Consider the following 234,793-nt stretch of genomic DNA (forward strand, 5'->3'; position numbering starts at 1 on the left):
CAGGCGACACCAAGGACTTTACTGCTTTGTGAGGAGAAAATCCTCCACCTCGGGGGCGTGAATCTACGTTGTCATACTCTCGATGATCCTGCAGCAGCCAAGAAAAACTGGTAAACAGTATGGACGCTGAAAGATTTGTAGAAAACCTTGCGAGCTGAGGTTGACGGAAGAGATTGCGAGCTACGATGGCTGGACGAAGAGAGACGAGCCTTCCCTCCGGGGATCACTTCTTGTCCTCGTCGGACTGTCAACCTGGTGTGAAGACAAGAAATGGCAAAAACACAAAGAGGGTGTCTGTGTTTATACGTGCAAGAATACTCGGGCGTAAAAGAGGCGCATCCATGCCAGGTGTATTACTTACATAGACATCGCGGGGAGATGGAAATATTCCTACGCATACGGCAGAGGCGAGGGTAAAAGTACTGGGGAGATTTTTACTCCGAGGCTGCTGTCAGAATCTAGCTCCTAAAACAATGGTGCGAATGCCATGCACCCCGAATTCGTATGCGAAATACAAATAAGTAGAAAAACAAAAAACTCAACAACGGTGAATTGGCATACAAATGTATACAAGGGATGAAACAATACCGGTGAAATAATAATTCTTTGTTTACTAAGGTTTTAATTAAAAACGTCTCATTTTTATCTCTCCTGCGCCGAATGCGCTTTAATACACGGAGGGAAAGAATTATTTGAGTCAAGCGATATTCGTTTGATTCAACTAAATATTATAGTCAAATGCGGCGAACACTTTACTTGCTTAATACAACAAAACACTTTTGTCGGACAAAATACTTGTGACAACTTAATATACATAGAATTGAATCAAGCCTTTGAATGTTCATGCTGTCTATCAGTTTATTCAAGATAAGACGGCGAGAGATCTTTGCAATAATGTGAATTTTTTAGTTAGCAAATGTCTGATTGAAATGACTAAAACCTTGATTGAACGCACCTCAATCGTTTTGTTTTAAGATTATGAAATTATATCAAAACAAATTAAACTTGTTCTGATTCATTTTTGTTGAGTCAAGAGTTCAATGGTAGAAATATGTAATAAAATTTAATGGAAAAAAAAACTTCTACATTGACTGAACATTAGAGTTATTTTGAAGCACACAAAACGTATTCATCGCATGATGTCATTCATGTTGTTGACTCAAAATTATGTGAGATTCGCTCGATTGTAATCGGGTAAGACTAGAAAGCTTAGCGTTGTATATGTCGAAGTATAACTATATTTTATATTAATTTATATCGAACATGTGTCAAAAGTATTTTCTTTTTGTGTTATTAATATCAAATTTGATGACTCGAAACTTGGTATTATGCTGTCTTAGTTTGTAATAGGTTTGATGTCAAATTTATATAACGTTATTCGTATCTGAGTTTCGGTTCACCCACTACCCGGTTTTATAACTATCTTTGAAGCTATTTCCGCAGCGAGAGAACTCACCGCCTAGTGGCCGCTCATAATACTAGTATATTGATGTATACGATGAATATATTCTCTACTTGTATCAAATCATGCGGTGTTTCTTTCATCTCGTAAACAAATTAGTGCAACTGATTCAGCCAGTTACACCAGACAATCTCCGGTGAGATCAACGAAGTATGTCATACAATCGATGTAAATTTTTGGTGGCTAGAGTTTCGTATTTGTTTCATTCGAAACACCTAATCGTTTGTGTCAACGAACCTGTGACTTGGAGGAATAAGACATAAACTTTAAATGAAACGATATTCAGTTGACTCAATTTTGGAAACACATCAAAAGGTTCAGATGAATCAATACTTCACTCGATCGCTACAAGAAAGATTTTTGTTGAACCAAGAAATTTGTTTGACTAAATAACTTTGACAAACTAACTCAATCAGAGTAGTTTAATTGAAGATACCGTATTTGGAACCAATGAGGGATACTAGATTGCCGTGAATGGGTTTCAAAATCTATTTCGTTGGTTCAAGAATTCTTTTCCTTCGGTGTATGTGCTTGAAAATATGGGTGTGCCGAACACAAAGTTGTTCTAATGAAATAGAGGTTGCTCAGAAGTCAGGTTATACAGTACTTGACTGCAGAAACTGGGTTGTACTCCGTCTGTAGTAGTATTGCGTGGACTGAAGTGAGTGAAGCCGTTTATTTGCAAAGATCATAATCAAGTTAGGGTGCTCGAAGCAGCACGCAAATAAAATCCTTGGCAGCGGAGCCTCCGCAGGACCAGCAGCAGGCCGCGTCTCTTGGAGAGGACCAAAGCTTTCAAACAGCCACATAATATAATTACTGAGGTTCTGCCGTCGAGGCTTCGAGAAGCAGTGGCAAGTAGTCAATGCGGGAAGCCTGCTGCATCCCCTTTCGCTGGGCTTCCGCTGATTTCTCTCTGCCGAAGCATTAATAAATGCGTTTCTCTCTCTCTCTCTCTCTCTCTCTCTTTCTGCTGGCAGGTTGGTTGGACGGACGTGTCAAAATGTGCTCTATGCCTTGTAGTATATATAGAAGCACGAATTACTGTAAAAAAGTTTTGGAGTGTACCATCGGATGGGTATAAGTTGTGCGTTTCGTCTATCGTGATCTCTCCACACTAACAGTGCAGTATCAGTGAAATGCAGTGTTGAACTTTCTTGTCTCGAATCTTTGTGATGCGTATCTTGACGGACCGTTACTTTATCGTGGGTTATCGATACTGTTATTGTTGGTTTGCATCTGTGTATGAAATTCTTAGAAGACCGCGATTGCGTTGAGACTGCATTATTCCTGGAAAAAATTTGGTTTCACTACCGTATTTTATATCCTATAAAGAGTGCTTGATGCCATCTAAAATCGTATGATTTGAAAATTTTAAACTGATTTTACTGTAGCTCTTGTCATTTGGAACTGTGCTGTCACTCGTAGTTTGTATTTGACCTACCTCTCTTTATAAATTCTGAAATCTGACGTGTATATCCCTGCCGGATTTTCAATTCTACGTGCGTGAGCTGGTATGTGGTGAGCGCCGTGCTAAGTTTGACGTATATATTCCTGTTGGCATCTAAATTCTATCTATGCGCGTGTTTAGCTGTGTGGTGGGTGAGTGTGTGTTGGACTTTAAGTGGACACTGACCACGTGTCTATCCGGAGTGTATCTTGTTAAATACTCTGGCTACTCATCTTTTTAAACTGTCCCTGCTAATACCGTGATCTGCAGCCTTGATTGACGAACTTCCCACTACGCAGCCTTCGTCATTGCCTAATTTCTGCAAGGGCTGCAAAAAGGAAGTCAAGACCCCCAGTGTCTGCTTTGCTTGCTTTGGTCGCTATCATCCAAAGTGCACGGTCTTTACAAAAGCTACTGTAAATGGAAATCTTCTTAAGTGCAAAACATGTACAACAGTGACACTTGCGACTTCGATGGGTTTCGCTGTATTACCGGACAAATCCTCAGTCGAGGATACTACCTCGATTTGTGCCATGAAGCCTAACGCCCACACTGAAAGAAATTTTATTGCAATATTTGCTTTTCCACATACACAAAAGTACAATAAAATATAGCATTTTAGGGACAATCGCGGTACAGTCGTGAAACGTACAATATTGAGTAACGAAATGCACAACATTTATAACAATGTTTCAAAGATCATATAGTAATTCTTGCTTGTCAAGATAATATCAATATAATATAGAAATAGTATATTGTCCTATTATTCTAGGAATGTTTATGATTGTACCTCGTTTGTCCCTAAAATGCTATGCGGAAAACCAAATATTGCAATAAAATTTCTTTCAGTGTACTCCGCAATAATGCGACCTTGATGCTATCTTAGCAGCAGTTACTGCCAAATCTGCCAAAATTGACGGTCTGTTGGCACCTTCTGCCACGGTTGAGGACATTGATACCCAACTTGTTACACTCTCTAACACCACAACCACTCTTGTAACAGAACTCTCCAGAAACGTGCAAGATCTCACGGCTCAAGTAGATGCTTTGGAAGCAACTCGTCGGGATCAGGATGCAGAGGTTGCGCGCCTTACGTCACTTAACGCAGATTTTACTGATCGGCTGTCAAAGCTTGAACAAAATTCTCTGAATAGTGACCTCATGATCTCAGGTGTCCCGGAGCTTGGTGATGAAGATCTGCCATCCGTGTTTCGGTCGACGGCTACTCTTCTTGCGACTCCAATCACTTCCGCTGATGTCATTGAAATCGTACGCATTAACAGCACCAAGAACTTGGATAAGCCGCAGACGATCTTTGGCTTGAATCGATTGACTGTTGGGATCGCATTTTGGCTGCCTAGCGCGCCAGAAGTCATGTCTATGCGGATGAGCTGAGCTTGAATGGGAATTATCCGCATTCTCCGGTTTTTATAAAGGAACGTCTTTTTCCGTCCCTGCCAAAACTTCTGTCTACAACTAAGGAACGTGCTCGGGCGTTGGATTATCGCTATATCTGAACCAGAAATGGTGCAGTCAACGTCAAGCGTGATACCTCGTCGGATGAAATCATCATTACTCGTTCTGAGGCCGACCTCCATCTACTCACGAGAACTTTATGGACCAACCTGTGAAGCCCCGGGTATGTTCAACCTGCCGGCGCCCTGTTACCCAACAGTTTGAGATTGCTCATTTAAATGCGAACTCGTTACTTGCCCATGCAGACCAAATTCGGTCATTCTTTGTTGGCGAATCATATTAAATAATCTCTGTCTCCAAAACCTGGCTGCATGTGAATATTCTAAATCAAGTTATTGAAATAAAAAATTATGGTTTTCTGCGTGATGATAATTCTAATAATGTTGGAAGTGGGGTTGGGGTCTACATCCATAAATCTTTGGGGTGCAAAGTCCTTGCCTCTTCTCCCTTGGGACTCAAACTGCAATTTAAGTTCAGATAATTTCGAGGCCAAGTATCTTCGAGAATTCATCCACAGTCATTTACTGTTTCCAGTACCTCATGGAAATACGCATCACACTTATCATTCTGATTTTTGGCTGGATGTGGCCATCATTGACTCAGCTGATAACTCACATTCATGTACCAAATCTGACAACCCGTTTATAGCAGGCCACCACATGATTGAATTTAGTTATGAGCTACTTGTTCCAAAACCTGTTACCAATGTCAAGATATATCGTGATTTCAGAAACTGTGACGTCCTGGCCTTTGGAGATGCCTTGAAATTAAACATTCTCAGTTCTGTGCCACAAATAGCTAACTGCCCGAATGCTCTTGCATGTGTACTTTGTAATTCTATACTGCAAGCCCTAGACACACATGCACCTAGAGTCACACGGGAGATTAAAAATCCCTTCTGCTGGCTGGATTACTCCCGCCATTAAACACCTTATTTCAGTAAGAAACGGACTCTATACATTGCTAGGCGATAAAAATCTAGTATTATCTTTAGTCAGTACCGAGCTCTTCAGAATGCTATCAGGCTAGAAGTCAAGACTGCCAAAAACACATACTTTAAGGGTCGTCTGTCTAATCTCACTGATATGTCAAGTGTCTGGTCCGAGCTTAAGCGACTAGGTCTCGAAAATACTGCGTCTGCGTCGCCTCTCCACCATTTCACTGCTCACTAACTCAACATTTATTACACCTCAGTGACAAGTGTACGCCCATCCTGCTCTCGAAGGGATTTGCAGTAAATCGTGCTACAAGAACCGACTATTCCATCTCGGTTTGTGTTTTCATGTGTCCAGAATGATCAAGTCCATGCGTTGTTATTATCCTATGTTGCGAAGTCACGTGGTCAGAGCCCTGATGGCATTCGGCTTTGCTATGTTAAAAGCCAACTTCCATTACTTGTTCCTCATATAGCTCGTCTCTTTAACGCCTCGCTACGGGTCGGTGTCTTTCCGGACGTTTGGAAGAGAGTCTATGTAATCCCTTTCAGCAGATCAAATCCTCAGACTTCTGTCACTGACACTAGGCCTGTAACTAACCTCTCTCACGTTTCCAAGGCCCTTGAAAGGATTGTGGTAAATCAGCTGACTTTGTACTTGGAGAGCAATTTGCTATCCTAGATCTTCTGCAAGCTGGTTTTAAGAAAGATCACAGCACCCAGTACAGTAGAGTACAGTAATATTATCGTCACATTGATAAGGAAAAGCGTCGTTGTCTCTGATTAATTAAAGAAGCTGCAAATACGTGACAGTAAACTAGAATCTACGGTACTGAAATTCATTCAAGACGCTGCAACGCGTTGGAACTCGACCCATTATATGTTGGAACGATTTCTTCTCCTCGAGCAACATGTTCATCCCGTAACATCGAAATGTTAAAACACACCAGATATGTTGAAGCGTGATGAAATTCTAGTGGTGAAAGATTTATTCCTGAGGAAACCTGTTGAATGTATTAAGAATCTGATTGGGGACTTTTATCCGACATGTAGTGTGATTGTACCAGTGGTTCATTGCTTGTAAGATGCCATTCGAAGATACCAACCTTCACCTACACATGGAGTGGAGTTTAAGGAAAAGTTTCAAACAGCGATTGCTGGTCGATTCGCGGATTCCGAGCGCAATAAAATTCTGGCAATGTCAACGACACTAGATCCTTGATTCAAGAGATTGCAATTTCAGAACGCCGTTGCTGCTTTGACTGGAATACCTGACATTAATGACAAAATTAAAGTTTCCATGACTTAGAGAACAGAAATTGTAGCTGATGCAGTGCCAGATATGCAGAGTGACGCGAACGAGTTTTTGGACTTATCACGACCTCTTGGTGGCATCGACGTATACCGACGTACACAACGAAGCTCTTAGATTGTAGCCAGTAGGTCATTGTGCGCGACTCAAATCTTTTACAACATTAGAAGTCGTTCAAACTTGCTTTTCCGTGACTGTATGAACTGGCAGTGAAATACGTCAGCATAGCGGGGACATCAGTGCCATTAGAAAGGCTCTTCTCTCAAGCTGGGGATATCAAAACAGATCATAAAAGCAGACTATCCGGTAAGCATCTCAATAAATGAATGTTTTTGATTTACTTTCACGCAGAGATTGGGAATTGGGGTAAACATTATCAGTCATTATAAGTTACCTTATCTACGTTTACCATTACCTCATCTAAGTCGAAACCAAAAGTCCTGTATCGTTCTGCAAGTTGTGTTGTATTTCGTTTTCTAAATCCTAACCTGTACTGAAAGCTTTATCATATTGTTACTGTTATATCACTGTTTATAATTTGTGTGGTTCGGATGATTGGGATGAGTGATAAGGACACTAGTGAAAGAATGTGTTATTTATTATACAGTACGAGTTAGAATAGGTGTGAAGCGTGTGGCTGTCCATTACATACCGACTTACTACAGTAAAGCAGGGCGCATAGATAGTACATGCACATTACAGTTTACATTAGTTTCCCTTTTATGTAGCTTGAGCATTATGCGAATCATATTCATATTCATTCAAGTGTCTAAGTGGCTTACTAACTCTACTTAACCTTGAGGTAGGGTATTTTTCAACTGCAGGAGTTGATTCACTTACGCTATTATGATATGATTCTGAACTAACGGATTGAGGAATATTTGCACTTTGATGTTCTTGTTGGATTGAATGTTTGGAATTACTTGTGACAAGTTTTGGACTATTTTGCTTACTGAGATTTCCTTCATAAGGATACATATGTCTTCTATTTCTTTGAATACTAGATCCATTAGCTAATTTGACTTCATAAGATCTTTCACATGCTTTGCTGATTTTTAAGATGCCGTACCTCAACGAATGAAAATGGAAACCTTATAAGATCACTTCGTGGTTCGCCTGTCTGTCTGTCTGTCTGTCTGTCAGCCAAGACCTTTTTCTCATGAACGGGTAGAGGTATCAAGTTGAAATTAATACCAAAATCTAAGGTCTACGGTACTTCAGAGGTTTAAGAAATGTTGAGATTAGGATCAGTATTCCTACCAGAAATACTTGTGATGTAATTACAGCCTGAGAAGGAAAAGATGGGACACGCGGAGACAAAGCTTTTATAACAACGCGTATTTTTTATTCAAGAGAGAGAGAGAGCAGGGTGCCTAACGGCCTGATACAAAATATGACTATGTTTAAACTGGTTACAACCCTTACAATTAGATGGTCTCAATATTTCAACAAGAAATGCAAGCTTCTAGGTCAATGCAATCAAAATATATGGCCATTTATGTCACATATTTTGAGACTAGTAAACTCACTCATCAAAACTTATAGTATACTTCCCATTAGCCTAAAATCATGTAATTTGGGAAAAAGCAAAGTCTCACAGCACAAGTGAAGGAAAAACTTCGAAAATAGTTAATTTGTAGTGTAAATATTTGTTTTTGTTTTTGTATATATTTGGATTAATGGACGACATAAAAACAAATGTAAATAAGGGGACGGTTAAGAATTTGAATCTATGGTCAAATGTAAAACGGACAAGCTTACAAGAAAAAAAAACGAGAACGATAATAATTGTGACATTGAGATGAATAAATTAAATATAAATAAAATATAAATAAAATTCAAATCAGATCTACATAAAATATAAATAAAATATAAAGAAAATATAAAGAAAATATAAAAACTCTTTAAATCCCGTCCATTGTCATAATTGTCACTGTCATAAATCATGATTAAAATTACACATTCAGGATATAAAATTCTCTGTGATGATAACACAAAAGGTTAAAAGTCATAAATAGATTAAAAATCACTCATCCCTTTGTTTTATATTTTGCAGCAGCTCCGTGGTGTAATCATCCAGGTGATATTAAGAATTTTGCGATGAAGTTTGAAGTCTTCTTCGTGCTGACTCAGCGATGTGATAAAGTTTAAAATTGACGATTCCGTCGATTTCGTGACTTCGTTTTATTATTTATTATTAAATCATACGTTATTGTTATTACGGAGATCAACTGGTAATAACGATGTGTTAAAATTAAGTATAATGGTATTAAAAATGACTAGACAATTTCTATGGGAAATCGAAGATCGGTCGGCTTGGCGTATTCCCGTAGAGTATTGCAAATTATTAGCCGTTTCTCCCACCTGACGCCTAAATCTAGATGGCTGTGTGGCGCAAAATTTCGCGGGCACTTTTGAGATCACATAATATTGTGACATTAGTTATATCACATGAAAAAATTTATTAAGTTTGTACGGACCCCTGAGAGCGCTAGTCCTACTCGTACTTGTCCGGTTTTTCCTGAATGCCGGGATTTATTCATTTCCTTTTGCACAAAAACTGAGTTTCGTATACTGAAAGGTTTTGAATCATGAGCGTTTTCATTATATTGAGCCTTTGGCTTTGCTGGTCTATTTCCCACACGGCACGAAATATGTCAGAAATATTTCCGAAATGTTACAACATTTCAGATTCATTACATAATTTCAGGAATATTTCTGAAATGTTTCTGAAATATGTCAATTGCAATATAACATTCCCAATATTTCGGAAACCTTTCAGAAATATTTCAAATGCAATATAACATCACTGGTACCTTCGAAACGTTTCAGAAATATTTCAAATGCAATATAACATCACTGGTACCTTTAAAACGTTTCAGAAATATTTCAAATGCAATATAACATTTTCGATATTACAAATATATTTCAGAAATATTTCACATGCAATATAACATTCTCGATATTATAAATACATTTCAGAAATATTCCAAGCGCAATATAACATCACCGGTACTTTCGAAACGTTTCAGAAATATTTCAAATGCAATATAACATCACTGGTACCTTCGAAACGTTTCAGAAATATTTCAAATGCAATATAACATTTTTGATATTATAAATATATTTCAGAAATATTTCAAGCGCAATATAACATCACCCGAACTTTCGAAACGTTTCAGTAATATTTCCGTTTATGTGTGTATACATAAGTATTTTTCATAAAATTTGTCATTTTTCAAATTTTCCATAATGGACACGTGCATAAAGTTTTTCAATATTTATACCTTTCATAAAGTTATGGGTCTTTAATGATTATGCATACTGAGCTACGTCCAGTCAAGAAGACCGAAGTGAAGATTTTTTGACGGAATACGAATTGGGCGTCATAATTCTCATTTGTCTTGTTGAATCTACCAATTTTCTCGAACAATATCTCTTAAGGGACAACACCACTGTGACGGCTTCAAAAAATCGATTTTTTGAAAACCATCTAGAAAAATCTAGAATACATTTAAGAATAGAATGCCGTTGGTCCCAGGTCGAAAAAATAATTATTTTGGGAGATATAGGAGATATGGGAGATGCCAAAGGGACTCGTGAGAACGGGTTACTGATTGATTAATTACTGATTGAGGCCTGTATATTCAAAACTGTACGTTTTTAACATTTTAACTATAATTATTATAGGATATTATTATGCATTATAATTATTTTTCACGCTATACATATAGACGGGCCCTAATGAAACACTTAGTGTATCTCGCTGGCCCAAATAGAACAAGGCTATTTCATAAAAAGCTGTATAAGGCATGTACAGAGCTCTGTATATACGTCCTATGTCAGCTTCAGTTTTATGCACATTCCTATCATTGTTGATTATAAAATAGCAGAATATACTCTCACAAAACATTCTGCTTATACGTTATTTCAATCTGGCGTATACCACCTTGAGCCTCGTGTAATCTAGCTTTAGTTAGAAAGATATCAGACTAGGTGGAGACCGCCGATCAGTAATTACATGTTATTTGCTTTGAATCACACTCACGTATTTACAACTAAATCTTGAAACATCTGTAATAATTGCAGGAAAAGGTTGAGCAGCTGACAGTCAACTGTGTATTCGAAATATACAACATACGTTTTAGGTAAGACTATTATTAACCAATCATTTAGTTTATGTTTGATCAAATGATTGGGTAACCAGCTACCATTCGATTGGCAATCACACTAATCTAATATCAATAGTGGCATGACGTCCATATTTTCAGTGTATATTTTATGTTAAACAACTTAACTTTGCAGTCAACTGTATAGTAGACCCTGACAAACATTAGTTCTCAGACTGTTTTCAGAATAAACTTTTATTTTCCTGCACATCAAATGAGAAATTATTGACTGACCTTTTGTTATTCAAAGTTTTATGTTCGCAACATTGAATATTATACTTTATTATACTTGTATTATTTATGATATTTGATTTCAGAAAATGACACGTAAAAGAAAAAGTAACGACTGCTATTCAGATAGACATAAACGTCGACTCGTTGAACAACAAACTAAATTAAGTATTATTAGAATGAAGCACGTTAAGCACGTATAGTACGAAATGTAAAGTCGTGAACCAAACGCTTTTTTTAAAATATACATGAAAATAAGTATAGTTTTTTCTCGATTTAAACTTATTATTATAATATTATAATAATTAAATTATTTTTAAATCAATAATACATATGAAAATATAGGTTATAATAATTAAGCTGATACAGGGCAGTCTTTTGCTATACACCATATTTACTAGTATAGTAGTAACTATACGTAGTAACATGTACTACGTGTATTACGTAACATTTCTTCGTAAATATTGTGCAGAGCAAAAGACTGCCCTATATCAGCTTAATTATTATAGCCTATATTTTTATATGCATTATTGTTTCCAAAATAATATAAACATAATAATATAATAATAAGTTTATATTGAGAAAAAGACTATACTTACTTTCACGTATATTTCGAAAGAAGCCTTTGGTTCACGACTTTACATTTCGTACTACGCACTAGTATAGTATGTGTAGTAGGGTGGGCCAAAAAAAGTGAGTATTTTTTTTTACTTTATACTCTGAAAATCGGTTGCTAGATACCTCTAAAGAATTCTCACCAAATATGAGCTCTTAATTTTGATAACAAGGTCCTCCGCTTTACAATTTTGCATTTTTTCCTGAGTATTAGAAACAAAAATTCATATCTCTTTGACAACTGTTCGTTAAAAAATATCTCCCTTCATATTCTTGTAGGAAATCGAACGCTCTGCAAAAAAGGTCTCTTACAATTTTTTCGTAAACCTTACCGTTTAAAAGATATCAAAGCTTAAAGTTTGATTATTTTGAGAGAAATTTCTGTTTTGCTTATGAATTTTTTAACTCGCTTACAAAAAATTTTGATGAATTGCACAACTCATAGTTTTGTAGGAAATTAACTGCTCTACAAAAATGGTGTCTTATGATTTGTCGATTAAGTTAAGCGTTTAAAAGATATTCATCGTCAAACTTCAATGCATACTAATTTTAACAGTTTTTGATGAATAATTCGAAAAATTTCAATTTAATTTATAAGTTTCATGAAAATTTATTCCAATGTGAGTTCCTAAGAAAAGAGAAATGTTTTAAACTATTTTTCTTTTATTTTTTCAGTTCTATATAATATATAGAACTAAAAATAAAATATATTTTTTAATTTTCAATTTTTAATATATATTTTTATACTATTTTTCTTTTATTTTTTTAGTTCTATATAATATATGTAACTATATGTATATTATAATATATAGAACTAAAAAAATAAAAGAAAAATAGTTTAAAACATTTCTCTTTTCTTAGGAACTCACATTGGAATCAATTTTCATGAAGCTTATAAATTAAATTGAAATTTTTCGAATTATTCATCAAAAACTGTTTAAATTAGTATGCATTGAAGTTTGACGATGAATATCTTTTAAACGCTTAACTTAATCGACAAATCATAAGACACCATTTTTGTAGAGCAGTTAATTTCCTACAAAACTATGAGTTGTGCAATTCATCAAAATTTTTTGTAAGCGAGTTAAAAAATTCATAAGCAAAACAGAAATTTCTCTCAAAATAATTAAACTTTAAGCTTTGATATCTTTTAAACGGTAAGGTTTACGAAAAAATTGTAAGAGACCTTTTTTGTAGAGCGTTCGATTTCCTACAAGAATATGAGGGGAGATATTTTTTAACGAACAGTTGTCAAAGAGATATGAATTTTTGTTTCTAATACTCAGGAAAAAATGGAAAATTGCAAAGCGGAGGACCTTGTTATCAAAATTAAGAGCTCATATTTGGTGAGAATTCTTTAGAGGTATCTAGCAACCGATTTTCAGAGTATAAAGTAATAAAAAAAATACTCATTTTTTTTGGCCCACCCTAATGTGTAGTAACATTTACTACGTGTGTTACGTAACATTTCTTTGTAAATATTGTGTAAAGCAAAAAACTGCCCTATATCAGCTTAATTATTGAAACCTATATTTTCATATGCATTATTGTTCCCAAAATAATATAATTATAATAATATAACGATAAGTTTATATTGAGAAGAAGACTGTACTTACTTTCATGTATATTTCAAAAGAAGCCTTCGATTCACGACTTAATATGGACATGAGTCTGTAGGATTTTATAATGTATTTGAAAATAAATAACTTTGTAAGATACCTATATAATTAATCATTTTACTCAGATTCAGGACTTTTTTTATTACCTGAAAGATTTTTGAAATGTATTGTGGAATATATCAGAAATATTTTCACTATATCTTTCGGAAATGTTTCAGCAATATATCAGTCACCATTTTCAGATATATCGCTGAAAAATTTCTGAAATATATCGCGGGAATATTTCTGACATATTACCGAAATGTTTCTGACATATTTTTGACATATGTCAGCTATAAAACGTTAGTTATATATGCGGACATGGACATATTTCTGACATATTTCTGAAATGTTGCAATGGAATATAACATGTTTCTGATAAGACATTTCTGAAACATTTCTGAAATATATCGCGGAAATATTTCTGACATATTACCGTAATGTTCCTGACATATTTCTGACATATGTCAGCTATAAAACGTTAGTTATATATGCGGACATGGACATATCTCTGACATATTTCTGAAATGTTGCAATGGAATATAACAGGTTTCTGATAAGACATTTCTGAAACATTTCTGAAACATATTGTGCTGTGTGGGTTAACAACTGTTCTTTAATTTGTATATAATCACTATGTGTTCTGTCGAGAGATAAATTATGTCAATAGAAGATAATATATCTTTCTCAATAGGTGTGTTTCTGTACCGTAACGAAGCTAAATGTGGGTATTTTTTGTCCGATTTTACCTTTTTAAATAAGTTCTTTACTGTCTGGACATATTTTTTCATCATTCCGTTGAGTCCGGGCCAAAGTGGACTAGATGTTTGTAAGATCTCCTATTTCGAACCGTTGTAAATACAAGTATCAGTGATCCCCTCATTTTGGGAGGGATCACGGTTGACACCCATTTTGAAAATGGAGTGGGGAAGCCGGCGCCCCACTCCAAAATCAAAATCGAGATCGAGTGGTGGAGAATTCGACCCGATCTCACTCTCTTAACCCCGGGACGTCAACGCAACCGGTTCAAGGCACATCTCCGCGACAACGTCCTCCAAGGGAAAAACTGGCCAGCCCAAAACGAGACGATCGTCGACTCTGCGGAATCCCGTCATCACTAGAAACCTCCGGTCCCGGGGAGAGAGCCACCGAGGGACCGAAAATTAATACGATAAGTGAAATCTACTCCAAAAATAGTTGAATTGTTAACGTCTATGTGACGTCTCGTCAAAGACGAGAAAAATCGACCGCCAATTATTTACAATAAGTTTTTAGATGATACGAATGGATGGAATGTGTGTGTGTATGTGTGGGATTCATTGTCAATAAATAAGAAAGAAAGAAAGTCAAATCTTACATGTTTCATGTTCAAAATCCCCATCTTGAGCAAAATTTTGAAAATTGCACTGATCAATTGCACTGCCTATTATCTGAACAAACTACTGTGGGTATTCCAAATCTTGATAAGTGACTTCAAAATTGTTATAATACTGAACCATCTGTGTATCTCAATTGAAAAACTTCATATTTTGAAAGTAATTAATGAATAGTGAATGTTCAAAGCCTTTGCAATTAAAAAAAAAAGTGTGTGTGTCAGCTCCGACGCACGACTGGAGTTTACACCTTACGAACGATAATTATGATATATATCGAATAGAAAAAGACGGTGAATGAATGCATCTTCCAAAATGATAAGAGAAACAAACATATATCTGTAATTATTCGGATTATTTATATTACTTCAAAAATTTCCAAATTTTGAGTGCGTATTCGTAATAAGTGACCGCAAAAACCCCTGAGTACCAACTTTCGTTCCCGTCAAACGACTTTTTACATTTTCGGTCAGCCATATTGGATCCGCCATCTTGAATTTCTAACTTTTGAGTGCGGATTTGTAATTAGCGACTCCGAAAACTTTTGGGTGCTAACTTTTGCTTTCGTCAAGCGACTTTTTGCGTTTGGTCTGCCATATTGGATCCGTCATCTCGAATTTCTAACTTTTGAGTGCGGGTTCATAATCGGCCACCTCGAAAATCCCTGAGTACCAACTTTAGTTCTTGTCAAACGACTTTTTGCGTTTTGTTCTGCCGTATTGAATCCGCCATCTTGAATTTCCAACTTTTGAGTGCGGATTCATAATCAGCGACCCTGAAAACCCCCGCGTACCAACTTTCGCTCTTGTCAAACGACTTTTTGCGTTTTGGTCTGCCATATTGGATCCGCCATCGCGAATTTCTAACTTTTGAATACGGATTTATAATCGGCGACCTCGAAAACCCTTGAGTACCAACTTTCGTTCTTGTCAAACGACTTTTTGCGTTTTGGTCTGCCATATTGAATCCGCCATCTTGAATTTCTGACTTTTGAGAGTAGTACAGCAAGGGGGGTTCTACACGCAGATTCCGGTTACCGACACTTACCGACCGAGCCGACCAGTCCGCCTATACATTCTCCCCAGACTCAAACCCTTTTCCGCTCCGCGCAGCCCAGACTCAAACCCTTTTCCGCGATGACGTCACAGTCTGCCGTACCGAAGGTCAATTACCGACAGTTGTATCGATCGAGGGTCAAAATCGTGCTGTTTTACCTACAATCTTACCGACAGTTGTATCGATCGAGGGTCAAAATCGTGCTGTTTTACCAACAATCTTACCGACCGAAGGTCCGTAGTGCTCGCCTGTCCCACGATAGGACTGCTGATGTGTAACATGAACCACTCCGAATTCCTTTCCCACGGTAGGACTGCTGACGTGTAACGTCAACCACCTCACATTCCTTTCCCACGTTATCAACCACGTGACATTCCAAAATTAATGGTTCCGAGAATTGTTTGTCTCAACGTCGCACCGAAATCCTTTGACCGCATACCGCTCGCCGTCGAAACTTGTCGAACGCATTGTTTTGTCTAACCACCTTATCAACCACGTGACATTCCAAAATTAATGGTTCCGAGAATTTGCTGATGTGTAACATGAACCACCTCACATTCCTTTCCCACGTTATCAACCACGTGACATTCCAAAATTAATGGTTCCGAGAATCGTGTTTCACTTATTCGGTTTGATATCCAAGGTCGACCGATAGTCGCGGTACAGAGCCTGCGGTGTCGGGTTACTATCGCTCTTGGAATGCCAAAAGGTGCGCGCGCATCCGTACAGCTGCCTTATAAAAAAGGACGCTCATCACTGCAAACGATCATTACGTCACAACCTGTCAAGCATACGTGAGGAAAGAGCTCAAGATGGAATCCGCGAAGTGTTTGAGATTGATCGATGTTATGGAATCGGCGTTCAAGATTTTATCGGAAAAATCGTCGCCGGCAGAAATTGCAAAATGGATTCGACTCGGAACCCAAAATATCAGGCTTTTGAATAAAATCTTACGCAACAACGCCTCAACGATCGGGGAGAAGACAAGAATTTTGACTACAATTGGAATTCTGAAATCGTTGACAGTCAAATTTCAACAATTGCAGAAAGTGGGTGACGGATTACGAAGCCGGCGAAGAAGCGATCGAGTACGGTGGGAAGATTTGGAATCAGCTTTCGAGAGGAGAATTCGAACTGGATCCATCGTCAATTTGAAGCATAAAGATGTGGAGAGATTTCTAGAAGACGCAAAGGTACTAGCTGTGACGAGACTGAAAAACGCTTTGAAGAAAGACGGGAGCTTGAAAGCCAACGTTATCCTAGCTTGTAAATTTGAACTCAGAAAAGTTGATCGCACGGTGGAAGAGATCAAATTTTTTAATACGAGAAATGAAATCATCCTCCAGACAACGGATATCAGCGAATGGTTCATCGAAAACGCGACGGAGCGTTTGTTGAAAAAGGTGGAAGATTTCCAGGAAAAGGATTCAGGCTGGTCGCTGACCGAAATAATCAATTTGACTGTGAATATCAACAAGTACGTGCCACTACGAGGCGGTGTCTTCACATACACCCCGTTACCTAAGCATATCAGTGATAAGAAGGCTGTCGTCAACATCCGTAACAGCGACTCGTATTGTTTCCTCTGGTCGGTCACCGCAGCTCTGTTCCCAGCCGACAACAACCATCCTAACGCGACCAGCTCGTACCCACATTTCAGCTCAGTGCTACGGTATGATGGTATAACGTTTCCTATGTCTCTAGACAAAAACACCATTTCAAAATTTGAGAAGCTTAACGGCCTTTCAATTAACGTTTATGGTATAGACCAAGGTGATCGGAAAAAAAGTGAAATAGTACCGATTCACCTGAGTCAGAATAAGTCTGATAAACCTGTAATTCATCTTTTGGCGATAGAAACTGAAACCACTGACGATGACGATGATGATGAAATGGTAAATTATGAAAAAAATAGAACCTTTCATTTTACATGGATTCGAAATCTGTCTCGATTAACAAGATCTCAAATTTCCAAGCATAAATGTCAAACTTGGTTGTGCGATAGGTGTCTGTCTCATTTCAATTTCGAAAGATGTTTGTTGAAGCACCGAGCTGATTGCATGAATTTAAACAAAACCAAAGTTATTCTACCTACAGATGAGGAAAAAATACTGAAATTCAAAAATTTCAAGCACAAAGAAACCGTTCCATTCTGCATTTACGCGGATCTCGAATGTTTACTGCAACCCACGCGTGAAAGTTTTGGGGAAAATAGAACAATTTATCAGAAGCATCTTCCGTATAGTATAGCTTACTATCTGCATTGCGCGTTTGACGATTCGCTTTCAAAATTCAAAATTAATCGTGGAGAAACTTGCATCCAATGGTTTGTGAACGAGTTAAAGGAATTGGCACTTTCGTTAGATGGATATTACAAGACTGTTGTACCGATGGAACCACTAAATTTCAATCAGATCAACGAATTTGATTTGTCGGCGGTCTGTCATATTTGTGAAAAACCGTTTACGCTCACAGACGTGAAACATCGGGATCACTGTCATTTCACAGGAAAGTACCGTGGTGCTGCTCACCGCAGCTGTAATCTAAATTACCAAAATTCGCACACCATCCCAGTGATATTCCACAATCTGTCGGGTTACGATTCACATTTCCTGATCAAAGCACTGGCTACATCGTTCGAGGGCACAACTGAGCTTCTACCCGTAAACAAAGAAAAGTACATTTCATTTACAAAATACGTCGAGGGGACAGATATAAAGTTTAGATTCGTAGATTCGTACCGCTTCATGCCCAGTAGTCTTGAGAAATTAGCAACGTATCTCGGTGATGATCAGAAATCAATCACACGAAAATTTTATCATAGGTCAGATAAATTTCAGTTATTGACCAGAAAAGGAGTGTTCCCGTACGAATACATAGACAGTTGGGAGAAGCTCGAGGACACACGGCTACCATCCAAACATCAATTTTACTCAAAATTAAATGATCGGGATATATCAGACGACGACTACGCACATGCATGTAAAGTTTGGCAAACTTTTAACGTTCAAACTTTGGGAGAGTATTCGGACTTGTATTTACAGACGGACGTGTTTTTACTGGCCGACGTTTTTCAAAACTTTCGACAGAGCTGTTGGACGACGTACAAACTGGACCCGTTACATTACTACACAGCGCCCGGTCTGTCGTTTGATGCAATGTTAAAATGTACAGGCATCGAACTCGAGCTTCTCACCGACATAGACATGGTTATGTCTATCGAAAAGGGTATTCGTGGTGGTGTATCACAGTGTTCGAACAGATACGCAAAGGCCAACAATAGATATATGGGAGAGGAATTCGATCCTGAGGTCGAAGAATCTTATCTCATGTACTTTGACGTTAATAATTTGTACGGTGCTGCTATGAGCTTTGCTCTGCCATACAGTTCCTTCGAATGGTTATCAGACTTCGGACAATGCGACGTTCTAACCATCTCGGACGACGCGGAGTTTGGTTACATACTGGAGGTTGATTTGGAATATCCTGAGGAACTGCATGAAACTCATAAGGATTTACCACTGTGTCCGGAGCACTATGTACCTCCGATTTCGACCAATAAACAGCCAAAATTGACACCCACGCTATTTTCTAAGAAAAACTACGTTGTTCACTACCGCGTTATGAAACAATGTTTACAATTAGGTTTAAAATTACTTAAAATTCATAGAGTTCTCAAATTCAAGCAAACTCCGTGGCTGAAAAAATATATAGATTTAAATACCGATTTGCGAAAGAAATCTGACAACGAATTTGAGAAAAATTTTTACAAGCTAATGAACAACGCAGTTTTTGGCAAAACTATGGAAAACGTGCGAAAGTACAGAGATGTTCGATTGATCACGAAATGGGATGGACGGTACGGTGCGAGAGCTACCATAGCCAAGCCTAATTTTCACAGCTGCACCGTGTTCGACAAAGATATAATTATCGTTGAAATGAGTAGGACGAAAGTCAAGTTGAATAAACCATTGTACGCAGGTTTCTCCATTATGGATCTAGCGAAAACGTACATCTATGATTTTCATTATAATTACATTAAACAGAAATTTGGCAACCAAGCAAAATTAATGTACACGGATACCGATAGTTTAATTTACAATTTTACCGTCCCCGATATATACGAACACATGAAGGAGGACTTACATAAATTTGACACGTCGGATTATCCGCTTGACAACGCTTACGGAATGCCTCTAGCGAACAAAAAAGTTCTCGGTTTGATGAAAGACGAGAACAACGGCAAAATCATGCTCGAATTTGTAGGGTTACGAGCTAAACTGTACGCGTTCCGAGTCATGGGAGATGAGACAGACACTAAACGTGCCAAAGGAGTCAGAGGATCAGCGTTAAGAAAAATAACCTTTAACGATTATTTGGACTGTGCGTTGAAACGTGAAAATCTATCCTCAAATCAGCATTTGATCATGAGTCGAAAGCACGAGGTATACACCGTAGAACAGCAGAAAGTAGCACTGAGCTGGAATGACGACAAGCGGATCGTGTTTCAAAATACAACCGACACGCTTCCGTGGGGCTACAAGCCTAAGCTTTGTAATTTATAACTTTACCATGTCTGTCGATTGTCTAAAAAGACGCATACTTGTTGTGTGTCGGATATAAAATAAAGAGGGACATACGTTTTTACAAAAAATTTATTAAAATGTTACATGTCCGATTCGTTTATCCAACTGTTGTGTGTATTGTCAAAACCTAACCATTTAACGTATATTTTTCTTCCACGCTTCTTGAGCACCTTCTCCACCAGATAGATATCCGGATGCTTAACCTTGAGGAGCTCTTGTTCGTAGAAACCACCAGCGATGGGTTGATCTCGGTAGTCTTTGAGCTTGTACGTCACAGGATGAGTATTTTCCACTCGACTTATCGTGAATATTTCGGTCGTCCAATTGGGAGTGTAACCTTTCTCGAAGACATTTTTGAATTTGCTGATTCGAACTTTGTCGCCGGATTTGAACTTTGCCGATACGGTAGGTATCGCTCGAAGCCCTCCGTAAGCCTGACGTAACAACAGCCTCTCGTTTGCAACGGTGACATCCGACGGTTTCATTCTTATGGTTCGGTGTTTGACGTTGTTGTAAGCCGAAACCAAATCGGATAAGATATCGAGCCACTTGTAGCTTCCTTGCATGCTGAACCGTGTCCACATTTTACCTTTCAGCGTGCGATTGAAACGTTCACAGATCGAAGCCTTCAAATTACTGTACGTCGAGTAAAGTTTGATTCCGTAGCGTGTCATAAGCGATTCGAATTTCGAGTTGTAAAATTCCGTTCCTCTGTCGACGTGTAAATTTTTCGGTACCCGTCCTTGGACAAGCACAGATTCCATTGCCTTCGTAACATCATCTCCAGACTTGCTCTTTATCGGTACAGCCCACGCATACTTTGAAAAGACATCAATGACTGTGAGCATGTACTTGTAGCCTTTGTTTTGCCCAGCGTACGACGTCATATCAACAAGATCCGCCTGCCAGGTCTCGTCGATGCCGCGCACGTCTACACGTCGACGCGGGTAATTCCGGCGTGCAGGCTTATGCAGTTCCGTCACCAGTGCTTGCTTTTCCTCGTTCATATTCCAACGCTATTAGTCTGGTGTCCAATTTGGAAATGATTTCCGCGTTTCGAATCGACAAGTCTCTGCCTGTTTTAAAGTCTGTGTAGAAGGTATCCAAGGCTTTCTCCGTGGTGATCTCCAAAGCTTTGATCATTTGATCGAGGTTGTCGATTCGTTTTTGCAGCACGCTGAATTTTCGTCTCAAGGTTTTTAAAGTTACAGCATTGTTCGGCTCTGCGGGATCCGCGACGTTGCACAGTCTCTTGTTCCGTATATCGTAATGCCCGTCCGCTGTTATTTGAAACCCGACACCCGGAGGACCGCGAGTGCTCGCGGTCGTGTTTTTATTCAGCTGACGTCCAAACACGTCGACGCTCATCTCGGTAATGAATGCAAAAATGACGGGAGCTGCTTAATAAATGATTCCTGCTTCGCGTAACTCTTCGATAATGGAGATTATTTCGTTATTGTGACTCGGATTTCCCGCTGCCTGAGATGCCAGGAGTAAACGAAGACGCTCCACCAACTCGTTTGGATCATCCCAGAAGACGTATTCCGTTTCAACACCTTGTCGAGTGATCATAGCTTGCGGAAGTAGACCTTTACCCTTTCGGCGAGGTGACGGAGAATAATCCATTAATTCGGCAATGACATTTCTAAATTTGTAACTGTTATCGTTTCGAACAGCCCCGTCGGATGAGTAATACTTCTTATGCGCGTTCGTTGCGAGGATTATGTTTTTAAAATTTTCCCGATCTCCGGCGCTCACAGAAGAACCGTCGGGCTTCTTTTTGAACAAAAGTTCCAGCAAACCCTTCGTTTTCGGGTAACGCGTGTCGCCAATACGAACGTAGTCACTCTCAAAAGATATCAACGAATCACCGATCATCAGTCCGTTTGAGAGGTTGCGTACACCGTACACGTTGTCCAATTCGCCTTTTGTCTTCGCATCTCTCATCAGTGCAAAATACTCGTCCTCGACCGGTGTTTCTACGACTGTTTCATCCCCCGCCGAAGCAAAGGAATCGTCCATTTCCGAGACAGTTTCATTTTTCGTTTCATTTTTCATCTCCTTTATTTCTTCTTTAATTTCTTCCACCTCTTGTTTGACAGGTTTGGTGTCTTTTGTAACATTCACCAGTTCTTGCAACGGAGTCACTACTGGTTTGAAAACGTCACTCAATTTCTGAGTCGTAGATTCCCTGCCCGACTTGAGCAATCTGTGTTTTCGACGGATCGCAGCACTTGCTTGAGCGATCTGATGTAGGACATCTTTTTGCTTGGAAATTTCAGAGCTCTGCATGTTGACGCAACTGAGTCTGCAGCGCTACTGCGTCTCTCGCTCGAAAACGGTAAATTTTATTCCTTTTCCAGGCTAACAAAAGAATCGAATCCCCTCCTGTATCGTCCTTCGTTGAGCTCACTGTCTTTGTCGATCACCAGAAACCCGTACTTCTCACCGTTCCAGCATGCAGAGCACACACTTTTAAACTCTGTGTAAGACATATCGGTGTTCACATGATCGTTGTATACGTGTCTCAGGTTCATATCGTCTTGTTTGAATAACACGAGTAAGTTTACGTTGTCGCGCACGAGATGTTTGGGAATACGCGCGTACGTCTGACAGAGATAGAAACAGTCAACGTCGTGATGTCTACCCATGCAAAAGTAGGCTCTAATATTGTCCTGCTTCTCGCACGCTACATCGTCAAATATGATTATTGAGTTGGGCCGTGCTTCTTCCGGTGGAATCACTTGCTCACGCTCGGTAAACGCAAAATACTCCGTACTCTCAACATGGTCCAGCAATTGCTTCAACAATCGGTATTTAGGTTGGTTGAGAGATTTCGAGTAGATGTAGATATTTTCAAATCTGAGTCCGTTGGGATGGGTTATAAGTGTGAGCAACGCGTTAGTTTTACCACAATTCGACGGTCCACAGAATATCGCACGTACACTGTTCGGGAGTAATTCACCGTGCCGTTTGTGCTTTTCGACATTTTGCTCCGAAAGTTTGTCAAAATTCATCACGGGAAGCTTGGTAGGTTGTTTCTCAAACCGCATCTCGGACATGACTGATCGGATTTGCTATAAATACCCCGTTTTAAAGCACTTTTCTTCAGTCAACGCACGAACATGATCGCGTACAGAGGTAAACGAAGCAGCAGCAGGCGGCAACATCGTGGCAAGGGTCTGGTGAATAGAATCATCAACAAACTTCCGATCGAGTTGCATGTTCCCGGTTACCAATACTGCGGTCCCGGTACGAAGTTGACGAAAAGACTCGCGAGAGGCGATTCCGGTATCAATCCTCTCGATGCAGCGTGTAAGGAACACGATATAGCGTATTCGAAAAATCGTGAGAACCTTGAGGTTAGAAACGAGGCTGATAGGGTGTTGGCTGAGAAAGCTTGGAAACGGGTTCTCGCAAAGGACGCAAATTTGGGTGAGAAGGCAGCCGCTTGGGCAGTAGCTAATACAATGAAAGTAAAATCAAAACTCGGAATGGGAATGCGAAAGTCAAAAAATGTGACCTTGAGAAAAATTGTAAATGCTGCAAAACGTTCCATGGTTCCAAGCAACGATGCAAAAGTAGCTATCGAATCTGCGCTGAAGGGAGCTGAGAACGCCGTTAAAAAAGCGGGTGGTAAATGTAAAGTGCGAACACCTCGCGTCCTACCGGTACCTTCGAAAGTCGGTGGTTTTCTACCGTTTCTGATTCCTATTTTTGCCGGTCTCAGCGCTACGGGTGCGTTAGCCGGCGGTGCGGCAGGTATAGCAAAAGCTGTGAACGATGCGAGCGCGGCTAAACGAGAATTGGAGGAAAGCAAACGACACAACAAAACTATGGAAGCTATCGCGTTGGGCAAAGGGCTTCACATGAAACCGGACAAAACAGGTCTTGGTCTCCATCTTTCAAAAAACTAGATGCGACGCTACCACGTCGAGCGTTGACTGATTGGGACTTGTTGAAATATGCAAAAATCTTGAGGGTTCCACATTTCCGCGGTGTTTTCATGCGAAACGAAATGCCCGAAAACGGTCCACGAAAAAACGAGTCAGCTATAATCAACCTTGACGACAAAGACGGTCCGGGAACACACTGGGTTGCGTACAAGAAACGCGACAACAATATCGATTACTTTGACAGTTTCGGCAACCTTCAACCACCCTCGGACCTCATAAAATACCTCGGCGTTGGTAGCGTCAAATACAATCATGAGAGGTACCAGGATTACGATACATTTGAATGCGGACACTTGTGTCTGAAATTTCTGAGTGGCGAGCTATATAAACATGGTGCGTGATTCGTCAAAGTCAGTCTACCACTCGCAGTCATGGATGATTCGTTAACGTTAACGATTTCGGGAACCTCTTCGATACTCGAGGCACAATATTTCCCACCGATCGAACTTGCTCGTGATAAAAGTTATGCTCTTGGCTTGGTAGAGCTGTTAACCTTTAATTCGATTCCCAACGTTGATGTCGGTCACAATAAAATTTACGTAGCTGACAAAGTGATCACCATACCTACCGGCAGCTACGAGATCGAGGACATAGAGAAGTATCTTCAAAACGTGCTAAGAAATACAGACATCAGGCTCGCCATCAAACCCAACAATAATACATTACGCAGCGAAATCACATGCAACCACACGATTAACTTTGAGCCGAATGATTCCATTGCTCAACTTTTGGGATTTACACCACGTGTACTGGAGGTTGACAAAACTCACGAATCGGACGTGCCTGTAACTATACTCAAGGTCAACGCGTTGCGAGTCGAGTGTAGCATTACAACGGGCGCCTACGTCAATGGACACAAAGTACACACTATTCACGAGTTTTTCCCGACCGTCCCACCAGGATATAAAATCGTGGAAGTACCGTCGCACGTCATTTACCTTCCGATCACCGTCAAGACCATAGATCACGTTCAGCTCCGGTTAGTGGATCAAGACGGAGACCTGGTTAATTTTCGTGGAGAAGTTATCACTGTGAGACTACACATCAAATCGCGATAAACGATGGGAATCGTATATAACAGACTGTCAAAGAGTAGGTATATCAGTAAGTCGACATGCCCCGATCAAGTCAGTCGTCGTTCGATTCCCGAACCGCTAACACCTCGAAACGTGGAGTTCCTGATAGCTCTGGGTCTGAAACTGACACCTTTTGGAAGAGGAATTTCCGACAAATAAAAATCCGATTTTGCTTTTTTATCATCTGCTACGTGCCATGGAGGAGGAAATCTTGAGCATTCAAACACCAGTCGTCTTTGACGAATCCGTTGCGCATTACGAGATTCACGCTCACAAACCTTACGCCTCGTCAACTTTCAACAACAGCGATGAAATTCGAATCACCGTTCAGCATCAGGATTTATGCATATTACCCAGCAAAAGTTCGGTACATATCCACGGACGACTCCTCAAACCTGATGGTACAGCTACTGTGAACACACAGCTCGTGAACAACGCCATCTGTCATCTGTTTGAAGAAATTCGCTACGAAATTAACGCAGTTGAGGTTAATAGAAGCAAGAACGTTGGCTTGACAAGTCTCATGAAGGGTTACGCTTCCCTGCACCCTGGTCAGACTTGGCTGATGGAGAACGCTGGATGGCTCGATGTAGAAGAGAAGAAAAAATTAACCGATGCCGATGGTAACTTTGACGTACTGATACCGCTCAGCATGATATTGGGTTTCGCCGAAGACTACCGCAAGATCGTTGTCAACGCTAAACATGAGTTAATTTTGACGAGATCAAAAACTGACGTCAACGCAATCATGCAGACTCAGGAGGAGGAATTCAAAATCACGATCAATGCAGTGGAATGGCTAATACCGTATTTGAAACTCGCGGATCAGAAAAAAGTTGACCTACTAAATTTCATTCAGAGAGATCCGCCTGTTTCGATGAGCTTCCGCAGTTGGGAATTGTACGAATATCCCTTACTTCCCACGACATCGAAACACGTTTGGACTGTGAAAACTTCCACTCAGCTTGAAAAACCTCGGTACGTCATTTTGAGTTTCCAAACAAGTAGAAAGAACAAGGCCGGCAAGAACGCAAGTCATTTCGATCATTGCGATATCACGGACGTCAAGCTATTCTTAAACTCTCAATCTTATCCGTACGGTAACCTGAACCTCAACATGAGTCGTAATCTCTACGCGCTCCTGTACGAGATGTACGCAAACTTCCAAGCTACCTACTACGACAAGAACCCCGAGCCGTTGCTGACAAAGAGTGAATTCCTTCGAGACGTCCCCTTGTTCGTTATCGACTGTTCGAAACAAAACGAATCTTTGAAGTACGGACCTGTCGACATCCGTCTTGAATTTGAAGCTAAAGCCAACTTTCCCGCTGAAACATCGGCGTACTGCTTGATCGTTCACGATCGTATTGTCGAATACAACCCGCTCAGTGGTGGGGTGAAAAAGTTGGTATAAAAGCTGACCCGTTTCCACCATCTCGCACAGTTCAAAGATGGAGCTCATCGTTGACGTACAAGGCTTTCGTAGACCTCTCAACAACACCTTCACGTTAAAAGAATTGGCTGTAATTTCAATCTACTCGGAAGCATCTCCTTCAGTGTTTTTCTTCAAACCACCTTACAAATGGAATTTACTGGACGTCAAATACAAAAGCCAAAATTCTTGGTTAGAACGCGATTTTCACGGCTTACGTTGGAGCTGTGGAACCGTACCTTTTGAGGAAGTTGAGCGGACCATTCAAGACAGGCTGTGCAAAGCTCAAACCGTGTACGTAAAAGGAGAAGAAAAACGAGATTGGTTGCTCAAAATCGTTCCGAAAGTTGAAATCATCGATATGTTGGACTTTGACTGCCCGTCGCTTGAAACCCTGCAAAAAACTTCAGCTGTGTCTCTGAGATGCGACCTTCACACAATACCCAACGCAATCTGTGCAGCACGAAACGTTTGCATACTCCAGAATTGGCTACAAAATCATCGTACTGTCCGGATGGCGAGGCTGTACGATTTGTGTTACTGCGCAGAAGCGTCTACAAGAACGGTCCCGCATTCCTGGCGAATATATCACCCTGGTCATGACACTGTTGAATAGAATTATTGTACTATTTTTTTGTGAAGTAATTGTCAACCGTACTCTAAAAATTGTACTCAATAAAACTTTTAAAGAATATTCATGAAATAATTTTATACCTTCACCTTAGCTCTTAAGAGAGAATTTTTTTCAGAAGCTTATGTAAGATTCGACCTTGCTCTCCATCCTTGACCGAGCTGTACTCAAACCGAGTTTTGCATTCCAAGAGCGATAGTAACCCGACACCGCAGGCTCTGTACCGCGACTATCGGTCGACCTTGGATATCAAACCGAATAAGTGAAACACGATTCTCGGAACCATTAATTTTGGAATGTCACGTGGTTGATAACGTGGGAAAGGAATGTGAGGTGGTTCATGTTACACATCAGCAAATTCTCGGAACCATTAATTTTGGAATGTCACGTGGTTGATAAGGTGGTTAGACAAAACAATGCGTTCGACAAGTTTCGACGGCGAGCGGTATGCGGTCAAAGGATTTCGGTGCGACGTTGAGACAAACAATTCTCGGAACCATTAATTTTGGAATGTCACGTGGTTGATAACGTGGGAAAGGAATGTGAGGTGGTTGACGTTACACGTCAGCAGTCCTACCGTGGGAAAGGAATTCGGAGTGGTTCATGTTACACATCAGCAGTCCTATCGTGGGACAGGCGAGCACTACGGACCTTCGGTCGGTAAGATTGTTGGTAAAACAGCACGATTTTGACCCTCGATCGATACAACTGTCGGTAAGATTGTAGGTAAAACAGCACGATTTTGACCCTCGATCGATACAACTGTCGGTAATTGACCTTCGGTACGGCAGACTGTGACGTCATCGCGGAAAAGGGTTTGAGTCTGGGCTGCGCGGAGCGGAAAAGGGTTTGAGTCTGGGGAGAATGTATAGGCGGACTGGTCGGCTCGGTCGGTAAGTGTCGGTAACCGGAATCTGCGTGTAGAACCCCCCTTGCTGTACTACTTTTGAGTGCGGATTCGTAATTAACGACTCCGAAAACTTTTGGGTGCCAACTTTTGCTTTCGTCAAGCGACTTTTTGCGTTTTGGTCTGCCATATTGGATCCGCCATCTCGAATTTCTAACTTTTGAGTGCGAATTCATAATCGGCCACCTTGAAAATCCCTGAGTATCAACTTTCGTTGTTGTGAAACGACTTTTTGCGTTTTGGTCCACCGTATTGGATCCGCCATCTTGAATTTCCAACTTTTGAGTGCGGATTCATAATCAGCGACCCTGAAAACCCCCGCGTACCAACTTTCGCTCTTTTCAAACGACTTTTTGCGTTTTGGTCTGCCATATTGGATCCGCCATCTTGAATTTCTAACTTTTGAGTGTGGATTCGTAATCAGCGACCCTGAAAACCCCTGGGTACCAACTTTTGCTCTTGTCCAATGATTTTTCACGTTTCAATCCGCCATATTGGATCCGCCATCTTGAATTTCTAACTTTTGAGTGCGGGTTCGTAAGCAGTGACCCTGAAAATCCCCGCGTACCAAATTTTGCTCTCGTCAAACAAGTTTTTGCGTTTTGGTCCGCCATATTAGATCCGCCATCTTGAATTTCTAACTTTTGAGTGTGGGTTCGTAATCAGCGACCCTGAAAACCCCTGGGTACCAGCTTTTGCTCTTGTCCAGTGATTTTTCGCGTTTTGGTCCGCCATATTGGATCCGCCATCTTGAATTTCTAACTTTTGAGTACGGGTTCGTAAGCAGCGACCCTGAAAACCCCCGCATACCAAATTTCGCTCTCGTCAAACGAGTTTTTGCACGGTTGGTCCGCCACATTGAATCCGCCATCTTGAATTTTCAAATTTTGAGTGCAGATTCGTAATCAGCGACCCCAAAAACTCTCGGGTGCAAAATTTAAGTCGATAGTAAGTAAGGAAAAATGTGTGCCGCGAAGGGTTAATATAAGTAATGAAAATAATATATAAATATAAAATATATTAAATCAATTAATCAAAAATAATAAAAACACTAAATAAAAGATCTAGTTGTTCGTATTTGAAATGTATATTATTCATAAATGTAAACGATAAGCTTACTAATCAACCGCAACCATTTGTTTTTCGAATTCCTCTTCATTATCATCTAAATCAATTTCTTCCATATTTTCAAATATTTTGAGGTGATAACGTCACGTCTTATAAATTCATACGCAGGCACACAACACACACGTACAAGCATACGCACACATTCAATTCTCAGGCCAGAGGTAGTGAACTATACAGTCAGACTACGAAGCACCGCACAAAGAGGAGACCCCGAGTATAGGGTACGCTGTGCAATGTATTCCATCTCATTCTTTTGCACGTTCAATATATATTTTTGTCTCTTTGTATAACGCCTCAAGTTTTCGTGTTACACTTGATTTTACTCCTCACATAATTTCAGTACCGGGCCCTATAACTCAAATCGTTTCTTAAGGAGTAAACTCCAAAAATCTGGTCCAACCATTCGCCATGGTTCATATGGAACTGCTCTGGGTATGAGAATTTCTTTAACATTCCTTTTGTAATATTTTAACGATGCACGAAAATTTCAAACCACATCATCAATCTCTTTGGACATGAATGGCCAATACAATATTTCTGTAGCTCTATTCTTTCAATTTTCTAGACCTAGATATCCTGTAGAGTGTGTTCTTTCTATTATTTCTGCTCCTAAAATTGCTAGTACAACTAGTCTATCATTTTTGAATATCAAATCATCCATTATGGTCAAATCGTTTGGCAATGATGTAGTACTTTCTAATAGAACGGGAAATCAATTGTTTATGTGCAGGCCAACCATTTTTAATATAACTTTTAACCACAGGTGGAACTACATCTTTGCTGGTTTCTGTTTGAAATATTAATTTTTTCTCTCTAGATGTAGAAAAGTCTTGCATTGCCATACGGACTTGTTCTTGTATCTTAAATTGGATATCACCATATTTCACCTTACAGGTATGCTTTTGATAAGGCATCAGTAAGTAATAATTCTTTGCCTGGCTTGCACTTTACTTTAGTATTATATCTCTGTGTCGTCAGGCTCATCCTTTGGATTCTAGGCGGTGTTTGACTTATTTGTTTGCCAAATATAGATGCTAATGGCTTATGGTCACTTTCAACGGTTATTGTTTTGACAGAATATAATGATAGAGTTTAGAGCATGTAAATACTACAGGTAATGCCTCTTTTTTTTATCTGGGGATATTTACGCTCTGTGTCAGATAAAGCCTTACATACATTTGGGGACAATGAATATGAGACGGCTAATTTTTTACACTAGACAGTTATGTTGGCAACACAGGGAAACCTACATCGGCATAGTCAGCCGAGCGCAAAACAACCTCAATTTCAATGAACGTAACATAAGCCATGACCGTCGAATCTAACCTTAGAATACCGCGGGGATAACGACACATAATGACTTAATGAATTGACACGTCAACGACGGTCGTAGGTTATGTTATGTTTATTGAGATTGAGTTTGTTTCGCGCTCGGCCGACTATGGCGCTGTAGGTTTCTGTGCAGCCAACACAACTGTCTAGTGTAAAAAATTAGCCATCTCAGATTCATTTCCCCCAAGTGTACATACGCAACTGGTAAATTCTCCTGTAAAAAGACTGCACCGAGACCATTCTGTGATACATCGACACTCAATGTTACTGGTTCGTTTATGTTATAATATCTTAAGACTGATGCTTTCATTAACAACTCTTTCAAATTTGGAAAAGCCAACGTTCCATTTGCATGCAATTTCATTCGCTATTCTTCTTGGTTAGATTTCTTAACACTGAGTTGACTTCTGATAGCTGTGGTATGAATTTTCCAATATATTTAATCATACCTTAGAAAATTAGCAACTACTCTTTGTTCTCTGGTGGAGAAAACTCTACCATGGCTCTCGTTATATCATCACTCACTTGTATGCCTTTTCCTGAAACTATGTGATCTATGTATTGCACTTCTTCTTTTCTAAATTGACATTTTGCTGAGCTAAATGTAACATTTCTCTTACGAGCTCTTGCAAATATTTACTTCAATCTTTTGTCACGTTCTTGTTCGTCTTTGCCCCATATTGAAATATCATGAATCAGAACAGCAACACCTTTAATATCACCAAACATATCATCAAAGCATGACTGCAAAATTTCCGTAGTTGACGAAACCCCAAATGTTATTATTTTGAAATTTAAATCTACTAAATGGAGTTATAATTGTTGTATATTTTGAACTACTTTCTGACAATTTTATCCGCCAGTGTCAGTATCTAAAGTGCTAAACACTTTTGCACCATCCATTTGTGATGTGTTTCCTCAAAACTACGGATTACATAATGTTGACGCAGAATACACTTGTTTAGGTCAATGGGGTCTAGACATATTATAATTTTCCAATTTTTTGTTTAGTGATAAAAAGGAGATTTACCCACTGTGTAGGTTCACTAATTTTTTCAATAACCCCTTTTTCATCCATACGTTTCAATTCAGAGACGCGTCTGAATTCTGCCATATACATATACATATAGTGCCTTTGGAGCCTTCTTTGATTTTTACATTATACTCAACATTTTTAACAATCACTCTGTTAAAAAAAACATCGTTGTACTTTCAGTTATATCACTATATTTTGGTTCATCTATGAAATATACTATTCTGATAAGATCAAGTCTTACTAGTATAGGTAGACCTATGATGGTGCGGAATTAATCTTTACCTTCTTCTGTTATGACATATTTTACGTAAGTTCTCTACTTGGAAATTTACACTTCGGTTTACAAACTCTCACTCCTCTAATATGAGAACCCACCATAGAGGCCTAACCTAACTGGTTCCATTTTGATTTCATCTCGTGCTGGACGAATTTTATTCTGTAATTCTTTCAACGTAATGAGGTTACAATGAGCACCTAAATCAAGCTTAATATTTAGTTTATATCCATCTATAGGTATGGTTTCATACCAGACACATACTTGGTCTGAATCATTATTCTGGTTACTTACTGCATCTACACATAATATATCCTGGCATTTTTCTGGCTCACGTTCAACATTAACATAATTTTTATTTTTACACGTTTAAAAAAATGATTTACTTTATTACATCAGTGACATGTTTTACCAAATGTAGGATACTGTCCTTTCTTGCGAGTTTTGCCGCACTTATTGCATACTTTGTTCTGGAACTGTGAGTTCTGGGAATTATTTATTTCAACTGAAACTTACAGAATATTCCTTGAAATCAGTAAAAGGTTATTAGACAACTAATCGAGAAAACAGTCGAACGTGCTTTATTCATCACAAAACGTGTATTTGGTGTATTTTCCGTTTCAATACGTATGCGTTATTTCTTTTAAACGTAACTATATTCTGGAAAATTTCAATTTTTAACTTCACACTCGTAACAATTTATCCATATTTCTATACGCGACGACAAAATCCTACTTATCGTTGCTGTGCAGTTTTATAAAGTCGATCACATCAAGCTGCACACTAAGAATCTACAACAAGGGACCGCGCAAAATCCTTATGGCAATTGGCTCCCACTGAAATTGACTGGATTTTTAGTATGTTAGAGTGCATATCTTCCCGGAGAACAGTTCTCATGAACACAAGTTCCAAAAATCAGTGGTTTCCGAAATACAGGATTTGGCAGAAAGGTGTCGAGATTTTTTATACGTATGAATCACGCGAATTTCACGAATTATATAGCTTCAAGGGGACTTGAAATCAAACAAATCACTCAAAAAGCTGCATGGTTAATTCTCAAAGATGGGCAGAAAGCTGTGATTGATTTCATCTGTGAACTCACTTGTTTACCGGAAGGAGATGCAACGTCAGATTTCGCCGAAAGAACGAGACCGTCCGACTTTTGCAAAAATCGACTTGTCTTGTTTTTCACGCATCTGCAGAGTCTCCGCGAATCGGCTGTGCAGTTTTTGAGTGATATATTCGATTTCAAGTCCCTTTTGAAGCTTTGCAATTGATAAAAATCACGTAATCCATAGATATCAAAAAATAAGTACACCCCCCTTCCGAAGCCTATATCTCAAGAACCACTAATTTTTGGGACACGTGTCCATGAGAACTCTTCGGATCTGAAGGATATGTACTATAACATACTAAAAATCCAGCCAATTCGACCGAGAGCCAATTTCCATCAGGATTCTGAGGGATCCTTGGCGGATATAATTACAATTTGGAAAAATGCAGATGAAAATCGAAAGATGTTGTAATGATCTGACGTGTATCGTACCGCTGTGCTGTGAGATGAGACGTATCTTCCTGCTGTTGGTGGAGCGCGTGCAAGCTTCCCGTCGCGTCGCATCGCGTAGAAGTTCCTACATTAAACTTTGTCTATGATGCGTCTCATACGTGCGTTGACCGCGGCAGACGAGATGGTAAGAGTATACAGAAACATTCGCGTCTCAACGGATATTCTGCTGTGGGAGAATGGTGAAAGGACGCCGGTAGGATATCAAGAGAGCGGTGAAAGGAAGGGCTAAGCCTCATCATCCTCCACTAATATTTACCCACGTAGACACAAAGGCCTGACGACACAAAACCGGCGCGACGCGACGCTTTTCGCGAAATCGCTCACAACTCTCCCGCGGTTTACCGGGCAAACACGCTACCACACACTCGGACGAGAAGAAAAATGCAGACCAGTACATGATTTTTTGATTTTAACTCTCTACTCAGAGAGATAGGGACCTTCACAATTCGAGACCATATGCAAAGAATTTCAAATCAATATTAGATGAATTTGTACGTGCATGTATACAAGACTAACAAATATTTTGTCCACCGATAACGTGACAAGGATTGGACTAATTTAAATATTATTTCGTCCGCTAATTTGACTCCACTTGACTTCAAGCTAATCAAATTTTGAGCAGAGTTTCTGAGTCGTTCGTAAAAATAAAATATTTGAGCCATCAAAATGCTGGCAATACCATGTACCATAAAGCCAAAGTGATGGTAATCTGGTTAAAACTGAGGACATTATATGTAAAATTTGGTATAACATTATCAGACTGCTTCAGGGGCCGATATCAAACGATCAAATTCTAGAAAAAACTGTGTTCGTCAGTGGCAAGGTGAATCTCTCGGTTTTCATAAGATACGTACTATCGAACAGTGTATCAGTAATTTTTTCACGCATGCCGGTAAAAAGTTGCTGAACTTGCCAATAGCGAGCCATCAAAATGCTGGCGACGCTACGTCCGGCAGTGGCAGGATGATGGCCCCTCGGTTGTGGTGAGGTACAGAATGCCCAGCAGTAAATCCGTAATGTATTGCGGAGACCTGGGAATTAATTGTTGGATGCTGGTAGAAATGTACCGTATTATCACATCCTCAGATGTACTGGCGAAGCAAATGCTTGCCTATGCCTTCACATTACCAGCCCATGCGAGTCTGTGTTTGCTGAGGACTGTCAATTCGTTTGTTGACCACTAGTAAGTTCGGGAATGCTGCATTACTGAACTCCGATGAACACATCGCTAGCGAGTGCTGAAACATTACAGTTACCTAGAGGGGAGGCAGTCAAAATGGGCCTTAGTGGACAAAATGGGGCCGCTGTATAATCAGATGGGATTTCAAAAAACGTCGATAATGATTAAAATGTATTTTTAGGCCTAAGATAAAAAAATTGCCTTGCCGACATTGGTCTAATGTTATGCCTCCCTCAAGGTACCATGTTACCCATCTCTCCCCTAGTCCTAATATTATACAATCCTTGGTATCTTTTGTGATCCTCATAATCCTTTTGTTTCCTTCGTGTTATATTTGTAATATTTAAAATATTTGTAACAGTTGCGATCCTTGTAATCACCTATCGTATTTGAAATTCATTATGATCATGTAATATTTCTAATATTTAAAATCCTTAAAATCTTTGTTATCACTTGTAATATTTGGTATCACCTACTATTTTTATAATCCCTTGTGATCTTCTGGATTCCGTTCATAATTTTTTTAATATCTTGTAACGGTGTACCGTCCTGTTCGATTGGAATTACCGCCTTCGGTGGTGATTGCAACCCCCTCCAGCTCGATGCTCAGAGTCAACCAGGGTTAATTTTAGGAAGTAGTAGAGTATTTGTAATAATCGGACACTTGATTAGTATTTGGATCGTTGACATGGGATCCGCGAATTATTGATAGATGGCTATAGCGAGGAAGCGGGATGCTTATAATAATCGATTGCTCAGTAAAAATTCTTTATTTGAGAGAGATACACAGGTGATGCGATATGTATAGCGAGAGAAGAGAACGATAACTGACGATTTACAGGCGAGAATACACATACATTATACACAGATTTCGCAATAGTAGAGAATAGGACATGGATACAGATTTGATTTGAGTCGCGATACGGACAAGCGGCTAGATTTGAAGTAGAGACGGACAGGTAAACATTGCACGCGAGTGTGAGTTCATATGTGATGATGATTTGAAATACTTTTGTTTCAACTTTTGCATCGCTACTTTTCCGAAACAATTAGGTTATAAATAATAATTTATTCTCTGGGTCTTGTAGATCGCTGTGAGAAACAAAAATAGAATATGCAGGTGCTGCAGTCAACTTAGTGGTTTTACCATACATCTAACTATAGCTAACACACACACACGCGTGCACACACACACACACACACACACACACACACACACACACACACACACACACACACACACACACACACACACACACACACACACACACACATTGTGACGGGACGCCTGGCTGGCGTACCGACACCTGGGGTTCAGCGCGTGCCCCCTAATATTTTGCTTGGTAAACCCAAGCCAAATCTAACTGTCCACTCGATAACCCCGCCACACACCGGGAACCCAATCAAATCACACGATTTACCGTACCCCTTCTTCAGGGAACGCGACCAATCTCTATCCGCGAAAACGGCGTAACTAGACAATAAGAGTATATAAGACGAGCGCAAACGCGAATCAATCAATCTATCACCTATTGAGCAACCGCCAGGATAGATCATCGCAGACTTCCACGAGAAGACCCATACTTCCCACATCCACGAGGAGCCGGACACCAAGGACCCACGATCAGGAGACGTGGAGTACCCGTGCAAGGAATCCTCGACACCACTTCCCATCAAAGGAGGGCATTCAGCGTACTAATAAATCCTATTTGTTTTCAATAAAATAAACTCCTTAGGTACCAGGGAGCCGTGTCTGAGTGAAGAACAGCATTGCGTCTGACTTCATAGCTCAGATACGGTGATCGTCTCACAATCCCCCGACCCGTAGGTAGGACACCTGAACCCGTAGAGAGTCACGGTCATAGCGACTGAAAGTCTTAATACAGGTGAAGGTACATTTGCGTAGAATCCCCTTGCCTTTAACTACCACGCTAGTAATATCCAGTCTTGCCATACGCAAACTGAATGACTATCAAAGTCTTTCTGACTACTGTGCTATCACTCACGTAATATTCTGTTTCAGTACTATCTAAACGAATAATTACAATATCAAAATCAACTGTCAGCGACGATTCCTCATTATCAAATACCGTCCCTCTGACGACCAGGCTATCACATAAATAATATTGAGTCTACCCATAGGTAAACCGAACTACCATCCAAGTCCTTCCGACTACCGCACTAGTACACGAATAATATTCTGTCTTAGTTCCCACTAAACGAATCATTATCCATCACCAAAACCGACTAGTCAACGATCCAGAATAATCAAATACCGTCCCTCTGACCAACACGCTATCACGCAATTAATAGTCAGTCTTGCCGCAGGCAAACTTCATTAATATCAGAGCAAATAAGAAAGAACTATCCCTTCCTAAATTATCGAAAATCTCTTAGAGATTACCAGAAGAATAAGTTCACAACCTTTCATCCTGTCTCTTATCCCGCCTCACGGGAACAAAACATTGACGTATAATTGCTATATTTCCTTTCCCGAAATAAATAATTTCGCATCACGAGTCAACCTCTCAGAGCGATCTATCTGTGCGTGCTTCACACCCACAGATCAAGTTTGACCCTCAACCGTTTACACGGCCTATGATGATGGGTCTATTCCACTCGTGCCTGTGCACATGAGGGTGAGAAAAACCAAGTTGGAGTGGTCAAACTATTCGGGCTGTTCCCGGAGTTAATCATACAAATTAACAAGCATCCTTCTCCACCTTCCTTCCGTGTCCAGAGACCGAACCCTGCAGCTCTATCCCAGAGACAGGAAACTCTGAAAATAAATATATCATTCGAGTATGCGCTAAATATCACACATAGCGTGTGAAGTTTTGGCGAAACAAAGCCCGCGAATAAACTGTACGTCTCATTGGCGAAAGCGTGCAAACTAGAAACGTTTGAATATATATATATATATATCAATTCTCAGAATCGATTCGAATTGATCTTGGAAAAATTGATTCATCCAAAAAATCGAATACAAAAGATTGATCTTCAGATGATTGATCGTTATTCTTACCTTTTAGTTTAACTGGAAACCGTAGCTATATTGGAGATTAAAAATCGTATCACACAAATGTAGTACTTATTCAACAGTTTTGATATTTAACAATAGTTTGCTTTGGGTCATATTTGTTTATCACAACAATAGTTTTCATTTACATATTACACAAATCCAGCCGACTAGGTGGGAAGCTTTTTTTATTAGTTGTGATATTAGATTTATTCAGCGCTAGAAATTGGTCGATTCTTTTGTATTCTCAAACCTATATTATCCATAGAATACAGAACGCCAAAATAGACTTTCAAAACTTTTTTTAATCGAAGATTTAAGAACCCAATCCGATCCCTGCAGACTTGGAATCGATTCTAGAAAAAATCGATTTGTAAAGTATCAACACAAAAGATCTATTTTCTCGACCCAAAAGTTCTATTCTTGAGTGGATCGATCTAGAATCGCGCATCCCTACTAAATACAATGCCATCAATGACCCAGGCCTCACCACGTGGAGGTCGCTGCGATGAAGAGACCCACCCTATCCCGTCCCAACCTCTCAACCATGCCAGGAAAAATTAAAAGTCTTACATACATCGATAGATATTCAAAAGAAAATTAGTAAATCAAAAAAATTGAGTTAGACATGCAGGAGTATATTAGAAATTGATAGATAAGGCGTATTGAAAAATCAACAAAATCTATGGTACAAAACATGATCAATAGTAATGGCGCGTCAATAAATAAAATATATAAATTCGATCGCGTGGAATACCATACTTTTCGTTTTCCGTTATTACGTTTCTTTGGTATAACAAGTAATTATTATAGAAATAAAACGAATCTTCAAAATAAACTGTTTCAATGAATATTATGGAATGAAAGATGCAAACATTCAGCAAACGAATATGAAAGGTCATTATTCAGAAATTCATTCGTCTCTGAACTTTAAAACATAATGTAAAAACTCGTTGTATCCATGCAAAATTTCGAATGGGCTGTAACTGAAAAATAAAAATTTAACAAGCAGGATGTACATGCGAGGGTTGATTTGTAATACAAAAAATAAGAAAATGCCCTACACACAAAGAAAACAATCCTTGAATCAAGAATTAGACTGTTCTTGAATCAAGTGCTGAGTATTCTTCATTCAAGAATATGCGATATTTTTATTAAAAAAATAGCATACTCTTGATCCAAGAAATAAAATATTCTTGAATCAAGAATAGTTTTCTGTGTGTGACATTATTGTGAAATAGTTATAAAGGAAAGGAAAAATATAGAAATATGTAAAAACGTCTGTATAGTTACTCGTTAGTACTGTCGGTTGTCGTTTTCTTTTTCTTACGGGTGGAAACATCAGTCGTTGAGTGTTTTGATTTGACCGCAGAATTTCTAGCTTCAATTATTTTATCGAGGGTCACGAATCGGAAGTTATCGAGCACGTCTGGAGTATACTATTGCTGGCAAAAGGCAGAACTTTACGCTGCAACAATGTCTTCGATAGCACGTCAGGTTTTCAATTCATTAGTGTATTCTGCATTGACCTTGGCAAGTAGATGTCAAATATCACAATCAAATAGTCAGTTAGGTAGATCAGTGTGCGGTAAAAGTCATCGGTAAGTTTGTAATCGTGAGTGGACGAAAGATGGAAAATGATTTTCGGAAGAATAGGTTGACAAAACACACATTGAGAAAGGGACGGTAAATAATAATTCGAAGAGATTGTTAGGAAAATACGGTGTTCTGAATTGATAAAACGTGCATGTCAGTTAGTCCGTCTGAAAATGAAAACAATCAAGTCTGTGTAAGCAAACTTGATGCCATTCTATTTACCTCAACCTCTCCCGCTGATAAGCCGCCAAATTTTTCCAACCCTGGCCCTTTTTCTTACTTTTCCGTAATACTTTCCTTATCTTAGTCATAGCGAATGACTGATGAACACTCATCAAGGAGTTTGAGATACTTTACTAATACCTATTTATTCACGAAGAACACACCGAATAACGCTCACGGCTCACGGTTTGAATTACGAGTTTCCACGTGTTCAATGCAGACTGCTGCTACGGCCGTTAGTTCGTACGACGGGCGGCTTAAGCCAGAGATGGCGCTAGCAAGCAATCGCTTTTCACGGCGAAAATCCGATGTTTCATGCTTCAGCTCGTGCAAGTTTTCTCACAACTCTTGAGTTCGACTTTATTGCTCTTCGTTCTAAATCAAAGGTGAAGGATCTATCTGTTTCGTGTATTTCGTAGAATTGTGAAAAAAAAAATTCGTTCTTGTTTTATTACAACGGGAACTTTGCTCACTTTAAGTGCTGTTTTTTACGACTCTGAAAAAAAAATTGAAATTCGGAAAACTACACGACACAGATTGCTCCTTTGCCTTCAAAATGCTTGTAATAGAAGTTCGATATCTTTATAAATGACGGAGAAAACTTGCATCGCGTGAACGTCTGCAAGCAGCAGTTCGGCCGGGAGTAGGCAACGTCCTTAATATATTAATATACATACGCATAAAACGGTGCTAAAATATTTTGATACGATTATAAATCGTTAGTAGACGGTGGAGCCGGTATTAATATATTGTTACAACGGGGGAAAATTACGAAAGATCTAAGAGAATCAAAGAGTTCTCTGTGCGATTTAAGCGAACGCCGAGCCAAAGAAGTCTCACGAACAAGGAATATTAGACAGAAAATGGATGTATTTTAACACAAGCTCTCTTTTTAAAGTCTAGAGACTGACTGTTTTTACAATAATATCGGTTGACGCAGCAACCTTATTCTTTTTAAAGACATAAGAGGTTTATAAACGTCTTTTATCTATGATGACTACTAGATCATTTAAAAGGGGACAAAACGGGTGATTTCACCCTTTGTAACATTACTCCCCCTCGAGGAAAAGAGTCGACCCGACTCGGAAAAGATAAACAATTACAAAAAAAATGTGATCTAGCAGTCAGTGCTCGAAGGTGAGTTGGAGCTGTGGCTCTAAAAATTCAAGAACTCCCTTTTTTACTATCTGGCATTTGCCCACAGTCTCAAGGTAAACCACAGAAAACCTTGAGCAGATAGTTGAGCATTAAATAATCTCAAAAATTTATGTACCTTGTTTTATAAAGGTAAGTGTTATTAAGTGTTATGTATCTTCATGAATTCGAAGTTATCAGCAACGGTCGAGATCGATGTCGTAAAGAAATCCAATTCTCTTCATGAAGGATTGTCCAAACGAAACAGGTTCGGGTGAAAACATCGAGGCGAGAACCAAAAATTCCAGGACCAAACAGGATAGAAACAGACTCCTTTTCACAGGAAATAGGGGAATAGATGGGTGACTGATCCTAATCTTCTTAAGAAACAGCTCACCCTAGAGTTTTGGAAGGACAAATGTGAGTGATGGTATGACAATTCAAATTCACTAAGTGAATTCGGGAGAATACACGAATAAAATAAATGAAATATGTATTCAAAAGAAAAGAAACGATCTTATCTGAATCATTTCTGCATCCTTCTTCAAAATAAGACCACCAGTCATCTTCAGGAATCGGGAAAAGATTGGATGGGAAAAGGCTGTGTCAAGTAACCTGAAAAGTACTCACAAAAACTGACATATGGATTAGAAAAATAAGAGAGGATCGATCAAATGCTCACTACTTCAATCAAGCGCAGAACCGAAACACTCTTCAAGCCAAAGAAATCGATGTATCAAAATTTCCCGAATCGAACAACATCGAACTAACCTTGACCTGTCAACGAACTTTCTAACCTTCAGAGAGCTACTGAAACGATGCTCTCGACTGATAAGGAGCTAAGCGATCCAGATGAACGACTTTAGATTTCGAACGAGGGGAACGTCTTATTCTAAAAACAACGTCGTTAATCCGGTCAACAATAAAATAAGGACCTTCCCAATTACTTTGGAGTTTGGGACAACGCCCTTGTTGCCGACGAGGTTGAAATAACCAAACTGAATCTCCCTTCTCAAATTTTAAATTTCTAGCTCTAATATCATAACGATCCTTAGTCTTATCGGAGACCATACGAATTCTTTCCGTAGCGAATTCATGAACCTCGTTCAATTTTTGACGGAAAACGGAATTAAAATACACCTGGGACGAAGCCACGGAAAGATTGACACCCTTTTCTAAATCTGACGGAAGTCGAAGATCCCGACCTGTCAACATCATAGCTGGAGAAAAACCGGTAGTGTCGTGAATTGCAGAGCGATACGATAAAAGAAATAAGGGAATCCACTCATCCCAATCTTTCTGATCCCGATCAACGAAAGAAGAAAGATAACGAAGAAGCGTCCTATTCAATCTTTCTACCATTCCATTAGACTGCGGATGCAAAGCGGTGGTACGAGTTTTTCTAATCCCTAAAATTTGAAGGAACTCCTTCATCAAATTTGACTCAAAATTTCGACCCTGATCTGTGTGTAATTCAAGAGGAGCTCCGTAACGACAGACGAATTCTCGAACGTAAGCTCGAGCAACGGTGCTAGCTTCTTGATTCGGAATTGGGACTACTTCTAACCACTTTGTAAAATAATCTGCTATCACCAGGGCATACCGATTTCCTGACCTAGAAAGAGGAAGAGGGCCTAGGATGTCCATTGCGACTCTTTCAAATGGAGCTCCTACGTTATATATTTGAAGAGAGCTCTTCCCTTTTTCACGAGGTCCCTTCTTGGCTAAACAAACCGTGCAAGTTCTACACCAATTTTCAACGTCAGCTCGGCAGTGAGCCCAAAAATACCTTTCTCTGATCCTACCCAAAGTCTTATTAGAAGCGAAATGGCCACCGACAGGTGAATCATGAAAGCTTGACAAAATCTCGGTTATCTTTTCTCTAGGAACCAGAAGCTGCCAACGAACCGACCTGGAGTCAGGTGATTCCCATTTCCTATAAAGCAACTGATCAAGGAGAAACAAGGAGTCCCACTGCGCCCAGTAAATTTTCAAAGACTGACTCATAGAAGATATTTCTTCCCACTGAGGCCTGACTCCTGTGGATTTCCAATTCCGAACTAGGAGGAGATCTGAATCTTTCCCCTGGGCGATGATCCAGTCTTCTTTATTTTCAACGAGAAAAATTTGACGAACGTTAAGCGAGGAATCTAGCTGTTTATTTAAACGAGAGCACTGTTTGCAATCGTCCCCGCACGGACGACGAGAAAGTGCATCAGCATTACCATGCAGAACTCCGGGACGGTGTTTAATTTCGAAGTCATATTGACCTAACCTCTCCAACCATCGAGCTACTTGGCCTTCAGGTGATTTGAACGAAAGAAGCCAAGTTAAGGAAGCATTATCTGTTCGAATCAAAAATTTCCTTCCATAAAGATAATGATGGAAATGGCAAATAGATTTTACCATCGCCAATAATTCTCTACGGGTAACACAATAATTGCGTTCCGGTTTAGACAAGACCCGACTGAAATAACTAATAACGCGCTCTTGGTTATCCTGAATTTGAGATAAAACCCCACCTATACCACAGAGAGAAGCGTCAGAATCTACGATGAATTGAGAATCGGTGATGGGATAAGCTAATATCGGTGACGAAGTTAATAATTTTTTAAGAAGAACAAAGGCTCCTTCGCATTCGGGAGTCCAATCGAAAACAACTTTAATTCCTGTAAGAGCATGGAGAGGTCTCGCTATAGAAGCAAAGCCCTTAACGAAACGTCTGTAATAAGTACAAAGTCCTAAGAAACTTTGAACCTTTGCTTTTGAATCGGGACGAGGCCAATTCAAGACCTTTTCTATTTTAGAAGGATCTGTCTTAACACCTTCCGCTGAAACGACGTGTCCGAGAAAAGATACTTCCTTTTTGAAAAAATGACATTTTTTGGGACTCATTTTTAGACCAGCTTGGAATAAACGACTAAAAACCTGCTTAAGATTTTCCAATTCCTCATCAAAAGTCTTACCAAACACAATGATGTCATCGAGATAAACTAAACAAATCTTGCCAGTCAGACCTTGAAGGGCGAATTCCATCGCTCTTTCGAAGGTAGCTGGTGCATTACAAAGGCCAAAAGGCATAACTTTAAATTGCCAAAGTCCACCTAACCCTGTGACAAAAGCTGTTTTCGCTTTGTCTAACGGATTCATTTCGACTTGCCAATAACCACTCTGTAAATCAATCGTAGAGAACCAACGGGCACCAGAAATTAAATCAAGGGTATCTCCTATCTGAGGAAGCGGATATGCATCTTTCTTGGTGATCTCGTTCAACTTCCTATAATCTATACAAAACCTCTTGGAACCATCTTTTTTATTGACTAAGACAATGGGAGAAGCCCACGGACTAGAAGACGGCTCAATAACATCTGCTGTTCTCATATCCTCTACTAATTTTTCAACTTCCCTGCGACCATTTAAAGGAAGCCGTCTAGCTGCCTGTTTAATCGGAGCGTTATTCCCTACATCTATCGAATGCTTAGCTATGGTACATCTCCCGATGTCGGCAGAGTCTTTAGCAAAAGTCTCTTTAAAATCGTTGAAAAGGCAAACGAGACTGTTAGTCTGAGCGATATCTAAATCTTTAGAAGACCTAGTAAAGAGTTCCGTGAGATAAGAAGGAACGACTAAAGAGTCCGACACATGTTCTAAAACGCGCAAAGACGAGAGGGTTTATTTCTGTTCAGAAGAGTTAATAAACCTAGACGTTTCGAGGTTGATTTTACGGTAACCAGAACAGAGAGTCGAATCCCCGGTAGAAATGACGCAGTTGTGAGCGGAAAGAAAATCTACGCCTAAAATGCCTTCATCTTCTATATCAGCTACTAGAACTTCATGTGGGGATTGAACACAATCTGCTACTGTTACCTGCACGACCATCTTACCTACTACAGGGGTAGTTGCTCCGGTAGCAGTGCGAATAGACACAGAAGGAATAATTGAAGCAAGAGACGAAATCATATCAGGACGAACAACGGAAATTTCGGCTCCAGTATCTATCACCCACAAACAACTTAGTCCGTTAACGGAACCTTTAGCATATAGGCCGGTACGTCGCAGGCCTCTAACCACGAACTGTGAAGCAATAGGGCTAAGGAACTTGGAAGAAACCGATGATATCCGCCCTTTCGAAACATCGGTAGCTAGTTTCCCGAATTCTGAGGAACAGAAGATTGCGCTGCCCAAACCGGATTAGAGGGAGCCCTCTTGGAGACATTTTTGCGCCACGAATCTTCCGCAGTCTTCAACTGACGGTCGAGTTTAAAACAATTCTTCGCGATATGACCCCTTACGCCGCAAAACTGGCACTCTGAGACAGGCCGATTGGAGTTTGATCTATTGTAACGAGAGAAACCACTATTTTTCCTTCCTGGAAGAGAATCTGAGCCAGGCTGATTGACTGAAGGACGGGACGAAGAATTTTCTGAGGGTTCAGCTTGGCTCAAACGATGAAGTTGACGCGAACCTAAATCCGCCTCGTTTATGGCTTCTAATTCTAAGCCTTTAATAATAGCTTCATGTAGAGAAGTTGGAGCTGCGAGCCTCAGATGATACCGAAGCTCCGGATTCCGAATCGCATTAATGAATTTCGCCCGAGCTATCTGATCTCTAGCTTTTTCTGCACAATCAGTAAGAGAATGTCGAGCGAGACGTTCGATGTCATTTCCGAGAGAGGCTAAATCTTCCTTGGGCCCTTGACGTCTATTTTCGAACTGAGTAAAATAAAGTTTGGAAAGATGTTCTTCGCCAAACCGGAGTTTAAGAGCCGCACAAATGCTGTCGAAATTTTCAGAATCCGAATCTGAAAGCGATCCAAGAACTACCGAAGCCGGACCAGACAAAGACGCTGTCAAATTAGCTGCTTTCTGGGACGGATTCCAACCATTAACCTTACTAATCATGTTAAACTGACGTTCGTATAGACTCCAAGCAGACGAACCGTCATACGAACCGGGCTTCAAATTCGATTGTTTCGAGGGCAACTCTACAATACTCGCGGGAGGTACAGAGACCTGATTGAGTCCGAACGAGCTCTGAGTCTGCGGAGGGAGAACATTGACAGTTCCGCGTGATTTTAAAAAGGCCAGGAACTCTGCCTGAATATCTACGCTAGGATGAGACGACGCGACAGGAGGCTCAACTACTTCCGAAATATCACGTGACGGAACATCGTGGCATCGCGGAAAAGAGCTAACCTGAGCTTGTCGCGAGACATGAACAGGTGGAAAATTTTTAGCAACAGGGGAAATTTCGCCTCCCCCATAAATAGCGTCAGACCTTAATTGATCCGGAATTGAATGAATGGAGGTCCTCCTTGCCGGGACCGGGACTGAAGGAAGAGAAGTCCTTCTACCTGGGGATGGAACTGAGCGTATCGGGAATTCCTGCGGCCGCTCCTGAAGCTTCTGCAAACCTTGCAGGATCCCGATCAGCGCCTGAGACACGATTTCTTGTTGTTGACGCTGTTGCGAGAGGAGTTCGTGCAGAAGATTCTGCTGTTCTTGTTGCTGCTGTTGTAGCAGTTGTTGATGTTGTTGTTGCTGTTGTTGATGTTGTTCTTGCTGCTGAATCTGACGCATCAGCAAATCTTGGTTTCCCTGGATGAGCTCTGCCAAGAGAGCTAGCTGGGGCTGAACCTCAGCTTCCGAACGACGAGAAATGGAAGGAAACGCTGGTTCAGGAGAACGCTGGCACGATGAAACGCGTCCGGCAGCTCGTCGCTCCGCGCGCGATGCTCTCAACGTAGGAGTTCGTTGCATTATTTTGAATACTTCTTTACACTCAAAATCCACTCAAATGGCACAGAAGAGATCCCACTTCTGACACCAATGTTACAACGGGGGAAAATTACGAAAGATCTAAGAGAATCAAAGAGTTCTCTGTGCGATTTAAGCGAACGCCGAGCCAAAGAAGTCTCACGAACAAGGAATATTAGACAGAAAATGGATGTATTTTAACACAAGCTCTCTTTTTAAAGTCTAGAGACTGACTGTTTTTACAATAATATCGGTTGACGCAGCAACCTTATTCTTTTTAAAGACATAAGAGGTTTATAAACGTCTTTTATCTATGATGACTACTAGATCATTTAAAAGGGGACAAAACGGGTGATTTCACCCTTTGTAACAATATAAAGGAACAGTCTGAGAAGCATACGGATTAAACGATTCTAACTGGACATACCTACTGTAGTCTAGTATGTTGGTGAGGCCTTACATCGGCGGAAGGCCGGACTGGAAGCTCCTATGAGTTTACGGTTTACGCAGCCATAATTGCTAACATATGCTTGCGTACACCAGTGTTGTCAACTTATCAGAAGCATATTTCTTTGAATGGCGCCAAAACAATTCCTTAGATTTCATATTTACGCGGCACCACAATAATTCTTCAGATGTTCTAATGGTGCCAAAATAATTCTTCGTATTTCTCATTCACAAGAGTGTTATTTGACGGTATTGGAACTCAATAAATACAGGAATACATGATATATTTCATTCTTCGCGTTATAATATGAACAATTTTCCTCACAATATATAATGATAAATAGCCAACGAGGTAACACAGAGAGATTTATATCATACAATCTGAAATGTAAGTATGAATACATTTGAAACTTTTACTTATGTGATGTGTTTTTATTTTTAATATCTAGGACCACCAATTTGTCTAATAAAGTGCGTTTGAAAATTGCAGACGCTATCTAATCGGTGAATATGTTCACAGGAACCTCACAATTCGTTGATCTCGGGCCTGTTGTTCTCGATCACAGACCATATTTAGAGAATTCGCTTTTAGGCAAGAGATTTCGTCAAGGATATTCTGATTCTGGCCCGAACAACAGTATTTCTTATAAAGAAAACAGCTTTTCTTTTTCGAACGGACGCTAATTTCTATAGACCTAAAGAAACTTCAGGGTTGTTAACCGCTGTCGTACACCTCGAAGCCGTGGCATAAAACGATCGACACTGCGAGGTGGCGGCAGCTGGTCCGTTTCGAGAATCGGTAAGCTGGCTGCCGGCTCGGCTGACAATTATCTCGTCGCAATCTTTGTAATCTTTTGTAAAATTTTGTCATTGTTTTGTATTTTCTCAAGTTTTCTCTGTAAACCTTGAATTCGTTGTAATTTGCCGGATGGATTGCAATGTTTTCAATCACAATTATAATCTTTTTTAAATTCTTTTGTATTTCGCACGTTATCCTTGTAAACCTTAATTTTCTGGCAATTCTTGTAATCGCTTCCCAGATTACACAAAAGGCAAGAAGCCTGTACGTGCAGTCGACGTTTTCAAGTCATCTCTTATTCGACTTTAATCTTGGTAAATAATCGACTTGCGGAGTCGTCTTTCATTTGAAATCTAAAAATTTAACTAATGTAACGTATAATTATTATTTTTTTTTTTTTTACCATTTGTACCCACAGTGGCGTCAAGCGTGCGAAGTGTAATGTACAATCAATAATCGCGAAATTATCAAAGAGCTTACGACGCGCGGCGGAGGCACTTGTGAAATCATACCTAATTCAGGAAGTTCCAGTTCAAGTGTACTCAAGTGTCTGTGAGTGTTGCCTGTCTGAAGATACTTCCGAAGCACATGAGAATTATTATTCTAGCTTACTACGCGGCTACGCAACAATCAGGATAAGTTTTTTCTCAATTGCGAAAACCTCTTCTCGCGTGTCTGCAATATGTTGCTTCCCGTGAATTTGCGGTACACAAACCTCGGGTTGCCAATGAGGACCGTCAGCACCATCAGTGAGGGTAAGTGAGAGAACCGGGAAATTGTTATTTTGGAAAATAGTTCTTCTGAAAAACGTTAATTGAAGTCTTACCGGCGAATATTTTTTCTGCTGCAAGTTCGCCGTTTTAAGGCCAGAACGGGAAAGCGACGTCGAAAACAGTCGAAATCTGACGTTTTTTGCACTTACAGGAAGTGCAAATTCGTCGAGATTGTATGGTATGATGTGACTTTTTTCTCATATATCAGCACTAATGCCCACTAAAGTCTCGCGGTTACCCATTTCTTTTTTAACATTATTACTTTTATAATAAAATATACTGAGAACGTGTCCAAAACACGTGTATTTTAAAAGAGAAAATCCACCCTGTTGTCGGCACGGGTTTGAGTTGAGATAAAAATCTGACAAAATTAGGCCAAGGTTTTTGAATTATTTGAAATTAATTTAGGGAGTATGCCTGAAAAAACCCTAAATATGGGACACCCTAATCTCCACGTTACGCAAAAACTTCCTAAGCCAGTTAAAAGGCTAGACTAGAGAATTTTCTTCACTAGTCCTATTAAATAAATACAATAGTAGATGGTCACAAAATTTTCCGGAGAATGGTATTCTATGGGTGAGACGGACAGATTAATTTCTACGGTACACTAAATTGTTTTTTTTTGAGTTAGTGATCCTTCTTCAGACGATATTGTTCAAATATTGAGTCAGACTATTTATCTCAATTACATTAATGCAAATAATAAATGAAAGAAAGTCTTGATTGCCATAAACCAGACCTGGAAAATATCGTAATCTTAGATCTCTGTAAAGGTGGCATTTGTTATTTTGTGAAAAAGGGCATCCGGATCGAACCTGTATTCACAGAATTCTATTGCCTGAAAGAACCTTAGGCTAACTTCTATACTTTTTGTTGAAACCGCCGCGCGCCGCCATTGTTTCACTTTTGATAAAAAAAAAAAAAAAAAAAAAGAATCTTCATAGCAAAATAGCGGCTTTCGTACTGATTAATAATCCTTTTAGAAATTTTATTTCAGACAATATTTACGGCCATAATCGTGTACACCGTGAGGACTCCTTTTTTTCTAAGTCATTCTGAGCCTTATAAAATAAAGATAAATAAAATGAAAATAAACGTTTGAAAGTTTATTTTCTATTCTTCACGAGAACTTCGATTGGGCATACAAAAAATCAGACTGATCATCGTATTTTATCCATCGAAAAAAAAAAAAATCTCGAAAATCAGCTACTTTTCGATCCGTTACACTAGCATGGTCCCTCAAATTTGTCTATGATGAGACAATCGAGATTGATATTCACCCATATCAAATGTGTATTGAATCTGTAACACGGTGATGATTTTATTAATCTGTGGTCGAACGCACGTTTCGCCCCCCGCTTCGTAAGAGGCATCGCGCATCTATCAGGAAGCGCTTGCGCGACGTCGTCGCGGAACTGACGCGCGTCGTCGGCGACGTCGGAACGCCGTTGACGCTCACTTGAATTCCCGTCGCGCGTCCGTCAGCCAAACCACTCGGTGAGCCTAGCCAGCTAAGGACGAGCATGTCGGGATTATTTTTGGCGCGTCTTTTTGCGAATTTCATAATAACTTGAAGAATATTTTCCCACCCAAACTTTTCTCCCCGATTCAATCGTTCGTCCGTTGCACAAACTCAGTCTTCCTGATAATTTATTAGCGTTTGTTTAAAACTTTTCTTTTGCATTCTTCGCACCTGCATATCAAAATCGAATATGGGAGTTCATGACTCGCGGTGTGTTTCGCGTTCAAATCTTCACTTGTTTGTTTTGCATTTGAATCAAGTCACGCGTCCTTATATCACTGATCGTAATAAATGTATATTGTTACCAGTATAATAAACCTTGAAATTGCTCATCGCTACTAACTTTGTAATTGTACGGAAACTAAAAAAACAAAATTAACCAATCCATATCATTATAAGTATGCGGGCTTCTTGCGGTAAAATATTTGAAATTCGTTAGCTGTGGAGCAGTATTGGTATATAACTTAGTTCATAAATGCTGTGGAATTGAAATCAAGTTAATTTTGAAAACTGTGTAACGTTGTCTTAATAAGAATTGGCGAGAAAAGAAAAAAAAAAGAAGGGAGAATCGATGAGTACTCTGGTGATGAAGTATTTTGAAGTTGCCGTTTCCCTGATGACGGAAAACCCGGAAGAAAGGAAACGCGTTTAATGTATGAATAAGTGAATGAATATCGCGACACGCAATAAGACCCTATATGCCCTTGTTCTACCATATCACGCAAACGCTTTTCTTTTCGTTATTATTGTCTTAAATGCCTTTGTCCGATTACTTTACATTGGAGTGATAAGTTACAAATGATCGAAAGTTTAACTCTCGGAAAGTGAAATAGGAATCAAACTGTTTTACACGACGCACGGAATGGAAGTTTGATCGACGAGCTACCCCCTCGGGACGTTCTCCGTTTCAATCACAAGGTAAATTATCAATCGATCACTATTATTTTCCCTAATATTATCAGAATATACATTCCAGGTTATCGAATAGAATGAGGTTTTTTCCTTATTATTATTCTTCTGCCGGCTCTTCTATATATTTACGTTCGTTGGATAAAATCATTGAACTCCATTTCGGCTAAAATACCAAGCTAATTGATTTGAGTTATATGCCAAATTCGGTCAAATGGTACGTTGGGAGTGACAAGAATGAAACGAAAAGTAGCGATCTGACAATGCAATTTTCGATTTCAACGATGTAACTCATGTTATGTTTCATGTGTTCTCCACGTATACTCAACATAAATGAGAGGTCTATTTTTTCAAGATAAAATTTTTCTCTGGTGTGTATTAAGTTTGTGTAAAAATTGGCATTCGGATTTTGATGGTAGATTAGCAGAAAATTCTTGTTTTCATGGAAAAGTACGAATTTCGAGCATTTGTTTACATGTGCTGTAATTGCAATAAGTAAATAAACAAAGTTTGAATTTTTTTAGACTCAGAAATATTTCGGGGACCACGTGGTACCAAAAAACTGTTGTTACCAAAAAAGTAGTTTGAGAAATAAAAATTGATTGAAATGAATTGGAAGGTTAAGGACACAGTGACATTTTCGTTACAATTCAGTCAAGGTGTACTTTATTAATTAATGATTTCGCGTTTTGGGCGAAAATATTAATGATTCGTGAAAGACGTTGACGAGTTTGTGTATCATCATAAAAAGCTTATTCAAGCTTTAATTCTCATAATTAGGATTTTGTATTGTGATAGAATCTCATTATTATCCACTTCTTAAGTCTTATGTTCATGATAACAAGGGAGTTTCGATGCAGTTAGCACGCAGTTAACTGAGCGGCTCAGGCCTAATTACATAGGGACAATAAAATTAAGCTGAAGTGTAAGCACGCCTCAAGCGCGTATTATGCTCTGCCATTAGTTAAAATTTAAATTAAGTTCTACTTAAATTCGAGTCAATACGTTGAAAGAGGGTGGGGGTAAAAATATAGAAAGATCGAAAAATTGACGGGCCACAATATCGAATTTTTAAAGAAGCCAAATCTTAATTCATAGAATTTAAAAATGTTGAAGGTATGGAGAAGTAAAATAATAGGAAGGTTAGAACATAGAACGCCGAACTGTAGAATCATCAGAATCCCTCTCGATACTAAAGAATCGTGTATAGAATCTCGATTTTGTCGTTCTATGTTTTGTCGTACTGTATTTCGACTTTTTGTACTTAAAATTTTCTATACTAGGACTATCCACATTTTTAAATTTTATGAATAGGATTCTTGCGTGTATGAAAATTTAATATTCTGGTCCTTTTGTCGATTGACAATTCTAATTTCTCACTCCTTACCGAAAAGTAGGCTTCAGCAAGTTTGCATTACGGATGTAATTGCAAAATTGACAGAAGTATAGATAATGCATCGAATTCATCAAAACTGCGTTCACTCATTCTGAACAAGTTTGCAAAATTTTGCATAGTTTCCATAGTTTATTGTTATTGCTTTAATTTACACCGGATTTATAATTAATATTGACACAGTCCTTCATCACATGACAGGCCAACTTTTGTAATCTAACAAAATCTACATTTTACATTATTTTTTCGATATTCATCGTAAGCGAGAAAATGTTTGTGGAAGACGTCGTTAAAATTCAACATAATCTCATACAATTTACTCACAAAGAACGAATATTGAAAATTAAACTAGATTCTGTAAGGTATGAGAAAAAGTCCTCACTCGTATAATTTGCATTGGTTCAATTGAACGTCTTAGAGTCAGCAGCGTGTTAATTTTTAGACTATGATCAAAATATTAAGAGATGACTCATTCTTCGCAGTGAAAATCTGTTTTATTTTGTGAGGAATAAATTGTTAAGGTATTATTTGGAGTAAGCTGTATCGGAAGACCTGACATAATTTAGAATTCACAAAACGACCAACCAGACTAGAGGTAATGTCATGTCTGTGATTGAATGCCACTGTGAGCACATGTGTCTATGTATAGGATTAAAAGTTACGTATTAGGTACATCGTGTTCTGTTCAATATGTAAGGCGCGACGAAGAGAACGTATATTATTCTGGAACAGTTATCTGAACCGTAATATCTATGAAATCACATTAGGCGGGTGTAACCACACGGAGGGAAAGAATTATTTCAGTCAAGTGATATCGTTTGATTCAAATAAATACTATAGTCAAACGTGGCGAACACGATACTTACTTATTTCACCAAAACACTTTTGTCGGACGAAATACTTGTGATTTAATATAGAATTGAATCGAGTCTTTGAATGATCATGCAGACTATCAATTTATTCACGACACAACACGGCGTGAGTTTCTTGCGATAATGTGAATATTGTGTCAAGAAAATGTGTGGTTGAAATGACTAGAAATTTGATTTAACGCACCTCAATCTGTTGGTTTTAAAAGTATGAAATTGTCGTATCAGAACAAATTAAGCTTGTTTTGATTCATGCTTTGTTGAGTCAAGAATTCAATGCTGCAATCGTTGAAACAGGTTGTGAAATTTATTCTTACAAAAATCTTTCGCACTGACTAAACATTACAATTATTCAACTATTGTTGAATCAAGGGTTTCGCTTGACTAAATTATTTTGACAAACTGACCAAATGGAAATTGTTGAATTGCAGTCATCGTATTTGGAACAAATAAGAGATACTAAATTGAAGGGAACGGACTCCAACAAAATCTATTTTCTTCATTCAAGATTTCTTTCTATGTACGAATATATACTTAATGCAGCTACCTCTTACTCACTTTTGTTTCCAAAATTTGAAACAATTTCGTCATTCAAAAGAGAAGGAAAGTGTGAGAAACACGCAATGAATGTTTGAAATAAAAGATTTATTGCTCGACAAACTACTGATTTTCCGTCCGACATTAATTATGTATTCCATAACGCTCGCAAAAATTCATATCCATGGTAGTCATGTTTTCATTTCTATTTTTAATTCATTCGAAATAAAGAATGCGAGATATTTGCGGGATAATTTCTCTGAAGCGCTGAATTTTCCGCCAGATCGAGATATAGCAGTGAATGCAGTAATATCCATTACGCTCACGGCGTATTTTACACATGAGAAACCGTGGTGTTCGTGAGTAACGAATCGGCTGAAAAGTGATATCGCGTGTTTCAAATTTTGGACAATTTTCGGTGTACAATTTCTAAAATCCACGACCCTGAAAATCGTAGAATTGGATAGTATGCCATCTCAAACAAGATTACTGTCAATTTTCATCTCTTATAGACTAAGTCTGAACAGTTACGTCAATATTCGAAGAGAAGAAATACTTTGTGAACATCGGATATAAACGAAAAATAATGGATAGATAACATAAAAATCATCATGGTCTTTGAATGTTTTTATTCATTTTCGTTTACAGTGTATTTACAATTTGAAATACTACGAATTAGTATCGCAACTTTCATTGCAGTAATAACACGTAAAAACGTAAAATAGCGTGTTTCTCTTATCTATCAAAGATACTGATATAGTGATACTTACCTCATGTGCTCACTTCAAATCTTTCAGTTTTTTGTTATAAAATTCTTCATTATGTTTCAATTATCAGTTGTGGCGGACGTCAACAACAGAGAAGAGTAGTAATATAAGGCCGCTTCTGGCTCAGTAATTTTTAAAGAATTTTAAATTCAGGGATATACTTTAAACATTCCATAATATATCTACAAATAATCTGGAACCAAAAAAACTCGGCAGTTGTTACCAAAAAAGTATTTTATTGAATAAAAAAATTTGCAAAGAAAAAGGTGGGACGCTGAGCATCTCAGGGTGCATTAAAGGGTTAAGGGCATGTACCCAAAGGATTATTTTTTCCGAGAACAACATATTTGAAAAATCGATTTTCACAATTCACATAGATTTAGTCGACCCTTTATGTTAAATAATGGAGATATTTCTGAAAAGTGGATATCATCGAAGAACAAAGGTTACGTAAGGATTCTGAGTTTAAATCCATAAGGATACCGAATGATTTGAAAAGGTGTTTGATTTCGATGTCAAAAATTGAGGTTATTTTACGTTACGCGTAAATAATTTCTATGAAAATTGGACGACTTGCCACGTTGGAGGCAATCAAATAATCTTCAAATGAATGAAAATGAAATTGAATTCTTTTAGGATATATCAATGAACAAACGAACATTGTTCACCTTTTATTGATAGTATGAAAATCTGTTAATTCACACAATACCTAAGTCATGCTGTGTTGACAATAGATCTTACTTAAATGAGAGTAGCAACAATAACAATGCGTTCAGGTTATAAGAAAATTAGAAGTAACAATTATTCGAAATATTAGGTAAACCAAAGTTTTATATGTAGTGCAAATCAACTAAATTTAAACTGCAATAAATACAAATAAAAAATTTCTACACTTAAGGTTGATAAGTTGACACGGAATAATGGCTGAAGTTTAAATACGTTTGCGTGATTGTGTAAATGCGTGAAAAAAACGCCGGAGCGCTCAGCGTTTCTTCGCTCAATGCGGCTGATATGAACTTGGCCAGGAAACATTGAAATATACAATCTGCTCAGATACGAGCTGCAAGCTTCGTACAGGAAGCTGTTATAAAGATATATGTCATTGCAGAGATTATCAACTCGCCGATCTTTCAACAGGGGAAGTTATTGTAATCTACCCCGAAAATGAAAAGTTCGTTTTTCACTTGAATTCTTTACCCGACGATATCTCGAGAACTAACAAATGGATTTAGATGATCTTGATTTCAATCGATGTGTTTCATTCCGATTTGGAACTGAATAGATTGCGATTAGAATCGGTCAAGTGGCGCCCAGGTTATTTGTAAAAGTAATTTTTTTTTTCAACAATAAATGGAAAATGATCAGATCAATTTTAATGAAATTTCATTAATGGCTTCGACTTTGTTTAATTTACAACTGATTATTTTTTTAATAAAACTGGCAGACTGCACAAGTTATTTTTTGCAAGAAACCTCTTTTTAAACAGCAGTAACATTAACTAAAATTTCAAAACATAGTATGTATAATATTATACTGTATATGGGGCAGTCCATAGCATTTCGACCTGTGTCTGACCCTTAACCTCTTGGATTTGCCCCGCGATTTGTTGTAAGATTGATCTCTCTTTGAGAGGCACTCAATTTTTTTTTAGGCTTTTTTAACACGACTTTAATTCTGAACAATTTTTTAAAACCATTCTATTGATCGATACAATTTAAAAATCTGAAAAATCATGTGTCAGGTATCAACTTTCTTAAGCTTAGAGCCGGAGTATAGAGATTTTTCCTTCTTACTGTTTTCAAACTTTTTCCGAAAAAAAACATAGTAAATTAGAAGCGGAAGTCATTCTACTATAGATGGCTGCTGAAACAATTTGATATGTCACACAAGATTTTTGAAAATTATTCCAGATTCTTAATTTGCGTCGATCAATAACATGGTTTTGAAAAATAGTAGAAAATCAAAACCCTGTCGAAAAAATCTTTAAAAAAACAACGAGTACCTTTCAAAGTGAGAACAATCATAAAGAAAACCGCGGGCCAAATCCGAATGGTATAGACTGTCCCATATAGATATATCTACATCATCTCTAGTAATTAGTTGTTGCCCATCTGTCTACAAACAGCATGGTCCTCATTGTGCTATAGCGATCAAATTAACATTCATATGCATAGATATCGTTCAATTCACGGCTAGATTTACGCTCAATGCGGTTTGATTTACCATGTATAAAATCTCTCCTGTTGACTACGTTCATTCATACTGTACGGAAGTAAAGGAGTTCTTGAACCAACAAAATAGAATTTGTTGAAGTCCATTCACTTCAGTCTATAGTTAGGGAGCTGGCTGCCATTTTGGTAAATGATTTGTTCGTCTTTCATATCGATAGGGATGAAAGTTTAGATTAATACAAATCGGTTTGGGCCAGTTAATTAAGGTCCTACATCCGTGCGTTTTTGAGTTACAGCGCTTCAAAATTTTTTTAAAAAAAGGGGGTAATAAATCATGTGTCCGTGTCTGCCTCTTGGACTGATGGTCAGAATCGTCCTCAGAACGTTGAAAATCCAGAGGCAGACATGCAGGGCCCTGCATTATCACGGGACGTAGTTGTAAAAATGTAAAAAAAAAGCTCTACTAAATCATTTGTTCGTCGTTCTAGTTGCGTCCATTCAATTCAACAGGACTACCCGAATACAAAAAAAAGTTGGCAGACATTTTTTACTGATTTTGAGGTGTACCATTATTTGAAGTTCACGCAGAATCAAGAGAAAGTGGGTAGTACGGCTATTTATTGTTGGTATTAATAGTTTTAGTATTATTATATTGTTCAGTCTTTTTTATTGAATCCAATTAAAAAAATGAAAAAAAAACAGTTTATTACAACGTTAGAAGACGCAAATAAATTTAAGGATGTATGTCATTGAGCGTCCCAGCCAAAAATTGTATACGATCAGACTTTTCGTACTTTGTTACTTAATAAGAATCTGAAAAAATTAAACAACATTCGGCAAGCTATGAACAACAATCATCAATAATAATACTGTCCAAAAGTTATTAACAAATTGTTTAAACTAATAATTATTTAACAATTTATTATATATGTATAGGTATATACCTGCACATATATCTATGTATGGGTATGCCCCAACTCTCTATGGAGTTATAACGTCCTCACTTTCTTCTCTCTAAGAAAGAAAGACAAACTATACAGTTTATTTTATACCTGCGGGACAGCAGGTAACAGATTTAGAACCCGAATTTTTGAAATATGTTTTTATAATTGTTCCTATCGATTGCTTGTATGTAACATTAATTATTTTTATTAACATTTTGGAGGCGCAGAATTTTTTACTTGTGGCTTGGCGCGAACGTAGAGTTGAAAAAAAAATTTATATTCAAATGGTCTGCTTTTGGAAAATCAGGGGTCTGGATGTCTGCCTCTGGATTTTCAACGTTTTGAGGACGATTCTGACCATCAGTCCAAGAGGCAGACACGAACAAATGATTTAGCACACCTTTTTTTTTACATTTTTGAAGCGCTGTCAATTGACAACTCAGCGCTACCATGGTGGCAGAACATTTTTCTGTGGCCCTTCACATTGTTTTTAATCGAACAATTCAGGTCTGCCGAGCGAACATTTCATATACTAGTTTTTAAATCATAAAAAAAACTTGTAGTATATTACACCACTAGGGCCGAAACTATGAATTTCCTGCACTGCGCGGAGTAGGGCCCGAGGCGAGGCCGAGTGGTGTATACTATTTTTCTTCATAGCCGGTCGAAAGTACGATAGATAAATATGCATATCCTTTTTTAATGCCTGCCCGACATTTGTGCACGAGCAAAGCGAGTGCTGCTGGTCGGGGGCAGGCATCAAATACAATTATACTGGAAGAAAAATATAAATTTGAACAAATATCTTTATTAATGAATTAAAATTATAATTATAAATAAATAACAAATATATTATTTATTGTATTAGCACAAATAAGAACGAAATTATTAAATTTATATGATAGTACTATTATAAATTATTATTTTTGTCATCTTTCTATTTATCGCAATCGAAATAAAAGTTGTTGATAATATTTCCATGAAATGTACAGTTTTGATAAAATTACCCGGATTTTGATCAGTAGTTGGATTAAAAGAGATTGATTGTGACGTTTGTTCCGATGATTTTGATCGGATTTTGCGGTAGTTTATTGTCTTTGTTTTTTGAAAAAACCAAAATTGGTTTTTTTTTTTAAATGACTAGGTTTTATCATTTCTTTATTCCTAGGTTCAAGAATTTTTTTGTTGTTCGCGGTTCTGAAAAACACCTGTGGTGACTTCGGTATTTCAGGTTCATCAAGTTCATCAATCCTAGCAAGATCCTCATCATCAATTTCAAAATCGTCAGAAAAGGTGTGAAAGTCTACTTTAACATGTGAAGGTTCATCAGAATTTTTTGGATTTGTTGTTTTAACTGAACAGTCGTTTTTCGCTGAACTTGTTTATGGTTCTGGATCAGTTACAGTGGATGCGGCTATACATATAGGTTATGCTTTCATAAATTTTTTCTCGATTTTTCATCGAATTCTCCACATATCCTATAAAAAGTTGAATAAGATTTTCAGAAACAAAATAAGTATCATTTCAGTACCTATTCAAGAACTAAATATGAATATAATAAACTCATTTTTAACGATCATATTATAAATAATCTGATTAAAAAAATAACCTTGTGCAATATTTGTAGATTTCCATCCTCCTAACTGTTTCAGCATTGTTATATTAGCACCTGAGTTAGATAATAATGTCGCGCTAGTTCTCCGAAAACAATGTCCAGTATACTTTTTAGAGTTAGGCAATTTTAAATAGGATGCTATCAAGTAAGGCGTTTCACCGATTTTATTTCTACCGATGACTTGCTTCAGGCATTTTTCATTATAATATTTGATAAAATATCTGTTGGTAAAAGTCTCCTCAGGTCTCAAAGAGCTGTATTGCTTGACCTTGGGATAAAAATGTTCCCCAATTATAAATTTACGAGGAACATCATTTTTCGTTTCGCTAACAGAAACAAGATACTTATCACCAAGATCTTCGATATTATCCAATTCAATTTTACTAAGCTCATCACATCGCATGGCCCCATAAATGCCAAATATAAGAATAACCTGAAATAATAATAATTATTATTATTATAAAGATGAGATTTTGATTTAGTGAAGAGCTTGATAAAATTAATTTTAAAACCTACCTTTGTAACTAAATGTGTAAAGTTTGGTGCATTATTTATAAAGTCCATTATTTGATTCCACTCAAAGATTAATGACTTTTTAGATTTATGTCCTTTAGAATTGTTTTTAATAAAACTTCTCAAATTTTAAAATTTAATAATGTCAATATTTTCGTTTGCACTTAAGGTCTTTTTTAACATTGATCGAAAGGACCATAGAGTTGGAGGGCTTAACCTCTTACTCAATTTTTTAAAATATACAATCAAATTAGTCTCTTCTGAAGTTGACACAGAACTTGTATGGTCTATCTTCCATTTTTTGTACGCATCGTAGACTAATTTGTACCTGTCTGCTGACTTGTTTGGTAATGTGCCGGTTTGTATTATTTAAGTCAGCCTCTGCATCAAAATCTCTGATCACTTCTTCCTCGTCCATAGATTCGTCACTCGAGGTGATTTCACTCGTTGTATTTTATTTTTGAGTATCTAATTAGAATCTAATTAATATAAATTAAAGAACTTTAAGTTTATCTCTCGATCCTGCGGAAAAACAATAACACAGTTATGGTTAACTATGTGGTAGTAGCCGGCAATGACGGCAGTTGTGGCAGTCTGGCGTACCGGCATGCACGAGAGACATGTTTATTTCCGCTGTTGTAGAGGGCGCATCCATAGCGTTGGCAAGGTGCAAAAGTTAGACTTTCTGCCTTGAAATCAGGGCCGAAAGTACGTACTTTCGACCGAGGTATGAAGAAAAAGTATTTTATTGAATCAATTAAGTATTGTGTTCGCCGCTTTTGACTATAGCATTTAGTTGAATCAAACGAATATCACTTTAAACAAATAATCCTTTCCCTCTGTGAATCAATAGTGCATCGGAGAGAAAAAAATCTAGAAAGGATCTTCTTTAAATGGCGTCTCGTTGATTGTGCTTTTTTGAATGGAATGTAATCCGAGACCAACATAAGGATCGGTTGGGCGAATTCGATTTGGTCATAGGGTCTTGATAGGATAACTCGATTGGAACCTGCTTTGTAACAACGTAATGCGGAAATGGCAGGGTAAACCTCGTCAGGTTCTCGTAAGGTTATTCAATTTGATTCTCGTAGAGTAACCCTATCAGATCAGTACTTGTACGTCTGATTGAAATTCGGAGATAATGTACAATGAATCTTACAACTAAACTTCTGAAAGTGCAACATACTTAATTTATTTACATCTGTACAGAACGACGCAGATACAGCATGACACCGTATAAACCGCATTTAGGAAACTTTATCACAGTCGATGTCGAACAGAATGTCTCACCTGGGACGAGACTTTACCGAGTTTCTAAACGACTTCAGGCTGACTTCCGGAAATCACTTGAGCACAGGCTTAACGGCCGTGTGAGCCATGCGAGAATCAAGGCCCGGACATAACGCGTTAGCAAACACCCTAAGCTAGATGATATAAAATTAGTCAACTGATTAGAAAAGAAAGAGGCGGAGAAAATTGTATGGAATAATAGTGTTAGGTGCAAGGATTTGTACTTTTCAAGTTCAGAGTATAAAAGTAAAAAATTACTTAATACTGATCAAATTATCAATTACCCAGTACAGATGGATTTTGTATTCAGCAATGCAATGAGTACTAAGTAATGATGTACTTTGTATTTATAATTCTAGTAATTTCAAAGTACTGCGATATTGATGTACTTGGTACTTGTCAGTGCTGTAATTACAAAGTACATAAATCGAAAAATAGGCTGACTTGGTAAATCCATTTTTTTCTTTCAAACATGATTACATGTGATCTTATCATTTTAAATTTACGCGGTTATATCGTTCATGCTAGCAGCTGTTTTATTGATGTATACATAAAATTTCAAATTAGTTCTGATATTCACCATATTTACCGGAGAATCTTTAAACTTCTTCTTTATTATTGTTATAATTTCTTGCTCATTTTTGTTTTTACTGTTATGTTTTTCAGAAAATGAACAAATTCTTCCCCAAAAATGTACGTTGCAACTAGTTTGAATTTACAGCTGAATATTTTCTCATATAAAATAATCTTCAGGTATTTAAGAATGTCACAAAATGCTAAATTAGCATGTAAGTTTTTACACTAATTGTACAACTTTAATTACTATTTCCTAATTCACAAAGTACAAAATATAGTTGCACTTAGTACATTCTATTTCAAAAAGTCCGATATAAATTTGTACTTAATATTTTGTATTTCATAAACTGCGAAGTACATCAGGACTCGATATTTAGTCAATTTCAAGTACATAAGTATCGTTCGTAATTACTGAGGGTAATTTAAGCACAAATGTACTCAGAGGTTGCCCATCCCTAGTTGGGTGGCACGCACAGAATGCCAACGATGCAAAATCAAATGAGTAGGTAATAATTAAACGAAACTATAAAAGATATCGAAAATGATGCCGACCAATTTCAAGCCTCGGCGACCATAATTTGGCAGATGTGTACTTGGGGACAGGAGTGAAAGGAACACACGCAAAAAAACTAAAACTAAACGAAATTTGTTCGAGGCTAACAGATCTTACAGTATCTTGTACAAACAGGCTCGTGAAAGGTCGATAATATAATATAAAATTCACGGTAACTGACCTTAATAACTCATGCAAAAATAACTTGTAAAACATAACTCACGATAAAAATAACTTGTGGCAAGAATAACTCGTGACAAAAATAACCTGTAATAAAAACAAACTTAACCAAAAATATTATTGGATAAAAAAGAACCGAAACCACAACGCACCATCCCGTGCGAAAGACGCGGAATGTGACTGTCGCAATGCAAAGGTTAGATCAAGTTCGGCCTCCGTATTAATATTGTTGGTTAAGGTTCTTTTTGTTGAAGATTATTTTGTCATAAGTCATTTTGGTTGATCTAATATGGCGGACTGAAAATGTGAAAGTGATCGGAATGGCTCGAAAATGCACACTGAGGAGTCTTTTCAGCCACCAAATGTGACCCCAGAAACCCCCGAGTAACAAATTTCAATCGAATAGGATCAAGTTTTGTACTTTCAGTGCAACATATTGGATCCAGCATCTTGAATTTTGAATTCCTGACGTTGGATTCGTTTTTGGCAACCCCAAAAACCCAATATTACCGAGTTACACTTCTCTAGTCCACATAATCTTCCGACAATTACATTTATTCTGTCAAAACAGGCTTTCAAGACTTTTTTATTTATAGCGCTTATTATATTCGGGGAATCTTCATAATATCTCTTAAAACCTCAACATTGACATCCTAGAAGCTCAAATATGCAAAAAAAAAAAAAAAAAAAACGCCAGCGATAATATCTTAAAAATTAAATGTAAGTTTTGAATCACCGATTGGAAAAAGGTGTCTCATATATGTATATACACTTCTCGCAAAAATTAAGGGAACAACAAAATTTTCGCAATTTCTTGGTGATTTTCAACAGGCTGTATTTCAGTGAAAAATGGTCGTGCAAGAAATAAAAAAACGAAGCTTTTGAAGCTTGAAGACTCTAGTTTTTGAATTTTTTGGTTAAAAATTTTTCGAAGCACTAATAGCCATGCAATCCTTGGATAAAGCACGAAGAAAAAATTTTCAAAATTTTTTACATTTTTTTTTTCGCTCTACGGGTATGGAAAAATTTTTCCGAGCTAAACCAATGCATAGGTCGCATAGCCTGTTTATTCAGCTTCAAGATGCTTTTTTTAAACCTCGATACGACCATTTGTCTTCGAGATATCGAATTTTGAATGCCAAAGGATCCTTTTTCACTCAACTGCCGATATCTCTGGAACTACTGGTCGCACAGCGAGCCGAAGGGCAGTTTCTTTTTCTGCAGAAAATTTCCTACAAAAATCTGTCATGGTTGATGTCAAAAAAATTTTTTTTCCACCTGTAGCGTTAACGTGAAAAAAGAGCAAAAAAATGCCATTTTGCCTTTTTTTGGATAATCGACTGTATCTTCGTTAATATTGGGGGAAGAGCTTAGGTTAGAAGAAAATTTTACAGCCTAATGTACCCCAAAGGTCCCCCTAAATCGGTAGATCGATCGGTTCAGCGGTTTTCCTGGACCGATTGATTGAAATTTTGACAAAATTAAGGGAACAAGGTTCCTTAAGAAACAAAAACCTTGTTCCCTTGATTTTTTCAAAATTTCAATCAATCGGTCCAGGAAAACCGCTGAACCGATCGATCTACCGATTTAGGGGGACCTTTGGGGTACATTAGGCTGTAAAATTTTCTTCTAACCTAAGCTTTCCCCCCAATATTGACGAAGATACAGTCGATTATCCAAAAAAAGGCAAAATGGCATTTTTTTGCTCTTTTTTCACGTTAACGCTACAGGTGGAAAAAAAATTTTTTTGACATCAACCATGACAGATTTTTGTAAGAAATCTTCTGCAGAAAAAGAAACTGCCCTTCGGCTCGCTGTGCTACCAGTAGTTCCAGAGATATCGGCAGTTGAGTGAAAAAGGATCCTTTGGCATTCAAAATTCGATATCTCAAAGACAAATGGTCGTATCGAGGTTTAAAAAAAGCATCTTGAAGCTGAATAAACAGGCTATGCGACCTATGCATTGGTTTTGCTCGGAAAAATTTTTCCATGCCCGTAGAGCGAAAAAAAAAATGTAAAAAATTTTGAAAATTTTTTCTTCGTGCTTTATCCAAGGATTGCATGGCTAATAGTGCTTCGAAAAATTTTTAACCAAAAAATTCAAAAACTAGAGTCTTCAAGCTTCAAAAGCTTTGTTTTTTTATTTCTTGCACGACCATTTTTCACTGAAATACAGCCTGTTGAAAATCACCAAGAAATTGCGAAAATTTTGTTGTTCCCTTAATTTTTGCGAGAAGTATATATATATATATGGGACGCTGTTTCGCAAAGGATTAAGAGGATGCTGCAGTCAGGTCACTTATTTTGACGATCATCAAAGCCTACGTATCACGAATGTAAAACTGCCATAGTCAGCGCAATTTCATGTGCAGTGCCGAATGAGAATACCCGAAAAATGTTGCCAAGAAGTGTATTCCTGTACCATATATTATAGGAGTACGGAAACTACAGAGTTTTTGGATATACTTGATCGGCATTTTCACTTTATTGGTGCGTAGGCCTCGATGATGCCACGACAAAAGCAGTGACATTTTACTCTCAGTAAAAACTGACTGTAGCATCCTCTTCAGAGATACACTAGCTTTCACGTTATCACCAGACAGAGGTTTCTCCCTCTAATCCTTTCTTAGTTCCACTCCCTTCTTGTATAACTCTCTCTTTCTTTCTTTCTTCCTGTCGCCTTTACTTCTTTTTCTTTCTTATCCTCTTGTGAAATTATACGTACTTGATTGAGTTTCGGTGATCGGTGCCAGGAAATGAGACTCGGGCCAGAACCATAAAGACCTACCAGGAAAGAAGATGACCGTCCAAGCGAAGGGTAAAAAGCACGGCGTGAATCTGAAGAAGGGAAAAACAGCAGCGAGTGTGTGTCTGTGTGTATATGCGCGCGCGCGTGTGTGAGAGAGGGGGGCGGGGGAGAAAGAGAGAGAGAGAGAGAGAGAGAGAGAGAGAGAGAGAGAGAGGAACAGATTTATTCGACGCCCTGTGACAAAGTCCCCTCAAGCGCGTAATCCTTGTGTGCAATGTGTATAGACAAGTTTTGTAAAACATAGTATCAAAGAATATACAATCTTACTGCTGCTGTATAATAGATAATAAACTATAAATAATATGAGCCGACGAAATATATTAGTCATACTGCAGTAGTGATACAAGATTTCGATTACAACGTTCATGAAAATATTATAAAATAGCAATAAAATTATAAATAAACGATTTGAATTAGAGATAATGCAGGGTAACGAGAGAGGCGCTCACTTATATCCAAATTGATACGTCATACGATACAGTATGAGATCAATAAAAATATTATAAAAATATTATCAGAGTAGTGCAACTCGTGGAAGTCGTGAAAATCGTGAAAATTATGAATATAATGAATATTGAATTTCCGAAGACATTCCGATACCAGTCGATTTAATGTGAATCGTACTAAACAGAGTAAACGAGTATAAAAATAATTGCATGGATAGATTCAAAAAGGCAGGGCATTGCAAATGGGAGAGGATAACCAAGACATAGATAGGAGCCCCTGTCAATGCAGGTGCAATTATGGTAATGTCACACGTCGATAGATTGCAGGAATCGGAACGATTTCGTATTCAATTTCTAATAGCTTCATTTTTTAACTATTTCCAATAATTTAATTTCGAAAATTCAGAAAATCGCGTCAACGGTATGGTACACCTAACACGTGAATCCCAGAACGAAAAAATATCCCCGCTAAGAGCTAATCACACTTGATAAATCTAGGTTTGATACAGATTTTCACCATGAAAAATTCCGTGGAAAAAAATTAAGTGTAAAGTAGAAAACACAAAATCTCATGCGATTCTTATGGCGAAAGAAAAGCCTCGTGAGTCGTGACACAGCATAAGGAGTTGAAGTAAAAATCCGAAAAAATTTGGGACGGTTTTTGAATTATTTGAGATGGATTCGAGGGCCCAGATGAAAAAATCATCAACAGCGTACTTAAAGACCATCCTAGTATAGATGTTATTCAGAAAATCTGCATGATCTATGGAATATTAAATTCATGCATTTGATCATGATTCCTTTATCATTCCAGTCTATAAATTTAAGAAGTCAATCAAAATGTTCAACTTTTCGTACAAAAAAATGTTCCAAAAATTATTATTTTGCACTTCATTCATAAAGCGGAAAGTATAAGGCTATATCGTACTACAAGGTAAACCGTAGTACTACTCTTTAGGAAATGATATATAGGTTAGTTTGTAGCAGGTTGGGTTAGATAACTATTAAAGTAATGTATTTACACGATACAGCCTACTCTCTCTTAAAGGCCAAAATATATCTAAAAATATCAAATTTTCAATCTATTTTCCATGATTTTATTGAAACTCACAAAACATAGTTTTTTTGAAAATTAAAGTATAATATTTTAGTCGCAGAAAAATAAAAAACTTCATCTATAATACGTAGTTGCTTGGTAGTTTGTGGGATAATCCATACACTCTCGACGCAAGCATATGACCGAGGAAGCGTGTGGATGAAACAATATATCAAGTTTGTGTTTTATTCAAAAGCAATCTACACGATATGTCGTTCGTGAAGCGAATTTGTCGCGTCCCAGGTTCATTAATCCGGAGAATACAGCGAGCCTTTCGCAAGTGAAGCGACCGAGTTGCCCCTGTGCTGTAGCCGGAAAATCTCCAGCGTTAAAGCAATAACACAAAAATGTAATTAGCGCGACGATTAATCTGTGATTACAGTTTCGAAGCTCGATGCGAAATCGCCGATAGATATACCGACATATTACTCAGCTACGTCTGGGGCAAAAAAACATGCACCGTGGACATTGGCCGGCGAAAACAATTTATAACTCTTGGCCCTCCAGCCGCTCGCGTGTCACCCTTCTTCTTGCATGCTGCGTCGGAACCTAAATGCTTTTGCCATTTTTCATTCCCTTGCCGTTGACGCGCCGCGAAAGATAGATTGCCTATTTTTCTTCTTGTCAATATCAATGTCTGCACATTGAAATACACGGCGTACAGGTGACAGTTTTTGTCCTTCAAATTGTCAACTGATCGACAGAATCAATCCAGCGTTGATGTCAATTGAATCTTGGGGTGTAAAATCTTTTCCCACGGTAGGGCCGAATAAGAACCAGATCTAACCTCACTACCCTTGATACACGAAGGTAAAGGATTATTTGAGTCGAGTGATATACCTTTGATTCAACTAAATGCTATAGTCAAAGTCGTCGAACGCAATACTTACTTGATTCAACGGAATACTTTCGTCGGACGAATTACTTGATCGAATGGAAATAAGCCTTTGAACGGTCATGCTCTGACTATCAATTTATTCATGATAACACGGCGCGAGTTTCTTGCAAGAATGTGAATTTTGTATCAACAAAATGAGTGTCTAAAATTACTGAAAATTTGATTGAATACACTTCAATCGTTTTGTTTAAAAAATGTGAAATAGTTGTATCACTACAAATTAAGCTTGTTTTAACTCATGATGTTTTGTTGAATCAAGAGTTCAATGGTTCGAGCAGATAATAAAATTTGTTGCTGCAAAATCCTTTTGCACTGACTGAACGTCAATGTTATTTAAATATAACGTGTCCGTCAAATCATATCATTCATAATTCTGGTGACTCCAAATTTTGTGAGATTTAGCCGACATTGAATGGAAAATACCCGAAAACTCACTGTTGTATATGGAGAAGTATAAATTATAACAATATATATAGTTTGATAATAGTTTTTGTTCATTTGTCGTCGATATCAATTTCAGTGCTCGAAACTTGGTTCTAAGCGTTCGACTTCGTAGTAGACTCCCCGGTCTTAAAACTGTCTCTGAAACTATTTCCATAGCGAGAGAGTTCACCACCTAGTAGCCGTTTATAGTAAGCATATACCGACGATTACAATGAATATATTCTCTACTTATTTCAAAGCATGTGTTGTTTCTTTTAGCTCGTAAGCAAGTTAGACTGACTGATTCAATCAGTTCTGCCAAACAAGCTTCGGTTAGATGAATAAATTATGGCTTTCGACCGATGTACATTTTTCGTTAGATTCATGTACTTATCTTATTTGAAGTACCTAGTCGTTTCTGACAACTAACATGCGACTTAGACGAACAATGCATAAACTTTAAATGAAATGATATTTAGTTATCTCAATTTTGGATACACATTAAAAGGTTCACTCGAATCAATACTTCATTCGATCGCGACAAAAAAGGTTTGTGTTGAATCAAGAAACTCGCTTGACCAAATCATTTTGACAAACTAACTAAATCGAAATTGTTGAACTGAAGTCATTATGTTTACAACAAATAAGGGATACTAGTTTGATGTAAATGGACTTCAAGAAAATCTGCTTTGTTGATTCAAGAATTCCTTTTCTTTCGCGTATTTGCAAGGAAGGACATGAAGCCGTACAAAACCGCACAAACTTTGCCCGTAGAAGTCGTTAGTGGTTTTCGAGCTGCTCTGAAATCAGAGCTGAGAAAATTTAACGGGATATGAAAAGTAGCATGGCGAAAGGCTCTCTAAGCTCCGCGGTCAAACCTCAAAAGGCTACTTGTATAGCGGGTGCTTGGCAGAACCACAATAATCTCTTGCAAACTGTCTGACGAAAGAACAGAAGTCTTAAGAGGATCTTGGTTACTAAATCTTCGCTATTTTAATAACGAACTTGCATGTATACTTTCGGGCACGAAGAGAAACAAATCGTTAAATCAACCAAATCGATTTGGTTGGGTAAAAAATTCTTACTTCAGTCAATATTTTGTGTGAACGATTATACCGTATTTGACGTAATAAATTCTGCCAGATCAAATCAACTAAACGAGTTATTCGGACCATGCGGTTAATTAGATTGAAAATTTGATAGGTCCAAACAATATTTATTTGTGTCAACTCAATGATCCTGTCGAATAAGAGGGTACCTGCGGTTGGATGCGTGCAATCGCTTCAAGTAAATATTTTTTTGCCGTAAAAAAATGCAGTATTTCGCCGAAACAACTTTGATCCTCTTGAATCAACCTATATATGTGATTCAGTAAATAAGTTCATTTCGTCAAACTAAGTGTATTTTAATCTTTCCGTTCAAACTTATGTATCATTGACTACGTACGGTTGAATGGACTTAACGTGCTTTTTGTCAGGAACTTTTGATGATTGGAGGAAATAAATTAAGTTTCTCAGTCAAAATAAATCTACACCTTGCAGATACCACTTGTTTCGTTAACCCAAGGCAGCGAAAACAATTCGACCAACTGCAAATACTTTTCTTGATTCAAATCTACGTATCAGTCGAAACAACAACAAAATTGTTTTCATTGCAAATAGTTCAATAAATCTATCTGAAATTACGAATAGACTAATAAATTTTGCTACTTTTGAATATTTTGATGATCGAAATAAAAACACCCACTGTGTGAAGCAGCTGGAAAACATAAAGATAAAGAAAATCAAGTTTTCAGTGTGTTATATCAATCACATAAACGAAATATTTATGTCGAATAGATATTTTGTTGATCGGGGGCATTTCGTTCGTTAAATGAACTATTTCATCTACTTTTTCACTGCCTTAAAATTGTTGAAATACTGATGCAATCGTTGTATTTTTTTATAAAATCTTTTCAAGTTATCTGGCAATAACTTCGTATCACTAAGATAAATATATCTCATCATCTAAGCGACCAACAGTTGACCCGAAGTCTGTGCGATAGTCTGGCGTAGTGGCTAGATTGAAAATGCGTTTTATCTGACTTACGAAAAATTATAATATATTTGCAAGTTATTCGCGTTAGTGTAAAATCTACCAACTGCCGTAATTAGGCTAAAACTTTCAATTTTATTTTTGATTATAACCATTCCAAATGATTGCAGGACTTCCTTTAATTCCATTTAGTCTCGTAAATCGAAATTTATAGTAATCCTAATAGAACATTACCTTACTTTATAACCTGAGGATTTGTTTATCCGAACGATATGAGACTACAGTCAGCAAATAAGTTGTTTCAATTAATGATTGAAACACTATACTGAACTGGATGTTTAATTGCTTGTAGATAACGGTAATTTTGTCAACCAAATATTCAGTTCAGTTAACTGAGATTTTTTTAAACCAACAGAACATGATGTTGCGTTGATCAAAAATTTGATGGATCAAAAAGTAGGATATTCAGATCGTCAAAATGATTTTCATATTAACTATATAATACAGCTCGTTCAACTTAATATTTCGTTGACTGAACATCTTCCTATTTGTGTTAAATAATAATTTGGTCAATAAGAGTAGTTGGCGCAACTTATAAATTGTTGTCAGAACCAAATATTCGTTCCGCATTGACTTGATCGAAACCAATTTTTTTTTTCTTTTTTTTTTGTCTACATTCACTGACTTTTTTCTCTCAGTGTAGGCATTCGGAAAGGTTTTAAAACCAACTACGCAGATCTGCCAAAATGCGTCGCATTAAGCGTTACCTCAGTCTTCAACTTTTCATTGAGCTTCTTAAACTTGGAGTGGAACTAAGTCGCGTATATAAGATCAGCACCGTGTAGAAATGAACGTTGTAAGATTTAACTGTGTAGGATTGAACAATGTAGAGCATTCCTTTAATCACGTGTAGCTCGAATTTCCCGTAGAACAATTTTGTGTCGGATTAAGCATCTAATTTGATGAATTATCTATTTCGAGTTACCCACTTTTCTCGTAAACATAATACTTAATGTGATTTTTGTGATGATAGATATTACATTTTTCGTTGGAAGAAATTTGCATTACCCAGTTTCAAGCACATTACCTGCGGCAGAAAAATTTAGTTGGTAACACTTACCGAAATGTGATACAGAGTTCATCTGGTAAAACACGTGGAAATGATGGAGATTGACAAATGCAGCCCGCTATCGGAACGATTGAGATTAATCTGGCGTGATTAAAAACAGTTAGGACAGCCCTGTGTCTGATCAGAAATGCGCCCACGCAATCTCCGTCCCAGTTGTATCCGCCGATTTACCCCTTTCTACGGCATCGGATTCTACCACCTTGTATAATGATCGCTCCCTTGCACCGGAGGTCTCTGGTGAAACACGGAAGGAAAAGAATTCTTGAACCAACAAAATAGATTTTGTCAAAATGATTTAGTCAAGCGAATTGCTTGATTCAATAAAAGCCTTTCTTGTTGCGATCGAGTAGAATATTGATTCGAGTGAACCTTTTTACGTGCTTCCGAAATTTAGTCAACTAAATATCATTTCACTTGAAGTTTATGTATTGTTCTTCTAAGTCGCACGTTTTGCGACAGAAATAATTGAGCAATTCAAATAACAGAAGCACATGAATTTAGCCAACAAGAAATTTACATCGATCAAATGCCATACTTTGTTAATCTAACTGAAGTTTGCTTGGCGTAACTGGTTGAATCAGTAATTTGAAATAAGTAGAGAATATATTCATTGTAAACATCAGTATACTAGTACTATGAACGGCCACTAGACGGCGAACTTTCTCGCTACGGAAGTAGCTTCGTAGATACTTATGAGACCGAGTAGTGTGCCAGGCAGCCAGGGACGACTAACGTAAAATAAAGTCGACATCAGACCCGTTACAAACGGATAGAACATAATTCCAAGTTTCGAGTCATCGGAATTGACGTTGACGACTGTATGTGAATGTTTATTATCGAATTTGGTCGAGAAAAGATTCAGGAGTTGCAACAACTCGTTGCACAAGGAAGGAGATTCAAAGGTCGCTAGTTGTGAAATTTTCGAATTATTCACTTTTATGCGCTCTCTATTAAGACGCAAATAAAATTACTGGTATAACAGAAATGTAATTAATTATAAAATTATAATTATTGAGCATTGGTTTTGTTCTGAATTGTATTGTTACATGGTGTAACATATATACGAGCACGCGCGTAGGCTCCGATCGAGCAACTGACTCAGAGGTCGCAAAGTAAGGCGGAGTAACTTACAGTTACATCGGGAATCGATATATTTTGGCGCGGAAATGCAAAACTTCGAATCTTATACGAATCTTATACAACGACAATAAATAATAAAAAACTATTCACACACATTTAATTTATGGTTCTTCATATACAATCATAAACTTTCGATTTCAAGCCATTTAGGGGTAAGGCAGAATTTCAAGCATTTTGGTCACAGGGATAACTAATTAATACGGTTCCGCATTTTTGGTATTTTATTAAGTGTATATTGAACTTGTTTTATACAAATTTTTAATAAATCTATTCAAAATTAACAAAGATATGGGCCTTGACTTAACGACTAATAAAAAAAATTCCCCTCCATCCATCGATATATATCTCGGTGAAGGGCTGTCTGAAAATAAAAAACAAAATTTTATCAATATCTAAACAAATATAACCGTGGTTGTCCGTGGCCATTTTTTCTACAAAACGACGACGGAGTAGAATTTTTTTTCCAATTTCCGTTTTTTTATTCAACCTGTTGCCATTTTGCAAATAATCGAAAAACGGCCACGTACGATAACTACATTTGTATAGATATTGATAATATTTTGTTTTGTATTTTCAAATAACCCTTCACCGAGATATCAATGCTACGGTATAGGGGAAATTTTGTTATTAGTCGGTCGTTCAATGCCCACAACTGTTAATTCAAAAAAAATTTCGATGACGATTTATATAAAACAAGTTTAATATACACCTCATAAAATACCAACAATCGGATGCCAATATTAATCAGTTATCCCTGTGAAAAAAATGTTCACATTCGATTATTTTTTCAGTCGTTATAGTCGGCTTCTCCATTGAGTATCGGGTAAATCCCACAAAATTTTGGGACCTCATTTTGTGCGCTTGAATAACTCTGATGTTCAGCACTGCAAAGATTTTTGTAACAACAAATATGATCAACTGTTTCAACGGGTGAACTCCTGGCTCAACAATACATGAATAAACAAGCCCAATTTTTTTTGATACAACAATTTCATATTTCTAAAGCAAAACGATGGAGGTACGTTCAATAAAATTTTTAGTCATTACTGCAACACATTTACTTGCCACTAGATTCACATTAATGCAAGAAACTTACAGCGTGTTATCTTGAATAAGTTGAAAGTCAGCATGATCATTCAGAGGCTTGATTCAATTCTATATCAATTTCTCCCAAGTATTTCGCTCGACAAACGTATTTGTTGAATTAAGTAAGTATTTTGTTCGCCGCATTTGACTTTATAGGATTTAGTTCGATGAAACAGATATCACTTGTATCAAATAAACCTTTCCATCTGTGTAATTTGTTATCACATACTGAGTTAGGTGTTGTTATCGTTTTATTGTCAATAAAATGGAAATTTTTAACGACTGAGAGAATATGTAGGTAGCATAGAAAAGGGATGATTTTATTCTCTACAGTTTTCACCATGAGCACATTGCACTGCCCAGTTTCTGCGGCCGTGATTAACATTCGACTCATTTTAAAAAACATGCGGAACGACCGATTGTTCCCGCTCAGCTTTCAAGTTCACATATGAGGGATTCTCCGTCAACTCGGCCACTTTTTTTTCGACCATCTCAGATCTGCCCCATAATTGGTTATATCAAAGTACTACTAAAAGGTACTCTACGTGATTTTTTTCAGATTTTTTAATTCATTATTTGAGAAATTGCCGTTTTTTTCAAATGAATATATCTCGGAAACTTGAAGTAACTGAAAAAAAATGACTCTACATAAAAGTTGTAGTTTTTTGTTGGCTTTCGAGAGGAATTTTTTAAAAAAATTTTACGTTCCGGTAACGCTGCATTTTTACCAAAAATGGAAGAAATAATTTTTTTATTCAAAAAGGACCCTTTTTTTTTACTGAAAAAATTACAGAGTTTTCCAATATGTGTGACAATATCGCCGAAAAATCGCCAGAGTGACACGGATCGAGGTTCTGTGGTGAAAAAAATGAAGCCATACAAATTAATTTTTTTTAATGGGGCAGATCTGAGATGGTCGGAAAAAAAGTGGGCGAGTTGACGGAGAATCCCTCATATAAAGTAAACGTATAACGTTTATTCGTAGAGTAAATGTATAAAATTCACACTCGGTTTTTGCCATACTCACACACGCAACATTAGGTCTCACGTCTTATTTTAGCAATTTTCTCATTAAATGTCGTATTTTTTCCAAGTACGTTCTCAAATTGCTTTTGCAGCGTTAATTCAGATGCTTTGAAACTAAGGCGGAGGAATTGTAAGAAAAAGGTCTGCGAAAAATTGAACAAAATATGTACGTAGGTATACAGACGTTGGTACACGGTTAGAAAAAAAAGTAGAAACTGCAGGTCTACTCAAAGCTTTGGGTTCATTCAACTACTTTGCAATGTATTACCGTGTGAACAAAAAGTAAAAATTGTAAATTGAGTTTTGATACCACAATTTTAATGTTAAAATTACAAAGAAGTCTGTCATATTCAATAAGAGAAATGTAAAAAATAATGCAAACATAGTGGACCAGCTGGGCCATTATGTTTAGTTAAATTTTTCCAACAGTGTAGATGTGAAACAGAGTCAACTCATTCAGCAGTTTTCCCTCATTTCAAACCCATATTCCATGCGTTCCGAATCCCGTTTCACGAGGAACAGGGTTGATATTCAATCTACACAGTACAGCTTATAAAGTCTGCCCGGAACTAAAGTTTGGAGGCAAACATAAGAGTTGTGAATCATGGGCTTTCCAGAACTGCACCACTGATGAAAGGTCATGTCGAATGTTTTCAAGTTGGGGTGGCTTGGGCCACCCATCATTCCATTTCACCCGCGATACTCAGAGTCTGTACGAATATATAGATCGCAAAATTGCTACTGCAGTTGCAGATCCAGCCCCGGATTAACCGTAAGGCTAAAAAGGCTATAGCCTTAGGCCCTCGAAATTTTCGGCCCTTCAATTTTCAAAGTTAAATCTTTCAAAATAGTACCTAGATTATAAAAAAATTGGGGTAAGTCCGATTTCGAAAAATTTCCCGCATAAAGTTCGAGAATTTAGTACAGATGTGGACAAAATATCGTGAATGGCCAATGTTTTCCCCAGTCGATTACGTTGGCAATGCAGATTCATGTAACTGCATGCTGAGTCTGCATTGACAATTTAATCGACTAGGGAAAAAATTAGCCGTTCGCGATATTTTGTCCAAAATGTGTACGAGTCGAAACGGAACGCTTTCTCAAACGATAGCGCAATAAACACGAATTCAGATTACACGGGCAAACCTCGAGCTAAGAACACAAACCTTGAAACACAAAAAATGTGAAAGATGTTATTATATTAAACAAACATAATTCAACTTAATACTCAATGTCGTAATACAAAATATGTTTCCCAATACAATACCATTTTATCCAAACTTAAGTACATACGAGAACTATTATAATAAGATGTTTTTCTTGACCTCAGTGGATTTAATTTTCTGTCTGTACTTTTTAAATTTAACCTATCGGGCCTTGCACGACCGACTTTCGGTCTTTTTTTTTTTTTTGCAGAGCAGCCTTAGGTATCGTGCCTCCTTAATCCAAGCCTGTGCAGAGCTCAGTGTTTTCGAGATAAAATGCAATTTTGATCCGGTATTATGTGTGCACGCCGGCAAAAAAATGGGTTGTTATTGAACTACCAAAACCGAATTTTTCTTGAATCCCGGACACAGCTTCGAAATAACATTTCGATGGTCCTTATCCAATTGACGCCCGAACTGCTTGTCCGAGACAAGAACGATTTTTCGTCGAGTTTCGAGATATTTTTATTATAAATTAGTTGGATTGAAAAGAAAATTATATTACAAAGTATCTACTTTCAAAATTTTTATATTAATATTGTAGTAGATGAAAAAAGCTTCTCTTTCTTATCAGAGGTCTTGATAAATTTTAAAATAATTCCATGACGCAGAATAGTAATGTTACCTAAGAAAGTATGAAAAGAGTTTATTTATTATATAATATATGGTAAGCAAAGCTAGAAAAGATTGTAATGCTCAATCCCCGACTTTGCAGGCCTGAATATTTTTAATTTTTTTCATATGATTGTCCTCACTCCAAAAACCACAAAAAATTCGATTCTTAAATATTTTTTTAAAATTATTCAAGCTATCGCAAAAACAATAATGACTCAATTCTTCAGGAGAATATTCACACAAAACTTATGATAAGAAACGATGATTGCAAAATGAAAACGCAAGTGAGCTGCAATTTTTTCTGTTTCTTCCAGAGGGGTATGAGGTTTTCATGCTATCAATTTTGAGGTAATTACTAATACAGTTATTTTTTCAACACCTGCTTGGAAACTTCAATTTTCGAAGCCTCTGAAGCATGCGCGAAATACTCCATTTTCAAACAGTGCGGTTGCTTTGGATTTCTCGAAATTGAGTAATATCGCAGCACAGAAAAAAAAACTTTTTTTTTCAACTAATTATATGAACCGAGATAAAAAATTTCAATCCTTTTGGCGAAATTCGGAAAAAAATTGACTGCTACTATCGTTATTGTCCTAAAATCGTCGTTTAATAATGTGTTTGTGTACATTTTCTCAAATATAAAGTCAGTGCTGTTCGTGAGGGAACTAGTTACTTAATTACTAAAAAAATAGTGTCCAAACAAAAAATTATTTTCTGCAAATTCTCGTAGTTCTTGGAGCGAGAGCTATCATCGATCAGAACAATGAATAAAGAAAAAAAATCCGAAATAGTCAAGGTCATAAAGTGGGTGGTTAGGAAAAAAATGTTTATTTAGAATTATCCTGATTTACATTGAAATAATGTGACACGCATAATAACATGCTACAAATATGATAACTGATACGTCAGACTCTCTAGAAAACTTGCCAAAAATCACTAGTTTGTATTCATTATGCCAAACTACACTTCTCCTTTAACCCTTTAAGTCACATTATTTGCTGAGTTAATTCTTATAACAAGATAGTAATCGATGGTTTTTGGGTCGCTGGTTACGGACTAGAAATCTGATTTAAAAAATTCACGATGGCCGATCCAATATGGTGAACGAAAATTTCAAATTTGATTGAATACGGTCAAAAAACTTTATACAGAAATTATTGGGGCTACTGATTCGATTCATCATACTGAATTTTCAAAATCTGATTTCAGATTCACAATCAGCGACCCCAAAATCTTCTACATAATTTATGTGAAACATGTATTTGCGTAGAGGGGTAAATTTTAATTTTCACCATTTTTTGTCATCATTTTGTTTCTAACAATAATATTTTACATTATATCGAAATAATGACTCTTGAATATTGGAAACCTATTATTACACTATCAGAAATGGCAGAGAACCGCAAAGAAATATTTTGAAAACTTTTCTAAATATACAAAATATGGGTATAAAATAGGTAAGCATACTTAGCACTATTACTCAAGGGGTTAATTGGAAGTTAATTGTCTTATGTACGTATATCGAGTTTTCATTTCCACGATGCAGCCATGCTCTTTTGAATTTTCCAGTGCTTCGCCTTTCGCCGCCACTCTTCCACCGGCAATCTATCTCCGCGCTGGAATTCAATCAACTCTGAGCAGCTTCCTCTGCAAAGTAAATAAAAAAACGTTATCGACAGTACATCAAATTATTTGTAATTGGGAAGGACTGGGAAATGGACGGTTTTACCCGGCATCGCCTGGAATTCCTAACCTGCTTAATAAACCTGCTTTTCTCCCCAACACTACCTTCTATGCTGTTCTTCATCTCAGCTACGAGATCGTGTACCACTTGAATAAAATTTTCTTATATCACGCAAAACTAAAAGCTAGGATCTCTTGGGCCTTTGATCGATCATTTTATATGAACTGGAATTTTCGCCGAAATTTTTGAATCTGAAATGATGATAGCCTGAAACTCTTAACCCTTTTATGCATACATTATTCTTTACATGCGATTCTCTCAAAATTTCGCATGCATGAGCTTTTGGGGTTTCTGACTACGAATCTAACCTCGAAATTCGAAAATCCAAAATGCCGGATTCAATGTGGCGGACGTAAATTCAAAACGTTGTTTGATTTTGATAAAACCTTATGTCACACGGTTTTTGGGGTCACTGATTGCGAATCTGAACTCGAAATTCGAAAATCCAAAATGGTAGTTACAAAATGGCGGACAAATAAAAGAAAAAAAAAAAAAAGAAAAATGTTGAATAAATGCTGTCAAACTTTTTGGTGCGTATTAAGTTTGTGTAAAAATTGGTATTCTCATTTTCATGGCAGATTAGCAGAGAGTGCTTTTTTTCGTGGAAAAGTACGAACTTCGACAACATCTGTTTACACGTACTATTTTTGCAATAAATAAATAAATATATTTTATATTTCTTTTAGACTTAGAAATGATTCAGGGACCATGTGGGATCAAAAAACTCGAAAGCTGTCACCAAAAAAGTAGTCTAATAAACCAAAAGCTGGAAAAAAAAGATGACAGGCTGAGCCTCCTGGCGTGAATTAAAAGGCTAGAATAATCCCGTAAAGAAAATATCCTGAGTCTTGCGTGTATTTCAACACTGAGGTAGTAATGATTCAAATATAACCGCGCAATGAGCACGAAACGAGCGGATGAGGTCAGACCCAGGGAGTGGAACACCTGGTCACAAATTTCAAATTTAAGAAGAAGGAGTTGCTTGGTTAGCGTCTCTCTAGGAGGAAGGAGGTGCGGAGGTTCCCATCTCCGAAATTGAGCATTAACAGACCGAAAATCGACCAACTTATAATAAAAAAGTAAATTTAAACCACGAAGAAGAAGATTTAAAATTAATTATTATAAACTCCGAAAGTCAAGTCAAATTTAAAGAGAGACGATTAAAACGAAGAAACAACAAAAAACACTATGAAATCCAAGAATATAGTGCCTCGACGAAACACAATTATTTACACTTATTTATAATTTTAACAATATACACCATTTTTAAACAATATACACATGGTGCGAATGAATTGTGGAATGGATGAATGAGTGAATTTTAAACCAAATGACGGCTCGTGTTTTAATATATTCATAAATAAATTAAATTGTACTCTGCTATTCGTACCTTATAAAATATACTCAATATTTAGCAATTGATTACGCACAACTTTCAAATTTCAGAAAAGTCTTATAAGGTGTTCGAGCAATTCCGGAATAAAAGTTTCATACATACTAATATGAAACGCGGAAAATCTTAACTTTCTATATTTGTCAGAATAAAGTGGAATTCTTATTCTGACTCATACTTTCATAGCCGATATTGTTCATTACCACTCACACGACGAACTTTATTTTATCTGCTTTGAAACTTGTGAGGCTCGCAAGATCGAAAATATTATTATGGAGTACATTGCACTCTTTAAAACTTTATTATTGTCGGGTCAAGATGCAACAACGGTCGAAAAGCAATAACCAACTTCGATTGTGTTAAAATAGTACAACAGTGATGAAGTAGTTTCAAAAGTAAGATTACCATTTATCGAACGTGATTTAGAAAATTCTAGCTGCTACCACAAAAATAACTGTCGACAAAATCGTACGAAACTTTCAAGTCAAAGCCAAAAGTTCCAAAACTGCCTCAACTTATAATATCTCAACACCGGCCACTGTGAAACAATAAAGTATTTTTTTTTTTTGCGTAAGCGATTTGACTCCTCGTTAACATTTACTCAATTAAGTGATTCTTATCAATTCCCCACCGGATTAGATGAACTAGAACAAATTCTGAAAAGTAGTCCGAGTATCGATGCACCGAGTCAAGAAATTCGTTAATTTGAAGGCTCATAATGTATTCTGTTTCTCGGAATTCCTTTTGTCCAAAACCAGCGTTTTTCTTGGATTACGCTATTATTTAATTATAAATAACTTTCATCAGCTACTGAATCCAGATATCATTTGGTCCGCGCAAATCATTGAATGAAGACTTGTCAGCTATTGCTCTTATAGTTAGAGGAAAAAATACTTCAAGCAATCTTGCCACGGAAAATATAGTGATTCGATTTGTGATAAAGAACTTGTTCACACCATTGAATTGCGTTGAATAATTGAAAACTGTTGTCGACATGATTCGTTTTCGAATCGCGCACACCAACTGTTGAGGTAAAAATGTGAACAGTTGGTCACATTTTTTTGGCGTTAACGAAATTGAGCTCGTCAATCTGCGTGATATTTCGTAACAACTATCATTGAATCTGCTTATAATGAAAAGGTTCATCCGAATTTTCGACTGCTCGATGATTTTGCAGTCAGTTGCACGTTCGGGCGCAAAGTTTGAATGATTTATTGGACTAATTAGAATATGTTATAACAAAATCAATTCAAACGTAAAAAATATTTTGCCTGCTTTGAAATTTTTCACTATTTTCCATTGAATTTAATAGTAAACGTATTTTTACGGCACATAGTTATTCACACATAAAATAACGCTGGCTAACAGTGAATAAACTTTCCAATAAAAGTTGGCATTTTCTTGAACTTCATCTGATTCAACTAATATAGCTCTACCTTTGAATTATATTTGATTGTTTGTTTTATGGATTATTTTTACCCGGCATTGAAACGACGGAACAGGTACCAATCATAATGCAAAATACTTTAGCCCTTTAATTCACACTGGGAAGCTCAGCGTCTGAAATTTATTTATTTATTTATTTATTTATTGCAAAAATAGTATATGTAAACAAATTGTCGACATTCGTACTTTTGCACGAAAAAAAGCATTTTCTGGTAATCTACTATGAAAATCTGAATACCAATTTTTACACCAACTTAATACACACCAGAAAGTTTGACAGCATTTATTCAACATTTTTCTTCTGGTTTTTTTTTTTTTTTTTTCTTTTTTATTTGTCCGCCATTTTATACACACCATTTTGGATTTTCGAACTTCGAATTCAGATTCGTAATCAGTGCCCCAAAAACCATGTGACATAAAGTTTTATTAAAATCAGTCAACGTTTTGAATTTGGCTTGTAACGGTCTCTTTCGTTATCGCGGTTTGCTCCGACCAGGATTCAACTCCAACTGAGGAGCCTCTCGCAATTAACAAAATCATCCGCTATCAATTAACTTTTTATTGTTTTTTTTTTTTATTTAAAACGGAATTTCGAATGTTCGGTATGACCTAATGACATGCATCTATAAACTTAAAACCGAATGAAAGAAGCGTATGCACATAAAAGAAAATGATAGATAAATTGTACAAATAAAATGGGCACGGCGGACATCTATGACAATAACAATTCCATAAACGGTATACTCGTAAAATTACAAATAAAAAGAGAACAGGTCAGAATATAAAAACTTATCATAAGTGTTTCTTTTTTTGTGATTTGCTTCACATTCCAGTTTCCATTTTCCATGCTGCACTCGCTAATTCCGTGCCCGGTCAATTGGACTCCCCTCGTCCGTCATATCCAGGTGGTTTTCCTTTATCGGGAATCCTTAAAAGATGGGTCGCTGCTAATTTTCCTTCGTTATCGCAAAGGTTATCCGTACGCGTTTTATTTCATTCCGTCAATTTTATCAATTCGTTCGATATGATTTCTTTTTTTTATAGCGCACTCTGATAACGATCGACCGCTCATCCGTCGTCTATAGCTTACACTTCTCGATTGATTGATCATACATATATCATATAACCGCTTAGGCGAAGGCCCCCCGCCTACGGACCTACCTATTACTGAGTCCCGTAGTCACTGCTTTGGCGGCTTATTCGAACTGTTACAGGCTCCGCCATTTTGAATTTTCGAATTTCGCGTTTAGATTCGTAATCAGCGACCCAAATGGCCCATAGATGCAAAATTTTAAGAGAATCGCATGTAAGGAAAAATGTATGCATGAAATAGTTAACTATCGTACCTATAATGCGCGTGCCTTACAGCAGACCAAACCGAAAAATGTGGTTGTTACGAAAATCTGTCGAGAGACAGGGCTTTTAAGGGTATTACAATTGCTCGTGAAACTCGGCATCAATTTCCACGTTCGTTAAATTCTTTCAGAATAAGCCTGATTGCGAAGTATTTAATTCAGTTAGTGTCGCATGTTGGGAGAAATTTGTGTTACGGATATACACCAGTAGCTACGATGGTGGGGAAAAGCCTTGAGTTATACGACGGGTTCAATTATGGAACGTTCTAATTTCAGGACGTATGTCCAAGGATACGAAAATATCGATCTGCTATAGAATTTCTTTCTTCCCCTTGCCGTGATATCGCTGCACAGACAAGGCTTTTTTCCCCGACGAACTCTTGACGCTATATAAACATCCGGTAGACAAAAACGATCCATGCAAGTTTTCGAGCCAACAGACAATCGACCCACGGCGTTGTTTACAGGTCTGGAAACGAACCCAATTTTCCGATGGTGAGGGAACCCCTCATTTTCAGACCAAACCGTGATGTGATTATACATGGTGTGCCTAGAACTCCTACGCCCCCTTACTTCGAGATCAATGTCTTGAAAGAATTTTGTACCAACTGTCTAAAGAAATCCCCATATTGTTAGGGAATTATTTATCTGGTGACCGCTACCCTGCTGGACAACGCTATCGTCATGGAGGCTAGAGGTAAGGAGGCCGAACGCAATGCTGGCAAAATGACTGTGAAAGTGACGAACGATCCGCGGATTGTACCCGCCTGGCGGCCCTCCCCACTGCGGGCTCCGTCAGCGCGGTGATTTTGAATCTTCGACCCTCACGTATGTATCCTATTCGTAACCAGGCGCTGGTATCGCTTGCGGATACATCCCGAACTACAAGATCTTTCATCACTTTCACGATCCAATTTTCGACGATTCCGCCATATGCGTTCGGCCTCCTTACCTCTAGTCTCCATGGCTATTGTGTAGAGTACACAACACACAACGGTCATTATAGTTTGACGGTTATGTGTTATGCAACATACGGATTGTTCGTGATGTAAATCAAAAATAGATTACTTCAAATGTTAATTGTAGATAAATAGTAGACTACCCCTTGGCACAACCTTTTTTTCATTCTCCCCCTAATTTGGTTCCAAGTAAATGGAAAAAAATTTTGAGCCCAATCACAGTCCTCTATCATTTATTTAGAAACAAATTCAGGCACGAATGAAAAAAGGTTGTGTTAAGGGGCAATCTGATAAATAGATATAAAGTTTATAGTGGAAATGGTGCATTCGTGTATTATGCAATGTTGCGGAAATAATTGTTCACATTGGGTAACACTTAATTTCTGTAAATTCATTTTTGCACCTCGCACTAATATTCGAATTATTAATGTATCGAAAAATAAACATATTTTCCACGGACGAATCCCGTAACATTATCGCTACAATTCAGGAGCTACTTAAAAGACCTGCTCAGCTCTTCACCACGCAGATTCAACGTCACAAAAATCCACACCACCAATCTAGGGTATTTTGGCGCCGTTGGTACCGAATTTACTCAAGTCCGGTCCACCGCGAGAGAAAAACTTTTTTAGAGAAAGAAGCTGCACTCCTAGGCACACCATGTATATCCACGACACAGGCCAAACTGACAGTTCCATCAACAGCCACTTGGATCACTACGTAGGCAGGGCTGTAGTTTATGATATTCATCGCTATCTTGACGTTTTACAATGAAAAATCAGGTGCAAATTGGATCTTTTCTAACGACTTGCCTAAAACCTGTACACATATTTTCACCAAGTGATAGGGGTTAAATGAATATCAAGGTAACTGGGTTCAACGAAATTAGCTTTTCACAGATTGTTCAGCTTTCGGCATTATTGTTTTACGTTTATATTACTAATTGTGAGACTGGAACCGTGGTTGACAGCTTCTTTATGAACACTAAAAATACGGTCATAGACGTTTGTTTGCGGAACATGCATATCCTTCAGCACTTTCCGCGGCCAGAATATGAACGATATAACTAGCCTCAAAATAAGGACCTCCTGCACCACCTACCGCTTCCAAACCTGTATACTAGACATGGTTAAGATAGGCGAGGCTTTAGTTTGATTGATTCTTCGAAACTGTTCAGCATTCGTGGTGGATACGTGCGGATATTCAAATGATAAAAGTGTTCAATTCGCGATAAATAAATTTTCGCAATATTCATTTGACATTTATTACGACCTAAAATTGCAAGATATCTTCTACAAGAATCTAATAATAAGAGTAATGGAATTACTCTGAAATATGCATTATTGTAAATTACATGTATTCGACCGCAAATGGAAACATAACCTGCAATACTGTTGTTACAATTAACACTATCGATGGCGAAGATTTTTACACAAAACTGTCCTTGTCAAGAAGTTACAAAAACAATTAAAACGAGGCATTCAATTTTTCTTTCGAACCATTAAATTTTTTCGTAAATAGAACGAATATTTTATACTTCCATGGGTTATTGATTTTTACGTCAAATCAGTTGCCTATCGTTTCAAGCTCATTCCGAAACCTGTCACACTATCAAAACATGTGAAATTTGTAAATTCATTACTTTTCGAACAAGAAAAGCATTGTGAAAATAATTGTTATGTATAGTGCAAATATTCGATAGACTTTATGAGTGAAACTACTGGCATTCAAATTATTATATTGGATTGATACTTTTATTAATAGTTTTATCCTAACTTTCTAAGACTCATGTGTGAAAAATATGCACGTATTTACGTTATACTTGAGGTAACTCAATGAAAAACTCATACGGATTGTGTACTACGTAAGACTGTGCGTATACCATGGTTACCATCACGAGTCAAGTACAGTTTGAAGGTCCCACAATAACTTACAATTTAATGTCAGCGATTAATCGGAACGCTATTTTCCAGGGACTCTAGGCTAGAACAGAGAATAAATCAATTCCACCAAAATTTAACATACAAGGACCCCGTAGAATCCTTATGGAAATTGACTCACGGTTGAATTGGCTGGACTTTCAGTATGTTATACTACATATCCTGCCGATCAAAAGTTCTCATCGGCACAAGTCCCAAAAATAAGTAGTTTCCGAGATACGGACTTCGGGAGAAACGTGTCCAGATTTTTTGATATCTATGGATTTCGTGATTGGCGCAAATTATAAAGCTTCAAAGGGACTTGAAATCAAACAAATCAATCAATAAACTGCACGGTTGATTCTCAAAGATAGGCAGTAAGATGCGATTGATACCATTAGTGTAGTTATTCCATCCATGAACTCGCTGGTTTACGGGAAGGAGGAGCAACATTAGATTTCGCGTAAAGAACGAGACCCTCCGACTCTTGCAATAATCGACTTGTCCTGTTTTTCATGCGTGTGCGGAGTCTCTGCGAATCTGCTGAGCAGTTTTTGAATAATGTATTTGATTTCAAGTCCCCCTTGGAGCTTTGTAATTGGTAAAAACCGCGTAATCGATAGATATCAACAAATTCATACACCTCCTTTTCAAAGTCTATATCTCGGAAACTACTGATTTTCGGGACTTGTGTCCACGAGAACTTTTGATCGGAAGGATATGTACGATAACGTACTGAAAATTGAGCCAATTCGACCGGAACCAATTTCCATAAGGATTCATCGTAGTTCGAAGTCAAATTTGAAACAAGCCATATTAGCTTCAGTAGCGAAACTGTAACTGCGACCGACCATCGCGATCATCCATCATACCGCTCGGAAAGCTCATGTGTAACTTGCTAACTGTAAAGTCATTAAGTCCACCCTCGCTTTGACGCCCAACGTTTTCACGACCAAAGCCTGCAAGTATCCCGCAAGATTAAGTCTGGGCAGCGATCCGCCTTCGACGAATGAATCGCTCTTCCCTTGTACCGCACCCTCTTGGAAGTCAAGGTTCCCTCCTCCGTTCAGCTGGAGCAGATGAGCCGACGGCTCCTTGTGGAGGAAACGAGGCATTTGATCGACGGCTATCGAGTGCCAGCAATCCCGATCTCGGGGGCGAGGCGGCTGGACCAGATTCTCACCGGGTTGAGACTCGGCAGTCGTGAGAGTTAACGTCTCGAGAAGTCATTAGCCAAGTCCTCGCGCGACGACTGATCTGTAGCACCCTTCGATGTCGGCTCGTCTCAGGATTTTGACACCTCACCCGCGGCAACAGCCTTCGCTCTCATCCCTGCAAGCACCCCGCGTTTGCTCGATTCACCGAGCCCATATTCGCCTGTACCATGCAGTTAGCCACGCATGTGGCTCATGGAAGTCTCGTAGGATATGAGGACACACGGAGGGAAAAGAATTCTTGAACCAACAAAACAGATTTCGCTCGAGTCCATCCATTTCAATCTGGCATCCCTTATTTGTTCCAAGTACGATGACTTCGATACAACAATTTCGATTTAGTTAGTTTGTTAAAATCATTTAGTCAAGCGAACTCCTTGATTCGACAAAAGCCTTTCTGGTCACGATTAAGGGAATTATTGATTCGAGTGAATCTTGTTTCCGAAATTAAATCAACTAAATATCATTTCCTTTGAAGTAGATGTATTGTACCTCCAAATCGCGTGTTTGTCGACAGAAACAATTAGGTACTTCAAATAAAATAAGCATATGAATCTAGCCAACCAAAAATATACATCGATCGAATGCCATACTTTGTCGATCCAACCGAAGCTTGTTTGGCATAACTGGTCGAATTAGTTGCGCTAATTTGTTTACCAAGTAGAAGAAACACCACATGCTTTGAAACAGTTAGATAATATATTCAACTTGAACCTCATACTAGTACTCTAAACGGCTATTAGGCGGTGAACTTTCTTGCTACGGGAGTAGCCTCAGAGATAGTTACAAAACCGGGTAGTCGGCTAGGAAGTCGGATACGGATAAGTTAAAATAAATTTGACCTGTTACAAACGAAGAAAGTATCATACCAAACAAACAAAAACTATTGACACAAGTTCAGTTCATACTTCTACGTATACAACAATAAGTTAACGGGCTTTATCCATCAAATATTGAGTAGATTCCACAATATTTTGAGTTGACAGAATTATAAATGATATCATTGGAAAAATACATTTTGCGCGCTACAATTACTGTGATGTTCAGTCAATGCAAAAATTTTTTGTAACAGCAAATTTCATCACCTGCTTCGACCATTAAACTCTTGACTCAATAAAACCTGAAATAAAACAAGCTCAATTTTCGTTCAATCAAATTCTTAGTCATTTGAATCACACATTTTCTCGATACAAAATTCGCACTATCCCAAGAAACTTGCGCGTGTTATCTTGAATAAATTGATAGTCAGCATGATCATTCAAAGGCTTGATTCAATCCTATATATTAAGTTGTCACAAGTATTTCACCCGACAAAAGTATTTTGTTGAATCAAATAAGTATTGTCTTCGCCGCATTTCACTATAGCATTCAGTTGAATCAAGCGAATATCACTTGACTCAAATAATGCTTAACCTCCGTGTAGAGATAGGAGTACGTTCGTTCACCTTCACTTGTAATAAAGTCTGCTCATCAACCGGGGCATTTCGCCAAAATAATTAAGGGACCGAGATGAAAGATGATAGATTACGAGTCACGCTATTCACTGCACGCAGATGTCTGTATAATGTACAATAATGTAATCTTATAAAAGATTGTTTTAAATTAGGACAATACATAATTTATACTTTTCAGCACCTGTGGTCGTACAGGAAAAGTGCTGGTTTCGGTCAAAAACGATTTCTTCGAGTTCTGATGATTCTATACGTTTTCGGAACTCTGGTGTCCGAAAAACTGGTTGTTAGAAAAATGTCAATCTGTTTGTCTCCAGCGATGATATCCAAAACTACTCGATGAATATAATAAATATATATGTTAGTATTTTTATTAAAATAAAGCTAGTCCACGTTCAAGCATAAAAATGGTGTATTGTGTAACAAGTCTTTGAACTTTTATACGTTATACGAAACAAACGAATGGAAATCTTCTGTGAAGTTTGTCATTTGAAATATACACATTTTTGTTCAACTATCATTGTTAGTATACGGACAAGTTGTCCCAAAACTTCCGGAACGGCTGTATAACTTGAATACTTGGCGTCTTAGAAAAAAAGCTGACTACCAAGTTTGTAGAATTTTTCCCTGGCTACCCAGTCTCGACGTTGGATTTGACGTTGAGGATGACCTTCAATGTCACTTCAAGGTCAAGGCGATTTTTTTAAGAGGGATTCTATGTTTTTGACCACGGAAATGAAAGGAGCGGAAAATTCGACGGTCGTCTATAACATTGGGCACTGCAAATCGTAACCTCTGAATCTGGTCCCATGAAACCTTCCAAATTTTGTACGAGATCTTGTCTTTTATCTCATTTCGTTTCTATCAATGGGATATTCACCTAAGGAGATTAAAACCGACCACTCTATGCAGAGTTCCACTGTATTACTGTCCTGATAACACAGATTTGCAACCAAAAAACTGCACGGGTTTTTTTTATACTGTTTCTTACAGATTTTCACTCACTGAAACTGGGAAAAATACTCAAAAAGTTCCATCACGTCAGGTTTTTTCTTGAACTCGTGTTTATAGTTTCATTTACAGTGAAAGTCCCGTTTAATTTGAAATATGGTATCTTATTCTTGGTTCTAAAAATCCTATACAAAAGCGATCGAGAAGAAATACAAATAGGAAAACAAAAAATGGAAAGCGGACGCGTGTTCAGAGGTTTATCAAGGAGAAAAAAAGGTTTCGTGGGCGAAAAGAATGAGCACGGAATGTCAAATACATTTCATAAAGAAATTGTGTGTTTAATTTGATAAGAAATATTGTTTATTTCGTTGTAATAAAATGGTCGTTTTTTAATTATTGTTATGCTTTTTTTTATGCAAACACCTTGTATTGTCCAAGAATACTATACGTGATGGAGGAAAATGGAAGTCATTTTTGGATTTAGCACACTCTAAAACATAACGCTTACCAGAAACATTCCATGCAGCTGAAAAAAATTTTTGTTGCAGACCCGTGTAATTCCTTTTTTATGATAAACCGAATGGCTTACAATCACGTGAACAGAGTCAATTCAACGTATATGTCGTTTAAAAATGTACTTCCATAATTTATAACTAACTCGTGAATTAACCATTTTCAAACCGTCCGATTGTGACGGCGTATAGTAAATATTGACTGTAATGAAAGTATTATGATTTTTAAGTGTTCTTCAATAGGTTCTATGAAATTAAAAGTGAACACTCAATCAAGTTAGCCTTATTTTTTCAAAGCCCAGAGATCTGATGACCAACATACCGGTTAAAACAGAATGATCTTGGCATGGTTTTTCCAATCGTTACAGACTTTGGAAAATAATAAGGACTTTCATGTTTCATGTGTTCGAAAAAACTTCCCTTTGTAATATTTGCTTCGATAAGCGCAAAGAAAGTGGTATCGGATTTCTCTTTCCTTTTCCTTAGATTTCAATCTGCTGTACGAGGGTGTCGTGCCATATCGAGCTTAGAATTTTTCACCAAATGAGTGCGTGACATTTATCACACGGTATTATTGAAATAATGATAGATCGTTAGGAACGGATAGGATTTCAAATCGCCTACGAAACAATCTCCAGAAAGGTAGAAGGTGGAAGTTAAATACGTCGTGACTAACAGCAATTATATGCGTGTAGAAATTGGCAGTAATAAACCACCTGTAACTAATTAGGGAGAGCAATGTGACCGTAACCTAATTGTTGTGAAGTTAGTTAGCATGTGTTGATGCTTTATTTGATGAAATATTACGTTACGGCTAACTATACTAGCATATGTGTGCGTCTATCATGGGTGTAGAAATTGGCAGTAATAAACCACTTGTAACTAATTAGAGTGAGCAATGTGACCGTAACCTAATTGAAGTGAAGTTAGTTAGCACATGTTGATGCTTTATTCAATGTAACATTACGTTACAGCTAACTATATGACATACTATCATATGTGTGTGTCTATCACCGACCAACGAGAGTAAGCTATTAGATTGGGTATTCAGACGAGGGGCGGATGTAGCCATTACTACCGGCAGCAAATACCTTTTACCTTTCCTGCTGAAAAGCCAAGATAATGAGCTGGTTAAATTACGACGTCCAAAGACACTTAATGATCACAGGAGGACAAGATATTTATTTTCTAAAATGCACTTCTAACTTTTTTTTACTAATTTGGTGACACCGATTACGAATTCACTATTCGTTTTGTCGTATCACATCAGGTTTTCAATGAAATTGATATAGTGATAATTTCCAGTTTTTTTCTGAAAAATAATTATTTTTCAATTATTATTCAATCTATTGAGTTTTGGCGCTTTTTCCACGATTCAAAATACATCAAAAGTATAGAAACAAGGTACGAAGGTCGATGGAATGTAAAATATGATGGCTGATTACTGTTGGTCCTTAAAACGTGATATTCCAGATAAAATCCATAAAAAAAAATCACGTAATGTGGCTTAAAGGCGTAATGATATGGAAAAACACAAAGGATATCGCTCACAATCAGAAAAATCGTAATTTAACAATTGTAATTGATATGTTCTTTGTAAATGTTTGAGTATTTGTAAATATATTGTTGACTAAATAAATTGATTTTATTGTTACACTCGCGTAGGTTGTCTATTCCCGAACGGTAAGGAATAGCTTGGTTCGGCTTCGTTATTACGTTCTAGGACAAACGGAGGTTAGGATGAGGGTTGAATAACTTCCGGTAAGCTCAGAATATGAGTTATATGTTTATTGTGAGAAACTTGACGGAACAGTAGAAACGAAATGTGCAGTTCGGAAGGTAGGTAAGGAGTCTATAATTTGAGGTTGTTGAAAGTTAGAATATGAGTGAGTTACAGACAGAACGTATGTGTCCAGGAAAGGTGTATAAATACAGAGGGAAAGCAATGGAATTAGCTGAGTAAGTGTGATAGCGAGTAGCGTGAGGCTGGATGGAGTAGTAGGACAGGATAGAGACTGTGGGGTTAATATAAAAAATGTGAGAGAATTAGCAAGAGTAATAGACGGGTAGTGGCCCGACGTAACATTATCTTAAAATATATACAATAAAGGTTTTTTTTTAATTTCGTAGAAAAATCAAATGTGATGGCAAAAAAAATTCGGACACTTTTGAATTCAGGATACGTGAAATAAAGAACAACAGTCGTTAGAATTAAGTGTAATGGAAGGCATTTTCGGACAAGATGCTCAATTTCGTTCATGTATGAATTGGAAACAATTTGAAATATTGCTAGGGGATGATACCTGAGAACAATAACGAGCTCACTAATATTTTTATGACTAAAATGCATAATTTCATGCTGGGTCTTCTCTCTTTTCGTTTAGTACATTTGGAGTAAAAAATTATGCGACGCCAAGCGAGCTTTTCAAATCGCAGACTTACTTAGCTCGACTCCGAGAGCTCATGATTATTTAATGATTAGGTAGGTACGAGGTATTAATCTCCCTTCGCAATTCCCATATCCTCAAATCGATTGTATACCCGTGTGGACTCTTCTACTTTGGGTTATAATTGCTTTGTTCCCGTCGCAAACTTAATTCATAGTTTATTCGATTGAACCTATAACTGAATCAAATCACCCTTTTGTAATGTCGGATGTCTCGTTTACGATACGTCAATTCTGAACTGTACAGTTCTACTGCGCAATTCATTTTTTGCGATCCTGATCTGGAGTTAATTTTGATTTCTATCACAGCCAAACAACTTGCTCCGTTTACATTGATCCGCGTGATTGGTCACCTCCGAATGAATACTGAATAGTACTTTCCCGTCCAAGTATAGATGGTTTGCATTTATTGTGACTTCCGACGATCTCGCAAATTTGACAAAATATTACATCAAGTACACCACTTCAAGTGTGCTCAATCATTGAAGTACGTTGACCCTTCAGTTTACACCGGGATGTTCAGCGTACCAATTTTTTTTTCTTCTTCTCTGCAGTGATTTATTTATCAAGCTACTTTTTTGATCACAACTGCCGAGTCTTTTGGGACCACATGATTCTTGAAATATTTCTAAGTCTAAATACGAATACAAGAATTATTTATCTCAAAAATATCATGTGTAAACAAATAGTCGAAATTCGTACTTTTCCACGAAAAAAAGCATTTTCTGCTAATCTACCATGAAAATGCGAAAGCCAATTTTTACAAAAACTTAATACACACCAAAATGTGTTAGAGAATTCTTTAAAAATTTTTCTTCTTGTTCTGTTTATTTGTCCACCATACTCGATCCGCGATTTTGAATTTTCGATCCAGATTCGTAACAAGCGACTCCAAAAACCCACGCATGCGATATTTCAAGTGAATCGCATATAAGATAAAATCTATGCATTTAAAGGGTTAACTGTTCCACGGGCCTTCACGAAATTGCTGAGAGCTCAGGCCGTCGATACGATCAGGTACACGCGTTTATAAACTAATTTTATGTTAAACCTTGGCCGGTTGTCAAGTCAGAACGAAGTGCGAATGCATGGAACAGTATGACTAATCCGTACGGTACACTTTTGAGCAAAACTAACTGCCTTCTTTCAAATGCAATACGCCATACGATGAATGTCAAATCCTGTAACGCGTATTCGTTTCAAAAGCAACACATTTTGGACAAACGTGTTGAGGAGGTTGGTTGGCAGAAAATCGATACTTTTCATCAATTTTGTATCAGCTAGGCGTACGTTGAGTATTCATATAATTACCATATTTCTCAGTTACGAAGATCTTTCCAAATGGAAAAAAGTATGAACTGGATCTACAAACAAAACATTCGATATCAATTCTACATTTCAAATCACCTCAAAATGGTTAAAAATTTAGTATAGATCCGTTCGATTTAACTGTACGATGTCTCACTATACTCGATTTACTATTTTCTAAAAATTTATAGTAACGATTTCTCTAACATGTTGGTATCGTTAAATAATCAATTTTACAACATTGCACCGATATTGATTGTGATCAAAAATGACATACGGTATTGAATATTGAAGTGACCACTAAAAAAAATCTGTTCTAGTGACTTTGTACGAAATATTATTCTAAACAAAGTGAACTGTCGTGAATCAAATCAAACGGATCTGTTTTATTTTCAACCATTTAATCTGCAGCGATTTGAAATGAAGCATCGATATCTAATCATGCATTCGCAATTGCAATATTTTTTATTTTTTGCATCCACGAAGAGAACTTGACTACAGCTTACGAGTATATTGATTTGACGAATACTTAATCTGAAACTATCCTGTAATAAGATAATAAAAGGAATCGACTTTTGACGAACCAACCTCCCTCAGTGAAATACCAAATTCCGTAATGACATAACATTCGTTGTTAATCGTAAGATTCAGGCTATGTTCAAAAATAGTTTTGCGGTGAATTCATTGTATAATTCGTCCAAGCACAGCAAACAAGTATTTACAACTTGCTGGAGTTTACGATACAAAGGTTTACGACACATCAAAGCGCGCGCGTCGACCAGCCGCCTCGTTGCGTGCGAATGCTCGATAGATTGCGTGCCCATCGCTCTTCGACTGCAGGAACTCCCAGTGTGCATTGATTTACTCCGAGTACCTCCTCGCGCAAACTGAATTAACGCTTGTATATCGCTGGGTGAATGCTGATTTCGCCTGAGTCAAGTTATATCCTATTTTCATTTCCAGATGTCAAGCGCAGTAACTCAGGCCAAACATATAATATGCATCTCCAAGGCTGATCTCACCGTACACCTATAGCTTTGAAACAACTGTAGTTAACAAATCAAATCATTACTGAAGCCTACGAGAGCCGTCTTAAGCGCAAATTCTGATGAATATATTGGTCGTATTGGATATTCTAACAATTTTTATTTATTTATTTTTTTTTTTTGGTCTTTTTATGGAGTATATTAGTGTACACGGAAGGAAAGGATTTCGTGAACCTACTAAATGGATTTTGTTCGAGTCTATTCACTTCACACTCGTATCCCTTCTAAATACAATGATTTCAATTCAACAGTTTCGATTTAGTCAATTTGTCAAAATGTCTTGGTTAAGCAAATTTCTTGATTCAACAAGAGCTTTTCTTGTCGCGATTGAGTGAAGTATTGATTGGAGTGAATCTTTTTGGTGTATTTCGGAAAGTGAATCAACTAAACGTCATTTCATTCAAAGTTTATGCATTGTTCCACCAAGTTGTATGTTTGTTGATAGAAGCGATTAGGTAATTCAAATAAAATAAGTGCATGAAATTAGCCAAAAAAAAATTCACATCAATCGAATGTCATACTTTGTTGACCTAACCGGAGCTTGTTTGTCGTAACTGGTTGATTTAGTTGCAGTTATTTATTCACGAGCTAGAAGAAACACCACATGCTTTGAAACAAGTAGAGAATATATTCATTGTAAATATCGGTATACTAGTATTATAAACAGCCACTAGGCGGTGAGTTCTCTCGCTACGGAAATAGCTTTAGTGATAGTTACAAAACCGAGTAGTCGACTAGGAAGTCAAATACGGACGACGCAAGACAAATTTGTCACCAAACCTGGTACAAATGAAGAAAGCATGATGCTAAGTTTCGGGTCATCGAAATTAATGGTGGCAACAATTAAATAAATTCTGTTGGCACACGTTCAATTTATATTCCTACGTATACAAAAATAAGTTTACTGGTCTTAACCATCCAATATCGAGTAGATCCCACAAAACTTGGAGTTAACAGAATTATAAATGACATCATTGGAAGAATACGTTTTGTGCGTTTCAATAACTCGTATGTTCAGTGAATGCAAAAAATTTTCATAGCATTTGAATCACACATTTTCGTGATACAAAATTCGCATTACTGCAATGAACTCGCGCTGTGTTATCTTGAGTTATGATTCCGTTCTACATTAAGTTGTCACAAGTATTATATTTCGCCCGACAAAAGTATTTTGTTGAATTAAGTAAGTGTTGTGTTCACCGCCTTTGACTGTAGCATTTAGTTCAATCAAACAAATATCACATGACTCAAATAATCCTTTTCCTCCGTATACTAATCAATTAGCGAAATCGTAATTTAGATTAATGAACTTGGGTAAAGATTGATGCCAGAATTTAGAATCAGACTTTCATTTTTAGGCAAAACAGTATAATGGAAGCATTCATTCGACAATGAAAAACGTCGGAAAATTAACTAGATACGTTGACAGAAATTAGTGTGCTCGGATTCCCCTTCAGAAATGTATGCTTTACAGTAAACGGCCTTGCATTAAAGGTTTCGTTACCCCACATACTACTCAAAATGAAAAACTATGCGAAGATATTTCCAGTTCTAATAAATATTTGGCGATGAATTATTCGGCTAAATACAAAGTACTTTTTCTATTCTGTTAACGTTTATGCAATAATGTTCGAAATGTGAAGACCAATCACCTCGAATAAAATTATCTTACGAATCAATCATTGGATAACGATCTTTTGTACGATTCGGAGTATCAAAAATAATTATACAGCCACAAAAATAAAAAAAAGTTTCTGGTCCGACAGACTAGAGCACCATACCTATGTGTTTTTGGATGTGTTGAATCTAAATCCAGTATGAGAATTTCTCCGTCACCCCCAGTGTTATTAGTTTTTGGGTCATAACCCCTATGGATAATTCCTAATACGAGGGTAATCGAGCTATCTGACATCGGATTTCGATTCGATATCCAAAAACATAAAGGGGTATTACTTATCAAATTCCGAGATTTCAGGTTGGATTCCAGCAACATTTTTTGTATTGAGCAAAACATTTTTATCTTAGACATCCGAAGTTTCATTAAATGACTTCTATGTAAAAGTAATGGTCTTCCATATTTTTGTTGATAACATATAGAGAAACGAGTTTCAAATAATTATAAAATATGGAAATAAGTTCTTTTGCCTTGCCATTTTGTTCGCTATATATCTGTTCATAATTACAAAATATGCTACATAAGCCGAAGAAAAACAATAAAGAAGTCCAAACGACTATTTTATATTAAGTTATTAACATATAATATTGCACAAGTCATTTGTTCATACAATCCTCATCCCCTCACCTTTAAATGCAATGAGGGAATGACCGTGAGGAAATGCTGAATTCGAACAAAAGTTGCAGAAAACACTGGCACGTAACGTCAAATTGCTTTAGCATTTTATGTATGCATTTTACGCCCCAAAACGCAATAAACAGAATTAAAAACATAAGCATATATACTGATTCACCTTTATATACGTACAGTGAGGGAACGACAAATAAAACTGTAATTCTTGAATAATTTAAACCAAATGCTTTTTGACACAGACTCATTTCAACGGTGAAAAGAAAACGCCATACTGACATATTATGTGTGTTGCCAAGTTTTAGAAACTTAAGGCTGCGTTCACAAATCTCATTCGATACGATCATAAATCGAATGTTCATAACACGGTGAGGGAGTGATTTTATTTTGCGGGACCTATATTTAAAATTGATCATCCGTTTTATGTATTTGTCGTAGTGCGTTAAAAGCTTGGACATACAATTAACACTTATTTTCGAATATTTTAGCAATATTAAATCAAGACGAATATTGTTATATTTGAGATGAATAGCTTTATTATTATTGTTCTCGGACTAAGGGACAAGGTCAGGGAATGACTTTTAGAGCAATAATTTGACAAAATTTTGTTTTTTCATTACGATATCTCGATTTTCATTTTTTACAATCTTTGTGCCAATAACTTGCATTTAAATAAAAATGTTACATCAATGATAAATGCTTGTGACTCAGCACTAATGACTCGCGACTTAAATTTCGGAATTTGATGAGAAATAGCCGTAGATATGGTGGTCTCTTTTATCGCGCCTTAAACAGAATCGAGCACCCCATAGATACTAGCTCGTAGTACTCAAAATCTGAGTGTGATGGAGCGATCTTCACACCATATTTAAATTGGGCACGTCCAAAAACATATAACGGGTATGGTGGTCTCGTTCGCTGGACCAGAGACCGTTTTTTATTTTCTGTGTCTGTGTTATTATTTCAAATTTATATTACATCTATAAGCCTCGTGAAAGACGGTTTCATTGAATTTTACAAGGGAAAGTCATGAACCAAAATGCTCACTGACATAGAAGTCTTTGTGCTACATCAAAAGATGTATTTTTGCACCTGAGAAAACTTCGCCTCACATTAAAGGTGTAGTAGACGATAATAGGCCATATTGATTTAGTAAAATTACACATGAGAATGTGTGGGCACGTTATACGTGTGTACAGAATGCTACAAAGCAGGTAATAATATTAAACAAAGCTACATTTTTCCAGATTTCAGTGAGTGATAATAACCGAAAAAAAGCGACGGAAAAAACAGTATAACAAAACCTGTTCAGTTTTTTGGTTGCGGACTTGTGTTATACAGTCGAATGAATGCATCACCGATTAAATGGAAATGGAAACTGAAACCCACAATGTTATTCCACCCTGAAGTCAGAACACTTTTGATTTCTTTGAATTTATCTATGAGCATGAGTCGCGATATTTTGAATTTATCTTCGAAAATACCAGCAAGAATATTGAACAAATTTAGAAATCTACGATCGTTCATAACTCAGATTTTTCGTGCAATTGGTGTGTATATAATTAAGTGTCCCATACGGCTGTCGGGTTTTTGAAATAATATTTGGGTTAAAGCTGATGTGCGAAAAAATCCGCACCGGCCAAGATCGAATTTCGGGTCAAAGCACGTTCGGTGATGTGGCCCTGTAAAAGTGTACGGTTCGGCTTTTCTTGCTGAAAGTTGCTGCTCCCGTAATTATGCCATATCGAATATTTTTATCCGCTCGTGTACTCAATCCGCTCGCTTGGGCCAAAAGAATTCGTAAATTTCAATTTCACGTATCACTGGTTGAATATGAGATTTTATTTAAACAGAAGAAAATATGATGTTAGTTATGATTTCGTTAGAATCTTTTACTTCTTTCTTCAGGCGAACAATTTGAAAGATCACAATGACTTGTCCTATCGGAAAAAGTTTAAACAACAAAAAATTTCAGGCAACGAACTCCGATTTAATAATTCTTGTAAGGTCACGTGTTTATAATACAAATATAAAAGGTATAAAGAAGAATGGAAGACATTTGACGGAAAAGAAATTATGCGCATTAGTGAAAATAACAACATTACTGTTTACAAACGAACCGACAAATAATCTGAAAATAAATATGGCAACGTCGCATGATTTTTTTGTGTTGTAGTCTGCTTGAACCTTCGGTGTTTACCTTGCTATACTTTTATTTTTGTGAATAAGAATGTAAGATCAGTTACGATTTAACGGGAGATTCGCAAAAAATTAAAAATAAAGTATTGTAGCAAAACCATACGCTGAACAGCATAAAACAACTAATTTGAATACCGCACGTAATGCATATTTGCGATGTTGCCAAATGTACAACCTAAACGAAATTACAATCGGATTTTTTTCGGATATTAAACATCGATTTCACCTTATTCAATATTTTTTCCTGTCCTAAACGTTCTATTCCAAAACAACCAACTCGAAACTGTCAGTTTTTATCCCAGTCCCTATCTACTCAATATAAAATAGCTGAACTTTGAAAGCAAAAAACTCAGAAACTAAACGGTAAACCACTTTCGAACTTTATAGGATTGTTTGCAATTATTAAAAACTCACAAAAATTAAAAAAACCTTAAAAAAGGGGGTCAAAACAACTGGCCGACGGTCGATGTTTTTCAGATCCAGGCAAAATGGGATAGATTTATTATACCACTATGGATATGGATTTGAACGATATGCACAATGCCTTTTTTGCTGTGCCAATATTTTATTGATCTTGTCTGGCGTGAAGAATACGTATGATGTCTGTTTTGGATCTCACCAAAACATACCAAGACGTATTGAACTGCTTCCCCGTGAATGATATATCTGACGTCAGTATTGATGCGGCGACGACCTACATTGACGATGTGTTGTGTATCCAGCAAAATTAATTTGACTTGCTTCATGAGAATGACTTCATGCAAATGATACTTGGGTTCAACGGAATTTATGTGTGGTATGAATGAGTGATTCAGTAATTTAATCAGTATGATATAAACAATCGGAAAAAACAAAAGAACATGATTTGCAACTAAAACAGCACAATTATCGCGATAACTTGTCAAAGTGATCACATTATTGAATTTCATTTGGAATGATACAATTCAGCTCACCCACTAAATCGGCTCCAAACGATTCAAAAATAATTCCCATATTTTTTCAGATTTTCATCTCAAATCTAACTCGTGCCTACAACAGGGTCGATTTCTCCATGTAACCCCTTTCAATGGAATAATAAGTCAACCAAACGGATTTCGATCGAATTTGGTATGGGAAGGTTTCTTGGCTCGCTGACTACGTATCCGAACTCAAAAATCAAAAAATCTCAAAAGTCACTTGCTGTTGCCGTATCGGATCCATCATTTTGAATTGTAGTTTCAAGTTCAGATTCGTAATCAGCGACCTCGAAAATCCTCTAACGCCGAGTTTTATCAAAATCGAGTAACTTTTTGGATTTTAGTCCTCTATGTTGGATCCCTTATTTTGAATTTTCAAATTTCGAGTTCAGATTTGTTATCAGCGACCCAAGAAGCCCCCTGTACCCAATTTTGTCGCAATCCGTTCGGTGAATTGTGACCCTGAAAGGGTTAAATCGGGAAATCCACCTCCTTACGGGCACGAGTTAGAGTTGAGATAAGGATCTGAAAATATTAGGGAATAGTTTGAAATCAATTTGGAGGGTGAGCCGACCAAAATTCAAAAATGACCTTTTTAAGCGAAAATACCACCTGGCTAGATGAAAGAAAAGGGTCATTTCTCCAATTTATTTAAGATAAACGAATCGATAGTTTTTAATTCTGTTTTTCCGTACATATTAATATGAGTCTTTAAGTACACAGAAAATTTTTTTTCAAATTACTTGAAAACAAAATGCCAGTGAAATGGCTGATGAAAGCAAATTTGTCTTTTTTCACGGTTACCATCCGCAACAAAAGACGAAAAAGATTTCAAAACATGATGCCAAAATCTAGGGAAGTACGTGGGATTGTTCGAAAATATTAATTTTTACAAAAATGGCGTCAATTTCAAGGGAAAGGCTTTATTAAATTTTTTCACTTCTTCCTTCAAATATACGTTTCCGAATGTACAATTCTCCGTACCTACACCGACTAACCACTTGCACAATAGTATCGGATTCAGTGAAATCGAGCCCGTCCTGGATCCGCAGCACGAGGATGGTGACATCTTTTCTATTGTTGATGGGATCTTAAAACTAACCTTATGGAATAGACAGTATATAGGGGCTTAGACCCACGCAACGATGCCAGGAATCGCGGTAGAGAAATCCAGAGATAGGCGCGCGCCAATCACTTTGCGTATCTACGAAAGCTCGGCAGCTTTACGCCGTAGTCGGAGCTGACTCCTGACGTTCGTAATCTCGTAATCTGAAGACGGAGATCCGTTCTGCGCGCGTTTGCTCGAGGCGTATAACACGAGAGGGAAGTTGGCTTCCCGTAAACAGGCCGGTTCCCAGAAGCCCCTGAGCCTTGAGAGAGATAACGAGGCCCAAAATATTTGAGCCGCCTCGATTTTTGGTGACGGGGATCAACGAAGACTCGCAATGCGCTTCGAAATAAAATGTCGCGACGCTTTTATCAGGCAAGAAAATTCGATTTCACCACTCGTCTTCGCTCAATTTCTACGTGTAATTGAACCTGCCAACGTGCTGCAACGAACTCGGGTCGAGTTTCTGAATTGCTGGGGCGAAAGCGCCTCGCGTCATCTCTAGCCTCTGAATTGAGGTCCTTGCGAGTTTGAAAGGGATGAAAGGAAAATAATATTTCCACCTCTCCCAACACATAACCGTCGCTTCGATTTTGACTTAGGATTCAACACTCCGTCGTACACGTCAGGCATTATACGCATCGGTATGACGTTGTAAGGGTTAACCTTTAGTTGGCATCTTGCGATCGTTCGTGACCTAAGTGTCTTGAATCGATATTTTTGTAACTTGAAAGTTTAAAAATGTGACTTATAACGTCATTTATTGACAGATGACATGTACCACTTCCCTCGAGCGTCATTCAGGTAAGTCTAAGTACGTCGGTCTTGCTGTAGCAGTGTCGCAAAGTAGAGAGGGGTCGTCAGCAACCCCAAGGTGCCAGCTGTGTTACAAAAGTGTGTTTTGCTCCAGAATTATTTGGTCTAGTAGTGTGTATATATTTTTTCATTATTTTAGGTGTCGGATAATCTACGTTCGAATTTCCATTGTGAATTATTAGCAAAATGAGCTTTGGAAACAATTTCCGTGTCAAGCAGACTTTTTTTTAACAAATAAATGCCTACCTTTGGAAAAAATGATTATTTTTTTCACCGAAAATTTTTTATTCACTTTTTCTAAATAAATACCTTTTTTCGGCTGACATAATAAGCCTGAATTTTTTTTTAAATGTTCTATATTTTGACTGTATCCAGCTCATTTTTTAGCTCTTAATGTAGACAATTAAAAAAGTTAATAATTTCTTTTTAAAAAACGTCATTTTTCATTATATTTTTTTGTAATTTTTCAAATCTTTTACTACCTTAAAATTGAAAATTATTGTTGCGACCCTTTTTATCTTCTCAAAGACACTTGAATGAATACCTCCAAAAACAGTCAAGTTAAAATATCAAATTGCTTCGTTACAGCAAGCAACTTTCGGTTGGGGTCTCAAATGACCGCAAGGTGCCAGCAATGTTATACCAGGTAAAGGTGCCAGCTAAATCTTAATACGAGTGTGGGCACTAGAGCGGTTCTGATATGGAGTTGAAAATAAATTCATGATGGAGCCTGTCAAATCGCTTCCAAATAGTGAAAAAAAAAAATTCCTTAATTTTTTTAGAATTTTACTTCATTTCCCTAGTCTTCGAATTTAAGCGGGAAGTTTAATATTATTTAAAAATATGCTCATTAAATATATTCCGTACTCAATTTTATTTCAAAGTTATTCGTAGACAAAAAAATCCATATTTTCGAATATTCAGTTTCCATTAAATAAAAAAATCGTTTTGCCTTCCAGACAGAATTTTTTTTTAACCCAATATAAGGACCACCTTAGTAATCAAACACATGTCGCAGAGTAGGAGGCACTTGGCTCAGTGAGGATTGCGGTTAGGCAAGTCGGTCATCAAACGTTCACCTGTTAAGACTCATTATCAAGCTTAGCCAAACATAGTGAAGAAAATGAAGAAAAAAAAAGCATCATTGTTCTTGTCCTAGTTATTCTACGAGTATATAGTAATAATATCGACCAACCCTGTTGGGAAGTTTGAATAAGAAGTGAACGTGACGGACTCCACGATGAAACCACATTACGAAGATAAGCCCACATTTCTGTTGTCTGTGGAGTTAATTTATGTACGAAATTATCGAAATATATGGTTTGTAATCAGTAATCATCCCATAATTCGATTGATTAAAAAATAAAGCAATGTCGATGTGAAAGAAGTATTGATTGTGTATTTTGTTTTTCGTGTACCGTGTCATTGTAAGATTAATAAAATCATCACAACGTTACCTTGTAATGGTTGGTGTATAGTTTCGCCGTTCACCAAGTTTTGCATGCTCGTTGATTTCCCATCGGTAGTCTGCTATTCGTGAAATGATATTCCAAATACTTTTCCAGAGTATTTCTTTCCATGTGTGTTCGGTCTGTTGAGTTGAAAATCTCAAGTAAATATTTGGTAAGGAATGATTCCTAAATAAATAAATCAGGATGTCCTACGAGATCTTTTTTTTCCAGACGTTTATATGTTAAAGGTCATGTAGTACTCCTACCCTTACCGACCCAGCAAACTCACGTTTTTTCTTCTCATATTAAATAAACAAATTAACGGAAAATGGTTCAAATTCCTAGTATTTTTTCGCTGAGCACTGCGTACATGTACTTGCTGTATGATTAAATTTTCATTACTTTTGCTTGTCGCGGTTACAAAAAAAAATTCTTGATCCGTCTTCATTCTTTTCAAAACAGACGAAGCGATCGTACTGAGAAGTTTTATAGATCGATGAGTTTTCATAACCATCAGTTATGCTAACTGCGGCTGATAACAACTCACGAATTGCGTGCTGAACGCACATTTCTCCGCGCAAAGATATGCTCCGATTGCTTTGCAAAGGACACGGCCTCGTAACAATACAACGATTCGCGGGAAACAAAGGTTTCAGGGTTGAATACGAAGAAAGGGTGGAAAATCGACATTACTAAGTCCTGGATCGAATGACAATTAGCAACCACAATCAGAAATAGGCAGAAGACTAGCATCAGCCGTGAAAGTATTTTATAATAATCTGAAACTCTGGTATATGAGGTGAAACTATACCATTCTCTAGGCCTGTGCGATTAATTGGTTTATCGGAAACATCGATTAACCCTTTGATCGACGCTGGGACGCTCATTGTTACGCTTTTTTTGCAGCTTTTTATTTATCAATCTACTTATTTGGTAACAACTGCCGAATTTTTTGGTTCCATAGTGTCCCTGAAATATTCCTAAGTCTAAAAAAATACAAAATTTATTTATTTACTTATTGCAAAAGTAGCCTAGTAATACAAATGGTCAAAATTCGTACTTTTCACGAAACAAAGTATTTACTGCTACTCTACCATGAAAATCCGAATACCAATTTTTACACAATCTTGACACACAGCAAAAAAATTTACGGAATTTTTTCAACATTTTTCTTGTTTTTGTTCATCCATGTAGGATTTTCTGTTTTCGAGTTTAGATTCGTAATCAGCGACCCCGAAATATTATGCATGTAAAACTTCAAGTGAATCGCATGAATAGAAAAATGTATGCATGAAAGGGATAGGAGTTCTTCCAATTCATTGGACAATCGATTGCTAGAAAAAACAAATAATTGAAAGACCCGATAAATTGATTGATTCCAAAGCGATAGATTAGAAGTATAATACCGATTAATCTATTAATTAAATTAAAGAAAAAACAATTAGTTGACGTCTATTATTAGCAACAGCATATGGTTGATTCCGCCAATTGTAGTTAAGCCGCCAGGGCTGAAAAGTTTTATTTCGCTCTAATTTTGTTATGTTATCATGTGTACCGAGGTATAAAAATCCTCCGAATTTTAGACCTCTAGGCCATATCCTTGACGAGAAATACGTTGATGAATTTTTTACTTTTTTCGATTTCAGATATTCTGCTTCGAATTTTCAGCACCTCTTGTCGTGAGAAAAAAATATGGACCACTCTGTTTTTTGTATAAAAACGTTTGATCTTTCCAAATTTTGAATCCATTTTCGGATAGATCGTCAGCAGCAAGCAAATCACATCTTTTTCAAGGTTTTGCGGACGAAAAATATTTTAAAAATTCCACTGGGAAACTGGGAATTTAAACATAGTGACAATATTCTTCAATTATCCTCACGATGAACTTCTGCAAGCAATAATCAATTTCGATTCAAATGCATCTTGTTATCTCGGTAAACCAACGTTGATCTTGGCAATTGATAAAGTTTAACAATTCGATGAATGTCCACCAAAGTACAACCATCACAGCCATCGACGGATACTTATAGAAATACGCGACCGCGTCATGGTCACGAATCTGTGTATTAGGGTGGTCCTCAAAAAAGATATTTTTGAATTTCAAGCGGCTCACCTGTCAAATCAGTTCCAAATAATTCAAAAAAATGTCCCTCATTTTTTCATATTTTGATCTCAACTCTAACCTGTGCCCATAAGAGGGCGGATTTCCCCATTTAACCCTTTCAGGGGCGCATTAGAAAAAATCATAGGAAAAAGTTGAGAAATTATTTTTCAATTATTTTGAGCCGATTTGGGGGGTGAACCGGTTGAAGTTCAAAAATAACCTTTTTCAAAACCGCCTCGGTGTGTATATTACCTAATTACTCTTGCTGTTGTCCACAAAGTAATTCCATAATGGTTTTACTATCGTTACCGGGTTACGGGTTTCCCCCTTCGAATATGCATGTATTTATTTAATTAATCAAAATGAAGATCTGATGTTCCCTGACAACGAACGTCTTTTGGAATCAACGAGTATCTTTCTGGATTCCTAGAACGGACTTCAAACGACACACGTCTCCTTGTACTTTTGTTCTAAAATAAACCGCCCCAGTCTTTTTGAATTCTCCTGATTATTTATTTCGCCCTCTTACGTAACAGTATTTTAGAAATAACGTACATATCGTGATTATAAATATGTACGATTGGAATAAAAGTTTTATTATATACTACATATTAGACTGGGCCAAAATAACGAAGAATTTTTTTTTTTAATGGTACTGTAAAAACATTGCTCATGACGACAAATAAAAATTATCCTGAAAGTTTGAGCCCTTAATATTAATATTAAGGGGTGTATCGTTACAGCTATCGATTTTTTAACAGTTACCGCATTTTCTTACCCAAAATCCGTCAATTATCAATCTGAAAAATTTTATCAATCCATATTTTTGAAGGAAATTAAATTTCCTACAAAAAAGCTCTCTTACTAAATTGACGTAGTTCAAGCCGTTTCCTTGTAATCGTGCCTTAAACATCGATTTGTTCTTTCAAATTTTTGTTTGAATTTTTGATTTTTGTAATTACCAGAAAAATCAATATTTTCATAGATCAAACCATTATTACGAAAATCAATCAATAGTAAGAGAGCTTTTTTGTAGGAAATTTATTTTCCTTCAAAAATATGGATTGATAAAATTTTTCAGATTGATAATTGACGGATTTTGGGTAAAAAAATGCGGTAACTGTTAAAAAATCAATAGCTGTAACGATACACCCCTTAATATTAATATTAAGGGCTCAAACTGTCAGGATAATTTTTATTTGTCGTCATGAACAATGTTTTTACAGTACCATTAAAATTTGGCCCAGTCTACTACATATATGACTAAAACTGGATATATGTACGTGTTCCGGAACCTGTCAGTGGAAATTGTTTCGCGCTGAACAAAGCGTGGCAAAAGCATTGATAAGAGAATTGGTGAAAATAAGTATGCAAATGACGCATCTCCGGTTGGATAAGAGCTACTACGTTTCAGGGTTAAACGAAAACAGCTCGGAACGGCCAGCCAACCAACCGAGCTAAGTTCGCCGGGTGAGAGATAATATCAGCCGAACTTTCCGAACGTCTTAAAGGTTCGCGAGGTCTAACGATGGTGGTCCCGATTAGCTGAAACTCTTTGAATTGTCTCATACTTCTGCAGTGACTGTTTCAAAGACGTTCGATCATCATGTTAATATAGTGATCACGACCTTTCATCGGAACTCATTATCGTCCGATTCAGGAGTCTATAAACTTTTTAGAGATAATGAAAAAAAAAAGTTCATTTCCATGTTGTTTATAAATTACCCTCTTCAATTCCTTCGTATGATACATAACCCATAATAACAAATTTTAATCGTATCTTAGCTGTAGAAAGTTGCACAGAGAAAACTTCATTTGTTACAAGTAGTAAAAAATTTTATTAATAGACGTATTGTTACAATAATACTTTAAGTATTGTTGGAATTACTAGAGAATATGATACTAGATAACTATATTTCGTTCAATATAATTAATGTTTTACATTACCATTTCATGCTTCATGAAAGTTTCTCTCTGTCCGATAACTTCTACTCTATCATTCGGTGTTATACGCGAATGAATCCTCGATAGATTTCCAAGTTCTGAAATCCGAAGTACTATGCTTTGAAATTCACTAATTGTGAGATTGAAATTTGACTCAAAATCCGGCAACGTGCTCCAGATGAGGTCCGTTTCGATGCAATCGTGACGAGCAAATCAGTCGGGCGCTCTACCGCGGTTCTGCCAACACGTACATATCCTGCTGCATTCCTATTTCTACGAAATTTTGTCCTGCAGTGACTACCGCGCAGCTGCTGCCGTCTCTTCTATGTCAGGAAAAAAATCGCAAGATGGTACTTTTGAGGTATGAATCTGGAAACTTGATCTGAGGGTAAATGGATTACGCTGAATCGAATGATGATGATATTTTTACAATCAAGCCCCGAGATCATTATAAAACAAGGAATAAACCGTTTAATTCGGAACCTGATAAATTTATCAGTAAATATGTTCAACAAAAGTTGTTGAGGACAAAAGAAAAAAAACGAACAAACGGCTTTAGACTCGCCACAAGCCAGCCCTCGATCTTCCCGTTCTCACACTGCAGGATCGAAGGAATAATATCCAATTCTGCTTTCGAACTACAAATTCAAATTGGTGATTAACTTTTTTAACGCCCTCGTGTGCCATATTACATGAAAGTGTGACGTTTTTTTTTTTAATTTTGAATCACTATAATGGTTCCATCATTACAAATTTTGGAAGTCTGACCTTGTGTTCGCTATCGGTGACCCAGAAAACCGTCGCCTACCCATTTTTACCAGAATCTAAATATTATTTTCTATCATATTAGATCGTCATTTTGGATTTCGCAATCTGTTTTCAGACTCGTGATTAGCGACCCAAAAAACCTTACCGCACCAATTTTCATTCAAATCCATTCATCTATTCTCAAAATACTACCATTTATATTTGTTTCCTTCTGGTATTTTGTTATTTAAATAATTGAAAAAGTACTGAACCGATCAAGACCCACGTCTAATCAGTTTTAAGTTTGGAAAAGCCGCGTCGATTGAGACCAAAATAATTTAAATGCGGTAACTTGTTCTCGAAATATCGTCTGAAAAAAAAATTATCACTTATATGCATACAAACACACACAGTCATCCGTCCAAAAATGGTCGGGGATGATTCTCTGACCTTGAAACGTCAAGATCTCAGTGAAAACTCAACTTTTCATTTAAAAAGTGATTGCAATAACTTCGTTTTTTCTTTGAAAACGGGAAGTTGAAAAAGTATATCCTATGTTTATCTTCGTATCTCCGAAAATAAGGAAGAAAAAGGCGAATGAAACTTTATTTTTACACAAAATTTCTTTTCAGTCGAAGCATCACGAGAAAGCTAAGGACAAACATATGTCTGTCTCATACATACGAATTTAATAATTTATTTATTATTTGAAATTTTAAGGTTTTCGCCCCCCATTTAAATGGTTTTTCGTTTTTTTTCTCCCTTATGTGGACGATACGAAGATGAACATGAAATACTTTTCTGTGTTTTTTTTTTTTTTATCCCCAGCAACTTCTGTCGGACATGTTTTTTGATAAAATTATTAGGTTCCGAGTAAAACGGGTTAATCTGTTTTTATAATGATCTCAGAGGTTCATCGCAAAATTATCGTCACCATTCCATTCAGCGTCATCGAATTACCCTTAGATCAAGTTGCCGGATTCATACCAAAAAGTACTACTTTGCATGCTTATTTCCTGGTCTATTTGAGCTCTCTGATGTATGTCCTCCATCGTGACTGTACAAGGAGCTCGAACTTCGTGTACACAAATCGTGTCCAAAAATAAGAGGGCACTAGTCTTCTATAAGTACTAAAACGGTGAGGGGGGGGAGGTATAAAGCGATGGTGAAAACTTTCTATGCAAGATCATCGATTAGTCGATCTTGGGCATCCCTGCAATTAATGACACTTCGGTGCTACAGGAACACTAGCGACGCTAGTGGTACAAATAATAAACCTAATGTGTACGATTACTGTGACAAGTTTTGTAACTTCACTCATTTGAATTCTTGCTCCTTGCGTAGTCTCCACGATGTCGTCCATCAATGTATACACCAGTGTTGCCCACCTATCAAACGAATATTTCTTTAAATGGCGCCAAATCAGTTCTTCAGATTTCTTATTTGGATGGCACCACAATACTTCTTCAGATGTCCTAATAGTGGTACAATAATTGTTCACATTTCTCATTTACAAGAGTGTTGTTTGTCGGTATTGATACTCAATAAATACAAGAATACATAATATTTATATACGTTTTTTCGCTTGATAACACGGACAATTTTCTTAGAAATGTATAATGATAATTACCGAACGAGGTAACACATACAGATTTATATCCTATAATTTGAACTGCAAGTATAAAGATATTAGGAACTTTTGCTTGTATAAAATGTTTTTATTCTTAATATGTAGGACCAACAACTTGTCAAATAAAGTGCGTTTGAAAATTTCAGACGCTATCTAATTGGTGCATATGTTCACAGTAACCTCGCAATTGGTTCATTTTTAGTCTGTTGTTTCGATTTCACCGTCCATTTTTAGAGATTTCTCTATCAGTCTTGAGATTTTGTCAGAGACCTTCAGATTTTCGTCAGATTTTCTTCAGATTTCTGCCTAAACGAGAATATTTCTTAATAAGAAAATAACTTTTCTTTTTTCCTTGAACAGACTCTAAATACTTTAGATCCAAAGAAATTTCTTTAGGGTTGGCAACGCTGGACTATGCGCCTGATGGTTTACTGAATTTCATAAAACTCTCTTTCAGTAGCGAGATAACGAGTTTTTCTAAAAATACATCGTTAAATCAATGTCACGAACCTCAATGTTATTCGGAATTACATTTGAAAGAACATAAGCTATTCTGATATCATGTGCAAATTACGCTCTTGCTGATGGTTCAGAAACTTGCAGAAGGCAATAAAGCGAATGTTTACGAATTAAATGAATAATCGTTCATCGAAATTATTCAAATGACACAGTTTTGGTGCTAGGAAACCGTTCAGTAATTCCATTTCTCCGAGGTTGTAAATTACTAATGGTTAGAAATTCACATTTTCGATTATGTAAACTCGTCCTACGGATATTTACAAGGAAGTCTCGCGAAGGTGGCGAATCAACTTAATCAAAATATGCGCGAATTTGATGAAAACTGGTGTCTCGACATTTTATATTCAGTTGTTGAGATATTGCCGACATTTTTTTTTCCATGATTGGACTTCTAAGATATCAATGTTGATGTTTTGAGAGGGATTATGATGATTCCGCGAATATAGTGAGCGCTATCAATAAATAAAGTGTTGAAAATTCCTGTTCGTACAGAATAAACGTAAATGTGGAAAGGTTATAGGGACTAGAGAAGTGGAACTCGGTAAGCTTGAGTTTTTGAGGTCGCTAAAAACGAATCCGACATCAAAATTTCGAAATTCGAGACGGTGACTGTGACAGACCGAAAATATAAAAATTGATCCTATTCGCTCATATTGGATCCGCCATTTTAAAGTTTCTGTCGGATCTGACCCCCATTTTTTAAATCAGCAGCCCCGAGAACGATTTTATAAACAGTTTCAAGGAATTTGACTGCAAGGAAAAATGTATGCTTCAAATGGTTATTTTCAATTGCACCCATTCAACCTTTGTTTCATGTTTTGTTGTTTTTAATCGTACCCACAGATGAACGAAAATTACTGATTTCTTTCCAGAATGCATTGGAGATGACGAGGTATTAAAGAGTGGGTGGATTGGGATCGGATCCGGAGATTTTGGGAATGGAGGTGAACGGGACCGAGAGCAGCCTAAATGGCACCGAAAACAACCGGACAGTTACTTCCGTGTACACCATCGGCACAGATTTCATCACAAAATGGTGAGCTGCAAAATTTATCGCAAACACAAGCTACCAAAGGCAAATATCATTTGCTATGAACGTAATTCACTTGGCCCGGATTTTGTCGCAGACCGAGACACTTTGCATGATTAATAATAAATAGCACAGTGTCATACAAATTTGGTTCCAGAAAAGAGGATTTTGTTTCGTCAAGCGGTGGAGATACTCGAAACTTACAGTATTGACAAAACTTCGATCATCGAAGTGCTCATGTCAAATTTTTATTACGGACTCATGGTAACTTTCGAGTTATGGAATCTCGGGAGCGCTGTAGTAGTTTAAACATTCCTATTCGTAATGTGGCCCCATAGAGAGCAGTTATTTGAAAAAGAAAGAAATTGAAAATTATTTTCGGTAGCGTTAAATAATTTTACATGTCACTACGTCCAACTAATTTTGCACATTGCAGTGCATACGAATTCTTACAGAGCCGTGTAGGCAGATATCCCGAAATGTTATCCAAAGTATTTTCCTTTCAATTTCATATTTTCTTACGCTTTTATCCAACATTTCCACTGTTAACACCTTCGCCGTCTTCGGGACAAATTATTTGACCTGCAGCTATAAGGTACAGTTTTTTCTTAACTGACCATGAATTCGTTACCAGCGACTATAGAAACCTTGTAGTACCAATTTTTATTAAACTCCGTTCACCCATTCTCAATATGTCATCATTTATTTTTTCTTTCATAATATTGTTATTCGTGTAAGATTAATCAAAACTATGGAGTTCTGCCCGACAACATCCTTAACTAACGACACGAATGAATTTACGGAAAATCTCTAGAACTAAATCACCTGAGACGACTCATCAATGATCGAATGATTATGAATCAAAAAGTATACGATATCGGCGTTAATTTCTTGAGCTAAAGGAGCGTCAAAATTAGAAAAGAAGTGGCCTAGTGTCTAATAAACCCGCTTACGAGTCTGCAGTTATGAGAAAGAAAAAAAACATATTGTATTTACGCTGAAAAAATCTTCCTTGCATACTTACAAATGAATGGACTAAATGACTTCAAAACGAATGCTTCATACAGGCAATCTTCAAGTCCACGTTATACGTGCCGTATATACACATGCTTTTAGACCCCATATAGATCAATAATCTTAAATGATGATAGCCAGTGTTTAATTGAATATTTCGAAGTCATCTTTAATGTGAAGTGTAAACTAATAAACAGCTAACATCCAACGCGTGGAAATTAATTTCTTGAACGAAATTTGGTTTGTTTCAAAGATTTTCCAGAATTGGTGCCTTGTGCCAATTATTTTCTGATACAAAACCGCCACGCCTCAAATAGATTAACACTTTACACGAAAATTTATCTCAACCAAGATATTGTTTCTTTCAGCTGATTATTATCACATTAACCAATTCCCAATTTGTTACGCATTTGGCTTTTTGTTAGGTTATAAAAATTTGTCTACATTCAATAGTGACTCGTCGTTATCTCTTTACCTAAAGTCCTCTACTCTGTCAAGGAAAATCAATTTAGCGTCCCTCTCCGATTTCGTTGCAACTCTTGTATGTTGTAGAATAGAGTGGTTCACCAAAATTTTTTTTATTCCAGAGCGGATTACTCATGAAGCTGTTGTATATGATGAAAAATAAAATCCCTGTAAATTTCAGTTCGATCGGACAAGATTTAGAGGCCTTGTTTGCGAATTTTCGTATTTACAGTAAAATGACACGCAAAAAAAATACTTACCTTAACTCATCGTAAATTTCGTGTGAAAATATAGCCGAAAATCAAGAAGCTGCACTTGAAGGCAACATCAAGTGATTTATAGGATTTTGGTGCTCCATTTTGAATTATCTAATTTCAAGTTCAAATTTGTAATCAACCAACTCGAAAACCCTTAAGCACCGAGTTTCATCGAATTCAAATGACTTTGGATTTTGGTCCACCATATTAGATTCGCCATTTTGAATTTTCAAATTTTGAGCTCAGATGCGTAGTGAGCGACTGAACCCCCCCCCCCCCCCCCCCTTTATACCAAATATTATCAAAATCCGTTCGGCAGATTTAATGTGCTTCTGAATGGGTTAAATGAGAAGTTGAGGCGAAAATATGAACAATTAGGGTAGTAATTTTTCAATTATTTGGAGCCGATTTGGGGACAATACGGTCGAAATTCAAATATCACCTTTTTTAAGGACGACCCTAGTGTGCCCATCTCTGGGAGTCGTTATGAACCCTTTAACCGTTTATGTCGATAAATAAAAATACGAGGTTTTTTAGTTTTCAATGTTTTAAAACATACATAATTTGCAACGAATTTGAAGGAGGATACCAAACTGGTGTTCTTTGTGAATGAATTTCATTTTACGCCCGTCTTGTCGTACAAATATTTAACGGATTATATTTCAGTTGCCTTCCATGTGCTGAACAATTTACGGCAGCTTTGAGTCATTTGCAAACTGTATAATTTATTAATTATCGGGAAAACTTTTTCTCGTTCCTCCAATGTTAGCGCTACTATTTCTAGTATTTGAGTAACGATGTTGCTTTCAGTGAGTTATTAAAGTTTGTTCGCACGAATTATTATTGACTTCGTTTCTGCTGATTTTCATGGCTATTACATTGAAGTATTTAAAAAACATCGCACCACGCGAAGTTACTCTCAATTATTATAAAGATATTAGCTGTACAATTTTTGGAAATTCATTTCCATTATTTCGAGCGTGTATTAGACTAGAATGTCTTCGGCGTTTTTTTCATTCGCAAACGGGAAATATTTGAAATCAGTAACTTCCTAATCGCAAACGATGATTTAATGTATGCATCATGATTACAGGAATATTAATCAAGTCTCATATTTGCACTCAAGAACTGTCATTAGACCATTAACAAAATTTCCGAAAGCATTTTCTTTCTACACATTAAATCTGTCGAAACATGCAATTGCTCCACGGAAAAAGGTTCTCACGTGTGTCCCAGTTTTTAATAAAAACGATTAAAAGCATATAGAATGCTACAAAATCTGTAGCTACAAAAATACTTAACGTACAATTTCTAGCACAATAAAGATCCAGACAACGTCTTCATGTTTTTATTGTGTCTGGTGTGTAGTATACCTATATTTATGGAATTTTATGCCCTACATGCATGTATATTATACTATGAATCTCGTTCTGAAAATCTGAGCACTCGTAAGCGTTGTTAAATTTTCACTCGTACCACGAAGTGCTTGAAAATGCAAATTGCAAGAGATACATGAACTATAATCTCGCGGGTTCTTCTTGGGCTGTACATGGTCGTTTTTTTGAATTCATAAGTAATGAGCCAAGGTGCCTAGATAACAGAGTATAGCATTTACGAGCCAAATTTCACAAGGAAGTCATATCTAGGAGCTTTGTTCGGTGCTGGAATATTCAAACTACCAGTGAAATACTACCTTCGGTATAAGAAAATAGAAAGATATAAGAAAGAAGCAAGCGGTGAAAGAAATGAAAAAATGGTACAACTTGTTCACTCACAAAATAATGAAGCTATAATACAACTCAAAGCTCACGACACCATGAAATTTAGTTTTTACCAGCGTTTTTGCAGTGGATTAACAACAGGAAAAGCGTTTTAAGCCTTTCAGTCACGCAATTCAGTTTCTTTCTTTTTTTGGCATGGAAGTGGAATTATACGTTTCCTATGTATTTTTCAACGGTGAATGCATGTATATAAAATATCGGTATTTCATCATATACGCTGATGGACCGCACTTCTGTTTAAAAAAAAAATTAGAAATTAAATATCGGGCCACGCCTGGAAATTGTCCGATTTGATAACAAAAACTGTTTCATGTCTATCACGAGGGTTGCAAATACAGCGATGCCGAAATTTGATGAATGAATGCGACAATGCCGTATTGGCCGCCACATCACTCGTGCACCCAAAATAACAAAATTTGGTCGTATCCCACTGTATGCGGTTTCATTCATTCACCTTACAGTACGATTTCAAGAGATCAAATCAGAGTATGAAAGGTAATGGAATCTTTTGACAGAAAGGAATTCTGTTTAATTCAGTCGCGTTGAAATTTGTTGAAAAATGGTTTCTGTTGAAAAGCATAATTCAAATACACCGCGCTCTCGATATACGGAGTATTGAACTTCTGTCGTACATTATCGATACTCTCGATTCACCGAACTTTTAGTGCAGTTACTACTCACCCCTTTTCTTTTTTCTCTGTGTGAGTACAAAAGTTCCAACAAAGAAGAACTAAAAGTCACAATCTGTCGATCTGCAATTATTTAAGCCTGCAACACGAGTTCTGCTCCAAACTTAAGGCGAACCGCAAGTGAAATTCTAGCCCTACAATACATATTATAGGTATATGGGCTATTCCGCGTCAACCGGATCAGTCATCTCTCAGATATTTTTTTAATTTGGCATGTGGATTGTGTGTGAGGAGTTAGATTTTTGTGCCAAAGCGCGAATCTCATAATGCAAAATTCGATTTTTTATTAACAATAACAAATTAGACTCCCATTTTTTTCAAAAATTCATAACTTTGGCAAAAAATTAGATACAATATATATTTTTTTTTCAAATTACGCGGAAAGCTCCATAGAATTTAAAAAAAAAAATACGAAATGGTAAAAAAAAGTTGTTATCAATTGTTTATTTAACAATTAATATTTCAAAGATTTTTAAAACAGTGACTGACACGATCAAAAAATTTTTTTAAAATTCTGACATGTTCCTTGAACTGTACTACAACCTGTGAATTAATTCCAGAGGGGTGTTTTTCTTCGTTTTCGAGTAAAAAATCATTAAGGGTGTCGATGCGCATGAAATTGCGGCGAGCCGAGTCTCTACGTAATGGCGGGCGGCCGGTTACCGTCCACCGCTACCCCGCGGTGGCGTCGCAGCGTTATTTTAGAATCATTTTCACGATGTAGGACATGATTGAAGAATCTGAAAAAAATACTGTACCTTCACAAGGCCTGCTCAAAGCGATAAGTGAAGTTTCAAGAATGTGTTTTTCACCGTTTTTTTATTACAGAGATTCAAAATAACGGTTACACACCATGAGAGTGCACATAAATGATAATAATTACATAACTTGCTACTTATTTTAAAATAAAAACACATTCTTGAAACTTCACTTATCGCTTTGAGCAGGCCTTGTGAAGGTACAGTATTTTTTTCAGATTCTTCAATCATGTCCTACATCGTGAAAATGACTCTAAAATAACGCTGCGACGCCACCGCGGGGTAGCGGTGGACGGCAACCGGCCGCCCGCCATTACGTAGAGACTCGGCGCGCCGCAATTTCATGCGCATCGACACCTTTAATGATTTTTTACTCGAAAACGAAGAAAAACACCCCTCTGGAATTAATTCACAGGTTGTAGTACAGTTCAAGGAACATGTCAGAATTTTAAAAAAATTTTTTGATCGTGTCAGTCACTGTTTTAAAAATCTTTGAAAAATTAATTGTTAAATAAACAATTGATAACAACTTTTTTTTACCATTTCGTATTTTTTTTTTAATTCTATGGAGCTTTCCGCGTAATTTGAAGAAAAAATATATATTGTATCTAATTTTTTGCCAAAGTTATGAATTTTTGAAAAAAATGGGAGTCTAATTTGTTATTGTTAATAAAAAATCGAATTTTGCATTATGAGATTCGCGCTTTGGCACAAAAATCTAACTCCTCACACACAATCCACATGCCAAATTAAAAAAATATCTGAGAGATGACTGATCCGGTTGACGCGGAATAGCCCATATGCTACAATGCCACTGATTTTTTTTTCTTTATTTTTATACATGGTTTTGCATAAGAAATGATGTTCTACGTCTAAAAATAATTCCAGCAAAATCTTTGCCATTTTCAAAATTGATATTTTTGAACTAAGAAGAGTGTCGCAAAATCCATAAGTGAAGTTGTTCGAAATAGTTAAAGGACATGTGAAAAAATCACCGAATCTTAATATCAAGTATCGAAGGAGGAGATACATTTTTAAGTAAATAAAAACCACTAAAAGGCCGTTTTTCGTACTAGCAAGCTCCTCAATTTCATGTTTTCTGACTTCGCATTCTTCTTCGTTCAAAAATATCAATTTCGAAAATAGCGAAGATTTTGCTGGAATTATTTTTCAACGTGGGACATCATGTCTTATTCAAAACCGTGAACAAAAAAAAAAATAAAAAATCAGTGGCTTTGTAGCATACATGTATCGTAGGGCTAGAATTTCACTTGCGGGTCGTCTTAACAGCTTTAAAAATCCAACAATGTTTGCGAACATGCGATTATTAATTGTCGTCGAGTTTTCACGTCTGAAGAGCTGTGAACAACGTATACGCCAGAAACCTGTCAGTTTCTGAGATTCTATGGGATATCTGCCGTGTTCGCCTTCCGGTTGACAGAGCGAAGTACGAATTGTGAGAGAAAGGTGGATTCCATCCCGCAGGGCATACCTCGGCTGTACTAACAAAGAAAACCTGTCGTATGACACCGACCACGCAAGTGTCTCTAATTAAGCCGAGTTTCGGGGGGATGCGAGGGAGTGTCGTTTCCATCATACACTCGCGTTATGCAGGATAAGTGCGGCTGATTGTCATACGAGGACTGAGCTCTACAGACAGCACGACAAGTAAAAACCTCTGTACAGTGGCCAATCATATTTCTGTGATTTCGTCGCAGTGTTGCCGTTTCTAGTACAATTGTACTCTTCTGTTGCATTTTCACCGTTGTTAGTACGCTGGTACACTTTATGATTTCTTAAGACGTGTTGACACGGTCATAGAAATCGGATCGATTTCTCGGACCGAGAAAAAATTACCAGAACTCGTATCGTGTATACAGCAAACTCGGACGTAATTCCTGGATCGAAAACGCGGATGAAAAAATGGATCGCATCCCATTATTCCGTACTAGTTGCTGCATTCACTCCTGTTCTGATTCAGGCAGCCAGTCGCAGATGATTGCAGTTTGCAACACGCATTTGTGAATTTGAAAGGTAAATATCAAATGTAAAATGAAAATATATTTGAATGAATACAAATTGAATAGAACTTCGTTAGTTTTGAATACATAATTTCTCTTCCTTTTCGACAGCATCAACTATTAACGCAATAGCGAGCACTTTTTTCAATTTTTTTTTTCTTATCCGTCATTTCATATGATACCGTATCTGGATCCACATGAAAATTCCAAAAGAAATAGAATTATTAGAGATGCATTAATTAATATATAGAAATGGGAAATTGCAATATTAAACAGAAAACATTCAAGTTACCTTTTCGAGCACAATAGAGGTTATGATTCAATCACTTTATCTATTTAGGATTCTGCACTGTTGGTAGCATGTAAATAATTACCATTCAACTTCACGTTTTCGACCGCAGCGCCGTCTGGATTCCGCCGAGCGCAAAATGATGGTGAAATTTAAGTTACTAAACCTGTATCCGAGAACTCGGACCGATTTCTAGCACCGTTTCAAGCACGTCTTTAGCACATTTGGAGGTATTTTAGTACGCCTTGATTATTTTAATACAATTTTTGAATCGTGGTTTTTCTAGGCAATATTGAATTTTCAATTGAACCACCATCGATGTTACATGCTGTTTATGCCAATGTAAAACCCTACATGTCCCTACATTTTAGAGACCATATTATAAGGTCGTATATTTCCCTCCATACGGTTCGACATCATAACCTGGGCGTAGATAATATGTAACCTAGATGGGGCATGAGCCTGCCGTAAGATACCTTTCAGTGGCCTGCCTCACTGAGAAGTGCGAAAAGAATGAAAGCACTACCTGGTGGCAAAAAACATAACCTCACAATATTTTAATTCCGTTCGGTACACTCTACTGCTCATCTAGTAAATTTTATTTCACAGAGCTGCTACATTCTCAATTACCAGAGTGGCAACACTGGTTTTCGCCTACTTCGTTGGCCACTTATGTAATCCTGTTGGCAAAAGCAGCCTAACTAACCTAACTTTTTCCAGCCATCCTGTGACCCCCCGCCAATTTCCACCATTCTTCATCGCGTGGTCAAAGACGTAGTCACGTCATTTCTGAGGTCAGCACGACATCTCGCGCTTACAACGAGGGTAGAATTTTTTTCTGATATCCGACACAGTTCAGCCTGCCTACAGTGCACGTAGGAATATTTATTCGAATTACAATGTCGGACAAGTTTTCCTTGAATAACCTGGTGAAATACGAGCCGTTTCGACTCCTCCCTGGGTCAAGGTCGTCTTCCAGCCTGGCCGCTGCGGGTCTAAATTAACCCTGTGGGTAATCAAGGGGTAGGTGTAGATCGTCCACGGAAATCTTTTGCAAACTTTGATCGTCTCACCGGATCAAAAGTTTCGTCGGAAAAACGAGTCGACCTTGCGATTTTTGGAAAAATAATTAGAGCCAATGAGAGAGAGGCCAACTATAAAGATAGACGTAAGACCGAGTTCACTCTCTGGACAGTTGTCAGTATTTCTATCGTCTTCTTCGTTAGAGCTATTTACATACTTATGTATATGTATACCTCGGTATTACCAAAATGCCCTCCAAAGAGGTAGAGAGTGGAAGATGACCGTATACAGTGAACAGCGCCTCTACTGTCTTGGAATCCTAACTATTCTGCCTCCTCTCTCTCTCTCTCTCTCTCTCTTGGATGTAAAGTAACTATATCGAAAATAGCGTAGCTGAGAGAAATCTTGAAAATTAGGATACATTTAAATATATTTTCTGTGTGATACAATTTTGCGATTAAAATGGGGTGGCGATGTTTCGTGAAAGATTGTAGAAAGAATAATAGTTAAAAAGAACACTTTACTCCAACCGCCAAAAACCCAGAAATGTAAGTATTAAATCTTTACTATTTACGATGCAATATTGAAAAATGCGGTTGTTTGGTGGCGTTATTTCTGTTTTCTATTGTCAAAGTAGTATTATTTCTGTATTCTGTGGTTAAAGTAGTATTGCAGATTAGTTAAATCGAGTAAAAAAGTAAAATATTATACTTTGGTACCTCATATAAGCTTATGAAACAATGTTTGCTAGATTTGTAGTACTTGAGTAGGGATTAATTATTATTTTGCATAGAGAATTTCTAAAATAAAACTAGTCGAAAAATTCCGACAATAATGAAAAGATTACCAAATTTTGTAGACCAAAGCAAATAAAACCAGAGTAATTAAAAGTAGTATATTTGAGTAGTTTATAATCAACTGGTTGGGAAATAATTGAACAACCTAAAGAGAAAAAAGATTTGTTTGTCAACAGTTTTATGGGAAAATCTTACATCCAAAGAGCAATAACAAAAAAAGATATTTTCATACATTCGTACTATTATCGTGTTTCGGTAACATCTACAATGTTTTATTTTATATGTTGACGGTTATATAGAAATTTTTGAATTTGTAACTCGTTAATTGTATTAAGTAATCCAATATTTAGTTTATATAATACATTCAGGTTTAACGATTTTAAATAAAATAAAAAGATATAAATTTCATCGAAAGTCTTAAATTCTCGTAATAGTAAAAAAAGTAATATACTTATATAAATAAACGTATTAGTCTGTGTTCAATAATTTATACTATGTTATATTTTTATGGTGTAATAGAGTGTGAGTCTATAATTTCATTAAGTGCCATTTGAATTGAACAATTTTCAACTTACACTGTAAATATATCATACATCTTCATATAATGTAACATGTATGCATACAGTGCAATAAAATGAGACCGAAATAGTATGAAAAATATTTGTATTATTTACATTGATTTGTTATTTTATTGGACCATAAATTTTAGATCTGAGATTTGAATTTTAGCACTACATTCGACTTTAGTTATGTTACTGATACTCCAGACGGCGCAGAATTTCGTATACGGAAAATTGCATAGCTGCCTTATGCCAGCTTGCACTCTCTACTATACTCTTTGACGCCATCAATGAAGGATAAATAGACGCTATGCTAATTGTATCGGTTTCTGCTTCTTGATATATCGTAATAAATAAATCTTCAAAGTTAAAGTATGCCATAAAATAAATCCTCTTCCATAATTCATCTTTGCAACAGCGATTGTGGGATCAGAGGGATCGTTTTTACGGGGTTTGACAATGATCAAACATCTAATCCAAGTTTGACCCACTCGCTAGTCTTGGGTACTGATCTTGCCACGTGTCCTATAGATTGCACGGCGGGCTAGTACGAGGTATTTATATACCAAACAAACGTCGTGACTGAAAATATTATGAAACCAAACCACCACACGTCACCGTCGCGAATCTTTATGTCACGAAAGTCCGGCCAGAAGATTATGGCTTCGAGATTTTCACCTTAATCGAAACAGCTGTGGTTTCAGATTGGGATCAGTGAGGCATATAAGCTTGAATTCGTGGCGACATAAGCCTTGGATCTATCCCATTTATTTTTCTAGTGATTTCGCGTACAGCTTCAGGCAAGAATTAACATTCAAACACGTTTTAACCCACAATCATTCTACTGCATGAAACCAATCTTTTATGTCATCGAAACGTGTATAGGCAAAAATTTAATGTTATATAGAAAGGGTTCAAACATACAACCATCACATGCCCAAGGTTTTATTCCGTTAATAGATACAACAAATCTGTTAGTACCGAGCACGTAGTCCCCCGATTCTAACTGCCAACCTCTGATCTCTAGGGAGTTCCCGACTGGGGAACTCAGACAAGGAATTTAGCGTACACTACAAGATACTCAGCCTAGATACTTATTTTTAACTTATAATGTAATGTAATCATCACGAAACATGTCCAACGAATACAGAAGTCTATTTCGTAAACTTGATATGTTCCCAAAAAGTGGTTTGTGACAGAGATCAGCGAAATTAATTGAAGTCAATTGAAAAATAGATGCGATGACACCAAGCCGAAATTGAAAATTGCCTTTGCATGAATTTACGTCGAATTACTTAAGGGAGCCACGTCCTATAGAATGTCAAATCGTAATCGATTTTCGTGATTTTTTTGGGAGGGTAAGAAATTTATATATCTTTTGAGTGTCGTATGTATTTTTTATTAAATAATTCTAGTTTTAAAAACGGCTTTTGCTGCTATAAAAAATGAAAAATGGTGGAGATATAACTAGTTGCCGTGAAGCTATCTGGAAGGGTGCCCGAATGAGATGTACCCTCCAGTACCTTGTAGGATTGTCTGAAACAGTCTGCACAAAAAAATTGATTATTATATACATGTGGTCAGTTGATAAACCAATAATGTTGTAAAAATAATGATAATTGGATGAAGGGGAGGCTTTAGAACAAAAATGTTGATTTTTCAGAAAAAATTTCAAACTTTGATCCAGCCAAAACCATGTTTCTATTGATAATTTTTAATCGGTCTTAGGTTCATCAATTAGACATAAGTATCATGAAAACGTGTGCCAAATATGAACTTGATTGGTGAAATAGTTTTTGAGTAATTGTGTACACCGATTTTCGAAAAAGTTTCGCGATAAACGCATTTAAAGTTTCGACAAGGGCAAAACGTATGATTCTGTGACTTACCGACTAGTCAGCTCTTCCAGCACCATATAATAGTCCTTCAGCTTCCTCGTAATACTCATTTTGCATATTCATCTCTTCTCTGTGTAATTTACGGACCTCTCTTGTCGCCAACGAACTGTGCTTCTCTTGCCACTCGATTCGTTGCCGATCGGACTTGATGGCGAAATTCTACGCTTGCTTTCAACATGGCTCTCGGAATATCAGTTTCGAGAATTGACCAGAATCACTAACTGCATCGTATTCTACAGGTTTCAAACGATAAATTGAGGCAGTAAAAAAAAAATGCATTTTGTGAAGCCTCTGCAGGGAGTGGTCCCCATAGCTCCGTTTGGCCTGTCACATTTGATCATTATAGTTGAGTTTTGATAGCTATATAAACGCGATTGATGTGTTTATATCAATACCTATGTAGGTAGGTACAGATGTAAAGGGATAGCGGCCGAAAGTGGCGACTCAATGACGTGCCTCCATAAACGATAACCGAAGTGTAGAACTAGATGAAAGGGCGGTTGAAGCACCTCTTCCACGCACACTGAGCCCAAAGCTTATGCCAGATTTAGGGGCGCGTTATAACTCAAGCCGAACGGAGGCTACCGGCTAGGCTATACGTCCCGCATGACCCACGTGGCCCCTTCTCGTGTCTCGCTCAAGGGTGGAGGGCGCGGGTCGCTTTGCCAATATTGACGCAAACATATCTGTACAGTCGCGTGAACACCCCAGAGACACCCTGTGCGACACGTTAATCAACGCGCGAACGATATTCCCGGCTCTTTGGGGCTCCCTGTTCAACCTGGGATTCGTCGAGGCACCGTTGGAAAATAGGCCAGCACCCTTCGCTGCAGGACCACCGCACGTACAATTTGCAAGCAACACAATTTCGCTAGCGATTCGAACTGCGACGAACTTTCCCAGTGACAAATACCCAAGATTCAGGATCTATTGCTGTTACCGTTTGAATGTCAATGAAAGTAATTGGGATTAACAGAGCATTGACAGAGGTCGGAATTAAAATTAAAAAAAAATTAAGCTTAAGGGTGTACTGGCTGTACGTTCTCAATCGAAATTGAATCTCGTCGATAATAATGAATATTTTATAATAAAATAAAAGTAGGAAGAAAATCAACTACAATAAAGACGATTAGAAAATTAATTTTGAATAATAACAGTGCCCAGAAGTTGTCAATAAATTGTTCAAACAAAACATTATTTAACAAATTTTTAGGGAATGTTTTTTTTTTTTTTTTTTAGTCATTTAAAATGACTTCATTGATTTTTCTGAATAGACATGAATTGTTGAAGAATTTACTAATTATTGTGAAATTTCCTTTTGAAAATCTTAAACTTTGCAAAATAGAGGAAACAACGTCAATTTTGGTCTCGCTTTTGTAAAAGCATGGTAGATTACAATTAAGAAGTTTCCAGGGCATTAACAGAATAGTTTCGTAAATATATCATTAACAAATTTCGAAAACGGAAATTTCAAAATAATGAGAAATTTCTTTAAAAATTCATGTGTATTCAGACAAATTAAAGCATTCATTTTACATAACAAAAAGCGATATTCCCGAAAAATTTTATTGACAACTCTTGGGCATCATTATTATTCGAATTTATTTTTCTTAACACCTTTATTCTGGTTGGTTTTTTCCCCGATTTTCATTTTATCATAAAGTATTCAATATTGTCGACGAGACACACTTTTCGTTGAGAACGTACAGCCAATAGATCGTCAATTGGGGAAAACTTATTCAGAACAACATCGCGTAAAAGTCTGGACAATTTTTCATTCCAAGATTTAACCTAGTAGCAACCGATTTTATCACTATCTTTAGGGTAAGCATAATGTTTTACGAATTTTTCACAGATTAATCTACCTACTCTCAATTTAGGTGGCTTATTAATGTGTCATACACATACGAGTATTATTATCGAACACACGAAAAACCTTACTTTAAAGCAAGTACGCGAGACTCATTGGGAAGTATGCATGAATTCTGTGAAACTTGTAAATAATTGTTTTTATTTTTGTTTTTTCCTATATTCTGATTAATGTGGGAGGTTAAAAACGTATGTCAATAAGGGGAAATAAATAATATAAATAAGGCGACGGTGAAGAAATTGAGTCTATTGTCAACATAAAAGAAAAAATATGAAATCAATGGACAGGCTTATAAAAAAAAATGACGAGTACGATAATAAATATGACACTGACTATAAATGGAAAAAATTAAATATAAATAAAATATAAATGATATATAAATAACATAAATAAAACGTGAATGAAAAATAAATAAAATATAAAGGTAATGTAAATAAAATATAAATAAAATGTAGATGAAATGTAACTAAAATATAAATAACTAGCAGCCCATCCCGGCTTCGCACGGGCATATAATAATATAATAAAAGAAAATACACAATGTTTACAGTGAGTTTCTAAAAAAATTGTAATACATCATTTTGTTCTATCATTAATAGTTTTCGCAGCGCACGCGATTGAAGGAAGTTTTTTGTTTATTTTTTTACAACTTGGGTTAAATTATTCAAGTTTTAGTAAGCATCCCTAATTTTTTTGAAAATGAAACATAGCCTATGTCACTCGGGAATAGTGTAGCTTGCCACCGGTGAAAGAAATTTTTAAATCGGTCCAGTAGTTTCGGAGCCTATTCATTTCAAACGAACAAACAAACAAACAAAAAATCAAATCTTTCCTCTTTATAATATTAGTATAGACATATAAAAACTCTTTAAGTCCTGTCCATTGTTCTAAAGATTAAAATTACACATTCATTCCAAATATTCACAAATAAATTAAGATAAAATACGCCGGAATTCACACTGGGATATAAAATTGTCTATAGTGATGATGTAAAAAGTTGGTCAGTCATAAATATATTAAAAATCACTTATTCCTTGATTTAATACTTGGCAGCAGCTCCGTCGTGTAATTGTCCGTATGATTTTGCGAATCTTTTGATAAAATTTGGAATCCACGTTTTCTTGAGTTTTCTTTGCGGCGGTTCTGTAATGCAAAGAAAACTGTAAAACTTGCTGCTTCCTTGAATCTCGTAACTTAGCTTTGTTTTTTATTTTTTACTGACACGTTAAGATTCGTACTAATGTTTACTGGCGAGGTCGATGTGTTAATTTAATTTTAATTAAAGTTTACAATGATTAAACAATCACTATGGGGAATTATAAACCAAGATTTAGACAACAGTTTTATCTCATTCCACTGACGGATAAAAAAGGCCTTGTTATACAGAATATATGGTAATAAAAAACATGACACGATGACTTGGAATTTTCGTTTATTTGCTAAGTGTTTTTGTCCCAAATGGTCACTGAAATATTTCCATATCTAAAAAAAAATGAAAATATAAAATTTATTTATTTATTTATTGCAACGATACCGCATGCAAACAAATGGTCAAAATTCGCCCTTTCCCACGAAAAAAAGACATCTCCGGTTGTTACTTTTGTTTGCCCGCCCGTTCAGATTCGTAATCAGCGACCCCGAAGGGTAGAGATTTAGAGGAGGTCCAAGAGAAGTAGGTGGTCCCACATAGCTGAGTAAGTACATGACAGACATGTGCGAGTTCGAGAAAACGTAAGAGGTAGATGGACAAGGTATGAAGTATAAGGTTACATATGCATTTGAAAGATGAAGGCAGATCTGGGACACTGTCCAAAGTAACAGCTGTTGTGAAAAAACAAAATTTCGCACAAAAAGTGCAGTTTCTAGTGAAAATCTGCGTGAATGATTTGTAATACGAAAACGCCTTAATCGATTCACTATAATTTATACACATACTGCGGGTCTGCTCTGACCCAAAGTACGTTCATGAATTTCAAAGTGAATTGAGCAGTAATTCAGAAGTTACAAGTGATAATACACATGCTACTACGAGACTTTTTTAGGCACAAGTACCGTGTTTTCACCCTACAAACTTATGGAAACATTTTGACAGGTACAATGAATTTGAGCACAAGATTGAAGTTTTTCTTGATATCTAGATAATGTTATTCAGAAATTCACATGTTATAAATTTTAATATAATCCAACACTGTACCGCCGATCACGACACCTATCATAATTTCTTCCGTAACTATAGCGCCATTAAAGTTAGGAGTGGTTAAGAAATGTCATAGTGACACGTTTTACGTTACTCGCAACTTCTTAACTACTACTGAATCTACCTGTAAATTTATCGAAAATCTTTAGAATCAACAAAGACATGCTGCATATGAATTTCAGCCAAACCGATTCCGGCATTTTTGTGTTATGAAAGATTTCCGCAACTTTTTGGTTACGATTGTTTTCTAAGAGTGAAAGATTTTTTTCCAATATTACTTCAACACTAAACAAAACTGCAAAATATTTGTACACAAGATCAGTTTTTTATCGGTCATCTCTTTTCATTAGAGGTACATCGATAGAAAAGATAAATAAATCACTGGAATGTGATTTTTTGGTTAAGCGGCGCGGGAAAGTCCGTCATTTGAAAAATTCGAAAGGATCCGTGACTAAATCTTTCAACTTATACTTGAATTGTGTAGAATGGAGAGAAGATTAGAAGTAGTTAGAAAAAAATTCATACGTGTATATGATGTGATCTACGTTTGAGAGAATCGAATGCGTCTCGAGTGCATACTAAAAAATTCGCAGGCACTACGATTGAATTGTTTCACTCGATTTTTAGACCGCTAGCGCCCAGTCTGGATTTCGCCGCATTCCATGTATCTCTTATTGAATTTTGTATAGTTCAAGAATCTTGAGGCACTCGTATCTGCGTGTATGTTCGTGCAACCGACGACGGCACGATCAGTCTAAAGTTCACGTACGCTATATCGTGAAGCCTTGAGGGTAATACAGTTTCGGGAAAAAGCTTCTTCTACATCAACGCGCAACTTTCCTTCTAGAGACAAAATGCGGAGAATTGTAGGTAACGCAAAAAAATTAGAACATTTCCCGCCAAACTTTTGATACAACGGTATGCCTGACACACTATCGTCGGGAGTGGACCTTTTTTTACGGAAATCGTTCCTCAAAGTTCGTTTCTACAAGAAAAATTGCTCAAATAAGATGAGAATTATTCAAACTCTAGAGAAATGAACGCTGCAGAACCAGGCAGTGTGCGATTATTTTAACATTAGAAATGTCTAGGCAGAGGGACTCTGCAAAATTTGTTATGTCATCGGCCCCGAATAGTTATGATTATATTGGTAATGTTTAGGTGGATTAATGTATTCTGCGCAATTGGTGATGTTCATCGGTTACGAAAAGTTATGGTGAATAGATCTGGTACACATCATGAATTTTAATATGACGGCGGTGACGCGTGCAAGTTTTATTCAAGATGGCGGTGATGATGCGTGGGATTTATAATCAAAATGACGCCGATGACGCATGTAATTTGTATTCATACAAATCACATTTAGAACTGTTCCTGACCAGGCAAATTATGCAATTCATGTAAATTTTCTCTGTAAAAACTAACTGTGTAGAAACTATTCCTGTAGAAGTAATGTCCTCTTGTATCGCCAGTGCTGTGTGACGCTGGAAGCGCGCGCTTTACGGCTATGATTCACACCGAGGAAGTGTCTCGGGTATGTGTGAACTTCGTTCCTTGTTTGTCTTTCCAATAAAAAAGCTTCGAATGGTAAAGGTTAGCTACTGTGCAAGTTATTCACATTTTCCTAAAATGGCTAAAATTTCGACAGGTGGTGGTTAAGTGTGCAAAGTGCATATCTTTATCACTTATCTTGTTACTAGACGCAGTTTTAATCGTAAGGTCAAACATATGTGATAAAATGCAAATTAGAAATCAATTTTAAATTGGGACATAACTTACAAGAAAGACGTATCCGCTTAATTATAACAAATCGAACGAGATTAATAATCCGTCAGTGATACGTACAATATCACGGGGTTATGTAATTGTCTTCACCTAGAGGGAAAAAAATTTTGTTGGCTTTTGGTCATAATCGAAAAAATCATATGGATAATACAGCTTTAATGCCAGGCTCACAACCAACAAAGAAAAATACCGATTTGTCGTCGATTCGAAGTTGAGCTCGCTTCAGCTAATTCAAGTCCAATAACGCCGTCCAAACCAATAGGCCGTGAAATCCGATCCGTCTACTTGATATTTGAAGCAAGTATAGGTAGCTAGGAATGAATTTATGATTGATAATTTTCTTACCAATTGTAGAGGATCATCCCATGGCAACGGAGGAGGACGAAAGCGTGGATACGATAGGCAGCAGAGAGGAGATGAGAAGACGCAGAGCAATCTCAGTCAAGCTCTTGGCTCGGCAGCACACAATCAATATCTTGAAATCAAATCCGTTCCTGAAAGACTGCGAAGTGAGATTGAGTGACCGGAGAATATGGAGGTATTAGGTATAGGTATAAGAGGAACATTGCAATTAGCTGCAGCCGATTCTTCGCTGACACAAAAAATAGGAATTTTTACCACATCTGAAGAAAAATCACCGTTTCGATCATATAGATGAAGATAAAGCAGAGAGGATATCTAATGCTGGATGGTTTGGATCGTTGTCAAGCACGATCTTGACATACATTTTAATCGAATTTTCAAAAAGAGCAAACTTTGATACGTATTTTCATATTGTGTTAAAATAAAGATTATATTATTTTTGTTTGAGATTTTCCTTTGGTCTTTCGGGTTTTGTATACATTGCCAAAGTCGAAGATCCTTGTCTTATACTCTCAACTTCTGGCAGTTCTAACATGCTTTGGCAAGAACGTGAAGTTCTACATCTCAAACAAATCTTCAATGGCAATTTTTCTCCGCGCAATAATTCATAAGGCATCGAAACAGCGTAATTAACTTTAGCCAGTTGAAAGCAATACATGACGAAGAATGTTAATGAAAAGGCTCTGTTTCGTTGGTAATATCCCAGGCCAGTTGTAGATGTACGTATTTGTAGATGTACGTATGTTGTAGAATCTACGTATTTACATCTACAACTCGACATAGAAATTTTTGGCGGAACTCGGTATCAGTACATTCAATTAGTTGTGAATTTAGTTAGAAATCTTGTGGATTATAGCCTGCTACGATTTGTTTTCGCTGGTCTACTTAAATAAAGGCCTTCAAGCTCGTTTTTACCATTTGGCTCCAATATTAAACTTTGACCCTCTTGGGCCACGGGTAAACGTTGTCCGATTGGGCTTAAACTTTGCACACATTTTTTTTTCGGCAAATGGGAGGTATGCAAGGGGTGAGAGGTTTGAAATTCCGACTTACCCAAAATAAGGACCACCCTAGTGTGTAGCCCATTTTTTTATTTTTTGTATTACAAATCAACCCTCGCATGTATATCCTGCTTGTTAAATTTTCATTCTTCAGTTACAGCCCATTCGAAATTTTGCACGGATAGAACGTGTTTTCACATTATGTTTTAAAGTTCAGAAATGAATGAATTTCTGAATAATGACCATTCATGACTTTCATTCCATAATATTCATTGAAACAGTTTATTTTGAAGATTCGTTTTATTTCTATAATAATTACTTGTTATACCAAAGAAACGTCATAACGGAAAGCGAAAAGTATGGTATTCCACGCGATCGAATTTATATATTTTACTTATTGACGCGCCATTACTTTTGATTATGTTTTGTACCATAGATTTTGCTGATTTTTCAATACGCCTTATCTATCAATTTCTAATATACTCCTGCATGTCTAACTCAATTTTTTTGATTCAATAATTTTCTTTTGAATATCTATTGATGTATGTAACACTTTTAATTTTTCCTGGCATGGTTGAGAGGTTGGAACGGCATAGGGTGGGTCTCTTCGTCGCAGCGATCTCCACGTGGTGAGACCTGGGTCATTGATGGCAATGTATTTATTAGGGATGCGCGATTCTAGATCGATTCACTCAAGAATCGAACTTTTGGGTCGAGAAAATAGATCTTTTGTATTGAGACTTTACTAATCGATTTTTTCTAGAATCGATTCCAAGTCTGCAAGGATCGGATTAGGTTCTTCAATTGAAAAAAGTTTTGAAAGTCTATTTTGGCGTTCTGTATTTTATGAATAATGTAGGTTTGAGAATACAAAAGAATCGACCAATTTCTATCGCTGAATAAATCTAAAATCACAACTAATAAAAAAAGCTTCCCACCTAGTCGGCTGGATTTGTGTAATATGTATATGAGAACTATTGCTGTGATAAACAAATATGACTCAAAGCAAACTATTGTTAAATATCAAAACTGTTAAATAAGTACTACATTTTTGTGACACGATTTTTAATCTTCAATATAGCTACCGGTTTCCAGTTAAACTAAAAAGTAAAAATAACGATCAATCTTCTGAAGATGAATCTTTTGTATCCGATTTTTTGGATAAATCGATTTTTCCAAAATCAATTTGAATCGATTCTGAGAATCGATCTTTTGCTTGATATCGCCTATCCCTAGTATTTAGTCATGAATTAGCTAACTGCTGTTTCGGGTAATTTCTCTTGTACTATTTTTCTCTTTACTGCAACGAGTTATGCAATAGATCTCTTGAAAACTCGAAGATTATTCAATGATTTCTGTAACTTATCATTATTTGCATAAGCAATAAATATTTGAAATAATATGGATACGTGCCAACCTCTCCTTGGATAAACGTATCCTAATCTCATCAACCACGCGAAACTCATACGGGCTTCCAGTTATATTCCTCGCACGTCAGAACTTCAGAACGTTCAAGTGCAAGCGGCCTGGTCCCAACGGAGTGCAGAGTGGGGGGCCATAGCACGCGAGGGGCATAGACTTAAGTCCCGCCCACTCTTCCCCTTGGCCGCCTGGCTTGAGTCGCGCGGGAAGCCAAAGTTCCCGCGCGAGCTCAGTAGGCAACGTCCTTAAGAGGGAATAATGTGCTACTTTCGTCCCCCTTTTCAGGTAAAAAAGTAACCATTATAATTGAATCGGGAATAAACTTACGTTAGGCAGATACTTCTAACCCCTTGAGTGCCAAGTCAATTTTATGAAATGTGCCCAAAGTGCTAAAACTCAAACTTAGAGCAATCCACCTGAAATTGACCACACTGGGGTTCTTGGGGGCGCTGATCACGAATCCGATATCAGATTTGCAAAATTTCAAGATGGCGACCCGCTACTGCGCATGCGCATTAGTATGACTGATCTATGCTTGAGGAATAGATCTGGAATTAGTTACTCGGGGTTTTCAGGAGCGCTAATCACGAATCCGATATCGGATTTAGAAAATTCCAAGATGGCGACCTACTGCTGCGCATGTGCATTATTATGACTGGCGTATATTCGAAGAATTGCTCGGAAACTGGTCACTCGGGGGTTTTAGAGGGCGCTGATCATGAATCCGAAACCAGATCTGAAAAATTCCAAGATGATGACCCACTAACGCGCATGCGCATTAGTATGCTTGGCGTATAAACGAGGAATCGATCTGGAATTGGTCACTCGGGGTTCTCGAGAGCGCTGGTCGCGAATTCGATATCGGATTTACAAAATTCCAAGATGGCGACCGACTACTGCGCATGCGCATTGGTATGGCTCATGTATAATTCAGGATTCGGTCTGGAATTGTACACTCTGTGTGCCCGCAAACTTCTGAATCAACAATTCAGGTATACCAGTCACATTCATACGGAATATTCTATCGCACATATGTCCATTACTGGGTCAGGATATTGAAATTTTGTGAACTCGATTACATTCCCGCGATCAGCACTCCTAAAAACTTCCAAGTTCGAAGTCAGCTCAAATCCTCGATTATAAAGGTTTTTTTCTAATGCGCATGCGCAGTGGTGGGTCTCCATTTGAGAATTTCGCAAATGTGGTATCGGATTCATGATCAGCGCCCCCGAAAACCCCCGAGTGGTCGATTTCAGTTCAATTCCTCAATTATACGCCAGTCATACTGATGCGCATGCGCAGTAGTAGGTCGCCATCAAAGAATTTGTCAAATCTGATTTCGGATTCATGATCAGCGCCCCCGAAAACCCCCGAGTGCCCAATATCTGATCATTTGGTGATCATTTCTCCCGTGTACTTGACTACTATGTCAGGACAAAGATTTCTTGGAAATGATAAAAACTATAACTTTGTAACCGCGAAATTAGCTTCCTAGCATGGGCTATCAGGAAATGAATGATGTGATCCTTTTCAGCATGGCCCAAAATATAGGAAAATACGCTTTAGTTACGGGTGACATATTATCAGGCGTTGCTAGTGCACTTATTCATTGAACAAAGATTCGTGATTTTTCGGCACTTTGGGCCAAGTCGAGAAAAGCAAAGATCTTTGTCCGCGGCACTCAAGGGGCTAAGGTTGTACTGGGCTATACATTATCAGCCAAGTGAGTGAATCTCGGTGACAATATTGAATACTTTATGATAAGATAAAAATTTGAATAATAATTGCCCAAAAGTTATCAATAAATTGTTTTATACAAAACATCGTTTAACAAATTTTTAGGGATTGCATTTTTTTTTTTTTTTTTTGTCAAGTGACATGAAATCATTGTTTTTTCTGAATACCCATGAATTTTTAAAGAATTTTCTCATTATTTTGAAATTTCCGTATTCGAAAATCTTAAAAGACTGTGTACACGAAACTATTTTATCATTGCCCCAGAAACTTCTTAATTGTACTTTACAACATTCTTACGACAACGTATCGAAATTCACGATTTTTCTTCCATTTTTCAAAATTTAAAATACTCGAAAACGGAAATATCAAAATAACGAGAAAATTCTTTGAAAATTCATCATTCACAATGTATTGTTTCAGCAATTTATCGATAACTTTTGGGCATTATGATATTCAAATGCAATCTTCTTATCGTCTTTATTGTGATTAATTCTTTTCCGATTTTTATCTGACCACAAAGTATTCAATATTGTAAACGCAACTCACTTTCGGTTGAAAACGCGTAGCCATTACATACGTCTAACGATAAGCCAGTGACCTACTATCATTATGAGTAATTGACGGGCTTTTCGAACGCATGTCTGGTTAGTGATATAAAGGGTGACAAGGTGCGTTTCATCTTTCGAATTATACCAACGGGCGTGAATTTTGTAATATGTACACGGTTGGAAGCGTGACGTTCCATTATACACACGCGTGTGTTATGACACAATGATACTAGACCACAGCTCGTTTACACTCTTAAAAAATCCAATTTCCGACAAGGTAACGTCTTCATTGATTTTGCCAGTATGTCTAGATAGCTTCGTATCAAGAAGCCGATAAGCAGACGAGCTACGGATAGGAAAACATTATGTTTCACGTACCACACCGACAGAATCTAACACTATTGATTGATTTTCCGAAAACGTTAGAACCGATGAATAGTCAATTAGGAGCTTATTAACAATTAGCTTTAAATCTTCCTTGGACTTTTTCGTCTTACTTCTTTTGAATTTTTGAATTCGTGTTCTTTTGAATTCAACTTGTCACTTGTTCTAAACTACACCGGATACATAGCACTGTTTTTACCGATCAAATTGAAAAATAAGTAATGTAATTTGAATTTCCAAGATTTATTCCCCAGTTTGTTCATTTGTCAAACTAAAATATCACAAAGAAAGTCGTATCCCGGAAGTCAAAATGCATAATTAGCGTTAATGCTTCATGCGCAATCCTCTTATACGCTCCGCCGCGTATGCACCTTAATAAATCTACGTACTTTACATTTTTCAATATCAATGCATTAGAGAATGATTCCACTGTCTTTGTTGATCACATGCACTACGTCTAGATAATGTATTAATCGCTTATATTTTGTTTTGCAGCATTAATCATGGTTAGTCTACTGTTATAAAATTTAGCTACACTCCAGTACGCGGAGTTACTGAAGATAAAGTTTTCTCGAAGGGTTTCGTATGAAATTTCAGAAAAACCAGTACTCAGCTCTGGTACGATAAGCTTACCGAGAACTCATCAAAACAAGTTAAAATTAAGCTTTTTCTGAGCTTAACACGAAGCCTGGAAAGAGGTCTTTTGAAGCCAGAATTGCTCGGAGAGTATTATGCACTGTGACATTCCCTTACGAGTAATAATCATTTATGTTTTATATCTATTGCGTGTTAACAACGACCAATTTGGCAATTGGAAAGTGAATATAATAATTTTATTCGCTAATAAATGGTGTGGGACAATTTTTTCAGCAGCTGAAAACGGTTGATCAAATGAACCTAAATATGAGATGATTTTTAAAAAAAAATCGTCCGGGTTCCAGAGTCTACGTACTATTTTTGAACACGAATTTTTCATGAGTTGTGTGATCGATCAAGTCTTCCGTAACATTCGAAAATCATTCAAACTCGTAGTTCTACCCCTGGATTATTCGTAGGTACATCAATTATTCGAATGAATAATAGAGTGACGGAAACTCATTTGTGGATCGCTGCAGGGAATTGGAAGAACTTGTTTAATTACTCTGCACCATTCAACTATTACGCTTTACCATGTCTATTCTTTGTTTTCCTGTCACCGTTCTGGTGGTTCGCGAAATGGTTCCTCTTGCAAATCTCGTTTACCCGAGCTACTTCAGCCACATGGTTTCGATACTCTATACCATGTTATAAGTCGCGGGGAAATATCATTACCGCCTCTGATGATATACCGGGAGCCTCTTGACAACCATTTCATGCATATAGTTTTCCTTACATGCGATTCACTTGAAATTTTTAATTCATGGGCTTTTGGGGTCTGTATACAGTTGGTTATATACTCATCAATTATTAGTTGATTTACAGAAAACGGTCTACTTGACTTTTAAATACTCTGATTGTATCGCTATTTCTACGGCAATCAAAGTCGACAATATTGTTATAAAATGTGAATCAAAGCTAAATAAATTTAAGAGTAAGAATTTCTTCTCTGCATGCACGATGTAAGGCGACTGTAGTGTGTAGATGTTTATGTTTACCCCTTTCAATCCTTTCAGGGCGGCTAGGTGGTCTAGTGGAGTAAGTCTCCGGTAAAGCATCGCTAGATTCCAGGTTCGATTCCTGGCTCCGTCGTTAATTTTTCAAATTTACCAGTTGTTCAAATTTACATATTCTCAACAAATATTCTCTCGTAGATTAATGATTTGCACACCCGCATCTCATTTATTAGACGGCATTGCTGTCTTACGGGCTTCTCATCGGAAGCAAAGGATTGAAAGGGGTAAACATAAACATCTACACACTACAGTCTCCTTACATCGTGCATGCAGAGAAGAAATTCTTACTCATACAAATCGGGCACATGAAAACAAATTTGAACTCGCTGGTTATGAGAGAAATTAAAGACAACAGAGTCAGGGCGGCTAGGTGGTCTAGTGGAGTAAGTCTCCGGTAAAGCATCGCTAGATTCCAGGTTCGATTCCTGGCTCCGTCGTTAATTTTTCAAATTTACCAGTTGTTCAAATTTACATATTCTCACTAAATAAATTTACTTGAAATTTTGCACAAATGGGCTTTTGGAGTCGCTAATTACGAATCTGAACCCGAAATTCAAAGCGGTGGTTTCGATATGGCGGGCGGACAAACAACGGAAAGAAAAGTTTTTAAAAATTTCTATAAATGTTTTTAGTGCGTATTAAGTTTGTGTAAGCATTGGCATTCGGATTTTCATGATAGTTTAGCAAAAAATGCTCTTTTTCGTGGAAAACCACGAATTTCGACCATTTGTTTACATGTAATGTTTTTGGATTAAATAAATAAATTTTATATTTGTCTAGACTTAGAAATGTTTCGGGAACCATGTGGAATCAAACTACTCGGTAGTTGTTACTAAAAAAGTAGTTTAATAAATAAAAAGCTGCAAAAAAAGTGGGACGCTGAGCGTCCCAGCATGAATTAAAGAGTTGTCGTGCCAGTTCCGTGCCACGCGCATACCGTCAACACATTCACAAGTTTTCGTTCATAGCATTTGTCTGCTACATTCGGCTCACGTAAAAATTATTCATGCCTTGGCGCTGGCGTAAGTTGGTACTTTCAGCAGAGACTCTCTGAAATCAAGAAAACATTTTCTGACTCTAACTTCTCTTATTGATAGCAAGTATGCGCTGTTTTTGTTATACGAATATTTCACCGATAACACCGGTCAACACGAATTTTCAGCCTGGCTTCCAGATGCCAAGTTTTAATTTTTTCAACGTAACTAACAAATGGAAGAATAGTTTTACTAGATGAAGTTGTCTTTTGTAGAAACCAGAACGATATTTTTGATTTTAAGAAAAATTGCCTATTTTCTCAAACATTTATTGTAAATAACATTTAAACAAACTTCAGCTTCGCATTTAAATCACTTTTACTTAAAAATAATAATTGATCACAGGTCAGGAGAAAACATTTTTTTTGGTTGAGTTTATAATTAAATAAATGAATTTTAATTTTATGCTCGGAATAATAAACAAAATCTTCCTTTATTACTTATAAAGTTTCTTAAATGGTCTTAACTATCAACCAAAAACTTCAAGACTTATTTATCAACGCAAGAAAGACAAAAGCAAACTTAAAATGAAGATTTTGATTATTATTCGATGGGTAGAAACAAAATTTATTTATTTAAATATAAATTTAAAAGAATAATGTTTCTGCAGACCCGTGTAATAATTCTTTGAGGAGATACAAACAAAAAGATCACCAACGATACTACTAATTATACAAAAGTGCACCTTCTCAGACTGTGAAAATCCATTTTCTTGCGTAGTCACCCATAAAGTATCATCGAGTCGCCTTTTAAATGGCACGGCGAGGAGTTTAATTCAGAAATTCTCCACCCCCCTGTTCAACATGTTCTCTTTTTACAATATAAACCTTCTCTCCTCGGTGTATGGTTTAAAATTGCACTCACTCGTTAACAATAACGATTGACGAAGGAAGCATTCTCCCCTAATACCGTCGACTGCCAGTTAAAATTTAGGTACAGATTGTTTTGTCATTATTTTCATGTATAATTATATACTAACTGATTGGTTGTAATCTTGATTTGACGATGTTCCTTAGTTTCGCTTGCGAATGTTCCTGGGGATCTCGGTATTTAGCAAATTGTAATTAACACTTCACTGCCGTCTTTCTCCTCATCTATTTCTTGCTCTTTTGCTCTTTTTCTTACATGTGTCATTGGTTTTAGTCGTACTGTCTTTGCTACTAAGACAACCCGCGTGAGTGGATTTGTAATCTGTATACCCTACGCGTGCTATCGGTACAGATGGGGTATATATATACGTACATTACTTAGCAGCACTCGCAAGTGACTGTAAAGAGCATTCACTGCCGTGGTGTGAGTATACATAAGTAAATAATTCCCTTAAATATAGGGATTTCTTTAAACAGTTGGTGCAAAATTAATTAAACGCCTTGATCTCGAAGAAAGGGGGGTTTCATAGGAGTTCTAGGCACACCATGTATAGTAGACTGGGCCAAAAAAATTGACTATTTTTTTTTTTGAAAAATATATTGAGAATATCATTCAGTGTGGCAAAAAAAAAATTTCATGAAATTTTAAGCCCTTAATATTAACTTTAAGAGGTCTATCATCGCTATTTTTGATTTTTAGTAATAATTTGATGTTTTACGTCAGAACTGTCGAAATATTGAAGTGAAAAAATTTGTGTTCACTTATCCCTTCATAAAATTAAATTCCCTACAAAAAAGGTCTGATTACAGATTTTTGTCAGACAAGCCGTTTCCGAGTAATTAAGCTTAATAAATTGATATAAAATTTCTCGATTTGACTTTTTTAATTTGGAATTTCGTGACTAACGAATCAATGAATGTATAAAAAAGATCGTAACAGATTCTTAAAGGAAATTTAATGTTCTACAAAAAAGATCTCTTAATATTTTTGCCTCAATTTAATTTTTCAAAAGTTATTCTCAATTGAAATTTCAAGTTTTTCTTCAATTTTAATTGAGAATAACTTTTGAAAAATTAAATTAAGGCAAAAATATTAAGAGATCTTTTTTGTAGAACATTAAATTTCCTTTAAGAATCTGTCATGATCTTTTTTATACATTCATTGATTCGTTAGTCACGAAATTCCAAATTAAAAAAGTCAAATCGAGAAATTATATCAATTTATCAAGCTTAATTACTCGGAAACGGCTTGTCTGACAAAAATCTATAATCAGACCTTTTTTGTAGGGAATTTAATTTTATAAAGGGATAAGTGAACATAAATTTTTTCACTTCAATATTTCGACAGTTCTGACGTAAAACATTAAATTATTACTAAAAATCAAAAATAGCGATGATAGACCTCTTAAAGTTAATATTAAGGGCTTAAAATTTCATGAAATTTTTTTTTTGCCATACTGCATGATATTCTCAATATATTTTTCAAAAAAAAAAATGGTCAATTTTTTTGGCCCAGTCTAATGTATAGTCACACCACGCTCCCTATGGTATTATACCTTTTGGCACATGGGGTGGGGGGGGATCCAGGAATTCCCGGTAATAGAAATTACCATGAAGAGATTGAAATCACTAGTTTGCAGACTTTGAGAACGGCGAAAATGCCATTTCTCGTCGCTGAAAATTCTTGCGGTGGCCAAAGTATGTCCTTAATTGAATAATTCAAAATATCAAGCACATAGCAGTAACGTACGATTAATTGAACCTTGCGCCGCAACTTGTGGATTTCAGGTTATTTGTACACCTACAGAAGTGAATTTCAATGATGCTTGATATCGTCTGTTACAACCCACTTAACCTATGTCGCAGACGACATGGGTAGCCTTGAATCCGTCAGAATCCACCCCTCGCTGCAGAATAAATTTGTACTAAAATATTGAAATTCGTCTTAGTGATTAGAACGATTGAATTTTAGATAGTATTTGGATTTTGTCCAAAGTATTTCACTCTGCGTTCAGTAAAGGCGGGGTCAACTAATAAAACGTGATACAGACTCTCCTCTGCGGAAATATAGCAGGTGCTACAAAAATTTTCGTCTTTATTGAATGATCATCTGCTCCTATTAAGAAGAATTCTCGCATTTGTTGTCCCTATTAGGCGTTACTGTACTAGAGCTTGGAGCTTGTACATAGGTATCTGTACGTTATCAAAACATATCAGGTTATTAGGTTTAGAGGTTAACCACGAGTATAATTCAAGACTTAATAACATATTAATGCGCTCCAGATCGTCAGACGCGCACGCCTCTGTATACTTTTGTATAACTGTTCCACTGACCGTACAGAAATTAGCGTTATGTTCCGGATCAAATGCAATATTGCGGTTTTCAAGTACACTCTGAATTTGTAATATCTAATTGTGTTTACTCGAGTCTTTGTGAGCCCTCGAAAAATTGAGCAGATGGTTAAAACAAAGTTCGGGCAATCCATTGTCATCCATATTTCTGAGTTTCTGTATCCAGTTAAGTGTTCTTTGCAAAACTTCACATGATAGAGGGTGTATTTGTAGACCGTGTCTGATTGCTTGGTTTGGACAAGAATTGGGTAAATTGAGTATCCTATTATAATAAGTAGTTTAAATTTTGTTAATTTCGTGTAAATATTACAATCCATAAATTTTAATTCCATAAAATAGAACACTTTCTACCAGAGATTTGGACAGTAGTAGTTCTTTCATTTTCCAAGTATTAGAGTGAGCGCTGCTTAAAATGCCTAATACCGAACTCACTGCAATTTTTGCCAAATAAGTCGCAGCTTTCATTGCGTAGAGAAAGAAACAAGATATGTGAATTCACTCACTATTTCAAGAGGTTCATTGTCACATACAAATTGATTATAATTTTTGTTCAGCTCTTCTTTATGCAATATGAGTATCTTTGACTAGACTTTGTTTATTTTTAGAGAGTTTATTTCACAGTATTGTCCTACCATTTTGATTTTCTTTTTCATGTTTACTGAAAACTGGATCAACAGAGCCAGGTTGTCGGCATGGGCATAGAGAATAAATCATTTTTATGGTTAATCGAAACTCTCTTTACCACTCTGCTTCTGAAAAATCTCTCAAAGTCGTTTAAATACACAGCAAATAGCAGCGGGCTAAGGATTTTGCCCTGTAACACCTCTTCGGTGACCTCGACTTTTTTGGCTATGCCTTCGCGGTTGGCACTGCTATGGACACGTTATCATATAGACTCTTTTAATTCTTATAAATTTAGAACTAATACCAATTTCCAACAACTTTTATCACAATAGCGAGTGCTTGACAGAGTCAAATACACGAACAAAGTCACTGAAAAGCTAGTACACTTTGCCTTTCAGTTTACTGACAATGAGATGGTTCTGAGAAATCACGCTCAAAATAAAAATGGTGTCAATACGAGGTCTTTTTTTTCTAAATCCGGATCGCAATTCTGGCGATGGTTCTGTAAGCTTTATCTATTCGACTAGCCTGTTGTATAAACTATGAGTCAAAATTTTAATTTTGGAATTGACTAGTGAGATGCATCTATAATTGTTCGGGTTCTTGCGATTTCCTCTTTCTTGAATCATGGATGCATGCAGTTCTATCCAGTCAGTGGACAGTCGCTTCTGGTCAAGTAGAGTTGCCAATTCTCGGGTAAGTTCTTACAAAAATCGTTGTTACGGCCATTCGAGCCGGGCGCTTTAACCGATTTTGTGGTTTTAATCTGTTTCAACTATTGAACTCTTGACTCAACAAAACATGAATTGAAATAAGCTCATTTTATTTTGGTACAATAATTTCATATTTCTAAAACAAAACAATCGAGATGCCTTCAATCAAATTTTTTTTATCATTTCAATCACACATTTTTTTGATACAAACTTTACATTATCGCAAGAAACTCGCGCCCTGATATCTTGAATAAATTAACAATCAGCACGTCGTCATAAGTATTTCGTCCAACAAAAGTATTTTGTTGAATTAAGTAAGTGTTGTGTTGGCCACATTTGACTACAGCATTTAGTTGAATCAAACAAATATCACTTGACTCAAATAATACTGTCCTTGCGTGTAATATTCAGGAACCTTCTTACAGGGTTCTCCCATTTTCCGTTTCTAAATGTAAAGCTTCGAGAGTGATTTATAACCACCGCGGTCGCTCTTTCTAGCAAAACATTTAAGAAATTTGATATTAATTTCCGGGCATTAACAGTTACAAATACGCGATGTCAACCTCAGCAGTGAAGTCGTGCCAAGAGTCGCTCCGAAGGGTGACCCTCCTTGCATGCTCAACCCCTCTTCGAGGAGGTCGTCAGTCAATGTCATCAGGGTTTTTCGGACATGTCGTAAGGCCACCAGTCAAAGTCTTCTGCTTACGGCCATCTGCCTCACATTTTCGCGAGGGAGTTCTCGATCGCCCAGGCGACACCCCGAGCGCGAATCTGTTCAACGAATCTTTAAGTAGGGGTCAACGAACGAAACGTCGCCAGTTACTGAAAATATAGTCCAGATGGGTACGATGAATCAATAGTTTACAATGGCATCTTTCTTCATTTTTCTTTCGAAGCAGTGAAATGAAAATCATTCATCAGTGCTGGGAAAATTTGTTCTTCTTACAGTAAGTTTGAAATTCTAGTGAAATGGGTATCCTGATAAGGATGGTTCAAATACTGTTGGAATCGCAAGAAAATGTGCTGCAAGTAATAATTCAGTGTTATTATTGGAAAATGTCATCATGACGACACAGCCTGGTTATCGGCGCCATTTTATCACCACATAACCTGAGTTTTTACTTTAATGAAGACAAATCGTAATTCTTGGGGTTTTAAATTACTTATATCCTATAAATTAATTAAACATAATCAATAATATACCTGTTCTACCATCCATATGCGAAAAAACACGGTCAGTTGTTAGCCTGGTTGCATTAGTTTGATTTTTTTCCACTAGATGAGGTATTGCAAAGTGAAAATCCCAATAGTTGCCAATCCTATACAACAACAACAACAACAACTTGATTGAAGGGGGAAATAAAGTTTGTTGGATGTGACGTTCAGTTTTATATCAAAAAATTATATGTTTGTAACGTTTCAACCGAAGCATGGCCAGCCATCCTCAGATATGTAATATAGTACACTTAGGGACAATGAATCTGAGCAGGCTAATTTTTCACACTAGACACTTATGTTGGCAACAGAGAGAGACCTGCAGCGCCACAGTCGGCCGAGCGCGAAACAAACTTAACCTTGATAAAGATAACATAACCCATGACCGTCGAATCAAACCTTGAAATACAGCGGGGATAATGACTTGTTGGATTGACACGTATTCTAAGGCTAGATTCTACGGTTATGGGTTATGTTATCTTTATCGAGGTTGAGTTTGTTTCGCACTCGGCCGACTGTGGCGCTGTAGGTTTCTCTGCGTTACCAACATAACTGTCTAATGTAAACAATTAGCCGTCTCAGATTCATCGTCCCCAAGTGTACATTACCATAGAATCAATAAGCCGGTTAGCTTTACTATATAACATCTTAATAAAAGAGTTAATGATCACAAATACAGTTTCAAATGCAAAGATCCTAATAAATCTGCATTAGAAAATCATTGCTTAACTATGGGCCATAAATTTGGTTTGGATAACCCAAAAATTCTATCTCGTGAACCGAAGTACTATCACAGGTTAACTCTTTGAGACACACATTATTATGCTAAGGCAACTTTTCTAACAAGATCATATTCTATTGTTTTGAGGTCGCTGATTACTAATCTGAAATCAGATTTCAAAAATTCAAGATCGCAGATCTAATATGGCGAATGAAAATTTCGAATGTCATCGTATACAGTCAAAGAACTCTACGCACGGGTTTTCGCGGTCGCTGCTTGGATTCGCCATACTGAATTTTCAAAATCTGATTTCAGATTCATAAGAAGTGACCCCAAAAGCCCCTGGGCAGAATTCTCTCTTCGGATTCGATAGAATTTGAAATTTTCGTCCGCCATATTGGATCGGTGGATCTTAATTTTTTAAATCCGGTTTCAGATTCGTTTTCAGTTACCCCAAAAATTAATAATTTATCTAAAACATGTATACGTGTAGAGAGGTGACTTTTTCGGAAATGAATTATTCTTTAAATTTTCACGATTTTTTTCAATAAATTTGTTTCTAACAATAATAATTTACATCGGAAGCAAAGGATTGAAAGGGTAAACATAACATCTACACACTACAGTCTCCTTACATCGTGCATGCAGAGAAGAAATTCTTACTCAATAATAATTTACATTATATCGCAACAATTACTCTCGGGTATTAAGAACCTATCAGTTTAGTATCAGTATTGCAAAATCCCCCAAAAAAATACCTTGAAAAGTTTTCTAAATATACGAAAATGGATATGAAATAGGTGGTAAGAATACTCACCACTATGACTCAATGGGTTGATCAAGGGAATGGTTAATACAGTAATGCCCCGCAATAATCAACTCATCGGGACCTTCAAGCCCCTCAGCAGTCCGCATCCCCACCCGAATAGTCGGAACTCTCTCATACACACAGTCTCGAAGACCGCGCATGTGCCACTGACACCACAGTGGTTCCAAACCCCGAATCGCTGGCCAAAAACCAAAAAATGAAGTTTATATTCAAGGAATTTCACCTGCGGGATCAGGTAGAGGGGTATTTCGGGGAACCTTTTCAAGGGTCGGTAGGTTGCAGGTGTTGCATTTAGCTGTTGGGATCTCATTCGTAACGGAGCGCTCGAGCTGGTATAGTTGGTCGTGCGCTACGCTAGAAAAATATTGTTGTGTTTAAAGTGATATATCTTCAAGTAGAATTGAGTTATTTTAATTCTGCAAAATGGAGTCTCTTCCTAGATGTAAGGACACTTATTATATCATTGCGATTTCTTATATTAATCATACACCGAGCAACAAAAATTGTGAACATCTACCGTAAATTCTCGTGCTCGCTGCGGAAAAAAGTTATGTTCACATTGAGTAAACGTTAACAATTCTAAATAATTCTAATACTGGTTAAGTGCCACGTTGTTGTATACACTCTTGAGTAATACCTCACCAAAAAATTAGGTGCACCGAGTTGCCCCTCTGGTTATGGTGAATTTTTTAACGAATGGACGCGGGAATTCAGGCAAGGCGCGTGCTGGCGCGGCATGTATACTATACTGTGCGAAGTGCACCACAGTAGGGTGCGAATTTGAGTGATTTGTTTTTCATGAATATAATTATTATTGTACCGGATTCGACTATCATTTTCATTAACAAATTATTACTGATTCTTAGAAATTTTCTATTATTGTCTAATAGTACAAGATAATTAGGTTTGAAAATGGCAAAAAGGACTTAATTCTTAAATTTTTTAGGACAAGTAGAGGGTCATTAGAGATGCCTAAAACCACCAAAATCCAACAAAATTTCCTTGTGTTGGGTCCGCCATCTTGAAAAACATGAAAAACAGGTAATCCTCGATATCTCGGCTCCTATTGGTCGGATTTTCGTTTCTTTTTTTAGTTTTGTAGGGAAAAATATTATCTACAACTTTTATTTGAAGTAATTTTTTATAGCTGCGAAGAAAAACATTTTACGATTCATAAAATGTGCCATCAATTTATTGTTAACAATGTTCATTGTCGATTATACTGCCCCCGCAGACAACAGCCCGTAGATACGTGCTACTATATCCTTGGTATTACATGCCGACTACTGTGCACAAACTTTTAATTCACGGCGCAAAAATAATAGGGGTTTCCATATTGCCGATAGGACAGATGTCCGAGGAAGCCCAGGAATCTTGCAATAAATATATAAAATCATTTAGACTAGACTTTGCTAGAAAATTTAGTAGGAAACAAAATATGGAGGATGTTTTTGCGCGGCTTTTGATTGCATCTGACTCTGTTATTTCAAGTTTGCGTAAAGTACCAGCTAAGTCAAGCAAATCATTATCGTGTGAAGCCATGGCCTTGTTGGAATCGCCAACTGCAAACAAACCAAGAGTAGTTGCAATGTCTGACTGCAGCGACTCTAGCGACAATAACGATAGCGATTCGGATAGCAATTGGAGCCTTTAAGTTTAAGTGCCTTTACGTCATCTTATTATATGAATGTAATATTTAATGTAATTTCTTAATAAATAAGTATTTGTATTCAAATTCGTATTAACATTTACATACTTTCCTAATCTACTATATCCTACACATGTACGTAATAATAAATTATTTCTATTCACAACCCCTTGGTACCTAATTCCATAGAGATTGATTCAAGTTTAAATAAAATGATCTGCCATTTTTGGGCCGCCATTTTGTTTTTTGGAAATTTGACTTCAGATTCGTGTTCAGCGACCTCAAAAACCACCTGGTACCAAATTCCATAAAGATTGATTCAAGTTTAAATAAAATTATCCGCCGTTTTTGGGCCGCCATTTTGTTTTTTGGAAATTTGACTTCAGATTTGTGTTCAACAACCTCAAAAACCCCCGAGTAACGAATTTGATAGCGATTCGATAGTACCTTCTATATTTGGCCACCGATTCGGGATTTGGAACCACTGTGATGACGGCAAGATGCAAACGTCATTGGCGAGGTATACTATAGAAGGAGAACCTCGGTAGCTTGTTTCGGGGTCTCGTAAGGGAAAATTCGTTGACTGTTGAGGGGTATCGATTATTTAGGGGTTGACTATTGCGGAGCATTACTGTACTTCACGGAATATCACACAAAAAAACACCCCAATATTGTTAATCTAAGTAACTTGTATTCTTCTGATTCTTCTCGCTGTCGTGATTAGTCCATTTTTTCTCGTTTCGTTGATCGTTGAGTACGACAAGTTTACCACGTCCATCGTCCCAGCGCATTTAAATGTCGTTAATCATGATGTTTTGGTGTCCTACTTTTTCGTGTTGCCCATTCTGCGTATGTCAGGTCACTTTCATAGATAATCGGTTTATTTTCGACCAGCCTTTTTTGTTTTTTAGGATTTCTAGTACAGCCTGGAAGTTGTGTAGGCTTGTCTGCACGAATTTCCTACCCGTGCCTACGGTTTTAACTCCGAACATGACGTCGGTGAGTTTGAACTGTTTTACTAGGAAATCGCCGATTTCTTTTTTCAGGTCATTGACCTTAGGGTTCAGTCCTTTGATAGTAATATTATTTTTTTGGCTAGTTTTATTCTGCGCTTCAATATTGCGCGGCAACACGTCGATCTTGCGCGCCATCTCGTCGCTGAGCTTGGCCGGAGTGGTTTCGATGGGAGCGGTTGTATTTTTTAGGTTAATTCCAAATATGCTACCCGTTTTTTGAGCTCCAAATCCCTTTGAGATGTCGGCGGGTCTGCCATCTGATTTTTGAGGCTTGTCTATCTGTTATTTACCGAAGCTTGCATTTTCTTGCATTCGGTGTCCTTGATTTTTACATCTACCCTCAGTTTGTGAATTTCTCGGCGGAACGCCGAGTTTTTGGCCGACTCTTTCGCTTTCAGTTCATGAAATGTGTTCTTATTTTCTTGTCTCATTATATGCATTTCCCGCAGGATATTACTGAGTCCCGGATTTTGAGTCTGCTGTGTATCAGTAGGTTCCTGTTGCTTCAGAGAGTTGTCCTCCTGGCCGTTCATTATGCTGCTGTTGCTTTGCTTTTTCCAAGCTTGCTGGTTTGGCGGCGGTGTACTTCTTTTGGCAGCAGATTCCTCTAGGTTTCTTTCCTCCGAATTTTCAGTGCCTACTTGTAAAAACATACGTTTTCGAGCGTCTTTTACGGTGATGGTGGACATTCTGTTAAATATCGTGCTTTTTTTGGGCCTCTCTCTTGTTGTCTTGGCGCTAGTATTTGCTTTTCTATTAATGTTTGGAGCAGTAGGTGTAGACGATATCGGCCTTGGATTTACCGATGGAGTTTCCGAGATGCCTAATTGTGCCAAGGTACTCATCGAGTCCTGGTAGATGTCACCACTGGCAACTCCAGGCCGCCAAATTCTCCGGCACCTGGAGGATTGTTGATTAATATATTCAGATGTTCTGACCGGGGACCTCGGGAACCTCGGTGTGACAACCTAGGGTTAACACCTCAGGCGTAAATAAAAGTCAAATATTGTTAGTAAAAAGAATTAGTATATGATAGTTTACAATTTTCCTACTCAAAATGGTTTTCTCTATATAACTTAGTTCATCTCTTATAAAGTTCAATTTTTGTACCTGCTTAATTCGAGTCTAAATGTAAAATGGGTTTCCTAACGTGCAATATACCGCATGTTCCTACAATGGAAGAATATTATACCCCACGGAATATCATTAATTTTCTGTATTAGTTTATTTTTATATCATTTACTATTTATATGTACTATTTTTTATATTATGAACATATTTATGGTAGAGCTAACCGACTTAAGTTCAGCATATACTGCTTCTCTATTCTATTGTAATGTACTTATATTACAGATCTGAAGGTCACCGGCCATGATTCGGTTGAAATGTTATAAATATATAATTTTTTTTATGTAAAACTGACCGTCACACCCAAGATACTTTATTTCCCCTATTCTACTACGGTCGAGAAAATTTTCAAAATTGGTTAAATACATTTTTTTACTCAAATAAGGCTTGAACATCAACTTATTTTTGTACCAACCTCACATTGTCGGCACAGATTTTCTGGTTATAGCTACGAAACTTTTTCTTTCCGTGTATGCATCGTTTTTGTTCCTTTCAATCACAAGCAGCAACTTACAAATAGCTTAAAATTTTGAAAACATTATGCCATCTGTACCTTGATTTAACAATGCAACTTATCCAAATCTCTTAATTAGATTTTCGTGGAACATAGTTGTAACCTAATGTTCAACTATTACGACAAAATATGTAATATTCTTCATTTGTGTCTGTATCAAGTATCTTATCATCATCATGTAGGTGTAATTCAATCAAAGTCTTCTATCTAAAGTTCGAAAATCAACCACTTTTTCTTCTTCTGAAAATAACTATAGAAGGCAAATTCACCAAACTATCAATTTTTAAATACGAATGATTCTCTTTAAAACAATCTTTTCAATGCAACATTTCTTAGTGATCTACACCAGCCCTTACGGACAATGCATAGTCGAAGGCTGAAGTTAGTAACGTTAACGTAACGAAATATCATGGAAAAAACAGTTAATGTACAATTTTACAACGACTTTCAAGATTAACTTTTTAAAATATGAACACGTTTTCTTTGTTATTATTTACTAACTCAATTTCCGAAAATCCTAAGGTTTCAAGTAACGATTTTTTCTGAACATGCGTCGTTAAAGTAACGTTACTAAATTCAATTTCATAAAATAGTTTGTTGAGGTGCATGAACGCTCTCAAAAGAAAGCCATGAAATTTGAATGGAAACGGAATGGGACGATGATATTTCAGGCAGAACATAGATGGAAGTTGAAGGTAGTGATTCTTTCCGATTCTGAAGTTATTGATCCGGTCTTTCTTGGATACCTAAGTTCCTATTTCTGTACTAAACACGAAGGTGGATTCGGCTTTTGACTTTTAACATTGGTAAGTTGGCAAGTTGGCAATCGATTGTTGGCTGGTATCGATTTATGCACCTGGTTTTACCTTGAAGATGGGGCGACAGTGACCGACAGTCCATTCAATGTATGCGGCCAGTTCCTGAGAGAGTAGTAATATTAAAGCAGTGTAAAGTCGTACCGCATTGATGACCCGCGATGCCCTCTGCTTACCAGGGTGGGAGTAAAAACTAGAATGGCGGATCGATAGAAGGAATAAAATATTGAATTTTCAAAAATGTGAAAATTTGAATCGTTGAATTATTAAAATTTAGAAAGTCCAAGTAAAGAAAATTGAAAATACAGACAGGTGAAAACATGAAACGACAAAATCTAGACCCTGCAAAGGATTTTCTATTAAGGGTTAACACCATTCTAGGATTTTTCAAATTTTTTTTTGTTTCTTATTTTAGCATAAACAATAGTTCAGGGTCATACAAACCATATCCAGTTGATTATATAGTGAAAATTTTTTTTCAAAACCACTTACAGTGCAACCTTCGAATAAGACCAGGCTCGGGCAGTTGGGGGAATATAATTCCGAGAACTGAGTTACCCCCACCCGCGCTCCGAATTCGCCACAAAAAATTCTCGGCTCAACCTCTAAATAAGTCCGCTCGCTCACTCGACGAATTGCACGTGCAAAGTGTATAGGCCCCTTGCGTAACATACATGCATACTCAATTATTATCAAATTTTGTTTCAACTGTAATAATGCATTATGCTCAATGTATGCGCTATGGACTGCATTGTGTATAATAAATTGTATTTCTCATTAATAATAAAATAATTATTCTATATAAAAAAAAGAATTGTTCTCTACTTTAGAATTTCAAATGCTCAAGTACATACGAAGAATGATATTATTTGATATTAAAGAATGATATTATTTTTTGACAAAAATTGCTGAATATTTTACTTTGTGTTACCCTTTTTAAGATAATTACATTTTTTTTATTAATGTATCTAAATTTTAAAAAAGTATAAATAATAACAGGTGTTAACAATAGATTAATTCATTGCTATACTATTATTCAAAGCATAGATTGAGACCAAAACACAATTTCCACGGGCGGACTTATTCAGAGGTTCGCCCCCGATTCTGCGATGTGCGACGATGCGTGACGATGCGTGAAGTAGTGGGGGCAACTCTCGAGCAAAGATTAGGGGGAGCGGACTTATTTGGAGAGGGCTTATTCAGAGGTTGCACTGTATTTCAAAGTGGGAGAACAGATTACTCGAACGCCGTTGCATGGATCAATTTGAAATTTTAGCCGAAGTTTCTCAGTTACATTCTCTATGGAAGTACGTGGCGGTTTTTTTTTTTAATTCATTTATTTATTTATTCATAATTACAAGTTTTTTCTTCGTATATAAAGTGTACATAAGAAGGATCTATAAAGGGCGTTAAATACCCATAAATAGATTGGCCATTTAAATTATCGTTGCTCAAAACTTTATTTTACATGATTTCACTAATTTCGTGATTATTGGCCTTCGAATTCAATTTACAGTGTACATATTGTCAAGGTTTTTTAGGATTAGCTCCTCTGATTTGACTCTGATCATGTCTATTTTTTGCAAACTTAGCAAGCTTTTGAGCCTACACTTATAACTTAAATATTCCAGTTTCTTGTCACCGTTAGTTTGATCATTCTTCCAGACTTTGTAGAGTTTATTTTTAACATTAATGGAATTTATTAGAGCAGACGTGATCCAGTTTTTGCTAGATTTTTGTATTTTACGTCCGGTTTTTAGTAATCTTTGGTGTATTCTAAGTATTTTGCGGACGAGTAGTGCAAGCGTTTTATCGTTATTTTGAGTATTAAACAGTATTGGATGAGTAACTGTGTTAATCATTGATTGATAGCCATTTTGAGTTGAAAAGTATAATCCTCCGCTTTTTTATTAAACTCCAGCAGATCAATATTCACATCGCCCAAGATTAGATGATTGGCGACTTTTTTATTAGCTATAATAAGTTTATTATGCTCACTAATAAAAGAGTCAAAATGAAAACCATGACATCTATAGAGACCAGATATCTTATACATACTTTTATCATTTAGTTCAATTAATAAGCTTGTTATTTTGAATTTGCCATATTGCTCAGACACAACATCATAGTTTATTGTGCTTTTTACAAAAAGGGCCACTCCATCTGCTTTGTTAATTCTACTATTATTGTCTAGGCGATTATATCCAGTTAAATTTACAAAACTAATATTATCTATTAACCAAGATTCTGAACAGATTATTACATCAGGTTTTAGCGTGAGAGAAGGCTTCAGCAAGGCTTCAAGTTTAAAAATATTATTTCTTAAGCTTTTTATATTTGCATGTAGGATCAAGAGTTCAGACTTGTCAAAATACTTGTTGTTATTGATTTCATCACCCTCGTTAAAAATTAGTTCATCATTGAGGTTATCATTTTTTATGTCCACTGATTTTCAAATATTTAAAAACAATTAAGTAAAAGTTTTTCTTTACATATTTGTTTATTCTAGAAATAGTAGTATTAGGTTTATAAGGAAGTTCAGGTTTCAGGTGTAATTGGTATTGTTAATATATTGTTCCAACTTAGCTTTGTAAGTTTCGCAGTTACTGACATCATAAGCTTTTTGATCTGTTGATCTTGTCTTGGTTAAATCGTTGATTGCACTTACGCAATTTATACATCTCTTTATATCAGATTTGCATGGTTTAGCCTCAAGGTCACCTGAACATTTGAAACAAGTTTGCGCCCTTTTAATTTTCTCCTTGCATAACTTGAAGCTACGATTATAATCACAACAATTTTCACGTCTATTAATATTGTAACAGACTTTTGCACTTACAATATTGTTATTTTTACTATTTAAGGTTTGAATAATGGCTTTAGAGTCCTGTGTATTACTACACTTTATATAAACTGTTCCATTTTCAACCTTGATCATTTTCAGCATTTTAGTATTTGTTTTGGTAGAGAGTTGCTTTCGTATTAATTCTGACGTATCACCATTGAAACTTTCAGTTGGCTTGACTATTAACTGAACGCTTTCTTATTTTAATCAGGGATTTGCAAGGGCATTAGCATAAGTAGCTACAGTTTGCGATGAACTATTTTCAATTGTTGTGGCTAAAGATCTTATGAATTTGTTATGCTTCCTCAATTCATCATTTTGCTTGATTAGTTCATTCTTCACGCTCTTCTCATAACTTAGTTTTCTTAAGTATTGTAGTCAATTGTCACACTCTTTGTTTAAATTCTTATATTCGACGTTGTTTTTTGTTCTACTTTTTTCACTTGAAATTAAATAAATATCTTCATCTTCATGTTTGTCATCATGATGCTCCCCAAATTCAACATCTTGAATAATATTTATACAATTAGCAATGTTTTTCAGGTGGTTTTGTAAAAACAGTAGTTTTTTATTCAATATCAGACTTTCCACATCTTTGTTTTGATCACATACATCAATCGCATCAAAAGTTGAGTTAGAGTTCACCGTACACACACCAATATATCTTGTGACAAAAAAACGTTCTCCGATACTTTACATACAAATTCAGTTTTGAAATATCCATTATCACACAATAAATATACTACAATCTCGATTTCTCTGGTTGGATAATAAATTTTTTTAATATAATCCAGAGGTGCATCACGCATATTTTTACTCGTCCATGTTATATTGATATTCACTTTATTTAATGTAAACTTTTTTTTATAAACGATTCATTGCTTATTTTTGAGCCAAAAATCGACTCAGTTCTTTAAAAGTGCACCGTTTCTGCAAAATTTAATAAAAAAAATCCTACGTACTTCCATAGGAAATATAATGTATAGATTATACAATTTTTTGGTTTTTTGTTCCAGGTCTTATACTTTTCGAGAAATCCATCCCCCCGTGAAGGAATTAAGAAAGAAAAGATTACAAAGATTCGCTCTTTTTTTTTCATACTTCAATACGTGTAAAATAAACCCTCTGATAAGAAATCCTATTCCTTTTTCCATACTCCAAAAATAAATTGTCAAAGTTAAGCCTTTTTTTCGGCCGTTAGAGTAGCGTTACCCCTTAACGAGACGAATTCCAATGGTTCTATATTTTGGCATTCTATGTATATTCTGACCTTTTTATTTTTTCACGTCCCCTTACTTTGGTTTACCACATTTTTAAATTCTATAAATTAAGTTTTCGCTTCTTAAAAAATTCAATATTGTGACCCTACTATTTTTTGTTCTTTCTATACTTTAACCCCCACCCGCCTATCGTATCTGTTATATTTTATACCTGTGAATTACCGGCAGCCCTTATATAAACATGATGGTTGATTCTGTCCTGCTTGCGAAGCTGCCGCCTCTTCTACCCTCTTATTGTGAAAATGCAAAATGATAACTAAGCATTAAAGTTGTTATCAGCACCCCATTACCCAGGTAATAACCCCTTTTGTTCCCAAACTCGCCTGAATCTCCGGTATAGATCACGGGACGAGAGCCACATCAGCGTCCCTCTTCCGCTGGCTGACGATAGCTGACTTATTAAGAAACTGGCACTCTGCTTAAGCTAGAAGAACCGTGATCTATTTTTCGTTTACGTTCAGGTTTTATGGGCCGGATTTCGGTTGGATATTATGAATTTACGGAACACCTGAAATCGCCACAATAATCTGACGCTTGTACAAAGACAAAATTCCTAATCACGATTTACCTGAGATAAACGCGGAGTTTTCCTCTCTTGGTTGAGATTTTGGAATGAAATTTTTCACTTACCTTTCCTTGATCTTGACGATTCGGGCTATAGGCGGCTCTGCGTACTCGACGGTGACTGGATACGATATAAATTGACAATATTTACGGTTCATTACTCTGGTTTCGGCAACCGAATTATTGTCTTTATCTGAACGAATGAAATGTCTGCTAATACTTCGAAACTGTTATTTACAACGGGATTTTGTGGAAGGGTTTTCTAAAAGATAGAAAGGTGATTCTCCAATGCCAAACAGACGCCGGTGGATTAATGAATGATACAAGAGCTATTGAAAACTGAGTTAAGATTATAATGAGTAAATATTGTTATGAGATTGTGATATTTAAATAAGAAGATAAGTACGGAATTTCTTCAGAGTTATTTAATTCGTGAAGATACTAAACATACTGTGTGTACTACTCTGATCAAAGTACTGCTTACTCCATCGCTCCTTAGAGTTCATTCTTTGCTATGCAGTTTTCTAACGTGCTTCCTAATTGGTTCCTTCCGATTTTATGTTAAGAAGACCAATACGAAAGGTCTACGTATGTTTAGATGATATTTTGGGCCCTTTTATTAACCCTGAACTACCCCTGCTCTCTGGTTCCAGTGTAGAGGATTAGTTACGCCCACTCCGGCTTTTCCCGCGGATGCGGGTAAGAATTTACGTACGTGCATTATATATACAAAGATAACCTATTCTGGCCTTCGGTCGTCATTTTCCAGACAGACACCACTTGAAAAAGGTTTTACTACGCTGCACGTGCACGCCGGTTCCTGCATGTCGGAAAATATCCTAATGTGATTTTCGGGCGTCTGGCTTGCCTTAACGAACTGTTGTTTGACGCTAAACAGTTGTTGCTCAAGTGCTGATTATATGAATAGCCAAAGCCGTGAAAGGCATTGTAACAGAGAAAACGCTTTGACCATTAGTTTGCAATATTGAAAGGATACCACGCGTTCTCTGGTCTGGTCCTTCCGGTACGCGCGTGCACGTAAGTCTGTTTGGGTTCAGACTGCAGTTAATATTATTTGACTGTGAGGTTAACATAAACAAGAATAAATGTTTCTCAAAACGGTTAGAAGATAAAAGGAATCGTATACATGCAATGCATATGGAAATAAGAATGACTTAGTTATAAGTATGTGAAAAGATATTATTAATCAGCGCAATTGAATGGTTAATGCAAAATGAGGCTAATATTCAGGGGCGTAGGCATCGAAAAGATGACACAGAAACATTATTTGCCGATGGTCTACTGCGTGCAGAATGGATTTTTTATTTTAAATCTATGTCGATCAGATAAGTCTTGTTTCGTTGAATTCAACTCATTATCCAAGTCATGAGCACCAATTCTAGGCTTTCCGGCACCGAACCTCAGTCCTAATTCCTAATCACTCCTAGGACATTGATTAGCTCCGGAACCAGCGCATTTAGTCGGTGAATTTGCAGGTCTAGTCAAGCATAGAACTTATATGTATAGTATTACAGGTTAGGCATTACTCTTACCGGTAAACACGTACACGTCCGTGTATTTAGAGTTTGTCGGTTAATGAGCAAGATTGCGCAAATGGAACCACTTGTACAGTCTATATAGATAGTCTTACAGCCGGAAAGGATATGCCGAGGCGACAACCCTAATCAGGAACTTATGCAGACTCCGACTTGAGTATGTACCTCACAATCAGTTACTGAAACTGTCACTTTGCTCGTAATCTCCATACCTCGAAAATGTCGCAAAATTCTTCGAAATTCCAATCCATAGGGGTTTCAAAGAAATTCGTAATTAAAGTCGTTTCAGGGCAAGGTTTCAACAAATTCTGTGGTGTCAAGGAAAAAACATGGCTGGATTTGTAATGATTGGTAAATGGTTTCAGCGCTCGTAAAATCTTGTAGGTTCATTGATTTTAAAAGTTTCAACAATAGGTTATCATTATTCATGAAATGATATTCTTAGAAGCAATTTTTCGGAATCCCTATGTCTCTGCATGTATTACGTTTTATCGAATAGAAAGTATTAAGAAGAAACAAAATGAGAAACGACGCCAAGTCACTAACGTGAGAAATCGTTATAATGTTTTTGTAGAAGTTTAGGTGTTTGAACGACTGTGAATAAAATTTTTACGGGTTTCGACTCGAAGACTAGAAAGATAAACACGATGAAGAAGAGATCGGTTGATTTTAATGAATCTTCATTCGAAAAATTCGTAATAAAATACATCAATACTCTTTCGAAACCCTTATAGAACTAGAATGCAATTTTTTAACAAGTCAAAGGAATGTGAAATATTGAAGCGAATTTGGCTTCTGAAACAATCCCTGTAACGTTAAATCGACGATAGACTCGTGAGGTGAATTATTATTGTCGATGATCAATTCCATCAATTAGGAATTTCCGTCATCGGACGGTAAATAATTAATTAAGAGGGAGCTGTAGTCGAAATTACGGACCTCCAGAATTTATTTGAATATCTCTGAAACGATGCGTTCAAATCGTTCGTCTTCGCTGCCTGGAATGTTTCCCGACGAATAGATTAGATAGATAGGAATAGAAGAGAAATCGAAAAACGATTTCGATGCACGGTTTTTCAGATATTCCGAAAATTCGTAGGGCCCGTGATTTTGACAATAGCCTTTCCTTTAGATGAAAACTACAAGGTGATTCTGCAAAAAATGAATCATTTCTCTCAGAAAACAACTATAGCTAAAATAACAAGAAAATTATAGAACTTTAGAAAATTTCACTCACAGAACACATTGCAGCCAACTCCACTCCGCACCCATCCCCCCAGAAATTGATACAGAATACATCATAGCTGCCTTCATAAACTATTTTGCACTCCTGGCACGATTGCGAAAGTATTGATTGAAAAATGATGCATTGTCCATTACAAACATAATGGGTAATGCATCGAAACTTTGTATTTACTTGAATAATTGACAATGGATGAAAACACAATTGCAAATTACCAAAGTATTGATTAATTGATTGGAAGTGCAATAATCATGACTGCAGTAATACGTGTGGATAAATGACAGAGTTGTATTTTTTGGCTATTTTTTAAAATAACCTACTAAGCATATTATTAACTCAAATGCCTTCTATTTTACTGTATTTTTTATTGTAAATTCATAAATGAAATCGCATTTTGTGGCTACACGGCAAATGGGCCTAACATTTTCTTGATTTAAAAAATTATATACCTACAGATAGTTTGCTAATGAACCGATAGGATTTATTTCTACGCACAATATATAAAATATCGTGGATTAGTTGACTGCATTAACGTAGTGAGAAAAATGATGTTATTAAAAGGCAATATTAATGTTTACTTATAGTTCATTTTTTTCTGCCTTTCATTAGGTAATGCACTATATTTACTTGAAAAATACCTCTTCGTTGTGGAGGTCAGAATAAAGACTGATAACATCCGGAATAAATCACACTGAGTACTTACACTTAAATAATTTTCAAATAACTGTTATATTGATAATTAAGATTCATAAATTTTTTAAATTATACCACATTTTTTCACCATATTAACTATCAAAATAATGCATAATGGGGCAAAATATATTATTTATTCGAAATGTAATGAATGGTACAGCGATGTCCCATTACACAGCTCTACAAAATGAAAACTTTTTTTTATTGCCCTGATGTTTTCTATGAATTCTGGTGTTTGAGAAGGTAGAATCCATAAATATAATTATGATTACGAGTATATCAGATTGGCTCTAGTTTTATGTTATTGCAGTATTATATTCTCGATGACTCAATGTTTGGGGCCGAATAACTTTTAATCGGTTAGAGTAAGGACAATTCGATCTCGGTACTTTTTTGTAGAGCGTTAAATTTCTTATAAGAATCGTTATAAGTTTATGAGGTAAACTGTTGACGGGAAAAAGGATTAAAAAATTTCTCATTTTTTTACGTATTATTTAAGTGGAAAATGGAAAAAAATCAATATCAAGAGCTTATATTTGGTTGAAATATTCTATTCAAATTTCGATGCATGTTCGAAAGAAACTTTTTTTTTTCGGAATACCTTATAGTAGCCCCCCTTTTGACTAAACCCGTGGTGCCCTCTTTTTCATGGAGGAAGCAACAAAGCATTACATTATCTATGTTTTTTCACATTTGTCTGAATGAAGTAAGTACAATTAAAGCTATTGATAGTATTTTTATTGACAAATCAAATATTTCTCCTAAAAATTGCTGTTCTTAGTTATATGTTACGTCCCGCGGATCGCCACACGTCACCCTCATCTCGTCACTCTCCCACGATCCTTACAGTAACTTTGTCATCTCATTCCTGTCCTCCTATTTCCATTCTGGCTCACGTCACTCGCTTTTTTCCGACTCTGCTAATTCTATTCCCCACCATTTGCGCACCTTTCGTGCACTCCTGCTCTTTACCTCGGTACCATTTCTATTCCAACGTTCGACACGATCAACTCTATTTCAATACTCAACAAACTCACGTATAACTCTTCTTACCGAAGTATTGTGAACTACACACTCTGTTTAAACTATTCCACAAATTCTTCAAACAAATATATAGTTGATATCTCAAGCATCCAAACAGTCATTCAACCCTTATCCCAAGTCCTGATTGTCTCGGGACGTAAAGACGAAGGCTAACGAGTTTGTTCCTTAACGCTTGGGAATAAACGACGTTCATGGACGTAATATATATATATCAAAGTATAGATGAAGTAAAAAACTAGACCCCTTTTCAAAAAACTACGCGTACTCCTAGGGTCGTGAAAATCACATCTTTCGAAGACCGCTCAAATATCAAAGTCAAAAAAAGTACTGTTGACTAGTGTTATTAACTATCAAAATAATGTGTAAAGAATAATGCAGGGATGTTCCATTAATAATTACCAAAATAATGCATAATGGAGAGATATTGCATTATTCATTTGGTGTGTATTGACTAATGCTACGATGTTCCATTATTAATTACCAAAATAATGTATAATGGGGAGAAATTGCATTATTCATTGAATGTGTAATTAATAATGCAGCGTCTCCCATCACAAATTTTGAAAAAAATGCACAATGAAAAAGGAATGCATTAATCATTGCAAAATTAACGAGTAATGAAATAGATAATGCATTGACAAAACAATGCATTTTTCACAACTCTGATCCCTGGGCGTATTTGCTGACGTAGCTAAGAGAACGGAGAAACGTAAGATCAAGTGGTTTTGTGATGGAATGGACAAGCAAGAATTATGTCCCATTGTCGTGAAATGAGACCGCGCCGCGGAGAAACTCTTCAATTGATACCGATTCTTTTTTATCGTCCCCGTTGGTGAAAGGCTCAACTGTGGGAGGCCGCGGGATGTGGCTTTCATGTCTCCTCGACGATCCTGGCGGGATTGTTCGAGTCCCCGTCACCTTGCTATAGCTATATGGTTGGGACTCGATACACTTTAATACTCCCTCGGGACCGATCAGGCATTTGCGGTTATCGACCACCGTGCTTCTGTAGAATCAAGAGACACACACTCATGACGAAAAGCAGCTTGGCAAACTTAGGTTCACTTTTGGTACAAGTATAAATCTGAAAGTATGAAGTATTTGACGTATTCAAATGCAGGAGAAATGTTGCTAATAGATTGAAAAGGAGAATTGAAAAGGCTATAAGTGCTATTTAAAGAAAAGAACATCGGCCTCTTGGCAAATACATACTTCTATTTTCATTCTATTTATTCCTCAGGTCTACAATGGAGAACAGACCACATATGAACTAATTACATACGAAACATAAGAATGCCTTCCTCCCCCCTGTCTCTCCTATTGTAGAGTGTAACTCGGTGTACAGGCCTAACGCAATCCCAAGAAGATGAAGGAATTGTTTTGATTTTAAGGAGTTTCTTACTTTGCTGGTTCACTGGGTATAGCTGAGAGTGTACTCCTTACTTGTTGCTTTTAATTTTAGTTTAGTTTTGAGGGGTAGGGGGGGTACAGCTTGGACGGTCTAAAATCATGGCTATTTTGAAGAGTTTTTTTTAAAAGAAAATGAAAACACATAGAACAGTTTAAGTTTGAGGGCTTTATTATTTATATTTTCAAGAACATTTTAGAATTTTTTTATTGAAATTATCTAGAAAACGGCGGCATGGCGCGTATACGTATAGCAAACGCTCACGTTTTTAATCCGGCGGCGCAGATTCCTCGCTCAATTTCTATCCGATCAACTTGAAATTTTGACACAATCTTTAAAACTTGCCTATCCATTTGGAATAATGGCTAGATTGTTGAATTTGATTCGAAAAATTTTTTTATAAAATTTTTTATAACAATGTCTTATTCATAATCATATACATTTGAAAAGGAATTTCTTCAAACATTTGGGCTACGAGCTCGAACCCGAAAAGGTGTTTTTAACCCGAAAATAATTGTCCATCCGTTGCAAGTTGAGCAGTGATGTCAGAAGATGCTCTACCGCAAAAGCCCTCAAGTTCGGAGTCGTTCACTACTTATATGCGCCATGCTGCCATTTCGTGATTCATTTCACTAAAAAAGTCTAAAATATTCTTGAAACTATAAGTAGTAAAAACCTCAAACGCAAATCGCTCTAAGAATACTTTATTTTCTTTAAAGAAAATCTAAAACTAGGCATGAATTTAGACCGTTCAAGTGGTATCGCCCCCCCCCCCCCCCCCCCCCCCCCCCCCCCCCGCCCTCCGTAGTTTTATCGATGGACGGACGTTTTATCAGTACACTGACTACCAAATTCAGTTTGATACGCGGGTACTTAAGTAGGTAATTGTTACTGTTTTGTTGACTGCAAACTACGAACCATACGTGGGTAAAGTAGATGTACAGACTTAGAATTACTTCTGGACTTCCACTCGTTGCGAGGCAGGAGGATGATAGCTTGAACCACCAGCGCTCCAGAGCGGCAAAGACTTGAAACCCAAACAAGAGTACATAAAAGATGGAAAATAAAGAATCGAAATGTCGATAACAATATTAATTTTGATTTGCATTACTGTTACATGCAAACGGTTGACTCCTAACACCGTCTGTGGCACGATTTTTGACAGGTACCTCTCGATGAGCTGAAAGGTACCTGGTTTGGGTTGTTCGCTTTGTCAAAGTGCCAAAGCACACCTGTAAGCTCGAGTTCCGCTTTCTGAAATCAACCCTAGACAGTAGCAGAGATGAGTTTCGTAGCGAGGGCTGGAGTTCGATTTAAGTTTTCTATTACAGATTTATTCAATGAAGATATAGATTTGTAATAGGGTGCACCTTACAGAGGTAATTTGCGAATTTTGACCAACTCATCCCCCAAATCAGCTCTACATAGTTAAAAAATAATTGTTTAATTCTTTTAGATTCTTATCTCAACTCTAACCCATGGCACACAGTGAGTAGATTTCCCCATTCAACTCTTTCAGTATCGCATCAAATCTGCTGATCGGATTTAGATTAAATTTGGTACAGGGGGATTTCTTGGGTCGCTGATTACAAATCTAAATTCAAAATTCAACGTAGTGAATCCTATATGGTGGACCAAAACCATAAAAGTCACTTGATATTGCCATATTGGATCCGTTATTTTGAACATTCAAATTTCTAGTTCAGATTCGTGATCAACAATCCAAGAAACTCCCCTGTATTAAATTTCATCTAAACCCGTTAGGTAGGTTTGATATGCCCCGAAAGGTTTGGAAACCACCCACCTTGGGGCATGGGTTAAAGCTGAGATAAGAATCTGAAAAAATGAGAGAATTATTTTCAATTTATCTAAAGCCGTTTTGGGGGGCACGCTGGTCGAAATTCAAAAATGACCTTTTCAAGGACCACCCTAATGTATAATGTACGTATTTGCATAGAGTGACGATACATTGAATATGGATTAGGTACAATATTTGATCCCGAAGAAAACAATAAATAGTTGAAACAATTGATGACAAGCAAATGGTAGATGAAAGAACAAACGTCTAGGTAAAGAGGAATTTAGGTGAGTGAGCAGGTCGTGTGCAGCGGGGTCGTAACGTTTTACAGGACTGTGACCAAAGAGTTGACACGATTTCCCGTATAGCCCGATCCCGGCGGAAGAGATCGTTGATTCCGTTCTGTCCAAAACCGGTGACTCGTGGATCCCTTCTTACTCCATAAGCAAGGCGTGAACGAACTTGTGGACTGCAGGGAGCTTGGTGAGAACTTTTCTCTACCGCCTCCTCGATGCTGGCTAACTTTTTGCTACCGACACAGAGGGAAAGGAATTCTGCCACTAACAAAATAGATTTCGCTGTAGTCCATTCATTTCAATCTGGTATCCCTTATTTGTTCCAAATACAACGACTTCGACACAACAATTTTGATTTAGTTAGTTTGTTAAAATGATTTAGCTAAGCGAAACTTTTAACGTGTTTCCGAAATTGAGTCAACTAAATATCATTTCATTTAAAGTTTATGTATTTTTCCTCCAAGTCGCGTGTTCATTGACAGAAATAATTCGGTACTTCAAATAAAATAACTACATTAATGTAGCATACAAAAAATTTACATCGATTGAATGCCATAGTTTATTGATCTAACCGGAGCTTGTTAGGCGTAACTGATTGAATCAGTTGCACTAGATTGTTTAGGAGGTAAAAGAAACACCACATGCTTTGAAACAAGTAGATAATAGTAAGTTAACTTCCCATGCAGTGTTGTAAAAAAATTTTATCGTAAACATCAGTATATCAGTACTGTAAACGGCCACTAGGCGGTGAACTCTCTCGCTACGACAGTAACTTCAGAGAGAGGTATGAAACCGTGTAGTCGGCCAAGTAGTCAGAAACGGATAACGTTAGATAAATGTGACATCAGACCTATTACAAACGGAGCAAGCATAGTACCAAGTTTCGAGTCATCGAAAATCATATTGTCTTCAAATAAATAAAATCTATTGATACATGTTTAATTTGTACTTCTATATATATACAACAATAAGTTTGCGGATTATATCCATTAAATATCGAGTGAATCTCACAAAGTTCTAAGCCAACAGAATTATACATGACATCAATCGAAGCATACGTTTTGTGCGGTTCAATAAATCTAATGTTCAGTCAAGAGTACACAAGATTTCCGTATCAACAAATTTCAATAATGGTTAGTCATTGAACTCATTAGAACAAAACATAAATTAGAGCTTAAGCACAAGCTTGATTTGTTTTGAAACAACACTTTCATAGACTTAAACAAAACGACTAAGATGTGTTCAATGAAATTTTTAGTAATTTCAATCACAAATTTTCTTGATTTAAAATTCACATTACCGCAAAGAACTCGCGCCGTGTTATCTTGAATAAATCGATATTCAGCATGATCATTCAATGGCTTGATTCAATTTTATTTGTAAGTTGTCACAAGTATTTCGTCCGTAAAAAGTATTTTATTAAATTAAGTAAGCATTGCGTTCGACGCCTTCGACTGTGGCATTTTGTTCAATCGGACGAATGTCACTTGACACAAATAATCATTTCTCTCCGCGTCGATTCGCCTCGGGTCAGCTCGATTGGCTTGTCATAGTGGAATGTTGGCTTTGATCGGGGGCCATTGGGCAATCGTGCGCTTTTCCACCCTCGATATGACATTGCTTAACCAAGTTGGTAGTTTGTCAAATTAAATGAGCCACCTTCTGACTCATCTGCAAACGTTCATTCTGATTGCCAGCGGAACTCGCTGAGGCGGCAGTGGAATAAGTGGTTCATCCACGGCCGTGCAGTCACGGAGCTGGAGGCTCGTTCGTAACATTACTACTAATGATGATTTATAAATGATTAATTAATGAGTATCAGTTACTGCTTGCCAGTCGATGCGTTTATTATTATTATCCAAGTCCTCAACTTTCTCTTAATTAACTCATACCGGCAGTCTTAACTTTTTCAAATTATTGTGTAGACTATTAAATACACGTGACGCACTGTAATAGGCATTCTTGCCTACATTTAGCTTATTAATCGGCAATAGTAAGGATTTGTGCCCAATACCACTCTGGCTATCGTACATTATTCTCAGCTTACTAAATTGCATGAGCAAAGCATTTGAGTGGTTGTTTAGGTTTCGAGGATTAAAAAAAAACAATTTTTTCAATTTTTAGTAGGAAATAGGTACAGTAAATTATGAAACGGGTTTTTCTTTCTAAGACTCTTTCAACGTCCTAATTGGAAAAACTAAGTATTTGCAACGTTTACCTATTGAAATAGTGTGTGCATCCCACTTTAGATTTCGATCGATTAATAACCCTTCAATTTACGCTAGGGCGCTCAGCGTCCCACCTTTTTTTTTGGAGCTTTTTGTTTATTTTAAATTACTTTTTTGGTAACAACTGCCAATTTTTTGGTTCCACATCTTCTCTGAAATATTTCCAAGTCTAAATAAATATTAAATTTGTTTACTTATTTATTGCAAAAATATCACATGAAAACAAATGGTCGAAATTCGTACTTTTCCTCGAAAAAATACATATCCTGCTAATCTACCATGAAAATCCAAATGCTAATTCTTACACAAACTTAATACTCACCTAAAAATTTGACATTTTTTCAAAATTTTCCTTCGTGATGTTTTTCTTTGTCCGCCATATTGGATCCGCTACTTTGAATTTTCAAATTTTAGGTTCAGATTCGTAATCAGCGACCCCAAAAACACATTTATGCAAAATTTCAAGTGAATCGCATCTAAGGAAAAATTTATGCATGAAAGGATTAAGCCAAGGTATTCAGCTTTAGAATCATATTTCATGACAAAATTAAAATCAATTTCAAGTGTATGTTTGCAAGTTTCGACTACACGTAATTGCTTGAAAGTACGAAAATTTATATTTCATTGTATTAGTCAATTACTTGAATTGAATGTGGGACACAATATAACAACTTGAAAACTCTCTCTTGGTTCCACTGAAACATATCCTCATTTGCTTGAGCAGATTACTTTTTTTTTCAAGTCACAATATAATCTGATGGACAATATCATTTTTCTGAATGAACATTAAAATTTACATTATGAGAAAAATTCTTATTTCAACATATTAGACATTTTTTTGATGAGATTTATCACCGATTATTTCTAAAAACATAAATATCTCAGCAAACGGGGAATTGTTGTTTCCAATCCCTCGGTACGTTTGAACCAACGTATTCAGCGATTGAAGAACTGTTCTTTCACGAATTAAATGAGGTTAATTGATACAAGCGATGGTATCATTCTAAAAGTTCTAGTTTAATACACTGGAATATAATAATACTGGAACCAACAGGATGACACAAGCTTCACCTTCCACTTTCTTGTTTGAAATCTTATGAAATTCTATTACCATAGCAACAAAAATATATGTTGAAAAATGAATGGACTAGTAAGAGTGGTAACATTGAGTATAGTAGTAACAAACAATCGAAATTTATTTGCTTTTCCATCACGAGAGTGCGCGGGGAAACATTGTGTTACCAACGAACGTGGGAGGAAACTGAAAAATTCTAGTAACGTTTGGTTACTTCTTCATTCCGCTCGATTCAGGTGGTAATGTTTTGCAATAGGTTATGGAATAAGGGTCGTATAGGGTGAGTGCTGCAATCGCATGAGTCATATATCAGCCATCCGCACATGTGATACACGCTATTTTTTCCAACGTCTATGATGGTGAGTTTGATTGGAGGAGCGACGAAGATGGCTCTCACAGTGCGTGAAATTGAAGTTAGGTAACTTATACCCAATGACACAGAGCGCAAAATTAAGTCATTCGAAACTGCGGATATCCAAAATCATGTGAAAAAAAAAATCACTAACATTCCATCATGCATTTGTAATGAGGCTATGATTTCGCTTGGTAGTCCCCTTGAAATGTTTTCATTTAAATTGGCGTCACAGGAAACCAACTATTTTCATCTTGTATACATGAAGATAACATACCTGTAAGATTAGATTGTATTATGCTTGAGAGATCACTATAGGTTTTCTCATTTGAATGTTCCTTCTTCGTTGCCACCTTTTTGTATAGGATGAAATAGAAGAACATTGGTTATTTTTTTTTGGAGTAGCGCAACATGCAAGACGAGCATTTTTAGAAAAAAAATTACCTTCAGAGCCTTTAATATAACAAACATTATTTTTTAAGGTGAATTATACATAGTTAATATATATTCGCAGCATATTATCTCGGATTTATCTGTGGGTCCTAATACTTGGCCATCCAAGGGTTGGGCCTAGCACTAGCTTCATACCGAATTTCATCCAAATCGGGAACCCAAGATATGAACTGTCAATTCAAAGCTAACCAATGATACCAAAACAAATTGTAAACATACCGCGCTTTTCTTCGAGCATATAGGTATTAACTTCAGAAACTTGGTATTATAATTTGTAGATGATACATAGGTCGAATGTAGTAAATATTTCTACCGTATACGTATACTCCTGTATATGAAGATATGATATGAGTGTGAGGAATGCCTGCAAGAAGCTGGCGACAAACGGGCTTACCAAGTCTCCGACAATGCCAGCGATACTCAAATTTCATGTCGAGAAATTCGGTACAGCGTACCAGTGACGAGAAGTGTAATCATCTTGTTGAGCCACGGTGTGGGGCAATGAAATGAAATGGATGGAGGAGGTTCTGTGTTCTCGTTCATCCAGTTCCCGAGAGGTCACTGAGGGGTGGAAAGGACGCCTTGGGAAGGTGTTAATCTGGAGAAAGCGTCAAGTCGATGGAACCAAGTGACTAAAAAGATGCGAGTAAGTAATCTTAGTCCGCAATAGAACGAGTCGTTGATGTCATCCTGGTCCCCCTTGGCTGACGATCCTTCTTTTAGGGCTTCGGAATGCTCGTATAAATGGCAACAACTTTGGCTGCTGTGTTGTCATTATCAACTGACGGTGTCTTGGTCGAGATTACTTGAGACGACAACCTTTAGACATTGTATGACTTGACATTTAACTAACGAAATCCCTTACTTTATGGGTTTACCGGATTATGGACACCAATTTTTCCCCGAATTGCGTCCTTCTTAACATTTATGCACAATTAGACAGTCAGATATTCTACGATCGGTCAGTGTCGAAACTTGAACTATATTCGATGTGAAATCGATGTTTCATAATGACATACAATTAGACAGTACAATTAGGTGTATATGAGTGGTTTGAGCCTTAAGCTACGTATTATATACTCATAGTTTTAGATCATCTACTTCCTTCTTCTTCCGGTACAAAGTTTTGCTATGCGCACGTTCTTAAAATATGATAAAGTCTTAACATATCTAATCGTGAGACACATTACTCAAAATTGTTTCCAAAAGCCTCAAATCCAACAGTCAGTACTCAAGAATTTGCGACCGACCGATGGTCAAAACGTTCTGCATACGAAAATTGCATGGCCAAACATGTCTTGTGCACACAGCTGGTCACGAAGCAGCCCGCATGTATTGCAAAAGGGCAGTATAGGCAAATAGACAATGGATAATCACATTGTGGATAAACGGACGCCTAGTAATTGAATTTCGAATGATCAAATCTATTGAATATGAAAAGAGTTGAACGAAATGTGACATGACACGATATTTTCAGTAATAAAAATTTTTGTAAACGAATTGATTTATGCAGAAGATTTGAAGAACGAAAATAACGAAGGGCTGCTCCGTATTTTCCTGCTCTGAGTTTATTACAGTCAGTTTTTTCGAGAAGCCTATGCATCATCGATGATTAGACATCAATTCTGTGGCCTTGGCAATTGATAAATAATTTCTTGCCAAAAACAACTGCAGTGAGAAAAAAAAGTCAACGATCACTCAGGCTGCGAAGTACAAGATATACAGATTCTTAATCGAGTCCTCGAGTGTGATTGATGACAGAGAAAGCAGAGGGGAGATTTCGCACGGCTGGATCGAGTTTCTGGTTTCTCCTGAAAGCTCAATGCAATCAACCTCAGTCAGGATGCCCTGACTTTCTAAAAGCTGGATACAAGAGAAAGTTAGCGTCACTTTCCCACTATTTAAATATGAAGTCATATCGTCACTAAGGGTGTCAAACTTTTATTACTTAGTTTTTAAACGATAATTATCACAGATTACAAGAGTTTATAGAGAAGCACAATAACTTCATCGATCTCTTCACCTTACATATCGTACTGTATGCGAGAAGGAAGAAATGTACTGTTGATCCATCCACATCGATCTAACCACCTGTCAAACCTCAGGATCTCTAGTGTTTCTTAGAGATTAAAAATCAACCGTTTATAAATTGCATGGAATCAAATATTTGTTTCATTTCTTCGCGACACAGTTTTATCTGAAGCAGTACATACGTATAAAAAAGTGGAGTGTAGAAATTTTGAGGAATGGTATAAATTTGAAATTGAATTGTTGAAAGTTATTTTTGTGGTGATGCCGGCTAACATTCAAAGAGATGATTTACCAAGTAAAAACTAATTGTGTTGTTTCCTTATTTACCATTATAATAACCATTACGATTTGTTTATGCAAAACAAGTTATGTTGTTTCCTTATTCAAGTTTTTACGTTAAATGCAAATGATTTATTTTTATTTGAAATAGGCGAAGAATCTGTTTTCAATCATTTCTTTTTCTTTGTTCCGCGAACAGTTCGTTCTTACTAAAGAAAAGCTCAATCAACACATAAATCAATCATTCAATGGTTTCCTAAATCAAAACTAGTCATTTCTTCGGTCTCAGTATGGATTACCTAATTTGAGTGTGATGCAAATACGATAGGAATGATTTATCGGAATTTCATTTAATTCACTAACCTTTGGCATATGTAATTATTATCGCGAGAGAGTTTAAAAAAAAATTTACCCACGGTACTCAATACTGTGATTTGTCAAGTTATATTAAATCGACCGGGCACCTTTTGTATAAACAATTCGTATTTATTGGTAATCACTATGCTGTATAATGATTAGTGAGAAGGTTGGCTAGCCCAAAGTCGATACCATTTATTTTCGTCACAGCATAGTCGTACATTGAGTATTGATCAAATCATTACATGCGCAAGCGACAAAGGTCTATTTGAAAATAAAAAAATACTAAAATTATCATTAAAAAAAACTCAGATATCTATCCATGCATTATTCTATGTAGCTCCAAACTAGTTGGAAATCTAGTATATTCGTTCGATTCCACTCTAAGACGGCTCATTTTATTCTATTTATCAATCTATCTATCTATATTGAAGTTTGAGTTTATGGTTTTAATTACGTTTCAAGTAGTTCTTAGTTTTGTATTTTCAAATAGATATTCATAGATGAGAATATAATCATTGCGTTTTATACTCAATGTACGTCTATTTCGAAATAAAATTTATGAAAAGTATCAGTTTTAAACCTCTAAGCCTCCTTAAAATCCATTAATAATATAACAAAAACCTGATTAAATGTACACGTATAAACCACCTTTTGGTTTGGCATAACGCAAATATAGCCTAAAAAGATGATGACAACAATTTTTTTCGTGCAGCGAGACTACATGATCCATGAATGGAAAAAAGAAATTTGCGGTAATGAGGTTTAGAATGTGGTCGAATTGAAGGGAGTAGCCCCGTATATTTGTGATTTATAGTACCTCCTTTGTGAACAAACCGAGGAAAAATGCCGATACAAATAGACGTGACAATCTTATCGTAAGCCCTAAGTCAGCTTGAAATCTGCTATCCATAAATTCCGGCTTATCCCAAACCGTGTAAAGGGTGGTCGATTCCCAGAGATGGACTTTTTCTTATCTGCACATTGAATTTCGGAGTATCCCTCGCTCTCGACCGTCTTTGAGGGACCAAGTGTAACTTTACTATTTAATATATTCTGTGGTGGACATTTGCGTCTCAGGATACGCGCCGGTGGTATGAGTATACATGGTATACCTAGGAGCGTAGCTTCTTTCTCTAAAATGGTTTCTCCCTTGCGCTGGACTGGACGTAAATTCGGTACCAACGGCGCCAAAATACCCTAGATTGGTGGTGATCAATTGTTGTGACATTGAATCTGCGTGAGGAAAATATGAGCGGGTCTTTTAAGTACGTCCTGGGTTGTGGCGATAATTTTACGGGATTCGTCTACTGGAGGGTACACTAATTTTTTAAAACATTAATTAAGTCGAATATCAGCGCGAGGTACAAAAATTAAGTGTTACGTAATGTGCACGTTTATTTCCGCAACACTGCACAATACACGAATACACCATTTCCACTATGAACTTTACATTTACTTGCGATTAAAATTTGAAATATTCTATTTTCAATTCGCAACATGAATAACCTTTGTGTTGCACAATACATAACCGTCAAATCGTAACGACCGTTGTGTGCTGTGTACTCTACACCATGGCGTTACCGAGCAGGGTAGCGTTCGCCAGATAAATAATTCTCTAACAATATAGGGATTTCTTTAGACAGTTGGTACAAAATTACTTAAAGGCTTTGATCTCCAATCAGACCACGCCTGTGGCTACTTGATCATTAATGATAGATAATATTGGGGACTGCTATCTGTCTCTACGTGACTTTTACCAAGAGGGGTGGGAATGATTTTTGTGCAAAAACTATTCTGAATAAAACGAAATTTTAAAAAAGGTACGTCAGGGCGGAACAGTGTCACATGACGATTTGATCAATGATTTTGCTTCGTCAAACTGTCGACGGTGGAAGATGTAAGCCTTACAGGTTAAGAGAAAAAAAAGTTCACATTTATTTCACCATATTTGACGTTTTGTGTTAAGAGATCAAACCCAATACATGTCATATTGATTAATGGATACAAATTGTTAGTACTTATCACGCCCTTTTAAAAATCTACCAGCTATTTGACTTTCATATTGTTCACGACCAACTCGTGAAACACCACTAACTTCGACCCCGACCAACGCGCGGGCCCGCAAATTTGAGCCGCGGCTGGGATATGAAACCAACGATCTCACCCATCGACAGGACAGCTTTGGTATCAGACAGACAATAAAGCCGAATCGTGACTAAACCTGTAGTATATATGTAAATTAATAAATGATAAGGTACACATTAAACATAAACCATTAAAAGTCTCGTCTTTGAATCAGCAGCGATGACTCCCCTCCATGCTGCTCGGTCACAACGCTAGTGACATCTAGCATACATATTAAGATCTCTGAGACCGATATGGTAAGCAATTGTCCGAAACCGCTACTGCACGTAGTATTTATAACGAAACAAAAACGGGAACTGCAAAGACCATAATGCCATTGATCAATAACGCAAGAACTCCTGAAATTGAGCCCCATAAAAACTACTCTACACGTAGTGAACACAGTAAAATTTCCCTCGATCGATGCGCACCCCATCCCTTCGCTGTGAACGTCGTGATATAATTTTCCTCGGTGCTCAAACGCTTGACCAAACCAAACATTTTTTCTGCGTTTTTTTTTTAATCAATGTTATGGCAACCGATAAGGTAAGTAAAGACTATCGTATAACATGCAAATATTGACTTGTTTTCAGTAAGTATAACTACAAATTTTGACGCTTTCGAATAATGTACCGTCGATGTTTACTGTCGAAATATCAAAATCCACACTTCAGATTATTAATTTGTAGCCAGTACGTAGATCAGTACGTACTTCCATTATTCAACCCATATAGTTTGTTGCAGGGTTAAGAGTACACTGTTCTCTTGAGAAGATGTGAAATTTTTGGTTGAGCGTGAGAGTCTGCGGAAACAATCTACCACAGAAAAAAGCGTCTGCGAACTAAGCTTTGTAGAAAAATTTAAAAAATCTATCGTTATTTTATACATAACTCAGCTGAAAATAAAAAGCAAGAAGCTCCCGGTACTCAAGCGGAAATGCGGGCTACACAGTGGCTCCCTATTTCCCTAAAAGTACCCTATTTCTTTTCCTCCCCCAGTAAGCACTCTAAAACTGGAGATTTCCCGTAAATGTACAGTAAAACAGTCAATTTCCCCCTAAAACCTCCCTATTTTTGCAAGTCAGTTACATTTTCTTTTTATAAACTAATATGGACTGGAAAAATCAGGTGATGCTTGAGAAAAATGTTTATACTTCCAACCTCACGTAGGGAAAAAAAAACTGATTCTCAAAACTCTCTTATATTTCACAAAACCATAATTTTTACGGTTCAATTGGGTGTCGTTATCTACGGAATACCACAAATTATTTTGTTCCAACAGTTAATTTAAAATATAAACATTGTTCTCAAAAGTCAAATTAATAACAAAAGTAATAAATAAGCATGAAAAAATTAAATATATTTTGCATACAAAATTTTACCCGAATATTTTTACATTTGTAGGGGATTTTTTTTCTGCAATACGAACATATTTTTGTGGTGCAAAAATATTTCTAAATGACCCAAGTAATGGAAAACCTCTTAGTATGTCAGTATTATGAAAAAATGTTGAAACCCTAATACGCCACTATTTTTACGAAGATTTTCCCTATTTCCCTTAAAATTACCTGTGAAGCTTGGAAATGGCATTTCTTCTGAAGAGAACGGTGACTTACGAAGGCAAATTTGCCGAGCTATGTACCTTCAACCGTACAAAAACCAATTAGTATTGCTGTAAAATGTACCAGCATTTCCATCTATGTATACTGCCTATACAATGAGTGATATTACACTCTAATAATTCTTCGAATAACTTGGGATTATTCAAGCTTATGCCCAGTCCTTTACACGTGAACATGCCAAGTGGTTGAGTCGTGTGCCTAGAACTCCTACGACACGCCCCTTTCTTCGAGATCAAAGCCATTAAGTATTTTTGTATCAACTGTCTAAAGAAATCCCTATATTGTTAGGGAATTATTTATTTGGCAAACGATACCCTGCTCGGTAGTACCATCGTTTAGAGTACAGGACACACAACGGTGATTACAGTTCGACAGTTATGTAATCTGCAACATACAGGTTATTCGTGGTGTAAATCAAAAGTAGATTATTTCAAATGTTGATCGCAGATAAATATTAAGCTTATAATGGAAATGGCGCATTTGTTCGTGACATCTAATTTCCGTAATTTAATTTTTGTACCTCGCACTGATATTCGAATTATTCCATGTTTAAAAAAATAAGTTTATTCTCCAGGAGGTACTTGAAAGATCCGCTCATCTTTTCCCCACGCAGATTCAACGTCAAAACAATTAGTCACCACCGATCTAGGGTGTTTTGGCGCCGTTGGTACCGAATTTACTCAATTCTAGTTCAACGCGAGAGAGAAACCTCTAGAGAAAGAAGCTGCATTCCCAGGTATGTCACGATGTGTACTCACACCACGGTACCAAAAACTAAGCCAGGAACGCCGCATTTTCTTTTGTTCTACAGTACAGACCTCATGCTTTTTACTTAATATCAGGTTTTAACGTTTGAACAAATTTTGATGTGGTAAAGCATATTCCAAGTAATCCGTAAAAGTTATTGTTTTTCGTGATGATCCACTAATATCCTTGGCTCGATTTTTGTCTCTGTTATCACCAAAAACTTTGAATGGATATAATTTTGCTTCTATTCTTACAAATTCTGACACTATTTTACCATTTTTCTCATCATTAATTAAACCGAGTACTTTTTTATTTACCAAAGGCATTCCGTAGATTTTATCGAGTGGGTAGTCAAAAATGTCAAATTTATCCAAGTTCTGCTTCGTACATCCGTACATGTCAGGAACGATGAATTCGTATATCACATTATCCGTATCGGTGTACATATTTGCCTGATTTGCAAATTTCGTTCAGACATAATTATAGTGAAAATCGTGAATATAAGATTTTGAAAGATTCAGGATGGAAAAGCCTGCAAACAATGGTTCGTTTAGCTTTACTTTCGGTTTACTTAATCCTACTATCACCATATCTTTATCAAAAACAGTGCAACTATGGAAATTTGGTTCAGCAATGGTAACTCTCGCACCGTACCTTCCCACCCATTTCATAATCAACCTGACATTTCTCTACTTTCTAAAATTTTCCATCGTTTTACCGAAAACCACCGTTATTCGTTAAGTTGTAGAAAGTTTTCTAAATGCCATTGTTTGGTATTTCTCGGAAATCGGTATTTAAATCTATATATTTTTTGAGCCATGGTGTTTGTCGAAATTTCAGAACTCTGTGAATTTCAGTCAACTTCAAGCCTAACTGTAAACATTATTTGAGAACTCGACCCTGAATAACATCGTTTATTTTGGGATTTTGAGAAACCCAAATTAAGCTCTAGTGCATTTTAGCATTGTGTCAAACGAAACACCGGATGCTGTGTAATAATGTAAAGGATCCTGTTTGTACGTTATCCAGCAATTTCGTCGAAAATTTCGAAAAACATCAGCTAACAGAGAAACGATAGTTTCTAAATGCAAATCCGAATAATCTCTCAACGTTTAAGCATTGAAGGTTTGCTAAATCTTAGACGCGTGTGCATAATCGTCATCTGATGTATCCGGATCGTATAATTTTGAATAAAATTGTTCTTCGGTTGGTAACTGTCTATCCTCGAGCTTTCTCGAATTATCTATATAATCGTATTGAAAAACACCTTTTCTAGTCAATAACTAAAATTCATGCAAGCTACTGCAAAAGTTGCATGTAATTTTTTTTCTATTATTGTTTAAATATGTTGCCAATTTTTCGAGACTGCTGGGCATAAAGCGGAACGAATCTATAAATCTAAACTCGACACCCGTTGCCTTCGCAAATTTTATGAAAGAATGTGTTTTTCTTTGTTCACGAGTGGATGTTGAACAGTACCTTCGAAAGTTGTAGCCAATGCTTTAATTAAGAAATACGAATCGTAGCCTGACAGATCATGGAATATCACGGAAGTCCAGTCAAATAAGGATTTAACCTCGGATCGAAAGGAGGAAAGAAATAAGCTATTAACTTGCATAAATCTTTGTTTTTACATTTTATAAGTTAGCTCAAAAGTCTCATAGAATCTCGTGTAAGCGAGTCAGTATATTCAGAGTCAAAGATCGCAAAAACCGTGATTTTGTAAATATCTTGTTTCATTGGCTCTAAATGACATTTGAAGTTATTAAAAAAGTTGTAGATTATAAAATTCCCTACAAATTTGGTCTCAAGCAATATTTTATTACGAAGAAACCCTAGTTATTTACTAATTAATACATGATACTTATAGATATATTTATAGGTAACTAAGTATTCTTAAACGGATGTCTTATGTACTAATAATATCCATGTAAATGGATAGAACGAACATCAGGAGTTCCATATTTTGACCCGAAAAGACACCCCTAGAAGTCTTAGCAAAATCCGTGATCTGGGGGTCGGATGCTGTCCTAGTAAGTGCCACCATTCAGGTTCCTAGGTTAGGCAGGAGTCAAATTGTGTATTTCAGTTATTCATATCTGTAAACGTGAGGCTTTTTCCTGTCAGATGTGAACGCATCGATTTTGCTCTGCAGTAACCATAATCCGTGCAGCGGTATCTGTGAAGAAGATGTCTTTTACCCCTGAGCAAATCCCTTTCTCGAGCCACAATGAAATCCCCTGTGGACCGAAATAAAACGTAGATATCGCCCTATAAATCATAATGGACTCTGGAGTTCCCCTGCGGCATGACATTCTAGAAACTCACTACCTCAGCCAGATCTTCCCGACCGAGAATTGTCGAGAAAACGCTTTGAGCTTGCATAATATATACACCATACACCTGCTGACGTCTTTATCTACGTTGTTTGTTGTCAAAGGCAAGAATAAACTAGCAAATCCTTTTCTCCCTGTCCCTAACCTACATCAATCGCTATTTATACATATACATATATTAGGGTGGTCCTTAAAAAGGTCATTTTTCAATTCCGACCGGCTCACTCCGCAAATCACTTCGAAATAATTCAAAAATAATTCCTTCATATTTTCAGATTTTTATCTCAACTCTAGCCCGTGCTCATAAGAAGATGGATTTCTCCATTTAACCCTTTCAGGGGCACATTAAATCTTCCGAACGGATTTCGATATTTGGTTTAGGGGGGTTTCTTTGGTCGCTGATTGTGACACCAAAATCCAAAATGTCATTCAGTTTCGATAAAACTGGTGCTCGTGGATTTTTGAGGTCGCTGATTACGAATCTGAACTTTAAATGATAAAATTCAAAATGGTCGATTCAATATGACAGCATCAAGAGACTTTTGAGACTTTGGTCCACCACATTGGATCCGCCATTTTCAGTTTTGTAATTTCAAGTTCAGATTCGTAATCAGCAACTTCAAAAGTCCTTGAGTACCGAATTTTATCAATATCAAATAATTTTTTAGATTATCGGCTACCATATCGGAACTGCTATTTCGAATTTTTTAATTTTGATTTCAGATGCGTAGTCAATGATCCAAAAAACTCCCGTAAACCAAATTTTATCGAAATCCGTTCGGCAGATTTAATGTGTCCCTGAAGGGATTAAATGGAGAATCCACCCTCTTGCGGGTTACGGGTCAGAGTTTAAATAAAAATGTGAAAAAATTAGGGAATTATTTTGGAATTATTTGTAGCTGATTTAGGGTGTGAGCCGGTCGAAATTCAAAAATGGTCTTTAAAACAACCCTAATTCACATACATATATTATCGTTTATTTGCTTCGGATAGTATACAATACATACAAAAGGAGTTGTCACGCAGCACATTATACGGTTAATGTAAAAAGGATGGAACAACATATTGAATAACTTGACATAACATAATTTAAATAACGTAACATATAATGTCGGTATTTGTTTGAAAAAAACATGCTATTTACCTCCCCCCCCCCCCCTCCACCTCCTTTCATTCTGTCCTGCGAACTTCTTCATTGATTTCCTCAGCACTCACTTCGCTAGCGTATTGCGAGATTCGAGTGCCTTTAGCACTGCGGATGATTTCATTCATCACCGCAGTACAATGACAGCTTCTTCTATTCCTCTGATACCTTGCTGGACGCGCTCACAATTAGTGAAGCTTTCAGGCACTTTTCATCTGAGACTTGTGGTGTCGATGATATCTGGTCGAGGAGCCCAATGTGATTCTCTGCAGGCAATTCTAACTCTGATTCTGCTCTTACCTAAGGGAGCACATCTACCTGGGGATGTTGAAAGTTTCAATTCCTTAAGAGTATTGAATTCGTTTTTGTTTTTATTCGTTAATGCCATTTATTGGAGAAAACAACGTTGAACTTTTTGTTTACGATTTCATAAGTTAATAAGAAATGTGTTACCCTTGTCATTGCTGGAATACAATTCTAGACTTTTCACACCGAAAATAAAGCACCTTTGTAGAAACTCTAATTGTATATAACTATCTATTACAAGGACAGATAGCTATCATGAGATGCACAGTAACGTATAGCAGTAACATTATTGCTCTTGTCACTGAAAATTAGTATTGAGTATTTATTTACCAGCAATAAATTACAGATGTACTTGCCAGAAAAACAAATGTAAGAAACCTACAGGAGGTTATAAGACCTCTGTGCAGGACTGGTGTTCGAACGATAAATAGAAAATCCTAAAACAACTAACTAAAAGATGAACAAAAAATTATTATAAATTAACTAATTAAAATACTTTAGTACTAACAAGTAGGCTAATCCAAGATTAACCATATTTGTATTTCATTGTAGTTTTCACATGATATGCAGGTTAACATGGCACTGAATTAATTGTGCCATACACATTACCTACTATCCAATGCTGTATCTTAGTGTTCAAAGTTATAGTATTTAAACACAATATTTTTTAATCATTTGGTAATCCATTAAATAAGCTGATAGCTACCACATAACTTCTTTTATTATTAAACGTTTTAAGTCTTACAATAATTATCTCACTATTTTCAACAATATGAACACTAATGTATATAACAACACCATCCGCCTTATTAATACTGCTCCAATTATAATACACGTGTAGTCTTGTAGCGAACAAATGGTATGATGTTCAAGTTTCCAAGTTTCAGTGCATCCTATAACGCGAGGTATATTCATCAGATTCTAAATGAAAACTTTAAGCTTATTAATATTAGTATTCAAACTTCTACCGTTGACATAAGGTATAACTTCATTCCTAAGATTATTAAATTTATTCAGAATTTCAATATTATTAAAATCTTTTTCATGTGATCATTATACTGTGCAATTTCTCTGCTAACTCACAATTTTGCTCCATTATAATTTTCAGTAACAAAAAAAAAAGTAATGTGTAAATACAGAAAAATATGTATAGATTTAAAAATAGATCTCAACTTGTATAGCAGACGACTGGATTCTGACTAACGTCGTATAACAGAAATATTGATGTCCTCTCTCTGACCTTCTCCGACAAAAACTTGTGCACTCTTTTGCAGGTATGAACTGTTACGAAACGCGCTACTCAGTGTGTTCAATCGGTAATAGCTTCCTATTAAAATGCGAAGCATTATTTTCGCAGACAATTATAAATAGTACACATCACAAATGGAACTGCAGTTTGGTTCACGTTGGAAAAAGCTAGGTTTGCGATGCATCATGAATACCCACGCCACGTTGCACCGAAGTGCGCACCGACCGGATAAAACCAAAGTGTAGATGTTGCCTCTCGGCTACCTCTCACTGTGTCCCCCTTCTCCCCCACTCCACACCATCCACTAGTGTTCGTTCGCGTCCTCTTCTACCCTGCCGTCCCACCCCTGATCCTCCATCTTTCTCTGTGCAACCGCATGATCATACCATTCCACCGTGATGGCCCGCTGCTCAGCGAAGCTCGCAGTTGCCTCCTACAGACCATATGAAATACAACCGACCACTAATATCATCGGCGAACGCGTTCTTCAACAGCGTGCGTGCCTTCGAGTACCTCTCATATCGTCACCTATGAATGTGTTATAAACTTATACTCCTGCGGGACGTAGGTATTTGTGCCTTGGTAACGTCACACGAAAACGCACAATTTGTCTGGCACGAGAATGTTTCCACTTCTATGAATTCTTTCACCCGTGTCAAACAATCCGTCCCACAGTTCTCCTGGCAGTACTTGCAAATAATAATTTCAAATGAATGTGCAGCCTGAAAATATCTAACCACACAGATACTTCACTCCGCAGGGATGAATGAAACCTGAAAGTTTTTATAATGCATATTTGTTGTGACTTTTTTCAAATACAATTTTATTCGACCTGGAAAATTGTATCATCGCACAAACAGAAAAGTATTCTGGCATTCTCCAACATGTATGGGTTTTTATGTATTGCTGAATTTCGGGGGTACATAATTTGACCGATTTGAATGAAATTAGGGGAGACATGAAGTGTTTCATAGAAATGATCCACGAAACTTCTCAAGATTTAATCACCACCGATGACAAAATGGAGAGCGTTTTTTTGTCTCAATATTTGCTAATTATTACGCATATGGGCAATTCCACTTCATTTTCAAATCGATCGAAACTTTTTTTGCACAACGTATACGTAAAAAGAGATGTTACGGGGTAGAGGGGAGAATATCTCCCCTATTGACCAGCGGCTGTCAATACGTCTGTACTTATACCGACCCGAGATGTTGTTTCGGATACCTTTGGGTCTGATCTCGTTGCTGCTCTTGAGTCAGGAAACGGAGAAAGGGGTGAGAATTGATGTAAGGAATTTGTGAATGGTTTATTGAAATAGTCAGGAAATCAAATGTGTAATTGAACGAAGTGGATTGTTTGAATTATAGAATTAGAGTTGAATTTGTGTTATTTGAAGGATGAAATGGAATTTAACTTGTTGAAAATAGATTAAAAGTATTCTTGATGAGAGCTGGACTAGACGTGTATTCGATGGAAATTGGCATAGTAGTGACTTTGTAAAAAAAATATGAGCACAGGAAAGATGCGAGAATCTCAAACAATGGGAAATACAATTATCGGAGTAAGGGCGATAACGAATGGCGTGAGGCTGGATGGAAGTAGGACAGAATCAAGGTAGATACTTGATTTTGTTAAATCATCTTTTTATTCCAAATTCATCCTCCTTAAGCCTGATAACAATGTTCACACCGACTAATTCCGACTTGAAGGGCAAGCATTGTAAGATGCTCACAAACCCCATAATCGTAATCCTGCGGTCAGAGGACAGTTAGATTGTCAAACTGTCCACTCGATTCGATCATCTACAAAACTAATCAACATTAGGATTTAAAGATTTTCAGAGGGCATTTTCAGCTACTATCCACAATAATAATCTTAGATTTCTGACCCCACCTCACTCGTGGTTAGTTACTTTGCTCTAAACAATTTTAAACAACTTATTGTAAGTGTAGTTATAGCTCATATGTAAAGGCACTACTGTATTCTATACCGATTGTGTGGAGTACGTATATAAGGGTGATTCTGCGTACAGATTCCGATACCGAACTTTTACCGACATTTTGAACTGCTTCACAGCTCACACACAAGCCTTATTTCAGATGGATTTTATCACCACACTCGTCAACTTTATCGATGATACCGATGAACTTTATGTATAACCTATAAAGTTGACTAGTGTGGGGATAACCTCCACCCGAAAAAAGGGTTTGTCTCTGAGATGTGAAGCGGCCAAAAATGTCGGTAAAATGTCGGTATTGGATACTGTAGAATCGCCCTTATATACGTACTCCACACAATCGGTATAGAATACAATAGTGGCTATACATATGAGCTTTCACTACACTTATAATTAGTTGTTCAAAATTGTTTAGAGAAAAGTAAATAACCACGAGTGAGGTGGGGTCAGAAATCTAAGATTATTATTGTGGATAGTAGCTGAAAATGCCCTCTGAAAATCTTTCAATCCAATCTTTTTTTCAATTCTATCTTTCAATCAACCAATCCAACAAGTCATTGTTCCAAGGTTAGATTCGACGGTCATGGGTTATGTTATGTTTATTCAGACTGAGTTTGTTTCGCGCTCGGCCGACTATGGCGCTGTAGGTTTCTTTACATTGCCAATGTTACGTGGGGGTGAGGGTGTACTGAGCGGTGGTAGTTAATGATTAACTGAATAATCAAGCTCCCACGTAACGACAGTGAATAATTATTAAAACTAAGAGAAGACCTACCTTTCGATAAGCCTGTAATTTGTAGGATCGTGTTGCTATAGTCCTGTACAGGTCTGTGAGGTTTGTTTGAATTGTTGAGGCAATTTTATAATAAAGAAAGTGGGAAGAAGGTCGTTCAAAATAAATGTTTAATATGATTCAACTGGTAAAAGATGAAGTATATTCTGTTTCTGTATATGAGCCGAAAATAACAATTTATAAAGTGTTCAAGTTCATACAAATCGTGTGTTATAATATTCTAAAGGATATTATTATTTGGTACCAGGAACATCTACTCTGAACGATGGTTAACTAGTTGGTCGTGATTATTGGATTGTATCTCTCTTTTTAGATTATCTTGAATCAAATATATATATATAATGGTTAAGTCTTATTCGTTAATTCTTGGAAACAATAAGTACGATTTAATTGGGGGTAGTGAAGCTAGCCACCAATTCTAGACTTGATTTTGAATGAAAATTACTGAAGTAGATTTTGATTATAAAGGTGAAACAAGAATTCGTTTAATTTCGAAGATTAACACTCGGATTGACTTAGCTTTAGGTGAATCGGTCGACGAGATTGAGAGCCGTCGGATCGTGTCGGTCTGCGTCGGTAGAATGCTGGACCAGGAGCCTCACCTCAAGTTTGGAAGAGTTGATCAATCGAACGGTGTTGAACGTCGGTCACTTAGTCTTTTAGATTTGGAATTATATTTAAGATTACCTGATTCGATTAAATCAGGGCCGAACTCAATTTAATTATGGAAAATGGAATATCATAAAAATGTCTATTCACAGAAGAGATGAGATTTAGTAAAGAACAGAAAAGATGGAAATGTAGAAGAAAGTGAGTCTCTTGCAGCTAACAGAATAACTGAATGCTCGAATTTGACGAATTAGCGCGAGACTTTAGGCCGGTCACAACTAAGATCTTCCGAACGCTACTATTGCTCGAGAGGGCTAATCCGGGTTTACGTCCACGCACTTCGCGACTTGACAGACGTAAGACATGGCTGCTTGGGCCAGAGGGTATTAATAGGAAAAAAATCTGCAGTTGCAACAAGTTGCAACAGTAATTAGCCAATTAAGTGCGGGGGCGACCTCCCGGTGTCCAAATCTACACGGTCAGCGTTAGTTCGCGTCATTCGATGGTATTCCGACGATTCTCAATCTCGTCGCTTATACGTACAAGATGTTAACAGAAGGTATCTTAAGATAATTCTCACGCATTCATCCACACATCTTAACAAAGAATCTATTTTAATTTGAGGGTTCCAAAGGTAGTGGTTTATCCTAATTATTGATGATAATTTTGACTTAAAAAGAGAGATATTCCCGGGCTGAGCGCCGCTGTTACTAGGTCAGTAATTTTATAGCGCGATTCCTGGTGTCAGCAAATAAGATACAATGTCAGCGGATGCCGAGGACTGTACGTGACCTTATTAGAATATGAGATTGTTATGTAATAATTAAAGAAATGAAATGAAATGGAATTTTGAAAAAGGTACGCCAAGGCAGTACGTCGGGGCGTAACATCCCTCCCCACTTAGAAACCATCAACGTCCCCGTTGATGAATAATTAAAGGCTAGTAGGTATACAGAAATTGAGAGTCATCAAAATGATAATGTATGTGTGTGTCTGTGTGTGTGTGTGTGACAATAATAATGATGAATAAGGTATTATATAGATATTAAAACAAATTTCAGGTCGGCGGGAGAATAACTCTCTGTGATCAGTGAACTGGTCAGCCGGCCTTCACATTAAGGACAACTATAACTCAGGTTAACGTAAGGGAGTAATATCATGATTAGAGGTGGAATATCTTAGAACATTGTGACAATCGTTGCTACCGCAATTTAGGATGTAAGGTCGGCGGGAGAATAACTCTCTATGATCAGTGAGACTGGTCAGCCGAGTTCTTCATAGCGAAAATGACTTATGCGAAACGTTGGTGGAACGGCTAGTATGTTCTGCGTTGGTTGACATTTGGCTTTGGCGCTGCTGTACATCAGGTGTACCGTGTCCTCTGATTGGTGAGCGAGGTCTGGATGCTCGGCTAGTTGGAGAGCCTTACGCCTTGGTAGTGGCCGGATTCCGTGCATTCAGATCTTTGTGGTGGGCCCAGTATTATGTGACCCACTGACAGTCGTAATCGTATGTGTACCCTCGTAGCGGATACTCATTAATAGGTTGACGAACAGGAATCCTGGCAGTACTTTGAAGTGCTGCCTTGTTTTGGCATCTGGGTTCCTTTGGAGTAGTGCATTCTGGACCCAAACAGCTCATCGACTGCATTCAGCCACTCGAACTCGCCTTTTCTCCTGTTAGGTTTTGTAAAAGTTTTCACCAAATTGCCATTTGCCTTAAATAATTGCCGAAGTTCCAATGGTCATTTTTTTTTTTTTTTTTTTTTTTTTTTTTTTTTTTTTTTTTTTTCCTAATATACTGTAGCATTTTTAACGTTAATTTGGAATGAAAGGAATTTGAAAGAAAGGAAAGGTTTCAAGGTTAACATCACACTGAGTTGATCCATTCAGAAGCTTCTGAACGAACTCTAAGGGCAGATCAAGTTCATTGCTGAACTTCCCTCTTAGGTGTTAGACTTCAAACTTAGAGCTAGTTACAGTTGAATATCCCTCGTTGCGGTTGGTCACGCCCCATCCGTTAGCGTTAAGCTTAAAATTACTTAGAAATATCCCAGGATTGTTGGTAAATGATGTGATCATGTAGTCTTCCAAGTTCGTTTCCCTCAATATCCAAAATCCGATAATTAATAAGGTAAATTCCCCTAATGAATCCATGGTATTCTTCCTCCTTATTTCCTCGAAAATGAATGTTCATTACTCCCCATCTCTTATTTGTAGTCGCATTAATCAGTCTACAATGCGTTCCATCAGTAAGCCAATTCGAGTTTGTCTACATGTTTAACGAATCTTTCACCGTTGTTACCTTCTAATACTACATTATTGTTTTCCAAGACTTTAACAATTCTATATGGACCTTGGTATCGCTTGCTAAATTTTCCTTTTCTAGCTTCTATTTGTACGCGTACCATGTCTCCTGCTTTGCCTTTGAATGGATGTGCTGTCCGATCGTAATACATTTTCGACCTTTCCTTCGCCTGCACTAAGTTGGTCGCAGCCAGGGCCTGCATTTCGTTTAATCTGATCATTAGGTCTTCAAGATACGAGTTGTACGTTAAATGGTTTTCATCAGTATCAAACGAAGTTGGACAGCGCGCTATTCTTCCGAAAACTAGCTCATACGGTGTAAAGTTTGTGGCTTCATGAACCGCCGTATTGTATGAAAACATAGCAAATTGAACTAGTTCATCCCAATCGTCGAACTCATCAATATAATGTTTAATGTACTCTGTTAAAACAATATGACTACGTTCTAATGCGCCATTTGATTGTGGTCGATAACTGGAAGTGGTAATATGTTTAATTTTGAACAGTTTAGCTAATTCTTGTAATAGTTTATTTACGAAACTTGTTCCTCGATCTGTTAGAATGGTTTTAGGCGATCCAAAATGCAAAATCAGGTGTTTTACCATTGCGTGAGCCACAGTCTCAGCTCTTATATCGGGAATAGGCACAGCGATACAAAATTTTGTCAGATTATCCTGCATAGTTAAGATATGCTTATTGCCACTAGGGGTCTGCGGAAGTGGACCTACTGTGTCTAGCGAAATTTTCTCAAACGGCTCAGATGGAGTGTCCGTTATTAACATTGGCTCTCTAGTCTTTACGCGAACTAGCTTTTGTTCTTGACAGCTTTCGCATCTCCGAATGAAATTACTGATATCCTCTCTCATTCGTGGCCAATAAAATCTTTCGCGGATTCTTCGATATGTTTTGGTCACGCCTTTGTGTCCTCCCATCAGTCCACTATGCATTTCCGAAATTATGCCCAGTCGTATTTCTGATGGTGGTATCTCGGTTATACCTGAACAGATTGTAATGTCTATATCTTCGTTTTCAAAAATATCTATTAATAAATTTGAGATGTCTATTGACAGTTCGTCAGTCATATCCCCTAATTTTGAAATTCTGAATGTTTTTATTTTCAAATCTAATAGAGTCGTTTTCAAGTTTCCTAAAGCTACCTTGACGTTATGTAATTCAATTTTGTCAAAATGTTTTCTTTTAACTACGAGGCTAAATATGCTATATTTTCCCGTTTTTGTAATAATGACTTGGCCTAATTTTGGTTTTGCACCACGGTGATCGTCTGCATTTATTAATTCCAAATCGTTTAATAGCCTGCTGACTGGTGTAGAAAATTCTGAATCTATTGATATGAAATGTACATAGTTGTCTTTTCTGTATGTCAAATTTTCACGACTGAATGAGATATTATTCCCTGAGTGGTAACCTGTTTTTGGAAATTTTAATGGCGACACTGTTTCTAAATCTGGTGGTATACTTTCCGTGATTTCAATTCGCGTTGGTAAATCTCGGAAGTCTAGTTGCGGCTGTAAACGCCTTGGCGTTTTACTGACCTTGCTTTTCACTGAAATGTCCCCCGTCTCGTTCAACTCAGGTATCATATTCAAAGGATACGGGGTTGAGAGTGCTATTGGTCTGGGTGCGACTATAGGTGTTGGTAATGCCGATTTCTGCAAAGGTCGACTAACTACTGACTCATTCAAATTAGTTTGATTGGTGTTAGTCTGTCCAGCCTCGCTATTGTTTCCTTGATTTCTATTAACTTTTTCTAAAAATTTTTCAATTTTATTATTTAGTTCATCGTCATCCGTCTCATCATTTTCGTCGAGTACCTCACGAATGGTTTCGTCTAATTCTTCACCCTCTGATATATGGCCTGGTAACCCTACTTCATCTGCATCCGAGTGATTGGAGTTGTCTAGAAGACTCCTTTCGTGCAAGGTCTTGTCAAAGAGTTCAAATGAATCTTGCAACTCCTTCGGATTCAGATTACTTCTTTCGCGCAAAGATTTATTAAAGAGGTCAAATGATTTCCTCAATTCTTTAGGATCTATAGATAATTTAGCTTTACGACTCGCTTCTGTTTGCAAAAATACATCATCATCCGAATCGCTATCTCTATCACGCGGTGATTTTAATTTTACTGTTATATTTTCAGGCTCAGAATCAGATTCAACGTCGTCGTCGTCAATCTGAACGTCTGTTTGTTCAGGTTGTTGTGTTCCCTGGGATGTAGTAGGTTGTTCAAGACCTAAATTCGGTAATATACTTCTTTGCCTCCGGTAGGCCGGCGGTTCGGAAGATTCATCGTCGGATGAGTCCTCAGAAACAGCTTGCCTACTTCCTGCTGTTGTCCTAGCTCTCGATCGAGTTCTTGTTGAGATCGCGTTCTCATCAGGCTCTATGGTAGTCTTTGTTTTTGGACAGAATGTTTCGTCAGCTGATTTTTTCCTTGGGACCGAGTCTGATTTGGCTAATGGTCGCTTTATTTTTGGAGCAGGTAATTTTGAAATTTTCGAATCGATGGGTAATATCTTCCATTGGTTCGGTTTAGTCCTGACCTTCAAATTTGACCCAGGGTTCATAATAGCAAATATCGTCTGGAGTTTTTGATTCTCTATTAATTTTAAATTTGTACAAGCAAAAATTTTGATTCCCGTTCCTCCAAAAATGAATCGTAACATGGTTCTTACTTTGTTCCATGCTAGTTTATCTAGACCGCATCCCATTCTAGGTATTCTAACCGTTTTAACAGAGTCATCTTCTAAAATTTTCCGAAAATTGATCAGACTGAGGTACATGTCTTCGTATTCTGGTTTGTCCCAAAAGTTTAATTTTGTCATAATGTAGTAAATTTTCTGATCTGGCAGTTCTAATTTAGCTACTGAATGCATATCGGCTTGACTGCGAAGGTGTTCCGGTACCCCATACTTCTTTCTAAAATCGCTTGCTATACCGGAACTCATTTCAAGATCTACAGAAACGGTATGCGCATAATTGTCAAGTCTATCAAAAACGCTTTCGTGTACTTCAATAATGTTTGGATTTTCAATATCAGCTGTTCTAATTATTTTCAAATAGTCTGAATATTTTGGAAATGAGTCTACAGATTTAATTATTAGATTGTCACTATCGTTTCCACTATCAGATGACTCCGACGATTGGGTAATACCGTCGGTAACAGGGACTGGATTGCGCGACAATGCATCTGCGTTACTGTTAAGTCGTCCAGCCTTGTGTTTGAATTCATACTCGTAATCTCGTAACTTGAGCCTCCATCGTATTAGTCGCTGCCCGGGATCTTTAATCGAGTCGATCCAGCGCAATGGCTCATGATCACTAACCAGTGTGAATTTTCGGCCATAAAGGTAAGGTCGAAAATGTAGTACGGCATATAGAGCTGCTAAACACTCTTTCTCAGTTGTAAAATAATTTTGTTCCGCTTTGCTCAGAGCACGAGACAGGTAGGCGACGGGCATGTCATAACCGTCCACTTCCTGGCTCAAAACGGCTCCGATTGCATAGTCGGATGCGTCGGTAGTTAACGTGAATTGTTTTTTGAAATTTGGGTACTGCAAGATAGGATATTGGCATAGATATTTCCTTAAAATTTTGAAACTTTTCTTTTGATCTTTTCCCCAAATAAATGGTGATTCTTTCTTTAATAAGTCTGTAAGAGGCCTAGCCTTTCCCGCAAAATCTTTAATAAAACGCCTGTAGTAACCGGCTAGTCCCAGAAATTGTCTAATGTTCTTAGGATTTTTAGGTTGTGGAAAATGTCGAACCGCCGTAATTTTCTTCGGGTCCGGTCTAACTCCTGATCTGCCAATAATATGGCCTAAATAAGCCACTTCTGTTTTTAGAAATTCGCATTTATCTGGTTGTAACGTTAATCTAGCGTCTTTTAATTTGTTAAATAACCGGCGGATTTTCTTGCCGTGTTCTTCTAAATTCTTTGCATAAACTACGATGTCGTCTAAATAAACGAAAACTTCGACTCCTTGTAGTCCGCGTAATGTTCGATCCATTAATCTTTGAAATGTAGCGGGCGCGTTTTTAAGCCCTTCAGGCATTCTAAGATATTCGTAATGACCGTTTGGTGTTGTGAATGCGGTTTTTGCTCTATCTTGGGGGTCCATTTCAATTTGTTGGAAACCGCTGGCAAGATCGAAAGTTGAAAAATATCGCGCTTCACCGAGATGATCAAGAATGTCTGTAATGTTAGGTAATGGATACGCGTCCCCAATTGTCTTTTCATTCAATTTCCGAAAATCAATTACCATGCGCCATCGTTTTCTACCCGCAGAATCTGGTTTTTTGGGTACAATCCACACGGGTGAATTATACGGTGAATTTGAAGGAACTATTATTCCGTTGTCAATTTTAATTTTGATTTGGTTTTCAATCTCGGTTTTGTGAATTGGAGGGAACCGGTATTGTCGCGTATTAATCGGTATATCATCCTCGGTTGGTATACGATGCTGAATTCCGGGTGTAGATTTTAATTTATCTCCAGGTAAATGGAATAATTCCGGATATTCCTCAATGATATCTAATACGTGATCGCGTTCCTCTATATTTAAATGATCTAGATGCAATTTTGATTGAATTTCTGTAAATCGATCAGTCACTACAGGTTCTAAATTTAAGTCTTCTGAACTTGAATCGTGATATTCATGCTCCTCCGGAAAGTTGTGATATTCAAAAGGTATCACTTCCTGTGGTGGAATCTCTATCTCAATATCTCTATCCAAGGTATTAATTGCAAGAACATGGCATACGCCATCTTGTACCGAGACTGCAGCTTCACCAATGTATACGCCGTCTATGGTTTCTACGCGTGGCAAATATGCTTCTTTTGTGCCACAACTGATTACGTCAATGCCAATGGCTTGCTTTGTGCGCGCACGAATTTTAAAGAAACGTTTTTGCGGTTTTGTTTCGGTATCGGAATGTTCTTCGTATCCGATAAATCGTATCGGTCTAATCGGGTCAGTTTTCGTTACCAAGGTGTTATGTGTGAAAGAGATCTCAGCCTTACGCTCGCGCAAATAATCTTTACCTAATATACCGTCGCAATTTAGCAAAAAGGTTGATCGTACGACGTGAAATTTACTTGGTTCGTTTTGTAAAGTCAAATTTGTTATTCCCAAAGTTTTTACTTTATCGGTTGTTATTCCCGTAATCGTGGAAATTTCGTCTACACTGATTAAAACGTCAGGATGTAAAACATTAGCTTTAATTAGACTGATATCTGCGCCGGTGTCTATTAGAAAAATTGCTGAGTGTTCTTTTAATTCAGGAGCTGTCATCCTGATCAGTGGCGATTCTCGATCTGGTCCGCGCGTATCGTTGCACCGGCCGGCGGTTCCGCGAAACGGACCGTCGGTTGACGCTCGGGCGTCGCGTACCTCGCCGTTGCGTCCGGACGACGAGTCGCGTTCAAGTTTAAAGATTCAACTGTTTCGGACGTTCTACGCGGAGATGGTGATCGTGTTCTGACGTTCGAATTATCAAACCTCGCTTGATTAAAACCGGACTGCTGATTCGGGTCGTATGAACGGGTGTTTGAATTTGGCGAATTCGATCTGCCCGTATTTAAACTTGCTCCCGGCGATCCCGATCTCTGTGGAATCGATGCAGGATTTATTGTGGGCGGATATCCATAAGGTGGTAAATACGGATATGTCATCGGCGGATAATAATACGGGTATTGTGGAAAATAAGGCGGATATTGATAACCACGCGGTTGCTGGTGCTGCAACTGTGTGTGAGCGGGCATGCCGTATGAGTAATAACCCCTCGGTTCGGGTGATCGTCGATCGGCGACGTTTGCCGTCGAGTGTCTGTACATTGCCGCGTTCGGCGACGGGCTTCTCGCGCGTGTCTCCGCTCCGTCTGAGATGCCATAATTCGAATACAATCGCGGCGCGTTATTTTGGTTATAGATCATTGGAGAGTTCGGTCGCGAAATTTGTACTCTCTGCGTTTCTCCGGAAGATATTATTTCCTGGCGCATACGATTTTCTGTTTTTCGCGCTAACTTAAACGCTTCTTCCAATGTCTTTACGCGTCCTTCAACATATCTTTCGATAGCTTCAGGTAGTCCTCGAATATAAGCATCCAACGCGTTCACTTGTAGAACTTTCATTACCGCGTCGACCTCAGTTTTTCCGTACTCGTCTTCTAAAGCTACGCGAGCTGCACTGACCAAGATTTTTAATCGATCGTAGAAATCGCTCACGTTTTCATCACGTTTCATCCGTATATTCGCGATCTCTTGTTGATAATACGGATAAGTCTTTTCAGCTGCAAATCGACTTTTCAGATGTTTTATTAATTCGTTGACCGTATTGAAAGTTTCGCCATATGTACTGTCGCGAGCTGCTCCTTGCAATTTTCCTAGAACGCACTTTACATATGCGCCTTCCGAATTCGGCGGAACATACACCGAACCGTTTTGCACGTCTTGTAAGAAATCTTTCAAACGAATGTTTTTCCCGTCAAAATATGGAATATTAAGCGTACTGTGTTGTAGCGCGAAGCACTCCACCATTGACGCCATCATTGCATTACTCGCGTCTAGGGCGGATACATTGGTTCGGTCCGCGCTCTGGTTTCCCGTTTCGTTAGGCATTTCAAAATCGAGAAAGGTTGTTTATGCACACGAAATAATTCAGGCCAATTTCAGGCAAATATTGAGAACACAGTTAATACACAAATGACCAGTGGAAAATTCGGCAATATACGATATCAGGATATTATGACATATACATACAAATACACAAGTAATAATTCGCAGAGTTTCATGCACAATTGGTCGTTAATTATATAATTATTATCTAGAAAGAAAGATACTTGTTTTTTTTTTTTTTTTGCGTTTGACCAGTTTTTCAATTTTAACACAAAAATTGAAATTTGAAATTTTTTTTTTTTTTTTTTTATTTAAACAAATCTCACTTTTAGCAACAACATCCCACCGCTGCCACCAATTCTTGTGTTACGTGGGGGTGAGGGTGTACTGAGCGGTGGTAGTTAATGATTAACTGAATAATCAAGCTCCCACGTAACGACAGTGAATAATTATTAAAACTAAGAGAAGACCTACCTTTCGATAAGCCGGTAATTTGTAGGATCGTGTTGCTATAGTCCTGTACAGGTCTGTGAGGTTTGTTTGAATTGTTGAGGCAATTTTATAATAAAGAAAGTGGGAAGAAGGTCGTTCAAAATAAATGTTTAATATGATTCAACTGGTAAAAGATGAAGTATATTCTGTTTCTGTATATGAGCCGAAAATAACAATTTATAAAGTGTTCAAGTTCATACAAATCGTGTGTTATAATATTCTAAAGGATATTATTATTTGGTACCAGGAACATCTACTCTGAACGATGGTTAACTAGTTGGTCGTGATTATTGGATTGTATCTCTCTTTTTAGATTATCTTGAATCAAATATATATATATAATGGTTAAGTCTTATTCGTTAATTCTTGGAAACAATAAGTACGATTTAATTGGGGGTAGTGAAGCTAGCCACCAATTCTAGACTTGATTTTGAATGAAAATTACTGAAGTAGATTTTGATTATAAAGGTGAAACAAGAATTCGTTTAATTTCGAAGATTAACACTCGGATTGACTTAGCTTTAGGTGAATCGGTCGACGAGATTGAGAGCCGTCGGATCGTGTCGGTCTGCGTCGGTAGAATGCTGGACCAGGAGCCTCACCTCAAGTTTGGAAGAGTTGATCAATCGAACGGTGTTGAACGTCGGTCACTTAGTCTTTTAGATTTGGAATTATATTTAAGATTACCTGATTCGATTAAATCAGGGCCGAACTCAATTTAATTATGGAAAATGGAATATCATAAAAATGTCTATTCACAGAAGAGATGAGATTTAGTAAAGAACAGAAAAGATGGAAATGTAGAAGAAAGTGAGTCTCTTGCAGCTAACAGAATAACTGAATGCTCGAATTTGACGAATTAGCGCGAGACTTTAGGCCGGTCACAACTAAGATCTTCCGAACGCTACTATTGCTCGAGAGGGCTAATCCGGGTTTACGTCCACGCACTTCGCGACTTGACAGACGTAAGACATGGCTGCTTGGGCCAGAGGGTATTAATAGGAAAAAAATCTGCAGTTGCAACAAGTTGCAACAGTAATTAGCCAATTAAGTGCGGGGGCGACCTCCCGGTGTCCAAATCTACACGGTCAGCGTTAGTTCGCGTCATTCGATGGTATTCCGACGATTCTCAATCTCGTCGCTTATACGTACAAGATGTTAACAGAAGGTATCTTAAGATAATTCTCACGCATTCATCCACACATCTTAACAAAGAATCTATTTTAATTTGAGGGTTCCAAAGGTAGTGGTTTATCCTAATTATTGATGATAATTTTGACTTAAAAAGAGAGATATTCCCGGGCTGAGCGCCGCTGTTACTAGGTCAGTAATTTTATAGCGCGATTCCTGGTGTCAGCAAATAAGATACAATGTCAGCGGATGCCGAGGACTGTACGTGACCTTATTAGAATATGAGATTGTTATGTAATAATTAAAGAAATGAAATGAAATGGAATTTTGAAAAAGGTACGCCAAGGCAGTACGTCGGGGCGTAACATCCCTCCCCACTTAGAAACCATCAACGTCCCCGTTGATGAATAATTAAAGGCTAGTAGGTATACAGAAATTGAGAGTCATCAAAATGATAATGTATGTGTGTGTCTGTGTGTGTGTGTGTGACAATAATAATGATGAATAAGGTATTATATAGATATTAAAACAAATTTCAGGTCGGCGGGAGAATAACTCTCTGTGATCAGTGAACTGGTCAGCCGGCCTTCACATTAAGGACAACTATAACTCAGGTTAACGTAAGGGAGTAATATCATGATTAGAGGTGGAATATCTTAGAACATTGTGACAATCGTTGCTACCGCAATTTAGGATGTAAGGTCGGCGGGAGAATAACTCTCTATGATCAGTGAGACTGGTCAGCCGAGTTCTTCATAGCGAAAATGACTTATGCGAAACGTTGGTGGAACGGCTAGTATGTTCTGCGTTGGTTGACATTTGGCTTTGGCGCTGCTGTACATCAGGTGTACCGTGTCCTCTGATTGGTGAGCGAGGTCTGGATGCTCGGCTAGTTGGAGAGCCTTACGCCTTGGTAGTGGCCGGATTCCGTGCATTCAGATCTTTGTGGTGGGCCCAGTATTATGTGACCCACTGACAGTCGTAGTCGTATGTGTACCCTCGTAGCGGATACTCATTAATAGGTTGACGAACAGGAATCCTGGCAGTACTTTGAAGTGCTGCCTTGTTTTGGCATCTGGGTTCCTTTGGAGTAGTGCATTCTGGACCCAAACAGCTCATCGACTGCATTCAGCCACTCGAACTCGCCTTTTCTCCTGTTAGGTTTTGTAAAAGTTTTCACCAAATTGCCATTTGCCTTAAATAATTGCCGAAGTTCCAATGGTCATTTTTTTTTTTTTTTTTTTTTTTTTTTTTTTTTTTTTTTTTTTTTCCTAATATACTGTAGCATTTTTAACGTTAATTTGGAATGAAAGGAATTTGAAAGAAAGGAAAGGTTTCAAGGTTAACATCACACTGAGTTGATCCATTCAGAAGCTTCTGAACGAACTCTAAGGGCAGATCAAGTTCATTGCTGAACTTCCCTCTTAGGTGTTAGACTTCAAACTTAGAGCTAGTTACAGTTGAATATCCCTCGTTGCGGTTGGTCACGCCCCATCCGTTAGCGTTAAGCTTAAAATTACTTAGAAATATCCCAGGATTGTTGGTAAATGATGTGATCATGTAGTCTTCCAAGTTCGTTTCCCTCAATATCCAAAATCCGATAATTAATAAGGTAAATTCCCCTAATGAATCCATGGTATTCTTCCTCCTTATTTCCTCGAAAATGAATGTTCATTACTCCCCATCTCTTATTTGTAGTCGCATTAATCAGTCTACAATGCGTTCCATCAGTAAGCCAATTCGAGTTTGTCTACATGTTTAACGAATCTTTCACCGTTGTTACCTTCTAATACTACATTATTGTTTTCCAAGACTTTAACAATTCTATATGGACCTTGGTATCGCTTGCTAAATTTTCCTTTTCTAGCTTCTATTTGTACGCGTACCATGTCTCCTGCTTTGCCTTTGAATGGATGTGCTGTCCGATCGTAATACATTTTCGACCTTTCCTTCGCCTGCACTAAGTTGGTCGCAGCCAGGGCCTGCATTTCGTTTAATCTGATCATTAGGTCTTCAAGATACGAGTTGTACGTTAAATGGTTTTCATCAGTATCAAACGAAGTTGGACAGCGCGCTATTCTTCCGAAAACTAGCTCATACGGTGTAAAGTTTGTGGCTTCATGAACCGCCGTATTGTATGAAAACATAGCAAATTGAACTAGTTCATCCCAATCGTCGAACTCATCAATATAATGTTTAATGTACTCTGTTAAAACAATATGACTACGTTCTAATGCGCCATTTGATTGTGGTCGATAACTGGAAGTGGTAATATGTTTAATTTTGAACAGTTTAGCTAATTCTTGTAATAGTTTATTTACGAAACTTGTTCCTCGATCTGTTAGAATGGTTTTAGGCGATCCAAAATGCAAAATCAGGTGTTTTACCATTGCGTGAGCCACAGTCTCAGCTCTTATATCGGGAATAGGCACAGCGATACAAAATTTTGTCAGATTATCCTGCATAGTTAAGATATGCTTATTGCCACTAGGGGTCTGCGGAAGTGGACCTACTGTGTCTAGCGAAATTTTCTCAAACGGCTCAGATGGAGTGTCCGTTATTAACATTGGCTCTCTAGTCTTTACGCGAACTAGCTTTTGTTCTTGACAGCTTTCGCATCTCCGAATGAAATTACTGATATCCTCTCTCATTCGTGGCCAATAAAATCTTTCGCGGATTCTTCGATATGTTTTGGTCACGCCTTTGTGTCCTCCCATCAGTCCACTATGCATTTCCGAAATTATGCCCAGTCGTATTTCTGATGGTGGTATCTCGGTTATACCTGAACAGATTGTAATGTCTATATCTTCGTTTTCAAAAATATCTATTAATAAATTTGAGATGTCTATTGACAGTTCGTCAGTCATATCCCCTAATTTTGAAATTCTGAATGTTTTTATTTTCAAATCTAATAGAGTCGTTTTCAAGTTTCCTAAAGCTACCTTGACGTTATGTAATTCAATTTTGTCAAAATGTTTTCTTTTAACTACGAGGCTAAATATGCTATATTTTCCCGTTTTTGTAATAATGACTTGGCCTAATTTTGGTTTTGCACCACGGTGATCGTCTGCATTTATTAATTCCAAATCGTTTAATAGCCTGCTGACTGGTGTAGAAAATTCTGAATCTATTGATATGAAATGTACATAGTTGTCTTTTCTGTATGTCAAATTTTCACGACTGAATGAGATATTATTCCCTGAGTGGTAACCTGTTTTTGGAAATTTTAATGGCGACACTGTTTCTAAATCTGGTGGTATACTTTCCGTGATTTCAATTCGCGTTGGTAAATCTCGGAAGTCTAGTTGCGGCTGTAAACGCCTTGGCGTTTTACTGACCTTGCTTTTCACTGAAATGTCCCCCGTCTCGTTCAACTCAGGTATCATATTCAAAGGATACGGGGTTGAGAGTGCTATTGGTCTGGGTGCGACTATAGGTGTTGGTAATGCCGATTTCTGCAAAGGTCGACTAACTACTGACTCATTCAAATTAGTTTGATTGGTGTTAGTCTGTCCAGCCTCGCTATTGTTTCCTTGATTTCTATTAACTTTTTCTAAAAATTTTTCAATTTTATTATTTAGTTCATCGTCATCCGTCTCATCATTTTCGTCGAGTACCTCACGAATGGTTTCGTCTAATTCTTCACCCTCTGATATATGGCCTGGTAACCCTACTTCATCTGCATCCGAGTGATTGGAGTTGTCTAGAAGACTCCTTTCGTGCAAGGTCTTGTCAAAGAGTTCAAATGAATCTTGCAACTCCTTCGGATTCAGATTACTTCTTTCACGCAAAGATTTATTAAAGAGGTCAAATGATTTCCTCAATTCTTTAGGATCTATAGATAATTTAGCTTTACGACTCGCTTCTGTTTGCAAAAATACATCATCATCCGAATCGCTATCTCTATCACGCGGTGATTTTAATTTTACTGTTATATTTTCAGGCTCAGAATCAGATTCAACGTCGTCGTCGTCAATCTGAACGTCTGTTTGTTCAGGTTGTTGTGTTCCCTGGGATGTAGTAGGTTGTTCAAGACCTAAATTCGGTAATATACTTCTTTGCCTCCGGTAGGCCGGCGGTTCGGAAGATTCATCGTCGGATGAGTCCTCAGAAACAGCTTGCCTACTTCCTGCTGTTGTCCTAGCTCTCGATCGAGTTCTTGTTGAGATCGCGTTCTCATCAGGCTCTATGGTAGTCTTTGTTTTTGGACAGAATGTTTCGTCAGCTGATTTTTTCCTTGGGACCGAGTCTGATTTGGCTAATGGTCGCTTTATTTTTGGAGCAGGTAATTTTGAAATTTTCGAATCGATGGGTAATATCTTCCATTGGTTCGGTTTAGTCCTGACCTTCAAATTTGACCCAGGGTTCATAATAGCAAATATCGTCTGGAGTTTTTGATTCTCTATTAATTTTAAATTTGTACAAGCAAAAATTTTGATTCCCGTTCCTCCAAAAATGAATCGTAACATGGTTCTTACTTTGTTCCATGCTAGTTTATCTAGACCGCATCCCATTCTAGGTATTCTAACCGTTTTAACAGAGTCATCTTCTAAAATTTTCCGAAAATTGATCAGACTGAGGTACATGTCTTCGTATTCTGGTTTGTCCCAAAAGTTTAATTTTGTCATAATGTAGTAAATTTTCTGATCTGGCAGTTCTAATTTAGCTACTGAATGCATATCGGCTTGACTGCGAAGGTGTTCCGGTACCCCATACTTCTTTCTAAAATCGCTTGCTATACCGGAACTCATTTCAAGATCTACAGAAACGGTATGCGCATAATTGTCAAGTCTATCAAAAACGCTTTCGTGTACTTCAATAATGTTTGGATTTTCAATATCAGCTGTTCTAATTATTTTCAAATAGTCTGAATATTTTGGAAATGAGTCTACAGATTTAATTATTAGATTGTCACTATCGTTTCCACTATCAGATGACTCCGACGATTGGGTAATACCGTCGGTAACAGGGACTGGATTGCGCGACAATGCATCTGCGTTACTGTTAAGTCGTCCAGCCTTGTGTTTGAATTCATACTCGTAATCTCGTAACTTGAGCCTCCATCGTATTAGTCGCTGCCCGGGATCTTTAATCGAGTCGATCCAGCGCAATGGCTCATGATCACTAACCAGTGTGAATTTTCGGCCATAAAGGTAAGGTCGAAAATGTAGTACGGCATATAGAGCTGCTAAACACTCTTTCTCAGTTGTAAAATAATTTTGTTCCGCTTTGCTCAGAGCACGAGACAGGTAGGCGACGGGCATGTCATAACCGTCCACTTCCTGGCTCAAAACGGCTCCGATTGCATAGTCGGATGCGTCGGTAGTTAACGTGAATTGTTTTTTGAAATTTGGGTACTGCAAGATAGGATATTGGCATAGATATTTCCTTAAAATTTTGAAACTTTTCTTTTGATCTTTTCCCCAAATAAATGGTGATTCTTTCTTTAATAAGTCTGTAAGAGGCCTAGCCTTTCCCGCAAAATCTTTAATAAAACGCCTGTAGTAACCGGCTAGTCCCAGAAATTGTCTAATGTTCTTAGGATTTTTAGGTTGTGGAAAATGTCGAACCGCCGTAATTTTCTTCGGGTCCGGTCTAACTCCTGATCTGCCAATAATATGGCCTAAATAAGCCACTTCTGTTTTTAGAAATTCGCATTTATCTGGTTGTAACGTTAATCTAGCGTCTTTTAATTTGTTAAATAACCGGCGGATTTTCTTGCCGTGTTCTTCTAAATTCTTTGCATAAACTACGATGTCGTCTAAATAAACGAAAACTTCGACTCCTTGTAGTCCGCGTAATGTTCGATCCATTAATCTTTGAAATGTAGCGGGCGCGTTTTTAAGCCCTTCAGGCATTCTAAGATATTCGTAATGACCGTTTGGTGTTGTGAATGCGGTTTTTGCTCTATCTTGGGGGTCCATTTCAATTTGTTGGAAACCGCTGGCAAGATCGAAAGTTGAAAAATATCGCGCTTCACCGAGATGATCAAGAATGTCTGTAATGTTAGGTAATGGATACGCGTCCCCAATTGTCTTTTCATTCAATTTCCGAAAATCAATTACCATGCGCCATCGTTTTCTACCCGCAGAATCTGGTTTTTTGGGTACAATCCACACGGGTGAATTATACGGTGAATTTGAAGGAACTATTATTCCGTTGTCAATTTTAATTTTGATTTGGTTTTCAATCTCGGTTTTGTGAATTGGAGGGAACCGGTATTGTCGCGTATTAATCGGTATATCATCCTCGGTTGGTATACGATGCTGAATTCCGGGTGTAGATTTTAATTTATCTCCAGGTAAATGGAATAATTCCGGATATTCCTCAATGATATCTAATACGTGATCGCGTTCCTCTATATTTAAATGATCTAGATGCAATTTTGATTGAATTTCTGTAAATCGATCAGTCACTACAGGTTCTAAATTTAAGTCTTCTGAACTTGAATCGTGATATTCATGCTCCTCCGGAAAGTTGTGATATTCAAAAGGTATCACTTCCTGTGGTGGAATCTCTATCTCAATATCTCTATCCAAGGTATTAATTGCAAGAACATGGCATACGCCATCTTGTACCGAGACTGCAGCTTCACCAATGTATACGCCGTCTATGGTTTCTACGCGTGGCAAATATGCTTCTTTTGTGCCACAACTGATTACGTCAATGCCAATGGCTTGCTTTGTGCGCGCACGAATTTTAAAGAAACGTTTTTGCGGTTTTGTTTCGGTATCGGAATGTTCTTCGTATCCGATAAATCGTATCGGTCTAATCGGGTCAGTTTTCGTTACCAAGGTGTTATGTGTGAAAGAGATCTCAGCCTTACGCTCGCGCAAATAATCTTTACCTAATATACCGTCGCAATTTAGCAAAAAGGTTGATCGTACGACGTGAAATTTACTTGGTTCGTTTTGTAAAGTCAAATTTGTTATTCCCAAAGTTTTTACTTTATCGGTTGTTATTCCCGTAATCGTGGAAATTTCGTCTACACTGATTAAAACGTCAGGATGTAAAACATTAGCTTTAATTAGACTGATATCTGCGCCGGTGTCTATTAGAAAAATTGCTGAGTGTTCTTTTAATTCAGGAGCTGTCATCCTGATCAGTGGCGATTCTCGATCTGGTCCGCGCGTATCGTTGCACCGGCCGGCGGTTCCGCGAAACGGACCGTCGGTTGACGCTCGGGCGTCGCGTACCTCGCCGTTGCGTCCGGACGACGAGTCGCGTTCAAGTTTAAAGATTCAACTGTTTCGGACGTTCTACGCGGAGATGGTGATCGTGTTCTGACGTTCGAATTATCAAACCTCGCTTGATTAAAACCGGACTGCTGATTCGGGTCGTATGAACGGGTGTTTGAATTTGGCGAATTCGATCTGCCCGTATTTAAACTTGCTCCCGGCGATCCCGATCTCTGTGGAATCGATGCAGGATTTATTGTGGGCGGATATCCATAAGGTGGTAAATACGGATATGTCATCGGCGGATAATAATACGGGTATTGTGGAAAATAAGGCGGATATTGATAACCACGCGGTTGCTGGTGCTGCAACTGTGTGTGAGCGGGCATGCCGTATGAGTAATAACCCCTCGGTTCGGGTGATCGTCGATCGGCGACGTTTGCCGTCGAGTGTCTGTACATTGCCGCGTTCGGCGACGGGCTTCTCGCGCGTGTCTCCGCTCCGTCTGAGATGCCATAATTCGAATACAATCGCGGCGCGTTATTTTGGTTATAGATCATTGGAGAGTTCGGTCGCGAAATTTGTACTCTCTGCGTTTCTCCGGAAGATATTATTCCCTGGCGCATACGATTTTCTGTTTTTCGCGCTAACTTAAACGCTTCTTCCAATGTCTTTACGCGTCCTTCAACATATCTTTCGATAGCTTCAGGTAGTCCTCGAATATAAGCATCCAACGCGTTCACTTGTAGAACTTTCATTACCGCGTCGACCTCAGTTTTTCCGTACTCGTCTTCTAAAGCTACGCGAGCTGCACTGACCAAGATTTTTAATCGATCGTAGAAATCGCTCACGTTTTCATCACGTTTCATCCGTATATTCGCGATCTCTTGTTGATAATACGGATAAGTCTTTTCAGCTGCAAATCGACTTTTCAGATGTTTTATTAATTCGTTGACCGTATTGAAAGTTTCGCCATATGTACTGTCGCGAGCTGCTCCTTGCAATTTTCCTAGAACGCACTTTACATATGCGCCTTCCGAATTCGGCGGAACATACACCGAACCGTTTTGCACGTCTTGTAAGAAATCTTTCAAACGAATGTTTTTCCCGTCAAAATATGGAATATTAAGCGTACTGTGTTGTAGCGCGAAGCACTCCACCATTGACGCCATCATTGCATTACTCGCGTCTAGGGCGGATACATTGGTTCGGTCCGCGCTCTGGTTTCCCGTTTCGTTAGGCATTTCAAAATCGAGAAAGGTTGTTTATGCACACGAAATAATTCAGGCCAATTTCAGGCAAATATTGAGAACACAGTTAATACACAAATGACCAGTGGAAAATTCGGCAATATACGATATCAGGATATTATGACATATACATACAAATACACAAGTAATAATTCGCAGAGTTTCATGCACAATTGGTCGTTAATTATATAATTATTATCTAGAAAGAAAGATACTTGTTTTTTTTTTTTTTTTGCGTTTGACCAGTTTTTCAATTTTAACACAAAAATTGAAATTTGAAATTTTTTTTTTTTTTTTTTTATTTAAACAAATCTCACTTTTAGCAACAACATCCCACCGCTGCCACCAATTCTTGTGTTACGTGGGGGTGAGGGTGTACTGAGCGGTGGTAGTTAATGATTAACTGAATAATCAAGCTCCCACGTAACGACAGTGAATAATTATTAAAACTAAGAGAAGACCTACCTTTCGATAAGCCGGTAATTTGTAGGATCGTGTTGCTATAGTCCTGTACAGGTCTGTGAGGTTTGTTTGAATTGTTGAGGCAATTTTATAATAAAGAAAGTGGGAAGAAGGTCGTTCAAAATAAATGTTTAATATGATTCAACTGGTAAAAGATGAAGTATATTCTGTTTCTGTATATGAGCCGAAAATAACAATTTATAAAGTGTTCAAGTTCATACAAATCGTGTGTTATAATATTCTAAAGGATATTATTATTTGGTACCAGGAACATCTACTCTGAACGATGGTTAACTAGTTGGTCGTGATTATTGGATTGTATCTCTCTTTTTAGATTATCTTGAATCAAATATATATATATAATGGTTAAGTCTTATTCGTTAATTCTTGGAAACAATAAGTACGATTTAATTGGGGGTAGTGAAGCTAGCCACCAATTCTAGACTTGATTTTGAATGAAAATTACTGAAGTAGATTTTGATTATAAAGGTGAAACAAGAATTCGTTTAATTTCGAAGATTAACACTCGGATTGACTTAGCTTTAGGTGAATCGGTCGACGAGATTGAGAGCCGTCGGATCGTGTCGGTCTGCGTCGGTAGAATGCTGGACCAGGAGCCTCACCTCAAGTTTGGAAGAGTTGATCAATCGAACGGTGTTGAACGTCGGTCACTTAGTCTTTTAGATTTGGAATTATATTTAAGATTACCTGATTCGATTAAATCAGGGCCGAACTCAATTTAATTATGGAAAATGGAATATCATAAAAATGTCTATTCACAGAAGAGATGAGATTTAGTAAAGAACAGAAAAGATGGAAATGTAGAAGAAAGTGAGTCTCTTGCAGCTAACAGAATAACTGAATGCTCGAATTTGACGAATTAGCGCGAGACTTTAGGCCGGTCACAACTAAGATCTTCCGAACGCTACTATTGCTCGAGAGGGCTAATCCGGGTTTACGTCCACGCACTTCGCGACTTGACAGACGTAAGACATGGCTGCTTGGGCCAGAGGGTATTAATAGGAAAAAAATCTGCAGTTGCAACAAGTTGCAACAGTAATTAGCCAATTAAGTGCGGGGGCGACCTCCCGGTGTCCAAATCTACACGGTCAGCGTTAGTTCGCGTCATTCGATGGTATTCCGACGATTCTCAATCTCGTCGCTTATACGTACAAGATGTTAACAGAAGGTATCTTAAGATAATTCTCACGCATTCATCCACACATCTTAACAAAGAATCTATTTTAATTTGAGGGTTCCAAAGGTAGTGGTTTATCCTAATTATTGATGATAATTTTGACTTAAAAAGAGAGATATTCCCGGGCTGAGCGCCGCTGTTACTAGGTCAGTAATTTTATAGCGCGATTCCTGGTGTCAGCAAATAAGATACAATGTCAGCGGATGCCGAGGACTGTACGTGACCTTATTAGAATATGAGATTGTTATGTAATAATTAAAGAAATGAAATGAAATGGAATTTTGAAAAAGGTACGCCAAGGCAGTACGTCGGGGCGTAACACCAACATAACTGTTTCGTGAAAAAAATTAGCCGTCTCAGATTCATTGTCCCCAAGTCTACCTACACCATGTTGTATTAGACGTAAATGAACTAAACTAGAATCCAAGTAAGCCACTTCAAAGAGCACACACATAAATCTACAAAAAATCTTATTTTAAGGACTATTGTATCATGATGAAATATTTAAGCCGCTCAGTTTAAGTACTGTCTAGAAAAGTCAGAACTTTTCAGTGTATCGCGAAATACGTTTATTTCTTATTTTCCAATACTTTTTGACACTTTTCAGTTTTCTGTGTCCTAGATCATTTTCTAATGCCAAGCCGCGTTGTCGTTCTCAGGATTCATCTGAATTCTGTTCCCGAACGTCACCGATGGACACTCTCGCCGCCGTGCTTCAAGTATAAGAAAATATCCTCGTGACGTCAGAGCCTGGTTGTCGGCACCACTTTATCACCATATATCCTAAGTTTTTAATTTTAATGGAGGCAAGTCGTAGTTCTTGGGCTTTCAAATTACTCATGTCACATAAATTAATGAAACGTAATTAATAATATGTCTGTTCTACCATACACACGCTAAAATACACAGTCAACGGTCAGCTGTCAGCTTGGTTGCATTAGTTTGATTTTTTTCCACCAGATGACGCATTGCAAAGTAATAATCCCAATATAAGGAAACGCTCTGCCGAATCGTGTTCAGTTCTTGATCAGATTTTACGAGAGCAACGCAACGGACTGAAGTCAATCTGTGTATCGTTCATGAGTGTGTTTAAGAACTTAAATTAGCAATCTCTCATCGATACACGACCTTCCTTCAATTGTTTATTGTGCAGTATTGAGTACAGTATATGAAGTGTCATTTTGCATTCAATGATCATCACTGAGCGAATACTATCTTATTTGGGTGCTTCTAGGCCAGAAATTCACCTTCACAAGGCTTTAGTCAATTCTCAACCTTGCTGGCTACCCTTTAGTCGCTCTCTGCCTTGAGGTCTAATCTTCCGCGTATCCAGAAGCTTTAGGATTATGGTCTCATCTGTGAGGACCAGTTACTACGCGATTTCACAGATAGACCATCTGACAAAGGGTTACACATTTTCTCTTAATTCATTGCTTTTACATTTGCCTCTCAACAGTTCCTACAGCCAACCCTGAATCCTAATAGTAAGCCAAATCTTCGTGCTATTTGAAACAATTACAGTTTATTACTATATTTTTTGCACAGCTAGATCAAAAAGAAGTGTGGTTGTCGTATCGTACGGATCGTATCATATGTGTGTTTTTCAAATTTCTATCTCCCAGCAATGAATTTTCTCGTAACTAATGATACTGCACATCGGCATATCATTTATTAGACGGCTTTGACCGTCTTGCGTGGCTTCCCATCAGAAGCGTAAGATTCCAACACGTAAACATTCATCTACATACATTCTTACATCGGGTGCTCAAGAGACGAAAACTTTCTATTCACATATACCAAGCACAAGAAAACAAATTTGAACTCACTGGTGATGAGAGGAATTAACGACAACAGAGTCAGGGCGGCTAGGTGGTCTAGTGGAGTAAGGCTCCAGTCAAGCATCTCTAGATACCAGGTTTGATTCCTGGCTCCGTCGTTAATTTTTCGAAATCACCAATTTTTCAAATTTATATCTCCCATAAATTTTTAACGTTGGTTAACCATAAAAACGAATCAAATACAGACTATAAACTGCACTTTTATAAAAAATGTGGTGCACAGTTGATTTCAGCATATTCAAAATCTGAAGTAGATTGATAGTTATTTATAATTGTATACGTCATAATATTGTTGATTTTACGATATTTTGATGGTTATAAAAAAAACTTGAAAAACTGTTAAGACTACAAAACATATTCTTGTACACGAAACTATCTACATACTCGTATAGTAAGATGAACTATCGTCGTGGGGTTAACTGCACCATCGTCATAGTATGAGAAACTATGAATGTGTTCCCAATTCGAAATGCGTTTTTCATCGTGCGGAAAGATGAATAAGTCAAGCAAATTTCTTAATAGAACAAAAGCCTTCTTGTCATGATCGAATGAAGTATTGATTCGAGTAAATCTTTTGATGTGTTTCCGAAATTGAGTCAACTGAACATCATTTCATGTGAAGCTTATGTACCGTTGCTCCAAGTCGCATATTCGTTGACAGAAACAATTAGATATATCAAATACAATAATTACATAAATCTAGTAAACAAAAAATTTACATCGATTGAATGCCATACTTTGTTGGTCGAACCGGAGCTTGTTTGGCGTAACTGGTTGAATCAGTTGCACTAATTTGTTTACTGTATAAGACGAACACCATATGCTTCTAAAGAAGTAGAAGGTACTTATATTCATCGGAAACATCAGTATACTAATACTATGTACGGCCACTAGGCGGTGAACTTTCTCATTATGGAAGTAGCTTCAGTGATAGGTACAAAACAGGGTAGTCGACTAGGAAGCCGGATACGGATATCGTAAGATAAATGTGTCATTAGACCTATTCCAAACGAAGCTAACATAATACCTAGTGTCGAGTCATCGAAATCAAGATTTACGATGGATAAACCAAAACTATTGACACATATTTATTTCATACTTTCGCATATACAACAATAAGTTTTCCGATTTTATCCATTAAATTGTCAGGTAAATCTCAGAAAATTTTGAGCCAACAGAATTATAAATGATAAACTTCGAAGAATAAGTTTTGTGCGCTTGAATAACTTTAATATTCAGTCAACGCCAAAGATTTTTATAACAACAAATTTCATTACCTGTTGCAGCCATTGAACTGTAACAGGAAATAGGATAATCGTATCTAACTCAACGTCAGAGTCGAAATCCCTAATTATAAGGTATCCGCGGTTAATAAATAGCTTCCGAGTCACTTAAACTCATTTAAATATTACGCGTCGTTACGCCATATTGACTCGAGACGAATAGGGTACAGACATTCAAATTCAGACTAGCGCGCAGGCGTCAAATTGTCGAGCGAATTATCGATCCAAGCCACGTGCGGCAGAAGCCGGCACAACCACTCTTGCGTCAACCCCCGTATATAGTACATAGTTTTGTAGTTTGACTCTTGTGTCAACTTTCGCACGTAGTATTTCGTTATAATAATTTGGCTTCTATGTCAGCTTCAGTGGGTAGCGTTCGCGTGATTGGACTCTTGTGTCAACCCCGTGCCTATTACACGACTTTGTAATTCGACTTTTGTGTCGACCTTTATACGTGTCAATTACATAGTTTGACTCCTGTGTCAACCTTATTGTTAATGCAGTATATTTTGTGACTCGACTATTGTGTTAATTCCGTACTGTTTGACTCTTGTGTCAACTAGTGCGTAGTATTTTCTTGTAATTTGACTGTGGAATCAATTCCATCGTAATTGCGAGAGTCGGATTTCGACAACAATTTGTAAGTACAAATAAACTTGTATATTCTGTCCAATTCTTCTATGATCTTGGAAATTTGGATTCTCCCTTCCTCGGGTCCCCAAATGAACTCCCTTGCGAATAGAGTCTATAAATAAAACTATTATTGTTATTTGTTAGCCAACTGAGCTCAGCCGTTATTTCGTTTTCGTTAATTTTGATAACTAACTGGCGCCCAACATAATATAATAAAATTGTCTGAGCCTCGAGAGCACTTGACCCAGGCCGCGTCGAGTAGAAGCAATTCAAAATAAAATATAGTTCAGTATAAATCGTCAACAATCTTAATAAATTGTTAAACAAATAGAAGGGAGTGAGTCGCTTCTGTCTCAATGGCGCCCAACGTGAGGCTAGTTTGGGAAAATTAAGTTAAAATTGTATATAAATTAAAATTGTTAAAGTGTTCTTTGTCTAAACTTTTGAATCGTAGAGCGTTGGAAATTGAGACCCGGCATAGCAACAGTATAATAATATGCTGAGACACACGGCTTAGTCTGAAAGTAAACAGTCATCGCGGAGATCGCTTCTCTCTCTTTCCTGTCTCTCTTTTCTATCTTTCTTATAATACCTCTGTTTATCTTTCTATATGTTCTCTTTCTGTTATTTATTTTATTTATTTTGTAACACTGTTATATCGTATATAAGTGTACATGTCTGCTAATTCACGTCACCGAGTTTAGATCTTGCTCTGACCCGTTGACGGATTAGTTAAATAAATAAAAATCGCCTATACAAAGAATAGTGCGAGAGTTAATTAGTAACATCGGCTATTCGTCAAAACGAATCAAAGTCAATTATTGTCAATAGATGGAGATCTTGCTCCCGTCTGTTGATAATTTCTCAACAAAATAGAATATTGTACATCGTTTAAAATTCTCGTTGTTATTTTGTAATACAGGAAAACACTGCTTGACTCTGTGGTTTAACTCAAACAGTAGCAAAACCTAGCTTAAGAATTTCAATAAACAATTATCGGACTAGATACTGGCAAGAATCGTACGGCTTAAAGGAATTGAATCAGCAAATAATGCCTATAACTTATTCACCACCTAAAAGAAGGCGAAATAAAAATCAGATTAAAAAAGGTAGTACAAATGCAATTGAAAACCCAACAAGCTCAGCCGATTTGTCAAACGAAAGTACCGTGTTAGAACAAAGCGAACGCGTTATAACAGGCGGTATTCGTCACAGCCCGAATATGAATCAACACATGCAAGGTAATGTTAGCCAAGTTGCCCCCGGAGCAAGTTTGTCACGAGCGATATCCGAGGGAGGAGGGCAAGGAAGTAGAGTAAACACGCCCCCTCTCACAGTCGAACAATTAGTTCAGTCGCCGTTATCTAATCAAGCCATGCAACCTATAATCAATCGTATGAATGCTATGGAAGACGCGATTAACACCATCTTAGATAAAATTAGCGCATTTGTTCCGTATTCTCGTAGCGTAGGTCCGACGAATTTTTCAGGCTATCGACCAGTAATTGAAAATACGTGGATTAATGAAAATTTACAGGATCAAAGATCGAATCCATCGATAGTCACAAACGGTTCCGTTGAAAGGGAATTACGTCACGTACATTTTCACTCAAGCTTAGATGCACCAACGAGATCAGGTTCTCTTAATGCAAATGTTCAGTTATCACGTGCAGCAGGCAATGCTAGGCAATTTCCTGAACAAACAATACCGTACCTTATTTAAGTTAAAATCGGTCAACCTTTACCTAACGGTCAGATTATCGACGAAGAAGTTTTTGTTAGCGAACAACAATATCGACAAATGTTAAACCCATCGGTAGATTTTCAAAATCCGCTTATGAGCTTGCGAACCACAACACAGCCAAGTTCGAATGATCGAGCCCGTAGCGTTAGTCGTACGTCAACCTATTCTTTTAATTCGAATAATTTAGCATCGTCAACACAATCCGCGGGAATCGACTGTCAATCCTATAGATCTGGAAGGGGTTTGTCTTGGAGATCGAGTGATTCCAGCGATGATGACCAAAATAATCGTCTAGTAAACCCCGCCTTTAGCTTAGGTATACAAGACACACAGACCGCACAGCATACACCTCGCGGTAAAAATAACAATCATTATCCGAATTCTAACAACAGTTACCAACCTTCAGCGTTAAAAATCGGTCAAGTTGCCAATTCATGGAAAATATCTTTTACTAAAACAGAAAAAAATCCAGAGCAATTCTTGTTAATTTTGAAAGATCTTTTATCGTCTAGCGGCATACGAAAGGACTTATTTGTTCCTTGTTTGTCAAAATTATTCGAAGGTCCTTATAGATCATGGTACCTCGTAAACAAGGCATCGTGGCATTCGTGAAAAGATTTTGTAAGAGCTTTCCGTGGAGACTGGGTAGTTAAAAAAGCCGACGCCGATCCGTTGTATGAAGTGCGCGACCTGACAGTCGAAAAAAACGAATCATTAGCCGAATTCGCTTGTCGAGCTCGACTCATTTTCGAGCGTATGCAAACACCTCCTCTTTTTAAGGAACAGCTTAGACAAATTCTGGCGAAATTCAATCCGCGGTTAACTTGCGAAGTTCTAAACCTTGGTCATGTCAATTATACACAATTCTTCCGTTATATCAACGAGAGAAGTTATCTGTATCAAAGGTCTAACGCACAGCATAACAATAACAGCAGTAGACGCTCGACGAGAGTATCCGAATTAAAAGCCATGCGAGCACAGACTCAATCGTCCGACGAGTCGTGCGAAGACAATACCGCAAGTGATGAAGAGAATTTTACTGACCAGGATACAGAACCAGAAATCGGATTAAAAATTATTAGAAATAATAAAACTTCTACAGATTTAAAGAAATCTTTTAAGTCGTTCAATTCAAAACCTCTCACTCGACAAAGACTAGAACAGAACTTAGAACGTTTTGATAATTCCGGCCAAAATAAAACTACTAATTCTGCTACTGAACGAAACAAACCAAATAGAATTAGGACGGCTTTTGACCCGACTAAACTGTTTTGCGTGAACTGTGGTCGGACTGGACACACCGCTCGTTATTGTAAAAGCGATCGACAAATTGTTTTTTACAGCTGTCGTAAAATTGGCCATGAAACAAAAAATTGTTCAACTCAGCAGAGAAACGAGAACAGCCCGCAGTAATTTACCCTCCAATTACTGTACCTCAGGGCGTAGTCGAGGTAGGAAGTCAAACCGATTCAGTAGAATCTAACGAAAAGCGCGAATCACTAAGTAACATCGCACAGACAAAAAACTTAGATAAACCAAGCATATTCAAACCGAAAATCAGTCAGAACAGAATGCGAATTTGAACATTGTCAGTTTAACTGATAGCGAATACGAATTTTCGGATGATAAAGACGAGTTCTCACCTCAATATAACGATAACGATAAAGTTATAAATCATTCAAGCGAATCAGTAAGTGAACCAGTGAACTTGTCAACAATGACAGACGAAATAATCAATCGAGAAAATAATGCTGATCACGATTATGTCCCTCACTCGGATAGAGAATCATCAAAAAGTTGGATACCAGCACGCTTGCCACAGTATTTAATTCACCGGTTAACACAACGCCGTATCTATCGCGGTAACCGCGAATTAAAAGAACCAACTAAAATAGTAAGAATTCCGGTAAAAATTTCAATTTATGGTAAAGAAATTAAAGGAATCATCGACAGCGGCAGTGATGGATCATTTTTAAGCTTATCTGCTTATCAACGGGTAAAGAAGTACCAAGTTAAAGAATTAACCCCAGATGCTTCATCCAAAACAGGAGTACGTCTAAGTGACAAGTCTATTGTGCGAACACGCGGCGGTACAGGTTTCATCATTGACGTAGGTGATATTTACGGACCGCAATGGTTTAGCGTGATGCCAGGATTATCGTGCGATCTTATGCTAGGCATGGACTTCTGGATGTCTTTTAAAGTAATAGTCGATCCATTTTTAAGAACTTGGACACTTTCTGACAGTAAGAATGTGTACCCGTTGTCACACTCAACCATCGTTCGTTCGGAATTAAAAACTCTTTCCGTAGATCAGTCCCAACAGTTGAAAGATTTTCTCGACGTCGAATTCGCAAAACTTGATAAAGAAAGTACTGGAAAAACAGACTTAATTAAACATACAATTGAATTGAATGACCTAACTCCACATCGTCAAAAACCTTATCGTAGAAGTAAAGTCGTTCGTAAATTTATTAACCAGGAAGTCGACAGGCTATCGGAAAAGGGCTACGTTACTTGGAGTAATAGCGAATGGGCATGCTCACCTGTTGTAGCTCCAAAGGGAAACGGCGGACTTAGATTCTGTATCAATTACAAGCCTGTAAATCGTCAAACTAAAAAACCAGCATATCCATTACATAATATGAGGTCGATTTTATCGCAACTCCATCAAGCGAAAATAATTTCAACTCTTGATTTAAGTGAGGCTTTTTACCAGATACCTATGGATGAAGGAAGTCGAAAATATACTGCGTTTGTCGTAGAAGGCAAAGGTCTGTTAGAATTGCTAAGAATGCCTTACGGTTTGACGGGTGCGCCATCCACTTTTCAGAGCTTAATGGATATTTTGAAAAGAAAGTTCGCAGATTTAATTCACGAACGGAAACTACCGAATAAATGGGTTGATCAAGTCTTCACATACCTTGACGATTGGATAATCGTTAGTCAAGATCTCGAAGAGCATACCTCGATTTTATCGCTAGTCTTCGAAGTTTTTAGGGAGCGAAATTAATCGTCAATCGCGAAAAAAGTAGCTTTGCGTGCAAGAAAGTTAAATTCCTCGGTTATATAATCGATGAATTTGGCATGAGACCAAATCCCGAAAAAATCCGACCAATCCTTGATTTCTCCGTTCCACAAGATAGAACGCGATTTCGTCAGTTCAACGGACTCGTCAATTGGTATCATAGGCATTTGAAATGTAACGCCAGAATCCAGGGACCCCTGAACAAATCAACGAGTCCTAAAGTTCCATGGAGGTGGACGAACGTCGAACAAAGATCATTTGAAGAAGTAAAAATGGCTTTAGCCGATGCGCCGCGTTTATTTGTCCCAATACCCGGACAACCGTTTATCTTATATACCGACGCGAGTGATTTCAGATTAGGCGCGATCCTTGTTCAGTTCGATCCTGAAACTAATAAAGAGAATCTTATCGAAGTAATAAGCCGACCGCTCAGAGGCGCAGAATTTCATTACACGACCACCGAAAAAGAATGTTTGGCAGTCGTTTGGTCTGTACAAAAACTCCGTTGTTACTTTGAAGGCGTTTCATTCAAAGTAGTCACCGACCATCAAGCATTGAAATGGCTTCATGAATTGGAAAATCCAACAGGTCGTCTAGCTAGATGGGCTATGTATCTCTATCAACACAACATAGAAATTGAACATCGACGTGGCACTACAAACGAAGCACCTGACGCGCTGTCAAGAATGTTTGACATCGACGAAGATCCTCTCGGATGGGAAAAAGTAGTTGCAGAAACGATACAAGGTCGCACACAGTTGAATTCCATCTTAGGTCAAGATTGGTATAACACCAAATTCAAATTAGTCGAAACACAACTAGACAGATTTCCCGAATGGAAAATCAATAATGGTGAACTGCTCTATTATAAGCCCGATTACGAAAAAGCTCTTATCGACGATGAGAATCCTTGGAAAAAAGTTATTAAGTCAGAAGACGTTTTGACTATTTTACGCGAAAATCATGACTTACCAAATGCAGGTCACCTAGGAAGAGATAAAACGTTAGATAGGATTAGGCAAAATTATTATTGGCCCGGTATGACCCAAGATGTCAAATCTTACGTAGAAGATTGCGAAACTTGCCTTAAAGTCAAATACAATCAAAGTCCGATCAAAGGTTCCTTAAGAACCAGACCTTTACAACAACCGTGGTCACAATTGTCAATCGACACCGTTGTCTCTCAAACACGAACTAAAAAAGGTAATTCTAATGTCATGGTAGTCCTAGACCTGTATACTAAATACATATAATTGTTTCCTATGCGACAAAGAACAGGAAGAAATGTTGTCAGAGCGTTGGATGTCCTTTTCGATCGTTGGGGCACTCCAAAATCAGTCCTTACGGATAATGGCACCGAGTATATGAATAAAGATGTCAAGGCATTCTAGAAGCTCGTGGAGTGGAACACCTCACAGCACCACTAAATCACCCACAAGGAAATCCGGTTGAACGTGTTAACCGTACCATAAAACCTATGATTGCGGCATTCGTGAATGAAAACCACAATGAATGGGACGAGCATTTGACAAAAATTCAATTTACGTATAACACAGTACCTCACGCAGGCAGTCGAATATCGCCTTTTTATTTAAATCACGGTCGTGAAGCAGTATTCAAGAATATACGTAAACCCGGTGACGACAGTATACGAACATCCGACGAATCGGTCGAGCATTGGATCAAAAGATTAGGCAAAATTGACGAGTCCGTCACAAAATTGAAAATCGATTAAAAACGTACGCGGATAAAACTCTTGCCAGATCTAAAAACGATAAGCAAACGTCTGTAGAGATCAAAGTAGGGACCGAAGTATATTATCCCAATAAAAAATTGAGCAATAAAGCAGAAGGTTATTAAGAAAAATTCGCTCATCGTTTTATAGGACCCGTTCATGTAAAAAGAGTACTCGGACCAATGGTCGTCGAATTGACAGACAAAACGAATAAAATTATTGGAAAATACTATGTCACGGATTTAAAAATACCCCGTCGTAGTTTACGAAGTCAATGTTCCCCTTCACAGGACAACTTACGCGAGGTTGACGTACATGAACTTGGCTCGCCAATTGTCGAAAATGTGAATTCGGACTATTGCATAATTTGTCGTTAATTATCCGTAAATTAGTCGCGCGACTTATTTTCTTGTCGCACAAAATTTTCAAAAAAAAAGCGGATGCCGTTCTGATTTTTCAAGAATTCAGCCCGCCAACTACCAAAAAAACGCACAGCGAGCATCATGCGTAATTCTGATTTGGTTGATAATTTGCCGTGAATAAGCCGCAAATTAGTGGTTGAACTTTTTTTTTGTCGCACTCAATTTTCAAAAAAAAAAAGCGGATGGCGTGCTAACTTTTCAAGAACTTAGCGCGCCATCTACCAAAAAAACGCACAGCGAGCATCATGAGTAATTCTTATTTGGTTGATAATTTGCCGTAAATAAGCCGCAAATTAGTCGTTGAACTTTTGTTTTTGTCGCACTCAATTTTCTAAAAAAAAGCAGATGGCGTGCTAACTTTTCAAGAACTTAGCCCGCGATCTACCAAAATATCGAGGCGGGAACCGAAAATTCCAGGAATAAATGGGATAAAAACAGACTCCTTTTCACAGGAAATAGGGAAATAGATAGGTGACTGATCCTAATCTTCTTAAGAAACAGCTCACCCTAGAGTTTTGGAAGGACAAATGTGAATGACGGTATAACAATTCAAATTCACTAAGTGAATTTGGGAGAATACACGAATAAAATAAATTAAATATGTATTTAAAAGAAAAGAAACGATCTTATCTGAATCTTTTCCGTGTATTTCTTCAAAATAAGGCCACCAGTCATCCTCGGGAATCGGGGAAGATTGGAAGGAAAAGGCTGTGTCAAATAACCTGAAAAAGTGCTCACAAAAACTGACACTTAAGGTTAATAAAAATGTGAAAATCAAGCAATCGCTCATCGACCTCGAAAAATAATCGTGGCTCTATTCACATTTCAAAAAAAACCAAAGCCTTTCCGACACAAAACTCGATTCCAGAGAAGAAGATTCTAGAAAGAAACAACCGAAGAAAACAAATTTCGAGTTGATTAGCAACTCAGAAATAACAAACCATTATCAAGTTTTCGTAATAAGAAGAAACATGTCTAAAATCCACAATTTAATAAACGCCGGGATATTAGCCCAAACCTTTGACTTCCAAAATTTTGGAAAAGGGAAAAATGGAAGGAGTTCTCTTGTGGATATTTCGACGGAAAAGTTGAAAAAGGAAGACCCGGGTTCTTATGTCCATCATGTTTTGAGTAAGTGGAAAAGTAAACATAAGAAACGAATTCTTTTCATTGACCTTTTATTAATTTTCCTATTCTTGGAAAGTTCCAGTCCCGAACAACTGCGATGCGAGCTGGATCTTCATGTAACTTTTTATAAGGACAAGACTTTTTGCACAGGCTGCAAAGACAGCCTCATTTTTATCGAAAAACCGACCGAAGGATGCAACGAATGCGAGTCCGTTAAAACGGAACTTAAAGCAATTATCAAAATCGCTTTTTATTTTCCAATTATCTAATTTATAATTTGAATATCTATTCTAATAAATTCCTTTAAAAACAAATCTTCAATAGAAATGTTTAGTATTGAATTCAAAAACTTAACCCTGTTCTCGTGACATTGCAAAACAGAAATTAGAATAAACTTGGTCGGCTGTAGCTTCTGCATTTATAACCAAAACAGGAGCCGATAAATAAGAAAAGGTTTGTTTCACTAGCCCAACAGTATATATAGGAATGTAATAAGGATTCAAAAGGGTAAACACATCATCTACACATTACATTCCTATGTATACACTGTGCTTGAAGAGACGAAAATTCTTATACATTCATACCAGGCATACGAAAAAACAAATTCGAACTCACTGGTGATGAGAGAAATTAACAACAGAGTCAGGTATAGACGCCAGGTTCCTGGCTCCGTCGTTAATTTTTCGAAATCACCAAATTTTCAATATTTGCTATCATTTGATCAACGATCGGCACACAGATAGATAGAGAGACCTGTTATTGTATGCAGAGTTGTGAAAATAGTAATGTGAAAGTAGTGCATTACTCATTACTTTAAAAAATGTGTATAGGATAAGTTCTCGATTATAAATTACAAAAGTAATGTGTAATGGATGAGTGTTCCATAATAAATTAAAAAAAGTAACGTGTAATTGATGAATGAACCATCACAAATTACAAATGAAAAAAAAGTAATTCGTAACGGAGAGTATTCCATTACAAAAGGAAAAATTGCCGTACTCGCATAACGATTTGTGCGAAACAAAAGCATGCAAATTAAAAACTTGTCCATATTGCTACCTCGTCATTTCATTTCAGTCACTGAATGTTTCTTCTGGACAGAATTCCGCAATTTTATCGATATGCATGATGCTCGCTGTGCGTTTTTTTGGTAGATGGCGCGCTAAGTTTTTGAAAAATTAGCACGCCATCCGCTTTTTTTTGAAAATTGAGTGCGACAAAATAAGTCGCGTGACTAATTTACGGATAATTAACGGCAAATTATGCAATAGTCCGAATTCACATTTTCGACAATTGGCGAGCCAAGTTCATGTACGTGCGAGGTTGACAAGACAACAAGAAGACCAACAAAGAAATGAGCAACGAGGCTAACTCCGCCGACGGACCGCCCGTCTACGCGGAAATGTTAAAATGTTTAGAGATGGTGGCGAAAGAAAAGGCCGACCTTGAAGCCAGAATGATCACTTTGACGAAAAAGGTGACCATAGCTCACAATGAGAGTATCCCAGCTTCAGCATCGTCGATGACTCATTTCAGACCCGAGACTGAAAACGCTTCAGAGAGTAATCCGAATCCAGTCGACGAAGGAACACCACCTATGATCAAGGTGACAGACCTTGAGGAATCGGCTGTCTCAACTGCAGTTCAGGTGAAGTCTCCGACAAAACCTGAAACCCTTCGCTTTCAAGCCGACATCGACCACACTGGAACTGAAGTAGAGCGGCTTATAACAGCAATGAGAAACCTACCACCGCCGAGTTCGTCGCCAATCCTCGGACAATCCATTGACAATTTCCTTTATCATATAATTCTAAAGCTAAAATATTTTTTTATATATTTACATTCTGTAATACATTGTCAACATTGTCGATCCTATCACGTGTTGATTTAATCATACACATGCCCAAAATATAATACAGCCAAAATGTGTTAACTATAATCTCTACTTGTGTTATTGTCCATCTAAATTTCCAAGTAGACAGATAACTTGAATTTTCAGTATCATAATTCCTGATACGAGTTGGACAGAACTACAAGTCGCAGAATCAAGTAAGTGGTGAACCCATTTATCATCAAAAGAAAAGGGTAATAATGTAACGTTGAAATTTAATAACTTAACCTTACAGATTGTCAACCACCGACGTTGAGTTTAGAAGGGGGAGTGTGTAACAGGAAAACAGGATAATCGTATCTAACTCAACGTCAGAGTCGAAATCCCTAATTATAAGGTATCCGCGGTTAATAAATAGCTTCCGAGTCACTTAAAGTCATTTAAATATTACGCGCCGTTACGCCGTATTGACTCGAGACGAATAGGGTACAGACATTCAAATTCAGACTAGCGCGCAGGCGTCAAATTGTCGAGCGAATTATCGATCCAAGCCACGTGCGGCAGAAGCCGACACAACCACTCTTGCGTCAACCCCCGTATATAGTACATAGTTTTGTAGTTTGACTCTTGTGTCAACTTTCGCACGTAGTATTTCGTTATAATAATTTGGCTTCTATGTCAGCTTCAGTGGGTAGCGTTCGCGTGATTGGACTCTTGTGTCAACCCCGTGCCTATTACACGACTTTGTAATTCGACTTTTGTGTCGACCTTTGTACGTGACAATTACATAGTTTGACTCTTGTGTCAACCTTATTGTTAATACAGTATATTTTGTGACTCGACTATTGTGTTAATTCCGTACTGTTTGACTCTTGTGTCAACTAGTGCGTAGTATTTTCTTGTAATTTGACTGTGGAATCAATTCCATCGTAATTGCGAGAGTCGGATTTCGACAACAATTTGTAAGTACAAATAAACTTGTATATTCTGTCCAATTCTTTCTTCTATTCTCTTGGAAATTTGGATTCTCCTTTCCTCGGGTCCCCAATTGAACTCCCTTGCGAATAGAGTCTATAAATAAAACTATTATTGTTATTTATTAGCCAACTGAGCTTAGCCGTTATTTCGTTTTCGTTAATTTTGATAATTAACTGGCGCCCAACATAATATAATAAAATTGTTTGAGCCTCGAAAGCACTTGACCCAGGCCGCGTCGAGTAGAAGCAATTCAAAATGAAATATAGTTCAGTATAAATCGTCAATAATCTTGATAAATTGTTAAACAAATGGAAGGGAGTGAGTTGCTTCGGTCTCAGAATTCTTGACTCAAAAACAACAAGAATTAAAACAAGCTCGTTTTGTTTTGATACAACAGTTTCATATTTTTAAAACAACACGATTGAGGTGCGTTCAATCAATGTTTTTGTCGTTTCAATCACACGTTTTTTTTTATACAAAATTCACATTACTGCAAGGAACGCGCGCCATGTCATCTATGCATATATGTAAAAATGAATGTCTCCGTTTATTCCATATGCATTCCTCTATCATTTCGAAGGTTTATGAATTGGTAAAACCATTATAAAATAGGTGACGCGCGAGTCGTTTCAACATATGAACGTATTTCGTATATTTTCCAGAACGTCTGACCCGAGTTCGATTATTTTTTTCTGTGGATAGCTATTACGTCTTTCAAGGATTTAGGCTAAATTTCATTACAACCTGATGGATCGTTTTGGAGAGGTAACGATATTTCTAAGTCAAGTCATAGCAGGATCACATACTTAAGCGCACGCTGACTGAACTCTTAGAGATAGAGATTAGGTTAGGTTATTTTATTTTATCGTATTGGATGCGTGCGAAGCCGCACCGAGTAGCTAGTCTTGAATAAATTGATAGCATAATCATTCGAAGGCTTGATTCCATTCTGCATTAAGTTGTCACAAGTATTTCGGCCGGCAAAAGTATTTTTTTGAATTAAGTAATTATTGTATTCGCCGCATTTGAGTATAGCATTTAGTTAAATCAAATAAATGTCACTTGAGTCAAATAATCCTTTCTCTTCGTGTAAAGTTACGAATAATCTTTGAACATAAATCTGTCTAACGCAACTACACCGTTCGTCTTACGATGCACGTATTGTTCAGCCGGATCCCATGTCAAATCAACAACAAAATTATCGTACAACGGACCATACCTTTAGTTCATGTGGAATACAAGTTTACACCTCTACACGCATGTAGTACCTGCCAACAACAATATTAGGTATAGCAATCCATATTATAAAACTATAGTCATTTACAACAATAGAATATAATTATCACTTCCAGTCACCTTCTTTTTTTTTTTACTAAAACACGATAAGTTCGATTCTATTTTTGCAAGAATGTGCTAGGCTAGCCTAAACTATACGAAACTCCATTGAAATGCTACTCAGAACGACCTTAATTCAATGGAATTAATCATAATGTGTCAAATGAGAATATTTAACGCAGCCGCACGGTATCCGAATATTGACGGACGCTAATGATTCTCAGCGAAATTATCAGTATTTAAGTAAACAAAACAAAGTAGTCAATTGCATATGCATTTTACGATTCAATAAAGACCCTTGTTTCAAACAGTTTCACTCTCTTCTGCAGGTCACAAATATGAACAACCATTATCGGTTTTTATTTTCCCCGGTGCGCCGTATAGATTGGAAATTGAAATAATAACCGTGAAAATATTCCACGTACTTCAATTAAGGTCACGTAGTACTCCTACCCTTTCCGACCGAGCAAACTTACCCTTTTTCTTCCTGTATTAGATAAACAAACGAACGAAAAAGGTTCATATTTTAACTTTATATCGTTCCAATCAAGGAACACTTGGCCGGTCACCCAGTTGATCGTGAGAGCACCTTTTATCTGCGATATTATTGTAATTCCTAGTTCTCGTCTAGCGACCTCAACATTGCAAGAAAACAGTCTCACGATGGTTCATTTTGCTCTTTATTCTTTCCGGAATTGCGCAAAGTATTTGAGGAAATATAGGAAATGTGACTCTTTTGACTCTTTTCCGGATATGAGTAACTTTCATAAATTCCTCTACAAAAGAGCAATGCACCGTTGAAGTTTGAACCCTTTCTGTTTGCTTGTTAATATTTATAGGAAGAAAAATGATCATTTTTTCCGGTTGGTAAAAGTAGAAGTAGAACATGAACTTAATATCCAGATTTACACATGTAACTGTGATACAAAATGTTGGTCCAGGCGATCCGGAAATAGACCATCATAGTTTTAAGTATTCTGTTTTCGTCTTCCACAGGAAATCGAAAAGGCAACGTGAGCGCTTGTGCCGATATGTTTACAACCAGATACTGACTGCAAAGTGTACGCAGTTCAATGGCTCCTGGCCCGAACCCGATGACCCGCGGTGGAACAGCGGCGAATACGTGGACCTTCTGCCAGATTGGTTCCCGACGAACGCTAGTAATGCGACGAACGGTTCGTTTCCGGAAAACGCAACCGTCGCCACAATACAGGGTAAGCGTGAACTCACAAGTATTTTTATATAAAACGAGCATGCTTTACGCATTTTTCCATCCATGTTTGCCGTACACAAAATACCCGTTCCTATGACGGTGGAGTGAGTCTGCGTATGTACACTTGGGAACAATGAATCTGAGACGGCTAATTTTTTACACTAGACAGTTATATTGACAACACAGAGAAACCTACAGCGCCATAGTCGACTGAGCGCGAAACAAACTCAATCTCAATAAACTTAACATAACCCATGAGCGTCGAATCTAACCTTCTAATTGGATTGACACGTCAACAAGTCATTATCCCCGCGGTATTGTAACGGCCATGGGTTATAGTATGTTTATTGAGATAGACTTTGTTTCGCGCTCGGCCTACTATGGCGCTGTATATTTCTCTGTGTTGTCAACATAATTGTCTAGTGTAAAAAATTGGCCGTCTTAGATTCATTGGCCCCAAGTGTATATACGGGGAGTAGACCACTTTTATTTCCTAGGACTGAAAAGTGGTCTTCTCTGTACTGCGCGCATGCGCTGTCGCGAACAAATCTGACATTACGCAACTCTAAACTCAATTTCGTACTTTGTGAAAAAACGCGTAACATACTCTTGTAATAAAGAAATAATCATGTGCAACAAGGAGGCAACGGACTTTTCGCCTCGCGTATTTGCAATATTCGTCTTCGGCTCACCTACGACTCACATTACAAACTTACGCTCGACCCTAAAAGACCGAGTTTGCCCCCTTGTTAGACAATATACTCGTTAATTCAGCGTAGGGAAGATGGTACCCTCAACTGCAAGACAATTGCAACGGTTTTATAAACCGTTATACATTTTCGTTATTAGCCGAATTGTAGTCATTAGAAAAGTAAGTAAAATCAAATGGCACTTCGGCGTGATTGGTTTTTCAAACGTATCATAATTAATACTAGTGTTAAATTCTAAACTAACCGGACAATTGAACATTGGCCAGTACATACTCAATCAAGATGATGTAAAATATTAGATTACAAGATATATTTTTCAAATTTAGAAGAGCAACGGAATCACTGTAAACCCATTATAACAATTTACTAGTATTTAACGAAAAATGGAAAACACAATATATAATACCGTTGTCACTACTAATTGTAAGAGCAGATGATTATATGAAACTCACCCAGTCAAGAAATTACAACGATCATTATTTCATTCTTCTTTGGTATAAATTTTTTTTCAATACAATAAATATTCATTCTCACATGGACCATTTATTTTCGCATGCAATCAGTCGCCTACAATTTCTTTTCGAAGATTTGAGTGACTTACAGATCATTTCGAAACCTGCCATAACGTAATATGCTGAATCCACCTCAAATGATGCAAACCAGCGGAGGTCATATTCCAGAATTGCTCATAACTGAAGTATGTTACTTCTTGCGCAAAATAAACGGATACGTATATTTTATTATAGGCCAAATCGATTTGTCACGCCCGATAACGATTTTTCAAGATTATAAGGCAAATATGGTTTTTCCCTGATATTTAACATGTAATTTCTGAAAAACGACCGCCAATTTCACAATTATCGAGCTTTTCTAAGAATTCTTGTTTTGGAATACGTAGAATCTCACACTCTGTCAAGTGCACGTTAGACTAATAAAACGAAAAAAAGGTCCCGAAAATTATTCTACAAGCTTAATCTTTAAGATTTTTTTTTTTTTACTTTAATTCACGCTGAGACGCTCAGGGTCTCACCTTCTTTTGCAACTTTTATTTATTTAACTGCTTTTTTGGTAACAACTGTTGAGTTTTTTAGTTCCATATGGTCCTGAAATATTTCTAAGTCTAAAAAAAATATAAAATTTATTTATTTATTTATTGCAATAATATCACGTGTAAACAAACGGTCGAAATTCGTACTTTTCCACGAGAAAAAGCATTTTTGCTAATCTATGATGAAACTCCAAATATCAATTTTTACACACTTCATACACACCTAAAAATTTTACAGAATTTTTTCAAAATTTATCTACTTGTTATTTTGTTTGACCGCTATATTAGATCCGCCATATTGAATTTCTAGATCAGATTCGTGATCAGCGACCCCTAAAGACTATGTATGCAAAATTTCAAATGAGTCGCATTTCGGGAAAAATATATGAATGAAAGTCGAGATGAATGGTTTAATGTACAATTTGCAACAGTTTTCAACACCATCAAATCCTCGCTTTTCCACACTTACCTAAAATATAAAAAATTCTTGTTTTGCATTCACCATCCAAATATCTAGCCTTCTGTTTAAAATGATTCAGATGAGATGCTGAGTCCCGTACTTCCGCCGTTCGAGTTGTGGCAGACAATTTTAATTGCTCTCTCGTTGGCAATCTGCATTGTTCTGACTGTTGGGGGGAACATCTTGGTTCTTCTAGCGTTCATCGTCGATCGTACAATCCGCCAGCCTAGCAATTATTTCATCGCTTCCTTAGCTGCTACCGACATGCTTATTGGTGAGTATACTGAGTATAAAAAGGAATTAATCTTAACTTTACAGGCAGAGTTAACAGCTGAACATGCTGACGTTTTTCGAAATAAGGCAACGAAGCTCAGCACTCGAAATTTCATCAAATTTGGTTAAAAGCTAATATTTTTCTAGTATTGCAGTTGTAAAACTGTACTACATTAGCAAGTTCCAAAGGAGTTCAGCGCATTTGGCTCTTAACTTTGGCTGCTAGATTCAAATTCATTAAAATGCACATTAACATGTTCAGAATAAATTTATTGCATTCCAAATCAACAACTTTACTTCAAACAATTTTCCACTGCATACCTAAATAATACTTCACGATGTATATGTGGAACAGTACAATAGTAACAACATTTGGCGACGTCATAAAAGTATTTTGTACGAATTATTATTACTATTAGAAATACTAATAAAACGATAAAGACACTCAGAACAGACTCCAGCTTAGCCATTTTTTTTTTTTTTTTTACAGTTTTTTTGTCGAATTGACGCTGAAACCCTTTTCCAACAAACCTAGTCCAGAAGTAGCTGCTTTTGCAGCGTTTGCTCACGGATTGTGATTGATTCAGAATAAAATACCACAGACCAAATCATGATCAACCCTAATCGCTAGGTCTTGAGATTGTTACGTGAGGGTGAGACGTGTCTGAGTGGTGGTAGTATAATTATAAATAATCAAAGATGCTCCCACCCATTGACAATGAACAAAAATTAAACCTAACAAAGACCTACCTTTCAATAATTTAGTAATGTGGGTACGTTGCTGCCTAGTCCTATACAGGACCGTGAGAGTTGCTTAAATGGTTGAGGCTAATTTAAAATAATTCAATGGGATAGGTGATCGTTCAAAATAAATGTTTAAATATGATTTAAACTGGTAAAGGATAGCGCATATTCTTGAAACAATTGATGATGAAAGATTAACGATAACAAATGAATGATATAAAAATCAAATGCAAGAAAACATAATTATTAAAGTGTGTGAATTTAAACACAGATAACGTCAAAGGACGAATTTATATTCAAACACGGAGAACCTGTAGAACTAGTATAATTCGATCGTTTACGCTCTTTAGCAAGTGTTGTATTATCTTAATGGTAGTTGGGTACACATATAATTGATACCAAGAACATCTATGCTAAACGATTATTAATTCTACTGTTGGTCGGTTATTATAACATGGTATCTCTCTCTTGTAACGGTCTTTTCGTTTTCGCGGTTTGCTTCGACCAGGATTAACTCCAACTGCGGAGCCTCTCGCAATTAACGAAAATCATCCGCTATCAATTTACTTTTTATTGTTTTTTATTGTTTTTATTTAAAACGGAATTTCGGATGTCGGTATGACCGAATGACATGCATCTATATGGAAACCGAATAAAAGAAAAGTATAAATATGAGAGAAAATAATAAATAAATTATATAAATAAAATGGGCACGGCGGACATCTAGGACAATAACAATTCCATAAACGGCATACTCGTAAAATTACAGATAAAATAGTACAGGTCAGAATATAAAACTTATCATAAGCGTGTCTTTGGGGATATTCTTCAAACCCCAGTTTCCATTTCTTCAGTTGCGCTCGCTAATTCCGTGCCCGGCCAATTTGAATCCCCTCGTCCGTCATATCTCGGTGGTTTTTCCTTGATCGGGAATCCGTAAAAGATGGGTCGCTGCTACGAGTCCTTCGTTCTCGCAATAGAATCCGTATGCGTTTTACTTCATTTTTCGTCGGTTGTATTTATTCGTTAGTTATGATTTCTTTATTTTAGAGCGCACTCTGATGACGATCGACCGCTCATCCGTCGTCTCCCGCTTACACTTTTCGATCGATTACTAACCCGTCGTCTTTCGCTTACACTTCTCGATCGATTGCTAACCCGTCGTCTCTCGCTTACACTTCTCGATCGATTCCGATACATCTGTCATATAACCGCTTAGGTGAAAACCCCCCCTCCCTACGGACCTACCTATTACTGAGTCCCGTAGTCACTGCTTTGGCGGTTAAATTCAACTGTTACACTCTTTAGATTAAATGTCACTTATATTAAAAATACGATCTCACGATATGGATCAGTTGATCTGTAGGATTATATGTACTGGCTAGATTTTAGTTTATGAATAACTATACATCGCTGGGCCAGGAGGGTTATCCCCCTGAATGCGCAAAACGTTGGGCCTCAGGTTTATGAACAAATATCCTATGCATGTGGTCAAAAGACCAACGTCACCATTATTGACATTATGAATCTATGATTCATTGAAAATTTGCAAAATTATGCTTCGGGGCCGCGCTGAAGGTAAGAGAGAGTCTCTCTGCATACCCAAGGTTATTATCTGTAGCTATGCACCAATTCTATTTCACTCGACCTTACTATGCAATTCTATTATTAAATGTGATAGTATCATTCTTAGCAAACAATATTTTTTAGTTGGACGGTGGCTAGAGAAGCTTGCCACCTATCCTTGTCACATAGTCAGCTATGCAAAAATTATTAAAATTGTGAGAATAAGGTTCGGAATAATGTTGAAGAAGAGTACTCAAATCAACTTATCTTTAGATATGAAGATTGTCGAGATTGAGCGCCGTCGAGTCGTGTAGGTCAGTGTTGGTGGTGTTTCTGGACCATACCCTCACCTCTGTTCTTGTTCATCCACTTGGTCTTGGTGAATTTTGAATTTGAATAGTGATACTGATTGCCAAAAGGTATTGTTCGAAAATATTCAAATGGTTCACTCACGATTAATTATAATACGATATGACTGGATTACTATGAGTTTGAAACGATTAGTAATGAAAAATAGTAACGTACATAGTAGGGTGCTTCGTTTGAGACGACTATTTTTTTTTTTTCACTCCATAGACGAAATATCACTCTAAACATAGAAAAAAAAATTCCTACGAAAGCCTAGCTCTTAATTTTAATTTTAAGTACTCGCTCAAGTACTAAATAATTTTTTTTTGTCAATTATCTATAGCATCGCGAGTTTTCATACTATTTAATTGACCATGGCCGGAAGTTTTAGAGGGATCCTTCCTCTTTAAAAGTTCCTACAGCTAATTTAGAATGTATGAAGTATCTCGCCAGTAAAAAATTGTAAAGTTGATTTTTGCTAAAAAATTATGGTTTTTTCCATTTTTCTCCTAAACTACTAACTTTACAGCAAAATTGTTAAGGACTTTTTTTGTAGAGAATTTAATTTCCCATAAAAAAGTTTTATCAGCTGAAACTGTAGAACTGATATTTTCCAATATAAAATTAAATAATCATAAGAAAACTATAAATATCACTATTTTATCCGCATATTTGACAATTTTTACACCCAAATTGTTACAAATGTAATAAAATAGACGTGATTGTAATGTATCTTAACCTTCCAATGTCTTCGCCCGACCATTCTGAAGTCTTCGCCAATTACTGCTACTCTCAACCAGAGAACATAGGTTTGTCCTCCGACTGTTTTATTTACCACTTTTTTATATTACTTACATTAACATTTAATGATTTTAATATTCTCGATAAGATTTTTCCAATCTAGCTATTTATTGTGATTAATCAATTAAAAAAAAAAAGTGAGGCATCGGGGAATCGAACTCAAAACTTTCAATTCTTCCATGTACATTGTATAAAACTCTAAAACTTCCGGCCATGGTCAATTAAATAGTATGAAAACTCGCGATGCTATAGATAAATTGACAAAAAAAAATTATTTTTACGTGTTAATTAAATGGGAAAATTTCAAATTCATTTAGCGAGTACTTAAAATTAAAATTAACAGCTAGGCTTTGGTGGGAATTTTTTTTTAATATGTTCAGAGTGATATTTCGTCTATGGAGTTAAAAAAAATAATAGTCGTCTCAAACGAAGCACCCTAGTACATAGTTGATTATTATTTGAAACGACACTTAATATTACCTTAATTCTTTTGAATCAGGGCAGAACTTGATTTGATTGCGGAAAATGAAATAATCATAAAAATGTCTATTCGCGAAATAATGAGATTTAGTAAAGAACAGTAAATATTGGAATTTAGAAGATAGTGAGTCCTTCGAATTCACAGAATAAACCAAATTCCTCAAATTTACCGAGATAGCTTGAGACGTTAGACCGCTCACAACTAACAATCAGATTTTCCAGAACTACTTTTGATCCGACGGGCTAAGTCTAAGGTTTACGTCTACGCACTTCGCGAATTAACAGGCGAAAAACATGACATCTTGGGCCTAAGGCTCCAAAAGCCTGCAGCTATAACTAAGTTGTACAATAATTAGCCAATGAGGTTTAAGGGCGACCCCCTGGTGCCGCTCCACATGGTCAGCGTTACTTTGGAATGCGACTCGAGTGCTCCGAAGGTAGTCAATCTCGTCAATCATACAATTAAAATACTAACTAAATATATTTTTATTTAGTTGTCACACATTTATACATACTGCTTTCTAAATAACCTATTTTATTTTGATGTAAATTGTATAAGTGGTTTGTCCAAATCATTGATGATAATTTTAACTTGAAAAGAGAGATATTTCCAGACTGGGCATCATTGGTACTTGCTCAGCAATCTCTTACCTCAGTTCTTGGTACTAACTAATCTGATACAATGATAAACCTAATACTGTGGACCACACGTTACTTTTTCTAGGAAGTGTGGAAATGATTGTTATGTGAATGAAATAATATATGGTGTGATATCCTTGTTCGATTTTTTGCTAAAACTGTTGATGACATACATGCAGCAACGTTGTTGAGTCGAGCATTAGGGTTATTGACAGTTTGAAAAATTTCTGAAATCTAAAGTAAATTTGATATTATTCTGCGCATGCCAAATTACTAAAATTCCAGTGATTTTCTATCCTCCTGGGAGACAAACAACTTACAAGAAACGCATCAATATATTGTGCTACAAGTGCGAAAAATAGGTGATGTCCGATAAATGTGAGTACTAGTGTGAAAGCAGCATAAGTCAGGGCGAGCACTGTAATCACTCGAGTCAGATATCGCCAATTTTCACGTGTGACAGACGCTACTTTCTCTAATACCTGTGAAAGAAAGTTTGATTTGACAAGCACCGAAGGTGCCACTAACAGCGCGTAAAATATGGGTTAGGTAACTTAGGCCCAATGACACTATGCGTGAAAATAAGTTATTCGAGAGTGTGCATGCACCAATTAAAGTCCTAGTACATAAATTACAGCATTTCAATTTTGCGCATGTGCCACAGTCGCTTTACCGCATTGTTCGGAAATGTGGTATCGTACGCACGCTTCACAGGCTTCAGAAATATACCTTTCTAAGGAGCTGTAAGGAAAAAAAATATCTTGGGCTCAAGAAACCCCTATAAGATTCAGCAGAACTTATGATTCGAAGGTCTGATACTTTCGATGTGTAGTTCAAGCAATTGGGCTTTCATTCTCTCAATTCACGATGTATCAGGTTGACGGCAATTTACAGTTTATATGTCACTATAACTCCAAAATGATAATATTTCCTTTTATACTTGAACCCATGCGAGTCCGTCATCGAAACTTCAACAGAGGTCGATGAAAATTAATATTCGATGCAAAAATACAAAACAGGTTTCTTTTATTTAATATTATCAATTTCAACCGAAGTCAAAGAAAGGTTTAATTATTGGAACTCCGCATCAGAAGCACTACATTTTAGGTGAAAAAAATCGTAAAAGTTTCAGCACCCTCGATTCGAAGTAGCTATGCCGCTCTAGACTGATTATTCAATTCTACATTGATGAAATTTCCAATGACCTGTAAAAATATCTTTCTAAATCATCTTGGGTTATGATCAATGATAATTCACTTACTTGTGCCGAAGTTTCAATCAGGCCCAGGCCGTCGTCGTCGGACTATGCAACGTAATAGTGAACATAAATGCTTCTTCACTAGACCAACACTACAAATTGTACAAGTGCAAGATTAAATCTTCACCCTTGAATTTCCGGTCATGTTACCAAATATTAAGGAACTTTATCATCACAATATTACATGTTAAAAGTTACATAAGTTATAACGGTTACAGGTATGAGTTGCGTTTCATAGGTAGGAATAGACTCATTGGATTATTATTCCTTTAGTATCAATTTATGATTAAAGGTTGCATGTTGCGCATTAGATGTTAAAGGTTATATGCTTGTTGATGAAGTGATCAAATGAATTACGGAGAAAATAATGCCAGAGCATAGATAACTTACCGTTAGATGTTGAGTGTCGTTTCGTTTGTTTACTGTGTTTTTCTTATTGATGTGAAACACCTCCTCAGTCAGCCTATTATATAAATCGTTTTCAATATCTAGAATTTTTGGATTCGAGCGTCTGACAATGAGTGAGGGTGCAACCAAGGCAGGTCTAATTTACCTATGTCCAAACTTTTGAGATCGTATCATCATCCTTTTACCATATTTTTGAAATGTTAAGAAGACGTTCCTACATAACTTTTGTAACAGTTTTTACAATTTTCCAAATCTATTGTTTGAGTTGACGCGTTCAACGTCTGAGAAGTTAATGCTTTTAATAACTTGTACTTCATGCGTAAATTGTACTCTCTTCAAAAAGTATAGTTGAATCTAAGCTACCCAACTTTAAATACGAGGTACTCTGAGCTTTTTTCCAAATCTCTCTCGGCAACGATAGAGAGCTGAGTCGTCATATTTGGTGCGAGCTTGCTGAGTAAATGTTACAAAATGTGATGAATATTTCAAAATAAATGGGAGTTTGGGATTCACTGGCACAACTTAATGAATAACCAAACACTGTCGTTATGTTACAGGAACCGTTTCCATGCCATTCTACACCGTCTATGTGCTGATGGGATACTGGGATTTGGGGCCATTACTTTGCGATCTTTGGCTCTCAGTGGACTATACGGTGTGTCTGGTCTCCCAGTACACTGTTCTGTTGATCACTATTGATCGGTTTTGTTCAGTTAAAATCGCTGCCAAATATCGAGGCTGGCGCACAAAGAACCGGGTCATATGGATGGTCACGATCACCTGGATTATACCCGCACTTCTCTTCTTCATCAGTATTTTCGGATGGGAGCATTTTGTAGGATATAGGGACCTTCTTCCGGGCCAATGCGCGGTTCAGTTCCTAAAAGACCCAGTCTTCAACACCGCCCTAATTATCGGGTACTATTGGACGACTTTGATAGTCCTTTTCATCCTCTACGGAGGGATATACAAGACGGCCTATGACATGCAGAAAAAGAGCGAAGCGAAGCAAAGAAAGATGCAGTCAATGGTTGCTCTGAGTGCCGGTGCAATGTCTGGAATGGCTGGACGAGCAGCTGGGATTGGAATATCCAAAACGCAAAGCACACTTCTGAGCCAAGACAAGCCAAAAGGAACAGGTTCACCCACTGGAGCTCAAGTTGGATTGCAAATACCTTCCAACGTCGGTGCCAGCGGGGGTAATAGCAGAGTGGGTGGTGAAACTACAGAAAGTCAAAGAGCGTTGACCAAATCCACTCACGGTATTTCTGTCCCAGAGGCTAGTACAAAGCAACAGAATGCCGCGAATGGGCCGGCGGATTTCGAAAAATCTGAGAGATCAAGTAGTCCAGCCTTTGACTCAGACGAAGATAGCACCGTAGGTCTGACCCATCAGCCCATTTATACAAGAAAACCGAGATCGTCGTTGGCAGGGCTTGTTGCCAAGTCAGGTGCTCTTCAGGTAGTTGGTGGAAACAACGAGAAGGTCAACGGTGCTGTACACATCGCATCGGACATGGGTACCCCCAGTAAAGATATTTCGCTAACGATGCCAATCCGTGTTATCGAGAGCAGCGTCAATATCCAAAAGTCTCCGACGCTGCCCAAGATTCAAGAGCAGCTTCCCATCGACGCTGAAAAGTCAAGCAGCACAATAACACCAGAGCAATCATCATACAAAGAAACACGACCCCGACAAATGGCTAGCTCTGAAAGTCGAGTTTGCAGTGAAGACTCATCCGAAGTGACACCATCGGCACAGAGGATGCATCGGACACACGGAGATCAATTGACATCTCCCACTGAGCCTGGAAACATCGTTCCACCACCTTCACAGTTTCAGAGCAGTCCACTACCCTCTGAAGGTTCTCCAATCTCGTCATCATCGGACAAGCCAAGAAACTTCCAAACGCCTGCCCCTGCTAATGCATTCTACGATGTCCTGACAGGACTGGATGGTGCAGATCTAAGGTACATGGATGAAAGTTCAGTGATAGTTCCAAGTCCTTCATACGAAAGTCCACCGTCGTCGTTCTCATGTAGTCTGGCCAACCCTCTTTCGACGGCTCCACCTTCTCCGCTCTTAGGAAATTCTGGAACATCTGCGGCAAACACTAGTCTCCTGCAAGCTGCCCTGATAAGAGCGACGGCTCAACAAGCCGAAGTGAACCAGTTTCCGACCTACCATCAGCAAAATCATCCTCCCCAGCAACGCCAATCTTCGCAGCCACTTGTCACACATGCTTCGAGTCAGACTCATCCACCGCGAGTGTTCATAACTCATCAAAGCAACGCTGCCTCGCAGACTTCGCCAACTATTAGCAAAGTTAATACAGAGGTAACAGTAAAGGCAGAGGATACTCGGAAGCAGCCAGTAACGACGGTAATAACCGAAATTTCTCAACGAGAGTCCTCAAACAGTGAGACTGAGAGGTACTTGGATCACCCTACAAGACTTATACCACTAGCTCAGAATTCATCGCCCAGCAGCGTGGTACCAACAATTTCCGGTACGACAAGTGCAGAGGCTAAAAGGCAATCGAAGAAACGAGAATTTCAAACTGATGGTAAGGAGTCGGGCTCAAAGAGAGACTTTGTCCAGACTATTGGAAAACGTCTCAAAGTTAAGACGCAGAAGAAAGATCCGACCATTGGCCGACAGAAATCGAGGACCGAAAACAGAGCTCGGAAAGCTTTTCGGACAATCTCCTTCATCCTCGGGGCCTTCGTCGCTTGTTGGACTCCCTACCACATCCTAGCGCTGGTGGAAGGGTTTTGCGCCAGCCCGCCGTGTACCAACGAACACCTTTACATGTTTTCCTACTTTCTCTGCTACGCTAACAGCCCCATGAACCCATTCTGCTACGCACTGGCGAACCAACAGTTCAAAAAGACTTTTACCAGAATACTCAAAGGTGATCTTCACATGACTTGAAACGTAAATAGCGTAGCTTGTAACTGCAATTTTAACCAACCTTCAGTGTGCGTACCCAAGATACGTTTAGACTTTCAATTATAAGCAATTCCACGTGACGTATCAGGTTAACTTCAGGATCGCGTTCAATGAGATCTTAAGGTAAGATGATTCGGTAATTAGAAAACAATGCAATTTCACGAGTGCCCTTCAACTTCACATGTCTGTAAAAGAAAGGCTGGATAGTGGTCCGATAAGGACTGACGAGGTCTCGGTTTATCTTTACCAATAAACTCGAGTTCAGTGTATCTATAGTATCAAAACTACAAGTGATTCGACTGCACCTCAACCTCTGTGGTTATTTCGTGGCTTTTGCAGTTTCATTCACCGCTTAATTTCGGAGATAAAGAATCAAATCACCGTTTTCTCGATAGTTTATCAAAACCTTATGACATTTATAGGCTGAATCTATTTAAAATTATGCAAGCCAGCGGAGGTCATATTTCAGAATTGCTCGTAACTGAAGAATGTTCTTCCTCGCACAAATTAAGTGGACATGTATATTTTATTATTACCCAAATATATTTTTCACGCCCGATAGTAATTTTTTAAGACTATAAGGTAAATATGGGATTTCCTTATATTTAACGTTTAATTTCCATAAAATGAAAGCCAATTCCACAATTTTCATTTTCTCAAAACTCTTGTTTTGGAATACATAGAATTTCACACTTCGTCCAAACAAATAGCAAAATCAAAAAATTTGGCCAAAAAAATATCAGAAACAACTTATATTCACCGTCAAGGTCGGATTATCCATAAAATAGTTTAGGCAACTGCCTAGGAGCCCCGCACACCGAGAAAAAAAAATTTGAAAATGTTTCATCGAGTGAAAATTTAATTTAAAGATTTGTATCCTCAATAACAATGTTATTGCTTTTATTTTATATTACGTCGTCATATTTCAAATTATTATGGAATGATATTCGATTTTTTCGCGGCGCTTTTAACGCCGACTAATCAGAGAAAAAATGTATTCCAGGAAGTTAGAAAAGGTTAAAGGGGCCCCGAAAATTGCAATGTCTAGTGGCACCGACATGTGACATGGTTAATCCAGCCCTGTTCACCGTATAATCTTAAAAAATCGGTATTGGGCGTGAAGAATTTATTTAGGTAACAATAATGCATAGGTGTCCGCTTATTTTGACCAAGGAAGAACATACTGCAGTTACGAGCAATTCTGGAACATGACCTGAGCTGGCCTGCATCATTTGAGATGGATTCAGCCTGTAATAACTTTACTTACTTCGACTGCCCCTGGTAGGGGCACTTAGGTAAAAAAAAAAAAAATTAATCACAGTGCTAAACTCTGTCGGACATCTTGTGTTTCTGTTGCCACATTTTAGTCCGAATTATATCTATGTATGTATGGGTATTTGCATTCATATTTATATACATATTGTAGGTATATTACGTAGTATGTATAGGCCTGGACAATAATTTACGTTTATAAGGAAATTAGAAATTGGTACGAAATATAAATTACTTAACAGTGTCCGACACACATAGTACCAGTACAAAATCTGCCGTTCTGTACATATATTATTGCGAATTAGTGCTAATTTTGCCTATCAGACTGTGTAAATAATGTATATGTGTGAATATCCACTCGTTCATAGTTGAAAATCGATAAATATCCACGTATGAACATGCGCAAGAAATCCCGAGCACGCATTATTGGCACTTGTTTGTACGCAAATAATTTAGAGTACCTGTGACCTATTGTTATAATATGATACTTAAGATCAATCAATAGGAGTACAGCTTTAAGTGGAAAATGGAAATTTAAAAATTATTACTAGCTTGTATTAGACGTTAGGGCAATACTTACCACAATGGGCTGTAATTACGTTATAATCTGCAGATCTACGACTTACGTGGAATGCACAGCGAAAGACACAAAGTGATTAATTGAGTGTTGCGTACTAATTCTATTCATGTACACACGCACGATACGTACATATGTATAACTACAAGCGTACATGAAGTACTATAAAGAATAAGGTACCGAGTTCTAGTTCTGGTACTTTGCAATGTATGTTTAAAACCCGCAATATGCGTCAGTTCACGAAACTTTTACTATCACTGTGATAGAATTCAACGATCACTTTTCTTCAATCATTTTTTACAGAGTCGGTACTCTGGTGTCAGTTTTTCATGGAGTACACGATTAAAGACCGATGCAATTTATTCCCTAGCCAATCCTTAACAGCGAAAAGTACTGATAAAAACTAATCACAGCAGCCACCATTTCATTTAAACAAACATACGTACGTGTAATACTTTAATGATTCACTTTTGAGTACTTTATTGAAATTACCTCGAATGGAAGAAATCACAATCCGTTCTTCGTCGCACGAAACTTTATCGCCCCGATTATTTCTGTGCGTATCAGATACCTATCTTACAAAATCTGCTTTGGGCTACAGCTATCTGTAACAAGCAAGTGTGCGTTGATTGTAGCCGTGTTGTGTATTAAGGTGGTTCTTAGAAAGGTCATTTTTTAATTTTTATCGTTTCACCCTCCGAATCGGCTTGTAACAATTCAAAAATAAATTCGTAATTTTTTCAGATTTTCATCTCAACTCTAACCCGTGCATGCAAGAGGGTGGATTTCCCCATTTAACGCTTTCGGGGCACATTGATCTACCGCACAGATTTCCATTAAATTTTGTGTAGGAGGTTTCTGGGGTCACTGATTACGAATCTGAACTTGAACTTACAAAATTCAAAATGGTGGAGCCAATATGGCTACACCAAGTGACTTTGGGATTCTGGTCTGACTTTTGAGGATTGGATCCGTTATTTTGAATTTTGAAATTTCGAGTTCAGATTCGTAATCAACGACCCCAGAAACCCCCCACACCAAATTTGATCGAAATCTGTTCAGTAGATTCAATGTGTACCTGAAAGGGGAAATCTACCCTCTTGCATGCACGGGCTAGAATTAAGATAAAAAACTCAAAAAATGAGGGGATTATTTTGGAATTAATTGGAACCGATTTGGAGCATGAGCCGGTCAAAATTCAAAAATATCCTTTTTAAGGATCACTCTAATGTGTACACTTATATGTATATGTATATACGTATATACCGGAAGATTCTTATGAATCTCGTCGATCAATATCAGCAGATAGGCAATGGAAACTACATTTTGTATTCCGACATGTTTGAAATGTAGCTTTGATCGCCCACCTGCTGTGGTTGAGCGAGGAGTTTCACAGAAAACTGCCGGTGTAGACAATTATCCTGCGGTGTGCATGAGCCTAGAACAAAGTACCACAAGGAAAGTGACCACTGAACAAGCAATATCCTGCACGTTTAGCTACCCACAAGCTATGTATCTGTACATAAACACACACACACACACACACACACACACACACACCCACATGGGGCATTCCATGACATCTCGATCAAGATTCTACATCGACGTCTCAGATTGGCTGTATAATTTTTTGTATGAAAATATATGACAAAAAATACAATTGCACTTTTTTTTTAAATTTTCCGACCCAGCATATCTAAAGTATGATTTAGAGACTGAAAAAAAACCCACTATCTAAAATCTGAAAAAATTCAGAAAAATTTTATAAATACACCTATTAGAAGATGGAGATTTCATAACTTCAAAAGATAAATAAGAAATTTTTTTTTTTCCAATCATTATCATTGGATTGCATTTTTGACATGGGATGAACATAAAAGCTCATTTTATAATTTTATTTCTTTTTATTTTATAATAAGCTTTTATGTTCATTCTTATGTCAAAAAAGCAATTTAATAATGATATTTTTTTTTCTCATTTTTATTATTTATATTTTGAAGTTATGAAGTTTTTTCTATTTTCTGAATTTTTTCAGATTTTAGATAGTGGGTTTTTTTTCAATCTTTAAATCATACTTTAGATATGCTGGGTCGGAAAATTTAAAAAAAAAGTGCAATTGTATTTTTTGTCATATATTTTCATACAAAAAATTATACAGCCAATCTGAG

General features: G+C 37.2%; 1 protein-coding gene across 3 annotated transcripts; it reads left to right on the forward strand.

Moving 5' to 3' along the window:
- The first annotated feature begins 50,055 nt into the window (after nt 1–50,055).
- Nucleotides 50,056–234,486, forward strand: mAChR-B (muscarinic acetylcholine receptor). 3 transcript variants are annotated; one of them, XM_069133600.1, is made up of 6 exons: nt 50,056–50,084; nt 50,935–51,027; nt 110,729–110,892; nt 218,872–219,089; nt 221,386–221,580; nt 228,381–234,486. In XM_069133600.1, exons 3-6 carry the CDS (start codon nt 110,795–110,797, stop codon nt 230,756–230,758), a joined length of 2,889 nt encoding a protein of 962 aa, XP_068989701.1. In that variant the 5' UTR covers nt 50,056–50,084; nt 50,935–51,027; nt 110,729–110,794; the 3' UTR covers nt 230,759–234,486. The 3 variants fall into 3 exon arrangements, with proteins under 3 accessions (XP_068989701.1, XP_046470008.1, XP_068989702.1); XM_046614052.2 differs by having other exon boundaries at nt 50,077–51,027; XM_069133601.1 differs by lacking the exons at nt 50,056–50,084; nt 50,935–51,027; nt 110,729–110,892 and adding exons at nt 128,652–128,835; nt 217,766–217,827.
- Nucleotides 234,487–234,793: the final 307 nt, after the last annotated feature.

The sequence above is a fragment of the Neodiprion pinetum genome, chromosome 2 (assembly GCF_021155775.2).
Source record: "Neodiprion pinetum isolate iyNeoPine1 chromosome 2, iyNeoPine1.2, whole genome shotgun sequence".
NCBI classification, from domain to species: Eukaryota; Metazoa; Arthropoda; class Insecta; order Hymenoptera; family Diprionidae; genus Neodiprion; species Neodiprion pinetum.

Coding starts and splice junctions, on each gene's coding strand:
- mAChR-B (XM_069133600.1), top strand. CDS start 110,795: ATGGAGGTGAACGGGACCGAGAGCAGCCTAAATGGCACCGAAAACAAC. Junction 110,893..218,871: donor ACAGATTTCATCACAAAATG/GTGAGCTGCAAA, acceptor CGTCTTCCACAG/GAAATCGAAAAGGCAACGTG. Junction 219,090..221,385: donor AACCGTCGCCACAATACAGG/GTAAGCGTGAAC, acceptor AAAATGATTCAG/ATGAGATGCTGAGTCCCGTA.